At 39.2% G+C, this 288,358-nt stretch overlaps 1 protein-coding gene across 2 annotated transcripts; it reads left to right on the top strand.

The window, feature by feature from the left end:
- Positions 1 to 141,485: 141,485 nt before the first annotated feature.
- Positions 141,486 to 279,326, top strand: EPHA4 (EPH receptor A4). 2 transcript variants are annotated; one of them, XM_081260736.1, is made up of 18 exons: positions 141,486 to 141,604; positions 144,641 to 144,708; positions 149,023 to 149,686; positions 202,977 to 203,132; positions 219,333 to 219,671; positions 243,526 to 243,650; positions 244,905 to 245,064; positions 246,242 to 246,353; positions 255,431 to 255,489; positions 257,558 to 257,671; positions 258,190 to 258,375; positions 262,160 to 262,221; positions 262,657 to 262,866; positions 264,807 to 264,956; positions 268,305 to 268,498; positions 271,574 to 271,729; positions 272,071 to 272,973; positions 276,842 to 279,326. In XM_081260736.1, the coding sequence occupies exons 1-17, from the start codon at positions 141,514 to 141,516 to the stop codon at positions 272,183 to 272,185; spliced, it is 2,961 nt and encodes a 986-aa protein (XP_081116862.1). In that variant the 5' UTR covers positions 141,486 to 141,513; the 3' UTR covers positions 272,186 to 272,973; positions 276,842 to 279,326. The 2 variants fall into 2 exon arrangements, with proteins under 2 accessions (XP_081116862.1, XP_081116863.1); XM_081260737.1 differs by lacking the exon at positions 276,842 to 279,326 and having other exon boundaries at positions 271,574 to 271,758; positions 272,071 to 272,186.
- Positions 279,327 to 288,358: the final 9,032 nt, after the last annotated feature.

Genomic DNA, 288,358 nt, shown 5'->3' with positions numbered 1-288,358 from the left:
AGGCACAATTAGAGGTAAAATGCCCTTTCGAGGGTCGATAGCTCAGCACAACGTTTGTAAATATGACTGGAACATTATATTCTTGTTATTTGATTAGCTGTAGCAATCAGAAGTTTAGGATATAATTGAATCATGTCAAATGCATTAACATTGCATGTGAATCCAAGAAAAGAATGTGATGAGTACACTATAGGTTTAATTCACGTTTATCTGTTTAATTCTAAAATGAAACTCCTCTCATCTGGCTGCAGCCTCTATACTAAATTAGGGACTCTGAGCTGCCAGCGTTCATTTGTGTTCTTGGAATTTCAACTTGAAAACTCCCAAAGGGAAACAGGCATCCTGCTGATAGCAGAGGAAGCCTCAGCTCTGAAAGTCAAACTGGTGATAAAGACAAGAAAACGCTAATCAGTTTGAATGAATATAAAGAGCATAATGCTGGAATCCGGACAGACCATGGAAATGTTGTGCGGTTTTGTGGGCAGAATCCAACAATGTTTTTAGGAGACACTGTTGGAGTCAGGGGGGGCCCTGGATAGAGAAAACAATTACAGTGGATGGACAGCATGTACAATTTATTCAATCTGCTTGCATAACAAATCTTCTAAGGATAGGCTTTATGTTTTTTTTTTTTTCTTTCTGATACTTTCTGTGTTCAAGGCAGCATGCACATCCCCTGAGCAGCTGGCACGTTGAGTGGGTAACTGTCAACTGCAAAGAATGGTGAACTACAGTCTGTGCCAGGACTTGATCCATTCAAGTGAGGCAAGCCCAGGACACACACTGATTGTGCAGGTTCTTGAATCAGACTTCCTGGGCTGGGATCTTGATTTTTTCCAGTTTGTTCTAATACTAAAGAGAAGACGGGCTGTGTTCGATTTACTGGAAAGCAATAAGTGTGTGTTTTCTGTCTCCACCTGGCAAGTTCATTTTTCTCCTCATTAACTCAGGTTTCCCACCTGTAAGAATGAAATAGCAATTCTTTGTCTATTAAATGAGCAAATGTATATGCATATAAACAAATATGAATATATTTATCATCTATGTATCTTATAAAAATGCCTGGCATAGTCACTGCAAACATAAGTGATTGTTATTATTGATGTTGTTGTAATAGTAATAACTCTGAATTATAAACAAGCTAGTATTATAGAAAGCTAAATAAGCAAATAACCAAATTTTTTCTAAGCCTCTGATTTTCTTCAGAGTGTTGAGAATATGGAGTAATTGCTGGAGCATTCACTGGAGACCTTGAGAGATGACCATGTGAAAATACAAAGGCTGGGTTGGTGGGGATATGGAGCAAGATGGCAGTCAAGATCCTCCTGCAGTCTCCTCCCACAGATGCACCAAGCTGAAAGCTATTCATGTGCCAAGAGCTATGGAAATCAGGTGAGCAAACACGATGCCTCCTTTCAACATAAGCAAAATGAAAGGACTCACAGAAGAAGGCAGGAAGGAAAGATCTGAACATGTCATGCCTCGCTCAAATCCCAGTAACACAGTGCAGAGAGACACTTCTTGTTTAGGGAAGGAAGAGAAAAGACTTGAAACTCAGCACCAGGCCCTGCATGTTGAAACTCAGTGCTAGACAAAAGTCCTACAACCTCTGTCTCCGAGCAAATACCTGCAGACTAAGCCGCTGGAACTGCATTGGGCCAGGCAGCAGAGGCTGCCTTCACCACTCTCCTCCAAACTTGGCTAGCAGAGCAGGGAGCAGAATTCTACCCACTGGGGAAAAGGACACAATAGCTAACCCAAGTCTTCATTTCCAAACCCAGTGCCAAGCCCACCCCAATGACACCAAGCACCCAATAGCAACTGAAGTCCCCACACACGGGACAGAGCTCACAAAGAGAGCCTCTAGACTGTCAGAGACCTGAGAACCTGCAAGACAGACCAAAGTTTTGACTGTGTCAGTTGTAACCTTGGAGTGACCCTGTAGAACACCCAGTCCCCTCCTCAGACTGTGCAGGTCCCTGCATCTGTTGAGACCTGGGTATGACCAGCTTACACCAGCCTTGGTAGCCAAGAGACTGTCTCCACCACCCATCCCCCAATCTTATCTAACACACCCGTTGTCAGGTCAGTGCTCACAGATGGGGCTGTAGCACTGCCATAGCACCAGGTGGAGTCTGGTGACCCTATGAGACATATTTGTGTTTCAGGCATCGTCACCATTGATTTTGACATGGACATCAGTGTATGGTACGCAGGTCCTTTTGGCTGTGAGACTCAGGCATCAACCCACATGATCTGCCTTTACCAACACAACCCCAAGCCCAGGCAACACAACCTGGTATAAGATCCCATTTGTCAGGGATAAGACAAGGTACCATACTTGTCTAGGAACTCACTGCTGGGCTGGTGAAACTTAATACAGGGAAGATCCTGTTCTCCCCTATCCTCAGACTTTCTTGAAGACAGAGCCTCTTGAATAACTAACTCCAGTGCTGGGAATGACACAGTCCCCAGATGGCTTGCTAGCTCACAGCCCGGCAGCCTAACACTCTGAGATACCCAAGTTCAAAGGAGATAAAGAGGAAGACAGGGTGAGGACTGGATGTCCAGGCCACAATGACTGATCTTTGCACAGTGTTTTGAAGCAAGAGCCTGATCTAGATATGGGTAAATATAGACACCCTCCCATCACAAAACCAAGCCATTTGGATGCTGCACCCATGACCAGAGTCAATCGGAGGACACACAGCCAATGTTTGGACATTGGCCATGCCTGATACCTGGCTGATTTCAGAACTAGAAGTGTCTGAAAGAAGTCTCTACATGTTAAACATGTAAGCAGCACAGAGAACTTTCAGTTGTCTTTATGTTCTATTTTTTTTTAATTTAGTCTGTTTTCTTCTATTTTGGTTTGGTTACTTGTCACCACTTATTTCATTTTTTTATATAATTTTAAGTATTCTTTAAAAAGTGTTAATTGAATTTTCTTTTCATTTATTTCCTTGATTTTTTTTCTTTCTCCTCTTTTCTCTTCTGTCCTTCTCCCCTCCTCAAACTCTTTTTTATCTTTCCCCCTCTATTTTCTATATAGTTTGGTATTAGTTTTACTTTATCTTTTTCCAAAAATTTCAGCCTATCCTATGTAATCCCTCCTCCTTTTTTCTCTTTATCTAATGGAGTGGTAGAAAAATTAACTCAAAAAGTTTAACATTGTATGTTGAAGCATGGGGTGATTTCAAGATGTAGTTTTTACTGATAGGCACTCCCCCCTCTCAATGTGGATCCAACATAGCACTTCGAACACGTTGAGTAAGTGCTTTGAGGATGCGAAAAACCCCCAGCCTTGGGTATATCATAAAAGGAAATCAGCTTACATAATAATGTTGTAGATAGCTATCTCAACAGAAGAGAAAATTTCAATATATAGACACAAATAACATGAGAAAACCTAGTAATGAATCTAAAGAAATTGAATATCTCTATCACGAAAATTGTGGCATTCTGAAGAAAGAAATTGAAGCAGACACTAAGACAACTACAACTGATTTTTGACAAAGACACTAAGCACATGCAGTGTAAAAATGACAGTCTTTTCAACAAGTGATGTTGGGAAAATTGGATATCCACATGCAGAAGAATGGAGCCAAACCCCTGTCTCTCAGTTACTAAGATAAATTTAAAATGGGTTAAGGTCTTAAATGTAAGATGTGAAACTACTTTAAAAAAGCAAACAAACAGGGAAATTCTTCAGGACATTGGAATGGGATTTTATTTTTTTACAAGATCAAAGCAGAAGAAACTAAAGTAAAATAGACAAATAGGATTATATAAAATAAAAAGGTTTTTGCATAGCAAAGGAAATACCCTCCAGAATACGGAGATGAGCTCTACAATGGGAGAAAATATCTGTGATGTATGCATCTGACAAGGGATTGGCATCCAGAATATATAAGGAATAACAAAAACCCAATAGAAAAAAAAAAAGAAAAGATAATCTTTTTAAACAAGAGACTCTAGGACTAATTAGACATTTCTCCAAAGAAGACATACAAATGGCTAACAGGGACACGAAAAAAAAAAAATTCTCAACACCATTAATCTTCAGGGAAATGTAAATCAAAACTACAATGAGGTATTACTTCACCCTACTAAGAATGGTTAACAACAAAATGATTAAAGATAGTAACTGCTGGTGAGAATGTGAAGGAAAGGGACCACTTACTATAAAAAACAGTGGAGATTCCTCAAAAAATTAACAATAGAACTATCACATGATCTAGTAATCTCACTACTGGGTATATGTTAAGGAAATGGAATCAGCATGTTGACGAGACATCTACACTCCCATGTTCATTGCCATGTTGTTCACAATAGTCAAGAAATGGAGACAACCTACATGGCAATCAACTGATAAATGGGTGAAGAAAATGTGTGGTGCATACACTCAATGGAATGCTGTTCAGCTACAAAAACAAATCCTGGAATAAGAGATTATATTAAGTGAAATAAGTCAGGCCCAGAAAGACAAGTCCCCACAGTCTCACTCATAGATTGAATCTATAGAGGTTGATCTCACAGAAGTCAAGGGCAGAATGGGGCTTACTAGTGATTGGGGAGAGCAGGGGTGGAAAGGGGTAGGGAATAATTTATCACTGGGCACTAAATTATAAGTAGACAGGAGCAAGAAGCTCTGAGTACTATTGTGCAGTTATGGTGGCTGTAGATGACAATTTTGTACCAAAAATTGCAAAAAGCTAGAAGAAAAGGCTTTGGAACGTGCTCACCACAAAGAAAAGCTAAATGTTTAAGGGGATAATGTTTATCTGATTAAAACTTATACAATGTATACATACATCAAACATTACATGGTAGCCCTATTAATGTGTACAACTTTTATGCTTTTATGCATCAGTGAAATAAAAAAAGTAGAAATGTAAATAATTAGCCAGCAGAAGTGACAGTACTAGAGATATTGCAAGGAAGATCCCAAAGGAGATGGTGTTGAAATTGAGATCTTAAGAATGAGAAGGTAGTAACGCAAAGGTGGAGACACAGGGCATGTGCAAAGCCCCTGGGGCATGGGGAAGTGTGGCCTTTTCAGAGAATGCAAGTGGTTCAATTTCACTAGAATCAGCAGAGATAGGCATAAGGATCATGAGAGACATGCAAAGGTCAGGGGTAACACTAGGAATGGCTCCTATGTCATGCCAAAGGCTTTGGACTCATCCTGAACACAATGGAAAATGCTTGCAAGATTTTAAACCAGGAAGTGATGAAGAATCATGATCAAATCTCATTTTCAGCTACATTCCAACTATGAATGGTGAATGGATTGGAGAAGATTAATATTGAGGTATAAGAGAGTCTTCAATGTACTGAGAGCCTTTGGTGTATTTGGATGACATGTGAGTACCTTAAATATCTGGAGTGGAGTCTCAACATATGCTTACCTTATTCTAGGGTTTAAATATGCACTGGAGGTCAAGAATCCAACATGTGAAATTTGGGGATAGTGTCAAGTCATGGTAACTATACATTACTTCCTTCTAGCACCTACTGTATTCAGTTGTGCTGCTCCAAGCAACAATAAAGGGGAAGGAATTTAAGAAAAAAAATGTGTGCTAGCACTTCTGCCTTACCTTTTGACAAAAGGAGTGTATGTTCCAGAGCAAGTCCACTGTGGAGACATAGAGCCCTCATTCCTTCAGTGTCTGTGCATCTGATGCTGCAGATCCTCCATGCTAGGGTTTAAATATCCATATATTTTCATCCAATATGGCCCCTAAATACATACCTGTCCTTCATCTGGCGCTCCGCTGAAGAAACAGCAGTTTGCTCCAATGCTAGAGAGAAACTGCTGTATTTACTCAGAAGCAATGGCTCAATGTCCACTGAAGCACATTCTTGAGGTGTCTCAAGGATAATCATGAGTACTGTCTTATTCCATTTAACAATACTACAAAGAGTGAAATTTACAAGGAAGAGAAATTTGTTGGTTCATAGTCGTGGAGTCTGGGCAATTCAAGCTGAGGGGGAACACGAGGATGAGAAACGTATTGCTTATTATAAGGGAAGGTATCACCTGGTGAGAGGGAGAGAGAGCAAGAGGAGGCCGAAGTCACTTTCACAATGAACCATGGTAATGACATCAATCTCCTCCGAGGGCAGAGCCCTATCAACCTAATCACCTCTTACAAGGATCTCACCTCTCAGCATGTTGCCCTGGAGGTAAAGATTGCAGGGGCTGGGGATGTGGCTCAAGCGGTAGCGCGCTCGCCTGGCATGTGTGCGGCCCAGGTTCGACCCTCAGCACCACATACCAACAAAGATGTTGTGTCCTCTCTCACTCTCTCTTTAAAAAAAAAAAAAAAAGATTGCAATGTGTGAAATTTGGGAATGGTAGCTATTCATGACTTCCTTCTACCCTCAAAGTTTAGAGCATGTTCTTTAAGGAAAGTATGATTTCCTGCAGTGACATCAGGAACAGAGCAAAGTAGACACATTGGAGAGATTTTAGTGGAGATTTAGTAGCAATTTAACCACACCTTGCTGGATTTGGGGGTACAAGGCAAAGGTATACCTTAATGACTGGGGCTCTGGCTTGATGACAGGACCCAACCCCACCTTTTATTCTTCAACATTTCCAATAAAGTAGGGGAGATTATCCTTCTCCACCATAGGTTCTGGGCTTTATAGGTTCAACCTGGGTTCATGCTTAGAGAGTGATATTGTAAAAATCATGGGTATGGACTCATGAATGCCCCCCTTTATGTTATACAATGAAGGTTCTAACCCAAGGCAGGGGAAACACAGATAAATTTGAAAAGCTATAATCAGATTGCTCCAGTGGAAAGGAATCTGGAATTCCCAGAAGTTAAGGTACTCAGATCCTATCATCTGCACAATTGGTTCTAAGCAAGTAGACTTCCTGGAGCTAAAAGAAACATACTTGCCATCTGACAGGTGAATAAGCAGTGTAATAAGAAAAGGAAGAAAACTAGGGATTAGTTTAAACTCTGGGGAGGTAAATAATTTCCAGGGTTGACAGGCAGTCAAAGGTGATCCAGGAAGATAGATGAGCCAAGTTCAGTAAATTGTAGAGTAATCCTCATGCCAGAGGCTGCTCTGACATGAAGAGCTAGTATATATTCTAGGAATTTATCACATTTCTTTGGCTAGATCCTCACTCAGAAATCTACCTAAAAACACCCATACTAGTCCCTGGAGAGGCTGAGCTGGGGAGAACATTGGAAGAGAGATTAGAGGAACCCCATTCTCAATTCGAGTAGAATAGCTCTGGTTGGATCCTCTGGGATTTGTCTTCAAGAAAGGACTCTGGTTATAATGAAAAGTTTCCAGGAAAGTTTAAGAACTCAAGTCACTGAATAGCTGGAAGAATTTGCTGACGTAAATCCACTGCCCTCTGGCTTGTTCTGATGATTGCCTGCAGCTATGATGCTCTCTTGTGGAATACCTCTTCCACACCGCCATTCAACTGGGCAATTCCTGTGTTGCATTCCTCTGGGTTCCTTGGACCTGCAGTGCCTTGTTTCTGAATGACTTGAGACTTTTTGAGACATCTAGCTTCTCCACCCACAGATTTCACTTCATTGATTCGGGCAAAATTTTGCTATGAAATTCACCTTTTGATTTGCACATTATCATAACATCATCACATCTAATGATTACCTGGTTATTATAACACTACTACAACTAGGATCAGAAGTTCAACTGTGGAAGGCTCAAAGGACTGCACCAGAAGGGAAGAAAGTCAAGTCATTGCTAGAGCTTCCTCAGTGGCTCCTGTTAGAGGCAGCTAGAGAAAACAGAATTTGAAGACAGAAGATGGGCCAAGAAATATTGACTGGATTCACATTTTCTACCACCTTGATTCCCAGTTTGCATTTCTGCATTTTTTTTTCAAAACACTGACACAGATATTTAGGAAACTGATAATATATAACAGCAAAATAAACTCTACTAGGATAGTGTTTCACTTCCTTGTGCCACATCCACCCACAGGAATGGTGTTTTTGAGGAACATCATGAGATAATCAAGTTATATAAAAAATGACTATGTAACTGTACTAAGTCAGCTATGGTCGTAGAGTATATATATTTTTTTCTTTTTTTCTTTTTCTTTTTATTTTTTTATTATTATTGGTTGTTCAGAACATTACCAAGCTCATGATATATCATCTTTCATACCTTTGACTCAATTGGGTTATGAACTCCCATTTTTACCCCAAATACAAATTGCAGAATCACATCGGTTACACACTCACGTTTTTACATAATGGCATATTAGTGACTGTTGTATTCTGCTACCTTTCCTATCCCCTACTATCCCCCACCCCTCTCCTACCATCTTCCCTCTCTACCTCATCTGCTGTTGTTCAATTCTCTCCCTTGTCCCCCCCCCTTTCCCCTCACAACCTCTTATATGTAATTTTGTGTAACATTGAGGGTCTCCTACCATTTCCATACGCTTTCCCTTCTCTCTCCCTTTCTCTCCCCCCACTCGTCTTTGTTTAATGTTAATCTTTTCCTCATGCTCTTCCTCCCTGTTCTGTTCTTAGTTGCTCTCTTTATATCAAAGAAGACATTTGGCGTTTGTTTTTTTAAGGATTGGCTAGCTTCACTTAGCATAATCTGCTCTAATGCCATCCATTTCCCTGCAAATTCTATGATTTTGTCATTTTTTAGTGCTGCGTAAAACTCCATTGTGTATAGATGCCACATTTTTTTTTATCCATTCATCTAGGTTGGTTCCACAGTCTAGCTATTGTGAATTATGCCGCTATGGTCATTGATGTGGCAGTATCCCTATAGTATGCTCTTTTAAGATCCTCAGGGAATAGTCCGAGAAGGGCGATAGCTGGGTCAAATGGTGGATCCATTCCCAGCTCTCCCAGGAATCTCCATACTGCTTTCCAAATTGGCCGCACCAATTTGCAGTCCCACCAGCAGTGTACAAGTGTACCCTTTTCCCCACATCCTCGCCAACACTTATTGTTGTTTGACTTCATAATGGCTGCCAATCTTACTGGAGTGAGATGGTATCTTAGGGTGGTTTTGATTTGCATTTCTCTGACTGCTAGAGATGGTGAGCATTTTTTTATGTACTTATTGACTGATTGTATGTCCTCATCTATGAAGTGTCTGTTCAGGTCCTTGGCCCATTTGTTGATTGGGTTATTTGTTATCTTATTGTTTAATTTTTTGAGTTCTTTGTATATTCTGGATATTAGGGCTCTATCTGAAGTGTGAGGGGTAAAAATTTGTTCCCAGGATGTAGGATCCCTATTTACCTCTCTTATTGTTTCTCTTGCTGAGAAAAAAACTTTTCAGTTTAAGTAAGTCCCATTTGTTTATTCTTGTTATTAACTCTTGGGCTATGGGCGTCCTATTAAGGAATTTGGAGCCCGACCCCACAGTATGTAGATCGGAGCCAACTTTTTCTTCTATCAGACGCAGTGTCTCTGATTTGATATCTATCTCCTTGATCCATTTCGAGTTAACTTTTGTGCATGGCGAGAGAAAGGGATTCAGTTTCATTTTGTTGCAAATGGATTTCCAATTTTCCCAGCACCATTTGTTGAAGATGCTATCCTTCCTCCATTGCATGCTTTTAGCCCCTTTATCAAATATAAGAAAGTTGTAATTTTGTGGATTGGTCTCTGTGTCCTCTATTCTGTACCATTGGTCCACCTGCCTGTTTTGGTACCAGTACCATGCTGTTTTTGTTACTATTGCTTTGTAGTACAGTTTGAACTCTGGTATCGCTATACCTCCAGATTCACACCTCCTGCTTAGAATTGCTTTTGCTATTCTGGGTCTTTTGTTTTTCCATATGAACTTCATGATTGCTTTATCTATTTCTACAAGAAATGCCATTGGGATTTTGATTGGCATCGCATTAAACCTGTAGAGAACTTTGGGTAATATTGCCATTTTGATGATGTTAGTTCTGCCTATCCATGAACAGGGTATATTTTTCCATCTTCTAAGATCTTCTTCTATCTCTCTCTTTAAGTATATTTTAATAGAGAGGCCAGATACCAAACGTTTAGACCAAAGTTGTGAAATAAATTCTTAAAATGGAAAAGATGATATCTATAAAATTAATTTTCCCTGGGATGTGGGAAATAACTGCCATCAATCAACTTTAATGGTAGATTTCTGTGGCTCTTCTGAGGCCCACTGAATTAGGTTATCAAGGCTTGCCAGGAAGTAGAAGGTAATTAGAAAAAGTATAGAACTTTCTAATCCTATAAAGGTAAAGTTAGGTGCTTCTATAAAAAAGAAAAAGAAAAAAAAAAAACACCTCTATGACCCATATAAAAAGGTTCACCAACACAGAATGCATCACCTAGAGTTCAGTTTTTTTCTTTAGGTGTTCCCTAAAGCGAAGCCTGAAATAAAGTTTAGTGGCATGCAGAAAGTTGTGGGATCTCCCTATTAATGTTATGTCTTAGACCACTCTGTTGGAAAAGGCTGACATGTGTGTAGATTTTCTACTCCTGCTAAAGCAGGAGGATCATATGGCATTGGCCAATCCCACTGCTATGACAGTTGGAAATAGGGCAGAGGTATATTTATCCCCTTTTCCTGCCATGTTCATTGTTAAGGCTCAGGTAGTTCTGGCTTGCTCTTCTCTGTGCGTAAAGCATCGCTCCATTCAGTGTGTGTGGAAGTCATGTCTGGCTAGTGACCTCTGTTCCTGCAGTGGCTTGACCTCCTGGGTCTGCTGCCGCAGTCTGCCTGGGCACAATTCAGGAGCCACTTGTCAAAAGAAACTAACTTTATTTTTAGAACTACAAACGCCAAACAAAACAGCTCCTCAGGGAAAACCCCTCAGAGCCCAACTGCCACCACCGGCTTCCCACAAGCCTCTCACCCCCACACAAACCTCACCACCTCCCACAATCCTCCTGTTCTTGAGGCCGATTGGCTGGGTTGCGTGGGCGGAGCCAAAGAAGTCCCCCAATGAGCAGCTCCGTGGAGGAGCCAATCAGCTAGATGTTGCTGGGGCCGCTGTGAGCCAATCATCAGCTGGCAGTCTGAAGGGCAGGGAAACAGCCCAATGAACATCACCGCAGAGGAGCCAATCAGCTAGATGTTGCTGGGGCCGCTGTGAGCCAATCATCAGCTGGCAGTCTGAAGGGCAGGGAAACAGCCCAATGAACATCACCGCAGAGGAGCCAATCAGCTAGATGTTGCTGGGGCCGCTGTGAGCCAATCATCAGCTGGCAGCTGGTTGCTGGTAGCTGGAAGTTTGCTGGGGCCCCTTTGGCTGTGGCTCTCAACAGTCTGCTGTCCTGGTGGTAGGCTATGTGAAGTTCTTTGCTCTCCTCCATGCATTAGGTCTCCTCCAGGGAAGGTGGTAACAGGTGTTATTTGCTCAAGAGTCCCCTCACCATTTCAAGCAGCAGCGTATATTTATTTCCTAAAATAACTTAGAAGTAATTCAAAAACAGTTAAGTCTAACACATTGTATAATATTGAGCTAAGGTGATGGGCAGCAGAGAATTCTCCTATGGTTTTAGAGGTCCAGAAGTCCTACTAAGAAAAAGAAACTCTGGTGCTGGCATTATTAACCATGTGCATTAAAACTCTGAGTCTTTGATTATTTTTGTTAAAATGATGTCAAATGTTGTTTTTAATAAAATTGCATTTTCATATTATTGTATTTTATCATAATGAAATTAATCTATTTTGCATATCCTAGTTCAGGTGTTCCTTAAAGCAAAGCCTGAAATAAAGTCCAGTGGCATGTAGAAAGTTTTTTTGGGAAGAAGAGGGAGCAAACTGGAGGAGGGAAACAGAAGTAGAAAAAGCCAGAGCAAAAGTCTGTTTTACAGTGTGTTCCAAGTGTGACAGTGATCTGGCCACCACTGGATAACCAGGGTTAATTGCTGGCCCCTACTGAGGGGCTCTAACAATGCATTGTTGATCTGAGGGAGGGTTTGAGGATTGGTCTCATAGCCACCCTCCTTGGTTGAAGCTTGCCTCATTGGATGACAGTCCCTGTGTCATTTGCTGTCAGAGAAGAGCAGAGACACTAAAGAGGAAGCAAGTTGTGGGCAGATTCCTGCAAAAAATGGAGTGCCACAGGAGGGGCTTGAGGGGAAGAGGATTTAAGATAGATACAGAGATATGGTAATGTTTAATGGCAGAAACCACACACACACACACACACAAACACACACACACACCAAAAATTTGTTTTAATTATAAATAACCCATCATCTCTCCAATCAAGAGATCTGTTGTCTGGCATTTTAACACCATTCTGTCTATACATTTATTTTTTTAATTCCACTTTTCATAGATTCTATTTTACTAAACATTTTTGTATCTTAACATATTTTTGTGTTGATAAATATTCTTTTGTGATACTTTTTTAAAAGGTTGAATAATATTCCATTATACAATGACGTTAAATAATATCTCTAATCACTTATGGTAGGTTATTTGGACTGTTTCTAATTTTCAACTGTTAAAATGAAAACCATTGGTTTGTTGTATGACTGTTCAATTATACCCTAGGCATTAATTCAGAGAAGTGAAATTCCTAGGTCAAAAGAATGCACATTTTTAAGGCTCTTAGTGTCTAATTAGTCTCCAGAAAAGTTATAACTAATTGAAATGTACAGTACATAACTGTAATCTGTAGTCACCACACTAAAATTTCTTACTCATATCTGTAACTTAGTACCCACTGATCAATCTCCTCCTCCTATAACTTATTCTTCTATAACTAATTATCTACCTGTGTGTGAGAATTCCCATACTCTTCCCATTTGATATCATTATTATATTTTAACTTCTGGCAATCTAATATGTGATGATCTTTTATCATTAACTATTGTAACATGTTTTGTATTTTCTTAATTTTCATTGCATTTTCCATTTCTATTGAATTTTTAAAATTTTCAAAGTTTTATTGATAATGTGTTCATTTGTGTGAATTGTTTATTCATATCATTTGCACTTTTTGTGTAGGTTTTCATCTTTTTATTATTATAGTTAGTCTTTTGAAATTACAAAGAAAATATATCATTGCAATTAAAGATAAAACATAGTACTTTCTTATATTTATGCATACTTATATGCAATCAAAAATAAAATAAATTGGCCTCTGATGCAGCAATTCTACCACTGGGCATATTTCCAAAGGACATTAAATCAGTATGTTGAACGGACATCTGCATTTTCATGTTCTCCTCCTCAAAAAAAAAAAGCTACTTAAAATAGCCAAGAAATAAGAACAATGTAAGTGTGCATCAACTGATTAATGATAAAGAAAATATAGCACATATGTACAATGAGATATTCTTCAACCATAAAAAAGTGAAATCCTGTCATCTTTGACTATTGAATGGAGTTGGAGATCATTATGCTAAGTGAAATAAGGCACAGGCTCTCTCTCATTCCTATGGAGAATCTAAAAAAGTTTATTTCATAGAAGTTGAGTGTAGAATGGTGGTCACCAGAGGCTGGGAAGTGTGGAAGAGGAGATTAATCAGTGGGTACTAAGTTATAGTTAGGAATAAGAAATTTTAGTGTGATGACTACAGATTACAGTTATGTACTGTACATTTCAAAAAGCTAGAAGAAAGGATTTTGAATGTTTCTAACATAAAGTAATGATGTTTGAAGAGATAGATATTTTTCATTCATACATTGCTGGTGGGACTACAAATTAGTGCAACCACTCTGGAAAGCAGTATGAAGATTCCTCAGGAAACTTGGAATGGAATCACCATTTGTCCCAGTTATCCCAGTCCTTGGCATATACCCAAGGACTTAAAATCAGCATACTATAACAACAGGGCCACATCAATGTTTATAACAGTTCAATTCCCAATAGCTAAGCTATGGGAACAACATAGGTTCCCTTCTACAGATAAATGGACAAAGAAAATGTGGTATATAGAGACATGATGAAATACTATTCAGGGATTCCAACATGGCGGCGGGTGCAGAGAGATCAAGTCTCTGACCTCTTCAGATGTGCGGGCATAGGGAGTCGTAAACAGTCTAAATTCTGTTTGCTCAGGATCACTAGGCAATGCTGAGCTGACCTGGATCTGGAGCGAATAGTCTGGGCCTCTCAGAAAACACACACTGAGCCCGGATCAGCTGAATTCAAGCTCCCGTTCACCTGCTTCCCGCAGACAAACAGCTGTGACTCAGCACTAATCCATCCGGCTGAAACAACTGGTCAGCCCTTCTGATCCTACGGAGGTAAATGCCAACCAAGCCTTCATAGGTAGTGGCCACAGGTTTGAAACGGGGCTTGGGAGAGACAGTAAGGACCCACCCGTTGCATTGGTCGCCCAACAAAGGGAAAGGAACTGTCGCCATTTGCAAGAGATACCACCATGGCAGAGAACTGACGTCACCAGACTGTGGCGGAGGAGATAACTTCATTGAAACCTGCGGCTACAGGTGTGTAATTCCCTAGCCTTCCCTCTCCACACATCGGGGAAAACTTAAGGGCCCCTCCCAGCTCTCCCGTAAGGGCCCCTCCCACCTCTCCCGTAAGGGCCCCTCCCAGCTCTCCTGTGAGCGCGATAGCCAGCCCGAGGGAATCAGAGGTGGCACGGGACCCGCGGCGCGGAATTACCGCTCCCACCAGGGCTGACAGCTGAGGTCTCTTGCACCAGCTACGGGGGCGTGGCTACCGGAGGGCAAGTAAAATTCGCTGAGGATTCTCAGCCCCAAGCTCTACAAACTTAGGGTCTGAGGGAATGGCAAACTGGAAGAGTGTGCCCAGTCGTTCATGAAAACAGGGCTCCCAGGAGCAGAAGACCTGGCGTGTAGCCAGTATTGTGGTGACCAGCACCCGTGAGAGGGGCCTGGCTAGAGGAAAAGTGGGAAAGTGACTAGACACAAGAGGAGGCCCTAGGCACTCAGGATTGGAGGCTCGCCCAGTCTGGGAGGAGGAGCTGCTACACAGTGATTGGTTCCCGCGTATTGACAGGAGAAACTTGGCCTGGTGGGCACAGCGCCACCTACTGGAAGAGAAGTTAATCAAACTCTAAGACTACATTTATTAGTTTTTTTTTTCTCTTTTTTTTTTGATTTGGGTTTTTTCTTTCATTTTCTTTTTTCTTTCTTGTTGTTTTTTAATTTTTTTTTTCAATTTTTTTCTTTTAATTTTAATTTTTATTTTTTTATTATTATTATTTTTAAATTTTTTTCTTTTTTTATTTTCAATTTTTTTTCTTCTTTTGTCGTTTCATTTATTTTAAATTTTCTTATTCCCTCTTCCTTGAATTCTACCTGCTTACTCTCATTCTCTTTAGTGACTTCTTCCCTTCCCTTCTAATACCTTTCGTCTCAAGCATCAAATAAATCTATAGGAGTAAACAGTAACTCAGCAGTCAAACAGAACAAGAAGTAACATGAGCAGCATTAAAAAGCAAGAAAGAAAAGGAGTACCAACAATGCAGGACAGCCTAAATATTCAGGACGACCTAGAGTCATCAGAAAAATGGTCATATAAAGAACTCAAGGAACACCTTAGACAGATGGAATGGAACCTTAATGAGGATACGAGACAGCAAATTCAAGCAGCGAAAGAACACATTGAGAATGAATTACATAAACAGATAAAAGAAGAAGGTAAGCATCTTTATCAGGAGATAGAGATTATAAAAAATAATCCAACAATAATTCTAGAAATGAAGGAAACGATAAACGAAATTAAAAACTCAATTGAGAGTATCACTAACAGAGTGGAGCAAGTAGAAACCAGAACGTCAGATAATGAAGACAAAATATATCATCTTGAAAACAGTCTAGCCAACTCAGAAAGGCTGGTAAAAAATCACGAGAAAAACATCCAAGAGTTATGGGATAACATAAAAAAACCAAACTTACGAGTCATCGGGATAGAAGGAGGTACAGAGATTCAAACCAAGGGAATGAGTAACCTGCTGAATGAAATAATTACAGAAAACTTTCCAGAAATAAAAAAGGAAACAGATATACAAATTGAAGATGCATACAGGACACCGAGCACAAAAAATCACAGTAGACCAACGCCAAGACACATTGTTATGAAGATATCCAATATACAGAACAAAGAGAAAATATTAAAAGCTACAAGAGAAAGGAGACAGATTACATTCAGGGGTAAACCAATAAGGTTAACAACGGATTTTTCATCACAGACACTGAAAGCAAGAAGGTCATGGAACAATGTATTTCAAACACTGAAAGACAATGGATGCCAACCAAGAATTCTGTATCCAGCAAAATTAAGCTTCAGGTATGACAACGAAATAAAAATCTTTCACGATAAACAAAAGTTAAAAGAATTTGCAGCCAGAAAACCAGCATTGCAAAGCATTTTGAGCAAAACACTACATGAGGAAGAAATGAAAAACAATAACCAAAACCATCAGTGGGAAGTGCCTCGGTAAAGACAGATGGTGAGGGGAAAGATAATCATGGAGAAACAAACTAAATTTTTTTAAAAAAAGGATAAATAATCAAACATGGATGGAAGTACAAACCATATATCAATAGTAACTCTAAATGTTAATGGCTTAAACTCTCCAATAAAGCGACATAGGCTGGTATCATGGATTAAAAAAATAAATCCAACAATATGCTGCCTCCAGGAGACACATCTGATTGGAAAAGACATACACAGGCTGAAGGTGAAAGGATGGGAAAAAATATACCACGCACACGGTCCTCGTAAGCAAGCAGGGGTGGCCATCCTCATATCGAATAAAATCGACTTCAAGACTAAGTTAATCAAAAGGGATAAGGAAGGACATTATATACTGTTAAAAGGAACCATTCACCAACAAGACATAACGATTATCAATATTTATGCACCAAACAATGGTGCTGCGACATTCATAAAACAAATTCTCCTCAAGTTCAAGAATCAAATAGACCACAACACAATAATTATGGGTGACTTCAACACACCTCTCTCTCCATTGGACAGATCCTCCAAACAAAAGCTTAATAAAGAAACTATAGAACTCAATACCACAATCAATAACCTAGACTTAACAGACATATATAGAATATATCAACCATCATCAAATGGATATACTTTTTTCTCAGCAGCACATGGATCCTTCTCAAAAATAGACCATATATTATGCCATAGGGCAACCCTCAGTAAATATAAAGGGGTGGAGATAATACCATGCATTTTATGGAATGAAACTGGAAATCAATGATAAAAGAAGGAAGGAAAAATCCTACATCACATGGAAAATGAACAATATGTTACTGAATGATCAATGGGTTACGGAAGACATAAAGGAGGAAATAAAAAAATTCTTAGAGATAAATGAAAATACAGACACAACATATCGGAATCTATGGGACACAATGAAAGCAGTTTTAAGAGGGAAATTCATCGCCTGGAGGTCATTCCTCAAAAAAAGGAAAAACCAACAAATAAATGAGCTCACACTTCATCTCAAAGCCCTAGAAAAGGAAGAGTAAAACAACAGCAAATGTAGCAGAAGGCAAGAAATAATTAAAATCAGAGCGGAAATCAATGAAATTGAAACAAAAGAAACTATTGAAAAAAATTAACAAAACTAAAAGTTGGTTCTTCGAAAAAATAAATAATATCGACAGACCGTTAGCCATGCTAACGAAGAGAAGAAGAGAGAGAACTCAAATTACTAACAAACGGGATGAAAAAGGCAATATCACAACAGATGCTACAGAAATACAGAAGACAATTAGAAATTATTTTGAAAACCTATATTCCAATAAAATAGAAGATAGTGAAGACATCGATAAATTTCTTAAGTCATATGATTTGCCCAGACTGAGTCAGGAGGATACACAGAATTTGAACAGACCAATATCAATGGATGAAATTGAAGAAGCAATCAAAAGACTACCAACCAAGAAAAGCCCAGGACCGGATGGGTATACAGCAGAGTTTTACAAAACCTTTAAAGAAGAATTAATATCAATACTTTTCAAGTTATTTCAGGAAATAGAAAAAGAGGGAGCACTTCCAAATTCATTCTATGAGGCCAACATCACCCTGATTCTGAAACCAGACAAAGACACCTCAAAGAAAGAAAACTACAGACCAATATCTCTAATGAACCTAGATGCAAAAATCCTCAATAAAATTCTGGCGAATCAAATACAAAAACACATCAAAAAAATTGTGCACCATGATCAAGTAGGATTCATCCCTGGGATGCAAGGATGGTTCAATATACGGAAATCAATAAATGTTATTCACCACATCAATAGACTTAAAGATAAGAACCATATGATCATCTCGATAGACGCAGAGAAAGCATTCGACAAAGTACAGCATCCCTTTATGTTCAAAACATTAGAAAAACTAGATAACAGGAACTTACCTTGACATTGTAAAAGCTATCTATGCTAAGCCTCAGGCTAGCATCATTCTGAATGGAGAAAAGTTGAAGGCATTCCCTCTAAAATCTGGAACAAGACAGGGATGCCCTCTCTCACCACTTCTATTTAATTTAGTCCTTGAAATACTAGCCAGAGTAATTAGACAGACAAAATAAATTAAAGGCATAAAAATAGGAAAAGAAGAACTTAAATTATCACTATTTGCAGGCGACATGATTCTATATCTAGAAGACCCAAAAGGGTCTACAAAGAAACTACTAGAGCTAATAAATGAATTCAGCAAAGTGGCAGGATATAAAATCAACACGCATAAATCAAAGGCATTTCTGTATATCAGCGACAAAACTTCTGAAACGGAAATGAGGAAAAACACTCCATTCACAATATCCTCAAAAAAAATAAAATACTTGGGAACCAACCTAACAAAAGAGGTGAAAGATTTATACAATGAAAACTACAGAACCCTAAAGAGAGAACTAGAAGAAGATCTTAGAAGATGGAAAAATATACCCTGTTCATGGATAGGCAGAACTGTGGTGAGCCGTTTCTGCGGACTGTGGTCGCCATTACAAGATGGCGCTGGCTCCGCTGTGGTCTGTAACAAACAACTCCTTATTTGGGAGAGTTGGCGCATGGTTTTTTAACACCCTATGAGAAAGCTCCACGTGGCAGCTTCGCATTGGGGCTTGAGATGCTTTATTAAGGCTGGGAGAGGCATCCGAGAGGAAGAAGAAGAAATATCAAGGACCTGAATAAACGGCTGAAAGAAGATTCCTGTTGTTGCGTCTTCCTTGCGGGCAAGGGGGTCGCGACACAGAACTAACATTATCAAAATGGCGATATTACCAAAAGTTCTCTATAGGTTTAATGCAATACCAATCAAAATCCCAATGGCATTTCTTGTAGAAATAGATAAAGCAATCATGAAATTCATATGGAAAAATAAAAGACCCAGAATAGCAAAAGCAATTCTAAGCAGGAAGTGTGAATCAGGCAGTATAGCGATACCAGATTTCAAACTATATTACAGAGCAATAGTGACAAAAACAGCATGGTACTGGTACCAAAACAGGCGGGTGGACCAATGGTATAGAATAGAGGACACAGAGACTAATCCACAAAGTTACAACTATCTTATATTTGATAAAGGGGCTAAAAGCATGCAATGGAGGAAGGATAGCATCTTCAACAAATGGTGCTGGGAAAATTGGAAATCCATTTGCAACAAAATGAAACTGAATCCCTTTCTCTCGCCATGCACAAAAGTTAACTCGAAATGGATCAAGGAGATAGATATCAAATCAGAGACACTGTGTCTGATAGAAGAAAAAGTTTGCTCCGATCTACATATTGTGGGGTCGGGCTCCAAATTCCTTAATAGGACACCCATAGCACAAGAGTTAATAACAAGAATCAACAAATGGGACTTACTTAAACTAAAAAGTTTTTTCTCAGCAAGAGAAACAATAAGAGAGGTAAATAGGGAGCCTACATCCTGGGAACAAATTTTTACTCCTCACACTTCAGATAGAGCCCTAATATCCAGAGTATACAAAGAACTCAAAAAATTAGACAATAAGATAAGAAATCACCCAATTAACAAATGGGCCAAGGACCTGAACAGACACTTCTCAGAGGAGGATATACAATCAATCAACAAGCACATGAAAAAAATGCTCTCCATCTCTAGCAGTCAGAGAAATGCAAATCAAAACCACCCTAAGATACCATCTCACTCCAGTAAGATTGGCAGCCACTATGAAGTCAAACAACAACAAGTGCTGGCGAGGATGTGGAGAAAAGGGTACACTTGTACATTGCTGGTGGGACTGCAAATTGGTGCGGCCAATTTGGAAAGCAGTTTGGAGATTCCTGGGAAAGCTGGGAATGGAACCACCATTTGATGCTATTGCCCTTCTCGGACTATTCCCTGAAGACCTTAAAAGAGCATGCTACAGGGATACTGCCACATCGATGTTCATAGCAGCAGAATTCACAATAGCTAGATTGTGGAACCAATCCAGATGCCCTTCAATAGATGAATGGATAAAAAAATGTGGCATTTATACACCATGGAATATTACACAGCACTAAATGGATGGCACTAGAGCAGGTTATGCTTAGTGAAGCTAGCCAATCCCTAAAAAACAAATACCAAATGTCTTCTTTGATATAATGAGAGCAACTATGAACAGAGCAGGGAGGAAGAGCAGGAAGAAAAGATTAACATTAAACAGAGACATGAGATGAGAGGGAAAGGGAGAGAAAAGGGAAATTGCATGGAAATGAAGGGAGACCCTCATTGCTATACAAAATTACATATAAGAGGTTGTGAGGGGAATGGGAAAATAAACAAGGAGAGAAATGAATTACAGTAGATGGGGTAGAGAGAGAAGATGTGAGGGAAGTGGAGGGGGGGTAGTAGGGGATAGGAAAGGTAGCAGAATACGACAATTACTAATAGGGCATTATGTAAAATTGTGGATGTGTAACCTACATGATTCTGCAATCTGCATTTGGGGTAAAATTGGGAGTTCATAACCCACTTCAATCTAATGTATGAAATATGATATGTCAAGAGCTTTGTAATGTTGTGAACAACCAATAAAAAAAAAGAAAGAAATACTTTTCAGCCATAAAGAAGAATGAAATTATGGCCTTTGACTCTTTCTGGAAGCCATTGCTATTTGGCTGTAGACATTGGTTTTGTTTTGTGTGTATAGATGCACTACAGCCTGTTCAGCACAGAGCAAGTCCTCTGAGAAAGCTCTCTGATTATTTGACAGAGATTAATTCTGTGTTTGTATCCAGGTACTACCTAAGGTATTCTTTAAGATCTTGCTTCAGGACTTAATTTATTTTTGTAGATTTATGATGAGTCTTATGAGCCATGTAGCTAGTCACTGAGATACTGAGACCAAACTCAGTTCTGTTTGATATCTGCACGTCTTCTATCCCCCAAATGCAACAAGTCTTTCCAAATTATATTTTTGGTTTCCTTGACCCAAGATTTATGATTGAACTTCAATGAAAAATTATTCTAATGGGACAAGTACATCTTTGTTGGTGTAAACTGCTCCATGGAGCCAAGATATGGATACTGTGGTGGTCTATCCTCTTCACTCCACCCCCATCTTAGCTTTGGTGGCATGAAATACAAAGCAAGAAGGAATAGAATTTAATGAGAATATCAAAGGAATTCATGTATCTATTTTAGGTATGTTTATGTTGAAGTAAATAGAACACCCAGGACTGATCATATCTTTAAGAGAAGCAAAATACCTTGAAAAATGTAAATAAAAATTCCAATAATAACAAGAGAAACAAGACGGGGGAAAACCACAAGATTTAGAGAAAATGTTACTTTAGTAAATGAAGCATTTGGCTCCAAGATGCAATATTTTTATCATGAATATTTATCTATAAATGGAGAAGAGTGAAGACAAACCAGAAAAATAGGGCATTAGACATTGACAGTTACAAGAAAGAATGACATAAGAAAAAAGCATTCACCCTGCAGCCTCAGTGAGACAGCAGTGATGAGTTCTTCAGTAGAGCACTTCCCTTCCAAGATCCCCTCTTATCTAAATCATTCATTCCACAGCTTTCCAGAGCCTTGCGAAGGACTGTGACTAAAGTCCTGAGGCTTAAAGCATCAGCGATGAATAGGACATGAGCTTTTATATAACAAAGTAAAGTGGAGAGAGAGAGAGAGAGAGAGAGAGAGAGAGAGAGAGAAAGAGAGAGAGAGAGAACCATAGTGTAGAGGTGCAGGAGAGAACCACCAGAGAAATACAAAACTACAAAACACATCCTGGATACACCATGAAATGTGTGATTGGGTTGGGAAAGCAGGGAGGATTTAGTTGAGTAGGTGATATTGGTCTTGAGTCTTGAAAAATGGAAGAATTTAGATAAGAAAAAAAAATTCTTCACTAAAATGGAAGCTTAGAAGAAGTCAGGGGTGTGTGAAAACGCTTGGGTGCTTTTTAAGGTCAAGCTGAACTGTTTCGAATGAGGAGGAGAGAAGTGCACAGAGGTCCGCAGTGGGAAATGAAGCCAAATAGATCAAGTTGAGTTGTACATGTTAGAAGGACCAAATTAAGCTAGAATAAGCCAAAAGAAATCAATAGGAGGATCCTGGGTATTCATTGTACCCACTCAGTAGAGTTCGTGGGTACATCTGAGACTTAGAAATAATGAGAAGTAGTTTCTTGAAGCTCAGGGCCACGTCACCCTCCCTTTCTGTGAGAATGGCAGCCTCACCCTTCTCCAGTGTAGACGAACACACTGACCCACATTGTTTGGGGGTTTCACGTGCTCCCACTGTGGACTCATTGACCTAGGTTGGAAAGACCTTCTTCTCAAACCAATAAACATGGTCAGGGGCAGAAGAGGGTGCTGGATAGAGTCTGACCGATTTCTACTGCAAATAGGAAAAGACAACAGTGTAATTGGCAAGTTACAACAATCTAATTTACCTTCCAGTTAGTCTCTTTCTTTTCTTCTCTTCCTCCCTGGCCCCACATGTGAATCTCCACCCAGTGTCCCTTTCCTCTGACCATCCCTGCATTCTCTTCTTATGTCCTTCCCCTGCTCAGTGACTCCTTCTTTCTGTGGTGCCCTTTTCAGGTATCTTGCAAAGCACAAAGTCACCACTCAACATGTCCAGATCAAAAGTCGTAGGCCTTAAATTTAGATCCTACTAATGATTCTGTTCATGTCTGCACTCATCAAATGCTCCTTGAACACTTGTCAAGCCCTGTGCTGGGAAGAGGTTAGGAAGCAGCATAAATAATCATAGCTTAAATATGTTGTCTGGTCACCATATGCCACTGCTGTGGCTGCGTTATCTCCTTTAATGACACAGAGCAACTCAATGAGTGAGTTCTATCATTACGAAGTAAGTAACTGGTGTAATTGTAATGTAAACCCAAGCTTTGTGTATAGTCACTAGGTTGTCGGAAATGGAGGATGCTACTTGGCAGCTTTAGTACAGAGCAATACCCACCATGATGTTGGCGGACACTGGCTTATGAATGAGATTTTCTGGGAGAGGTACCTGACCCTGTTTGGGAGGGAGGGAGGATCCCTGAATGGGCCAGCCTGATGTGAGCACAGGGACCGGGAGGTAGCTGGCCAAGTAAGGGGTGGAAAAATCTTCCAGGAGAAAAGCACAGCAGTGTTGACACCGAGAGGTGGTGGTGGTGTGCACTTGGCAATGGCATGGAGTCCAGTGCAGGTGCTCCTTGGGTTAGGATGGTGAACAGTAGCAACAGGTCCAACTGGGAAAGAAAATAGTAATCCCATGATCAGCCTGTTGTACATTACTGAGGTCTTGAGACATCATCATCAGACGCAGCTGCTAACCTTGGAAGGATTTCCAACATCATCAAAGCCATGCTTTAGAAAGATCACCGCTAGAGAAAGGAGCCGGGAGACAAATCAGGAGAAAGTGTCTGGAATCTGGACTATGCAAGCTGGGGACAGATACAAGTTTTTTCATCTCTGTCTCTAGGTTCTAACCAATTTTTGTTGACCACAGGAATGCAAAAGGGAACTGCTGCAGAAATGTAGGCCAGAGATAGGAAAGTTTGATTTAAGGCAGTCCCAATGGGGAAAGAAATGTAGGATGAATTCTCTAGAGTGTGGGACCGTACAGGACTGCATCTGCCTCTCAGTTCATCAGTGATTCTTTCCTCCCTATTTTCTCTCTCTCTTTTTCTTCACTCTGAACTATGTTAAACACTTAATAGTGTCAGAAATGATAGACTGCCTCATCACCAGCATCCATGCTTATTAACTACTTGCCATATTGACATCACGTCTTAAGTATTTTTCATATTGTCGTTAAAAATCACAATTTTTATTTTTAATAACTTTTCTTGTTTATAAACACCTTATGGTATAAACGTTGGTCAGGGTGATGCACATCTTTTCCCTGAGCATTCTGCCACTGTGAGACATATGAGCTACTTGTCATTTTTGACATGCTCTTAGAGGAGAACACTGCAGTAAAGAGCTTTGGCACAGTGTGTCCTTGAGAAAGATCACTGTCTCCTCTTTACTGTCCATTTTGCCTCATGTCTGTAAGGATCAATGTCCAGGGAAAGATTGTGGAAGGGTAGTGGATGTGGACAAATAGGTTATTCCTCAGTTAAAGGCTATGAAAGAGATGGCTAAGTGACAGGAGAACCATTCCTGGAACAGTGACAAATGTTGTGAGAAACTATTTTTTTTAATCCTCCTGATCTGCAAAATTATATGAAATCAGCATCCCTATTGTCTGCAACTAGAACACTTTTTGACACACGGAGGTTGTGCCCAATGTCCATGTGCTTAATGAATGAGCAATGAGCAAACAAACAGGCAAGAGGGAATGAATGCAGAAAAATCAGCTAAAAAAAACCCAAAGTCCATTTTGTATGCATTTATCCGTGTCCAGTAAACTAGCACAGAATTTCCTTAAATAAATCGCATTTCTAACAGGATGCAAAAGAAACATGATGGGAATGTTTAGGAAGAAGACAAATTATATTTAGAAAAAAACAGAACACTCGATTTAGAAAGGGATGTTTTATTTCAAAGGGAAGAAAAATCCACTAGAGCCCTCATGTGTAATAGTGAGAATGAGGTTGATGACAGGGAGAGAGAGAGAGAGAGAGAGAGAGAGAGAGAGAGAGAGAGAACACCATGGGGAGGGAGGGGGGAGGGGGGAAAAGCTGCTGCATATACAATTCATTCATTACACAGAGGACCATGGAAGTGGAGTAGGAATTGGGGACCAAGAAACTGCAGTTTAATGCCTCTTCTGCCACTAGCTGTGAAATCTCAAGTCAGTCAATTTTTTTTTTCATCTGTGTGATAAGAGCATTTGACAATTCTAGTTTTTCAGAGTTCAGGCTCTGGAGGCTGACAGACTTGGTCTTCAGCTTGCAACAAGCACTCTCCACCAAGGACTGCCTGACCTCTACCTGGCCTGACCTTTACCCCCAGCTTTTCCAGTCTGCTTCCTCATAAGGATGAAATGAATCACTACTTCGTGAAGTAGTTTTAGTGATTAAATGAAGTAATATGAAGTCCCTGATGCATAATGATCTCTCAATAAACCCCATCTCTGGCAATTATGAGTATTATTTGATCTGTAATTCTGTCACCAACAAGTCGGTGTTATGCTTAATCCATACAGTCGTTGAACAAAGGGCGATTGCATCCCATGGGAAATGCACTGTGGTGTCCCCCGCCAGGTTCGTTGTAGTAAACCTAATCCCTAACTCCCTGCTACTTGAAGTGCAATCTGTAGACCAGGACTAGAAACACACTGGGAACTTTATGACATGCAGATGCTCAGGCCGCATGGCAACATGCACAGGAAGCTGCCTGAATTCTAATAGAGCCCCAGGGAATCAGCATGCACGTTAGTGTTGGAGGAGGGCTCTACTACCCTCTGGCCACTCTCCTTCCTCCTTTCAAAGACTGGTTTTGCTGGGAGCAGTGGTGGATCAGAACCACGCTAAGGCTGTCATTGCCTCCCACTTCTTTCCTGGGAAAGCGTCAGAAGTTCTTTCCCAGCTACATCCTGAAGCTGGAGTGTGGCCCAGTGGCATCGTTTTAATCAATGGTATAAGGGGAGGTTTCTTGGAGAGCTTCCACAAAGGCTTTTCTCTCCCCCACCCGGTTTCAAGCTCTTGCTTCTGCCCTTGAATGCTGCTAGAGAATAAAACCACTGAATCCACTACCATTTTGCATTCAGGTAACAAGAAAGAGGACAAAACCAACATGGTGAAGGTGGTGGGTGTCGTGGGAGAAGGCTAGGTCCTGGACTTGCTGCTGAGATGCGGAGCCAGCCCTGACAGCACCTGCGAGGTGAAGATCAACCTTCACCAAAAAAAAAGAAAAAAGAACAACAAAGCCTGACCTTTCCCTCTGCTACTGGGAGGTGATCCCTAAGTCCTTGAAACATCATGTTTAATTAGGAGTATCCGTGCCTGGGCACTCTGGGCACTTTGGCCACCAGAGGGTCTAACTATGTGATTTGTGGTGGGGACTTTAGGAAAGGGCAGTAGTTTCGGTTCTGTCTTGGGGTGGACTGGAGACGTGAAGATTTCAGCCTGAACTCGGCAAGAGCTGGAGACCAATAGCCATGAAGGCGGGATGTGATCAAATCCCAAGAAAACTGGAAACTGAGGCTTTGGCAAACTTTTTGCAACACTCTGTGGATGTCACCTATTGTGGGCAGTAGGAGTTAACACTGTCCATGACTCCACGGGGAGAGGATGATGGAAATGTCATGACTGGACTCTCGTTGGACCCTGCCCTTGCCAGGTTTCAACCTGTAGTCTTCGTGTGTAATAAACTATAGCTGTTTTTCAATCACAAAACTAAGGGCAGTTTGGAACTCCCAGAACTTGCAATTGATGTGAGAAGTGTAGTCCTTGGGGAGGACGACATCCTCTAACTCTCGGAACTGGCCAAAACAGAGAAGAGCATGCTCTACCTAGGAAGCCAGTCTCTGCTGGACCTTCTATTGCCAGATTCCCCATCCCTTCATTAAAGATGAATGGCAGTTCTCAAACATGTTGGTCTCCATATCCATTTACACTCTCAAAAAATCTTAAAGACTCCAAGAACTGTTTATGTAGGTCACATTTGTTGATATTCACTGGGTTCAGAATTAAATCATGAAACTTACTAGTCTATTTAAAAATAACAATAGTTATTTTTAGTTATCTTATTCCATATTAACATAAGCATGTACAATTATACTGATGCAAAAGCTATAACTCCACTTTAAAAAAAAAAAAAGGAAAACACAAACATTGTTAACTCCTTAATGCCTAGCTTAATAGATGTATTCTTGTACCTACTTCTGTGATATGTCATAGTTTAATGATTTGGTTGGAGTTTAGAAAGGAAATTCAGCCTCATGCTGATATGTAGTTGGGAAAAAAGACAAGTATTATAATAATTTTTCAGATGATCAGGGATTTCTTCTTTTTTGAGACAGTACTCAAACTCAAAAAGTGGTAGTTTCATAAAGATCAGCTACAATGTAGAATCTGAACCTTTCATATTTTCAAATAATAAAATACTTTGGTCTTTCTAGCACTTTCAGTAGATCTTTGACTCTTATGAGCTTCTATACCATCATACATTGGTCACTTGAAAAATACTGGTTCACTGAATTATGTTGCTCTTTAATCTCTGGCATGTCTTACTACATAATATTAAAAAGTCATATCCATAATATCACCACTGGTCTTATTAGGGAAGTCTTCCAGTTTTAGAATGCTTCCAAGTTCATGGTGCAAGTTTTCCAGCATTCGAATTTTAGTTGGTAAGCTCAAATTTTATCATTGGAACCAAAATCTTGGTTGTTTTCCTTTTAGATAACACATTTTCCAAATACCCAAGTTTGTCTGAGAAGAAAAAAAAAACTATTCCATGAAAATTGTGGCCAGTTCAACCTGTAACTTAGAAAATCTCTGCGCTCTTCCTTGAGGCAAGAGTCGTACTTTGGTATTCAGCAAAGGTGCTTTATACATCCTCCCTACTTTATTACAGAGAATATTAAAAAGCTCATGTGCATGGGGTAGAGATTTAATAAAATTAATAAATTTTGCTGCTTCAACAAGGTCATTGCTTGAGTGAAACTGGCATAATTTTTACTTCAAGTGTGTGGCAGGAAAGTCGGTGCTTGGTGTCACGGCCTCAATTCATGCTGCGTTGCCAGCCATCTTACCTGCCATTTACTTTTGTACCATTATTGCAAATGTCAACAAAGTGAAAACGGCAAAAAAAATAGATTTCATTATGGAAATGAATTTGACTGTGATGACCCTCTACAACATACCAATGGCACAAGAGATGTGGTGTTGGTTTTGAGGAGAAGTTGGTAACAGTCAGCTCTGCAACAGCACAAAGTCCCCCACTACACACACACTGCTGGTCCCAGGCTGAGTTTTGAGTTCTTGAGGGAGGCTCTTGAGGGTTCAAACTTTCTGTCTCTCAGCCCTCCCAGTTCTCCTCTCTGTTCCCAGAAGTGGATCTGATAAAATAATCCACTCTTGTAGGATTCGGCAGTGTTGGCTTTGCCACGTTTTTAATTCTGATCTCGGTCAGATTAAGTTCTCTGTCCTCACTTCCCTTTTTGTATTTGTAAAATGGGGGACAGTGAACGGGTTACTTTGAGAACCAACTGAGTTAAATACTATAAAGTGCTTAAAACTCTCCTGAATGCCATAGGCTATCAGTGTTAGTTGTTTTTAATTACTGTTATTTACTAATTTGCTCCTTATAGTGAGATTTGCATATTAACTAGGAAAAACTTGGGCAATAGGATCAAAATGCCCTCAAATGGATTATTTTCTATTTGGGGGGTCTAGTTTGAAGGTAGTTGGATAATTCAGAACTTGGAAAACACTCCATGTAGTCCTAATTATTAATATTAAATGTGTGTGTTAATTGGATCCTTCCTAATGGTCAGCCAAAAGTATAATCCTAGACAGTTTGATGAGGAGGTGGTTATGTCTTTGTTATTTATTTATTTACTCTGTGAATTTCCTCACACAGTAATTTGCTCATAAACTTACATCCTTAAAAGAAAAAAAAATAGTCATTATCAAGTCAATTACTTGCACAAAAGAATTTCCCTAACAGCAACATTTTCACAAATTTTACTGACCAAACCAACCTCCTTCCTCCCCAAAATGGCAATAATGTGTGTCTCCTGGCTGTCATTCCCCGCAGGACATAGTGTAAGAATGCTGTCCTTTGGAGACTAAAAAAGCAGATGCCTATTGCATAAGAAACATTAAGGTTTAAAAACGATTTTCCCACAGAAAGAAGCACAGGTGACGGCGTGTATTCATATTAGTTTCTGCTCCAGCAGAGAATGGCTTGTATAATTGTATTTGGGGAACTCTTTTGCAGAGAGAGATTTATAGGTTTTTGCTTATAAAAACCCATTTCTATTTTAAAATATAGACTCTCAGCAAGTGTCACCCTGAAGAATTGGGCCTACTAGACTATTTTGTTACATTTGTGGGGTTTGGGGGGGAGCATGTGGCAGTTACACTATTAAGCCACAGCAATGGAGCTGCCACTGCCAACCTCATTACTCAAGACTCTCTTTAGTTCAATTATACACCTCTACAGCTAAGGAAGATAGATGGAGGTCATTTGGGAGCTGTAAACCACAATGCCTTGAATGTAGAACTATGTTCTTAAACTGATTTACACCTTGTTCTCCAGTGTTCTACAGCAGGGGCTTGGATTGAAATGCAGGCGCCATGATTGAAAAGGCTTTTTCTTGGTTTTAGCACCACAGCCAGGCTCACTGGCAATCATTACCTCCATTAAGTGGCAAGGGAAGATGAGCGTTGCCTTTGTTACTTAGGTGGCAATAACATAATCACACCAAAGCAAAAGGGAAAACAGAGGCTCTTGGTGAGAATATCCTTTGGGGAAAGAGGAAGGACCTTTACATCTCCTTAAGTTTAACTTGACTGTGTGTGCCACTCCAGTGAGAAACGGATTGAGTCACTGAAAGGCACAATCTACCTTTCCAGAATTGTCAGAAATACCGCTGTGTTGTTCTCATTTAGCACACGTATGTCTCCTAGTGCGAAACACGAAAAGGGCACTAAAAAGAAATCAATTCAATGGGGCGAATCCACGCAAAACTTCTGGCAAAGTAATGAAGGATCCTTATAAACCTAAGGTAAGTGCATTTCACTTCCTGTAGCCACTAAACCCGTTTGATCAGGTTTAGCTTTTGTCCTACTTGCTTCTTTTGTCACCAGAGAAGACTGTCACCGTTAGAGGTTAAAGAGGACATGAACATAACAGAATCTGAGAGCACAATGCTCTTGTTCCCTGACTCGCCTAAAGTTGGAGGAACAAGGTGTTCAAGCAATACAGTTTCCACTGCACCAAAACGTACCCTAATGGATCACCAGGAACTAAGCAACCGAGGTCTTTCTGTTATGGGTGATTCCACAGGACACGTGGCCACAGGGCCAAAGTGTTTCATAAAAGTTCTCTTCTGAATTACAGCCCATAAAGAATTTTATTTCCATTTGGAAATGTATTTTCATTTGGAAAGAAACAGACATTTCAAGAACCTACTTGAGGCCAGTACAAAATGAATCCTGCTTGCTGCTCAGAAGAAAATAATGGTCAAATTCAAGTCCTATGCCAGGCCTTCAGTGACATATTCTCTCCATGTAAATTAATTTTAAAGTGAGATTTTCTTTTTTTTAATGGGATGATATTTAAAAAGTTCCTTGAACTCCAAGCAGCCTTAGAAACAGTGGACTTCTAAAACATTTCATTAACATTTAAAGTTATCTCAGACATACTGCCAAACTGTAGAAAGTATTTTTAAGGGCTAAACATTTTATGGCCATCCTAATGGTGCCTTATAAAAGAACTAAAACATTCTGGGGCTTTTCTGAGTCTTTTGATTCAATATGCCTTATGGAATGCTATCAGTAGAAACTAAAATAGGAAGGTTTTCACATTCTATTTATTGGAGTTTTATGTTTGAAATTGTACTCATTGCTGTAAAACACAGAATTGTCCTGTTATATTTCTTGAACGTCTACCTTGTACTCCACATTATCAGAATTCCTCTGTGGACCTTGTTCTATAACCATACTTCAGTTTCTCTGGCTTTTTCCTTCTCCAGGGTGGTGGGCTGTGGGTGCCTTCCACCTGAAACACTCTTTTCCAGATCATAGTGGGCAAGTTTTGTTCCCCTCTGGACCCACCTCCAAAGTCCCTCCAGAGCCTACTCTGATCACCTCAATTCCCAATCACTCACCATCACATTACCATGCTTACTTTTACCTATTTATTTCACTACACATATCATTTGAAATGCTGTGGTTTACTTGTGTTTATTCTCCTCTTGGAACTTTAACATGAAAAACTCCCTGAGTGAAGAAACCTTATCTATTTCTTTACAGGCAAATCTCTAAATCCAGTAAGCACAGGTTTGCAACAAATATTACTTGAAATGGATGAAAAATAGTTTTCAAAATCCTTGGGAGCATCATGATTGGTAAGAAGGTGAATATTACTCTTTACTTAAAAAGAGTGAAAATTCTTTAGACACTGACATTAAAACCATCCACAAATAATTGTTCCATGGGAATGAATACAAGTTGTAAATAATTCATTTAGGGAAAAATAAGAGAATTTTTAAAATCCTCTCTCTCTCTCTCTCTCTCTCTCTCTCTCTCTCTCTATATATATATATATATATATATATATATATATATATATATATATATAAACACACATGTTTTTTATTATAACATTCAGTTATTCAACTAAGAGCTACTGATCATCTATCACATCTCAGGAACTATTCTTGAGACTAGCTAGTATATTAATATACAATTTAAAGACCCTGCCTTCATAAAGCTTCAATTCTAACTTCTATTAAAGAAAGAAAATGTCAAGCTGGGCACAGAGAGTCAGAGGGAGAGAGCTGCTATTTTGGTAGGGCAATCAGAGAAGTCTTCCCTGATAAAGTGACGTTTGAGCAAAGCTCTAAAGTGGATATGTATGTCAAGAGCATCTTGGTTATGCTGGGTGACCAACAACCACAAACCTAGTGGATTAAGTAACAAAGGGTAATCATCCACATTGATTGTTGCTGGTGAGGGCTCTGTAGCTACCATGCAGAAATCCCAGACTACTCTGGCTCCACCATCTTGTGGCAGCTCCATCTGGAGCTTGTCACCTTCCCGCTCATGACAACAAAGTAATAGATAGCTGGAGCATTAAATAGTAACTAAACGCTTTCTGTTCAATGGCACTGGCCTATCATCAAAGTAATCTTCTGTGTACTGAAAACCAAATACTAGCGAACATCTGTGACGTTTGCTATAAGGAATAAGTTATATCAACATCCAGAAGTAGAGTCTTCAAGTAAGGGGACAGAAATGGCAAATACCCTGCTGTGTATGTGTTTCTCATGTTCCCCCAGGAGGGCAAGGTGGCGGGAATGCAGGGAGTTAAGAGGAGAAGGGAAGACTGGGTAGAAAAGGTACCAAGAGTCCAGTGACTGATGTGAGGTCTTGTAGCCCATGATTATCATTCTAAGTACGATGGGAAACCACGGGAAGAGATTGAGTCAGGAAGTGATATTATCTGATGTATGAATAACTCCTGCTATCACAATGAGATAGCAACATAGAAATAACTATAATAAACCAAGAAGATGATAGTTTATTAAAATGAATAGATATGAATAGATATGTAAGGGTAAGAAGAGTCACTAATCAGTTGAATAAATAGAAAGTGCCCTAGTGGTTTTGAAATTCAGCTGTTCCAGGGTTTTGATTGCACATGAATAAATCCCTCAGATCTTTTTTTTTTTTTTTTTAACTCCAGCAGAAGCCCTGGAATGTCAAAAGACAAAAAAAAAAAAAAAAAAAAAAAGGAGGTGAGCTCCTTTAATATGGGTGAACAAATTAATTGAGTTAGCACAGCTGGCTGCTGCAGGGAGCAGGAGGTAGGGCAGCTTCCAATTGAGGTGCCCAGGAGCTGCTGTTACTGTCACTTGGAGACAGGAAATTGCAGGTATTTTGATAATCTCTTTGTCATTTTAACAGGGATTTTTTTGCAAAACTGGAAACAACCCTAGGATATTTGGTATATTCCTGGCCACTTGACGTGAATCAAAACCCCATTTCTCAGGCTCACATTGACCGGTGCCCTGCCTCACTAGCAGACTTCATTTCTTCAACTTTTCAGGGGCTTCCCATGGTTTTAGTATAAAAACCAAACTCTTTGTCCATAAAGCAAATGAGCTGGTGAAGGAGGAAGAAAGGGACAGGAGGAAATACTGGGGAATTGTATTGGCCAAATTATTTTGTCATATCGTATGCATACATAACAATGGACCCCTCATTGTGAATAATTATAATACACCAATAAAAATATGGAAAAATAAATACATAAAGTTAAAAAAAAAGAATATGATTCATTAACAGTGGGTCTAGCTCCTGCCTTCTTAGCATCACACTGCCCTTTCTCATACTCCCAGGGATTTCCATTCACATGGTTCCCCTTTCAGTTAAATGCACCAACCTTACTTTAAAGAACTCCACAGGAGCCTCCAACTCTTCTCTAGGCCTAGAGGGGTATCTCCTTGATGCCCGTCCAGCCCCTCTCTCTCTTATTTTTTTTTTATTAATTCCCATTCAGCGTTGGTCCTTCTTCCTCTCTCCTTCACATTCTTTCTCTCTTTCATCTCTTATTTATTTTGACTTCATTTAAAGAGAAAATAGTTTGCAAGACATCATTTTTTTGAGATTTTATTGTTGTATGAAGTGCGTTCAATTTTTACATACATTTCAAGTGTACCTAAACAGTTCAGTGCAGTGTTTATAAATGTTGACTTAGAGGCCTACCAAGTATGTTATTAAATAGTAATATTATTGGATTAACTTTACCAGTTATTAGAAGAAGGATCCCACTGTGATACTGATTTCTTCTTGTAGTTCCTTAGTGTTTGGTTTTCTTTTTTGAACCTATTTTGAGCTTTTTTAGTTTTTAAAAGTATCATTTGGTGCTATTTTTACTGGTCTTGCACTTATAGTGTTCCATCTATTTTTAGACTCTTGATTTTTCTTTTAATTTCTTTTCCATGTGAACGTGCTTATTTGATGACCTCTTTATGATCATTGTTCTATTATCTTAAGGTCATGAGACTCTAGACCTTCTATTTATTGAGTCACTTTCCTAATTATTTTTATGAGAGCAGAGCCCTTCCCCAACCTCTAGAAATATTCTTTATAGTCTGATTGTAGTTTTATATCTCAAGAAAACTTTTTGCATCTTTTTCCTGGATATCATTGTCCTGGGGTCTATTTTTGTCCTAAATTCCTAACTTAGAACTTCCTAGACCATAGGATGAATAATATTTAGTCAAACATAAAAAAAAAAAAAGTTTCTTGATGTCTACTTAAGTCAATGAGCAGTGGTTTGGTCTATTTATTTATTTAGTCAATGAAGGGGACAATTCTTTGAAGATGTCAATGAAAAGGATTAAATTCCAACTTTCTGCCTCAAATGAACCCAAGAATTCTCTGTCAGCACAAAAACTCATACCCCTAGGCCACAATTCCTGAGGTTCCCATTAGCATGCAACTCCCCACCCCCAACCTTTCTAACCATTATGGTGATAATTTCTCCTTCCTTTGGCACTTACCCATATTCTATGGTGTTCATATTCTATGTTCATATTCTATGGTGCATCGATATGGAACTGTAAACCTTAAAAACAAACCATTATGGTGATAATTTCTCCTTCCTTTGGCACTTACCCATATTCTATGGTGTTCTATTCTATGTTCATATTCTATGGTGCATCTATATGGAACTGTAAACCTTAAAAACAAATTGGGGAAAGTGACTTAATATTTCAAAAACATATTGTTAAATAAAAAGTGAGATGAAAAATAAAGTATACACAATATTGTACATTTATTTAGGGAAGAAGGTAAAATTTAAAATAAAAACAAATTTGTTTATATATATGCAGGTATTAATTTTTGAAAGAAGAAATAGGAAGAACAATTTGGATTCTAATTGAAAATGGTTTTAAATAAGGGTCGTCATAGAAAGAAAGAGTATAGTGACTTGACAAGAGACAGCTCCAGTGTATATATTTTATATAATTTTGATCTTTGAAATATGTTCAAAAAAACATAGCAAAGAGAAAACATAAAAAAGCCAACTCATTCCTGATGATATAAACAAACCTTTGGAGCTAAATCAGCAGTGTGACTAATTTGGCCATTGATGTTAGTCACCTCAGAAAAGTAAAAAAGATAAATAAAAAAATAAACAAATAAATGATAAACAACCCACTCTAAAATTCTAGATAAAGAGACAAGCAAACCTGGCTGCATGTCAAAATAACTACAGAGATAAAATGATTAATTTAAATAATTTTGAATACAATAATCTAATTGTATACCCTTACTGGGTTATAATCTAAGGTCCAAGGAATTGGGGGAAAAAAAGCCCAGAACTTAAGTCACAAGGCTTACTTTTGATGATAATATTGTGTAGTATACTAAATATAAAATAGTTTTGCATGTATGAAAAAAATCCAAAAGTATATGTTGTTATTATTGGCAATTGGCCTTCTAAATGTGGGAAGACACAGAAATTTCAAATGAGGAAAGTAAGAGAGAACCCTTTAATGCTGGATCTGAAGATGTTAGTACAGATTTGTGATTTATGACTTTAAATTTTTAGCTCTATCCTTTGGAAGATAATGCTGACACCCAGCAGTAAGGAGCTCAATCTATTTTTTTCTAAATGCTTTTCCACCACCACTGTATTCTTCTATGATTGGCTACAGAAAAAGTTGGAAATAAATACACTAAAAAATTTGCAATGATAATGGAATGTAGAGGGTGGACAAGTAAATTTCCTAAAAGAATCACAATGCCAAGTGCTGCTATTGCAATTAAAAATTCAAATGAAGTAAACAAAAACTATACATACAAATGAAAATAGAATCATGAATATTTTTTTCAGCAACCATTTATAGGTAGAAAGTAACACAACCTAGTTCTAATTTTTATTTTAATTTTTTTAATGTATTTCAACACAACATTTGACTTATTTTCATGGGCAATAACATACAAAGTCATAACAGAAGCAATCCCCTCTACCCCACCTCTTTTATTATGTATGACCTCTTTGAATTCACAAATGACAATTGGATGGTGTGTAACCCTATGTCTTCTTCCCTGCCGTACAAATATCTGGAATTATTGTACTAACAGGATTTGATCGGGGTTCATTTGGATTTTCTTACATTGGAACTATAAATTTTACTAGCATCATTTATCAATGCATTTTAAAATAAATCTATTCCTAAAGATTTTCCCACTGAGCACCCAGCCCCTAAGGAGAAAGCCCTCAGGAGCTCTCTCAGCAAATCCTCTGCTACTTGCTTATTCCAGGAGTGGGTACTATTTTTTATTCAATATTTATTTTTTATTTGTAGTTGGACACAATATCTTTATTTGTTTATTTTTACGTGGTGCTGAGGATTGAACTCAGGGCTTCGCCACATGCTAGGCAAGTGTCTACCACTGAGCCACAGCCGCAGCCCCAGGAGTGGGTACTATTGACACCCACCATCGTAATTCATTCAGCAGGTTGGATACACCTGGTGTGGCATTGTGGTCAGGAGCATGGAGACCCCATTGCACCGTCTTATAGAATCCCACGTGGCCTTCACAGTCTGATGCTGGTCTAAGTTTTTATCTTTCCAAGTAGCTTGTTCCTTCACCAGAAATGCAAGGTGATTCCTCTATCCTTGAGACTCAGTCATTTTATAACAGTGCCTATGGATCCTGTGTGCATCCTGCATGCTGTATTCTGGAAAACTACACACTCAGGTTTTTGGCTCAAGGAACTGTCTCCTCTTACCAGTTTACATTCACTCTGTGCTCCAGTTCTTGTTTCTGTCCTTCAAGGTTAACGACTATGCACACAGGAGGCCCCACTGAACCATCAGCCAAGACTCATCATTTCCTTCACAAATCTGGTATCTTTGTATGTTAGTTTTAGGGTTTGAAAATTTTCTCCAACTTGATTTTTTAAAAGTATTTTGTCTGTGTTCTTTTTCTAATAACATAGTAAAAATTTTTTAAAATTCAAAATAATGGTTTCCATGCCAGAAAGCTTGGTGTGTGTGTGTGTGTGTGTGTGTGTGTGTGTGTGTGTGTGTGTGTATGTGTGTGTATGTGTATGTGTGTGTGTGTATGTTTGTGTGTGTGTGTGTGTGTTGATTTTAAATCCACTCAACTCTTCAATTGTGCAAGTTGTCATTTGTGTACTTAAGCAACTAATATCCTTAGGAGACTATTCTCTTAATTTTTCCCTCCCTGGCTTTTAAGTTTTGCTTAGACATATAGCTTTTCTCCTTCCCTAAGGCATCAGCACTCCAGCAGCAAGGGGATTTTAAGTGGTCCCTGAAGTCTAATGGTTTGGCAGCAGACAGGTACTTGGAATCCCGGATGGGACTCTGCTCCTTGTATCCTGGGTTTTCCACTCATGAAGAATTCTGCTCATCTGTTCCCTTCTCATTCTTAGTGGGCTGGGATGGTCCCCCACACTCCTCTGTACAGAAGGCAACCTTCACTGAGGGGTCCTGGACTCCCCAAATTCCCAGGACTCCCCTCTTCCCCAATGCTTCTCGAGAGAGTTCCCTGCTGGTCCTCAGGGCCCGAGCAGAGGCCATGGTGGCTCTTTCATTAACATTTTCCCAGCTCACCTGTCCACCGCCCTCAGGGGTGGCTGGCTGGCTGAGGAGAGTTGGAAGGTAATTGAGAGCCGAGAGAACTCAGGAACTTCCCAGAATCCCTGCCTCCTGTTACATTAAGTTTGATGTGAAGTAATTTCTCCTCTCCAGAATCAACAGTTCAACTTAATAATATTTACCAAAGAATATTGGTCTGGGGGCAGTTATCTTGTGCAAAGGAGGCCATAATTAAAGGTATTATCAGCAAAAAGAAAACAAAGGAAAGCAAACAAAATCTGTTTGCAAGTGAGTTGAGCCTCTGTTTTGAAGAACATTAACCAAGGTCAACCTTGTTTTGTTTTGTTTTGGGTAGGAGGGAAAGGAAGAGGAGAAGGAGGGAAATTTTAATGGCTTGCAACTGCAACAAAAAGCTTTATACTTTAAAAATTGTATAATTAACAAGACCCCTGTGCCATTTTCCTTTGTAAGATGTAATGTTTTAAAAATGTGTAAAGTATTTGGAAAAGAAAAATTCCAGGTTTAAAGAAGTTAAATTATTTTCCTAACTACGTATGAATTGATGCCTTTTTCAAACGTTTTTTCTTTTGTTGTTGTTGTTGTTTTAATTTTGATATGGCAGGATTGAACCCAGGTTCAATGCTTAACCACTAAGCTGCATCCCAAGCCCTTTTTATTTTTTCAGTTTCAGACAGGGTCTTGCCAAGTTGCTTGGGGCCTTGTTAAGTTGCTGAGGCTGGCTTTGAACTAGGAATCTTCTTGCCTCAGCCTCTGGAGTTGCTGGGATTACAGGTGTGCACCACCACACCTGGCTCAGAGGGTTTCTTTTTAAGTAAAAAGATTTCATGTTAATGGTCAAAGCATGGTAGACCAATATTGAGTTCTTTGTTTCAGTTTGATTACTTAGAGAACTAAAATAGTATTTTTAAATGACATATCTTTATTCTAAAAAAAAATGAGCATGTATTTCCTACAGTAGATTTATGTTGCTGTGTAACAAATTACCACAGATTTAAAGTCTTAACACAATGTTATTTATGATCTCACAGTCTGTATGGATCAAGTGTCTGGGTGCAGCTAGAACTGAAGTCTTATTTAAAACCCCACTGGGAAAGAACTGACTTCCTCACTCACATGATTATTGACTGCTTTTATAGCTTTCATTTATATCTTTGTGGTCATAGGAGTGGGAACATCAGTTTTTTGGTGCCTATTGGTTGGAAACCAAGTTCAGCTCCTAGAGTCTGCCCACAATTCCTGGCCATTTGGCCTTCCACACAGTCAGTCCACAGCACAGCAGCTTACTTCTTCAAAGCCACCAAAGGAGAGAATCTGTTACTGAAAATCTGTTAGGACAAATAATCATGGAAGTACAACCCAACACTTTTGCCATGTTCTGTTCATTAAAAGAAAATCATAGGTCCTGTCCACACTCAATGAGAGAGGACTATGCAAACCTATTATGGTTTGGATCTTTCACATCTTCCCTAAGCTCATGTATTAATGCAGAAATGTTCAGAAATGAAATGATTAGCTTATGAGAGCTGTAACCTGGCCAGTTAACTAATCCACTTGATGCATTAATGACCTAAGTGGATTATCAGGTTTCACTACAGGCAGGTGGGGCAAGGCTGGAGGAGGTAGTCACTGGAGGTGTGCTTTGGACTATATCTTGTCCCTGGTGCGCGCGCGCATGCTCGCTCTCTCTCTCTCTCTCTCTCTCTCTCTCTCTCTCTCTCTCCTCTTTTGTAATCTCTCTTGTTCTTTCTCTCCCCTCTCCCTCTCTCTGCCCCTTCCTTCCTAGCTACCATGAGATGAGCAGCTTCCATCCACCATGCCCATATGCCATGGTGTTCTGCCTCAAAGGCCCAGGCCAATGGAATCAGTCAAACATGGACTGAGATTTCTGAAAACCATGAGCCCCAAGTGAACTTTTTCTCTTCTAAGTTGATATTTTCAGGTATATTGCTTATTTATTTTAGATTCTATAACTCTTCTAATAATTGTATAGCGAGTAGATAAGAGCTGGGACTCATACCTAGGTTTAAATCCCTGATAAAACATTTCCAACGTTGTAAAATCTTAGGCCATTTCCATAACCTCTGTGCCTCAGTTTTCACTACAGTAAAATGAATATGGTTAAAAGTATTTACTTTATAAAGTTACTGTAGCATCATGCATTAGTAAGTTTAAAGCATTTCAGAATCGTATCTGGGACATATTAAGTGCTCATAAATCTTAGTAAACATAAAATGTAAGTATATAATAGGAAGTCTTTAAAGATAATTTAAAATAAAAATGAACCCAAAAAGTTCTAGTGAGTTCTTCCCACACTTCAGAAAATGATTTTATATACCACTTATGTCTACAGACCCCACTTTGAAGACCGCTATATAAAGTAAAATGCAGATTATGGAATCTTGACAAAAGTTCTATTCATGAAGTAAAATAGACATTCATTTAGATGAAACCACAGAATGCTAAAGCTGGAAGGTGACTTCTGAAACATTTCCCTGCACCTCCCTTCTTGTACAGATAAGAAATCAGAAACCCAGAGAGGTTAAATGCTGTACCAGAGATTACATGGCCCCAGTCCTCTGAAAGAAGCAAAAGGAAGAATTTCCCTTGGAGATCAAAGAAAGGAAGCATGAGACAAAAAAGCCTAATTTACCCATCCTGCAATAAAACAACCTACATCCTATTCACACCATTATGTACCAGGATATTCCTGAAAATATTTCTCCAGGTTTGATCATTGTCATTTTAGATATGCTGATGTCTTTCATACTGCATACAAAAACCCTTTCTAGAAAACCCAAAAAAGCAGTTATGCAAAGTTGGTAGGTATGAGACATGTTTATTGGGGATAATCCCCATAAAAGAGAATAATTGAATACTACTTAATCATAGTGAGATGATGGATAATGTACTAATATTATGCAAGTCCAATGGGCATTGTCAAATGATTGGAGTCCCTATTTAGGGTCCTACATAATTATCCTTCCTATCCTGGCAGAGGCTTGGTGCCTTTTGTTAATCAGTATCAGTCTAAACCACGGTGGGACGTTCAGCCAATCAGACCGCTCAATTACCGTGGTTGAATGGTCCTGACCTCATGAATATGAATAGAGGATGCACACAATAGAGCAGGACTTTTAGTGACAATGGAACTGCCATAAGGGATGAAAGGAAGTGTGGATTAAAAAAATAATAATTAAAATTGAAATGAGAAAAAATCATAATTAGCTGTAAGGATTATATATATTTGTGAAAATGTTTCTCACTTGCCTTTTGGACAAAGAGCTAGAGAGAACCATTTTATACTTCATTTCCTCTAGATATGGATGTCCCAATTGCTGACAGCTGGATCGTTCGTGCATTTAAATAATATAAAGATCTATGTAAATATTTGAAAAATAGAAGCAGAAGGATGAAAGTTCAGACGTGTGTGTCAGGAGGCTTAACTAGAGACATAAAACTTGAAAAGTGACCAATCAATGTGTCATGGTTCAAAGGCAGTGCACAGTGAAGGCTGTCAGTCAAAACCCTCAGACACCGTAGAGCTGCACAACGGTGTGAAGGAAGATTATATAAAACTTGTAATAATTACATAGTCCTTTTGTTCCATTGTCACCCCTTCCAAAAAGTGCTGTGTTTTTGCTTTATAAAAATGCAAAAAGTAGAGTGAAATGACATAAAATAGAATCAGTGATACAGATGAAACAAAAGAAATCCAGGAAAAGGTCGCTACATGCAGACCTGGAGGAGGTCAATTCACAAGCATGCATTCAGTGAAATGTTACCTAGAGGAAGTTGTTATGACCTGAATGCATTATCAGAGTCCCAGAAGTTAACAAGAGTTGCATCAGGAAGCAAAGTCATTCCAAAAAATATTCACTAATGAATTTCAACTTTGAAAATGGTCTTCTTGCTTAAGCCTTGTATCCATCCTCACCAGTTGAGTCCTCTATCAGTCTCTCCCTGATTATTGCAATTGCACAATGCAAGCAGAGAGTGCTGCGTGGTGAAACGGTGAATATGGGAGAAGACGCAGGGCATCATGGAGTAGATGAAAGTCACATCGAATAACTGCTGGAATCACAAGCCCGTGGCAAGTACAGATCTGGCAGAGTTAGGGCGGTTAGCAACTAAATAAAGAAAAAATGGATGAGGAAGACACCATTGGCATATGCTTCAAAAGCAAAGAATTTGAATATCAAAGGATCAAGACAAGCCCTTGGGAAAATCAATGGAGCTCTGAATATTTCTGCAAAAAACGACCTTCTGTATTTTACTATGAAAGTCAAATGTGAAGGATGTCTTACTTAAATTATCATATAGTTTTATAAGAAAAATCAAACAGTCCACATGATTTGGTTTTTATCTGATAAATTAATACATAATTTCTATATATGTTCAAAGAGAAAGACATTTTGATAATTTTTCTTTTTTTTTTTTTTAATTTTTTCAACTCTCAACTCTCTGTACCCCATCCTCACTCCCACCATGATCATTTACTGGACAATTTTGGTCTCTGATTTAAAAGTGGGGTTTTTAAATTATTAATTACTGCTTAATAATGATGTGCTTATAAGAGCAGAGCCTTTTCTTTGAATAGCAAAATCCAGGAGTAAAACATGATCAGTTAAATAACTCAGACTGGCCCTGACATAAAAAGAAATAAGTTGCTCACACTTTCTCCTGATTCCAGGCTCAGAGCCATCCAACCAGAACATATGTACTGCGATGTGCACGGCCATGCTTTCCCAGGGGTTATGTTTTCACTGCAGCTCTTAAGTGAATTACTGCTCACCAGAGCCAACTATCAGGTAAAGATGGATCTGTTTTTGCCAGAATTACCTACCCTTAGATACTCTATTTGAATACAAGAATGAATCTTACAGAGTAACTAAAGAAGTGTTTCCAGATATGTTCTAGGAATACTAGCTCTGAAAGCTCTTCCAGAGCGAAAAAAGAGGGCAGAGAAAACAGTCCATCATCAAACACATTTGGGAAAGGCTGCATATTCTTTTAGAGATGTTCATTGGTCATTATGCAGCCAAGAACTTGGGTAAATCCATAGAGCACAGTGGTCCAGACCTCAGACTCTGAAACCCATGTTTTAACCTCTCTCCTTCGAGGACTATCTATGTGGCCTGGGACCTGTAATTAAATTCTCCATCTGAAAAATGGAAACGATAACAATGGTTTCTTCTCCACAGGACTGCTGTTCAGTTACTTCATCGTGTACAATGCCTCACTTCAGTAAGTGCCATGTAAATATCAGCTATAGATACGCCGGATATAGAAGCCAGCTTATCACTATTGAATCCTGTGTTTTATTCTGTATATTTTTTTTATATTTGAGCACTGAAGCTTCCTGTTCATTTTTTCCCCCGATAACAACTATTAATTAATTGTGCCAGAATTTAGCAATGTGAAAATTTAAAAACTGTGGCTTTTAAATGGATATATGTATATCACAACTACTTGTAAAACTTTTTCTAAAAGAAAACATACACTCTCACTCCAATTGAAGGTACTGATTCGATGACGTGATTTGGGAATGAGTCAGAATTTTAGAAAATTCTCCATGTAATACTGTTTGATGTAGTTATTAACCATTGTTTGGAAGAGTGTTTTTTAATCTATAGCTCCTGTATCAGCGTGTATATGATCTAAAAGTTATTAGAATGCAAAGGATTGGTCCTTTCTCTAGACCTAAGGGGTTAGAAACCCTTTCCTGGGGGCCATTAAGCACTTCCATGTTATTCTGTTTAAGAAGCACTGAAATAGGGAAGCAGTGGAAATGAGTGCCCTTCAGCAGATCCTCAGTGCACTTAACTTCTCTGCTGAGATTTAAGAAACTCCATACTGATACAATAGATTTCAGTGAGCCTGGGATTATTCCCCTGAAAAGGAGAGAAGCAGTTCCTCTGCCTTCCCCATTAAATTCAGAGCCAAAGACTCTGGACTTCAGCTGAGATTTAGTGTTTGCATTGTTGTAGGGAGTATTGCTTAGTGATAGAGTGCTTGCCTGTCTATCATGTGGAAGATCCCAGGTTCAATTCCAGCACCAAAAAAAAAAAAAAAAAAAAAAAAATCACTGTGCCCACAAGGACTTGAACATAAATAGAAGATCACCTAGGATGGTTTTGGAACCATGTATCCAAGAATTCCCTCCTTTGTAAAATTCTGGGTTAGAGTGACCCAAAAGAGAAATGCACATAAAATTGGACGGATGAAAGCAAAGCACAAACTGCTGCTCTCTGAAGGTCAATGACGGTGCCAGGTGCAGTGGAAAATCTTGCATGTGTGGCTGACCTGAACAGAGACCTTCAGCTTCTCTGAGGTCTGTGGGTGCATATGCATTTCCCTGGAAAAAGTCTCATGCAGGGTGTCCACATCACTGAGGCTAAAGATGTGGTCTCAGGGCTGGCGATACAGCTCGCTGGTAGAGTGCTTACTTGCATGCACAAGGCCCTGATTCAATCCCAAGCACCACCACCAAAATAAATAAATAAATAAGATGAGGTCTCTTATCCACTTCCCATACGTTTCTCTGTCCCTCTACCCTGCCGTGACCTCAGGCCCACCACTCAGCGCAGAGCACCTGCCATTCACATTCTCTTGCCCAGTTTCTCTGGGTGGTTGTTGAGTATCCACTTGTCTTTGATTCCTGGCCCCTAGGGTCTTCCAGACTTGTACTCCATCATGAAGTCACTGACCTTCTACATGGAAGTGTGGGGTGGGTGTGTTAAGTGTGTATTTTCCTGTAGGGCAGGACTGTACCTTACTAAGCAAAGGATTTTGTGACCAAAAAAACCTGTAGCAATGAGCTTAGTTATCTATTCACTTACCCTGGAGATAGGAAGTTTTCCAAGCCTGAGCTACAAGAATAAACAGGGAGCTGAGCCTCAGGGGTGGGATTGTTAAAAGCTGAGCAGTAGTGAATATTTCCTCTCTGCCAGTCCTTATCTAAATGCTTTTCACAGATCATCTTTTAATTTTCATGAACCTATGAGGTAGGTTCCCCTCATTCAAGATGAGGAAACTGAGGCTAATCATTCTCTGACTATTTCAGGAATGTTTTTATTAGGCTTCCCCCTAGCCAAATGAGAAAAGAGATCCAACTCACACTGAAACCCCATTGTTTCAACTCCATGTTCATTAAATAAACTGATAGTGATTTGCCCACTACTAGATTATTTTTTTATTAAGACAGTAAAATATTTATTGGATAAAAATTGAGTAATTCAGATAAGTGTAAAGAAGTGAATAAAATCACCCAGAATCCCATCAATTAGGTAATTTCTTTAAAAATAACTTTCTACTGCCTCTACTTCCTATAAAAATAAAATCCACTTTTATGGGTTTTCTGCTCCCTCCTCTGTTCATTTTAAATGCGTGTCTGTTTCTATTAAACATAAGATGATTTCAATTTAAGTTTTATGTAAGAATGGACTCTTTGGTGTGAATAGAAATGTCTAATATTTAAAATGCATGCATTTAGTTAATGGTTAACACACCAAGAAAAAAAGCATAAAACACAATGAAAAAAAAAAGTGGTGGCTGTGGAATTTCCCTTTAATGGTCTCTGATCAGTTTTTACTTGTATTCTAAAAAAGTCTTTTACACTCTTTTATAGAGATGCTGCAAAGTCACCAGGGCCGAGAGTTACTGATGTTAATATGCCCTTCAGTAATTCTAAATGCAGGTGTGAAAGACTTATGAGGCTCCCTCAGACATAAAACTCCCCTGGGCTCCTGGACTCAGGGTCATAAATGGCCTTTTTATGGGAGGAGTTAGCCAACAGGTCAGGGGATGGCAAAGGTGAGTATGAAAACATTTTCTTCTTTCTTTCTTTTTTTTTTTTTTGTATGTGTGGGGGGTAGTTCTTTGTGTTTTCAAGTGATCGAGTGATGTAAAGATAAGTGGGTTCTGAGTGTCCACATCATTGTTGGCTGTGAGTTTCACTTCTTAATATATAATCCTGCACATGATGAACTCCGCAGTGTCGTTGTGGCACTGTGCAATTATCTAATAGGAAAATGAGAGTCGTCCTGTTTTTTGAGCAGCACTCACTGGGTCAAGTAATTAAATGAGTGCAAATGTCTTCAAGTAGGAGAGGCTGATCCAAGCCAGGCAGTCTCATGATATCAGACTATAAGAAACAAGAAAATGAAAGGAGAGTAGGAGAGATAAAAGGGAGGTGATTGTTTTCCATGTTATTATTGGTGCTTTATAATTACATGTAATGGTGGGATTCACAATTGCGTATTTGTACATGCACGTGATAGAACAATATAATTTAGCCAATATTATTTCCCAGTATCTTCTTTTCCCTCCCCTTCTCCCACCCCTGATCCCTTTCTTCTCTTGTCTCCTTTTGATTTTCATGAGCATTCCCATTTCTTTTCCTTTTTCCTCTCTAGCTTCCACATATGACAGAAAACATTCAGTCCCTGACTTTTGAGTTTGGCTTATTTTTCTTAAGATGATGCTCCCTAGCTCCATCCATTTTCCTGCAAATGACATAATTTCATTCTTCTTTATGGCTGAGTAAAACTCCATTTTTGTATATATACCACATTTTCTTTATCCATTCATCCAACATGGATGAACACCTAGCCTGGATCCATACTTTGGCTACTATGAATTGTGCTGCTATAAACATGGTGTGCTTGTGTTGCTATTGTATGCTGACTTTAATTCTTTAGTATAAATACTCAGGAGTGGAATAGCTGGTTCATATGATGGCCTCATTTCTAGTCTTTTCAGATCCCTCTATACAAGTTTGCATAGTGGTTATACTAATTTACAATCCCACCAACAGTGTAAAAGTATTCAAAAAGGAGGTAATTTTTAAATAAATTACAATTCTAATTTTTTCCTCTGTACAAAAAGTTGAGAGCCATGTGGAATCTACATATTGTTTTGGCCAACATGAATTATTGAGGCCCCTTCCCTCACTAGTGCTTAGGTATTTTGTTACATAGTCCTCTCTCTGCTCAACCTGATTTGGGTGAAAGGGTTTATATAGTTTGAAAGTGGGATGTATGTAGTTTACAGACTATTGTCTTATTGATTTGGATTTCTGACACTAGTGAGACACCTGTTACTTCTAGGCACTTAGCTTTTAAATAGTGTAAGCTTATTGCTAATTGGAAATGCAGATTTGGTTAGGACATTGGATGCTATAATAGAGAATTAATTGAAAGAATCTAATGTATGGATGATCTTCAGCAAACAGTTGCCCCTTCCCACACCCAGAGAACTTGCAACAATTGGGTAAAACTCTCAATGATAGAAAAGCATGATTCAAAGATATAAGAAAAAGTAGGTGTAACTAGGCATCATAAATTAATCCATGTCCTTTTTGGGAGCTGCCATGACACACAAGTCCCTGAAATTGCTTCAAACAGGCAATTATATGGCCCTTAGAAATCCCAAACCTATACTAGTTGTGCCGGTCTGTGCTCCCATCTCCTAGGCCTTCAGACACATGCCATTCTCTTGAGCTAATTTTCTTTCTGAATATGTTATCTTCAAAGTAAGATCCAGCTCCCTCTAAGAATGATTTTTTCCTTAAGCCTTGGAACACTAACACCGATATCTCTCCTAGGGCAGGGAGTAGTAGAAAGTGGGGTGAGAGGGAAGACCTAATTGACGCATTTTCCCAGATGAGCCATTCTTTTGCTGAGGTTCATTTTACAGTGTGTAAGTTGCATAGAAAGTAATTATATAATTTGATACATTTTGATGAATTTATACAGCTGAGTAAGCATTGCATAGTTAACATATTTCATTAATTACTTCTTTTTTAGTGGTGAGTAGAATTTCATGGCATAGCTATAACAAGGTTGAAGGACATTTTGGTTGTTTGAAGTTTGGAAGTCATGAAAAAACTGATCTGAAAAAGCAGGTGTATGTGTAATTGTCGGTCCTGCCATGAACAGGAGCTAAGCACGTACCCTTAGCCTTGAGCAATGAAGGTGTGGAACTGGTTTCCACTCACAGTGCGAAAGCAGGTGGACCTTACTTTCCCTGGGCAAGGAATTACAGCTCTGGGAGTGGACATCACCCAATGGGACTGGGCTACACGCTCCTGAAACCCAATCCCTTGCCTCATTTGGGTGGAACTTTCTCAAGTGTCTTCCCACCAATAAATAGATTTTCAGGAGTGCTCTCCGTCTCTCTCTTTTCCCTGCCTCTCTTGCCTCCCTTTTGGGAGCTGGGGCAGAGGAGACATCACTGAACCACAAGAAAAAGTTACTTTCTGTGTCTGCTGGTTATTTTGTGCCAGCCCAATTCACCTGGAGTGACCCTGACTGATTTAGTCATGTGTAGCGGCATGTAATTTTATAAGAAATCACCAAATAGGTTTTGAAAACTATGCACCAATTTACACTCATACCTGGGATTGAAGAGGTCTGATTTCTGTCTATTCTCATCGCACTTGGCATTGTGAACCTTTCTAACTTCATTGGTACTAGTAGACACGTAATGGTGCATCATTGCACCTCGAGGAGAAGTCTGGATGTTAGCTATTAAGACATAAATTTCCTCTACCTTACTACATAACCTGACTTCAAGTGCTATTAATCATTATTAATTAATCTGCTTGGTTTAATTCCATTATTCCACAGTTTTGTGTGCAAGTAATTCACCCTCAAATTTTCTTCTTATCTGGAAGATAAGAAGAAAATTTTTATCAGATTTTTTGTTTGTGACTCAGAAATCACTTATTAATTTTGAACAAAAGACCTACCTATCATTTTTCTTGTAACCAGTAATTTCCAACTGCCTATATATAAAATTCAGTTTAAAGATTCCTTCTTTTTTAGAGGTATGTACTAACATATTTATAAATGAAATACATGATTAATGGTATTTACTTTAAAATGACATATACTGGTTGATGTATAGAAAAAAACAAGATTGGTCATGAGCCCCTAATTGTTGAATCTGGGTTTGGAAATAATTTCAAATGTTTTAATTTTTCTTCATAAAAAATTAGAATACTTTTAAAAAATGTTTTCAATTTACATTTCCATTTTATTTCTTGAAGTATTTTTTTTTTGGTGGCAAATAAGATATTTATTATGAAGTGGGAAAATACAAGCAGACAATACTCATTCTTGTGGACAATATAGATAAAACATTTTTGCCTCTACATCACCTGGAAGGGGACTTTAGGATGAGTGCCACCTGGCCACTGAGGGTCTTAAGCTTACACAGAGATGTGTAATGGGCTTCTAAAACTGAATGGAGGGATGTAACCGAATTGAGTGGATAATAGTGGCTGTGAGAGCAGGAGATGAAGCTAGGAAAATGGATGATCTTCCAACGCAAGAAAACAAGCAAATGCCCAAAGGAGTGCAGTGCTGTGAACAACTCTCACATCCTCTCTACAAGGGCAAGTGGGGAAGGGCTATGAGGTGTGACTCAGGGTAGTGCCACAGAAGAGTGATGAGATGGGACAGGGACAGTATGATCCTACTGATGGATGAAACGTGGGAGAAAAGATGATCAGTTATATAAGTTCACATTGCACATAGGGAAAAATATGGTCTCTAGGAAAAACAGTCTTCCTGGCATATAGGAGTGAAACTCTATGTGTATGTGTATTTAAAAAAAATTTTAACATAAGAATTGGCCTTGAGAATGCTGAGAACTAGCTCAATAGTTATAGAAAAATATTTTGAGCCTTTTGTTAGGGTGGATGGAGGGGAAAAACACCCAAACCTTTACACAGTGTATACTTTATTTTGTAAAGTGTGTGTATACACACACACACACACACACACACACACACACACACATATGGTTATTTAATGTGGTTAAGCCTTGGCCTTCTCCAGTACTCTAACCCAATATTGTGACCAGGACTCTCCATTACCCACATAGTCCCCAACTGACTTCCAGTGATTGGAAGATGTAACCTTTTTTTCCACATTACCCTAATGTTCTTTTCAACTCTTTGTTAGTGTTCTCCTATCTGTGAAAAATCAAAAGATAAAAATAGCTAATAACTTGGTAGCTTCCTAAACGAAATTACTCTCTCTCCCATTAAATTGTTCACATCTCCCTCTTCCCATCAGGAATGTACCTGTCTCTTGGTCTTTAATAATTATTTTGAAATGATGGAGAATTTAGATCTATGCGACTTTAGAAACCCTCTAATACAATTCCTTTACTTCACAGATGAGGAGATGGAGTTCCAACAGAGTTAAGGAACCTTGCCCAAGATCCCTAGCTGGTTATAGGCTGTTATGATTTAAACCCAGACTTTTGCAAACCTTATAGAGGTATATAAAGAAAGAACTCATACAACTCAATAACAATAAAACATTTAATCTGATCAAAAATAAGCAAAGGACCTGAATAGGCATTTATCCAAAAATGACATAAAATTGCCAATGGGTACATGAAAACATGCTGAATTTCATTAATCATCTTGGAAATGTGAATCAAAACAAATGTGACATACCACCTTACATTTATTACTATAGCTACTGTTTTAAGAAATGAGACAGCAAGTGTTGGCAAGGGTGTGATGTAAAATCCATATTGTTCATTGATTGATGCAACCATTAATAAAAAAGTAATATGGCAGCTCCTAAAGAAGTTAAAAAAGAACTACAATGTGACCCAGTGATTCATTTTCTGGATATAATACACCCAAAGAAAATGAAATCAGCCATGCTTGGTGGTGTATACCTATAATCCCAGCAACTTTGGAGTCTAAAGCAGGAAGATCACAAGTTCAAGGTCATTCTCAGCAATTTAGTGAGCCCTATGTAACTTAGCAAGACCATGTTTCAAAATAAAAAATATAAAGGGACGGGGATGCAGCTCAGTGACTAAACACCCCTGGGATCAATTCCTGGTACAAAAAAAAAGAAAAAAGAAAGTAAAAGAAATCAGCATCTCATAAAAGTGACTCCCTCCCATGCTCATTGCAGCACTATTCATAATAATCAAGACATCAAAATAATCCAGGTATCCATTCCTGAATTAATGGATAAAGAAACTATAACATAAACACACACAGCATTAAATATTGTTCATTACTTCAAAAGGAGGAGATTTACCATTTGCTACAATATGAATGAACCACATAAAATAAGCCAGATAGAGAAAGAAGAATATTGTATGATGACACCTATACACGGAGTCTTAAATTCTTTTCAAATACACAGAAAACAAAGCAGTTAGGGTGAGATGGGTGGAAGAAATGGGAAGTGTTACTCAAAGAATAGAAGTATCAAATGTGTTGGATGAATAAGTTGAAAGATCTAATGTACAACATAAATATTTTAGCTAATAATAGTATATTCAGAAATGATGAGATAGATCATAGTGACTTTTTCCATGGTGAGGGGGAAGGGCATGAAACGAGTGAATATGTGAGATGATGAATATGTTAATTTGTTCCATTATAGAAACCATTTTCCTGGATATGTGTCATATAACATGTTGTATGTCATAAATATACACGATACAATTTTTTATTATTTTTTTTTTTTTTTTTTTACGATAAAATTTTTTAAAGAAAAAAAACCAGAAAAAACAAGACTCAGAAAACAGTCATAACTTTTCCGTCATATGTGAAAGCTATAGAAAAAAAGGAAAAAAAAGAATCTCGTGAAAATAAAAGGGAGATCTGTACAGTAGATATGGTAGAGGTGGGGAGACTGGGAAGGAGGAGGGGAGGGCAAGAGAGGGTCCTGGGGCATGAAACTGATCAAAGTATGTCATATGCAAGCAGGAACATGCCATAATGAAACTCACTACTCTGTATAAATATTATTAAACAGCAGTTCTAGATCCCAAGCTTGGAATAGTTCCACGCAAATACCTTCTCCCTGGGAGAAGATAACTGGCCCCTTGTCATTATTTATATTTCTGACAAATTTCACTCCCTGGCCCTGAAACATAAGTGCTTCTTTTGTAAATAGACCATGTCCTTTTTTATTGAGTTGGAATTTTGTTAACAGTTTCAATGAAGAATTTGAAATCAGTACACAAAAATGGTTTTAGCTCAAGCTTGGTGCAAAACAATTGGGAACTTAACAGAAGCAATTGTTTACAACTCTCCTCTGCTGTTCAGGGATGAATTCCTTCACATGTTCTACTCACTCTTATCTTACTCATTTGAGGAAGAAGAGGTCTCCTGAATTTCCTAAATAGTAATGCTAAAGTGTCCAATCTTATCACAGCGGTCCTGTGCTTGTGGTTCTCATTCCAAACTCAGCTGGAGGAAGACAGACTATGTAGCAGGGTAGCAAGAAGGATGGCCCTGTTGGCATGCTGTGTGGGGACTGATGGACCCCTTACAGCATAGCGAGTCACAAACTGAAGTGTGCATTAGAAGCTAGGTGTTGGTACAGATTTCCAGCCTCAGCCCTAGAAGTTCCAACACAGGTGTGGGGAAGAGGACAAGGTGCAGCCTTAAATTTGTGTTTTCAACAGGCATGGGAGGGGTCCTCTAGATGACCTTAATCTACTCTCAGAATAGTATTGCTTACCAGGTTTCATTGTTGTCCCCCTAAATAGCTTTTTTAAGCATTTTCTCCCTAGCCACCCATCCATGAAAACTTAATACCACAGATTAAAATAAATTTGTTAATGTATAATGGCCCTTTGAAAGCTACAACTCTGGTTCCCTCCAAAGACTCAATCCATGCCTTAGACAAAGAAACAATTGGTAACCCCCCTCACCAAAACAAAAAAAGTCAGGTTTACATTTAGGAAAACTGGGTTAAGTTCCTGATTCCAATTCCTATATGTGTTCATCTACTTTTAGACCTGAGCTACTGAAATATAATAATTAATGCATGAACACTTGCCTCATTTGAAGTCAAGAGTATGTAGTGGCATTTCTACCCCAACAAATGCCTGAATTAACAAAGCAGTGAGCCCCATATTAACTCAACTTTATAGATCAAGGAACTGAGCACCAAGAGGTTAAAAAAAAAAAAACCCTTCTCAAGACCACACAACCAAAAAGTGGAAAGGGGTGGAGCTGGGATTAAATAATCTGAATCCACAGTATCTGACCCATAGCCATTTTCAAACATGATTTTAGTGCATCAGTAGCTGTGGCTAAGTTTTGTTTCATGAGCAAAAGCATGTGCAGAAGAAAATTCACAGAATTGCAAAGCAGGAGGCATCACAATACCAAGCCTTAAATTATACTACAGAGCTATAGTAACAAGAATGGTATGGTGTTGGCACACAAATAAACATGAAGACCAATGGAACAGAATATAAGGCATAGAGGCAAACCACATAAACTCTATTATCTCATAGTAAACAAAGACAGCATAAACATACATTGGAGAAAAGATAGCCTCTTCAACAAATGGTTCTGGGAAAACTAGAATGCAATATGTAGAAGAATAAAAGTGAACCCCTAACTCTCACCCAGCATAAAACTCATTTTAGATCAAGCATCTAGGCATTAGAATAGATTTCCTGCACCTACAAGAAGAAAAAGCAGGTCCAAATCTCCATCATGTCAGTTTAGGAACTGAATTCCTTAACAAGAATCCTAAAGTGCAAGAAGTAAAATCCAGAATCAATAAATGGGATGATATCAAACTAAAAAGCAGAGGAAAGAGCCAAAAACATGGAGAGCCTACAGAATGAGAGAAAATCTTTGCCACCTGCACCTCAGAGAATTAATCTCCAGGATATATAAAGAACTCAAAAAAACTAAACAACACACAAAAAAATTGATAAATTGGCAAAGGAAATGAACAGAAATTTCACAAAAGAAAAAATTTGATCAGTCAAAAACATTCATGAAAAAATGTTCAACATCTCTAGCAATTAGAGAAATGCAAATTAAAACTACACTGACATTTCATCTCACTCCAGTCAGAATGGCAATTATCAAGAATACAAGTAACAATAAATGTTGGTGAGGATGTGGGGTGAAAGGCACACTCTTATACATTGCCAGTGGGACTAAAAATTGGTGCAACCATTCTGGAAAGCCGTATCGAGATTCCCCAGAAAACTTGGAATGAAACCACTATTTGACCCAGTTATCCTATCCTTGGTACATACCCCAAAACTTAAAATCAATATACTACAATGAGGCAGCCACATCAACGTGTATAGCAGTTAATTCACAATAGCTAAACTATGGAACCAACCTAGGTGACCTTCAACAAATAAATGGATAAAGAAAATGAGGTAGGGCTGGGGTTGTGGCTCAGTGGTACAGCACTTGCCTAGCACATGTGAGGCACTGGGTTTGATTCTCAGCATCACATATAATAAATAAAATAAAGGTCCATTGACAACTAAAAAATATTTTTTAAAAAAAGGAAAATGAGGTATAGATTTACACAATGTAATACTATTCAGCCATAAAGAATAACTTTATGACATTTGCCAGTAAATGAATAGATCTGGAGACTATCATGCTAAGTAAAATAAGCCAATCGCCTAAAATCAAAATCCAAATGTTCTCTCTGATGTGTGGATACTAACACACAATGAGAGGGGAGAATAGAAGTTCAGTGGGTTAAACAAAGGGAACGAAGGGAAGAGAGGGGCGATGGGAATAGGAAAGACAGTAGAATGAAGGTCATAAGTTTCCTATGCTCACATATGAATATACAATCAGTGAAACTCCACATCATGTACATCCACAAGAATAGGATTCCAATTAGAATATGTTATACTCCATGTATATGTAATATGCCAAAATACACTCTATTGTCCTGTATATCTAAAAAGAACAAATTAAAAAGAAAACAGAAAATTCACAGACTCACAAAAGCCCACAGCTGGGTTTTGTCCCTTCTACTGACACAGTTTTTATGACTTCCTAGAAGGGGTCAATGCAAACATTAGTGGCAAAATGGCAGTTCGTTTTTACTTACTCTAATTAAGAATCACATCCAATATTTATTTCTGAAGTACTATAATTAAACTATATTAAAGGAAATGAATTCAATTTATCCCTTGTAGAGGAATGATTTTACCATCCCCACCCCATAGAAAATTCTCACCCTAGATGCTCAAACATTTCTCTGGAATCACACATCTTTAAATATAATTACCAATCAAATGTCAGATAACCCCAGGAAGAGAAATGAGCTATAGTCAACCATTTGTATGCGTAGATTCAGTTCTCTTGGTTTTGATCATTTGAGTAAGGGGTCAAGGGCCCAAAGAATGTGTCATTCTGCTTTGTCATAAATTTGACTGAGATGGGCTTAGGGATGATGCTTGGCAGCAAAGTCTTAACTAGAAATTGGCAGAGCTAACTGCAAACTGCCACTCAGGAGCATTGCTCGAAGTGCTGGGTGCTGGCTGTCACCGAATCCTTGTTCTGGGCCAGGAGTGCTACACCCTTTGCATTCTTGATTTCACTTGATTCTCAAAATAACTCATAGGTTAGATAGACACTTATTACTTTTTCTATTTGATAGATAAGATGCCCAAAAATTTTTTAAAAATCAACTAAATTGTTAGCTATGTCTGAATGTGTCTTCATAGAATTCATATATTAAAATTCTAATACCAAGATGATGGTATTAGGACATGGGACCTTTGGGGTGGGATTAGATCATGAGAGTAAAACCCTTTGATTGCAATTAGTCTCTCCATAAAAGGTACTTCAGAGAAATAACTCTTTCTACCATGTGTGGAAAAAATGAGACAGCATTGGCTACAAATCAAGAAAGAAGCCCTTGTCAGACACCTGTTAGTGCCTTGATCTGGGATATCCTAGCCTGTATAACTATGAAAAAATAAATATCTGTGGTATTTTGTTTTAGCAGCATGAACAAACTACACATTTTTAAGAATACACAACTAAAAAGATTATTGATGTTAGCAAGACAAACTCAGGTCTGCCTGAAACTGAAGTCTGTACTGTAATTGACTATCCTTTTCTGCACTATGTAGTAGCTAATGATAAAGAAAACAGATTTATTTAGGAAAAAAAATCAAATTAAAATTGGGGTTATTTAGATAGTCTTTCACTTTATTCTACACTTATGGATTGGCATACATTGTGCTAGGCTTAGAGAATATAGCAAAATCAAATAGACACATTCTCTGTTCTCATGGAAGTTACATGTGGGTGCCATGATTCTCATCAAACTGATCACCACAGAAATAACTGTCAAAGTTCAAGGGTTAGCAAAGAAAAGTAAATGGTGCACATACTGTAGATGGAAGAAATACTGCAGGAATTAATTTAAACTGAGGAGCGGTCATCATGAGAGTCATTCAGCAGAAGCTGAAAAGGTCATTTTGTTGTGTAAGGATACATATCATTCCACATTTAATGGAAATGTGACTCTAGAGACAGTCCCAAACCTGTGTAGACACTCTGCACTTACACAGGTAGGAATTCAGTGACTCCTTCTGAGCAACCCCCACAAAAAAATATGTGCCTACCATACCTAAAACCAGTGCATTTTAGTCTACAAAGAACATCCAGTTGACCTGTTAGCTCTTTGGAGCACTTTAGAATCTGCAATGAATGAGTCCATGTTATGGTTTGGCTACGAAGTATCTTCCAAAATTCATGTGTTAAAAGCTTGGTCTCCAGTGCGACTATGTTCAAAGGTAAGACTTTGGGGGAGTGATTAGATCGTGAGGGCTCTGACTTCCTCAGTGGATTCATAACTTGAAAGCATTATTGGAAGGTGATGTAAACTGAAGGAGGTGGGATCTAGTTGAAGGAAGTAGGTCACAGGGGGCCTGACTTTGAGGACTACATCTTGTCCCTGCCTCCTTCCTCTCTTTTCCTCTCTCTACCCACATCTGTTATGAGCCAGCAGCTTCCCTCTACCACACCCTTCCACCATGATGTTTCCATCTTGAAACCAGCGGGCCATGAACTGAAACTCTGAAACCATGAGTCAAAATAAATATTTCTTTCTCTGAGTTTTCAATCAAAAACACTTTGAAACAAATGAAAATTCTAAACTTGAATTTGGCAAAGCACCAAACCACCAACAGCATCAGAACTAAGAAGTGAATATTAATTCTAAAACTCTTTTGAGTTTCTGTTTTCCAATTATCATTACAAAAATTGCAAAATAATTAGTGGCTGTTATTTAAAATATTCTTCCTTAGAACTCTCAAGCATGCTCACCTACCCTGTTTCTTTTGCTTATTCAGATAATTACTACTATTAATGTTTGTGTGCTCTTTCAGTGTTTTGGGTATATACAAGCAAGTATCAATATGTAGTTTTATTCATGTACTTTTGTACAATATACAAACTCTTCTACAGCCTGCATTTTTTTCCTCTATCAATCTCCTAGAAATCAGTTATATTTGCCTTTTCAATATCTTCCACAGCTGTAAGGTAGTCCCTTATATTGACATAACAGACTTTATTTCATGAGTGCTATCTTAGTGGACACTAATATTAGTTTAGCTTTTTAGCTGTTAAAACCATGATGCAATGAATGACCTTGAAAACATTTGTTATTCATGCATTAATACGTTTGTAATATACAGTCTACAAAGCATGTGGGCTTTCTAGTTTTTCCAGATATCATCAAATATTGCTGTTTCTGTTAACCCACAACTTTCTAACTGAGCTATTAACATTTTGCGTCACTGGAATCTATGAAAAAGAAAATAGTATCCAGTGTTTTTATTTTATTTGTAGTGAATTTGGGCATATCTTGGTATGCAAGGGCCATCTGAATTTATTTCCTAGTAGTCATTTTCTATTTTTTTAAATTAAATTTCTGATCTTTTTCTAAAAAATATTTTCAAAAATATACATGTATGTGTATATACATATGCACACACACACACACACATATATATATATATATATATATATATACTCTCTATACATATATATATAGAACTATATATAAAATTATATATCTATAATTTAGCCTAAAAATCACTCTAAGCAACTCAGCTAACTTGCTTAAATAAACTTGCTAAAATAACTCAAACTAAAAACAAGGGGACTATGGAAATGAAGATAAACAGTTCTTCAATTTGACATAAGATTCTTTGCAAGTTTCTTAATTTGAATTGTGGTTCATCTTTTGCAGTCATTGTGTTGTTGTTGTTGTTTTATTTTGTTTTTTGCTCTTTGCTTTTTATACCACTGCTATAAAAAAAGTTTAAACTTGAACAGGAACATATTAAATGCATTTAAAAAATTTTAAGGAATAGGAAAATTAGAAAATGAAGGAGAGGCATTTCTGATTCAGTCTCTGTCATATAATTTGAAGTAAAAATTGATCTACAAGTTTAATGAATACGCCATGTTGGGAGTCGCCCTGGCTCCAAAGACTAACTTCCCCATTCCCCGAGAAGAGCCATCCAATGGTGAGTCCTGCTGATTCACATGATCCTTACCCACCAATCAGAACACACCCCATGCCAGCTGCCAAAAACCATTAAATTGTAAAACTGTTTCAACTGTCAGACCACCCCCGCTCTATAAATATGCAGAGCTGCCTCAATAAACGAACATTTTCTGACGGCAAGCCTTGATCATTCTTTCATGTCATCTCCATCCCATACCAACTCAAAGGAGGATTTGTAAAAAGTACATTAGATGTAAATAGTATTAAGTGAGGGTCCAAGTTTGAAGAGAGTGATTAACTTATTTTCCTAGGTAATTGTCTGACTATCTCCTATTTATTTTCTTGAACTTAACTCAGCCAGGATTACAGATTCTTAAAGTAAATGTACAAGAAAAAGCAGCATAGTACATACAGATACGTGTTCCTTTTTGTGATATCTTGGACTTTGCTGGAGGTGAAGATTCATCCATTATTGATGGAGTAGTCTCAGCACCACTAAAAAAAAAAAAAAAATTCTTTCATTCTAGATTGCTCATATGGCCTCTCTGATCTTCCCAGGTATCTAATACAAGTGCTTCCAAGTCTAACTTGGAAGCCCCAACTAAGGGATCAATGTCAGGGGTTGGAAGAAACATTTGATTAATTCCAATTTATTACCATTCCATTGTACTCAACACAATATGCTATATACAATTTAAGTCACAATTTTTACTTCTTATGTTTATTAACTGATACTGTCTTGAATCTTGCTGCTTGAGTCTTTTCTGTTGTTTTTTAGAGCAGGTTCTCCGATAGTAAAGATTCTAGAGATAGTTATTTTAATAATTGCTGTTACGTGTGCCCTTTACCACTATTTAGATTTCTCACCATGAATTCTCAGAGATAATGAGCTGTGGTTCCATGAGAACTGCTTCTAATTTTGTAAGTGCCCCATAACATATCATCAGAGTTCACAGAGATGATAGCTACCACCAATTTGTTTATGTTATCTCCCAATTTGATGGTGGCTTTTGGTTCTCCAACCTCAAGGGCTTCTTATTTTAGATCATATGTGACCCGTTTTTTTTTTTTAAATAACCTATTTTAAAAGGCCTCCTAAAATACTGAGGATACTCTCTCTTTGCCATCAAATTAATTTAGAAATACTTAAAATGGATAAGCTATGCACTTATAAACATACTTCTGATGTTTCACACAAAAAAAAACTAGAAATTACAGAGTTCCGTTGAAATCACAGCTCCTTTGCATGTGTTGATGATAACATCTATTTCTATGAAGAGATCTCTGATATTTAAAGAATAATGACCACCAGGAGCAAAGAGTCTGTCCTCTCCACCCCCTGCCCTCCCCCCCCCCACACCGAACTCGTTTCCTTTCTTTTCTGTCCATTTTACACCATGCACACACAGTGCCCACTGCTCTTTCATTTTGCAAAGGCCACTATAATTTTTCTTGACATGGCAATTACTTTTTAATCTGGTTAGCATAGACTGTAATGGAACCAAGTTGTAAAACATCCTTTCTTGTTTACTCTTTTATTTTGTCTTTAATTTATTGCCTTGATTTCAATCCCTTTTATAAACCTATTAAAGCTCAATTACTCACTTTGAAGTCAATCACTAATCAATGCCATTTATTTTTGTATTATGGGGAGTAGGGAGGGTAGTTAATAGTGTGTCTGTGTTTCAGTAAGTTTGTGATGAAGATCAGATTGCTCTAATGTTTACTGTTCCAAGGAAAGAGAAATCCAAAATGAATTAAAGAGAAATCTCTGGAAGAAGAAGTAAAATCCCTAATTTGGGGGAGGGGGCTTTTAAAATAGGTTATTTTTTTTTCAAACGGGTCACAGGCTTGTTGCAGGCTTTTCTTATGCTGAAGGAAATGCAAAGTACATATGGCATTTAAAATGTGATCATGGATTTATACTGATGAGTGACTGTAAATGAGGAACTGTCACTCTTATCCACTGGGGTCTCCCATATAAAAACTAAATCCAAGAGCTTAGAGGTAGACAAAAAGACATTTTGATAACAGCTTACAATTTTAAAAATGCTTTTGCACACATGGTTTCCCTCACTTATCCTTCAATGAAGCTCCTGAGCTATGTAGGAGAAGGTATTAATTACTGTACTCTGTAGGTGGTGGCACTAAGACGCACAAGAGATTCAAGTACTTTGCATAGCTTCCAAGTAGGAAATCCAGGATAAGCTTAGGTCTTGGTGGCTTGTCATATTCTACTCCATGCCATTGAGCAGTGAAGTTCCAGGACTTCCGTACTGGAGCTTTTTTACTTAAAAAGAGTGACTCTCAAGATTGCTAAGTGAGGTGTTTTGTTTTGAGTTTGTTTGTTTTTGTTTCTAAGTTGGATTCTATGAAGACACAGGAATTTCATGACTATTCTGGCTACTAACAGCACTGTGCTGCAAAATCATTCTCACAAAAATAAATAAATAAATAAATAACGACCTATGATTTGTCGCTTTTGCCAATTTCTATGATGTCAATATCATCACCACGACTGGGTTTGATTTTACCAAAAGACATCGCTGAATTCACAGCTTGGAAGAAATGTGTGCACACGGGTGTTCCCCGGCAGCAGGAGCTGGTACAGCTCAGCAGCTCAGTTCTGAGTCATGACAAGTCGACTCTTCCCTGCCACAGCCATGCGTTCTGCTGTTCTAACATACAAATGCAGTATTTCCAGAGATGTGGCACATCTATGAAAATATCGGATTTGATCATTCAACCAAAATTTTAAGAAAGTCTACACACACGAGGCTCTGTGGTGGCACATGGTGATGTGAGAAATAGAATCTGGTCTTTCAAGAACTACATCATCTAGTGAGGGGAAGAGACTGGCACACAGCAACCATCGTTCAGGGAAAGTTGGCTCTGTGCTATAATGGTCATGCTCATAGGACAAGGGAATACATTTGGAAGAGCTTGGGGAAGGAAGAATCCATAGAAGAATTGGTTATTGTGATTACGTAACAGAAAATAAACAGTTTTCCAACAAAACTTTGCTAGTGGAGAGTGCTTGCTAAATTGAAGGGCAAATACAAGCAAAAAGTTGGTGAAAGGACAGAGGCTAGGTTTGATAAAATCCTGAGTGAGTACATTTTCCCCAAAAGACCAGTTTAGGATGATATTTCTCCAATGGTGATTTGAGCTTACTGGTATTCAGAACCACCTTGAAAGTCCTAGAAAAGTCTACAGATCTCTGGAACTCATATTAGCTCTATGTTCAGAATCTCTCCAGTTCATTATGCAAGGTAATATTTGAACTGCATTTGGTAGCAACAATAAAAGATTTCAAAAGAATTTGAAACAGAAAATGTCATTCAATAAGAAAAGTTTCTGGACACAGACTGGAGTCAGGAAGGAAAAAGCTCATGGTGAAATTGAGGAGAAAATGTTGGCTTTAGTCAAGAGATGAGGAAGCCTTGAAACTAGGGTAGAGGCTAGAGAAATGTCAAGGATCATCTAATGTGGAGAAATGTTTTAGATCTTGGCTCTAGCTTTGCCACCGGATAGCTCTAAGTTATTTATAATGCACTTGAAGGAGCTCTATGTCTATTTATACAAAACATGGTCTATAAAGTTTTGGACACTTGAATGTACTATACTATGGAGTATATGTCATGGTTTCACAATTCTCCAAGAAGTCTATAAACTAGATAAAGTTGGAAATCCACTATTTTCAAGGAAAAACTGGCAATGATAGAAGATTGATTAACTAGATTGGGGGATGAGAGGGTGAAGGATTGGTATAAACAGTAAAAAGTCCAAGAGCTTCCAGCCTGACTGGAAAGAGGATAATATTATTCACAAAGTTAAAGACAACGAGAAGAGGTGCTTTGTTTAAAATACAAAAAGTTATTTTTATATGGAACAAACTTAAGATATTTGCACTCCATCATTAAAAAGATGCCCCTCAGCCTCATAGAGAGGTCGTAGGATACAATGGCAAATTATAATGTTTTATTCAGTGCTAATATTTATTGGTATTAAATATTTTATCAGTTGCTTTGTAAGCCCTTTCAATAAATTCTTATTAATTCTCAAAACAACTAATTAGTAACTATTATTCTAATTTTACAGAAAAAAAATCAAGTTTCAGAATATTAAGTGACATTTTAGGTCACAAGTCTGGTACACAGCTGAGGCAGAGTTCACTTCTCAAAGGTCTTTCCAACCGGTCCCAAAGATTACATTCAAACTCTCTGCTATTGCTGCCACGTTTGTATTTGGCAACGGAACATCAGGTCTATTTGAGCAAAAGAACACTGGTATTTGTGTGCAAAGAGCCAACAGTGTTTAAAGGCTGGAATTTGTCCACACACTGAAGGACAGTTCTGTATTTGGCTAAATCAGAAAAGAGATATTGGCAAAGCAAGAGATGCTAACAAGGGCATCCTTCTAGAGCCACTCGGAATCATCTCAAGCACCTCAGCTTCTCTTAGGATTAACCTCTGCACCAAACCTGATGCTCTTCCTCTATACCATTCACTATTGCTCATCTTTTCCTACTTGAGAAAGTCGTTAATTTGATTCAGAAGACAAGAATTAGAGCTCACAGATCTTTCCTTAAAGGGACCTATCTGACATTGTTTGAACAGTATGATACACGTGTAATTTCAACATACCGTCAATAAAACGATTACCAAGTAGAAGCATGTAAACATTGAAATATGGCCTGTTACATTTATTCCCAGTTTTTCCCATTGCTTTCCATTGCCTTAGAGACCTCAGCTGCATGAATATCACTTTTCTTTTCCTTTCTCCTTTTAGCTAGATTGCTTACTTGGTTCAAAATAAAAAGAATTGAGATAAAGACTACAGCAAGATTTGTACATTAACTTGCCTTCCAATTAACTCAGTTGCCCAAATGAAGTTGAACATATAGAAAGAGCTTTTGAGTGGAAAATGGAATGCTGAGAGTAGCAATTAAAAAGGAAGAGGAAATCTGTTTGATCTCACTACACTAGCAGGAAGGTTCCTATCAGAGGTCAGGTCAAGAATGGCAGGGCCATGTCGTGGATAGAAGAAAGCTACATGAGCGTGGACCTGGGAAGAGAGACAGAAGCTTGTATTATGAGAATACAAAGCAACAAAGAAGGAGCTCTATGTTTTTCCTATTGGTTTTATTTCTCAAAAAAAAATTATACAGTGACATTGGTATAATAGAATAAAAAATGGACTAAATCAAGCACTCTAGCAAATCAATAACTTTTTATATTTGAAAGGACTTATTCTCAGAAATACCATTTAGTCTTCCACCAGCTTCAAGAAAATGATAGCTGGCTTTTGTGTTTTCCACCCAGATTCTCCAGGGAGAGCTTAACAGGACTCTCCTGCTGGAGCCACAGGTGGTCCTGCTTAAACCCAAGGAAGATGTCCTTCTGTGGGTGACAACAGTCCCACCTCCAGTCCTGGCATCACTGCCAATGATACCCTCTCCTGCACCCCTCAACCTGCCACCAAGCCTTTGGAAGGGCTCTGGCATTTGTCCCCGCCTCCTTCCTTTCTCTTCAATCAGCATGAACACCAATCCTCATCACTTCACAACTCGGTTCCTGTAACTTACCCCCAACCTATGCCCTGCTGAAAGGATTTTTCATGCCAATACCGCTCTCACCATGAGTTTCCCTTCCAAGAATCCACACTCACTCCCTGCCTGTGGAATCCAGTCCACATTCCTCTGATAGGTTTTCAAAGGTCTTCAGTCTGCTCCCATTATCCTTCCATGACCTCATTCTCCACTCTCCTACGTATAAAATTTAGTTTTTGTAAGAAAGAACTGCTGCCTACACCACCAATTTCCTGTCCCCCAATCCTACTGTGTCATGCCAACTTCTTATTTATGTTGTTCTCCAGATTAGAAATTCTGTCCCTTTCATTTTAATGTATTTAAATGCTCTCTGAGGTTTAAAGTGCAGTTTAAGTGTTACCAACTCAAGGGAATATTCTCTAAGCATGCAACCTTCATTTCTGTCCTTCCTCTATAAATCTTAACAGCTCACTTCCATTCACACAGATCACACACTTCCTTACGGCAGTGTAATTAAATGCCACTCTTCAATTATGGCCATCCTAGGAAGCAACACCTAAGTAGGATCCTTATAAATTGTTTTTGCTTAACACATGAGCCACAGGTCCAAATTTTGGATTAACTTAATTGATTATTCTCAATATGCCAAGTATATGCTATTGGACTTTCTGCTGAAACAGAAAGAAAACTTTCGTGGAGAGAAGCAGTTGTGGACAGGAATTCCGTTGCCCAGTACTCGAGCAGTCTTATGACTTGTCCAGAAAGATATGTCTTACTTAGGGAAATTGTCTCCCCTCCAAACCAACCCAGAAGCTCAAGGATAACAAGTAGAGATTGTCTGTAACTCAAAAGGAAGAAGCATGCTCATTGATGAACATTACCTCCAATTGTATTCTAAATACCCAACCCAGAGCACCCTGTGAGCAGAACACTTGCTTAATTATTAAAAGGACTTGGAGAAGAAAAGTCCTAATGAAAATCGCCAAATCTGCTGCACCATAAGATGGTTAAAGAGCTGTAAACTCAGAGAGGCTGTGGCCTGCAGACCACTCTCTTATCCATCACAATGCAGCCCTTGAAAGGGGCTAGCAGGGAACACTTGCTTTTCAATAGTTCTCAAAATTCTAGAAGCAAAATTAATATTTGAGTGCAAATGAGAAGCTAAAGCTCTTCTTAGCTTTTCCACTTTCTTTTGGAAAGAAACTCTTTTTCATTTAGATAAACAAATTAGGCATTCTGAAATTCAAAGACCTATACAATGAAAGCGGTCCCTGTTCATGATGGATTAGTCTGATGTTTAAAAAGAAGGTGGAAAAAAAATGCAAAACAAGCTGCCACCACTGGTTACATGAGAAATAGATCACAGGTGACGCTGGATTCTGTTTCATCTGTGGGAGGTTAAGAAGAAATGCATTCACAGAAGAATACGCCTCGCTCCAGGTATGACTGGTGGGAGGCTTCAGGGGCTGTGTTTGTGTATTATTCTTTTGAGAGCATGTACACTCCCCCTGAAATTCTACCTGCTTGGAATATTTTTCTTCTCAAAACTCAAATCAAACTCTGATCCTTGAGAATAAATCCTACTACATCCTTCATTTATATGTTTACCAAATCCTCATACCCAGAAGTCAGCCATGGCTGGCTTTGCTACTATATCCATTAAGGCTCAAGTAATTGAATAGAAAAAGAAGTCTTGCAATATTGTTTTTTTTTTTTGAGTCCTGGAAATGAATTAATCATTTAGTCATCATATATCAAGAACATGTTAGTTTAAGTTATAGGCCTCTAGATTACATAAGTCTCAGTTATTGGTCTAAAATGAAAAGTCTAAGGATTCGAAGCTTTAGTTCAGTGTGTGATAGTGCAGATATGAAATGTGTACAATAATTCCCAGAGAGTAGTTCTTTATCTTCCCAAAGACTTTAACATAATCTGGAGCTGACTATGGCAGTTCCAGCATGTTTGGCTGCCCTAAAAGTGGTCGTGTTCCCCTACAACTTGACCATGGAACCAGAAGTTCCAGATTTGAGTTTTGCAGCTCCCTTCATAGGTATGAAACATTTTCTCACAATTTCCTTAACTGTAAAATGTGAATAATATAATCTCCCTAACATGTTTTGTTGGGAGTCGCCCCAGCTCCAAAGACTAACCTCCCCATCTCCCGAGAAGAGCTGTCCAATGGTGAGTCCTGCTGACTCACGTGATCCTTACCCACCAATCAGAAAGCACCCCATGCCAGCTGCCCAAACCGTTAAACTGTTAAACTGTTTCAACCGTCAGACCATCCCCGGCTCTATAACTATGCAGCACTGCCTCAAGAAACGGGCATTTTCTGTGAAGATGAGCCTTGTTTGTTCTTTCATGTTTCATAAAGGATTATAAAGATGAAGCAAGGTAAGGTTGGGGAAGGAAGCCATTCTAGGCTAGAGACAACACTGTTTGCATTTGGACTCTGTTCCTGACAGACACGTTGGTCAGGTCTAAGGAAAACAGTACAGTTGAAGAGATATATAGGGCTGTATCTGTTGGGGAAGGTAATTTTGTTGTTGTTGCTTGTTTTGTTTTGTTCTTTCTAGCAGTTTTTCAACCTTGGGTTGGATACTCATTTGTAGTGGGACACCGTCCTGTGCATTGTAGGGTATTCACTAGTACTCCCGGCCTCTTCCTACCAGAGCCCAATGCAAGTTCTGACAACCGAAAATGTTTCCAAACATTCCCACTTCTCTTGTCCCAGAGCAGGAGGCAAAATCGCCCAGAAAAGAAACACTGTTAGGGAAAAATGAACAATATGAAAGGAGAAAGAAGACCACTAGCATAAGAGAAGGGAATGGGGTCGGGGAGAAGAGCCAGAGGGAAGGTATTTGGTAGTAAAATTAATCCAGTTATATTTTTATGCATGTATGAACATACCACAATGAAACCCACCATTTTGTTTAATTAATGAGCATCAATAAAAAAGAGAATCAGTGTTAGTTAATTCAGAGCTATATTACGTCTATTTCACTGGCCTGGTTACTGAGTATGATTGCCTAAAAGGACTAGACCCTGTCTCAGAGACATCACAAAACAAAGGTAAACAGACATGTACACAACTCCCTATAAAACATCCAAAGCAAACGAATGCACCAAAAGAAGTGTAAAGGTTTAAGGAGCCATCAGGATCTGGTGACTGAGCAGAGGTTGCAAAACAATAAGTCTGCTTTTTGGAATCAGCTTGGAGATCAGAAAGGCAGCCTCAGGCTCCTGGCCAGCTCACCACTGAGGATGACCTTCAATACAGACCTTGCTGAGGAAAGGCTTGCCTGCCCAGAGAAGGAAGGCCACAAGAGGATCCTCTTAGATTTCTTAAGCCTATGTTAAACCAATATCTTTATTCATTCTTATAGCCCCCTTTGCTAGTCTTTACCTTCCACTAATTCTCCTCCCTAAGAAATGGTTTCTATTTGTTTTGCAATTCAGGGTTTTGGAATGGTGATACCCTGTTCCACACTTCATCCACCCAACTTGGTGTCAGAGTGAATCTCAATTTCTGGAGCACTCGGGTGAGCCTTGGTGATGGTCCTTCCTGTTGGATTCCAGGCAAGTAAATAATCAGCTCTGATTGAGCCTGGAGCTAGGACGACTGGAAACTCACTTCTTGTCTGTAAGAAGTGACTTTAGCATTTCGAGCTATAATACCCAAGCAAATGCCTAACAATCCATCCAGTTGTCAGAGCAGAGATTCAAAAACTAGGAGCTGGGAAGAACATGTGATACTGACAATGCCCAGTCTGGGGCTTTTGAGGTCATCTCTGTGTGATACCAGCCTTTTATCCCATCTTGCTCAGAGAATGCTGAGAAAGCCAACGAGGATATAGATGGTGTGATGTAAAACACAATCACTGTAAATATCTCAGCATGTGTCTTGCTGACAGTGGGAAGTCCAGCTCTGAGAAGAAACACTGTCAGCAGTAGCATCTATTTATGTGAAGGATTAAGCTAGAAAATGCTTATTCTTATTGATATTTTTGGTAGTTCTCCCAGAATTTTGAAATTGTTTTCAATATGCTGTTTTGCTTGCTTGGACTTTTGTACTTGTAACTGATTCTAGTGAGCACATCAGTCAGGTTTGAATGGACCACCAGACATGTCATCCATAAATTAAATAAGAATGGAGTAGTTAGAAATACAGAGAATACCCTGCCTTGGGTGTTTCAAAACCTGGGCTTGAATCTCAGATGCATCCTCTCTCAATGCATCTGAGATCTCAATGTGATCTTGAAAAGTCCCTAATCTTACTTGTAACACTCAAATATCCTTCTAATGGATCTATCTCTTAGGAGTTCTATGCAGATAAGGTAAACAGATATATGGGAATGTGTGGTCAGCTAAAAAGAGAAAAGGAGAGGTAGAGAGCAAGGTAAAGGGGCGTGGCATTCAATATTCTATTTTAATGGCCATTGCAAATTATATCAGTGCTTATGTTTTTGGTAGTTTTTTTTTTTCCCTCAGTGTATTATGTTCACCATATTTGGTGAAAAGAGGGAATGAGTGACTTCCTTTTGATGTGTTAAGAGCTTAGTTAATAACAAGTCAACCTCAACCTAGATCTACAATTCAGTTGATGGACCCTCAGTGATGGATGAGGGGGTTCTACCTTTAAGTAAGACCACCTGGGGAGGCTTATTGTTAGTAGATGCTAATGATTCCCTGGCTTTCTTTAAAGGGTTAACAATAGCTAAAGTTAGGTTAGTAACTTTATGTGACTGAAAGGGTCAGTTGTGACTTAGAGACTTGCTGAGGTAGGGAAAAACAATAGGGCAGGACAGGCCTGGTTAAGCCCTTATTGTCTTTGAGAGTAATCACCTAGAAAAAGCATTTAAATTTTGCATAAGTAAATTTATTAATTGTATCTTATTTACTTATATTAAATTGAAGAGTGGGGGAAAACAGTGATAAAATTGGCTCCTAACACCCCAAAACTGAGTGTGTTTTGCTTGTTTGCTTGAGTGATTGATTATTGGGATTTTTTTTTTCTTATGATAAGTGACAGAGAACATTTTTTTCAACTTCCCATCAAAAGGATTTCCTACCATCAATCCAACAAGATCCAGATGTAATTTCACTGATGAGCAAAACATCTCTGCCAACTGAATTCCTATTGATTAGCATCTGATTTTGTTTGTCAGCAAAAAGAAAAAATTATTCTTTAATGGCATGTTTGGTACGTAACCATCGGGTATAAGAGGAAGAGGAGGCTGTGGATGGAGGGATTTCTTTTAAAAGCTGATGAAAATATATTAGTATGTAAGGTCACTTCTGCTCCTACCCACATCAATAGCATCTGTAATCTTAAAGCAGCCAATGTCTTGTCCTGAAGATGAAAGGAAGAGCTGCCGGGCTTGCTGTTGTCCTTAGGAGTTAGAAACTGTCAAGGCCTGGGCGTCTCTCACTCTGCACGCAGCTCCCTGGCTCCATCTCCCTGCAGGGCTTAGAAGGGTCATCCCCAAGCCAATCATTCTCACCAGGTGGGAGGAATGACAGCTGTTTGTGGAAACATGGCAGCAGGAAGGCAGGCCCCAGCCCAGAACAGCATGAAGTGAATTTGTGAGCAAACAAAGCAGACCCAGAGTTTTATAAATAGGTGCGCGCGCACACACACACACACACACACACACACACACACACACACACACACAGAGAGACTGGTTACAGGTACAGAATACCCTCCCATTTACCAAGGACTTTGTCAAACATTTTTTCATCCCATCATGGCCATAATCCTATGAGGTAATTATTAAATCAATTTTTAAAATTGGGGAAATCGAGGTCAAAAGATATTCAATGACTTATCCAATATTATGGAAGCTGTAGGGTCCAGACCTAAGATTAAAGCATGCATGTGGTTCCAAGTCTACTGTTTTTTTCCAATATACTAAATTTTCTATCTATCTTGAATTACTCTGAAAATGTCTCTTCTAGGCTTTTCAAGTGAAACCCTGATTTCCTGCTGGTAAGGAATCTACCAGTGAGGGACTTTTGTTATTATTCACATGAAATTTCAATAATACATGAATGTAAATAATTTATTACTTAGGAGTCATAAGGAAAGAACATAAGAAATTAGTGTTAATAATAAACTTAACCCTTATACCTATTGGTAACACAACTTGATTTCTTTAGTAAATTGATGTGCTCCTTTCACATTAACCTCTATGTCTCTATGTCGTGTGTGGGAAGCAAAAGGGTACACAGAATAATTAAGTAAGATGAAAAATTTCCAGGAATGTCTTAAATGAAATGTATTTTCTTAAATGATTGACCAAAGACCTATCAAGAGTTCCCACTCAATTCCCTGTGCAGTGAAGAATGTTTCAGGTCACTTGTGACCCTGAAGGTATTAAGAGGTCAAAATGACTTCAAAGTCCTGAAATGAAATAAGGAGTAACAAGAGATAAGTCAAGAAATTGGCATAAAAATGTGAGATTCTCCATTCTGTGTAAACTCAAGGTTTTGTGAGCGAGCCCATCAGCCCTTAACTGGTTAACAAAATGTAGTTATCTGGTAATGGACCTGTGGACCCCTTCCCAGACAAAGAGTAACTAAATGGTGTTCATAAAACAAGGTCATGAAGCACAGGTTTAACACACAGAATATTCTGGCAATCAACTTTTTATCAAATACAATTTTAGCTCTATAGAGAATACAGGAAACTTTTATTTTTGCTTCACCTATCTATATTATCGATATCCTGTTCCCATTCAGAATGCCTTTCCTATAATCATACTATCTACTGTCCATGAAGCCACCCTCCCCTTAACAATTCAGAATTTTCTAAGGCCCGCTTGTTCCCTGTAGGTCTTTAAGAGTTTTTCATTGAGCCGACAAGGGCACAATGACCCTCTCTCCTCATTGAATGAGTCACCAAGACTCCTTTCTCACTGGCCCTCCACTAGTCACATGTCTACTTCAGAGGTCCTCATCCGTTCACTCCTTCTTCCCATGTGGTTCTATCCGCAGTTGATGTCTTCTCCGTCTTGCTCCTGAACTTGATGCCAACTTTGCTTTCACATGGCATAAGCATGGTAGCAGAGGAGTCTGGGCGGCTTTAAGGAGTGGCTGATTATAATTGCCTTCTCTTGGTTCAAAGAATCAGCTAGGGCTCTAGAAAATAATATTTTGGCCAGGGAATTCTTCCTAATTAGATAAGCAAAAAATATGTATGCATATACAGTATATATTTTACATATTAAAATCAATATGTAAATTATAATAGATAATACAAAATATATGTAGATAGAAACAACTATATTTCTAACTTAACAAGGTATTTAAAAACAGAATAAGTAGCCTTTCCCTAAAACATCTCTCAAGTTTATTGATTTGTACTTTAGTTTTATGTGTTGGATTTTTTTCTATTAATTTCACTTTGCATTTCTTTGAGTCCCTTTTGAGACTGCTATTATGAATCTTAAATTTTGCCTTTTATAGATATAACATGAAAAATGTTTTCTGTAGATGGACTTAAGGAAAAAAGCAAATACAAATTTAAAAAGTGTCTTTAAACAACATGGTTTATGTAACTTGTCACATTTCAATCTTCTACTAGACTGTTGGGATGCATGGAGCCAAATATTGTGTTTAATCACAACACATATTTAAACTATGATTAGAATATTTGCCTCCTTGTTTTTTTCTCATCTATCTGTGTTTTCCCCCTTTCAAGGCAGCTTCAAGTCATCTTTGAAGGAGGCGGAATATAACTACGTTGAATAAATGGATTGAAGTGTGCCTTTGAGAAAAAAAGAATCTTAATTAAGGGAGAGCATTTATTATACAACAATTATATGTTCAGACAATGTAGATATCATACAATTGTAACAGAGGGAGAACAAAGATGCAAAAAGAGCTTTTAAACATTATTAGTCTTTACATTGGCGGTGATAATATGAGTATACCGGGCAGAGACTATGTGTGCAATGTGGGATAAAGTAAATAAGTAATTGTGGATTATTCAACTCTATCATCCTCAGTGTCCTGGAGAACCAGGGCATTTGTTATGGAAGAAGGGAGACTCAGGTGTCACAGAGAAGAAGTTAAGTTAAAAACTTTATAGCCTTGAATTTGAATTACATATAAGTATCAATATAAGCTCATGAGGCAGTTAACCTTAAAACAATAACACAGAGATATAAATTTGATCCTATTTTAATTTAAATATCCAGCAGGGTGTGTGTGTATGTGTGTGTGTGTGTTTGTGTGTGTGTGTGTGTGTACATAAATAGATAAGCGGATTCTAAAATGTAAATGGCAAGGCAAGAGAACTATATAAGAAAACAATTTGGAAAAGGACTCATATCTCTTGACTTCAAAATTTTCTAGAAAGGTTCTACTGTGATTTAGTTATGAGATGTCTCTGCAAAACTCATGTGTAAGATACTGTAAGAATGTTTAAAGGTGAAAAGTTCATGGTAGGAGAGCCTTAACTTAATCAATGCTTTAATCCATTGACAGGGATTAACTGGAAGGTAACTATAGGCGGGTAGGATGTGGCTGGAGGAGGTGGGCTACTGAGGGCATGCATATGGGGGTTATATTTTGTCCCTGGTGAGCTCTCTCTCTGCCTCCTTGCTGCCTGAGTTGCTTTCCTCCTTCACACCCCTCCTCCATGGTGTTCTGCCTCATTCATCTCAGGCTCAAAGAAATGGAGTCAGCTAACCATGGACTGAACCTCTGAAACGGTAAGCCCAAAATAAACTTTTCATTCTTTAAAATTGTTCTTGTCACATCTTTTGGTCACAGTGGCAAAAAAAAAAAAAAAAAAAAAAAAAAGGTTACTAAAACAGGCACAGTTTCAAGCTTGTGCAGTAATAGCAAAAGGACAGACATACAGACCAGTAGAACAGGATGGAAAGTCTGGAAATAGCCAGGCACATATCTGGGTTAACTAATTCTTTTCAAAGTCAAAGAGGTAGTTTGGTGGAGAAAGGACTGTCTTTTCAGCAAATTGTGCTGGAGCAATTAGGTATCCATATGCAAATTCAAATCTGGATTCATATCTCCCACCCTACACCACCCATCAACTCAAAAGGGATCAGAGACAACCTGAAATGTGAAATTTAAAGTCCTAGAGGAAAGGATCAGAGAAAAACTGAATTCCATAATATCTCCCCATCTCCAGAGAAAAGAGAGATTTCAATCTATTAACCTTATCTCCAGGAATCTTCTGGAGATCTGGTCCATATATAGAAGATACTTCTGGGCGTATGAACTGAATGTGAGAACTGTGTGGTCCAAGATGATTCCAAACAGGTTTCTGCCTTCATGATCCAGCTGCAAGTGAAAAGGACACATAGACCTAGGCACCGTGGAGAAAATTATGTTATCCTGCCACTTTTCCTATAAATGTAAATGTTCCTACTGGGACTGCATGGCCACTTGGAGCCAGCCTATTTTTTCTCCCGTGAATTAAAAGAGAGAGAGAGAGAGCTCTTCTTGCCCAATGAGGGAAGAAATTTGTGATGTCCCTCACTCCCTCTCCCACTGATGATTTGTTTTGCAGCTCTCCCTGGGTAGTGCTCTGTAGCAGCTGCTCTTTCTTTTTGCTGTATACATGTCTCCTTTTTATCTTGGAAGACAGGGCAATTTCTTTGAAATAAGGCCCCCTTCTCTGTGGCAAGTGACCTTGAGACATTCAGCACTATCATTTCCCAGCTGTATTAGTGACTCCAAATTCAATTTCAAGGTTCTTGAAAGCATTCCCTTGTCCACCTTGTGTTCAGTCGCCTTTGTTTAAGTGTCCTACAAGGCAATTGCTTTGGGATCCTTGTATCCATTTTAACATGTGCCTCTTAGCCAAAGAGAATTGCAGCAAGTATGGCTTCAATGCCTGGGGCCTGGCAGTGATCCAGGGCATCATAGTTGAGGCCTCTGTCGTGTCTTTGGATGCTGTGAATAGCCAGTAATGAGAAAAGAGGGAACTGTCATGCTAGGGCCTTGGGGTCCAGATCATGCAAATCATTTAACAATATATAGTAGAGACTCAATTACTCACAGTATATAGGACCAAGAGTGCTTTTCTAACAGTAAACTTGAATAATAAGCAATTATGGGCATATTTTAAAATGCAGATGCATGCTTCTGATTGATGGGTGGGACAGTGTTCATGGTGATGCCATTGAAACATGCTATTTATGGTTGTCATCAATTATATTGGTGTTTGTCAGGGAACAGCCTTCTGAAACTTAGCTTCCTCATTTGTAAAATTTATGTCTCAGGCATCTTTCAGATCAGACCTTCTAGGCCACCTGCCTGGTGAGTATTCAGAAATATTTTTGATTCAGCTGTCCATGATTTCTTGCCTTTTAATCTCATAAATCCTGTCCCCCAAAATGGGAAATAGGTTTCCTCTCTAGTGCCCAGGATAATTGAGTGGTCATGGCTGCCTGGCTTGCAAAAGATTCCAAGGCTGTGCCTGGGATCGCCTGGGTGCAGGCTGGAGCATGAGTAGCCTGTATGTTCCAGGGATGCTGTCTTGGCCTCTGGATTGATCCCGATAACGTTCTCACTCCCAGGGTCTGGTCAATTTCCTCTCCTCCACATTTTTCACTCTTGGTGGATTTTTAAACTGTCTGAATAACATGTACTCTACCAACAGGACTTAAAAGAAGTTTACAGCTTCTTGTGTGTCTGAAATTTCAACAGATTATAATTATAGGAAAAATTGTCAGTGATTAACCAGAGCCGGGGGTTCAAAATTAAACAAAGTCTCAAAAAATAAGTCAGACCTAGTCTTGACTGCAAAGTAAATGCATTAGTCCAGTATGTGGTATGAAAGGAAAGTGACCACAACACTCGGAGCGACCAAAAGATCTTTATTGCAGCAGTGCAACAAAGAGAAAAGAAGGAAGGAAGAGAGAGAGAGAGAGAGAGAGAGAGAGAGAGAGAGAAGAGAAGAGATGAACAGGGAGAGAGCAAGAGCAAGACAGAGACAGAGAGCGCTCGCAAGAAAGATAAAGAGCAAGAGAGAGAGAGCAAGAGAGAAAGAGCAAGAGAGAAAGAGCAAGAGAGAGAGGGGCCTGACAGGAGGGAGTTTTTATAGCCCATATCTAATGGGGCCTCTGGGTCTGCATGCTGCCTTGTTGGCCCAAGTGGGGTTGAGTGCTCAGCCTTGAGCGGGACTTGACACAAACAGGTGATAGAGGACCAGATAGAGGGGGGTTTGAGTGTGTGGGCTATCTTGCAGCCAGCATCTGTTCAGCCTGCCCTGCAGACAACACAGTTCAGCCTGCTCTGCACCCAACATGGTATCTCTCAGAATCTCTTCTTAGACATTCATGGAAAAGCAATGAACTCTTTTTTGTTCCTTTTGTGCCTTTTTATTACACGGGAAAAGAAGCATCCAGGCTTAGTGCCACTGTTCCCCAGACACACTGCAGAACATTAATGAAGAGTACTCAAGAGAATATTACAGAATATCAACAGTCAAAGGAGAATCATTCATATCACAAATGAAACCACAGTGCTAATATTTTTTTCTCCAATAGCAATTCACCAGTCTCCTATCCTTAATCAAGAAAAATCTATCATTACTTGAAAATGTTTTACTCAATACTGAAGAACATTTTAAATTCCAGAATTGTCCCATCAAACAAAATATCAAATGGTATTTCCAAGAAAGATTCACTATCATTAGCCAGGAATAATTTTTGTTATCATTTTATACCAACTGCACCATGATATTAAGTCTCTGAGAGCTTGAAATTTGAAATATTTATTCTATTCACTCTAGTTCTGTCTTTTCTTTTCAAAACAGTGATGCCCTCTCTTTAGTGTTTCTTTGCAGATTTACCCAGTTTGGGTATCTCAGGCCTGTGTGCACATGTATGCTGAGCGAGTGTGTGTGCAGGTGTATGTATGTGTGTGTGTGTGTGTGTGTGTGTGTGTGTGTGTAAAATTCTACATGTTCAGTGGATTATGATAGATCTTCCAGAACCTAGGTGGTGAGAATTCTTAGGGAACTTGAATCTCGCCTAAACCCTTTATTTTAAAGTAAGGAAACTCAGACTCAGAGAGAGAATCTCATTGTTAAGCCTTAATAAAATTAAAGGAAAATGACATCAAAGATCGTCTCACAGACAAAAAGTGAGTCTGCATCTAGAACGAATGTGCTCTGACTCCTGCTGTCTCTTCTCCAGCCCTCTCCCTAATTCAGCATCCTATTAAATCCAAGAACCACATTCCCATTTTTCCTGGTGATGTTTCTGTGCACTATAAAGCAGGAAGGCTCAAAAGCATCCTTCATGAAAATGGCCTGTGCCCTAGAAAATGTGAGAGCTACTAGTATAAAAAGACATTATTTTCCTTCTTGTTCCACTGAGGTCATTTTTTAAAAAGTCAGCCCCAAATCTCACCATCATTTTGTGTCCCAGATATCTGACACCGTTATAGAAAAGATCCCGTAGAAAATGTTTCCTTTACCGGGCCAACATTTAGGCCACCACCATCTTGCCATGAAGCTGAGATAGTGGAAATGAAATGCTACTTCTACAAAAAAAAAAAAAAAAATGACTCTTTGACATGATCTGCTAAGTATAACAATCATATCAGTGAATGGCATATTCTATTTGGTATGTAAAATTCAGAAATACCGAGTAAGGTCATTAGTGAGTGATTTTTGTTTAAATTCCACATTTTCCCCCGAGACTCTGCCTTCTGTCAAGATTAAGCTGTTCAGGCCTTAATATTTGTTGTGAAATATATGCCTTTGATCTCCCCGGTGCCATGGAGACAGGGTGGAAGAGCCCCATTACTCCGGAAAACAACAACTTTCCATGGGCTACAGGCACATGCTCTAATGTCAAGCCTGGGTACTGGTCATTCTGGGAACAGAAACTGAAGGACCTATAGAGAGATACCTGTCTCCTTAGGATGCAGTTCTTTAAAGAAGAAATGACAGATCTATGTCCACATGGGCAAACTGGATTTTCTTTGAATCAGGCCATTGCTGGGGAATAATAGGCATTTGTGTGCACCACCAAGTACCTCCTCAGACATGTCACTGTAAATGCACTAGGCACAAGCTCCTTAAGGACAAAACTAGATCTTCATCACTTTTATTCTCTAAAGTCTGGTACACAGTGCACTCCACAGAACCATTCAGAGTGAACCAATACAGCAAATAGAACTGAAGTCTAAGCAAGTGTGCTCAACCTAGGGCTATTTCTCCCTCGTCAACAAGGGGACGTTTGGAAGTATCTGGAGACATTTTGGATTGTGACAACGTGGGGGCATGTGCTACTGATAGCTAGGGGACAGAAGCGAGGGATGTTGCTCACTATACTACCATGTGCTGGGCAGTCCCATATCTGACCCAAATCACCAGTGGCACTGAGGAAGGGGAAGACCGGGATGGGTCGTTAGAGGCAAGAAGCTGTCCCTCCCTCCTGGGCTTTCCTGCTCCTAGACCCAGGTTCATCAGCTACCCACCGTGGCCACTTTCTGCTTCCCACACAGAGGAGGGCTGATTCTTAGCATTTTGGAGACCTAAATGAGGACTTGGGAATACAAAGTCCATGTCCTTCCTACGCCCTGCTTTTGGGGGCTTGAGCAACCCATAGGCTTCTGCTGTCTTATTCCATACCACAAGCTTTATGGTTCCAGCTTCCGGGAGGCCCACACGGGCCCTGTCCTGTCTGAGCCTGAGCAGATGAGTGGGTATAACTTGGAAGTTAGTAGTGCAGAACTTGTCGCTTCTCCACACCTAAGGCATATAATAAACCTGTTACTTGTTTCAAGATTTGACTGAAGAATATAAATACTATTTATTGATACTTCAGTCCCCATATAAACCATGTTCAACCTTCACCAAGATCTATAAATTCGTCTCATTAAGAACATCTTGAAATATCTTACCCCATGGAGTTGTGGATTTCTTCTTGCGACAGTTGCTTCAAGGAGCAGGCCCTGCCTGGATGGACATTCAATCATCTACTCTTAATATTGTGAGAAGGGCTCTAAGCTATTAGGAATTATGGGACTTGAAGCAATGTTCAAAGCCATCATCCAGCCCGCCCTGGTGAGACAGCACATAAAGACATGAGCTGCTGTGGGAACAAAGCTTTCTGGCTGGAGACTCAACCAGGCCTGCTGACATGGCGACTGTGGCACACACTGATAGGGGTGGAGACTGTGATCTTCTCAGCCTGAGCAGAATGAGGGGTGGCAGAGAACAATTCCTCCCAGAACAGAGGATTGCACATTTTCATTAGATGCTCCAGGTCTGAGGGCAGGTCTCATCAAATTATCACTCTTCCATATTGTTAAGTGTTGTAGCATCTTCTTACAATGTTTTCGCCTAAGTGGACAGAGAAAAATGGCTCTCAGTGGTTTCCATTTCTTGCAGCTCTGGTTATAGCCTGTTTGCCCTGGACACATTAGTTTTATTTTCAGTGCTTTCCCTATAACATTGATTTTATCTGATTTCTAATTAACTTAGAAAATATGAGTTGGACTTGGGATTTCTATGTAACAGATTTAGGAAAGACAATATTGATGATTTTATTTTTTTTGCATCTCTTATGATTTCTCAGTGAACTTAGCAGCCCTCAGTTTAACCCTCTTTACTGGGTAGAGTGAAATTGATATTTGATGTTGACAAATATATATATATTTCTAAAAATGTCTTTCCCCGTTAATTATTATTTGATTTATTCTAGTTATTATGAGTAATCTGAACCCAGCGCGGTGGTGTGTGCCTGTAATCCCAGAGGCTCAGGAGGCTGAGGCATGACAATACTAAGTTCAAAGCTAAGGTGATAAGCAACTGAGTAAGACCCTGTCTCTAAAAAAAAAAAAAAAAAAAAAACACAAAATGGGACTGGGGATATGGCTCAGTGGTTGAGTGCCTCTGAGTTCAATCCCTGATACAAAAAAAAAAAAAAGAGTTATCATATCACAGGTTATCATCTCCATGGTAACAGCACCCATTTTCATTAGTGCCTATTTTGTATCACAAATTGTGCTGTTTTTACATATTTTCTTACAATGATCTCATGAAATGATTATTTTGTCTTGGATTTTTCAGAAAAGGAAACAAATCTTAGAAAAGTCAAGCAGCGTGGCTAACTCAAGGTCATAAGCTGCAAGGCCAGTCTGGTTCAATCCAGACTGTACCCTCTCCTGGTGATAATGTGCCCGTGGTACAGCATACTGCTGTGAATCTCGAAGCCCATGTTTCCTAGTTTGAGAAGGAAGGAAACCCTTGGTGATAAATTTACACGATGTAAAAGGCAGAGGACAGGAGGAAACTCACATAGTTAATCACAAAACTTCATTCAATTTTTTAGTATATTCTCTTGTTCTTTTCAGATACACATGAAAGTAGAATATATTTTGACATATTAACTTCCCATTCTTGCAGTAGTACATGATGTGGAGTTAACACTGGTTGTGCATTCATGTGTGAACATAAGGAAGTTATGTTTGATTCATTCTATTGTCTTTCCTATTCCCATGCCCCTTCCCCTTCCTTCATTCCCCTTTGTCTAATCCAATGAACTTCTGTCCTCCCCATCCCCTTATTGTGTTTTAGTATCTGCATGTGAGATGGAACATTTGACCTTTGGTTTTTGGGAATAGATTTATTTCACATAGCATGATAGTCTCCAGTTCCATCCATTTACTGAAAAATGCCATAATTGTATTCTTCTTTATGACCGAGTAATATTCCATTGTGTGTGTGTGTGTGTGTGTGTGTGTGTGTGTGTGTGTGTGTGTATATATATATAATGTTTTCTTTATCCATTCATCTGTTAAAGGGCACCTAGGTTGTTTCCATAGCTTAGCTGTTGTGAATTGAGCTATAGCAAATTTGTCTATGAAAAATGACATCTCTGATCTTGTAGTTTGTATCTGAAATGTTTCCCAAAGGCTCATGTGTTAAAGGATTGGTCCCCCTAGTGGTGCTATTTGGAGGCAGTGAAACATTAGGAGGTGGGTGGAGCATCCATGAAAGAGGCAGGTTACTGGAGTGTCCTGAAGGGGATCTTTTGTCTCTGGAACCTTTCTTTCTCACTTCCTTTGCTTCCTGTGGAGCAGCTTTGCTTCACCACATCCTTCTGCTACAATGTTCTTCCTCACTATAGACCCAAAATAATGGAGCCCAGCAATCATGGACTGAAACCTCTGGAACTGGGAGCCAAAATAAATCCTCCCTCCTTCTACATTAATTTTTTCAGATACTCTGTCATAGTGATGGAAAACTGACTAACACAGGTCCTTTGGGTAATGGAATTGTTTTGTATCTTGACTGAGGTGATAAATGCACAGATGACTTATACATGACAGAATCACATAGAACTTAACTCTCAGACACACACACCCAAGAGAAAAATGGGAAACCTGAGTAAGATAAGAAGGTCATGTTCACATGAATATCTTGATGGTGATAAAGTCCTATTCTTTTTAAGATGTTACCACTGGAGGAAATGAGGTGGAAGTATATAGAATGGCTACAGTGACCATGTTTCCTCCAAAATCTATGCTGAAGCCTAATCCCCAAGGCTACCATAGTAAGAGATGTGTCCTTGGGAAGTGATCAAGTCGTGAAAGCACAACCCTCGTAAATAGGATTGTTGCTCTTACGAAAGGTCTAAAGAACGAGAGGAGTGTTCTCTTGCTTTTCCATCCTGTTGCCCTCTGAAGATGAAGTCTTTGTCCTCTGTAGGAGAAAGAACAACTGAGGCTGGCCACCATGAAGTGAAGACAGGACCTTTACCAGACACCAATCCTGAGAGCACTTTGATCTTTGACATCGTAGAACTCAGAACTATAAGAAATAACTCTCCACTGTTTATAAATTACCTAGTCTGAGGTGTTTTGTTATAGCAGTGTAAACAGACTAAGAAGAGGTACATGAGACCTATTTTTATTTACAATTATATCACAAAATATCTCTTCATTAGACAGCATTTTCTAGAAGAACAGAGCAAATAGGAAGGATTTGTTATAACTTTGGAGGCTGGAAATTCTCAAGATCTGCAATGTGAGTTGGCAGGCAGGCTGGGAACGCAGAAGAACCTAGGGTAGAGTTCTAAACTAATTTCAAAGGTCTGAGAGCAGGAGAGCCAGTAATATGGTTTCAGTCTTCCATGGTTTGAACATTTAGTCTCCTCTAAACTCATGTTGTATTTTTTTTTTCTTTGTACTAGGGATTGAACCCAGTGTTGCTTAACCACTGGGCTACTTTCCCAGCCCTTTTATTTTAAAACTGGGATTCACTAAGTTGTTTAGCACCTTGCTAAGATGTTGAGGTGGGCCTTAAATTTGTGATCCTTCTGCCTCAGCTTCCTGAGCTGCTGAGATTACAGGCATGAGCCACTGCATCTGGCTCATGTCGAAATTAATTGCTTTTGTACAATATAAAAAGTTGAAGCCTTTATGAGGTGATTAGGTCATAGGATTCTGCTCTCATGTGTGGGATTATTGCTGTTATAAAAGGTCAATTTTGGTCTCCTTGTACCTCTTTGCCTTTCCACCTTCCACCATCTGAAAACAAACCATTCTTCCCCTCCAACGGACAATGTTGGAGGCACCATCTTGGAATAAGAGACCTTGGGTCCTTACTAGACACCAAATCTGCTGGTACCTTGACCTTGGACTTCTGAGTCTCCAGAACTGTGAGAAATAAATGTAATTTCTTTATAAATTACTCAATCTCAGGTATTTTCTTACAGTAGCACACATAGGTAAAGATACAGCCCAAAGGACATCAAAGTTAAAACACTGGAATCTAACGTTTCAGTTCAAGGCAGACGGGCAGAAGGAATCTTCTCTAACTCTGCCCTTTTGTTCCCTTCCATTTGTTCTTTTCATTACTTCCTTGGTGTTCTTTGCAAAATGAACATATAATCATGTGAGTGAATTTTAATGGCTTCCTGTTGTTTTGGATGGTCTAAAGCTTCCTTGAATGGTCTGGACTTGTCCAACCTCTGAACTAACCTCACTTAACTTGAACTATTGTTTTTTCCCCCCCAATCATCATTTGGTTCTAGAATATTCCATGCAGTCCTGCACCTAGGAGTCTAGGCCAAGTTCCCTGCTATTCATTTTCCTAATTCCATGTTCCTTTCTTTCAGAAATAGTCATTTCTGTTCATGTTTCCTGTTTCTGGGCAATTGCTTTTTACTTAATGGCATCTGATTTTCTTTGTGTTCACAAAAAAAAAAAAAAAATCTTTTGTCATGGAAATTTCCAAACTCGCACAAAGTAGAGTGTAATGAATCCCCATTTCTTCCACCTTGCTTTTACAATTAACAGCAAATGAATCCTTTTTTATTGTTTGCATCTTTATCCTGTTCCAATTCCTCCTTAAATATCACAGTTTCTCCTAATACCTTAGTTTGTACCTCTAAAGGCAAAGGACTCTTTCTTTTTAAAAAACACACAAAATATTTTCACATTGTCACTCTTCTAAAAGTTGATGAGTGTCTTCAAGTTATCAAATACCTAGTCAGTGTTTAAATATTATATGATATTTAAATTTAAGCGTGACTTCCCCTCAAACTGAAGACAGGTACAATCAGTCTAGCACAGTGCGCACCACATGCCAGGTACGAAGTATTACTGACTAAGTGACAGTGAGTTCTTCTTTAATAAATATTTATGAATTAAGTTGGATACAGGAACATGTCTTAGAGAAACCCAGTTAAACTGCCACCCTTTTTCTTCACTCCACAGGGTCCTAATATCTTTTTCAGTGATACTCTTGGGTCTTAGAGCAAGATGGTTCATTGGGGCAAGCTCACGAACCAAGAAAATCTACCAAAGCTTCGCCCTCACCTCAGGCTTGATACACTTGCCGTCACCCCCAGTGAGATGAAGGAATAAGAGTGCTTCCTGTGGCCAGGGCTTTTATTTTCTTTCTTCCCATCATTCTCTCTTTTTCCATTCCCAGAGAGTACTGAGTCCCTACAAATGGTTTTCACCAGTTGAAAGTGGCTGAGCTAGACATCAAGGGATGGGTGATCTGCCAGGACACTGTGTCTCTGTGCAGGCTCTTGAACATAGGCTGGGTACTGTAATTCAGGGATTTTCGAATCTGGGATAGAAGGAAGGGGAAGATCGTTTACAGCTGAATCTCATGGAGAAGGAGAAAAAAAAATCTTTGACACTTATCGCCTGTACTTTCTTATATATTTTTATTTTTTTAAATATGTAACATATAATTTTTCATCATAAAAATGGTACTTAGTTGTAATTTTCCATTCATTCGTAAGCAGTTTCCCACATTATTATAAACCCTCGATATACATTATCTTTTATTCCACAGTATTCTAATAAATGACATTTCCAAATTTCATTTGATGAATATTGCTTCCAGTTCTGAATGGCTATAAATAATACTTTGATGAATAACTTTGTACATAAAGCTTTTTGTATATTAAAGATAATTTTTAGAGTCAGTTCCCAGAAGTACAAAGATTGGGTCAAAGAATATGAATAATTTTAAAGCATATATATCTATATTACTTTGTTACTTAAGAAGCATTGTTATTCACCCATAAAATTAATTTGCCTTTAAATTAAATTTAAATTTGAAGTACTTCTTATTGTTTTGCTAGTGCATAAATCCTACAAAGTCATTATAGAAAATTAGATAATACAGATATGTAATCAGAATGAAATAAAAATCATGAGCAATTTCACTGCTCATTGCATGCATTTTCAGATTTTCTTTATGCATATAAGTAGTGGGTTTATGCTATGAATGAATATATTTATATGTATACGTATAGTTCTATATGGTCTCACAAAAGAAACACTTCAGATTCCTATCAATGATGAGGATTTATTCAGATCTTCTTAGCGACATGGAATGACAAGGACAACTTACATCAGCTATAAAATTACCCTAAAACTGTGGGCTTCTGAGACAGTAATATCCCAAGCTCAAGTGGAAAAGTCTTCTCTTTGTACATATGATCCACGTACATCAAATGCTTTTGCACTTTTCTGGACCTGGTGGCACACACCTATAATTCCTCCAATTTGGGAGGCTGAGGCAAGAGGATCGCAAGTTTGAGGTCAACCTCAGTAACTTAGTGAAACCTGAAACAACTTAATAAGACCCTGTCTCAAAACAAAAAATAATAAAAGCTGGGATATAGTTTAGTGGTAAAGCATCTCTGTGTTCAATCCACTGTACCCCTCAAAAAATGCTTTAGCACTTTTAATTCCCTAGAGATTCTACTATATTTGTTTGCTACCCTGCAACTGAACACTTCTTACTCCACTTTTTGGTAAAGTTCATCTTAAATCACCTCTAAAGTTACTGTCTTTTTTTATACCCAGCCAAGATATGAATCTGTGCCACACACATACACACACATTTATCTCATGTTCTTTTTGTGTGTGTGTATGGGGGGGGCGGGTATTGGAGATTGAACTCAGAAGCTTTAACCACTGAGCCTCCCCCTAGCCAGTTTTATGTCTTTTTTTGAGACAGTGTCTTGCTAAGTTGCTTGGTGCCTGGCTGATACTGACTTGGAACTTGTGATGCTCCCACCTCTGCCTCCCAAGCCACTGGGATTACAGGCATGTACCACCGTGCCTGGCTACCTCATGTTCTTATATACATGAACAGACTATGAAGGGTGTTGTATAGTTAGTTGCATTCTTACCAGGCTATTTATGAAGCAAAGATACAATTCAGGCCACTTCAAGATATTTGAACTATAGGATCTGTGGTTGTATTTTCAAAAATTCACATTGTCACTTTGTGGACCATTCATATAATATTGTTTTGTAAACTACTTTATTCACCTAACACTGAATATTCAAGATTAATTGTTAGCATTGCACTGTGTGAGTATGCCATATGCTATTTAACCAGACCCCTATATCTGGACACCAGATGGCTTCTAATTTGGGGCTGTAGTTTTTCTAATGATAAAGATAATCTTTACGGACAAATTTATTTTGGTTTCTTTTTAGTCAAATATATCTTTGTTCATCTCTTTTAATTCTTGTAAGTAATTTTATTTTAGGTGTCTATCTTAATCCAATCTGTAGTTTTGTTTTTAATAAGAGAACATGAGTTATTCACATGAATTTTAATAACCTGAAATATGTAGTCAATTTTCATTTTTCTCACTACTGGGGATTGAACCCAGCACCTCACATGTGCTAAGTAAATACTCTACCAGTGAGCTGCGTCCCCAGACCATATTGCTCAAGTTTTATTTGGAAGTAATACATTTTCTGATTTGGAAGTAATACATTTCCTTTTTCTGCTAATTCTTTTTGTTTTAAAAAAGTATTCTTTCCTAACAAATGAGAAATAGACTATTCTATTAACCTTCATAGAAACTAATAATTTTATTAAAATACTAATTCTTATATCCTCTGATACTACCTACTAAACTTTATAAACTGTCTAAATTCAGATCACTATAAATAGACATGTATCATTACTCTTTACTTAATAAAAACTAAAATTGCAAGAATTTCATTCAATTCTGTAAACATTTTTCAACAAATAATAATATAAAAATAATGGTTTTCAGAATTCATTTCTCAACATAATTTTGAACATCTTCCTTATTATTTACTGCATGATTTTGATTGACTTTGTAGTCAGCTATTGTATTTCTTAATATAATTTAGTTGGACAAGATATATGGATACTCTACATGCTTTCCTGTCTCAGAACATAAGAATTTTTTGATTTGTTCTTCTAATGCCTATATTGGTTTTCTGCACTAGTGAATCTGCTATTGACTCCCTCCACTTCATTTAAAAATCAATAACCATATTTTTATTGAAATTCATCCTTCTAAGGTTTTAACTCTTTTCTTTTTTATTACTATCAATAATATATATATATTATATTATATTATTGTTGATCATATATAATATTTTAATATATTATCAATAATATATATACACACACATACAAAATCAATAATTTCTGAATTTTTTTCTTACAAATTGATTTCATATAGAGGTATTCATCTCATTCTTCAGATTGGTCTTTCTATTTTTATTTTAACATTCAGAATCTTTTCCAATGAATTGTGATATTTTTTCTATAAGAGGGTAGGTGTGTGTGCACACACACCTACACTCATGATTGTCTTTATATATTCAATTCCGGGAGCTTAGATTATTTCTTTCATAGATTCTATAACAACCTGTAAGGATTCTGTTTATTCTAAGGCAGAAGGAGAGCTAATGTTTGTAGTATATGCTGCAGTCTGGTTTTGCATTTTTGTTTGCTTGTTTGTTTCTGTGGACAATTATTTCTAAAAATATGAGTTTCAGTATGTGGGGATTGAATGGTGCCACTGTCAGAGACATACCTGGAGTGACTGTGAAAATAGTTTTTTTTTTCATTCTGAGGTCATCCAGGACACTCCTCAGGATATTTTCCCCATTCTACCTCTTGTCTATGTTTTGTTTACACATTACTTTTATATCTTTAGGTATTCAAACCTGTCCACTTCTTAATGAAACAAAAATGAATTTCTTGTCTTGTATATGAAAGTCCCCTCTACCTCAAAGTTGGACAAATATTTGCCCATATTTTCCTCTGATATTTTAATTTTATGTGAACATTCAGTTCTTCTGCACGTTATTTCTTATATATTATGAGATAAGAGTTCTTCATGAATTTCTTTCTGGTGACTGGTCAGTTGTTCCAAAGCTATATTGAATAGTCTGTCATTTTCCCTTTGGCCTGTACTGCCACCTTTAAAGCACAGGAGGTCTCCAAAACAAATAGGATCTTATTTCTGTACTGTAGATTTTTATGAACACTAATGATATCTATACTTCAAGGAAATATGTTTCTAAATCTCTGGTAATAACATATTCTTTTGATTATATATATATATTTTTTAATTTGTGGTACTATATTCCAAAGTATAAAGGCATGTTCTACTTTCCTCCCACATCTTTGCTGATCATAGAAATCTTGGAATTTACAGTGTGTGCACATTATTCCATGGTCATCTTAGCTTCCATGTTTATAAAAACAAAAAGTGGATGCTTCTCTGATATTCTTTTTTTTTTTTTTTGAGAGAGAGAGAGAGAGAGAGAGAGAGAGAGAGAATTTTTTAATATTTATTTTTTAATCTTTATTTTTTATTTGTATGTGGTGCTGAGGATTGAACCCAGGGCCCTGCGCATGCCAGGTGAGCCACATCTCTAGCCCCTTCTCTGATATTCTTTAGAAACATTCTGTTGTTGCTCTTGCATTGCCTTTATGTCTGCAGACTATTCCCTCAGACAAAATATGGCTGCCTGTTTTTGTAAATAAAGTTTTATTGAGACACAGCTGTGGCCACTTGTTTACATATTGTCTATGGTGGCTTTCACACACTACAATGGCAGGGTCAAATAGCTACAGCAGGGACCATAAGGCCACTAATGGGGAAAGTTTGCCTGGGCCTGCCCTAACATAACCCAGAAGAACAAGTCTAGGAAGAGCACTTGAAACCTGATGAAAGAGCCAGGGAGAAAACATTTTGGAGCTTGACTGTCCTTGGATAGCCCCCCCAATAACACAACACGATGTGGCCTCCTGTAAGTGTGGGAGAACATATTTGGAAACACGGCTCTAAAATGATGAGCACATCAAACCCCTGGCACCGAGATGGTCCTTCCACCAACCTAATTTGAACCAAGCTTCTGGTGCCAATTTCATCCTCTCTGAGGGAGGCCAGAGCTGGGAGAGAGAAGAGGATGACCTTTTGAATGGCTTTATAAGTTTGGTGACAGATCCAACTGTCATATTATTGAAGTTGCTTATTGCCTGAGAACAACACTTTCTTTAGAGCAGAGCAATCTTGCTTGTGGAAGAGGATTAATTTATAAGCAGTCTAATTTAATTGTCCTTGTTTGGACAGACTGTAATTTGGTGCTAGAAAGAAATCCTCAGAACAGCTTTGTTGGCTTCGCTGACAATTTTGTGACTGTAAGTTGCTTTACCTCTGTGCCACATTGTTCCACGTACACGGTAGATTTATTTGCTCTTTCTCTTTAGGTGCTATTTCAAATCAATGCTCAGGTGATAGCAACTTAGGCAGACAAGGTAGCTTGTCTAATTCTACTTATGCCAAATTATGTTCAGTATGAGAGAGCAGAACGTTATAAATCACAGAATCAAAAAAGAATTACAACTTCTTTTAGAGCTCCTAATTGGAAACGGTAGCATATTCAGAAGTACTCTGGGACTTCAGAAAGAGCTAATTCAACTCACCAGAAAGAGCAATTGTTCTCAAATACCAGTGTATTTAGTTCACATCACATAGGGACCAGACACGTGGAGAAGATGTGAACTTTTTAGAATACTGCATTTAACTCTAAATTTGCTTTCTGTATCATCTATGAGAATTTAACTTGGATAAATCACTGAGCAAGCAACATGAGTTTAAGGCCATTCTGTAGCTCACTGTTTTCATATGTATCTAGAAATAGTCCAACAATCTTAGCAGGGGAAGAAATTAAGCCCATCTGTTTTGGAGACACAAAAAGCTCCCTTTTCCATCACACCACTGAGAGCTTTGCAGAGTTCCAAAGCAGCTTCACTGAGGTCAGGTCAGGCACTCTCAGATCCTTTTATGTTTTATTTAGCAAACATGAACCATGATTATTAGATGCTAGGCACTGTTCTTGAGAATACTTGACAGACACTAAAATTTTGAATCCTCACAACAGCCCTATGTGGAAAGTTACTCTCATGAAAGTCTACTTTACAAATGAGAAAACTGAGACACAGGAAATTTAGGAAATTTGCCCAAGATCACAAGAATAGGAAAATCCAGGATCAGGGACTGTATTCAGGGAACATGAGATGTGTATTCAAGTGGCCTGGATCACAGCCCATGCTCTTACCACTAAGTGGTTCTGCCTTTGTGCCATCTTCACCAGGGTCCCTTTGCACCAAAGAAAAATGCTTGTCCTGTGGCTTCCATGAAGCATCTGAAGCTTACCCTGAGTTGCCACTAGGAACTTCCCCACCAGGTCGCTCCTTAAGCATGCCTCCTGCTTTCTCCTGGGATTATTGCATTGCTAAATAGCATTTCAGATGTGTCCCAAACCTATCTGCTCTCTAAATTTTTAAAAGAGGGTTCAAACCCAGCACTTTGCTCAGCAACTACCTATGTATTGACTTCTACATAGATCCTGATTGTTCTTTGAGTAAGGCTCTCTGGATATTTCATTTCAAGAAGTGTTTTGCATTGGGTAGTTTGCTGATACCACATCAAAAACATCTTCAAGAAAGGAGAAGAGAAATCAGGTCAATGCATCCTGAGTTGAGAAGACCCTTAACATTAGGGACCCTAGCCACTTTCCAGGGGTTATTTGTGGTCCTGATTATCTGTTGATGAACCAAATTTTATGGTTGACTACAATCTGTTTCCCCCTTATCATGAATTAGAATTCCATATTTTAAGGCTGTGTGAGAGAAAGCCAGTCAACTAGGAAGAGAGAGAATAGTTCATCAGCTAGCCTTCCTCTCAATGCAACTTGTTGGTCTGTTTTTCAACACAGGATCTCACGTAGGCCTTTACCACTGATGCTAAGATGTAATTACTGTAAGATCACTTTGCAGATTACAAGACTAAGAAAACTAATTCCATACTGGTTATTTGCAAGTACAATTCTGGGAAATTGTGAAGAATATCAATATTCATTATAAGTAGCAATTACAGTTCGATTGTATGATAGAACATAAATTTTCAAATGTATTTATGGCAGTAGAAATTTCTCTGAAATGTTCCAGAGAGTCACAGATAAAAAGAAAAGAGAAGCAGAGCCCCCTTGATTTCACCTCTATAGACCTTACAGAGCACAATCTAAAAATTCCTTTTGTAGGACTGCTACTAGTTTTGTGTTGTCCGTTAGGCAGAGGGCAGGCAAGAGTTAGGCCTGGATACTCACTTCATTTTTGATGATTTTGTGAGCATGTATCTTTCATTTTCATTGGATGCTTCCATATGCAAAGATGCCAAAAGCAGAATTGGTTGACTTTATTTAAATTCCAACTTTGATTCTTACTTAGGCATTTACTTTATTTCTATTCAGGTGGGATTTTTGTTGTTGTTGTTGTTGTTTTGTTTTTGTTTTTGTTTGTTTGTTTTTAATTCACAGAGCTGAATCCATACCCTCTTACTTCACTAGGAGAAAACTCTGAAAAGACTTTATGGTACTCCAAGGGACTTCTATTCAAGATGGCTCTATAAACACATGATTTGAAATAGCCACCCACCCCTTGCCCCAAAAATTTCACAAAGGTGAATGAAAAGCAGAAAGGAGACTAGGGGTGCAAAGCATAGCTCTAGATCCTCTGACCTGTTGGACTCCATTGCTGGAAACCAGCCGTGGTGACTGAAAGTCTAATTTCTAAAAGGCAATGAAGACTAAAATTACCAGAAGGAGGAATGTAATTCAGTGTCTGAAGACAAGCTGATGATGCTTGCTTGTTTAAAAAAAAAATTAAAAGTTTTCCAAGTGGGTTTTTGAATTAGGCCTTGAAGGAATCAATCAAATAGTTTCACTGGATCTGTGGCACTCCTTACCACCACAGAACAGCAACCCCCAAAATAAATTTCTTTTTTCTGCAAAATGGGGGAACTGAACTTAGGGGCACTCTACCAGCAAGTGACATCCAGCCTTTTTTATTTTTAGGAACAGGGTCTTCTTAAGTTGCCTAGGATGGCCTCAAACTTATGATCCTTGTACCTCAGCCTCCCAAGTTGCTGAAATTATGGGTATGCACAACCATACTGGGCTCAAAAATTGCATTTTAAGTTCTGGTTTGAAATTAGAATTAAAAGGTCCTGGTGGGAGAAACCAATATTACAAAACAAGGACAAAGAAATACAAAAATAAAGTGGAAACAGAAATGTCCCTGAAAATGAGCCTGAAAAGCTATTTTTTAAACCTACAAACAAAGCTAACTTTAAGAAAGGCAGAAAATAAAATTAACATGGTTTTTCTATTCTGTTCCATGAATTTATCAGTTTTCCTCTTTGTCAATATCATACTCTTAATTATATATTGCTATCTGTTTTACCAAGTGGGATATGTTCTCACCTTTTCCAAATTGTCTTAATTTGGGCCCTTCATGATCTCATATCACAATTCTGGGGTGAAATGAAATTGCTATATTTTACTAAAAGAAATGTTGGGATACTTATTAAAATGCAATAGAATTTATAAAGAATGAATATCTATTACACATATTCAAGGATACATGTTTATACACATCCATGAACATAGACTATCTATGAGATTACACAGACTTTTCTGTAAATGTTTTGTGATTTTCCCCACAAAAGCCTTATTCTTCTTTGTATTTGATGTTTAGTTAACTTATAATTTTTACTATTATTGTGAACAACATCTTAAAAATAATAAATTATTTATAACTCATGTACTTCTCCTTAAATTAAAGACAATTATATTGGCAGAGGACATTTTATAAGTCATAATAAAGGTCAGAAGACAATGAATCTTTATAATGCCAAGGGGAAAAATGGCCAATTTCAAATTTCATCTTGAAATAAAAGGTTGACATTTAAGAAAAGAAGAAAGAAAGAGACAAAGGCAGAGAATTTTCAAACATTATGGCTAAAAGGGATTACCATCTGTAAATCTTCACAAAAATAAGAATTAAAATATGTCTTTCCTTAAAAAAAACTAATCAAATGTTTAGGAATAAAACCCAGTAGGAGATTTATAGATTTGATTTTTTCCTTGTTCTTCAGTTTCATTACCAGGTGTGGCATAATCTTGATATTTCCTGCTTGATATTCAAAGTACACTTTTGTTCTAAGATTTATTTCTCCTTTTCCCTTCTTTTTCATTTAAAATATATTTTGACTGATACATAAAAATAATTTTTTTCATATTTATGGGGTACCATGCATAGTTTTAATGTATATATAATATATTTATATACATTGCATAATATTTAAATCAATTTAAGCATATCTATCTCCTCAAACATTTGTCCTGTCACTGGGCATGGTGGCACACACCTGTAATCCCAGTGGTTCAGGAGGCTGAGGCAGGAAGATCACTAGTTTAAATCCAGCCTCGGCAACTTAGCAAGGTCCTAAGCAAATTAGTGAAAGCTTGTGTCAAAAATGAAAATATGAAAAAGGGATGAGGATGTGGCTTAATGTTTAAGTGAACCTGGGTTCAATCCTTGGTTTAAACAAACTAGCAAACAACAACAACAAGAACAACAACAAAAAAAAAAAAAACCCTAAACATTTATCATCTCTTCATGGTGAAAATATTCAGAAATGTTTATTTTAGCTTCTTTGAAAAGTATAGGGTTTTAGGTGAATTATGTTCACTACCACATACCACAAAATAAATAATTACATAGCCTAACTGATATGATTTCATTTGGTTACATACACAGTAGTGGGATTGATGGATCATAGAGTAGGTTTAATTTTAATTTTTGAGGAATCTCCATGCCATTTTCCATAATGGCTACACTAACTTACATTCCCATGACAGTTGCTCACAAGCAATTGTTGTCTTTTGTCTCATTGATAATAGCCATTGCTACTGGAGCCAAGTGATAGCTCATGGTAGCTTTGACTTGCATTTTCCTGATGATTAGTGATGTTGAGCATTTTTTCATATACTTAAAAGCCATCTGTATATCATCTTTTGAGGAATGTTTTTTTAATTCTGAAAAATTCTAATTACTCATCTCTCTGCTTTCCACCTTTTTGAACTTTAATTAGAGATATATGAGAAAATTTTAATATTAAATTATTTATTTATTCTGCACTTACAATGGATGTCATTTTCTTATTTTTCTCTGAGAGCAACACAAACATTCTCTAAAGCCTTTACCAGGATTTCTTAAAATTAATTTAATTTGGAAAGAAACAATACGATAAAGACAAATGACCACATAGTGAAATGGGCAAAGGTTATACGCAAAGAATCACAGAATAAATTTAAATAGCCAAATAAATATTTTAAAAGTTCACTCTCATTAATAAAAGAAGGAAAAATCATTCACATAGCACTTGATATGTAGCCAGCCTTACTATACACCATACTAAGCACTTTATTGCATCTTAACTCACAAAATCATCAAAAAGTTTCTGTTTTACAGGAAAAGGAACAGAGGACTGGAGAGATTGAGTAACTTGCATAAGGTCCAACATTAAGCAGTAGAGCTGGATTTGAACAACTGACCTTAAGTTGTGCTGTCTAATATGGTAGCCATGAGCAAAAGGTGGTTGTTTAAATTTAAATTAATTACAACTAAATAAAATTTTAAAGTTCAGTTCCTCAGTCACAATGGTCACGTTTTTGTTTTTTTAAAGAGAGAGTGAGAGAGAGAGAGAGAGAGAGAGAGAGAGAGAATTTTTAATATTTATTTTTTAGTTCTCGGCGGACACAACATCTTTGTTGGTATGTGATGCTGAGGATCGAACCTGGGCCGCACGCATGCCAGGCGAGCGCGCTACCACTTGAGCCACATCCCCAGCCCACAATGGTCACTTTTTAATAGTTATGGGAAGCTGGTGTTTTACCACTTTGGAAAGCACAGATAGAGACCACTGCCCTCGTGTAGAAAGTACATGTGGCCGCCTCACCTGGGACCTTGTCTCTTCTCCCCAGAGTCACGGTAGCACCAAGATTCTGTTCTTTGAAAAACCTGTTTTTTTTCCTGCCCACGTTAAACTTGACTCTAAATTTAAGGTCCAGAGAAAGAGAATCCTATTTGCTTAACATGGCAAATACAGTTTAAAAAAATTTAAACTGAACAGGCAATGAAATATGTATTTCGTTTGTCAGGTTAGTAAAAATACAGAAGCGTGGCATTTCTAGTTTTGTGGGGAATGTGGGAAAATGGAAATATTTACAAGCTGCTCAGAGATGTAAATTAGTCCACCCACTTTAAATAGAAATTTGGAGAAATCTTGTCAAATTAAGAATGTGCATACCCTAAAACTCAAGAATTCTACTTCTAGATATACAACCCTCAGAACAAGCTCTTACACAGGTGTGATGGGTAATTTTCATAGAACAATTGTTTTCAAGAGTGAAAAATTGGAAACTACATAAATACCCTAATTTGACTGAGGATGAATTCAGTGGCTGCCTAACATGTAAAAAGCTCTGGGTTCAATACCACATACCACAAAATAAATAATTACATAGCCTAACTGATTTTAATGTATCGTGTAAGTCAATGATATCATATTGTGATGTTACTATTCACAAAATTAAACAACAAAAGGAATAAAGTCTAAAAAAACATATAAAGTGTTCAGTGGAAAAAAAGTTACAGATTATATCTCTGCAAATTCGTTTCTGTATTTGTGTTTTTTAACCACACAAAGAAATAGTGCACACTGTTCATGGTCCCATATTTTTGTATGAAAAGAGTAAAATGGAAGGCAAAGAGGAAAAAAGAGAAAGAAAGAGAGGAAAAAGGATCGAGAGAGAGACAGGGAGAGAGAGGAAAAAAGAGAGAGATTCTCTGTAATTAGTAATTAACTCTTAAAAAATTTTGGAAGTGATCTGGGGGGTATAGCTCTGTCATAGAGCACTTGACTAGCACCAGCATATATGAAGCTCTGGACTCAATCCCCAGGACCATAAAAAAATGATATATATGTGTATATATATGCACATAAGCATATATATATAAGTATGTATATGTATATATATGTGTGTATGTGCATGTATATATGTATATGTGTGTGTGTGTGTGTATGTATATATATATATATATATATATATATATATATATATATATGGAAGAGAAGAAGGAGAAGAAAAACAACAACAGCAACAAGAACAAGAACAAAAATTATTCAAAGGATTCAGAGAAGATGGCAGAGTGGAGATCTAGTGCCAGGAAACCCTTCCATCCCCAGGTAACAATTACACTAGGAAAGGCTTGAATGATAAATTGAAGTTAATTTTGGTCAATTTCAGCCAAAAACAAAGCAGTAATCCTGAAACCAATGATAAAAGTTAGTATAGGTGTGGTTTGCAACTCCACGTTTTGTTTCCAACGTTTTGTTTCCAATGTTTTGTTTTCAACTGAAGAGGCTCATGCATTATAATGTATTATTTTATGTCATGGGACACATAATGTATACAGATAGAGTGACATCAACAACTAAGAGGTGGGATGGAGCTGTCATGAAGGAGAGCTTTTGTGTATTACTGAAGTTAATATGGTATAAATTCAAATTAGAGTGTTATAACTTTAGGATGTTAAATAAAATTCCCATGGTAACCACAAGGAAAATAGGTGCAGCACATACACAAAAGGACATGAAAAGAGAATGAAAATATTTCACTAGGAAAAAAAAATGAACACAAAAGAAGACAGTAATTTAGCAAACAAGGAATAAAATCTCTTCAGCCTACAGAAACATGATCCAACTATATGCTGTCCGTGAGAGGCTCACTTGAGATCTAAAAGCACAAGTAGATCGAAAGTGAAGATCATAAAGTAACTGAAAATATAACCACAAAAAAGCTCAGGAATCCCTCAAATTCTTCTCGAGCACACATGGGAGTTTTTCCAGAGTAGACTGTACATTAGGCCTCATGTTAAGTCTCAATTGTCTTAAAAATGTAGAGGTAGTCATACAGGGTATTTCTTATAACTATACTAGAATAAAGTTAAGAATCAGTCACCAAAGTGAACTTTAAAAATTCCAAAATTTGTGGAAATTAAACAACACAACTCTCAACCAGCAGACTAGGGGACTTTATATCATCAAGATACCAACAGTACTCAAAGTGATCTGCAGAGTTAATGCAATTCCTTTCAAAATCCCAAGGACATTTTGTGCAGAAGTAGAAAATTTTTTAATATTTGTTTTTTAGTTATAGGTGGACACAATATCTTTATTTTATTTTTAGGTGGTGCTGAGGATCGAACCCAGTGACTCACACATGGTAGGCGAGCACTCTGCCTCTGAGCCACAACCCCAGCCCCAGAAATAGAAAATTTTATTCTAAAATTTGTGCAGAATCTCAGGGACTCCCCCTAATTAAAAAAACAAAAAAAAAGTCTGAAAAGGAGTACAAAGCCGGAGAACTTGTGCTTCCTGATTTCACAGCTTCCTGAAAATCTACAGTGGCAAAAACAGTGTGGCACTGGCATCAAGATAGACACATAGACCTTGAAAGACCACAGAGAGCCCAATCAGACTCTCTCATGTACGGTGCAATGGTTTTCCTTTTTTTTTTTTTTTTTTTTTTTTTTGTACCAGAGACTGAACTCAGGGGCACTTGACCACTGAGCCACATCCCCAGCCCTATTTTGTATTTTATTTAGATACAGGGTCTCACTGAGTTGCTTAGTGCCTTGCTTTTGCTGAGACTGGCTTTGAACTCTCAATCCTCCTGCTTCAGCCTCCCAAGATGCTGAATTACAGGCCACCATGTTCCCCGCTGTGCACTAGTTTTCAACAAGGGAGTCAGGACCATTTGACAGAGAAAGGATTGGTTTCTGAACAAATGGTGGTGGGAAAATTGGAGATCTACAGGCATAAGTGAAGTTTGGCTCTGACTCAACAACATCTCCAAAAATTGGTCAAAATGGACCAAGGACTTAAAGTTAAACCTAAAATTATAAAACACTTGTGTTGAGAGCCACAGCCAAAGGGGCCCCAGCAAACTTCCAGCTGCCAGCAAACTTCCAGCTGCCGGCTGATGATTGGCTCACAGCAGCCCCAGCAACATCTACCTGATTGGCTCCTCTGCGGTGATGTTCATTAGACTGTTTCCCTGCCCTTCAGACTGCCAGCTGATGATTGGCTCACAGCGGCCCAGCAACATCTAGCTGATTGGCTCCTCCATGGAGCTGCTCATTGGGGGACTTCTTTGGCTCCGCCCACACAACCCAGCCAATCGGCCTCAAGAACAGGAGGATTGTGGGAGGTGGTGAGGGTTGTGTGGGGGTGAGAGACTTGTGGAAAGCAGGTGGTGGCAGTTGGGCTCTGAGGGTTTTTTCCTGAGGAGCTGTTTTGTTTGGCCTTTGTAGTTCTAAAAATAAAGTTAGTTTCTTTTGACAAGTGGCTCCTGAATTGTGCCCAGCCAGACTGCGGCACACTTGGAAATAAATATGGGCCAAAAGTTGCTCAGCATTGGGTGAATTCTTGAGTGTGACACTGAAGTCTCAAGAAACAGAAGAAAATTGCACCTCATGAAAATTAAATCATTTTGTGAATCAAAAAATACTATCAACAGAGTAAAAAGACAATCCACAGAATGGGAGAACCTATTGCAAATCCTTCACCTGATAAGAGATTAGTATCTAGAATAGAGAGAGAACTCCCAAAACTCAAAAATATCAACGATAACAACAAAAATAATCTGATTCAAAAAGGGCTAGAGGACTGAATAGATATGTCTCCAATAAAACACACAAATGGCCAATATTCACATGAAAAGATGTTCAATATCACTCATCAATAAGAAACTGAAAATAAAAACTACAATGAGATGTCACCTCACACCCATCATGTTGACTACTACTAAAAAAATAAAAAAGCAAAACAAACAACCAAAAAAATAAAAATCAGAAAATAGCAAGTGTAGGCAAGAATGTAGAGAAAACAGAAACTTTGTGCAGGTAGGTGGAATGTGAAATGTACACCCTGTGAAAAACAGTATGCCAGTTTCTTGAAAAATCAGCACTAGAATTACCAAATGAACCAGTAATCCCATTTTTACATATGTACCCAGAAGATCTTGATGAAATACTTGTATTGCCACATTCACAGTATTATTCACAATAACTAAAAGGCAGAAACAAACCAAGTGCCCACTGCAGATGAATGAATAAGAAAAACATGGTCTACACAGCCAGTATATTATTCAGTCTTAAAAAAGGAAGGGATTCTAACACAGACTACAACATGGATGAACTCTAAAACATTTTGCTGAGTGAAATAAGTCACAAAAAGACCAATACTGTTTGAGTCCACATATGAGGTAGTTAGAGTAGAAAAGAAATAGAGACAGAAAGTACAGTGGTGGTTACCAAGACCTGGAGGGAGGGAGGAATGGGGAATTATTGTTTATGGATATATAGTTTCAGTTTGGGGAGATGATGGTGGAGTGGTTGCACAGCAATATGAAAGTACTTAATACTTGTGTACATTTTAAAAAGGTTAAGATGCCAATTTTACCAAAGTTTTTAAAAATAGGGAAAGAAAGGTTTACAATTAGCCATTTTGCCAAAAAGTTAATTTTTTATGTTTTCAATATAGAGAACAAAAGGGGAAATCATGTTCTACTTAGTGTATGTGCCATGCTCTCTTGATATTTACCTCTACCTATTTTCTGAAAAAGCTTTGCTAATGCTAAATGAGCAGCTTGGGAGGGAGGCTGAGGCAGGAGAATTGAAAGTTTGAAGCCAGCCTCTGCAACTTAGGGAGGCCCTAAACAACTTAGTGAGACACTATCTCTAAATTTAAAAAGACCAAAAAAATTATATATATATATATATATATATATATATATATATATATATATATAGAGAGAGAGAGAGAGAGAGAGAGAGAGAGAGAGGGGGGGGCGAGGCTGGGGATGTAGTGTGTGTGTGTGTGTGTGTGTGTGTGTGTATATATATATATGGGCTGGGGATGTAGGTCAGTGCTTAAGCGACACTAGGTTCAATCCCTAGTTCCAAATAATAATAGTAATAATAAGTAAATAAACTAAAATGAGCTTACCTTTTGTCCATGTACTGGATAATTTATATAAGTCAATAATAGCAAACGCAATCTTATATTTTACAGGCAGAGAGATGAAAAGCAGCTTTCATAATGAATAGTAAGCTAAATAATATGGCAAGCAGTAGTGACTAGGGAGGCGGAGGCAGGAGGATTACAAACTTTACGCCAGCCTCAGGAACTTATCTCAAAAAGTAAAAGGGGCTGAGGACGTAGCTCAATGGTAAAGTGCTCCTGGGTTCAATCCCCAGTGCCAAAATCAAGAGCAGTAAGTGTAATGGGGAAAAAAGAAATTCAAGAAAAGGGGTAGAGGCTGGCTATTAAAGGATTTAATAATGTAGCATCACTAAGAGTGAATCTGAAGTCCATGCACTCCACCCGAAACCTGTTCTCCTATTTTCTAGCTACTGTTCACACACACAACTCATTATTTTATTTGATTGACATATAATATCTATATATATTTATGAGATACAATGTGATGGTTTTTGTTTGTTTTGTTTTTTGTTTTTGTTTTTTGGGGGAGGTACCAGGGATTGAACTCAGGGCACTTAACCACTGAGCCACATCCCCAGCCCTGTTTTTTATTTAAACACAGGATCTCACTGAGTTGCTTAGCACCTTGCTTTTGACGAGGCTGGCTTTGAACTCTCAATCTTCCTGCCTCAGTCTCTCCACCAGCCAAATGTGATGTTTTGATTTAAGCATACATCAGGTAGTAACCAGCTCAGGGTAATTAACTTACCTATTACCTTAAACTTATATCATTTCTTTATAATATATACATTCAAATTCCTCTCTTCTATTTTGAGACATGCAATGAATTTTTATTGACTCTATGTACCCTACAGTGCTACAGAGTGCCAGAACTTACTTCTCCTAATAGGCAATAATATTGCACCCATTGATTGACTTCTCCCCTTCCCTACTCCCCTCTCTTCTGGTCTCTGGTAACTGTTTTTCTGCTCTCAGTTACTGATATCAGCTGTTTTTAGATTCCCCTTTCAACTGAGATCATGCAGTGTTTGTCTTTTTGTGCTTTCCTTATTTCTTTTAAAGTAGTATCCTCCTGGTGGATCTTTGTTATTGATAGCAGTTCACATGTCTATGTCACTAAATAATATTCCAGTACGTGTGTGTTTGTGTGTGTGTGTGTGTGTGTGTGCACGTGCGTGCACACACACAGTGTTTTTATCTACTCTGGCTCATTATTTTTAAAGTGTAAACAAAAATTATTAGGAGCAAATATTACAACATAAAACTTCTGTGAACTCTGGATGTTGGGAGCCCAGGTGTTTGTTATGCTATTTTTAGTATTAGTGTGTGATTTTAAAATTTTCCTCCAAAAAAAGAAATATGAGACAAATGGGACTCATGAGCCTCAAGACAGATCAAATAACCTTTCCAAAATTATAAAGCAAATTACTGGTGAAATAAGTCAATTCCGCCCCATCCCCATTCAAGCCAGACTAGCTAGAATCCCAAATAGGGACAGCTTGGGTTTACGCTGCCCTTAGAGTGTTTGGAGTGCTTGAAATAAAGGAAACACAAAATTTCCTCTTGTATAAGAAGGAGGTGAATCCTTAAGGATAAATATCTTACAGTGGAGTAGAAGAAGGGAACAAGAAGGAAGGAGGAGGACCAGGGAGAGAGAGGAAAGAACAGAATGAAATTCACCAAACTATTTCATGAGCATCACAATGGATTCCACTTTTATGCATCACTATAATGCACTATATTAAAAAAAATCAATGAAAAGGATAAATCCCTAGAGTAGACTGTTACATAGTAGCTGCACAATAAGTGTGTCAAATTGCACTGACCTGCTCCAAATCCATTCCAGTTGTTTTGTATCAGGTGATGAGAGAGATGACACAGGACTCTCCTCCCTCAAAGACATAGAGGAAATAGGGACCTTTCTCCAGTACTTGTGAAGTCCACGCATCAGCAGGCTCCATGTGGCTACAGCCTTTCAAACTGGTGGGTTAAAGCAGTCCCCTTTCCAATCCCTGTGGAACAACAGAACTCAGAAAAATAAAATATAAACAGATCTAAGGTCCTTTGTCACTTGAATATGTACTTCACTCTTTCCCACCCCAAGAAACTCTACATCTAGGACCGTGTGTTAAAGAATTTATTATTATGAGTTATTTCATTCTGTTCACAGTAAATTGAGGAAACATTTTCCTTCTAGAAAAACCCATCTTAGATAAGTTTTGAATAAGTGTCAGTAAATCCTTACTTTTATCAGAATCTTCCAGTATTTTCTGGCTTGCCCCTTACTCCTTATGTACATATTTCCTTTAACATGTCACTTCTCCAGGTGACAACTGCCCTAAAGAGGCCAGTTTCCCACAGAAATGTGTCAGAAAAGATAAGCTTTCCTTGGTTACACACAGCGACACTTTTAAACAGTGGACTTTCCAGTCTATTACATGCTTACAAAGCTTTGTTTTGCTGTCACTCGGGGGGAAAAAAAGTATACAAATCAATCGGGCTAAGGTTTTTTTTTTTCCCCCCTCTTTGAATTAACTAGAGAAATCTTTCTCTTCTCTATTCCTTTTACTTACACAACTCATAGTCTGTTTAATTTCTCCTAATGGTACCAGACAAAGTATTGCATGATCTTTCAAGTTGTAGTAGGAGCAAGGCTTTGGGCTCAAATCAATCCTAGCTCTACAAATGAGAACAAACTATGGAATACATGCTAAAATAACAAAGCAAATTATCCCTATTTTTAATAATGCAGCTTAGCACACGGAGCACATAATGGCCTTTAAATTAAGAAATTAGTTACATTTCCTCGGTAGCTTGTATTCTTGTTAGCGCGATTGGCATACAAAACTTACTTGGCCACCTAATTATTCATAAAACACCGTCTTGCCTAAGATGCCTCATTTTCTACTAATTTTTCAGTTTAAAAAATATTATGATTATTAATTTATTAAATGGCATATGCCCAGCTATTTATGTAAAAGAAAGAGAAAAGAAAAGAAAAGGTCTTTGCTACGGGAGAGAAATTGGTAATTATGCTCTGCTAAGCACATCACGGACGCCCAGCTGGCACAATTAAAGAAATAGCTGATCAGTTCCAGTTATTGATTCTGCTAACATGTTTGTTCATGGCTGCTTCTTGTCTAATTAGTTTTTTCTGCTTTCATAGTCTAAAAGCATACCTTTCCAGACGGGGCTATTTTCAGACATTAGTGAGCAAGGCTTCTTTGGGTTGCCTTCTAGATTTTTTTTTTTTTGATGCAATAGTTTGCCTATTCATTTATTCATTTAGTGAGGAGATGGTCTGAAAGCAAAATTTTTTTCTCTGAATTCCTTATTGAATTTCAAATCTGGACTTTACATGCTTCTCTTTGTAAATGAATATATTGTAGCACTGGTACCACCACATTTAAAACCGTCATCAGAAAATGTTAGGGTACCAAGGCTGTCTCCACAAACTGGGGTAAGCTTGAAAATGCCTAAATGATGCCTACTGCCAGTCTCATTCAGGGAGGCTTGTGAGAAGCATTCATGTTCCCTTCTGCTGAAAAGAAAAACGTAACTCAAGGTAATTTCCATTGCCTAAATGCAGACCGTACAAGAAGTGAAAATGTTTTTGCTACTCACAAAATTGGGGGCAAAATGCTGTGCTCATTTCCAGGAATGAAAGCTTGTGGTCACGGTCCTAGAAAACCTGTTCAATACTGCTCTGTTGGAAGAGAAAAATGCATATGGTATGGAATCTTTGCCTTTGTCAAAGTTTATGGAATAAAGCTTTAAAATGTGGCAACAGATGCTACTGTGAAATGGATGCAGGATGTCAGTGCCCGGCAGAGCAGTTCACCAATAAAGCTCGCCCTGGCTCTGGGGCTGGGCTCAATAGCAATGGCAGCTGTCGTGAAGCTCAGGGATTCCGGTTTGCCATCAACATTTTAATCACTCCCATGCAGCCACAGAGTAAATGTTGCTCTTTTTAATAGTGCTAATTTTTTTTTTCAATGAAAGATTTAGAAGCAAGGGCATTTGTTTACCTAAGCATTAAAATAAGACCGAAAGAAGCTTTTAGCATTCCGATAGGATTACCACTCTCTGTAAAAGAGGATGGTATGGATCCATTTTTATCTCGTGTTTTTACTGGTAATTGCTGATTCGTTGGTCCTGTCGCTATAAACCTTTCAAACCATGGAGGATGAGCCAATTTTCCTCCTTCCACAAAAGAGCATCTTGCAGATTATAATATTCCATTAACTTTACAGTTTTACTTTAGCACCATATCGAGGCATTGGGACACGTTGATTCAAATGATAGAAAATTAATTTTTTACTTTTTTATTATACTGGAAATAGAAAACTACTGATGACATAGCTGCAGTAGCATAAAAATGGCACAGAAATTATGAATTTTATTTCCTTCAGGGAAAAGAGTGGACAATTAAGCAAGTTAACATTGCTCTTGTATCCATCCTAAAAGTTCATAGAAAACTCAAATTTGAAAAAAAAAGTATAAAAGTTTTAACCTTTAAATGTTTTGCTGTTAGACTCATTTAATTAAGTTGTGAAAAAAAATATACAGAATAGGAATGAAAATGATTGACAAAGACTCGAGAGCAAATAGCTGCATCTAAAATGATATTCCCAAAGGCAAATAGAGATACAAGGCTATAATTGGCCTACTATGGGTCACTAGCCAAATCCACCCACTGGCCATTTTTTAAAAAATAAAGTTTTTAGGGGCTGGGGATGTGGCTCAAGTGGTAGCGTGCTCGTCTAGCATGCGTGGGGCACTGGGTTCAATTCTCAGCACCACATAAAAATAAAATAAAGCTATTGTGTCCACCTAAAACTAAAAAAAAAAAAAAAAATTAAATAAAGTTTTATTGGAACACAGCCACATGTTTACATACTGCCTACGGCTGCTTTTGCAGTACAACAGCAGACCTGTGTAGCTACATACACAGACGTATGGCCTGTGAAGCCTAAAAATATTTATCTCTGAGTTCTTTACAGGTCATGTTTGCCAACTTCCCGTTTAAAGCATAAAATCTTTAGCTTCGTTCAATAATAATAATACTAATAATTATAACACAGAAATAAGATGGATGCTTTCTTGCCTTTTTTGGAGGAGGGGGGATGCAACAAATAGTCAAATATCTAGACAATATTACTGATTTAAGGAGCAGGTCACTTCCAAAAAGGAATTTCAAAGAGAACAAAAGCATAAAGAAAAAATGAGACTCAGAAGCATCACTAAAGAAATAAACGTGCTGGTCTTTTCATTTCCTCAGATATCCAAAAAAAAAAAAAAAAAAATACTGCAATAAACAGGAGATCCTGTCCCTACATTTTCTACACAGTTTATTACCAATTGATAATGCTTTTGTTTCTTCAGCATTGCCTAAATTTGCTCCTGTCTCTGCAGATGAGTTCGCCAGCTTTAGTCACTACCAGGTGGATCTCCTTTAGGACTCTCCGGCCCTCCTGCGTTGTCTGTGGTACACATACTGAACCTCGAGTTAGTGTACCTATGGTGTCACCATCCCCTGTGATTAAAAACCTCTGCGTGCCTTCTCTTCCTCTCCTTCCCACTTCAAATATCTAATCCTTCCAGAATCTCCTTCTCCCCTTTCAATACATATTCAGGATCCAAACTCCTTTCACCAGAATGGAGGAGAGTGGCAGATCATGCTCCCTCTCTCCAAAAGCATTTGATTTTATTGCAAGAGACAGAGATATAGACACCTTAGTGGACTTCCATCCAAACTTTAGGCCTGGAGAGTGGGAAGCCACCTGGGGAGTGCTTTTCCAGAGAACAAGCTGTAAGATTGGAGGGGGTCGCTGTGGTTTCCATCATCTTCCTAATGCTGCTCAAACATCTGACCAAGTCACTGCCCACACCTCAGACCTTTGAGCATACCCCACTCTCTCTGCTACCACTGCACCCAACCTGATGTGTTTCATCATTAGAAGGTACCAGGGTCCAAACGCTCCCAAAACTGAAGTCCTTGAAGGAAGAGATGATTCTCACATTCACCACCATCTCCCCAGGACTGGCTACAGCATCAGGTCTGAAACACAGGCTCGTGAAGTATTGGAATAGATGAGTCTGTTCTGCTTCTCACAATATCCAAGTGGCTACCTACTGACTCAGAGGAAAAGCCAAAGCTCTGGCTGGGACCAAAATGCTCCAACACAGACCTTCACACCCTGCCTGCTGTTCCAGGCGCATGGCCTGCTTACTCCCTGTTCTTACTACCATCTTTGTACTTCTTGGTTCTTCTGCCCAGTTGTCCCCAGAGTGTGTCACCTTCATTTCTTTCCAATTCTAATCTCCCCCATCAGCCTCCATCTTCTTAAGCTGGCATCTGTCACCTTTGAAGATATTATATGCTGTATCTATTTAATTTTCTGGCATTGTAATTCTCTCCATGAGAATATAAAGCCCACAAAAACCAGGGCACTCTTGTGTTTCTTCATCTTCCCAAGATGTGGGCCAATGCCTGGTGTCCATCAGGCATTCCATAAGTATTTCTAGAGTCAATTGCTTCCAAAACATGTGAACAATTGGTGCAGCCCATATGGAAAGCAGCATGGAGATTCCTTGGAAATCTGGGAATGGAACCACCTTTTGACCCAGCTATCCCTCTCCTCGGTCTATACCCCAAAGACTTAAAAACAGCATACTACAGGAACACAGCCACATCAATGTTTAGCAGCACAATTCACAATTCACAATAAACTGTGGAGCCAACCTAGATGCCCTTCAATGGATGAATGGATAAAAAAAAAACATAGCATATATACACAATGGAATTTTACTCAGCATTAAAAGAGAATAAAATCATGGCATTTGCAGGTAAATGGATGCCGATGGAGAAGATAATGCTAAGTGAAGTTAGCCAATCCCAAAAAATAAATGCTGAATGTTTTCTCTGATATAAGGAGGCTGACTCATAGCGGGGTAAGGAGGGGGAGCATGGGAGGAATAGATGAATTCTAGATAGGGATGAGGGGTGGGAGGGAAAGGGAGGACGCAGGGGATTAGCAAGGATGGTGGAATGTGATGAACATCATTATCCAAAGTACATGTATGAAGACACAAATTGGGTGTCAACCTACTTTATATACAGAGATGAAAAATTGTGGTATATATGTGTAATAAGAATTGTAATGCAAAAAAAAAACAACAAAGTACATGTATAAAGACATGAATTGGAGTGAACATACTTTATATACAAAGATATGAAAAATTGTGCTCTATATGTAGAATAAGAGTTGTAATGCATTCTGCTGTCGTGTATTTAAAAAAAATCAATTAAATTTTTTTAAAAAAAGCATGTGAACAAGAAGCAGGCTCACCATTACCCACTCTCTTTGCCCCTTGACTCTACATTTTAAGCACACAAAAACAAAGCTCATTAATAAGAGTGGTTTTCTTTCCTCCTGCCCCTATTGCATCTTCATTCCACATTCCCCCTGAAGTTTTCTCAGATAAAGAGAAAGCCTACTCCCATCCCAAACTTCATATGCAGGCAGACCTTTGTTTTGATGGACTCCTTAAGCCCATGCAGCATGGCTGCCCAGCTGCCTGAAAAGCCACAGGAGCTATACCACGGGTGGTCTTGGCCCATCCCACCAGGTTCCAGATGGCACAGATCTTCCCAAAAGCAAATCTAATATATGTAGAGTCGGAACAGGCCACAGTGCTCTGTGCTTACAGAGGAGAGGACCTCTGCAGAGTGATCCTCATTATGTGGCCATATGACAGTCTCTCCCCTGACATATGGGCTGGGAATTGGGATGGCTGTCACCCCACTTAGTTTCTAAATTGCTAAAGGGCAAAAGAGCATTTCTCTGGACCAGGTAAAACCTCACAGTGGCTGGCAGGATGCTTTTCTCCATTATGTGCTCAGTGCAGAGATGTTGATGGACAATAGAAGTGAGGAAACAAAAGACCAATAGGACCGTGGCTTAGGTATTTGCCTAGAATTATGTCCCAGCCCACTATAGGTGATGGCCCTAGCAGGAAATGGCCTATGTGCACAGGAAGAGCTGTTTTAACAACATGTGGGATAAGTGTAGGGAGAGAGGCAAATGGGATGAATGTGCACGTGTAGAGAAAACACGAGCTACTTTTATATCTAAATGATTTCATGGTCTTTTCTGGTAACATCCAGCAAGCACCAAATAGTCACAGGAAAAAAAAAACTTTTTCATCTACTTCTGCAATTCTTATTTTTATACAAAATGAAGTTTTACTTTTCCAGCATTATAAGATATAGAATTTCCAGAAAGTTTCTAATCTCATAACTTCTAAATAAATTTAAATGCAATTAAGTTAATTTAGCTCTTATTTGTGATCCCACGTCTTTATTTTCCAACTGGGAAAAAAAAATAGGGCCACATTCCATGTTTCCTGATTGGAAAACAAACAAACAAGCACAAGTGTAAACAATTAAAAGATTCCATGAGTTTACTCTGGGGAACAAGAGGCTGACATGCCGTTTTGGATATCCAGCTCCAGATATGGTGCTGCGATTTCTCCAGCGTTGGCACAATCCTCAGTTCTCTTCCCTGTTCTTTCTTTCTCAGTCTTTACACCATCCACTGCCCAAGTACCCTTCTTATCAACTTGTCGGTGATGTGGCAAAATGTCACGCTGAGGGGAGGGGCACAGCCTGTCCTGCTCCCACATCACTGAGGTCACCTACTCTCTCTATCCCAGGCTGGCTCTCCATAGTTCCTCCCCATCCCAGTCCCTACTATTTATTCCCTGCACCTGTCTCTGGGACTCAGTGTGTTCCTCACCCTGTTGTACCCTGAATCTTCTTTCTTTGGCCATAGGAAACCCCACCAGTTGCTTCAAGCCTACAACTATCACAGGGCAGGTTGCATGAAAGGAGAAGAAACTCAGCAGCCATCCCTGGCTGCTAATGCCTGAGTGAAGACCAGCATGCGTGTTCCTGGTATTTACTTAGGCAAGGCACTGGCTCAGGCAACCAGCAACACACTGCTCGAAAGGAACGTGCTTATGTATGCTTGGTGAAGAAATCTTCACTACCATATACGAAAAGAGCCTCAGGAAGAAAGTGGTGATGGAGACAGAGGAAATAATCCCCACAAACACTCACTCACATCTCAAGTTCACCAGGGAAGGGAGCAACTTCACAACTGTGGGACTGCTAGCCCCAAACTTCACACAAAACTTCCTATTCCTTTCCTTAAGGCTCATTTCGGTAGATACTGACCCCACTAGAGCCAACTAATCTGTCTTTCACACCTGTTATGGGCCAAACTGTGTCACCCCAAAATGCATACATTGCAATCCTAACCCTCAATGCCTCATATTGTGACCACTCATATTTGGAGATAGGGCTATTAAAGAGGTAACTGGGCTAAAACAAGTTCCCCAGGGTAGACTATAACCCAATACCTGGTGTCCTTATAAGATAAAGAGATTAGAACACAGACCCATTCAAAGGGAAGAACATGCAAAGACAGAAGATGTCATCTACAAGCCTAGGAGAGATGCCTCAGAGGAAACCAACCCTGCTGACACCTCAGTCTCAGGCTTTGAGCTTCAAAGTTGTGACAATATACATTCAGTTGTTTAAGCCATCCAGTCTGTTGTATTTGTTATTGCAGCTCTGACAAACTAATACAGCACCACAAACATTGCCACTGATTTATCAAGGGCATATTTCCCAGTTCCTCTCCAGCGGGAGAGGTTTGTCCATGAGGCTAGCATCTAGGCAAGGGGTATGAATTGAAATGTACAACTTCCAAGCCATTTCCATAAAGAAGCTGTCTTCTTTCCTCTTACCCTTGAGCCTTAGTGAAGAAATGGTGGTGAGTCTAATGTTAGGAGACAAGCACAACCTTCAGAATTTCAGATACAGAGAGGGAAAGATCCTCTTTCCAACACAGCAGAGCTGCTTCAGTTTCTGGGTAATTTATACCGTGATGTGAGAAAAATATGGACTTGTACCTTAGTTAGGTCACTGAGCTTGGGGTTTTCTACTACAGCAGGCTAGATTGCATCTTAATTTAAACTCAGGTGTTGTGAGAAAATAAAATGCCTAAAAATATGAAAAAGAGAGAAAAAAGAGTGAAAAGCATCCCATGTACGTGATTGATCAATGCACTGATTTATCACTTAACGTCAACATTTTTCTATAAGTCAATATGAAAGACAGATGACCAAATAGAAAAATGGACAAGGTACTTGAAAAGGTTCTTTGCAAAAGAAGATGTGCATTTGGACACCCAACAGATGAAAAGGTTCTCATTTCATTCATTCGGGGATGACCACAATACAAAGCAATATGACCCCCAAACCTCTAGAGTTGTTAGAATTAAGAACACTTATCACACCAAATACTGTTGGAGATGTGAAGCAACTGGAAATTTCTGATGCTGTCTTGGGTGGAAAGTTAGGTGGTGTAATCATGTTTGAAAATTCTTTGGCAGTTGTCTACTGTGAGAATTGACCAGATATATGTGCCACTTCACACCAATTGTAGCACAGAAATGTATGTATTTCCCAAAAGACATATGTTAAAATGTTCATGATAGCTTTATTCAGACTAGCCCTAAACTGGAAGTAATTAAAAAAAATCAATAGTAGAGTAGATGAATAGATTGTAGAATGTGTCCCAAAGGAAAACCATAGAGAAACAACACTGAAAAACACTAGTCCTGTATAAAACAACGTAGATGAGTATCACAAATGTGATGCCAAGTGACAAAAGCCAAACACAAAAAGAGTAGAGAAACTTCCCAACCATTGAACCAGGCAGCCTTTTCAGCCTCACTGAGTTCTGGATTCTAGTAAATTCCAGCCAGTTTTTCCCTTGTGCTGCTTCCTCCTTTCATCTCAACATACACGTGTGCCCTTTGAGTGTGGACATTCAAGGTTTAATCAAGGACAAATTCTTCCCTCTGATCTAGTATAGCTAAATAAAATAAAAGCAAGGGTTGATTGACACAGTATCATAAGTCACAGGGAGGGAAAATACAAGTGGCAAATTCCTTGTAGGCAAGTTAGGGAGCTTGACATTACAGAGTAGAGGAAGTAAGTTTCCAGTGCCTAGGTGTGTGGCAGGAAGCTGGGGCGCCAAAGAAGATCACAGCGGATTGGTCCAAGTCAATCTGGGCAGAGGAAAGTGCAGGTAACAGGAACAGAGAAGTCAGGTCTTCATGAGAGGTAACCTGAACACAAAGCAGGAAGGAACCATGCTTAGAAAACAAGACTTCGGAGATAGAAGTCCTGGGTTTTAATGAGGACTCTGTCTGAGAAACCTTGGGGAAAGAAACTATTTTACTGTTCTATGCCTCTATCTGCCAAATGGGGAGAATAGTTGTCTCTATTTTACAGTGATTTTATGAGGATTAAATGAAGCAGTGGGATACATGAAATATCCATAGTTCTCAGTAAATTTAAGCTCTAATCATTTCTGTAATTACTACTAATTTCACTATTATCATTATTATCATATGCACAGCTTAGCAGGGATATTGCCATTAAGCTACATGATTCACGGCAGTTGTATTTTCCATGATGCATAAAATGCTTGTATATTTAATAGTTCTGATTTCGTGTTAAGAAGATTTATTAACTGAGGTATCATTGTTCTTCTTACACCTTGAGTAAATTATATTCTAGTTGTCCTGATTATTTTTGCATGATACAAGTGCCCTTGAGAGCCCCCCTGTCCTACTATGGAAACATAAAACAAAACAAAATGCCATTTGCCTTTTGTTACCAGCCTGTCCAGTTTGAGCTCCCTCTGGCTACGTGACTCTAAGCAATGCATAGAGAAAAACAAGAACAATTATTCCAATAATTAAAAAAGCTAACAACTGACTAGAAATGAATTAAAAGCAAAACTTTATTAAATTCTATTTTCTATAATGAGGCTCACCCTGGAGCCGTTCAACTTAACAATTTCTTACAGTTGTGCCACCTTTTTAAGCCTTTTAATTCTGGTTTTACTTGCTTTAGTAAAATGATATTTAGTGTTTGCATAAATAGGTTTCTAAAATATGGAAATATTGTTTATAGACAGGGTTTTGTAGAGAAATACCTGTGACAATGCTCCCAGGCTAAGATCATTAGAAATAAAAAACCCTCTGGCTTGCTACAAATTGTAATTCCTAATCCTACCCCCAAAGAAAGGTGCATGTTTTCTATTGCAGTCTGAATTTATGAGCTGTTTTGGACTCTCACATTTCTATAGTCATTTGCATAGTACAGAAAACATATTACATAACAAGTCAGTCAAGCTAAATTATAGGCAGTTCTTTTCAATCAGGCCACTGCAGTTCTGTGTTGCTCAGTTCAGCTCCCTGTCTCCCACTGCTCAAATGTTGCCATGGTGACCAATTTTTGTCATGTACATTCCCAGGTCCCGAGCGGCCCCCTTATTCATAGCACTTTGCCATTGCTACAGCGACCGCTAGCTGTTATCTTGTTATTTAATCTCCCCTTAGTAATACATATCACCTTTAAGCTACCTCGGTGAATTCTTCAAACCTGAATATAAATGATGTGACATGAGCAAGAAAATAAATTCATGTTAAATAAAATGATAATGGTAATAGCAAATAAATAAGACTACTTAAGTCATCCATAAGCAGGTGTTCTATGAATTTACTCCTTTACTATTTTATAGCTCTATCTCAATCCAGATCATTGGAAGATGGATTTTTTCAAGACAAATGGAATAAGAAGATTGGAAAACTGTTGAGCCAGATGAGATCGACCACCTTGCAACCCATCTGATTGCTAGGCTTTCCTCTGTTATGACAGCTAAAAAGCACAAACCATCAGGATATTGGAAGAAGGAGCTGAGAGATATAAAGACAGTCTAATTTACCCATATGCCTAAAAAGACAATGTCATATGGATAAACTAAATGTCACCTCTTCCTTTTTAAATATTGTAGGCTGAACGTCTTTCGAATTAAAACACAACCTTAAAAAAATCACAAGAAACCAGATCAAAGACATAAATAGAACAAAATATGCACAAGAGATCTCATCCAAGATCAAAGATGTGAACGTAATTGCCATGAATAAGAAGTGCAGAGCTCACCAGAACAGAATGTCTTCAGCGCTCAGAGAATTCTAACGAAAAAAAAAAAAAAAAAAGAAAAAGAAGAAAAGGAGAGAAAAAAAAAACTCTTTTGGAAATCAAGCCCTCCACAAAGCAAGTAAAATGTCTTTATTTTCCCTTTGCAGTAGGCAAAATTTCTATGCCGTTCCATTGAAATCACCAAATATGGGGCAGTGCCCACCAGCAGCTCTCAAGGAGGGAAGCTCATGAGAATGTTTCCATTTACTGTGAGCTGAGAGTCTTTTATGCTCTTTTCTTGCCAAAATCCACCCCCAAAACTTTAATCTTTCAAAATGTTTCCCTGTAAATCATCATGGTGACAGAGAGTTTTTTGAGTGTGAAATATTGACGTTGCATTTGAGAGAGCAGCTTAGCTTGTTAAAATGAAGTAATTAATTTAATTCATATGGGGGAAAGGAAAAAGGTAGGGGGAGTTCCCTTTATTAAATATTTATCACTGGAGCCCTGGGTGGACGCCACTCAGTGAAGCAATGAGGAGAGATGGGACACTGATGGAAGTGGATACTAAATAATAATGGTTGATTTCTTAGGAAAACAAAAGTTGGGGTTCTTTGATACTGTTCTTTTATAGTTCCTTAGTGCATGTACCTAGTTTCAAGTAATTCATATAAGAATATGGCTCTGCCTCTAATCTTCCAGAACTTTCATCTCATTCAAGTCAGTGAGCCTGACTCTGCTACCATGCTACAGTAATAGGGTGCAACAGAGAGAGGGGCAGGGTTCACAAAAAGAAAAACAGCAGAGAGCAGATGGCCATCTGAAAGGCAAACCCATACCTGCAGAAAGAGGAGAAATAGCAAGTTAATAATCTATGATTCCAGTTATCTTATTTCTAGGGGAAGACAAACTTATGACCCATGGGAAAATTGGATCAGATGTTACCATTAAGGGTAAATTTTCTGAACTTGACTTTTTAAACAAAAAAAAAAATGGGAAATCTAAACAATGCATTTCCTAATTATGATTATTAGCCTTAAATATGTACGTTGTACTTTTTCTTACCCTTAGAGGATGGATTTTTTTGTAAATACCACTTTTAAAAAATAATACATATTTGGGGCAGCCTATTTCTGTGAGGCTTGTATTCCCAATAAATGTATCTGCATTTATTTGGAGACTATTTCTCATATTGTAGTATTTTTATGGGTAATGGTATTTTTATCTCATTCTAGATTCTTTTTATTACCTGACTTTTATTTCGAAAATGATCTTTACATGTTTAATACACTAATTTCCTGGGCTTACTTCACCTGAAAGCAAGATGCGGTTTTCACCCACATGAATCAAATCACTATTCAAGGACATGGCATTCCTTACCACAGCAATTTTCATTGCAGTGTGACAGCAGAAGAAACTCCTGCTACATCTAGCAGAATATGCAAGGACAATGTGTGGGAGGGAAATATAAGCCCTTATAAATAAACCTAGGATGCTATAAATAGACCCAAGTGGACACCAAGTCTTGTGCCTCTTTAGTCCTAAGTATTGTAACAGACAAATATATCCAGAGAAAGGAAGTTGCCCCACAGTGCAATATCTCTATACTATTTATTGAAGAATAAATGTGGACCATTGAAAAGCTGAGTCTTCTTCCTGCAGCTTCTGAAAAAAGAAATATTAAGATAAGGAAAAAAAAAAAACACAAAATACACTGTCCTGTAGCCAAAAAGGACTAGCATGGGTCATGAACACCTTTGAGATCATTTTCTTGAGAAACCTATTTAAAAAATGGCTCACAGTAGAATAGTACTTCCCAACCAGGGGTGACCCTCCCTGCCCTACTGGGAAGTGAGTGCTGCTGGCATGAAGTAGACAGAGGACAGGATGCTGCTCCACAAACCCTAACCTGCCACCCTTAAGAAAGAATTCCTCAACCCACAATGCCAATAGTTGTCAGAGCTGAGAAACTTCAGCAACTTAGGAGAACCCCTTCAACTCTCCCTCCACTTGGCCTTTCTCTCTCGCCACTCTCCTTCTCCACTTTCCCATCTCTCCTCATTGCTTTCTCATGGGAGCATTTTTACAGAAAAAAAATGCAGTTTATATTTTCTTTAAGTATGATCAAATTACAACAGTCACTAATATGCCATTATGTAAAAATGTGAATATGTAACAGATGTGATTCTGCAATCTGTATTTGGGGTGAAAATGGGAGTTCAAAACCCAATTTGAGTCAAATGTATGAAAGATGATATATCGTGAGCTATGTAATGTTTTAAATAATCAATTAAAAAAAAGAAAAGACAAAGGGAGGGGGGGCATGGGGTTATAAATGATGGTGAAATGTGATGGACATTATTATCCAAGTACATGTATGAAGACATTAATTGGTGTGAATATAGTTTGTATACAACCAGAAGTATGAAAAATTATGCTTTATATGTGAAATAAGAATTATAATGCATTCTGCTGTCATATATAAATAAAAAATTTAAAAAATTACAACTTTGCTTAGGTAACAATCGCATATTTACTTTAAAATGCGTAGGATGCCTCCAATTTGTGTATTGCAAACTTCAAATTCTTAGAAATATTCGGTGATTGGAGGACTCATAATTCAGTTATTGGGCTTAATTTAAGCACAAACCTTTTGTGGGGCAAAGTAATTCTCCACACCTTTTCTTCACTTCTGCATTCCCATCATGAATAGGGATCTTGTGCCCAGAGATGGCTTGGCAGCTCTGTAGACCTTCTCTCCTACTTTATTCTTTGTGTGATTCCTCTTTTATAGCAATCCAAACAGAGAGCATGATAGCATTTTTACTTTGGGAATTATTTGATTTTCACAAATTCTGGTCTTTACAAAAAAAAAAGAAGTAATTTTTAATGACCATTTTCTGTTGTAACACAAAGATGGACAGAGGATTTTCTCAGAAAGTTCAAATGCAACTTGCTATAGTAGGATTTCTTTTTAAAATCCTCTGTTCTAGTTTTTTTTCCCCTGATAGTTCAGTCTGCATTTTATATGATTTAGGATTGACAGGAAGGAAGGCAGTTGTGTTTGCTTGTGCAGTTTAACTTGGTATCCTATTAGACTGCAGTACCCTTTTAGATGTTTTGAAGTTCAATGAGAGAAATGCTGTACATGCTCTCTTCTCCTCACAGGCTAGCCACTGCATATAAATTAGGAAATCATTGAGTAATTTTCCAGGCACTAACAGCAGTTACTTATATCTGCATCTTCTAACTAAAACAGATTAGGCATGACTTCTCTTGGACATTTATTTTATCTATCGTACGGCTACCTTGAAACTTTAGGCCGAATTTCTTGTAAAATTCTATAATCCAAGATTTTCATGTCATCTATCAAAGATACCCATTATGTGTCCACTGCCTAATGTATTTATATATAAAATATAAACTCTGCTCTGCTTATTTCTGATTCTAAAAGTATGATCTATAAAGAGAAAAATCTAGTTAAGTAAATTTCTTATTTTCCTAAAGTAACAGTACCAAGATATCCTAAACTGAAGAATTATCTGGATTGCTCAATAAAGAAAAAGTTCCATGTAGCCTGATTAATACTTCTGTGGAAGGGGCCTAGGAGTCTGTATTTTTAATTAGCACACAGGGACTCATAGCATTTAGTAACTGAGGAGACAGTTCCCTAGGAGAATGTGTGTGTGTGTGTGTGTGTGTGTGTACATATAAACACTGGAACAGGCACCATTTTAAACTACTAATTGTATTGAATGATTGGGTATCTTTCTTTGTTTGATACATAGAGAACATAGGAAAGCATCTAGCCCATAGTGAGAATACCTGGTAGATATTGCTCTTTTCTCTTATCAAACCTGATGTAGATTCTGGTTGTCATCCCACCACATCAAACTTCAAAAACCACTGGCCCTTCTGGGTCAATAGACCAGAGCCTTGTACTTTTGTGCTCTGTGACTGCTTTTGTCTTTTAACTCAGGTGCCTGTCCAAATTCTTGTCTCTTTTTCATTAACTTCCCCACTTGATTGCTTTCTTATCTCTCCTGTTAATTGAATGTTCCTCCTGATACTGTTTCCAAGAGACGTTTCATTCTTTATCTGGGCACACAAGTAGCCCTTCCTGGGAATTCTAACATTCCATTGATAACCATTGAGGTTTGTGTCTTGATCCTACTTTGAAAGTCTAACTTACCTGTTACCTGGAGTCTGAGACTGATTGTTTAAAATTGACGAGCACTCTCCAGGGATCTTTATGGTCTTTACTCTGTGCAACATGTATTTACACATTACCTTGGAATGCTCCATTTGAGTAGTCCAAACAATGCACATGTTGTACTTATCATGTGGCTTATGTTGAGCCCAGACATACCCGGATGGCAGGTTGGTATTTTCTATAATTTAGAAGGAAATTCCTATGCTTATTCACTGACTTATCTCTAACTATCACTTTTGTTCTGTTTTGACATAATTCTTGTAGCAAGCCTAAGAAAGGAATACGAAAGGCCATGTATAACCAATATGCTCCTTTTCTCATTACTCATCAGTGCAGTTTTTTTTCTAAGTAAAAAACATTTGCTTCATAAATTGAACCTGCAAAATCTGTCACTGAACTAAAGTCAGAGAGAAAGAAGCAGCTTTAAGTTTGGCCTACTATCCATTCATGTAAGTTTAAATTCTGTACCTTAGATGAATTATTATATTGCATCTTATAATTGAGAGATTAGTTCATGTTTTGCTAGGAATTCACACATGTGTTCTAAGAGTACACAAAGAGAATGTTTTATGTATAAAGAATAATTTAATTCTAAAGTGGTAGAAAAAGACAATAGCCTTTGTTTTATCTGCTGATTCAATCCTGTTAGATCCTAATGAAATATATCTGTGACACCTCAGGAAATTCCTAAATGACAAGTGTAGCTTCCCTTGCTCTGTTGAAAGAGGTTAAACTGCCCAGAGCCATAATTTCAAGTCTTAATTGAAGGCTGGCAATTCAACCCTGAGCAGCATCCCAGAAGAATGGCGAAGTCCTCTGTAGGCTTCACACAATGGGAATGCGTGGGCAGATGCCATCTGCAGCTCAGAGGTGGGGGAACAAAAGCACATTTGAGGAAGAGGGAATTTCTTACAGATATGATATAATGGGAAAGATCTGAAAGTCATCCATCACGACAGTGACATGCATCACACCCAACAGCAGCCAGAAGCCACGAGATGTCACGCACCGCCTGCAGCGTGTCAGGCCTTCTGGCATCAGCACTTTTGTGCATCCGGCCACCTCCCCTTTGTTGCCCACTTGGCTGCACTGCATGGGGAGGCCCGGGAAAGCCTCTGCTCCTCCGCCCCCAACATGTGCTAATGTGGGCTTTAGGATCAGTCACCCCAACAGGCGCTCAGGACGCATTCATCCGGTGATACAGAGTGACAATCGAAGCCGAACAAGGGTGCCAACACCACCAGATGTTGCTGGATCTCATAAATTGGGTTAGTGCAACCACAGCATTGCAAGGGGACAGAACAATGCAGGCCACTCAAGGGCTCCTGGCCACTCAGAAGCGCTCAGAGGGACAGCTGCTCAGGGACCAGAGAATAGGCCAAGGCTTCCGTCCACTTCCTTTCATTTACGTTTGTAGGCCTTCCTTTTAAGTAATCATCTCAAAAAAATAGAAGACAGATTAGGTTAGAAGGGAAGGGATGGGGGATGGGAATAGGAAAGGCAGAAGAATGAATCGACATAACTTCTTATTATATATGAACACACGACCAGTGAAACTCCACGGTGTGTACCACCACAGGACTGGGATTCGAATTAGAATAAGTCAGACTCTGGGCTGGGGATGTGGCTCAAGCGGTAGCACGCTCAACTGGCATGCGTGGGGCCTGGGTTTGATCCTCAGCACCACATACAAACAAAGATGTTGTGTCTGCCGAAAACTAAAAAATAAATATTAAAAATTCTCTCTCTCTCTCTTAAAAAAAAAAAAAAAAGAAGAAGAAGTCAGACTCCCTGTCTGTATAATATGTCAAAATGCACTCTACTGCCACGTATATATGAGAAGAACAAATTTTAAAATGAGAAAAAAAAGATTAACAAGAAAAAACGTATAAGTTCTGTTTTTCTATCACTGTGCAATATCTACCTGCCATTTATATCCAAAAGTTATTTGTTTGGTTTCTCAGTACCATGTGGCCCGCTATGCTTGCACACACACATTTAGCATTAGCATTATTTATAATTACATTTTATTATATTTTCCTGCTTTAACCTCTGTATGCTATGTGCTCCTTATCTCCTATTGGAATCACAAACTTTCCAGACACCCTGGGTAGTGGCCTCACAAGACCTAAGCCAATATTTAACACATACTAGTGATCTGATGTTTGTATTTACAGGATTATGTTTGTTCCTTTACCTTTTAAAACATTTTCAAAGGTTACATAAGAAAGCTGAACAACTTAAAGAGTGAGAAAAAACAAGGGTTTGAACTGTTGGCTTCAATAGTTTGAAAAATTTGAAAAAAAAATACAAAGCTAAACAGTCTAGACTTTATCACTTGAATTGAGGATATTAGTAGCATAAAATTTCTATGATTGTTTATTATGATTATCCAGGTTAATATACGAAAAATCAGTCCAACATTTCATGTTCCAGTCTTGTTTATAACCACAGTATAAATGGCCTTTGTAGGAACATCTTAAGTATATTGGTTACTAACTCTTAGGAATCCAGAAAAATCTACAAATAAAGGACGCTTCTTCAGAACGATAACTTGATTGAGCATAGAATAATAGAATCTCTAACTGAACAAATTGTGTTTGGAAATAACATCACAAAAATACCAACCATATTTTGAAGTGGGTAATTCAGGATTATCTGGAAAAATAACATGCTATCTAAACAAGATATACTGTTTTCATGTCTGTTGAAATATCTTTTGTATTTGACCACAAGAATTACTTCTTCCTAAATCCTAATTATTCTTGTTTCTTATAGCATTTTGTGAATCTGAACCACACATATAAAAAGAGTTAATTAATATTGTGGTTGGGGTATTGTGTCAATTCCTGAATGTATTACCTAATCTGAGTCTTATACGTTAATACAATTTTGATTGCATTTTGAAAGGATTTTTATTTGGAGCATTGATGCAATAAATATATTTCATATTTATCATGTCTACGTATGGCAGAGATGAACAACTTGATGGAAATGACAAGTCCCTACTCTGATGAAAATTTTATTTAGTTCTTTTTTTTTTGTGAGAGAGAGAGAATTTAAATATTTATTTTTTAGTTATCAGCGGACACAACATCTTTGTTTTTTTGTATGTGGTGTTGAGGATCGAACCCGGGCCGCACGCATGCCAGGCGAGCACGCTACCGCTTGAGCCACATCCCCAGCCCTTATTTAGTTCTTATTTATAAAATGTTCTCCAAAATGTAGGTTGAGGGAGGTAACATAACAAAGTTAAATGTATGATTATTAGTAATTTTTAAGAACAGGTTGATGTTAAGACACAGTAAAACAGAATATCTAACCTGATTCTTCAACTAAATAACTTTCTTTCTTTCTTTCTTTCTTTTCTTTTCTTTCTTTCTTTCTTTCTTTCTTTCTTTCTTTCTTTCTTTCTTTCTTTCTTTCTCTCTTTCTCTCTTTCTCTCTTTCTCTCTTTCTTTCTTCTAGGGATTGAACTCAGGGGTACTTAACCACTGAGCCACATCGCCAATCCTTTTTATATTTTATTTTGAGACAGGGTTTGCTAAGTTACTTAGGGTCTTGCCAAATTGCTGAGGCTGGCTTTGAATTCATGATCCTCTTGCCTCAGCCTCTTGGGCTTCTGGATTACAGGTGTGTGCCACCGCCCCCAGCTTGATTCCTCAACTTTAAGTCAAACCAAAAATATAATCATAAGGGCAGTAAGGATTTACTCAATATATGTTTCCTATAAAGAGGTTCCATGTGTTACAATTAAACTGTTTTAATTTTAAAAACTAGAATAAATATAGGTAAGAGATTATATTAAAATCATTGGTTTGCATTTAAAATACCTGTACCTTTTTAATCTGGCACTTAGAGACTGACATTTTGACTTTGATGAGTAAACTTTTGTTTTATCTCAGCATAAAATATATGTGGCAATGTAGCTCACACATTACCTATATAAACAGTGAGGACATGTTAGAGAACACATTACATACAGGCTTCCATCACCTCATCCAAATGGCCCTCTGTAACATCTGGTACCTGTAGCAACAATGACTCTTCCACTTATGACATTATGGGATTTGCTCATTTGCTTTGTTGTTCCTCACCCACACTGAAAGTCTTCTACTGGGAGGATAAGGACTTGGCTGCTTCCATACCTACTGCACTCCTAATGCTTAACATAGTGCCTGGCACTCCAAAAAGCCAGGGTGAATGCTTGCATGTATATGGAATGCACCTGTTCTTTTGCAGAAAATTGGAAGAAGAAACCAAGAAGGCTGTGCATGTGTATAATTAGGATTTTATGATGTCAATTGTCATATAAAACATTTCATTCAAATTAAATGCCTTACTTGGAGTATTTTAATATGCACTGCACAAATAATCTTTTTCAGTGAATCATTTTCAATAAGTACTTTTCCATAGAGCAACTCAAAAGGGAATATGAAAGAAGGTTATAGATAAAGCATGATAAAAGCTTATGATTAAAATTTCTGAAATCCTCAAGGTATCATTCCATGAATCAGAAAATAAAAACCCGTAAAATCAATTAAATGAAGCCCAATTCAGCACGTTTTATTCGATACTTCAATTTTCTGAATTTTATATACAGTTTGTTTGCCAAAAAGGATTATTATCTGTCTCCATTAAATTTGTGGATGGCAAGCAGCTATAATGATGAATGGGGGAAAGTTACTGATCACAGAAAGCAGCACATATACCATTTTTAAAATTTCAGTTAATGTGTGTAATTTTAGTATAACTTATGGTAAACTAATGATAATCTGAGGTGTTTGTATACAGTAAGCACTTGTAATTCTAATCAGCTATAAATGCATAGACAGATGAAAATGTTGACAAAAACAGAAAGTAAATTCCACAAAGAGAGATTTTACCTGCTTCCCTAGGCCCTTGAGATTACACTTTTGAAAACTATTAAAAATTAAAGTGAATGATTTCATAGACTTAAAATCTACTTTTCTTACAAATTGTCCAAGATAGCCCGCTTCAGCCACACTTTTTGTGACTATTGCAGTCCTCTTGGCTACCACGTCTAAACAACTTTCTCAGACTCCTGGCAAGAGACCAACTTCATACAGTTTCACACCCACGAATAATGTGTCTTAAAAGTGTACACGATGTCCTTCTAGAATTCTTTTTGAGGGAAGACCAAAAAAGCATATCTTATTTCCTAGCTCTTATCTTTCAACAAAACTGCATATTTTTTGCCAAAATTAATATGCATTTCCATGAGTCAAACATCAAAAAGTATGAATGTCATACAGTGAAAAGTCCTTCCTTTGCAAAGTTTTTGGAAGTTGGTTTCCCAGTTTTACCAAGAAGCAAATTTACATCTCTGTTTTCTGTTCTGTTTTGCTCTTGGGAATTTCTAGAAAGAAGTGTTTATAGAGCCCTCCGTGTTCATCCCCAAGGTTCTGCCTTCTTGCTTGAATTTTTCCTGCAGGCCTGGCTTCTAGGTTGTCTCTCTGATTCCTGTCTGCCTGCCTTTCCTAAAACTTGATCTGTTATTTTATATCTGATCCTGCCATTTTGTAAGATACCTTCAAAGTAGCAGTGCTAAAGTTTTCCAAATAATCTAGACCAATGTCATCACTACCGACTCATACTGTAGCCTTCTGAAATCTCATTTCAACACCATCTCCCCCACACAAACCCCACCCACACAGAAACCTTACTGCCATCTCTCTCTCCAGGACAACTGAGACCTGCCCTTTCTCACCAACAACTTCCATCAAATTGGCCCTGAGCCCCTTAGAACTGCAGGGGCCTCCTCCTCCACACTGCTTCCTGATTTGGGATGATCACCTTCCCCTCTCCTCAGGACTCTGCCTCTGTTTCCTTCATAGGAGGTTTTTCTTATTTTGTTTGTGTTTATCCCAAAGCTCTATGCTATAGTTTTCCTAAACCTCCACCTTGGATGTATCTTCTAACTACTGCTAATACGGCAATCTGCTAAACCCAATTCATTTGCCTAAACCCGTGTTTCTCAAGGTTGATTTTGCTTGTACCCCTTCACTACCCACCCCCATCCCCAAGGACATCTGGCAATGTTGGGGACATTATCACACTGGAAAGTGGTGTTTCTGCCATGCAGTGGGCAGAGCCCAAGTGTGTTGTTGAGTATCCTGCAGCTCAGGGAAGTTACCACAGCAAAGAATCCAAATGTCAATGGTAAGCAGACTGAAATTCATCTCTAATCCAACTGCTACTGAAACTGCCCCATTTGTGTGCCCTGGTCACTTTTGCAGAAAGTCCTGGATTTAGTCTGTAACTGTAATTGTCCTTTCTTTCTTTCTTTCCTTATTGCTCTTACTCCACTCAACCACCATCAGTGGAAATTACGTCCACTGATTCTTTTCTGCATACATTCTACTGCCATTACCTCTTGCATGCCTTTGGTTAAAAATATATACAGCTTAACCCATCTCAGTAGCTCAAGTTTTCCTTCCCATGCTTGTATTTTTGTTAAATGAAATTTCTTTCTCTCTTATGTGGTGCTGAGGATTGAACTCAGTGCCTCACATGTGCAAGGCACGCACTCTACCCCTGAGCCACAGCCTCAGCCCCTAAATGAAATTTATTAACATCAAAAGTTTACCATGGCACTCTTCTGGAGCCTACATATTTTAGGATTCTTTGACAGGTAAGTCCTTACCAGCACCTTCCTTTTGTGCCCTACCTGACCTCCCATTCCAGAAAAACTGGTTTACTCATTATTCTACATTTTGTTCTAAATGCGATAGCCATATGAAATAATCCTATTATGTTGGTAGTTCTACTGCATACCAAAATTGATGATTAGTTAACCATCAACAAAGACTGATCTGTCCTTTTGAAGACTATATCCTATCTTATACATCTGAAGATTCTGGAGCTGAGATAACTAGATTTAAATCCTGGCTGTCCCACCTGGAAAACAGACTAATAATAATACTTACTCCCAGATCTGTTGTGCCACTTAGAATAGTCCTCAATGCACAATAAGCTTCAGATATTTGGGCTATTATTCCAAAGAAGAGTGCTATCTTGTCTCCTTTGCAAAGTCACATTTGTGTGCCATATGCTGATGTATAGTATAAATAATGCTATTATATATATATATATATATATATATATATATATATATATATATATATTGGTATGGTAGCTAAAATAGTGTATTCTTCAATGCATGAATAATCTAAACATTTTTGACCATGTCATCAACCATATTTTTATGCATATTTTTCTTGAAAGATTCAGTAAGATTCCAGAAACCTAAAACTTCCTACAAGATACAAGGCCTCCATATACTCACTATTCCCACATCACATTGCCAGGTTATCAAGTTTCTTAAGTTCAGTATTCAACTTGTTCACTATTAATTACAATGTGGCTCTGATCTACTTGGGGAAAACTGCAAAAAGCAATTAAGAACAAACCAGAACCAAGAATAAAGGACAGGCTTTCTTGCTCCTTGTTATCTTTTCCTAGAATGTCAGTGTTTTTCACTCCCCATGGATGCTTGAGAGGTAGAGCAACTCATAAGTAATTTATCTCCAAGCAAGGGAAGGAGGGAAAGAGAAGTTTCTCCCAAACTCTGCTTTCGATACATAGTTGCTCTTGTCTCCTGTTCTTTCCCTGCTTTCTCCTGGCTCGTCTCTCTCCCCTTGAGTGATATTAAGAGCCCGGAAACCAAACACACAGAACAATGTGAATCTGAAGCTACAAGACGTTGTGCCTGTCCTAGAGGCTTCTGATATCCATTTATTTTGTAACTCGAAGGCTTTGCTTTTGCAGTCTCCTCTGGGCAGTATCAAACTCTCTCCAACTCCTCTCTCAACCACCGCCCTCTGAAGTGGAGCTTCTAGAACAACCGAGGATCTGCCTGTAATTACTGCTTAATTCATTTGCATGTGGATGTTCTCATTATAATGTCATTAGCATGGGGAGGGAGTCTGGTTGCCAGAGCAACCAGGAGTGGGGGCAGGTGCAGTTCAGCCTCAATTGGATTCTCTGCTCTGTTTGGTCAAACTCCACCTGTATTCCTGGCTCTTATCACTCTCCTGACTGCCAGAATGCGAACATTCCACAGTGTTACCCTCTTTATTTTGGCTGTGTCTCTGGAATTCCTTGGTAACCTTTATGGTTCAGCCTGATTTTACTAATAACCTCTTTTATTTTAATTGGCCATGCTTGGGGACTTTAGCTTTTGGTCTGTGCTGTCCAATATGGTAGCCACTTACCACATGTAGTTCTTTAGTATTCAGAATGGGATTGGTCTGGATTGAGATATGCTATTAGTGGATATACACAAAGAGCTTCAAAGACTTCATACGAAACAAAGAATGTAAAATATCCCCTTAGTAATTTTACTAATGTTAAGCCTATATTGAAATGGTAGTATTTTAGATATAGAGTCAAATACAGTATTTTATGAAAGTTAATTTCACCTCATTCATTTTACTATTTAAATATGGCTACTGAAACATTTAATATTAGATATTTGGTTTACTTATACGTTCCACATTATTTTTTCATAAGCAGCACCATCTTAGATAATGGATACCTTTTCCAAATCTTTCCTCTGATTGGTACTTATCTTAATCCTTATAGACATTTTCAATGGCCGTTGCCCTGTGCAGAACTTTCACATCTAATTCTGTCTGACTGCCTAGGAATTTCCTTGTTTTACCCATCATTTTGTAATCACTCTTAGTGGTTAAAGAATTGAATTTTCCCATAAACACAAGAATCCCATCCTACAGAAGTGCTGAAAGATGGCTAAACAGGTCCTTCTTAGGGGCCACTACTTAACAGAATAGCCAATGTAGAAAAACTCAAATTCTATGCTTTTTCTTATGTTGTCAAAAAATGTGCATTCTTACAAAATTAATGGCTGATCTTAGTTCTGCACTTGGAATAAGATAGAGTAAGGGTGCTCCTCTGCCACATGACAGCTGTCCGATAACTTGAGCTGTCCGATAACTTGAGGACAACGTCGTGGTGTGTTAAGCTAAGCTACTCTTCCTTGAACATCACCCACCTCCTCAACCATTTCTCGTAAGACATGGCCTCAAGCTCAATCACCCTGTTGCCCTGCCCCAGATTTTTGTCATTTGTCAATGTCCCTGTAAAAATGTGGGCTCCAGAAGTGGACAGCCACTCCCAATGTGACAGTGCACACTGTGTAGAAGCCAGTGAGACTCTTTTTTGTTTTCATCTGGACATCAGAGTTTGGTTGCTTTAGCTTAAAACTGCATTTGTTTTATCATGTTGTCTTTTTGTTGACACATATTGAGCTCTTCATTCAATAAAATTATCCCTTTTTCATATAAATGGCTGTAAAATCACAGCTTCTTTATCATGGAATTATATAACCGATTTGCTAAGGTACTTTTTATTTGTCATTGCAGAATTTCTGATCGGGGCTTTATTCCATTTTTCCAGTATACCAGCATCATTTTAGGTCTGGTTCTTGCTCTGTGGGTTAGCTAGTCCCTCCCAGTTGTATACCAAAGACACAAGAAACCTGTTTTTGATGTTGTCTTAATCACTGATAAACATGTTGTACTAGACAGCCATCCTATTCAGTATGATATGGAAGACACCAGTTGGAGAGGTTGAGGCAGGAGGATCACAAGTTCAAAGCCAGCTTCAGCAATTTAACAAGGCCCTAAGCAACTCAGAGAGACCTTGTCTCAAAATTTAAAAAAAAAAAAATGTCTGAGATATGGCTCAGTGGTTAAGTTCCCCCAGTTAAATCCCTGGTACCAAAAAAAAAAAAAAAAGACATGAAAGAATTCATTATCTGTGCCTCTGAAGTCAAGATACATTGTGGTGACATCTGATCTAATTACTCCACCAGAAGGGAGAGCCATCAGCAAGTTTTGACTGGGCACCTACTATGTGTCAGAAATGAGTCTTGCGAGTCGGTTCTGATGCCTTTTAACCACATGTTCCCAGTGGTCCATTTAACAACCTATTAAGATTGTTAGGACATGAGCCCAGAGATCAGCATTAATTTTACTGGTTGATAATTTGATAATTTCTGGAGTCTAGCCTTTTCAACGAGATGCCATTTGTCACTTGCCAATTTCCTCATACCCCTTTCATTCTCAGGGTATCTTAAAGACTATCAACTGTGACCCTGCGCTTGCACCTGTAAGTTGCTTACTTTTCCTGAGAGAAAGTTGGCCCCTATCATTTTTTGTTGTTCTCCGTTTGGGTTGTTTTCCTCCGGTCTCATGGAAAATGTACCTGCCTCGCTCACCCTCGCTCACCCTAGCTCACCAGTGCCACTGGCATCCACCCCAGGGCCTGATTGTTGACTGTGGAAATTTTCAATCTTTTTTCCTTCCTTTCCCTTTCCAGTTCCGAAGTCCATCTCTTCATCGTAATGAAAACAAAGAAAAATAGCGTCACTGAGTTCTGCCTTCTCTCTTTTGTGATTAATACCAAAGCATCTTTCCCCAGCAATAATTAACAAATCTGTTCCTCATTAATTTTCTGAAGACAAAAGGTTCATCTAGTTTTATACACATAATTTTCATCAAGCTGTACACAGTGTCACATGCCTGTAGTCCCCGTGACTTGGGAGCTGAGGCAGCAGGATCACAAGTTCCACGCCAAGCTTGGCGATTTATCGAAACCCTGTCTCAATATGAATAAAAAATATAAAGGGCTTGGGTATAGCTCAGTGGTGGACCGACTGTGAGTTTAATCCCTAGTACAAAAAAAAAAAAAAAAACTTAAAACATAATTTTCATCAAAAATGAAACAGCCCGGTGTGGGAATATAGGCTAATATCCCAGAAGCTGTGGAGGCTGAGGCAGAAGGATTGTGAGTTCAAAAGGAGCCTCAGCAACTTAGTGAGGCTTTAAGCAACTCAAAGAGACCCTGTCTCAAAATAAAAATAAAAAAGGGCTGGGGGTATGGCTGAGTGGTTAAGTGTCCCCTGGGTTCAGTCTCTGCTGCCAAAAAGAAAAAAAAAAAGAAGAAGAAAAAGAAAGAAAGAAAAAAGAAACCAGGGGTTGTGGCTCATTGATAGAAAGCTTGCCTAGTAAGTGTGAGGCACTGGGTTCAATTCTCAGTACCACATATAAATAAATGAATAAAATAAAGTTCATCAACAACTAAATATTTAAAAACTATATAAACTATAATTTTTTAAAAAAATAGAAAGAAATCAGAGTCCAGGAGGTTTTTTTTTTTCTTACACTTAGGTTGATGAATAGATTATTTGAAACTTTTATCTAGCTGGCTTTCCCCCCACTCTACTCTGTGTTTCTAACTTATAAAAATGCATTTATATAAAGTGAAAACCTTATTAAAAATTTTCATCATATTGTCTACAGAAACAATCTGTTGACTTTCCTATATAGGACTGATCCTGTTTTTTCCATTTTCTTTATTTTTTAAAATTTTGTTTATTTAGTTATCTGTGTATTTTATTTATTTGCAGCTTATGAAGAAGCACGCAATCTTTTGACATTAACACATTTTGTCGAGTAATGTGAAAATAATTATGCTGTCAACCTATGTCAGTCAATGTTTGCATTGCTCCCCAGAGTTCCTATATGTACACAGCACAATCGTTGACCATGGCTGTGTGCTAATGGTCTGTGGTCATACATGGAAATCTTTTCTACAGCAATGCTACGGTATATCAGGAAAAGTTGTAATTAGGTGCTTGGAAGAAGAGGATGATAAATTGTTTCTACCTATTTTGCCCAAAGGTAAGTGATTATATCTAATTGGACAAATCTTAAAAGATACTATAAGCTATGAGTTTAGTGTTCTGCATTTATAAATGTTACATCCACATTTAGATTGTATCTACTCATTTAATGAGAAGGCAAACTGTGAAAGAGTAATTTGACTAATTCAGTCAAAATTATCATATCAATCATTTGGATATTTCAGAGGAAAGTTTTAAGTGCCTAAATTATCAAAATAATTACTTCATTTCTCCATTCCCCTTCCTCTGTGCATATGAAGAGATAATCTGGCAGACTATTTTATTCTTTTTAGAAAAAGACAGTCATTTAAAATTGGGAACCACCCAATATAATCTCTGAGAACCTTTCACAGTTTTGCATCTGGCATCTTTTGATAAATATTATCTTCTCATTTTTATAGTGATTTTTCCAAAACAAAGAGCATCTTTTCCCAAAGTTATTTGTGAGTATAATGCAAATTAAAGACTGAAGCATAATATTGTAGACTCCTTCCTTACAATATTGCAAAAACAGCCTTGAATTGAATTGGATTACACTGGCTTACTTAACTCAGTTAAAATTGATAAACATGAAAGAAGCTAGCTACTGATGGTAATTTTATTCATGTCTCAGATTTACAATAACCTCAAATTATTTTGCTTGATTTGTTTTTCCACCAATAATTTAGTTTAATTTATCACTATACAAAATCTGAATGGGTTATCAAAGTATTGAAATATATAATTCTTTTAGGAAACCTGTGATTCTGAGATTGCACTTTTTTTAACCCAGTGAAAGATTTTGTTACAACCTCCAAGTAAATTTTCTAACCCAGAGATGGCAATGGATTGACTAATTAAAAATGCATCCATCTGTTGGTTTGCTTGTTGCCTTGCTATTTGCAACATGCAGATCTAAGTGGGTTGTTTTATTTATGAAGACCCTCTGTGTGAGTTATGAATTCATAAGCTTGCATTCATAAACACAATAAAGGTTGACACTGTAACAAAAGTTAAATATACAGACCATTTTCTATATATTTAATAGATTTGAGTTTTAAAACAAGTAATTTTGGTAAGAAAAAGAAATGTTATATAAAAAAACAAAATAAGATTCAACTATTCTCCTTATAGAATTTTTGCAGAAAATATGGGATTTATCAACAAACACATCAAGTTGCATATGACCCATTTGATTTTTACCTTGTATATGAATAGTAGATAATGACTTTGAAGTGACAGAATATAAACCTTTATTTTTCTCCAAGGGAAAGAACTGCTAGAAGTAGGATGATATTATTTTAGAGTTGAAAAGGACCATCAGGGTCTGCATTGGAAGCTGGGGCTTAAAGAGATGCAACTGCTTGTTCAATTTTAGACATTCAGAATCCACAGTTCTTCCCTTCTCATACAATGTTCCTTTCGTTGTTGAATGAGTTTTTGTAACACTCTTCATGAAACTCTTTGATTCCCATACTCTGTTTTGTTATATTATAAACAGAATACACTTTCCCTTGATCAAGATTATATCATCTCTGTGTTTGGGAGAAAGAGATTTGACTGACATCTGTATTTCATTGTAAATGTCAGTTATAGGAAAGCTGTGGTCATAGTTTTTGTCAGTCATGAAAAGAAGTAGGTTGTATTCATGTACATGTACACATTCTGCAACAGATGAAGGTTGGGATTAAAATACTTAAATATACCTGGCACAATGGCACACTCCTGTAATCCCAGCAGCTCGGGAGGCTGAAACAGAAGGATCACAAGTTCAAAGCCAGCCTGAGTATTTTAGCAAGGCCTGAAACAACTCAGTGAGACCTGTTTCTAAATAAAATAGTAAAAGGTCTGGGGATGTTGCTAGGTGGTTCAGTGCCTGAGTTCAATCCCCAATGCAAAAACAACAACAACAACAAAACCCTATGTATAAAAACAGATTGTGATCTGCAAGGATAGCACATCAGAATAAACTGATTCCTTATGAGCTAACAGGACATCCATCTCTAAGTTTCAGACTAATGATGATGTACAGAAAAAAGAATCCTGACACATCGTTAGTGGGAATGCAAATTAGTACAGTCATTGTAGAATACTGAACAGAGGTTCCACATAAAAATGAAAATTGAACTACCATATGATCAGGCAATCTTACTTCTGGGTAGTTACCTCCAAAATCAAAATCAGTTTGTCAAAAATATGTCTACAATCTCATGTTTTTTTGCAACACTGATAATAATAGCCAGGTCATGGGATCAAGCAAAATGTCCATCAACAGATGAATAGATAATGGAAGTGTGGTATATATACATATTGGAATATTACCCAGCCTTTAAAAAGATGAAAATTTTGTTATTTGCCACAACATGGATGGAAGTGGAGAACATTATCCTAAGTGAAATAAGTCAGACACAGAAAGAAAAATACTACATATTCTCACTTAAATGTGGAATCTAAAGCAATCAAACTCATAGAAATGAGAGTGTTGGTTACAGAGGCTGAGAGATGTGAGGAATGGGGAAATGTTAGGCAATGGTACAAAATCTTAGGAGTAACAAAGTATTTTGGGGGGTTCTACTGCACAGTGTCATGAATATTAACAATAATATGATAAGAGCAATTTAAAGTATCCTCATCATGAAAAATTGTAACTATTTAAGGTAACATGTATGTTAATAATCTTGATAAAATTATCCCACATCATATTCCTAAATCATAAGTTTGTACCTCATAAATGTATGCAATTATAGTCAATTTATAATAAAAAAGAATAAGAACAAGTACAAACAATACTCTGATAGAAAAGCAACATGTGAGACTTTTCAAAAGCATCTATCAATTGAGTAGCTGACATTGTAGTCCAATTTTCTATTGCTGCATATCATTTATACAGAATGGTGAGATTCATCAGGGCATATTTGTATATACATACAAACAAAATTTGATCAATTTGTCTAATTTAAAACAAATAAATAAAAGCCTTGTTACAATTATTTATGGCCTCACTAATTAAAAGACAACTTAAGGTACAGTAATAGTAAGAGCTAATAATAATTTGTGTTAGGTGCTTTATTTATTTATTTATTTATTTATTTGGTGGGAGAGGGTTCAGGGATTGAACTCAGAGGCATTCAACCACTGAGCCACATCCCCAGACCTATTTTGTATTTGTATTTAGAGAGAGGGTCTTACTGAGTGAGTTGCTTAGCACCTCACTCTTACTGAGGCTGGCTTTGAACTTGCCATCCTCCTGCCTCAGCCTCCTGAGCCACTGGGATTACAGGCGTGCACCACCACACCCGGCCAGGTGCTTTATTTATATGGAGCATCTCACTTAATTTTTGCAGCAATCCTGAGTAAGCACTCTTGTTTAGCCCTAGGTACAGATGAAGACTTTGAAACTCCCACTTAGACATTCATTTAACTCCTAGAATGGAAAGAGAATTGTTATGCGTGCGATGAAGAGCAGGGAACAAGAGCTGAGGTGAGGTTGAATCCAAGTGGCCAGCTATTGTCCTTTAGATGACTCCCTGCTCTGCTTTAGCCTGAATACACATAAATCAAATTTAAGTCTCAATAAAGTTACAAATCACATGTCATGGGTAGTCAGGATTATCCCAAATGGTCAAAACTACCAACGTTAAATCTGTAGGTGAATCTACTGATAGCAATAAAGCAATACATTTTTTTTCCAATAAGATTGTTTGAAAAACTAGAATTTATTACAATGGTTAAGTCTGACAATATTTTTAAAAAGTCAAACCTGGGAAAAAATGAAAACTTGGGTAAAAATGTAAAAGCACTAGTTTCTCTAACCTTCACTTTTGAACGGCAGTTTGAATCTTCTACACCAGCAAACCTTCTGGCATAATTGCTATCAATCAGCTAAGCTACTTATTTGTGCTTGTTTTGAGTTTGATTCCTTTCCTCTCTTTGTTGGGGGCAAAGAAACAACTGGAAGAAGCAGCAAATGTCCATGGTTTGGGGGATGGTCTGCAGGCTCCTGAAATCAAGAGTTAACTGCAGAGACAATGGGATATGGAATGGGATATTCTGTTTACAGAAGTGGGCACATTTGTCCAATATGGTACAACATAAGGCCATTCATTTGGTGTGGCAGCAAGCAAGGAATTGTGTGAAAATTTACATTTATTCCTCAAATGGCTCTAACAAGTAGGTCCATAAAGAAAACCAATGCAAATTCTCTGTTTACAGCAAAGAATTAAACCTTCCAAAGTTTAGGGCAATTTTTCAGCTAATTTTTCAGCATCAGCTAGTTCAGTCATAATACATGGATTAGTAACAAACTGACTATTTATGAACATACATGTAGAGAGAAATATCCCTCCACACACTGTGTGACTACATACGGAAATTTACTTTTATGGTTATTATTTTCCAAATGAAAAACAGCCATTGTACATGGAAAAAATGTATGTTTTCCATGGTAAAGAAGGAAATAAAAAGAATCTCAATAATATGGAAAATCAATAACTTATTTTGAGGTTTAAAGAGGCAATTTTGTGCAGGTGCTAATTTTTAAGAAGTTGATTTTTAAAAATTTAACAAATTAACCACCCCGCCCCCACAGTATAAATTGCTTTTATTCTGAAGTAGGAGGCAAAAGGTACTACTTGGAAGGCAGATTATTTAAAAATAATGAACCTCAATGACTTACAAGGAATATTTTGGTGATGTGTGAGTACATGCCTGAGTGCGTACAAATGTGTGTGGTATTTTACAGATATGGTCCTTTAGATGACTGCAATATATTTTGTATCAAAATACATCAAGCCAATCCAAATTGAATTCTAGAGACCAGTATTATTCTTGGTATTATTTTATTCAGAAGATGATTTCCTAAAAGCCTGTTTCTATCTATAACCACGTGTAATTTATTGGGGGTTTCCAGAGCCTTAAAATATTAATTCCAAGTACTGCTTCATTTGTTCTCACCAATTTCATCATTTTGAAAATTAATCAACTGTCAAAAAAGTTGAACTCTAAGTGATATTAGATTTAAATTATGCATGTGTGTTTTATCAGAACAAGAAGAGCAAAACATCATGGGATAATAAATAGATAAATTATCTCTGAAGAGGAATCTGTGTAAACTGAGAATAATCAATCATACGGCTTTAATTTTTAAAATTTGAAGTTTTCACTATTTTTGCAATTCTTCCCATCAAGTGTGTAAACACATCATTTCCCAGAATTCTTTACGTTTCTTAGACTTTTTCTGTTTTTTTCCTTAAGTCAAACCGAAGAACTGTTTTTGAAGAGCAACAGCATTCAGAAAAAAAAGGATCAGAAAACTATTTTCTTGGTAATTATTAGCTTTACACTCAACAAGTTTAAGGTTCTGGTGAATCAAACATTTGTCAAACATTCCCCATGGATTTGCCAAGCATCTGTGTTAACATCTCAAATAAGCTCCAGGGTTATAAAGTTATTTGCTTGGGTTTATTGGTTACACTCTTGTTCCTGAGCAATTGCTGCTTACTTTTTGCCTGGCTAGATGAAAGATCCAGTTGTTACAAGGGGCAGTGCTCCTAGACAAACAGCAAGGCAGACCATTTGATAGAGAAAGATCATCTACAATGTTTCAATTTTATCATTCATCAATTTTACTTTTATATCTTATCTCTGATAAAACGAAAATAGAAATAGAAACACAATAAAAACAAAGCTTGAGTATAGTGACTGTAAAAAATAAAATGTAATACAAGATCATGTTAAAATGTCCGGACTATTTTAGGTGACCTGTACCTTAATTGAAAGACAGGCACACATGTCTCACATCCAGAGACAAGATGGAAATTAATCCATTTATTTTTAGAAAATATCAGGGTTCCTGGTGATTCTAGCATAAACTAGACTGCTTTTGTTTCAAGGTTCTGAACTTTAGCTGCTCAGGAATAGGAAGGCAACTTTAAGAGTCTCTACAATCAGGGGCTGGGGATGTGGCTCAAGCGGTAGCGCGCTCGCCTGGCATGCGTGTGGCCCGGGTTCGATCCTCAGCACCACATACCAACAAAGATGTTGTGTCTGCCGAGAACTAAAAAAAAATAAAATATTAAAAATTCTCTCTCTCTCTCTCTCTCTCTCTCTCTCCCTAAAAAAAAAAAAAAAAAAAAAAAAAAGAGTCTCTACAATCAGAATGCAGACAGCACCGAATAAAAACAAAGTAACTAAAATGAAGCCTGCATCTTAATTTGGGCTCTTTTCCTAGAGATCAAAATCTAATCTGTGCTAATGACCTGTCTCATTTTTCAGTGAAGTAATCTACTGTACAAAGAGAGATGTCTCAATAGTGTGGCTTCACACTATTCAATGCAACCTCCTTCCAAAATTAAGACATTAAATCATACAGGATGAAATCCATAGAAAATCATAAGCAGAACGTTCCTCCAGCTACTCTCCAATTAGCCAAAACAAATGTTCCCAAGTAATTTTAGGAAGAGATATTAGTACTTACAGGTCAGCTAAGAATCAGTGAATCCAAGAAAGGGAAAGATAGACACATCTGATCGCTCACACTAGGAGAGAAACTAGGACTATTCTTGGACACTAATCCCTGTTCAAGTACAGAGGGTGCTTTATTCTTTGCCTCCACAAGCCTTGGAATGCTGACTTCCCAGGGTGATTTTACATTAAGGTGCTGCTGGGCTGCAGATGTGGGGGTTCTGGTATATGTGTTTGCATTTTGGCTGCATGTGTTTGAGAAAGCGGTTTCTGAAGGAGCCATGCACTGAGTCCCTCCCTCCAGTAGTCGGTCATGTCCCCCACCCCTTTGGAAGAATTCCTTGTGTTCCCTCGCCCACGCTCCTTTCCATCTGAGTGTAGTGCTGGGCCTCAGGAGGCCTCGGCACACAAAGCCCCCCATCCAAGGCTGTCACTTGACTGACAGCAAAAAGGTTTCAGGGAGATGGACAGCTGTGTGTAGGTGGACACGACAACAACAGAGAGCTGGGCAGATTTAACCAGAGGACCGCAAGAGGAAGGTTCTAAATCACAGGACTTTCCAGACCTAGAGCTAAATGACCCTCATCGTTAACACGTGACGCCCTTGTGATAGGAGAGTTCAAACTGGCTGATCTTATTTTTAATCTAAGGTTTTTCAAGCAAGCATCCAGTTTTATATATAGATGGGTATCTACAGCATAAATATATCATGCAAAGTGACACAAGGAGCTGTTGGAAGAAAGCTCCTAGTAGGAAGACCCAAAGCAGCCTGGATTTTCTCATGACTTCTGCAGTTTACTGTGCTTTCTACGGTTGGCATGATTTCTGCATTACAAATTCAGTTCACTGAGCAACTTAACCTGCTAGGCAGCCTGGACACAACTAGGTATTTATCCAACCATTTTAAATTGCAGCAATCCAAGTGAAAACTATAAAAGTTTCAGATGAGAACATAATGAGACACAAAGAGGAAATGGGACCCAGCTTTACTGAGCTGCAGTAAACTGACCATTTAACGGAACAGACTTGATTAATTTCCTGCCAATGTTCAATTACCTCTGTTAGGTGTCTAATGTAATATAAATAGACAAGTTGAAGTTGCAGAGATGGGACCTTCTCTTTAAGTTAATGTACATCGGAATTCCTCTCACAACCACTGCATGTTTTGGTTCAAATTTGTTTTGATTCAGAACTGCAGAGATAAAAGTGATAGAAACTTAGCGTGGTTGCATATGTTATCTCACATCTTAATCCTGAATGTCAAAGTGAAATGTTAAATCTAAGGGGGTAAATCCTGTAATATTAATGATGTATAAATACATAGGAGAAAGATTTTTCCCAAACTTGTACAAGTCAGCCTTGATTAAGTTAGTGATGATTAAGGGTGTTCTTTAAAAGCTGCTTTTATACAGATCTATGTATTTCAATAATAAATGGACTGGGGACACTTTTCTCTGTCTTTTAGTTCCTAACTTTTAACTCCCAGCAAAAAGAGAACCTGGGAGTCATACATATGTGAAGTTGAATACAAAGAAAAACAAATGGGCTGAATTGATATACTTTAAATGTCAGCTGGAGTCAAATGATCCGTTACTAACTGAATTTCTTTTTACCTCCCTACTTCAAATAACTCATTGTTTGCCCAAATTAAGCCAGTTTGTTTGTGCAGACATAGTTAAGATCTAACCCAAAGTGATGCCACATATCACTACCTGTGAGGGGCTGCTCTGCACATTTTTAAATTGTGTGACATATGTCTGTCTGTGGACTCCCAAGCTAAGACTTTTCGCAAATTCTTCAGTGCTTATAAATATTGTGTGTCCAGAAAATGTCCCCTGCTGCCAATTCTAGGCAAACCAGGTTGATAAATTTCACTTTTGTATTCCTTTCCATACAGAGCAGATTTATATTCAATTGATTTTAATAAGTTTTCATTAATATATAGCGGTGTTCAAGTAGTATATAATTTAGGAAGAAAAACCTACACTATGTTTCTTGGAATTTACACTGAGTTTCCTCTTTAGTCCTCTTGAATAAGGGTTAAAGTCATACTTGTTTTGTCGGAGAAAATTTCTTCTTACTTACAAGGTGTGAAAGGCCAAAATTTGCTAATGGAAATAAATGATTAGGTTAAAGAAATACAATATAAATATAATTTCAAAAGTTCTAATTCCTCTAGAAGCACACTTGCAAAATTCCATTATCTAAATAAGCACTTGAGAAATTTATATTCTACATAAAGAAATATATAATCGGGCTGGGGATGTGGCTCAAGCGGTAGCGCACTCGCCTGGCATGCGTGCGGCCCGGGTTCGATCCTCAGCACCACATAACAACAAAGATGTTGTGTCCGCCGAGAACTAAAAATAAATATTAAAAAATTCTCTCTCTCTCTCTCTCTCTCTCTCTTTAAAAAAAAGATATATATAATCTGTTGTTTTAGACATATTTGAAATACTCTGAGATCTTTTGAAATTAAAAAATAAATGTTTGGAACACAAGTGCTCTGGAAGTGCTTTTGGCTTATGGGGGAAGGGAAATTTAGGTTTCCAAATTTATATTCTTGTTATGTAGTAAATCATAAATTATGTTAATGATAAACTTACTTTCTCACAGAATTTCATTGCATTACACATTGTTTTTCAAAAGAAAAATAAGGGCAGGTCATGTAGTACTGCTATATAATAGTACTCCAATCAGATAATTATTTCTCTCTTAAAAGTGGCTTATAAAACCGTGTCAACTTGATGTTATACACATGTATGTTAGCATTAGTTTTTCATGATACAATCATAATTCCAAAATTTTTTCTAATAACCATAAATCAACATTGCTATTAAATATTAAAGTATTAATAGCTAAATTATTTAGTGACTGTGACTTGGTAATTTTATGTTCACATTTTGAGCTAGAATGAGGAAGTCTATGGTCATAGGGGTTGAATTGCAAGGTTCCCAGGAAAGAATGTTTTAAACTTCCTTTGGGGCATGGGTTTCATGTCTAAGCCATAAAACAGTTCTGATGTTTAACTCACGTTCACCAATGCAGCCAAAAACAGATATAGATCATCTCCTCCAGAAAAACTCATTGTCTCTGTAAAATGTTAGTTCAAAGCACCTATATTGGTACAGGACTGAGTGACTTGGTGTTGTTTCTCTCTCTCTCCGCCTTCCTCCAGGGCCCAGATAATGGAAATGTTTCCATTGGTTTCTACTTGTCCCCCCACGTCCGTCCTCCACATTGCCATGTGGTGGGTGTCATACACAGACAAGACTGAGAAGCAACCTTTGGTGTCTTCAAACTGTGGTGTTTGATACATAGTTTGCCCTTGAGAAATGTTTGTTAGAACTGGATCAAATTCGGATTTGCCCCCTTGAGTAGTCCAACTTTCCCGTCAGCCCTTCCCCACCTCAGTGACTCAAAAGGCTTCTTGCTGTGTCTTGTTGTCCCACCTTCTTGATCCATCAAGACCTGAGCTCTATAGCCATCTTTCTCACTCAGGTGCAAAGGCCTAATAATAGTCCTGCTTCTCATTTGCATAAGAAACAGCATCAAAGCTTTGACATCAAAGGATAAAATCTCTAATTGGGTTTCCTGGGGGCTTCAGAAAACCGACCAAATGCTATTTCAGATGACTTTATTTAAGAGGGTAGCTTTCTGACAAAAGTAGAGATTTCATTAGATGGATGGAGCCTTGCTTACTTACCATCAGCACTGTTTCCTGGCTGTGAAATTTTGGTCTTTCACACCTTGTTTTACTTCATTGTTTTTGTAACCATTATATTTGAAGACAAAAAAAAAATTTTAGATTCAAATTTAGTTGAATCATCTAGGAACAGAGGAGTTAGATGTAAGCTTCATAAATCAATGAAAAAAGAAGGGAAGAAGTTAGAATGTATCTTCCTTCCCTCCTCCAGGAGTTTGTGAGATAAATAATTATTTTCTCATGGAGCACAAAAAGTTAAGCACAGTGTTTGGTTTCCTTGTGAAAAAGAAGATTTGAGATAAATAAATTATTCTACAGTTAATAATGTTTATAATTCTTAATGAGATATTATCTGTAATAATAGCTATTTCCCATGTGCCAGATAATATATTGTGTTCTATAAAATCATTCAATATTTAGAAAAATCATTTACATTTATAGAAAGAAAGCCATATCTCAGAGAGGTTAAAGAACTTACTCAAAGACATACAGATAGCAAAAGTCCAGCAAGCAAATTAACCTAGGTATTTCTGAACTGAAATGACAAAGCATCATTGGAACACTGTGGATGTGCTACATTTTAATGGTAGAAAGACTAACATCCAAGGAAGTCAGGCTAAAACCTACCACAAAATCCTACCACAGAGCCTAGGAAAAGGTGGAATGGATTCATGTTCTCTTTCTCACCCTCCCTCTTGTCTTCCATCCATTGCTATTTGTCTACAAACACACTATCATGGCTTGTTTGTCTACAGGTCAAAGGCCCCTTTCTCATTACTATGGCAAAACTAGCCTTCCACTTGGAGGCAGAAATCAGGTATTCTTGTGGCCATTTAAAAATGTCTTTCGAAGATTAGAGATGCCTTTGAAATACAACCTTAATTCAACTTAGTATTGACAGTGTATTTCGTGGCTCAAGTCTTTGTGTTAGGCACAGTATGAAAAAAAAAAGTCAAAGCTATCAAGTCATTTAATTAATCCTTTATATTAAGCTTATTAGCAGATTCATCTTGAGATTCCCCTTAGTGGATTCAAAGCACCCCTACATTCTCACAGTTCTGAGAGGCTTGTTTTACTCAGAAGAGCCAAGCAACTTTATTTTAAAAGTAGGTGATGTTAGGTAGGTTTTGTGTTGGGTTCTGTGCTTATGGCTCTATAGACTGATTGTTCACACTTAGAAGTTTGAAAATTCCAGGGTGTTTTCCGATTATGGGGTGCAGAGAGGGTTTTGCATTGATGATGGTGTTTCCATTTTTATCTTATTTTTTAGAAGGAATCCTGTTTGTCAGGTTAGAAGTCTTTCCCCTCTAAGTAATAACAGAGGACAGAAGAATTCTCCTCCAGGTAGTCACAATGAACAGCAGTTCATTTCCAATCTGCAGCCCAGAAATGCTTTACAGAGGGAAGTTGGAGCGCAGATTTTCCCATTCAGCAATCCAGCTTCTTGGTTCACCTGATTATTGGGCAGCTTTGAGCCCTAAAATGAAAAACAGGAAAAAAGGGGGATCAGTGAATGTACCCTAGCAAATGATGTCTTGCTTCCAGGCAGCTGTGGCTGGAAAAAGACTTTGCTTAATATTCAGTGTGCATATCCTGGGGGGTGGGGATGGTACATGTTTTAGAAATTTTTCGTTTTTAATGATGCAGGCAGTCAGTTTTCCATTTCAACCACAGATACATGCAATATTCCAACTCCTGCAGAGAAACAACCAGCGTCTATTGTTTAAAAAAAGTTTTAAGAAGAATTTGGATTGCTCTTTTCTCTTTTGAATCTGTGTGCCAAATGACAGGGACCAATATTCATCTTCTTTTCCTGTAAAATTCTGAAAGGCACATGAAAGAACCTAGAAATGCATTCCTTAAAGGGACTTGGTGAAGTTGTTTTAAATAATTTATACACACACACACACACACACACACACACACACACACACACATCGTGTGTGCATATCCCCAACCCCCTTTTACTTGTGTAAAATCAGTAGCTACAATAAACTGAAATCCATTTCCCAGATGGAGACATTTCATAGGTGTTTCACCAAGGAGCCAAAATGCCAGAGCCGCACAAGCTGTCCCTCCAGGCCCCGACTCAAAGAGACTGCCCGGCGTCTAGCCAAGCGCGCTGGTCTTTAAAAGTCAAAGTTGCCCGTGTCGTCAGTCGAGGTCTGCGCAGGTCTGAGCCACTGAGGGAAATAGGATCTGCTGTCGAGGCCAGTGCCCTAAAACTGCGGCCAGTGACGCCGGGTCTATTCCCTCCTCAACACGGCCCTTCATCGCTCGGACTTTCGATTTTAGGGAGAGCAGCTGGCTACTCAAGCAGCCCCTCGGATGTCAACTGTTTCTCCTTGAAACGTTTTCCAAGTCCATCTTTCGTAATCTGGATGGCGGGGAGTGATAGGAGTCCAAGGACTTCTCGATTGCCTCCAGCCACCACACCGCTAGTAGTGGCCTGAGTGGGCTGAACGTGGGCAGGTGGCTACCAAAGTCTACCGACGCTTCCCACCTCCCAGAGGGGCGGGCAGTTGGTTTCGGTCTTTGTCCGCTCACCCTTCCTCCTGGGCAGCGCAGGTCGGAGTCTGGCCGGCAGGTGGCGCGGTTGGTTCACTAAGAGCCGATTCCCGAGCTGGAAGGCCCCACCACCTCTCCGCAGCAGCACTCCCGCTTGGGACCCAGACTCCGGAGGAAAACCCGGCACTGCCCTGGGAGGAACCAGAGGAGAGGCGGCCTGGGAGGAAGAAAGGGAGGCTTTTCACTGAGAATCAGGGTCCCCTTCATACCTCCGGGGAGGATGCTTTCAGTTGTATTGGGGTTTGGTCCCCGGGTAACTGCCTGAGCTTCTGTCACCGGTAGACGCTCAGGTGGCTGCGCTCATGACCTAAGCATCCGGGGACAGACCACGGCCCAGAGGTGCCAGCACTCCCGGAGGGTTCCATAGCGATACCCGAGGAGCCGAGACGGGGGCAGCGGGGCGCGTTCTGTGCTTCTGGCCGCTCACCACCCTCTCCTAGGGCTGGGAGAACTGTCCTGATGAGCGCAGAGAAGAGGTCGAGCGCCCAGCAACCGCAGGAGTTCCGGGCCCCTTCCGAGTCTCCTTTGCGTTCTCGTACAGCTGCAAGTCCTAGCACTCACAGGCCCTTTGCTCTGGTCTACTGCGTCCCGAAATTGCTAAATCGGGTTCCAGGGACTTCCCCCAGAAAGCGCACATTGGTTCCCTGTAGCCCAGACCGTCTCCGGCTACCTTGCTGCGAGGAGAGACCTGTCCGGGTTCCCGGTGAGACGCTCGGTGTGAACGCTGGGACCCGGCCCGAGAGGATTTCCCTGATGCTAGAAGTCATCGGGTTAAGCCTGTGAGGCAGTGACTGGAGCCCTGCTAGGGGCTGGATTGGGGATGACTTGGTCCCCCTCTCTAGGTTGCTGGGAAAGTAGGGAAGAAACGAGTAATCCAGGTACGAAACTCCCCCAAAAAGCATTTCAGACGCAGGAGCGCCATAAAAAGACACAAAACAGGGCAAGGAAACAGAGGGTAGCGGAGGCGGCCTGCAGGAGGAAGTGTGCAGCCCCAGACGTGCAGGCGGGACGCGGAGCCGCCGATCCTCGGAAAGGAGCAGCAGCAAAGGGGCAGGTCATCTTTATACTTATTTTATTTCAGTAAGGGCCTTTTTCGACATCTCAGACCGTCCGTTGAGGGGAAAGAAGGTTGCCAATCTCTTCTCGGGTTCCCACAGTCAATTGAGTCTTTTGAATCTCCCTCCACCGTCTAGGGGCTCGACCCTGGTGTCTGAGCATCAGGCTGCTACGCTCCTGCGGGGGCGGGAACCCAGCGGAGCTAGCCGGTTCCAACCCCCGGAGACCGTACGCCCCGCGGAGCCCGGAGGGGGCGGGGCCTCGGGGCGGGCTTGAGCTTAGGGGCGAGGCCGGGCCATCCAGTCTGCACCACCATTGGTCTCCGGCCTTGGACTGGCGTGCGCACGTCACGGGTAGGGCCCACCCTCTTGGCAATGTCTTCAGCCTGCTGCACTCCTAACTTAAGCATTTATTCCACTGGGATAGAAGCGGCAGGAGCAGCGTTGGCACCGGCGAACCATGGCTGGGATTTTCTATTTCGTCCTCTTTTCGTTTCTCTTTGGGATTTGCGACGCTGTCACCGGTTCCAGGGTATACCCGGCGAACGAAGGTAAGAACGAAGCAGCCTGTCTGGATCGGGGACAGACTGGGGACGATCCGCGGGTAAATGGTCTTCGGTAGCGTAGGGCCGGTTGGCGTGGAGGGAGCCTAGAGTGAGCGGTGCGTCCCAACCCTGGAGAAGGGTTCCAGGCCGAAGAGATCCGCGAAAGGGTGATGGAAAAACGCCAAGTAGCCTGCCCCGAGGCCGTGACCCGTGCAGGCGGCGGGGCTGTCCAAGTTTGTAGTGAAAGGCCAAAGTTTATCAGCATCCTCTGGCATGGAGGCTGGAGGCGCCCCGAGGGGATGCACTGGAGCCAATGCAGGATTTGAAAACAAAACAACAAAAAATTTTGCACCCCCGCCCCCATTACCATCCCTGGGCAAGGGGAAAACGCAGGCCTGGAATGCAGCGAGGGCTTAGTGCTCCCGGGTTCTTAAGAAAGCCTTCGGAGCTCTGGTTTCTGCAAAGTTTCCCAAGCCACGCGTTTCCCGGACCCGGCAGCCGGGCCTTCGCAGGGCAGCGGTCGTGGCGCGGCTCCTCTGGTGCCTGTGACCTGATTTCTAGCAACAAGCATCAGACACCTTTCTTTTCGCCGAGCCCCACACCCTAGGGGTGTGATCGACGACCTCCAGAGCCCTGAGCTCCTCAGATTGCCCTCTCAATCCCGGGAACCCGCCAGCAAGTTGAACGTAGTTTTTGCTTTTCGGCCCAGAATAGTACATTTGGCTAGTTTAAAGGAAACATGAGCGATGGCACCCCATCTGTGTGCTGTTTTCTGCGCGTCTATTCCGACGTGCTGGGAGGATTGTACATGCCCTTGTCTCTGTGTAGAGGTTGGGGTGGAGGATCGTTTAGTTTCTGACGGGTCCAGAGAAAGGGGAGCTGTTTGCGTGAGTGTGTATATGTCCGTCTGTGTATGTGCGCGCACAAATGCGTGAAGGAAGAGAGTGCCCTCGTGAACGCGGACGCGGACGATTTGCCCGTGCGCGTGTGCCCCGAGTGCGTGTGCTTGTGTCCAAACGTACGCTCACGCTCCAACCTGCGTGCATCTAGCCTTGCTTTCGTCTTATCTACTCTTCCTCCTCCCACATTCATCCATCCAGCCATTCATCCATCTCTGTCTCCCCAGACTTCAGCCCATACATCCCTGTGCAAACTATCATTTTCCCTGTTCCGAAGGAGGGAGCCAAAAACCAACTTAGTTAGCCTCGCTTGGGCAGCCGGTACCCAGAGCTCTCCAGACGGAGGCTCCGAGAGAGAGTCAAACACCTGCCCACAGACACGGCTTGGAAGGAACGGAGCGCTCTCCTGTCCTCTCCAATCTTCCCCTGCGTCCTGCGCGCCTGGAGTTGCCACCCCAGCCACCGTGGCCGCCTCGCCTCGGTCTCTAGGGTCATCCCCCTGAACGGAATTCTGGATCTTGGGTTTTCCTGGCTACTTTGCGCACTTGTTCGGACGTCCTCTAAGATTATCCTCACATCGACGTAAAGACTGTTTTCTTTATTTTTACCTTTTACCCCCTGGCTTTTTCTGTTGGAAGCCAAACTTGGGAGCCTTACACAAAAAAGCGCTGGTGGAAACGTGGGCTGATGTTGAATGAAAGGGGAGGGGGTTTACACCCCTCTCCAACCCCTCCTTCTCTTAAAAATTAATTCATTTTGTTGCTTTTTATTCCCATCACGTTTCCTTTTCTCCCTTTTACCCTCCCTTTCTACTCCCTCCCTTTTTTTGTAAATTGGGTCTTATTGTTCCCTTTGTGTTCCTAATCCACCTTACATAAATCCAAATGGATGTAGCGGGCTTTTCTCTAGGGACAGAGAAGAGAAAGTGAGGGGGGGGGGGGCTCAACTCCCGGCGGGAGCAACCCAGGGAAGGCTCCACATTTTAAAATAATTAACACACCCCAGGATTTCAGGCTCCTCAAGAAAACCAGGGGAAAGAGACTGATTTTAACGCCCTTAGTTTGTGAATGAAATGAGAGGGGAAATGGGTAGAATTCAGGAACCTGGGGGTGAAACTGAGTTGGGGTGCCCATGAGGAAGGATGGAGGCTTTCCATTCCCACCCCTCCCCCAGCCTGAAGAGCCTGTCTCACTGATCAAATTAATAACCCAGTGGTTCCTTTGAGATGGGCCTTTCGACCCCCAGGCCTGCAGATAGCGGTGGGAAAGGGAATGTGGAGAGATTTCGAATTCTTTGCGTCTTTCAATGTCATGGGTACCTAGCCCTATTCCAGCCTAAGCCGGGTATGGCAGCTCTGTAGGCACTCTTTCCCTTCCCCCTAAGCTTTGTGGCGCACTCAGTTAGGTGTTGTAGCACACGCGTCCTATATCAGTTAGGCAGCACTCCACACCTAAAATTCAAACCAGTATTTTTCTCTTCAGTGTTAGGCTGGTCTCCGAGTGTCCTCCAAAAGACCCGAGAAAGGAGAATACTTGAGTGCATTTGCATTCGAATTCAACGTGTCTGGCATTCCCTCTTCCTGAAACTTTGATATTTAAAAAGCAGGGGATACCACCTCCAGAGCCTATTTGTTTGGGGGAGGGGTGTCAGGGGAGAGAGAGATTTTTCCTTGACCCTTTGGATACTCTCTGATAGAATTCACTTATGGCTCTGTCACCATGATGAGGAGTTATATGGTCATCTGAAACCTGCAAAAACAAATACTTCTAGTAGATACCAGACAGAGATGAATGCAAATTTTGCTCCGGAGTGTTACTGCCCTACATTGATGTATTTGTTTTTTGAATTGTACTTGAAATTCGAATTGTACTATTCACCTTTTTGGAAAATGAATCAACTGAGACCTGGGATGGAATTTTAAATGTTATGCAAGTTAAATAAATAAGAACCTGTAGATTTAAAGAGGGGAGAAGATCAAGTGAGTAATGATTATTTACATAAGTGAGACCAAGTTTAGGTTTTGATCATAGTTGGATATGCACACCCTGAGCACATATGGAAACACTCAGGCAAATGGTTTTTGTATTATTGCCTTTTTGCAATTGGAAATTAATCTATTTTCCTTTTTTTTTTTCTTTTGCAGTTACTTTATTGGATTCCAGATCCGTTCAGGGAGAACTTGGGTGGATAGCAAGCCCTCTGGAAGGAGGGGTAAGTTCTGAGTTGCTCTCTGATGGAAAGGGTAAAAAAGGAGTGATTAGCAAGTTTCTGAAAATCCTAATGGCTCGATTCTTGGTGATTGTGGTGAGGGGGTCAGATTTCCGCTGTGGCCTATGAAGTGAATTAGGCTTTGTTGGAGAAATCCTATACTCCCTTGGATAGCGCTGTCATGGAAGAACTAGAAACCAAAAGGGCAGAAAGAGGTTTCAAAAGTAGGAGATTGGTGGAGGAATAGACTTAGATGCCTATTTAAAACTAAAATACCAACAAGAAATACAATCCGGGGACCAAATTAGAATTTATGCCTATTACTCTGATAGGCATGGAGTCCTGACAGGGTTAATTTTAGAGCAATTGTTCTGCTTCCAGATTAGAAAAAAAAATGAATAAATAGAAATACCAAAGAGAAAACATTTCTAATTGCCCCATATAAGTGGCAGGAGGCTCCCAACCTCGATGTTACAACCTTAAATCAGTTGCTGTTCTCTTTTACAGGCTGAGAAAAAGCCTTGTGAGCCTGAACCAGGGGCATATACTGCATGCAGAGAAGCCCGGAGCATGTAGACTGTTAGTGTTAAATGTGAAAAGTTTGAGTGTCTGGAATCTGAATCTTTAGGGGTGAGAGAGGCTAGGTTATAAAGTATGAAAGAGCATATATTCCTGTTCATTTTTTCTCAGTTTTGTAGCAAGACCTCCATGGGAAGATTCACAGAATATTCCTGGGTCTATGGTCACATTCTCCCAACCCCCTTAATAGCAAGTCCAGATGACTCAGCTTTGAAAAGAAGTCAATAGGACCTGTAGGTCTGATTTCTGCCACCTTAAAATAACTGTTGTACCCTTTAAAAAATAGGCAAATCATCCAACCTTCACCTGCTTGATGGTTTTTGCCTGAGTCCATTGATTAGAAACAATGGGAAAGAAAGATTAGGAATCTCTTCCAGGAGAAAATTGTAATGCCAGCACCCCTCATGGGGCCTCACACCCAGCAATTGAATAAACAATAAATGATTGGGGCGGGGGACTCATAGGAACTATTATAGAAGATCTGTTTCAAAAATGAGACTGGGAAAAAAAAAAGTCATAAAAATGAAGAATCAAAGCAGGGCCTGTAATCCATCTGCAATAAGATGAAGATTGCCTTGCCTTCCTGTTTTTCTGCATGAACTTGACTGCCTGCCCTTGGATTGGTCTTTGCTGAAAAATTCTAGTCTGTCCCCAAAACCATGATTTAAAGGGAGGGAGAGTGATTGGCAGGCCTCTGGTGGTGTAGACAAGCTGTATTCACCACTGATTGCAGGCAATTGCCCTCATCCTTTGAATGTGAAGAAAGGTACAGCGTTATCTCGGTGAGAGTCAGACTCATTGTTAATCCTATACTCTGGAAAGGTCACTGATTCAGGCTGGGCTTTCCCAGGCTCTAGCCCGCATGTTACCCCATAGGTTAAAATGGATTAGTGCTTCTGGCAAAATTGAGGGTGGAAGTTGCCCTTACTTGTACTAATAAATTTAATGAGTCTAATTTTTCTTACTGCTTGCTTTTAGGTTTGAAGAGCAAATATATCTAGGATGATTTTGACCCTAATTTGTTTCACTAAATAGATTGTGAGTTACATACAAAACTAGGAGGGACACATTTGAGAGGACAGCCTATGGTCTATCCAATTTCCAGAAAGCTTTCATTGCAATTTACTTTGCTACAAATGTCCTCTCTTTTCCTTTCTTCCCTTCCTTCTTCCCCCACCCACTTTCTTTTGCTCTCTTTTCAATTCCCTCAAAGAACTGCTGAAAGAGTACCTGGTTATGTTTAATAGACTCAAAACTTCTTTTAATTGTCTTGAAGTCTTATTTTAAAAAAATACTAATGATACCTTACTGTATAAAACAGACCTCTCTATAAGCTGATATAGGTAGCTTTTTGTTTTCATTAAATATTAGATGTATAACATTTAAGTATTATTAAAAGTTAGAAGTGAAATTCTACTAGTATACAAGAGAATTAGTCATTCCAAAAGACATAGCCATCATTGAGAAATTATGTCAAATTATGACATTTAAGTAAGCTCTAGATTTTATCACTGAAGGAGACTTTTTAGGTTTAGAGTAGAGGATGAACTAGATATGTACCAACTAGGGATTGATTGTTAAAAGTTCCTTCTAGTTAGGGTAAAAAATACTGAGTCTTCAACTATTCAAAAATACTGAGAAATGCAACCATATTTACTATCTTGACAGGACCACTGAAACCAAAATGATAGGAATTTATTTTCCCCTTTAAATAGTAGTGATGGTGCCCCCCCCCACACACAAAAATGAATTGACCTTTTTTTTTAGGTAATAGAGAGCAAAGTCTAAAATCTCTACTTGTAGCTAGAACATTTCACATCCTTGCTAGAAACTTAGGATAGTTGTCTGATAATGACATTTGGTTGTTGCTACTTGTGTTATTTTAAAAAGAAATCTGATTTGATAATACCACTAAGTAAGATATGAGACTGAGTCAGAGACAAGTCATTGTCCATCAGAACAACTATGCAGAACAGGAGAATAATGGAAAGTGATGGGTCCTGATGGCAAAGGAAACAAAAAAACAAAAACAAAAACAAAACTGATTTCTTAGCAGTGTTCACTTAAACGAGTATATTGAGGTGCTCGTGCTGATTGTAAAATACAAAACTAAGGGAAGGCAACTGGTGAACTAATCAATGTGGTTAGACAATTAAGCTCAAGTTGGAAAGTTCACACTAGACCTGAATTATCCTCTATGTGCTCTATGACAGTACCTCTGTGTTCACTGAGAAATGGGTCCTTCCATTTTCCCTTTGTTCTGAGATGAGAAACATGCTGAGCAGGTCTTTTGGAAGATGCAGGATCTTCTTTTGGATTTACATGAATTTCCCAAAACAAGGAAATTACTGGTGATGTATTGCTTACTAGATAAAAAGCAGTTTTAATCACCACCCCCACTCCCAGTTCCAACTTTCATAATGGCAGCAAGATGAAAGGAATACAGAATTTTATGGATTATGGCCCTTTCCATAGCAACATTTCCATCCATTAATAGTTTTCCAATGCACAGATGGGAAACCTGTTAAAAGGTACATTATGGTTCTGTGCACTTCACTGGATTGAATGGAGCTTTAAGTGGAACTATTGCAGAATACAAATTTTTAAACTATCTTTTTTCCTTCTAATTACATTCATGTGTTAGGTACTTAAGCTGATTTATGCCAGATCTATATTAATGCATTGCTGTGGATGTTAACGAGGAACTGGAGACTCCCTACCAACTTAGTAGAAGTCAGAGTGTAGGAGCCCAAACTATCCTCTTGCTTTTAGAATTACTTTTCAAAGCTGTGGTGAAAGTGAAATTGCTACTTTAGTTAATCGGAACTCAGATTGTCCACCATTGAAGAATCCTTGTGTGAGGAAGCAGAAGGCATAGGAAACACTGGAGTCCTCCTTTACGTTCCTTGGGCTTCTCATCATGAATGCCACTTACAGTTTTATTTTCAATATCCGCTGAAGATTTAGAAGCAAAACACGTCTTCACTCTAGTTTCCTTATGGGTCTCATTCAAAATAAGAACACGTGCAAACTTTTGAACTGAAAGCATGGTCTTGAAAAGTTTTTTGTTAGTGGAACACTGTATTTTTGAGAAATGCAACCATATTTACTGTCTTGCCAGGATCACTGAAACCAAAATGATGGGAATTTATTTTCCCCTTTAAATAGTAGTGATGATGTCAAAAAAAAATCAATTGACATTTTTTTTTTTTTTTTTTTAGGTATTAGAGAGCAAAGTTCTGACAGGAGCAACACTAATTAACTGATAATTGTCTCCCTTTGGCAAGCTTTACTCTTCCTGCCCTTAATTTGCCTGTCTCTGTTTCTGTAGTTGGAATAATACACTTACTAGTTTGGGTTGTTGTTTTCTTTTTTGTTTGTTTGTTTTTCTTTCTTTCTTTCTTTTTTAAGTTTATGAGCAGATTTGAACTGTTACCACTTGAAATTGTAGCTATTGTAATAGAGGAATTTGAGTTTGTTAGACCACCACAAGGAGCTGCTGAGAACCCACAAGTAGTAAATCCTTGCTTCTGGATTTTAGGCAAAAATGCAAAACAATAATTTAAAAAAAAAAGGATTGATCTCCCAAGAGATGCTTTATTTATGAGGACTGGAACTCAGTAGTTTTCTAAATTATTGAAACAAAAATGATCCATGTCCTATGGGAATAAAATAAAATTAGCAAATCCCTGTTTGAGGAGACTTTGTAACTCATGCATTCCCTCTGGGTCTTTGCAGTGGGAGGAAGTGAGTATCATGGATGAAAAGAATACACCCATCCGGACCTACCAGGTGTGCAACGTGATGGAGCCCAGCCAGAACAACTGGCTGCGAACTGACTGGATCACGCGGGAAGGGGCTCAGAGGGTGTACATCGAGATCAAGTTTACCCTGAGGGACTGCAACAGTCTCCCGGGCGTCATGGGGACTTGCAAGGAGACTTTTAATCTGTACTACTATGAGTCAGACAACGATAAGGAGCGTTTCATCAGGGAGAGCCAATTTGCCAAGATTGACACCATTGCTGCGGATGAGAGCTTCACCCAAGTGGACATAGGTGACAGAATCATGAAGCTGAACACCGAGATCCGGGATGTAGGACCACTGAGCAAAAAGGGGTTTTACCTAGCTTTTCAGGACGTGGGGGCCTGCATTGCTCTGGTGTCCGTCCGAGTGTTCTATAAGAAGTGTCCACTCACGGTTCGCAACCTGGCGCAGTTTCCAGACACCATCACAGGGGCTGATACCTCTTCCCTGGTGGAAGTTCGGGGCTCCTGTGTCAACAACTCAGAAGAGAAGGATGTGCCAAAAATGTACTGTGGGGCAGATGGTGAATGGCTGGTACCCATTGGCAACTGCCTGTGTAATGCTGGGCACGAAGAGCAAAATGGAGAATGCCAAGGTAAGAAGAGCCATATTGTACTTTTCATTAGGGCTTAGTGCACATAATTAAATCTGAGATGAGACTAAATGGAGTAAAGCCAGTAATTAGCAGCCCCTGTGGGATGTGGTGGGACAGAGGGGTCTAATGAGTAAGTGCTGTAGCTCCAGGTGGCAAGGCTAAGACATCTCTAATACTGACAAAATAAATGATGCTGCTGTCATCAGCCCAAGGCCAAGCACATTTGCTAACAGGCACTTAGATCTGAACTGGCTGGGTACACCCTCTGAAATGTAAATGAACATGCCAAAGAAGGGGGCTTGATTGATCCTCACTCAAAGAGATGGACACATTTTTGAGACATAGCTTTCCCATCTATAGAGTTGGTCAAATGACAAAGTTGGTAAATATCTTCCATCTTAAATATATGTGCATGAATGATTCAAGTCTGGAATTAGGATTGTGTTGTTTCAGTTCCCTGACATTCTGTAAAATCACCCTGTGTGAAGAAAGTCCATGTCTTTTTACTCTTTCTGCCGTGTGGACGAGTGGAGAAGTGGCCCAATGAAGTGTAGTGGCCGTGGTGTTTCCAGTTCATTCTGTTCTACTGAACACCCATTAGATAGAGACTCTAAGTGAAGTTAAATCTTGACCAAAGACCTCTTCATTTCTCTTAGGAGATTATAATAGAGTTAAGGATCTTATTTGATCTGTGGTCAGAGGCAAGAGTAAACTGTGATTCACTTTGGTAATTACGTTTTTGGAAAAATAATGTAGTTTTCATCATGTTGATTGCTGTTCACATATTACTAAGGTGATTTTTCTCACCTCAAGTTCAGTATTCATGATTCAATCTTGCCTCTTTCCCTCTGTCAGAATACTGGGGATTTTGTAAAGTCTTTCACTTGGTGGCAGCTTTATATCCAAGTAAGGAATGAAAGTAATCCACTTATCTGTGGATTGTTTATATTCTATGTGGATTAAGTCTAAAAAAAATTAATTATCTTAAACTTTTGTCTTGCTTGGTGTTTATTTTCAGTGGTTATCACTAGTCTGATACTACCCTGGCCTAGGTGGTGATGGTTACTACTAAACAGTTGCACTGTGATTTAGTCTCACCTATAGAAAAGATCTGACTAATCTTTTCTTCTAGTGATTGTGGAGCTGTAGACTGGATTGCCACATGGTTCATCTGATTTGGTGATTAAAGAGCCTGAAATAACTGACTGCCAAACAATTTGTCTGGCATTTCAACCATCTTAATGACAGGGTGGGATTAACAATGGGGCATTTCACTTGATTGACTGGGTGCCAGACTTCACAACCTAAAGAAAATTGCATTTTTGATAATTCATCTTCATTATAAATGTAGACATTTCTCCTTTCATGGTTTATACTTTCCCAAAGTGCCATTAATGGTTAGTTGTAGAAGTAGCTAACAGTGACTGTCCTTTAATTTCATTGTAAATAAAACAGAATAAAGCCTGGCTATCTTCTAACTTCAGTGTAAAAGGAAACTTGAAAATTTGCAAGTTGGAATTTTGAGTTTTTTTAAAGATTGACTTCTTGCATTTTTATTTGCTTTTGACCTGGCAAAAGTGATGAGCTGTACAGAGTTGAAACTCTGAAGAATATTCTGGCATCAATATTAGAAAATATGTGAGCATATTGTTATTGGCAACGAAATTCCAGTGGTCTAGTAGGAATGGGTCAATGACACCTCCATCATATTTTAGAGTAAAATATTCTACCTCCCCACTTTTTTAAGACTGGGACTTGTCCATCTTTTCATGTCAAATTTTCTTATAAATATATATATATATATATATATATATATATATATATATATATATATTTTAAACCAACATTGTCTTCCATTTCCTGTTAAAAAAGCTCACCCTTCTAGCATTAGCTCATCTCCCTGTAACTAATGCCATTGATTTTCAATTGTCATAGAGCCTAGTAACTCATACATTGCCACATTGTGCAACTCCTTGACATTTTTACAACCCAAATTAGAAGGAAAAGAGAAAAAGATGGAGGGCGAAGTGGATGTAAAGGCAATTGAACATTTTAGTGGTTTGCTTTATGGAAATCATCTTGGGAATCCAGTTAATCATGTGATTCATGGAAGGGGAGGGGCTCCATGGTTCAGACCCAGTCCATTTATGAGTGAGCTGTTTCTAACAAGCCCAGATATCTAACGCAAGGGGAAGTTTGGTTAAGCCAATTTTAAGAACCTTCAGAGAGTTCATACATGCTACTGAGATTTTGGGGGTTTTTTCTCATAAAATTATTAGCTCTTTCAAAAAGACACATCTTAAACAAAATCTTGCAGTTCATTTTCTCATTTGTTTTTATTTCTACCAAGTGAAAGTCTGTGATGAATTTGGGGAAGAAGGACAAACTTGGAAAGACAAGGCTTTTTTAAATTCCAAAGCTTAGTGAGACTTTTAAAAGATGACCCAACACCGTAAAAATCCCAGGAGTAATAAAAATGGTTGGCACTTGACATGGTTACTGGTGTAGGAGGAGCATCTGAGGATAGCAGAAAGAATGTGGGGCCAAGGAAATGCATCTGAGTTGGGTTAGTTAGCTGGATGACCTTGAGCACATTTCTTAAGCCCCCTGAACCTCAGTTTGTTCAAAATGAGATGGGAAGATCTCTCTCTAACTCACAAACTAGCTACGAGGAGTCCGTGATTGAAGATTGATAAAGTCATCTTGTAGTACATAAAACACTAAATAAGTGTGAACACAAACATTTCTTTTACCACCTGCCCTTCTCAAGGTCATAGATGTTGACTTTAAGGGTGTTGAATTGAAATAATAAAAGTCACTCTCCCAAGTCAAGGCTAAAGATAGGAAGAATCCCTCTACCCTTTATCTAACAAAGCAAAATGACCACTTTCACGTTTCATATTGAAAGTGATATTTAGAGAGTATTTCTCCCTCTCTCTGTGGCTATCTCTCTCCTCTGTTAGAAAAAGAACTTTCCTTTGAAAGAGTGACAAGTTATTTGGGGGAGGGACAAGAAAGGGGGTGTAAAGGCAGCTTAAGGAGGGATATAAAGGAGACCAGGCCAGGTCTTTAGAACTCTGGCAGCAGGTTCCTCCCCATTGTCTTCTCAATGGGTCCACTGTGGCAGGACAAATAGAAGAACAGGTGAAAGGTCACCTACTTCCTCATCCATCTTCCTTGGGGTCTGGGAGGTCAGAGTGAAGATTGATTAAGATCTAAAATGTTTGACAAAGGATCCTTGGGTAAAAATGGCCAGGGCGGGTGGGGGGCCTGGGGTGTGCTGTTGTTGGAATCTAACCCTGGTCATCCACTGGAGTCATCAAGGGACCCTGGGGACAGAACTACACTTCCTCTTGCAGTTCCTATGCCCAGCAGTACATGCTAATGTGAAGAAGGATGAAGGGGTGTCAAGAGCGGCAGGGAGATGCAGGGCCTGCCCCCGCAGCAGCTGCAAGTTCATTGTGCTCTTGAAGAGCATTTTCTGAAATGATTTGGTTTGGTTTCAGAGGGCAACAAAGAGTTTTAGCCACTTGTCTGTCCTCCCAAGGAGATTGTGTGACTGCACTTAGCACTTGCATAGTGATTGGGTGCAGAGGAAACTTAACTGTGCTGGTCTAGTTACCAGGGCCCATCCCACTGTCAAAGCCAAGAAACCAAATCCAACTCCAGTGTCTTCCTCTCATTTGCCCCCAGTTAGGAAATGTGCCAGATGTTTAGGGGGCCACTTTCAATACCTTAGAGACAGTAAGCAGAAGGAAAAGAGGAAAAGATTCTTCAGTAACTTATCTCTTGCTTAATTAAAATGCCAAAAAATTAAATGAGAGGCCCCTATTTACTCTTTGGAAATATCAATAAGCAATGTTTTCAGTGGGTGGGTGTACACAAAAATAATGCTAGTAAAAAGAAGGCACGCTTATACAGTCACTCTTAAGGCCGAAGAATCACACTTGTGACAAAATTAAGTTACACAAGAATCGAAACTTGCTAAAATATACAATTTTACTGGGCTAGGGGTGTAGCTCAATGGTAGAATGTTTGCCTAGCATGTGCAAGACCCTGGGTTTAATCCCCAGCAACGTAAAATGCCTATATAATTTTACTATAATTTAGGCATTACCTTGAACCTGTATTATCTATTACATGTACAATGTGTTCATATCGGCAAAAGGTGTCTTTATTAAAAGTGCTTTGAAGAATGAACAAGATTGAAATGATTTGATTACTTTAAAATAAAAATAGTTTAAATATATGCTCTGAAAAGAGAGAGAGTTGTAGCTGTGTCCAATAATAATAATAATAATAATAATTACTTTGTTTTTCTAACATACTATAGAAGAACCACAGGAGAAAGAAACAACAGAAAGGAGGCATTTAAAACATAATTCAGAGAGACGCTGTTTCATATCCCTTCCACTTTTGAAATTTTTCTTTTACCTTTGAATCCCGTCTTTAAGAATCAATTGCTCAAATCACAGGGCTGCTTTTATCTCTGGCTTTGAAGCATGACTGTGATCACTGGAAAACGTCATTCTTTATCTATGAGAAGAGCAGGGCTTAATTATTGTCCTTCTATTATCCTTTTTTATTTTTTCCTTCTTTGTGTGACCAGATTTCTTTTGTGAGTGAGAATCATGAGATGGTCTCTATTTGGGGTTCTCTAAAGCATCACGTAAGAATCATCTCAGGGATTTTTGCAATATGGCATTTAAGATTTGATGACTTATTTTAGTCTAACTGAGCTTCCTTGTGCCTTTCAAAACTGAATTGAGACATAATCATTCATTTAACACTTGAGCGTTTAGGAAAAATACTGTTTAAATGGTTTTTCAGTTGCCACAGCAGAGCATATCACTTATATGGCCCTGATATAAGTCTGACCACTTATTTTTTTTTTGGGGGGGGGGGCATTTAATTGATGAATTTGATATTACAGAAGTATTGTATGCATGTCAGAAGATTTTTTCAGTGCAGAGTTGTATAAAGTAAAAAGGGAAGCTTCCATTTCCTACACAAACTCTCATTCCAACTTTGTGAGTTACCATTCTTCACTATTTGGCAGATAACTCAAGTACACTGTTGTACGTATACTTTAAAAAACAACAGGGTCATTATTTTAATTGTTGTCTTGTTTTTTATGATGCTTGACTAATTATCATGAAAATCATTCCATATTAGAGAATATAGCTTTTTTTTCATCCTTAATTGATGATGATCAGTAGTCTGTTAAGGATGTACCTTATTTTATTTGACCTTTCCCTTATTGGTAGATTACGTAGGTTTTCTTAGTGTTTTCTGTTTGTTTTTCAGTTTTGTTTTTTGGGGAAAGTGGGGTTTTTTTGGGGTGTGTGATGCTGAGGCTTAACCCCAGGGTCTCATGCATGCTAGACAACCATTGAACTACACCCCCAATCCTGGTAATATTTTTATACAAACAGATTAATTTGAACATTTTTTAAAAAACATTAAATGATAATCTTGCTTTTTAAGTTTTCTGATTTCATCTTTGAGCAAATGAATTTAGTAAAATTTCCTCATGAAAATATGAGTGAATAAGCGCAGTTAGGTCTATCAAAACTGGTAACAATTATGCAACATATGGAGTCTTTCTAAATGTTTATTGAATGAATGAATAAATAAATCAATACATGCATAAGGAATTCTGACCTATTTCATGTTAAAAATTTATTTGGTGGAGTTATACTTTATAAAGTCAACATGATATACCCAAATCTTTGAATGTGACTAATATATTAATAAGGTCCTATTTTATGATTCCTCCGTCAATTGGGTCTTAACTATTTTCATCGTGTTTGTGAATCATCTCTTTACCTGAACATTCCTCTGTAGCACATCAAGTGAACACATAGTATAAATGGTTAAGGACTTCTTTTAGACTTTGAGATATGGGTTGAGTTTCTAGTTGAACCAAATGTGTGACTGTAGACACTAAATTAACTTCCTTAACCTCAGGTCCACGTTTGCAAATTAGTGATACTGAATCATATGCTATTATGACTGACACATACATAGGCACATGCCTAAAGGAGTTAGCACAGTGGTAGAGTCACTAACCCACACACTAGGTGGAAATTGCTACTCTGATTTTTTGATTGTTAATTAAAAATATGGTAATACTATGAGCTATTTGATGAGTTTCTCTTCTACAATGAAAGCCTTTGGGTTAGATTTCAGAATAGAGGCTTTTTGTTGATTCTAGGGACTATGGTATGGCCATTTATACAGGGAAGAGTAATGGAATGGGTGGTTTGAAAATGACTGGTCTTGTCTGCATTTATCAAACTTCCCATTCCCCAAGTCACAGTACCAGGCCTATCTGGGTTCCTCTGTGAAAACCCCTTTCATGTGGCTTCTAAGGTCAAAACTTTCATATTAATAACAAGATGCTCTTTGACTCTTCTCTCTCATTCTCCAATGAGTATACCGTGGAGTTTTCCAGGGGCTACCTGACATGTGATACTTCACTTATAATACAGAAGCAAATCTAAGAATCTACTTGTCCTCTAGTTAGCCAGATGTTAAAGGGATATGTTGCAGGGGGCGGGGGAGAAAGAAAAGAAAAATAATTAAGATAATGCTACTCTTATTAATTTTCTTTCAGCTTGGAATAGTTGTATTTTTTATTAAAATATGTTATTTGTGTTATCATGAATAGATTCATATTATTTTTCAATGAATGAAAAATTTTTTCAAAATTTGTTTGAAAGTTTTTTGTTTTGTTTTTGTTTTCTTTGGAGGAGCAGGTATAAACCCAGGGGCACTCAACCACTGAGCCATATCCTCACATCCTCAGCCCTTTCTATTTTTTATTTTGAGACAGGTTTTCACTCAGTTGCTTAGGGCCATACTAAGTTGCTGAGGCTGGCTTTGAACTTTCAATCCTCCTGCCTCAGCTTCCTAAGCCACTGGGATTATGGGGGAGCGCCATAGCACCCAGCTTTGTTTGGAATTCTAAAGGTAAATATGGATAGCTATAACACAAATTGAACCACTGTGGCTTCTCTAATGACTTTTTTTTTTTTTTTTTTTTTTTTGTACAATGGATTGAATCCAAACACATAGTATCACTGAGCTACATCCCCAAGCCTTTTTAAATTTTTTACTTTAAGACCTGGTCTCACTGAATTGATGAGATTGGCCTGAAACTTGTGATCCTCCTGCCTTGGACTCCTGATTTGTTGGGATTGCTAGTGTGCACCACTGCACCCAGCTCAATCTTGAATAATTTTTAAGTATGGAAATGGGATTCCTAGACCCAAGAGTTTGAGACCACTGCAGGAGTCCAGGAGCCTTCTGGTTTCCTGGGCAGACAACACAGAACACACTCAGTCTTTCTGCAGGTCAAGGAGATACTTTAATATTTGTACTGAAATAAGGAAGCTCTAAAAACTTTTTCGTAATCCAGGAGACTTAGGCAGTTTTGAAGAATGGCATTTTATTTATTCAGCCCTTTTAATATTTCTATAAAATTAGGCAGCAATTTATAGCTCTTAGCTTTTTAAAAACTGCCTATCTGTGACCAATAACACGGCTCAGTGCTCTCTGTAGTTTTATTGTGCTTGTGAGAAGGAATGAGTAAAGAAGGCCTCAGCTGTCCCCTGGACCAGAGAGACTGTATCTTTTTCACTTAGAGCATAAAACCTCCTTCACTGTATCCCCTTACAGCTGGTACCTTCTAGCTGTTCTGAGGAGCAGAGCAGGTGAGGTCACTTGGTCCCATGATCTAGAGGATAATTAATAGTCCCATGACTAAATGGACATTCTATGAATATTCAGGGTCCATTTCGCCTTCCTGGGAAACCAACATGTTGGGCCAGCTTACAACTCCCTTTGGAGACTGGGAGTTTTCTCTGGGTGAATGCGGGTCCTCAGCTGTCTGCCTGGCCTTGCCTCTCCAGGCAGCAGATTCTTCATTTGCATATTCTGTATGGCCCTCATGCAAAACAGTACACCCATTTCCCTGTTGCACAAAGGCAATGAGGGCTTCCTTTGGAAACTCCAGCCAAAATCGCCTTCTGTTTATGCAGAACCCAGTGATTTAGACACCATGCAAATTAATTCGGTTTTGATTTGAATGCTTCCAGAGATTGGGGGTTGAAGGCCAGGGTCGACTATTTGCACAGGGCCCTTTTTGTGCACTCACACCCCACCCCCAGAGCGACTGGTTGTCACTCTCAGGCCCCTCCTTGCCCCATGCAAAATAACCCAAGCCCCCGCTGCTCATTTAATTTTGACCTTTAGAAAAGGAGCCCAGCCTTGGTGAATCTCTGGACTTGTCTGTTTAGTGACAGCTTCAGCTGGAATCTTGTTCTTTCTGAGGTGGGAGGGGAGGGCACTATGTAGATTATTCTAGGAATGTTTAGGAGTGTCCCAACAAAGGGATTAAAAAATTTGTGAAGGAAAAGATAAAATTATTTGTAAAAGAATTGTCAGGTCCCAGCAAGTTCAGAAAAAAAGTTCTTAGGTCACTGATGAGTTGGGATCTATTTGCTCCTTCAATAAATAAGATATTGAAAGTGTATAATGTACATACAAATCATCACTTGGTCTTTCATCTGTGTTTTTGCATCTATGAATGAAAATATCAGTCTTCCTATCTAGAATCACAATTAAAATCTCATTTTCACTTAGGTATCCCCAGATAAAATTCTTCAAACATCATATTCACTTTATTAGGTGTGTGTGTTCACTTTTGGCCGAACATTGTCTTTTGAATTCCTGTCCCCTCCCCTTTTCCCCCAAAGTTTCCAAATGTATTCACCCTTTACTTTATTCCTTCTGAAATGGGAACTTGCCCATTTTGCCTATTTTACCCAACCAACTCCACTGTCCTCTGGAAAGCAGCACTGTCTTCAGAAGGACCATGATCAGATGCATTCTATCAACTAGAAGAAGAGGATTTTGCATGAAAGGTTTTTGAAGTTCAGTTAGTCTCCAGTTCAAACTAATTTCTCAGGGCAGAAAGCGGGCATAGCCAGACTTTTCTGTGTCATTACGTGGAGGCAAGGTCAGTTAAAACAACATCTAAACGCGGAAGAAACTTTGGTTTAGCTCCACATGGCCTGACAAAGTTTGATGATGCTGTTCAAAGTCCATTTGGGATGGATTATTAGGATTAAAGAGCAGCAGAATGCTCTGTACTTGGTGTGTTCTCTGGTGTCATTAGTAGATGAGAAAATTCAACTGCTGATCTGGCTCTTGTTTCTAAGGATGGATTTAAACAGACCCACACTTCTCAAAGGTGATCTTACTAACCTCTTCTTAATAAGTTGCAGATCTCAAATTGCCCCAAATCCTTAAAATACCATTTGAAGTCAGTTGATTGATAATTATCATTGCCCTTACGTGTACAGATATCTTCCACACCAGTACAAAGCTGTGGTACAGTTTCTTAATTACCCAGATAATCCTGTTTGCTTGTATTTTTAAACTATGAAGTGCTGGGTAATTATTCAATTCTTAATAGAAGGCAAATGGCAATGTAAACAATAATTAGGATGTTAGACAGACTAATGCGCTTCAAAGCAAATTGGATTTTTTTTCATACTGTTCAGCATGAAGTCCCATAAAACTAACAATTTAGAAGGAAGGCAGAAAAGGTCCTGTTTTGTTCATATTTTATGGCGTTATCTCTTCATGGCTTGTTTGTGTGAATAGCAGTTTGCCCCAATGACACTGGCTGCACCCAAGCCAAATGTTTCTGTCACAGTCGCTTCCCTGCTGTTTGACATTTGGCTGTGTTCTCCTGGGCCGCCAGCCTGGGCCTTTGTCTGCCTTAGCTCCCAGGGGTCAAAGGTTAACAGAATACTGATTTCCTCCCATAATACCATGGCAGGTAAATATGGGCCAACCTCAGGATCAGTTAAGACCCAGCCAGTAAGGAATGCTTTTCTCTTGGGCCTTTGTCCTTAAGAGTGTCCCGGATTTAAGGCTTCCAAGTTTCCCACTCTGCTTTCCACAGCAGATTCTCCCATCTCTTTTATTTAACTTCCTCCTTTAATAACCATTCACAACTAACAATATATCCTCAGAAATACATGACCTGAAAACTGTGAACAAATCTAGGCTTTTGATGATTTAATTTTTACAAACTTAATATGGTAATACTTTGCAACCTTGAGACACTTAATTTATGCCCTGTATTCTTATCTGTGCCACATTTCACTGATAAAATAATAAACGAATAATTAAAGCAATCAATAAAAAAACTTCAATAATATACCAAACCCTCACCTCCGCCACGCCCCCCCCGCCCCGCCCTTTGGTCTAGTTTTCATGATGTGTTTCCAGTTAGAGGTGCAATGACATTAAGGGTTTTATTTGCCATTTTTCTCATTTATGGAAATTGCCAAGCATTCAACGATGCTAATGTTTTACATCAGATTAATTATATCAGCCTTAATTTTTTCTCCCCAAGGTTAATGTAACTCAGTAGGTTCCATTCTAATTGGTTGTGATACACACATGCTTTAGAAGTTTAGAATATGTTTCAAACTTTCCAATTCCTTGCCACCATCAATTAATTTTAGATTTCCTTTTTATGTATCAACTCTCCTGTTTCTGTTTGGCCAACCTCTTTCCCCGTTGCACTGTGAACTTGATACTTGGATTCATTTGTTTTCCGTTTTTAAGTGTTTGAAAAAGACATCTCCACTTTGAAAAACAGTTTCCTTTTGAAGTGTCCAGCTTGGCAGTGACTGAAGCAGCCCCAGGCAAATTAGCATGTTAAAAGAATGGATCAATACTTTGCTGGCTTCTCCACCCTTCCTGCTCTCTTCCAATGGAGAAGAGTTTTGAAGAACCCTAGGCGGCCCTTGACAGATGTGCCAAGAGGACTGTCGATAGCAGAGTGGGGGACATTGACAGCTTGATCTAGTGCCCAGCCTGCTTCTCCGCTGGCCATTTGAAAATAGATGCAAGAGAAATTGACGGCTTCAGGAATGCTCTTGCAGTTCATGTAATTATGGAGAGGATTAGAAGAAAAGTGTCGGGGGAGATAAGAGATCAATACAAGGCCATTGGTTGACTGAACTCACCTTTAGCTGTCAGAGCACTCCATTTTGTAACATTTAGCCTGTGCTGAGGGAAGAATATTTTATAGGTTTGTTCTTCATAAAGTTGTGTAAACCTATGCATAAGAAAAAAAAAAAAGATATAAGGATGTTGGAGAGAGGACTCCAAGGTAATTAACAGTACAATGCTTCCAGTCCTTAAGATGCAAAGGTGCTAATTAACTAATGGGAGAAATGGAGATTCCATTACTCTGTTCTTTAATCAGGTGCCAGCAAAGAAGTACAACTGAAAGTAGCATTTGAACATTCCTTTTAAAGCACTTTCTTTTGGAAAGACTGCTCTATTTGTATCCTGGAGTTTGAATTTAGTACTTACACAGGGCTACAGTAAAATAATAGAAGAGTGTAGGTCTGTTTAAAGAAAAGCAACTCATACTGATAGAACAATGGGAACATTATCTTTGCCTGAATAAAAAGAAAAGTATTTCTTAGAGGTTTGAAATAGACCTTGATAGAGGAAGTTATCTTTCTTCCTTGGGGCAAAAATGGCTACTGTACTTAAAAGTAAAATGAACCCTAGTAGCTAATTTATCCTAGCCTTCCTGAAGGATTCTAAGAGCCTCTTTCACAAAATGTTGTAACTGTAATTATTTTGGTAGTATTTAAGGGTTTCGTGGATAAGGCAAAGATTCTACACTGACTTCAGTAATAGGACTAAAACTTGTGAAAAGCTTTCTGTGATGGTCGCTTTCCTTTTCCTAAAGAAACAAAGTATTTTACTGAAGAAAGGCAGTATCTGACCTTACAAAAATCACAACAACTGTTGCAACTTTCAAAGCTAGGTATACTAAAAGGAACTCCCCTACCCCCCAAAAAAAGAACTGTCCAATTCTACAGTAGGTAATGACAGAAAAACACAAATCCATTGAGTTTTCCCAATATTTTCCATTATATCTTATAGCTGGTTATCAGTGATCTACAGGAAAGCTATTGATTTTTGTAGGTTCATCTTACATCCAATCTCTTTATTGAGCTGTCTTGTGAATACTAATAGGTTTCCAGTCAATTCTCCAGGGTTTTCTACAAAGCAAATAGTTTTTATTGCAAGCAATTATATAGCTTTTCCTCCATGCCCCATCCCCCCCCAAATTAGGACTCTTATTTCTGATTTTTGTTTTAAAACATTGGTCAGAATTTCCAGGCCAGTACTAATACATAATAACTTAGACTGTGAGCATTCTAATTCTTATTTTATACTTTATGCCCAATTTTAGTGAACATAATTTAAATATGACATTAGGTCTATTTTCTCAATCACATGTTTTAATTTTTAGACAGTTTTCAGAAAAAAAAATGAATAGTTAATTTTGTTAAATTACTTCAAGTATTTTTTTGATTATGTGATTTTTTAGTTAGCTATATTTATGATATCTAATACATTACTTTTTAAAATAAATCATATGCCTCATAGAGAAAAAAACTCTTGAGATTGCAATACACTTCATTTTTTTCTTGAATTTGTTTTGTTAATTAAAAATAGGGATTAAAGAGCCAGAGTTTTGGAATAGGAACTAAATTTTAACCTCAACTTTCTCTACATGACTATGGGCTAGTTACTAAAATCTAGCACTTTACTTTTCCCCCCTGTCAAGTAGGAGTAATGGTTTTTACATCATGGATATGCTACTATTAAATAAGGCAGTGTATACAAGTTTTACCTAGGAAGTGGCTTCTATGTTCAGGAAATGCAGACATTCTGTTATTTTTATTCTGAATTTTTAATGAATATCCATTTGATATTAGCCTACACATTCACCTCCCCTCCCTAATTCATACCTTCCTCTCCTACTCTTTTTCTCAGCAGGTTTTTGTACTGTTGTCATTTTATAAAAGTAAGCTAGTTTCCCATTTCAAAAATATCTGTAAAAGTTGTCATGAAAGCTATCTTTTCTCTGCTAGTTTGGAAGAGTTGCTTCTGAATCCTGTGCTTTAGATTGGGACATTTCTCTGTGTATTTGTGAGACCCTTTTGTGAAAAAAAAAAAAAAAAGTATCAGCCACCAGAACAAAACTAGCTCTGGAACTTAATTCAGTTGGCTTTCAAATCATGTACATGGATTTTTAGGCCCTTGATAACAGACATGGTCTTTGACTTTGATTTGGACTGTTCTCAGCCTCTCTTGCCTTCATGGAAAAAGCAAAGATGCACCATTACTTTCATCCTTAAGAACATGGTGGACTCATTACTCGTGGAGAGCTTAAAGTAATGGGGTCATTAAGCTGGAGTTTGTTCATAGGCATGGTTGTTCTAGTATTAACCAGGAGTCTAGCTGTAAATGAGAATCTAGTTGAGAAAATATTTAATATTATTTCATAATCCAAAATAGGGAAAACTCTCTTCCATGGTAGAGCAAAAGTGGATGCACCCACTCTTATCCATGGTGCTTTATTCTATTCAGAAAAAAAAGAGAAAGAGGGCATGAAATGACTGTAGAGTCACCAGGTGCTCCTTAGAGCAGCAACTTTGACTTAATAATTTGTAAATACTTTGTATTAAGAGTAGAGGATTGACAAGTTTTATTTTTTATTTAATCAAATAGACAAATACTGTAAGACCAGAGGACAGACACTGACTCTATATAAAGAAGAACTGTCTGACATCTTTAACTAGATGAGAGTAGGCTGCTGTGCCTTTTGTGGCAGGGAGCCTCTTCTGTTTGCTGTGCTCGCACTGGCAGGACAGTCCCTGGTACCCATGGTATCTCTGCAGTAGGAGATGGAGGCACTGTGTTTCTCACTGGGGGCAGGACCATTCTTCAATAATTAATACTCCAGCAAGAATCTAGGTCTGCCCTGTGTGCTGTGGGCATGCACATCGTGGTACTAGGGATCCTAACATCAAATGCTGGGTACTAAAGGTAGCATCCCCTGGTCATTGTGAAAGCCCAGCTCTTTCCCCCACTGCTCCAAGTACCCCAGATGCATGCGTAGGTCAATGATAGACTTAGGAGACTCAACAATCTGTAAGGTTAGTTATAACTCTAAATTCTAAGATCGTAGAGTTTTGCTTACTGTTTTTCTGATCTCCTAGAGTAGGAGATCTAGGCCTAGGATCTTAGAGCATAGAAAAGGTAGAGACACTTTATCACCAACCCCAGTGAGCAATATCTATCTCTAGTTTTCGTGTTCTTAAATCTAAATGTACATCGATCCCCAGGAAGCATGAATTGAAAGAGACGGGAAATGTTTTTTCAAAGAAATTACCATCATTTTTATGAAAACATCTGTAATGAGAGACATCAACAAACCACTATAACCATTTAAAACTTTTTTAGTATTGAAACACCCTAATAATTTGCTGTTACTATCCCCATTGTACATATGAGAAAGGTAAGGCACGGAAAGCCAAGGCTATGTAGATAACTCAAAAATGATTTCAAACCGGGTATACTGATTCAGCCTCCAGGTTTGTCAACCCCATGCCATACTTCCTATGAGCAAGAACCATTGGAAAAAAATGCTGTTACCAAGTTAACCAGTAATATAGAATCTGCCTTGTATTCTTACAAGGTAAGAAGACTTTAAAATTCCAGAGTGATAGTAACTATAGGGCACTGTTAACATAAGTCACTGATACAACGATAAGATACTCACCTGCCAGGGTGTTATTTTGAATGACCTGCAATGTTGGAGACCTTGTCATAGAGTAAATTACAGAGAAAGCATATTTACTTTGACTTCATACCTCAGCAAAAAGGCATGATGCACTTCCCTGTAACTGGACCAAGGATTTGGGAGTTTATCATATAGGCCAATTTCACAAAAGACAGAATATCATCTCATCTTACCAGGACAGCCTACCCAAAGCCCTTGAAAGAGAGGGACTATTTGAACTCCTGGCTTGCAGAGCAGTTGGAGAACCTCTCCCATCCTATGGCATGGCAAAATGGAACAACTTTCTCTATAGAATTGGAGGATCTTCAGGCTGGAAGGACCTTCCTTTAGTCAGTTCAGCCTGTCCATTTTACAGATGAGAAGACAGAGGCTCAAATGAAGTGTTTAAGAAGTTAATAAGGACTGATGCTGTGATGCTCAAGCTGGAGTTTTAAGTTGATTTTATCCAAGTGTGCTATGTGGGTTTCTGGTGATGACAATGTGGCCTGGTGCTATGATCTTCATGTTTAGGCCCCTGTATTAGTTATCATTTTTGTTAGTGTGACTAAAAGACTTGGCCAGAACAATTGTAGAGGAAGAAAAGTTTATTCGAGGGCTCATGGTATCAGAGACAGCTGGGCTCCATTCCTTGGGACTCAAGGTGAGGCTCCAGGTGGAAAGAAGCAGCTCACGTGCTAATCAGAAAGCAGAGAGAGACTTCACTGGCAAGATGCCAAATGTGTACACCAAAGGCAGGCCTCCAATAACCCACCTTCTCCTGCCACACCCAACCCGCCTTCAGCCACCACTGAGATAATCCCATCAGGGGACTCATTCACTGATTGAGTTAAGGCTCGAATAACCCCAATCATTTCTCCTCTGAACCTTCTTGTGTTGTCTCACACATGAGCTTTTGGGGGACGCCTCACATCCAAATTCATGTGTTGTAATTGTTATTACAATTACAACAACAATTACAACTTTAAAAAGTTGTAATAATAATTTTCTAATAACCATTTCCCTTAAGGAGGTGGTATTAGAAAGGAAAACCTTTGGGATGTGGCCTTCGTGCATGAGACAGAAATGGGCCCTCACTAGCACCAAACCTTCATCTTGCACATCCCAAACTCTAAAGCAATGAGATGTATTTGTTGTTGTTGTTTTGATCCAATTTGTGGCCTATTGTTAAAGCAGTCTGAACAGACTAAGGCACTTGGTGTCCTAAAGCTTCCACCCAGTGACCAGGACTCTTTAAGGTATGTGGATGTTATAGAAATCATTTCCTCTTGATATATTTGTATTCTTCACCTGTAAAATGAAAATGATAACTATATACTTTCAACTTTATAATATATGACATATAATTCACTTATGTTATTTTATACATTTATTTAATCACTGGTTGAAGAAAATATTTTAATATTTTATCTATCACTCAATCATCTGTCTATTTTGGCTGATTAATACCTCAATAGATTCTTACATAGTCAGATTTAATTGTACTCTGGTTTTATTTTATGCATAGCTGCTAAGCACAGCATGGAAAACTCCACGTACTGGGATGTCTAAATATGGCTTAAAGCCATGTTCTAGAGAAAATATGAATCACAAGATAATTGGGTTTAGGGGAAAAGAAATCACAAATTCATGTTATTTGCAGAAAATATGTGGATTATAGGCAAGGACAAAGATGGTCAAATTCATCTATAATCTCACCACATAATGAGAGCCAGGCTTGTCATGTTGGTTTCTATGCTTCCCAATTCTCCTCAGTGTGTACGCACATACACACACACACACACACACACACACACACTACAAAATGGGTTAATGAGCAGGCCGCATCATCATAACATCTTCCCAGATCAATAAATGCAACCTCGTAACATTGATTCTAATGGCTGCAGAGTGTTCCAGTTTCTTCAACTATTCTCTATTTTTGGAATTTGAGGTTATTTTTCTTTAGTGCTTTTAATCACATTACCTTAAATATATCCTCAGCAAAAACTTAAAACATACCTTTAGTTATTTTCAAATAACAATTTAATATATTGGGTTAAAGTATGCATTTTAAGGGGTTTAATACATACGGAAAGGCTCAGTTTAGAGATGCATGCTTACCTGGGCTTGAAACAAATCTTAGGAGAAATAGCACCCATATGGGGTTCATTATATGTTAATTTCCACACAATACTCATTAATGAATACAACTCCAAAGTGAAAGTAGTTTTACTCATTAGCACTTGCTTGTGAGAAAAATTCTTCTAAGGATTTACTTTGTCAAGCTTGTTTTTTCTTTTTCTTTTCTTTTCTCTTTCTTTCTTTCTTTCTTTCTTTCTTTTTCTTTTGTCATCAAAGCTTTTCTTTTCATTCTAAAAAAAATCAATTCATTTTTAAGCTTGTTTTAAACAAATGTAGGATTTCTTATCTACCCATGACAGCTGTTGGCAGCGGCCTTTTATTATAAAGGATTATATATACTTTAAGTTGTCTGATGGAAGTTACTGCCCCTAGATCTACAGTGAGTTTTTCCTCCCACCGTGTAAGGACCATCGTCCTTCTTGAAATCAGAAAAGGCTACCTTTCAAAAAGACATTGTTCAAGTCACTCTGGTGAGGCCAACTGTTTTTATACCATGGTTTAGGCAACCTTTTTATTTTTAATTTTTTTCTTGGGTACCTGGGATTGAGCTCAGGGGGCACCCAATCATTGAGCCACATCCCCAGCACTAGTCTGTATTTTATTTATAGACAGGGTCTCACTGAGTTGCTTAGTGTCTCACTGCTGCTTAGGCTGGCTTTGAACTCAGGATTCTCCTGCCTCAGGTTCCCCAGCTGGGATTACAGACATGCGCCTCCATGCTGGGCTGAGGTACCTTTGTCCACAGGGTTTTACCAGCGGGGAAGAAAAATGACTCCATGGACCAAGTATGGACTTAAAAATACCTACACATGCAGAAACCAGGAATTCAAATCCCCACAGAGCTGGCTGCTTCTCCTTCTGTATGAGTCAAATGCTTCACTTGCTGGATAATCAATTGTTTCTGTGACCTTAGAATTCATCTTCTTATACTCCAGAGCTTTCCCACCATGAAACTGGGTCATCCAAGTGCCAAAGGAGCCTGCCAGGCATTTATCTCCCAGGTCCCATTTATTTATCATGGATTATTAATTGTCCAGTTAAGTTCTCCACCTTCTCCTTTTTAAAACAAATTAAACATCTTACAGCTTATTTTTCCAACTCTGCGGACAGAGCATGGAAGATGCCTCCGGTCCTTTGCTTCCTCTTTTCTGGGTAAGACTGCTGCCACACTGGCTTGGGTCTAGAAGCCCTTGCCATTGTAGTAATGGGTAGAGTTCCCCCAAACATTGAAACTATAGCTGTATTTCCTTGAACCTAAAACATATATTCCATCTTCTGTAACCTTTGTCTTACCAATAAGAAATCTAAAAGCATATTTTACTTTGAAACTTTTTTCCTATGAAATGATCTAACAAATTTTGTTTATGGAATTGATAGTCTTGGTTGTGGAACATTTTGGAAATGCAGAGAAAGACTGCCACAGACCAATTAATCGTAAAGTTACCATCTGTTCACGCCATGGTACTTATTGACTGACTGCTTGCTGTGCATGCCTCAATCTAAAATGGCTTTATTTTGCTTGGGTGGTGGCACCTTCGCCCTTGGTCAGGAACACCAGTATAGACAAAGGTACCTGGGTTTTATTTTGTAACCTCAGATGCACCCACTGCTGGTAGGAAATTCACTTTCCTGCTCTTCTGCCCTTCTATTTTGCTTGAGATGGATATTGGCATCCACCTGCGTGAAGTTCCAGCTTCCCACACACTTGTTTGGCCCAGAAACCAGGACTACTTCTCTCTCTCTTTCTGACTCAACATTCCGGTTCCTTACTGGGTCCAGCACCCCTAGCTGGAACCTGAAATCCTCCATGAATGAGTCCTTGCCATTTCCAACCCCTTAGGGTGTTGGGCCCTGTTTCTCAATCCCACAGTCTTGTTCTGACCCATCAGATTGGACCGTACCCTGCTGATCTGACTTCTGGTATGGTACTTTCTTAGGACCTCCAAGCTACATTCTCTGCTCTCTGATTGGAAGATACTGAGAGTCTGATGTCCCAAATCAAGACTGAGCTCTCTCCCCAACATTTTGCACCCTAATTTGGCCTTATGTCCGTTTCTTTAGATGCCATCTCCTCTGCTCTGTTACTATGTCAGGGAGGATTCTACATGCCTGGACAGCCAGCCCATCAAAAATAAGCAGGAAGTGCCATGCCATGGAAAGTATGGAAGCAGAGGTTAGAGGGAGTCATTAGTAAGGGAGCTTCAGCAAGCGTCCCTGACTGCAGAGATGGACGGGAATAACTGCTCTCATCCTTTATAATTCTGAGAATATTGTAATTCAAAAGTAATTGCCCTTCCCACTTCATGGATTCAATAAAAACACTTTTTCTACATCTTGAGTTCTGGGCTGAGGGCATGAGTTGGCACGGGAGGTTTTCGTTGTTTGCTCATCTAATGTAAATTTGAGTTTTATGAAGGTCACATCAGTGCAAAAAGAGAGAAAAAAATACCAAGTTGATCAAAACCACCATGTTTGATCATTTAAATTACATTGACCAAATTATTGAAATTTCATATTGATCCTGGTTAGTTTTGTGGGACAGTGTGATGAAGGAAAATGCTTTGATTCACTGGCTACAACGTATCACTACTTGGATGTAGATTTGTTGTGTTTTGTACAGGGAAATTTAAGTAATCTCAAGAGCTGCTGGCTGGATATTTTGTTTCAAATAGAGAAATTTGTTGAACTAAAGAAGAAAACTGTCTTGTGAAAATGCACAAATACAGTGAGGAACTCTTTGAGTGGAGTGACAAACCTCTCCTCATCCATCTGCTTCTACCCAGCCTTCACTGTACAGGGGGTTACAGATATTTCTAATCCTGGCTGTCAATCACATGGTCTCCTACTCTGCAGCCACTTCTGGCTTTGCAGGGACAGGTGTCCAAGCTTTCTCTGATATTCTTTTCTTGTTCTAAGAATTTGCACGCAGTGCTTCTTCCTTCAGTTTACCCTGCTCTAAATGCCCTCCTTCCTGCCGCACACGCACACATCCTCCACAGCCCTGCCCAAACGCCACTTTCTTCTCCCTTCTGACTCTTGTAATTTATTTTGATTGCATTCCTTAATGTTATTTGAAGTTCCTAATAACATCCTATCTCACTTTTCAGAGCAGAGTATTACTAGGTGAGTTAATGCCCTCTCACTTATTTGCCATTTGATTTCAGGCAAATCAGTTCATTTCGGTGTGCTTGGATTTACTCATAGATACAATACAGACTTGGAATAGTATCTACTTCATCAGGTTACTGGGTAGATGAGGTGGACATATATTTGAACATATATAAAACTATGTCTGGGACAAAGTGATCATTCAGTACGTATCAGTTCTTACTATTACTGCTTTTCTTTCATGAGCAATCTATACAACCATTTATGGTGCTTGTTTCTGTGCCAGACTTGACACTCCTCTCAGATCAAGTCTGTATTTTATTTATCCTTGCCTGTTATATAACACCCAAAGCAATATGGTACAGAGAGTCCTATTTAGTCTTGGTGCTTCACATGTGAGCATTGAAATGAGTGAATAAGCCAATGTGGAAAGGGAAATGTAAAAATGTCAATGTGGCTTTGTTTATTTGTAAGCACCCCGTTGACTTGACTTTGGTAGCACACCCGCAGAATGCTTCTTGTACTTTCAGTAAGAAACCAGTATTGTCACCACCTGATTACAATACTGCCTTTGTCATAAATTTAAAGAGTAATTGAGGCTTGAATTTTCTGCAGGTTTATTTACTAGATCAAATAGTACTTTCAACTTTGAGCACTTCTTTTATTTGCCAGCATAAACTTATGGGTTTAGTCAAGTGCCAAAGGAAGAAGTTAATCATCTGAATTATGTGGATTCTGGTAAACCACTCTTTGTAATTTTTTTTTTGGAGGGGTGGCTTTGCATTTTTATCTCCCTTTCAGCAAATCCAACTGATTATAACCATAAGAATAAGACTCTAGTAATTAATCTAATAGCTCTAGGCTGCTAATCATTCTGGAGTAGTGACATTACCCAGAATATGCTGGTTACCCACATTGCATGTCATTGATATATAATTCAATTGATTTTCACACTTTTTACATTCCAAAATGAAATACAACTTTTGTCATGTCACAAGATTGGAATTCTTTGACAATACATTAACATGCCAAAAATAATATTACACACAAGAATAATGTTGAAATAAATTACAGGTAGAGGCGAATCCCTAAGGAGATTTTCACTCTTGTCTTGGGACAGAAGACTAATAACCCCGCTCACAAGTCTATTTCACCCCACCATGTTTTCAGCTCTCAGCTCAATTCTATAAATTACTCATTTTATGCTTGCTATGGGCCCAGCTCTGGGTCAGCTCTGTGGACAGTATATGATGCTTACTTCTATGCCAGACTTCACGCTCCTCCCAGACTAAGTGTATTTTATATACACAAGGGAATCTGGGCAACTCTAAATTACAATTTTATTTCATTTTTTAAAAAATAGTAAATACAGAGACTTTCTCGCACATGCATCTCTGAATGAGATCATGTATAGGTTAGGATAATGCCGCAATGACTTTTTTAGAACTTTTTTGGACCTTTGTTCTTCAAAATGTCTAGGGACTTTCTTTTCTAATGGGCTTCATCCTTTTGTTCTTTAAGGAGGATTGGACTTTCGGATAGCAAATAATTCCTAGATTCCTCAGGTTGAGGATAAATGAGATCAATCATGCTATGCAGTACTGTTTTTCTGGTCAGAAAGAATGAGTGATTGCAAGTTCCTTTTGTGAATGACTTCTAACTTGCTTTGGTGGCAATTTTGAAAGATCATTGGTGGTACCAGTGGAGTCAGGATGGTAGGCCTCCAGCATTCTTGAATTTTGCCATTAACTGCAACGCAACCTCCGTGAAATCACCATGCACCAGTGGATGTTCCTGGAAGCACTCAAAAGCCCATGTCAGGTGGTAGTTTATTTCCTTCTTTTTTTTCTGGCATTAATTTAAACCATTTAGGCAGTGGCTGCTCTGTACTTTCTTGATAACCTTAAGCATTTCATTTTAGCACCCCAATATGGTAAAACAGTGACTATCATTATTATCTTCTTTTCATACATGAGGACTCTAAGGCCTAGAGAAGCTAAGCAGCATGCCCAAAGTTACATGGCAATAAGTGAGGAGTAAAGGGGTCTAGCTACGGACCAAGCTTACTCTCAGCCGCATTCTAGGCTTCCTTTCAGTGCATATTTTTCTGATTTGATGCTTGGTCTTGAATTATGCTCCCAATTATCCTAAAAACTGAGGATATAGCAATGTCTTTTCAGAGATAAGGGAAATAACCAAAATGCACTTGATACAGGGATTTTCTAATTGGGGAATTAATGAGGGTCTTGAGGAATATCTTTCAAGAATGTTAGGGGTATACTGCAGAGTGTGTGCACCCTACAGCAAGTAATCTGAAGGTCAGCATTAGTAAAAGGGTAGCCCTGATGCATTTATATGAAATCATTTCTCATAGAAAGGCCAAATTCTCCAAAGGCCTGTAATCTTGAGGAGAGTATCAATTAGGGTTCCAGACTGAGCTGCTCATCTCTTTTTTGAAAGTACTGAATAATCTGATTACAAGCAAGTCCCTCAGCTTTTCCACCTCAGTTTCCTCATCTAGCAAACAATTATCTGGAATAGGACACTGGATGGGTGCCTTATAGCTCCAATGTGTCAATATATATGATAAGATGGTGGGAACTCTCACCAGAGATCAGAAAGAGCTATCTGTGTTGATTGGAGTTATCTGGAAAGACTCCAAGAAGAAGAAGAAGAAGAACTTGATGACCTGTAGATAGATAAAGATGGTAACAGGAATTGTAGTCCTTTGAGAAGAACAGGAGTTTCCTGCCTCCCTCTGGGGTTGAAGAGACTGACCAGGTGGGTGGGACTAGGTTTTGAAAGACTTTGAAGAGCTAGGTGCTTTGGTATCTCCTTCCTGGCTCATTTATCAGATATTGTTTGGTGGCCGGCTATCTTCCAGCCATTGAGGGCCATTGCTCATAGAAGATTCTTTCTATACTAGAGTTGGTGTGGTAGATTTTTACCCAAGCAAAGAGAATGTGCCATTGATATGAGGATTTGTAATGTTTACCAAAATCTTTGTTCCAAGACTTTGAGCATGAAAAAGAAAGATAAGGAAAGCCTCAGAGTAAAGTTGACTTGAAGGTTGTATTTAAAGGATGACTGACTTTATTTAAACAAAAGGGGAAAATAACAAATCAGTTATTTGAAAGGAGAAAAAAGAAGTACCCTTGATTTGGCATGACTGATGCTTTGTTACCTTGTAGATGGCTAGTTTAGGGCAGTGGATGAGGGGACAATATTTGTTTAGATTTGGAATTTGATGCTGTTGTAGAAGGTCTAAGTTAACACATGGTTGTTACTTTCTGTAGGTGTAAGTGTGGCATAAGTTAGCGGAAGGTGAGTGTATTCTGGGCTTTTCTGTCTGATTGATGAACCGCAGTGGTTTCAAAAAGGAATTTGTGCATTAAAATAATTTCAAGTACCAGTGACAAATGTACATGTTTTTGATGCTTGGGACTGAAAGCAGGGCCTCTAGTATACTGAGCCTATGTTCTATCAGCCACTGAGTGACACTGTTACTGAAAGCTCCGTCCTTGTCCCCGATGCCAATCCATTAACAAGGACATGGTTTTGAGAAAAAGGAAAAAGGAAAGTTTATTGATTTGCTAGCAAAGGAGAAATACAGGGAACTCCTGTCCCAAAGACTATAATTCTGCTCCTCAGCAGAAACGGGGCGGGGTGGGGGGTGGTTATAGAGATGATTCAGAGAAAATAAGATTATGGAGGAAAGATCACAAAGCATAAGTTTAAGGAAAAGAATACTGGGGAAAAGAAAAAAAAGGTTCAAAAGCCACAATGGATATAGTCAAAGCATCAAGTGAACCCCTGTTACAACAGTCCCAACCACAAAAAAAAAAAAAAAAAAAAAAAAAAAATACATTTTTAAGATTATCTACCAAGAATTTGGGGATTGGAGTTTGAGATCTGAATGGTTATCAAGCTCCTGGGCAGTTCTGGTTAGTTTAGGCTAAAGAATAGCATCTCAAAGCCACTGGGGACTTCTCTTATTGCCTGTACTCCCACTGACTCTGGACAACAGAACTGAAAGTGAGTTTTGAGTTCCCTTACTGAGTAGAAGATCCAAGGGAGATAACACTGCCCCCTGTTGAGAGCATCTCAGAGAGTTGGAGACTAGCAATACCATGTGTGCTCAGACTGGATGCTGTGGATGACTTTCTTTCTGGTCAGTACAAAAATTAAGGCCGAGAGTGTATTTCAGTGGTAGTGCACTTGCCTAGCAAGTGCAAGACCCTGGGTTCAACCCCCAGCACCAAAGGAAAGAAAATCTAAGTGAGGAACAATTTGATCTACAGGGAAGGTATGTGTTATTTAATGCCTTTTTTTTTTATTACTATTATTATTGAAACCATTTCTTGAGGGCAGTGTATGGGGGGGTGTAATTGGAAATGCATTGAACAAAAATGAAAGGCTGTTCAGTATGATTATAGATATAAAATTAAATGATCAGCTAAATTTGGTAGCCTTAGTAGAACAAAAAGAACTAGTCAAAAATTTGTTGACTGTTGAGAAATTCAGACAGAGCTAAAACATTGACCAGGAATAATCACAGCTTGGTGGTAGTCCGTTCTATCCCTTACAAGGTAGGGAAATTCCTGCACTCTGTCCCTGAAGCAGCCAGCACAGAGGCTACTTAGCTGTTTTCAGACATCAGGCAGACACAGTTTTTCATCTGAGGAGTCCCTTCCTAGGCGCCAGTGTTCGAACTTGGAGCACTTGCAGAGAAGCAGCCTCAGAGTCTTCTGGAGCTTTTACAGCATGGCGGTTAAAGGAAACCTTGTGGAAAGCATAGATGAATGTGGAACTAGCCAAGGCAAACATAGGCCAGCAATAGGGACAGGGCCAGAGCAGAGAAACTTCCCCAAACCATGTGGGTAACCAGGTCACCAGTGGTTTATAATTGCTGGTATGTTTTTGCATCCATTTACTCTTTAGTAAGCAGGATACAGTTTATTTTTCTATGGACTGTTCTCAAATCCATCCTTTGAGGTGTCTTTCTGAAGACATCACGATATCCTAGTGTCCTGCAAGAGAAGTGGATGGGTTGATTTTTGCAGTTACGTCTCTGCTTACTCAGATTGCACAGACCAAGTGAGAAGCACCAGTAGCAAACAGTGATTAACCAGGGCTGTTCTTAAATGTGTACTTTTTTTTTTTTTTTTAACTTTTGTGTGGAATATACCAAGTGCCACAGAAATGCGGAAAAAGGTGGTGTCACAGGACCTTCTGGAGTGGGTCTGATGGCTTTTACTATAGCCCCAAGTGCCCAGAAATCTACTCATCAATATTATCTGGAAGTGGGGGTGATACAGCCCCATGGAAGTTCATTCTGATATTTCATTGGTAAGGGATAATCTGACCCATTTTATAATCCAGATTCTGCCCTCAGAGACATGGTCACAAAACTCAGAGTCAGCATGTGAAATCAGACTGATTTCCTTGGAAGAGTCACTCACAGCCTTGCGTTCCATCATTATTTTGCAGAAACACACACATACCCCCCCACACACACCCACCCCACACACATATAATATTTTTGTTTTGTTTTTTTGGTGGTGCTGGGGATCAAACCCAGGGCCTCCGGCATGCTGGGAAAATGCTCTACCTCTGAGCTACATTCCCAGCCCATTATCTGTTTTTTGAAACTCATACACTGAAACTCATTCAGTGTGCTGTACTCTACTGTGTTGACTTTAGGAGTCACAGGTGGGTGTAGACCAAGGTTTCAACATTTTTCTTTCAGGGAAAGCACCCTTTGAACTTCTGCTTTGAATACACTGGCTTCTTCCTCCCTCCAAGTCATCAAGCATTGCAGTCAAGTGCACATCTGCACTGTTTGTTGGTATGCGTTGTGGGATGGCAGGGTGGTTGGTGCTATCATGGCTTCTGTTTCCTCATTCAGATATTTGTGAAGGGCCACAAACAGAAATAGAGAAACCAAGGCAGAACAAGACAGCTCATACATATGATGGGTTGTAGCTGATTTTGAGCAACACCAAAAATATGCAAGTGCTGATGACAGGGAGCTGCCTGTGGTAGGATAAATGCTGGATCATCTCCGCGCATGCACTTGCTGAAATGTAATGTTCTCACAGTCTATATGCCAGGGCCATGGTGTGGCTCAAATGAAATGGATTAGGCAATTTTTTTTTTTCTTGCTGTTGTTCTTGATTTGCCTTTCACTTTCAATCCTCTCCCTGCTCCAAATCTCAACAAATCACCCAGAAAACTAGTAATTAAATACAAAGGAACTCAAAGAGCCAAGGGAAGTCAGTCCAAGCCTAGCAGCCTACCTTCTAAAGGAAGGGAGAGTCTCCACTCAGAGCATTGTAACAAACGCTGTTCCAAAGTCAGGTGGGCACAGAGGCTAACCATTCTCAGCCCAGAGGGGCTGTGTGCAGTGGGGCCCCCTTAAGGGGCAGCCTGTGGGCCAAGTGGTGTTACTGACCTTGTCAAAAAGCTAGGCATCCTGGAATTGGCATCTCGGGCCTCTTAGGAGGTTAAGCCCGAGGCCTCAGCTCCAAACAAGGTGTCACACCAGCCCCTACCGTGGCTGTGGATCTGTAACAGGCAGTGTTGACACAATCTCCTTGATTTTTTTCCTCCTGGTCTTCTAGAAGTTCATGAGTGTCTCCAAGATATTGGATCCTTGAGGAGGAACTATCAGTTAATAATCTGCAATTGGGAGGAGTAGGGATTTGTGTGAATTTTGGTATCTCCTTAGAGAGTTAAAGTGACCCAGAGATCAGAACTAGGTTGTTAAACCTCAGCTATCAAAAAGGTTTTCTCATCCCTCAATAGGATATGTTGAAATATCTTCATGACCCGTGTTTGAAGTTCCCTTTGCAAACACCCCAATGTGTTTGTTTGGCCTAAGCATGAGGCCAACCTTCCAAAGGGTCCTGCTACACCCTTGATGAGGGCAAGGGGTCAGGGAGGTAGCCAGAGTTCCCTGCTCCTAACAGGTTCTGATTAAAAAAAAAAAAAAAAAAATCAGCTCAAGGCATCTCCTTGTTCCTTTGACCCTTTTCTCGGCACACGTTTTTCTTCTAAGACTCTCTGTTTTCCTGGAAGTCAAGCCAAGGCCTTTATACAAAGACAAAATCCTACTTGGGTTTCACTATCTGTGATATAAAAAAATAAAAATAAAGTTGACTAGATACATAGAAATTATTTAGACCAAAGCTAGGCATGAGACTGTTGGGTAGATGTAACCGCTACTCTGTTTATCTCGACTTTGTTCTTTAAAAATAAAAATAAAAAATTTACAAAACCCTTTACATGTATAAATAAAAAAGCACATTATCCAGAATCAGCCCTGAGTTGGAAGGACTATTTGTAAAGGAAATATATTTGCGTATTTTCCCTTTCTATCATGGCTCAATCTTGAATTAAGATCTTTTGCTGTTTTTTTTTTTTTTTTTTTTCCTACTTCCATTTGCAATTGCTATGAAAGTCCTGCCTGGGGACTGCCAGGAACTTTGTAAAAATCATACAATGTGGAAGTGCTTTGAAAGAGGATTTTGAGTCCCAGGGACACTGACTCTTTAAGCTCAAAAAGTACATATGGCTTTTGCAAGCAGAAACAGGTATAAGGCTTTGAAGAATGTAAGAAATGATTAGTATTTCAGAAGCATGAAAGTGATTAATCTATTAATCTATATACCAGAGTAAAAAACCCACAGATATAAACTACTTTGTAACTAGAGTCTGGAGTTCTCAGCTTACCACACAAAGTTTAATATTACTTTTCCAATTTTGCATTTTTTGATACTAAGCCTGGGTTAGACCAGCCTAGTCGAAGTTCTTGCTCTCTGGGAGTAGTCTTGGAGCATGTTTGTTTGCTTCAATTGAAACAGTTGTACCCTGACTCTTTTCTTCACTTGGTGGTGGCTGGGTATGGTGGGCTGAACCTGTGACCCTTAAAAGTAGCCATTATGGGTTATTTCTCAGGCCTCTGAGGTATCAACTCGCTCTTTAGCCACTCATATTTGAAGGAATCCAGGATACTTGGAGGGAAAGCAGGTAGTGTTCAGAGTCACATTTATACTACACCCCATAAACATGTAGATCTTTTTGTGTGTGTGTGTGTGTGTGTGTGTGTGTGTCCATTGAAAAAATAATAAAGTTTAAAAAAATTAAAAATAAATGTAACTATGACACAATGCAGTAGTAGAATTTGGACTCTGTAGAGGGTATGCTGCTTTTTGGACTCAAAAACACACTGACTTCCCATAGACCACCAGGTCCTACTGTCATTCTTTCCTCCTTTGGTTGGGACAAGGTCACAAATACTCCCTGTGGAACTAGAAAACAGAATTCTTTGCCCCTCATTCCCCAATCTCACCCACAAAATCCTTGGCCCTCAGATTTAAGAATTTCTAGCCTCATCTGGGTGTGATGGTGCATGCCTGTAATCCCAGCAGCTCAGGAGGCTGAGGCAGGAGGATCACAAGTTCAAAGCCAGCCTTAGTAATCTAGCAAGACCCTAAATAACAGCGAGACCCTTTCTCTAATTAAAAAAAAAAAAAAAGTAAAAAAAGGGCTGGGGATATGAAAGGATATGAAAAAAAAAAAGAAAAGAAAAAAATTATTAGCTTGGAGGTTGCCTGGTGGTTGCTGTTCTCCTGAGGATACCCAGATTCCTATGTCCCTGGTCCCCCTCAGTCTTGTGGCAGGGCTGCCTCTAGTCAGGCACAGTTATGCCCTCATCCCTGAGTCCTTCGCCCTCCTGGTTCCTGCCCAGTTTCATTCTAGAGTTTGCTTCTTACTTCATTCAAGTGTTTCATGTCAGAATGTTAACACCATCTCCCCCACGTTGGGTAATGCCTGGTGACTGCAGATGAAAGTCACAGTGTGTTCGTGCCCTTTCTCTTCCTGTTCTGGGGTGTGACTCAGTCTCCTCGCCTTGGTGTTTACACAGATCCTTAATAACAAATACCAGCTGCTGGAGACTTGCTGAGACATGTGCAGTGAGGAAGAAATCACATGGGAAAAGAATTGGGCTTTGTCCCAACTTTCTCCCTCCCTCCCTCCCTCCCTCCCTTCCTTCCTTCCTTCCTTCCTTCCTTCCTTCCTTCCTTCCTTCCACTCTCTCGCTTTTGTTTTTTGTTTTTTTGTTTGTTTGTTTGTTTTGAGAGAGAGAGAGAAGGGGGAAAACCACAGCAGGAAGGGAGGACCTTATTCCAATAGCCAGTTTGGAGAACAGGGGTCCTTTTTTCCAGCCTAATGAGATCCAATCCCCACAAGTGTCATGATTGATCACCTGCCCCTGCTGGACTGTTGGCCTTTGGCATTTATTATTTTGATATCCAGTTAACATAATACTGAAATCATTTGCTTTCTGAATCCCATTTCCTCTCTTTTGACAAGCAGTGGTGTGGTGGGTCAGACTCTCATGGGAAAACAACATGCACACAGAACACCTTCTCTGTTCCCCTGTTCTGTCTTCACCTGGAGGAGAGTCCTGGCAGCAGGCTGTTTGATTTGTATGTAAGGGCTCCATGGTGCAGTGCTTAGAAAGCTGTGCAGTGCTGCTGTCTGCTGTCTCATGTGGCAGAGTGGGTTGCCCTAGAGCTGCTAAAAGTTAAGCAGGTCACGTTCTCCCGCACCATCTTAAATTTTGGTTTTGAGTCTAGGCTTAATGTGTGCTGACCTCTCTGATAATTTGGAGTCAAACATTGAGTACCTCAAAGCATTAGGTCAAAATAATTCACTCTGACTGCACAAGAGTCAACTCCGTCTCTGCCCTGGTCCAACCAGGCTTTGAACTTGTCTTAGAGAACAGGCATTCTCCGACGCTGCCAGTCAGCAGGTGGGTGTGGGAAGGGTTGGCACAGCTTAGGGGAGGGTGGCTATTTTCACAAGTCGCAGTTCCCGCAGCAGGGAGGAAGTGGGCTGTTCAGTTTCCCTCCTCTGATTTGGGAAATGTGGCCACTGCCTGTACTCTACCTTCTCTGCATCTGTCTTCAGAACTGGGCACCATCGGTCCCCCACAGCATGGTCCCTTTCCTTCCTTTCCTGAGGGATGTAGTGTTTCTCAGCACTTTCATTGCTTAACGTTTTTTAAAATCATTTTTCCTCTGATGTCAAACAGTGTAATATATGTTAATTATAGACAATTTAGGAAGTATAGGATATTGCAGTGAAGGAAATTACCCACAATCCTATTACTCCAGGAGAACAGCTATCACTGTATTGTGTATATTCTTGGAGTAATTTTTAAAAAATTTCTTTTCTTTTTTTTTTTTTTGGCATATGGATAGACTTTTTTTTTTTAAATCCATGCATTTGATTTATTTGAGATTGTAAATGCTAAATTTATCATGCTTGTTTCAGAGGGCATGGTAGAGTTAGGCTAACAGCATGCCTTTGGTTGTCTGTGCATTTAAAAAATATTTAAAATCTGAGATGTAGCCTATTTAGTGATGGCATGGAAGAGCATTGAACACAGGGGGCTAGGTCAGAAAAGGTAGGGTTTGGAGACAGAGGAAGGAATGGAACATGGTGGGATAGGAGCAGCACTGGATTGGATTTTGGAATCAGAAGACGGGGTTCCTGCTTCCCCTGGCTTGGAGGCCTCCCTGAAACCCAGTTTCTTTTTCCAGGAAACAGAAGGACTCCTTTTCCTGAGTTGTATTTGAGACTCAATTCATTAACTGAGGTTCTGGTTAGGAAAATGCTTTGCAAACAATCACTATAAGAATTGGATGATAACATAATGAAATAGGTGTTCAAACTTGGCTGTGGAGATTCAGAGGGAATCAAGATAAAGTGAGCAAGAGGTGGCTGGGAGTTGAATGTGGTGTGGCTAAGCAGAGAAAATGTTTAATTGGCTGCTTGATTTTTTTTTTTTGATTGATGTGTCTAATGGTTAATGTATAGTTTCTGTTAAGATGGTTATCCAACCTGGGAATAGGATTATTTGCGTAGGAGATTTTATAGTAGGGTGGCTTAGTGAGGCGGCTATTTGCTGTTTTGAGCTGGCCATTCTTGCCTCTGTGTCTGTGTGTGCACTCTGTGAGTGCATTCTCCTGTAAAGCTAATATGTTTGCTCTCTCACCTAAGAGTCTCTTATCAGACTTTTACTATGGATTACAGGCCTCCCTATCAGGAATCTGGCTGCATTTACACAGGAGAGACCAGGACAGGCATAGCTTTGTGTTTTAAACAACAGATAAGGTTTGTCTGCTGTGTGTGCACAGAAGGGAGGGAGGGGAAGCAGGGAGCAGCTGGAAGGGGTGGAGCCTGGGAAAGATGTATATAGGCCTTTCATGTGTGAGAGAATTTTTTTTGTCTCTGTTCATATGACACAGAAATTGGGGAAATATTAAAAGGATGGGCTTGTAAAGCAACATCAGATCCTTTGGAGTCAGATTACCTGGGTCTAAACTCTGGCCCACCCTTTATTTAACTCTGTGATGAGCTAAGTCACAAGTCTTTTGGGCACCTTGATTTTCCCCTTCTGTAGACAGAGTATAACTATAATACTGATCTCATGGAGCTGTTGTGAGATAAATACAAGATGCTGACATGTTAGAATGAAGCCATACCAACCTCATGTTGAATCTTTAGGGAGGATTTGAAAAGATGGCCCTAAGAAGGCCTGGATACCCAGTCTGCCCGGAGCCTACAACTCTGATCCCATGGGGGCTACCATGCCCAGCTGCACACAGCTGCACTTAGCTGGATGGGAATGGGAGTGGATTTCTAGTGGGCTCAGGCTAGAGTACCTCCGTCCTGGGGGAGTTGAATTATTGTCCTAAGTCTGGATGTTGTGAAGATCCATCCAAGGTGTACTTTGAGGAAGACATCCGTTCACTTCGGCTACCTCTTCCCAGGGTCCTGGTTATCATTTCTCCTTTTCTGTTCCTTCCTCTTAATGTTTTCCCATGAAGACTGAGCAGGTGGGCACATGCACAGGGGCATAAATCAGAGGCGGGTGTCACTCAGAGGAAGGTATCAAGACTAGAATAGACTTATTAATAGACTGCCCTCAGCCAAGCCAAGATGGGGGCATGTTGAACCTAACAGATTTCCATGGCATTTGAGTTCGAGTTTATTCTCTTCTGTTGTTCTGAAGACAAGCTAGTAGACTTGGAATTTAGTACTCATCCTTCAAAGTGTGTGTGTTTGTGTGTGTGTGTGTGTGTGTGTGTGTGTGTGTGTGTATTTTCTTTGATCCTAGCCCCTACCATTTCTTGAGCCCAGAGCAAGACTGGAGGCTTTTGAGGCCTGGGCATACTGTGCCCTGGTACTGGAATTATACTACCCTGGCTCAAATCCTGAGTTGGGCACAGTATTTGCCACATGTGGTGAACAACTGCCTGACTCCATGTGTCTCAGTTTCCTTATTTAAACTGCAGATCATGTTTTTCCATATTCATAAAATTGCCCTTAGTATTTAGTAGCATTCAGTGTGTGAAGTACTACAGCATGATCATTCTATAAATATTAGTTATAATTAGTTTGGTAATGGGACAAACTTAAATTTTTGCTTTCCCCCTCCCACCTTGGCCATTTAATTACTTAGAATCTTTGCTTAACCTTTGTTTTCTTAACTGGACAAAAAATGGGGGAAAAAAACCCAGAGTCTAATTCAGAGTTGCACAGGGAGTTAGTTAGCCCTAGACCTAACCCCTTTGGGTACCTCCTAAAAGTACTCAATGCTTGTTCTATTAGCCTCTTTTATTTATTTATTTTTTTAAATTTTGCTATTTGTTCTAATTAGTTATATAGGACAGTAAATGCATTTTGATACATCATACATACATGGAGTATAACTTCTCATTCTTCTGGTTGTGCATGCTGTAGCGTCACACCGGTCATGTAATCACATTTGCACATAGGGTCATGATATCCAATTCATTCTGATGTACTTCCTATCCCTTATTCCTTCCCCTCCCTTCACTCCCTTCCTTCTAGTCCAAAGTATGTCTATTCTCCCTGCCCCCTTACTGTGAATTAGCATCCGCATATCAGAGAAAACATTTGACCTTTGGTTCTTTGGGTTTGTCTTAGCCACATTTCTTGGCAACATTGTTTCAAGGAATTCCAGTGTCAGGGAGCAACACTGTATCTAGAGGACACAGGTTCCAAGTTCAAGAGAGCACCTGAGGACACCCAGTGGTGGTAGAACTTGGTACTGCTGGGCCACGACCTTGGTGGGCAATTTCTCCTTCTTGCTCACCTGGCAGCAGCCCCATTTCAGTAAGGAATCTGCGGATGAGTTAGGTTTCACATCTTACTGCCCTCAAAGGGCAGCTCCATCATTCAGTCCACATCTGTGGTTGCAGAGCCTGTGCCTAACCACTGGGCAGTTCTGCCTCTATTGATGAGACATGGGAATGGGAACAGCATGACCCTGAGCATGCCCAGTGAGGGAACTCTTCAACCTAACTGAAGGAATTATCCCACTCTCAGTTCCCTTATCCTGATTAACTGAAAGGTAATTCAGGGAGCCTGTGATCACTGGTTTTCCTCCTTAGCACTAATATCCACAACATGAGTGAGAAAATTAACCTTTTAACTAACATCGAGCCTAGCGCCAGTTTCCATTCACCTGAATGGGAAGTTTCATGCAGCATAATGGGTGTCCCCTCGTATCCACACTGCCAGGGACAGATGACTAGCAGCTGGTTTGCCCCGAGGCCACCATGAATGCCACGTTCCCTGACAGATTGGTCTAGTTTACATCGTCAATTTTTATCACATTCTTTTATGAAACAGAATTTTCTATCATGGGTATGTAATTCGGTGAGTGATGAAAATAGTAAGCTCTTTCCGTCAGCTATAAAATTATATATTTATAGGTTTATGAAATTTACCTCTTTTTATTCTCTCCTTTCCACTTGTCTCAGGTACATGAGACAATAGCTTGGACACTTTAGAGGTTTTAAGAGTTGTAAAAATATGATCATTGCTGGAAAGTTTAATTTAAATCCCTGAACTGGGAAATACATACCTTAAATGTGTGCATGTAAGATTTTAATTAATAGGCAGTTAGCCATAAAATGCAATCAAATCAACTCAAATCAATGTTTTCCTTTTTTTTTTTTTTTTTTAAAGCAGGGGTGGGGTGGGTGGGAGGAGATATCAGAGATTGAACCCAGGGGATTTTAACCACTGAGCCACATTCCCAGCCCTTTTTAATTTTTATATTGAGGCAGGATCTTACTAAGCTGCTTAGGGTCTTGATAATTTGCTGAGGCTGAATTTGATAATTTGCTGAGGCTGACTTTGAACTCAAAATCCTCCTGCCTCATTCTCCAGAACTGCTTTGATTATAGGCGTGCTTCACTATGCCCAGCCAAATCAGGTTTTTTTTTTTTTTTTTAGGGCTGGGGCTGAACTCAGGGGCACTTGACCACTGAACCACATCCCTAACCCTATTTTGTATTTTATTAGTGACAGTTGCTTAGGGTCTCACTGAGTTGCTTAGCGCCTCACTAAATTGCTGAGGCTGGCTTTGAACTGGAGATCGTCCTGCCTTCGCCTCCTGAGCCACTAGGATTACAGGCATGAGCCACCACACCTGGCCCAAATCAAGGTTTTTGATGCTAATAAACTTCAGTTGTATAGCCATTAACCCAGGCTGTGTTTAGTAATCTGGACTGACACTTGAGATGTAGAAAGTATTGAGAAGTCCAAGTGCAATTTTTTTTTTTTTTTTTTTTTTTTGTATGTTGTATCTTCCTGGCTGAAGTGAAGCTATAAGATACATTTAAGCTTTATGTAGATGGCTAAGCATTTGGCAAATTCTGAAAGGTCGCTAAGTACAATATACTTCCTTGTCTTTTCTAGTTTGCTTCTTCATTTGACACAGGCTTCATTAGGAAATTACAACCATGTTTCCCAGGTAACGTTTGTGCTTGCGGAAGACTGGTTATAAGTCTAATGTGGTGAGTTATAACGACTTATACCAAAATCTAATGTGGACTAACTGCTACCTGCATTCTTACCCTCTTTTCCATTTCAACAAAAAGACCTGAAGCAATAGAGCAACACTGGAGAAATTAGAAGACACATTTAACTCACCACTTGCCTTACTGATTGTATATGGGCTATCACTCTTCCTCGATTTTGATTTTTTTCTTTCATCCAGAAGCCTGGCATTAAAGTGAGCTTGGGCAGAATCTGGGGCATTCCATGTGTATCTTTTGTGCAGTTGACATCTGGCATGAGAGGAGGCAGCATGCAGAAGTGGCTGGAAGCCTTTACCCTGGGACCATCCTCTCTGCCTCTGACCTTTACCCCACTACTTAAGAAACATTGTCTTGTCCTCTGCAGGTCAAGCATCAATGGGGTGCCTCAGTTTTCAATAAATGAAATATATCTTATTTTTCTTTTTTTTTTTTTTTGTATCCCCCTTGGAACATTTCTCACCACCTGGCATTTTACATGTGTTTGGGTTTTTTTGATCATTTCTCTCTTTTCATTCCCTCTGCCTCCATCAATGTAACAAAAGGGATTTTGATTTATTCCTAACACCTAGAACATTGTCTGACGTGTACTAGATGCCCCCCCAATATTTGTTGAATCAATCAATCAATCAATCAATCAATCAATTGAAATACCCTCTACTTTTTGAGATGATAGGGAGGATCAGATGAGGAGAGAAGGGTACCTGGAGAGCAGGAGGAAGTCCTTGCTACCCTTACCACTCCAGCTATCGCCAGTGCTTCTGTAAGGCGGGAGGCCTCCTGGGAGTATTGGGGTTTTCACCTTCTGCATAGTGACAGTCTAACTAAAAATATTTAAAAAGTAGGATTTTATTTTTATTGTGATCTTCAACTTATGGCAAGGAACTTTGGCTTTTTTTTTATTTTAAAGAGAGAGTGAGAGAGAGAGAGAGAGAGAGAGAGAGAGAGAGAATTTTTAATATTTATTTTTTAGTTCTCGGCGGACACAACATCTTTGTTGGTATGTGGTGCTGAGGATTGAACCCGGGCCGCATGCATGCCAGGCGAGCGCGCTACCGCTTGAGCCACATCCCCAGCCCGAACTTTGGCTTTTGATTTAAAAATCTCAAGAACATAATTGAACTCTCAGAGGTTAAAACTTATGGAAATGGAATATCAGTAAATACGATTTCTCCGTAAATACCTGAGAAAGCAATTTCTGGGGTTGCGTGTGGGGTTTGTGGGGGCGGGGGGTGCTAGTTTACTTACAGAGGACAAAATTTCACAAATCCCTTGAGTAATAGGGAAACGACTTTTCCACCTCTTCTACCGGTGGTCATTGTGTAAAACATTTTTCTAACTTTTGATTCATTTTTCTTCATCAACTGCTCAATCCTACAACTTGGTTCCCCACCCTTACCTGGTGTCACGGTGGTGGGACTTTTCTCTTTGACACTGGCAATTCTAGTCTTTTCTTGGCCTCCTCCTCCTTGGCATTCCCTTGTTGGTTAGAGTTATGATCTCCCATGGTTTTCTTCTTGCTTCCTCTGGGCTCTTTATCTGCATGTATTTGTGTCACTGGGCTTCAAAATTCTTGGGTGCCTCCTTGTACAACGACATCAACAGGGCAGTGCCCACGTCAGGAGAGCCTGGTGGTTGGTGGAGGAGCACACTTGCTTACTCCTTCCCTTCTTCCTCTGTGTTCTTGTCTCTCAAGCTTTTTTATTCCTTTTTCTCCAATTCCCTCTGAAATAGGGTATTTGCAAATTTCTTCCTGAGTCTTTTCCCGGCTCCACAGTTTAGACCCTCCCGCGGTAACTCTTGTGCTTTCTTCAGATGTTTTCCAATGTTCTGGTAGTGCCAGAGCCCACCTCCACACCTGGATTGCATCCTGAACATCTCAATGCCAAGGCCTTCTGACCTCATGCCCTTCCTTCTAAAACCACCTCTTCTTCCTCCTTTCCCTGCTTTGGTTATAGTATTTCTACAGTCTCTGGCATTTCATCTGGAAACCCTGAGGCCAGTTTCAGTAGCAATTTTTCTTATTTCTATCTTGCAACATCTAAGATCTAAACAGAGTTCCTCCTATTGCATCAGTCTTGGGCTTCCTTTTCATACACAAGCACAGGTTTGGAGTGAATTTGGCTGACAGAAGTTTGGCCAGGCAATAGCTACTCCACTGACATTCACAATAGTAAATAATGGAGTCTAAGGAGTTGAAAATCGGGAAAGAATTATTACAGGATGTCCGTGGCCTACCACTACATGGCCAAACTTTGCTATGCATGAAATAATCAGAATTTCAACATTTCCTTCTTTTTTAAAATAGTAGTTTAAACAAATTTAAACCAACCAAACAAACAAATCCAAGAGGGTGGGATGTAATTAAACGTGATTAATAGGAAATTTCAGGTGGATGCAGACAATATTAAGGTTAATAAAATGCAAATACATTTTTGAGGCATTATTGAGTGTGCCTTTTGTCTTGGAATGCTTTTTCAAAGAATGCACATTAAAAGTAGAACTGTCAAGGGTTTTTCATCAAAAAGGTTATAATTCCATATTACGAAACACGTGTTTCAAGAATGATTGATGTCTTTATTTCATTTGTTCAGAGTCACCAACTTATAGGGAAAAAATCAGAAATTACATGAATTTTTAAAAATAAGATTTTAGGAGGGAAATGGGAATTGAAAGTCTTAAAACATTTGGTGAGAGTTTAAAACTCTTACTTCCTTACAACAGATCTGTTGTGTTCAAGATAAGATAATAGGAATTCCTCTAAGTGTGTGTGTGTGTGTGTGTGTGTGTGAGAGAGAGAGAGAGAGAGAGAGAGAGAGACGGAAGTGATAATTACACTCTGGGTCTACCAGCCAGTGGCTTTCTGGATAATAAAACGAATGACTATATGTTCAAGTGAGCATAAACCGTAATAGTGCTGTGTTGTAAACACAAATTCGAGGTCTCATTCCCGAATGTGGTGATGCTTGATGGAAGAGGTGGTAGCTGATTTCAGGTTTTAAAAGGGGTTAGGGGTCAGGATTCCATTAGTCAAGATAATTGGGAATGTGTGAAGAGCAATTCAGGTGACAACAGAGGGGATGCTGCCTGGTTTGACTAAAATGTTGAGTACTTGAAGGACAAATGGAGGCTGGCAGAAGGGACCCTTGGTCTTCTCTAGTCATCTCTTTGAATTTCATGGCCTATACAATAGGGGCCATTTAAAGATTTAAAACACAGGAATGACATAATCAGCATGAGCATCTTATGCTTTTTAATATACAAAACAGGTACTTAAAAATTAACCTTAGAAGTTGTTTTAGCCAGCTTTTTCACTGCTGTGACTAAAAAGATCTTACCAGAATAACGGTAGGGAAGGAAAATTTATTTGGGGCTCATGGTTTCAGAGGTCTCGATCCACAGACAGTCGGCTCCATTCCTTGGGGCTCAGGATGAAGCGGAACATCATGGAGGAAAACTGTGGTGGAGGAAAGTGGCTCACATGATGATCAGGAAGCAAAGAGAGAGACTCCACTCCCAGATACAAAATATATACCCCAAAAGCACACCCCCCAACAACCTACCTCCTCCATACATACTCTACCCGCCTTCAGCTACCACTCAGTTAATCCACTAGGGGATTAATTCACTGATTGAGTTCAGGCTTTCATAACAATCATTTCTCCTCTAAACCTTCTTTCATTGTCTCTCACACTTGAGAGTTTGGGGGACACCTCACCTCCAAACCATAACAAAAGTTGATAATGGCCAGTAAGAAAGTGAGAAAGGAAGCAAAAGAAGAAAAGGAGAGACACTGAGGAAGCTGAGGGAAGTCAAGAGGCCTTAGTCCAGGCAGGTGGAAAGGGTGTGTCTGGGCTGCTGCAGGTGTGTTGGACGTAGATGCTGCTGTTTACTTAGGCAGTGACATGAGAATGGTCGTTCCTTGCATTTAAACAGATAATTTGCTTATTATACATTATACATGGGTCTTTTAATGTTCTTTATTCCTAAAGTGTGAGAGATGCCCTCTTTGGGGGTTGTGGTGTGTGTGTGGGGGTGTTAGCTGTAGGATTGACATTGATACAGGGCTCAGGTCTCCTGGTAGGCTCTGTACAGCTGGGACAGAAGAAAGAAGTGTTGTCGGATTGTCCTGCAGAGCTGAAGGAAACGGGCCTGTGAACGGTGGGCCTCTGTTCCACCTCTCTGCTTTCCTCCGATTCTTGCTCTGGAATCCCCATCTGGCTTCTACTCCCTCTTGCAATGGGGTTATTGGCAGCCTTGGTGTTTCTCATTCTAGGTCCAAACACTGGTTTTCAAAAACTCTGCTTCATTTAAAATACAATGAGGAAACTTGGACTTCCTTTGTGGCCTTAGGGCCATGTTATTCTCAGACTTCCTAGGAATCATATTTTGTTATATCCTGCCCTCTTGGATGGTTTTGAAAAACATTGTTTCAGGTCTTTTTCTGAGCACCCTGACTGTTACACTAGGCTGGGTTTTGGTCAAGATCTGAGCCGCCTTTGTTAGTAAAGGAGTGGGCCAGTGTATTGTGTGTTCCAGGGTGTGACCCACTCACAGGGCCCTTATCTTTAATCCTATCTGCTCAGCTCCCTAGGCTGCTGCTCCTAGAACTTACTTCTTCCCCCACCAGCTCCAGGGCTGCCAGCCTTTACTGCTCCCTTTCCTCTGAGAATTATTTCATATCTAAATATTTCAACTTTCTCAGGGTTCATTTGCTGGTGGGTGAAGGGAACCACAGGTTTCCTACTCCTCTAGGTGACAATTGTGAAACTCTACCTCCCGGGTCCTCGTCAAGTGTTATCAGCAGACCTTCTTGGCTGCCCAGGTTGGGATTGTCCTGTTTCCCTTTTGGCAACTATCAGCAGAGCCTGTCTGTCACGTTCCAAGGCTGTTTGAGGGGAAATCTAAGTCACAATGGAGTAGGAACAGGAAAGTGGACCTGAGATCATCTTTATACTGCTTGGTTCATAGCAAAGGCTGGTGGTCTGAGATGCCTTCTGTGTCCAGAAGGATGTCACCAACACTGGGAAGGTAGAGGCAACTATGTCTTCATCCATTCATTTGCTGAGGCTACTCCGGTGGACTCCACATTAGAGCTGGGAGAGGAAATGGGCAGGCACATTTGCTGCTGCTGTTGAGTTACGAGTGTGCCCAACAGAGAGAGATGGGCAGAAAACCCTGGGATGACAGTTCTTTAGTGAATTATAGTTGTTCAGAAGCAGGGGTCAAGACTGGACCTGGGAGGGAGAGTTCTCCTTTATTGCAACTTGAGATGGGACCATTCCTCTGGAGGATCAATCAGGAAAGAAAGGCATAAACAGAACCAGGTCTGAGTATATCAACTTGGTTTCTCAGTTTTCCTAGAAGTCAGCTAGCAATCTATGGCCTCTGATTAGGTCAATTCAGCTCAATGAGGAAATGGAAAGGGAAGGCCTCATTTGAACAACAACTGGTGCTGGCCACCCCAGCAGCCACCTAATGTCTCCCTGAAACCTTAATCACTCATCATTTCCTTTTGTCACTGTTGACAGGTTCTGTCTGCACTCCTAGTTCTAGCCTGAATCACGCCCAGGATCTCGTCCCTCCTCTCCCTAGTTGGTAGGTGCTGTCATGCAGCTGCTGTCAAGGTGTGACCACCTGTAAGTGGTCAGGACCCAGGGGCTGGTTGCCAGCCTCCTCAGGGCTGTTGTCCTGGCACATTCAGGAGGCATCCTTGAGCCATAATTAGCTGTGGAAGTGACAGCCCCAGGTGGATCAGGTGGATCTAGACATGACTCATTTTGAAGGATGGAGCCAAGGGGGGAGAGTCAAATTTTGCTCCTTATGTCACTTGTTTGGAATCTCAAGTCTATTTAAGAGGAAGATCTTAGGGCTATGAGGAAGAGCAGTGTTGGTCCCTTATGTATTTAAGTGGACGCTGACTCCCAGCTCCACTTTGTATACCCTGGCCAGGTGGCTTTCCTTTCTCCTTTGGCTACCTCAGTGACCTCTTAATGGACCCCCTGTTTCTGATGGCACTTTTGTGTTCCATGTTCCACCAGCAGCTAGAGATCTTTTGAAAAATCTCTAACCAATCCCACTGCCACACTGAGGACAAGCCCTCATCTCTTCACTGAGTGAAGGGCCTGTGATGTGCACCAGGGTGACTTCTCAGATCGGTCTTGGAAGCATTTCCCAATGACAGTCCTCTTTTTTCTGTTCCTCTGATACACTGCTCATAGGGACTTTGCAACTTTCCCTTTGTCCCTGAATGCCACCCCCCATATGACCTTCACATTTACCAGCCCTTTCTTGGCTCTGATCCCAATTCAAGTGTCCTACCCTTGATCTCCTTCCTATTACCTACTTATTCTCCTACTAAATTCTGTCCCTACCACTAGAACGTGTGTTCTATAAAAGTACAGACCTCATGGGTTATCTAGTCATGTCACCCACATGCAGATGCTCAAAAAATACATGTGCAATAAAGACCTTTCACGCCACTGAGGTTCTTAACACATTTCTTTCCCTCATTGTCTTGTCTGATTTGGTTCTTTGTGTTTAGCAGAAAGAGCACAAGTGCATTTGGAGATCTCTGCTAAGAAAGAGAAGAAAAAGTTCAATGAAGAGTTTAAAGGGATGAATTTATTGGAGAAAAAAAACATGGAGTACATAGGCCCATGACTGAGTTCCTTGCTGTAATCCCAGGGCTGGGAAGTGGCGGAGCTTAGATTTGTAGTTTGACGATGAGCCCATGCTAGTCTGGGAAGGAGAGATACACGGAGGGATGGGAATGGTCTGCTGAATAGCTTTGAACCCAATTGTTTATTGCTTTGGTGTTTGTTAAAACAGCTTGTGTTATTTCAGAATTATTGAGTCTGTCAGATCGTGGAAACAGAATTTTAGAAGTTTAAAACAAGATATTTAAAATTACTTAGTCCAGTGCCCTCAGAGGACACTGAGGCTAGAGTTGGTGAATGAATGCCTGGGTTGGAATTCAGGTCTTCTCCCCCAGGACCCTTCCTCCATTTCCACCTATGCATGAATGGATTCTTAGTTGTGTTTCCACACAATTAAGTGGAAGCTCAGCACAGCCTCGGGAAGAACAGCTTCATTTTGTTCATGAAGGTAATCATTTATCAGCCAAAAATTTTGTATGCTTTTTTTTTCCTCTTTTGTTCTGGGAGAATGATTTATGACTTCACCATATTTCCCCCTTCAAATCTGAACCTCTTTAGGGCTGATCCTGTCTTGGATGAAAAAAAAAATTTTTCCTATTCTGATGAATAAAATCAGGTCTCGATTTCTGCATGCCTAGGTGATCAACATTTTTTTAATTCAGTTTTTTTTATTATGCAGTATTTTATACCTAATAAATACAAACTTTCTACAGCCACTGTAAAAAAAAAAAAAAAGCACATTGGCACAGAAAGACTCCCTCCAAGCCCTGCAGAGTAAAAGTGATCAACTTTTAATGGCTGGTTGGAAGGACCTTGTAAAGGATCCTCAACTACTTTGTGATGTACAAGGAGGAGGCATTAATTAGCAAAGTGATGTGAAAACCCTTTTTTCCTAAATTCAGGTCAGCCACGTCTTCTAAATAGAATCCTAGAGAAGGTTTTCAGCTGCCCATGCTGTGCTGTTTATAATCATATTTGAAGTTTGTTCTAAAGGTCTATCTGTGATGAGTAAAGATTTTTGTACATCTGAGGTGAACTTAGGTTGTTATGATACGCAGTTCTTCCGTGTTTGATAGAACAAATCCTTATTTGTTCTTTTGCTTTCTTAAATGGGTCAGTCTGGCTTCTCTTGCATTTATGTTTTACAAAGGGCAGTTTGTCCTCCCTTTTTCTTCCTTTATGACCCAACACTTTGGGAACATGTCAGCGTGATGTACCTTTTTTGTTTTATTATCATTATCTATTTTTATGTTCATTGCTCATGTTTAATATTTAGGATGAGAGAAGCCCAGATAAGCAGATTGTGACTTGGTGGTACCCTTCCATCCCCGTTTGTGATTTATAATTTATACCTGGAAAAGATTTACCCACCTCACTGACAATCCTTCCCAACAAAAGACAAACACACTTTTAAGTCATCAGTGTAAGTCAGATGCACTTGAAAGGGACCAAGTATTCACCTGCAAGCACTTCTGGCATCTTGCCCTTTCCCATGAATTCAGACTGATGACAGAGAGTGCTCAGGCTGCCAAAGCACTTTCCACAGAACCTCCCAGAACCCTTGAGGGTGGGACCCGTCCAACATGCCATACAGTTAGGAGCATCTAGAGACCAGCCCTTTGTGCTCTAGGAGAGGGGAATCAAGTGAAAGCTTAGGAAAACTGCCCTACACCATGGAGTTCAGGCTCCTGAATTTGCAGCTCCCTTCCTTGCACTTTTATGCATGTGGTCCTGTGCTAAGCTCGCAGGTAAGCCTCGTCAAGTTGCTAGGTCATCCTTGTCAAGGTGGGAGTAGATGAGCAGTCTGTCATCACACTGCATATTTCTGCTAGCAATTTAAACTGATTTCTGGGGACAACAATCCATCAAGCTGATGAGTTCAGAATGCATTAGATGAATTTTCAACCCCCCCCCAGCTTATAGGAGTGTCACTGAGTCAGTGGAAGAGGGTGGGTTGATGCTAGCACTTTTTAAATAATAGCAAGATCATCTGTGCTATCCCAGGGATTTGGAGTGCTGGTCTTTACTATCATCCCTGGGATCATGTCTGTTTTGCTCTGAAAACAGACAGTGCAAGTTCCCCATAAATTTCACTTGGTCTAGACTAGGTCTCTTCAGGGAGCCCTGGGGAATTTTCATTTTGTTCTCCTCAGACATAAGCAAAGTTGGAATGGTCCAACACATATAATATTAAATGTTGGCAGGTAGTTGTATAAAATCTTTAATCCGCTGTGTACAATACCAAAAACAGATGTTTAGCCTGATCATATCTCTTAAACATAAATCACTTTATAAAAATCATTTAGACTCAGAATTTTAAAATTCTCTTTCAAGAAATTCTCAATATATTAATTGTTGAAAAGCAAATGGTGATTGGAATCATGATTCAAAACCTCAGCTGAGGACTCTAGAAGCTGAGGCAGGAAGACCACAAATTTGAGGGCAGCCTCAACATCTTAGTAAGATCCTTTCTCAAAAATAAATAAATAAATAAATAAATAAAAATGAAAGGTCTGAGGATGTAGATCAGTGGTAAAACACTCCTGGGATTGAATTCCAGTCCCCCCACTTCCCCAGAAAAAGCCTCAGCAGAGAATTGCTGAGCATTACTAATAACTGCAACACTGGGGAGATTTTTCTTTTCTTCTGAGATCCTTAGACCCCATCAGCATATCAAAAAGAAAGAGGGACATTGAGCAGTTATTACTGCACTCCTTTCAGCTGCATAAATCATGAGTGGTGACGACTCAGGCTGTAAAGTAGTTTGGGTGACAATGAGTAGCAATGCCACCAGAGCTAATCAAATAATTATTTAACACATGTTTCTCTTGGTCTGGTCCTGGCTCCAAATCATATTTCATTCTTCCTCAGTTTTCTTTGCAACATTTATTTCTAAATTGATAGAAAATTTGAGCAAGCATAGGTGATACCTGAAGTTAATGAGAATCATTTCTGTCTCTCACTGAGCTGGGATCTCCCTTAAAAAGAAGATTCTTGTCTAAATGAGCTTGATAAATACCTCCAATACCCACAACTATCAATTGGCAATCAGTAGCTACTATTTTAGCTTCTGGTTGGAACCAGTCTCCTGGCTTGACTCTTTCTCTGGTTGATACTCAGAAATCCTATTAACTCAGCTGGCTTTTCTACTCAGTTCCTTTTATGACAGACAATCTGGGTTAGATGAGGGTCCCCACAGAAGTCCAGAGGCACCTCTGCAGGGGAGCACCCCTGTAGATGTGAGAGTGAGTTGTGTTCTGCTCTCTCCCTTGAAGGTCTCAGTTCCATAGAAAGTCTCAACCTCTCAGACTGAGACTTTTAGTATGTGTTTGTTAAACAGTATGTGGTCACTGAATAGTCACTCTCATTATTACTGTTGCCATTATTATTTAAAAGATCAATAAATGTTTGCTAAAACATAAATGACCCAAGGAATGAACAGTGGTACATATCTAGCAATGAATGAAACTTTTACCTAGATCCACAAAGGAGGGTCAGGAGTGGAAGAAGGAAAGAACAGCTGCTTCCTCTGTTCAGTGCCCTAACCTGTTATTTGTCACCCGAGGATCTGTAATGAGCCACTAGTCTTTATGTATCCCAAATATCAAAGGGTGAGGAAGACAGTGGAGACTCATCTAAAAGCCTGATGCTCTGTAAAATGTCAATCAAGTTTGCTCTCAGTGGCTCTGGATTTGCAAGCCACAGCTGCGATGGATGTACCCTTGCTGTAAGGTTGGTAGTTTTATGGTAGCACTTGCTTAAATCTTTCAAAAGTGTTTCGGATACTTAGTCATTTTTATATTTAAATTCAATGCAGAGATCAGTTTTTTTAAAAAAATGATTAAAAAATGTCTAAATTTAGCTCATTAAGAAGTATTTGGGTGTCTTGATTTTTTTTTTTTTTTTTTTTTTGCATTGGGGTGATTTGTGATTTTCAGCTTTCATTCACTTCCTTTGCTAATATAAACTTTAGCATAGTAGGCAGAGACGTTTTCATCATTTCCACAACCCTCAATGATTATTATAGAGTCCTTTAATTAAGTTGTGCTCATTCTACTCAAATTTATCTCTTTGATAGATCAATAAGTTGAGAAAACTCAAATGAATATTTCATAATCTCAAAGTTTTCCAAAGAAAGTCATAATCATTGTTGTATGAAATTTTAGACAAACTTCACATTAATAAAAGGAAAAAAATATGTCCATAAAATCTGTATAGCTCTAGGGATTAGATTGCTTTCCTGAATTATTTTTCAAGGTAATATTGAGATTCAGAATATGCATTCTTTATATAGTAAATTTTCAATATCCTACATGGGAGAATTGAAACAGGATTACAGTAGGTAATAGGAGATCTTCATTTAGTAAAATAGATGCATTTAAAAAAATCTTATGGTGATTATAGGTTGCTGTTGCTGCCCTCTATTATAAAATTGTCACCTTATCAAATTGAAATAATCCATCCATTCATTCTGAACAATGCTCTATTGTGATCTGTTACAAATTCATGACAGCTCCCTCCTAGAGAAAACTGCAATGAACATACCTAAGTCCGAGTTCAGAACAGTCCTTTTGTCACACCTGGGAGCAACCTCTAGGCATTAGAACAGCATGCAACATGTCTTTCAAAGACACTGGAGCCCTTCCCTCCTCCAGTCAGTCCTTCCAGGTAAGTGGGAAGCCTCATGCCTTGGCAGGGTCCCTGCTGAGAGAAGCCCAGGTTTACCAGGCAAAGATTAGAGTTACAAGATTGAAGAGCGTGATCTCCAGCCCCATCGACTCCACATGTGTAGGGTACAGGGCTGCTTTTAAGCCAAGTTTCTGACAATGGAATTAGGTCTTGAAAATGGGCTGAAAATTTGCTTCTCTTTGCTGTTTATTTGAACCTCTCCTGTGCAAGCTCTCTCCCTCCAAATTCACCAAAGAGAAAGAACTCCTCAAATAATTAGATGGTCAAGGTGGGGAAATAAGAAGTTATCACTCTATTGTGTTCTTTTTCATTTGTGCTCAATAATGTTTATGGAGTTCATTTAAATTTAGCAAGCTTTATGTGGATTCGCTTCTAGAGGATTTACTGCACCTGATGTGGAAACCACATACATCTGACATTTTAGAATTACCCACCTATTTATGGGATTAGGCTGCATTCTGTTCGTGAAAGAGCAAGGCAATTTTCAGCATAGTTTTTTTCCTGTCATTTTTTCCCTTGTCTGTTTTCCTGACAGCTAGCTCCCAAGTAAGAAGGGAAATAATGGGAGGAGATGGAGGGCAGAAAATAGAATCTGGGCTTGATGGAGGAGAAGGTTCGCATCATACACTACTGGTGGGGAGAAGGAACCATGAAAACCCAACCCAGTAGCTTAAGTCACTTTATAATTTAAAAGTTTGCTTACATTTTTAAAATAAAAATATATTTTTACTTGATACTTATCTTAATGGTGGCTACTGAATAAGATGCAGAGTCTATGAATCAGAAGTTAGCCCCACGATTTCCACCTTCTGTTAAGAGAGGAAAATAAAACAATAATAAATGTCATTCTATATGTTTTAGAAATTGTATTCTTATTTATTTTCATTTTTAGATTTTTTTTCCATTTTATATAAAGAAAAAACATTTAAAAAAATTAAATATGTGGATTATCTTCACTTCTTGCAGCCAGTTACACTAGTTGTAACCAGTAGTAAGAGCAAGTGATCTTTCAGTGCATAGCTAGCACACGCCACACACCAGGCTGTGTTCTTGTCTTCCTCTTCCTCACATCAGCCCTGCAAGTGACAATATTGAGGTAGAGAAAAGCCAAATTACTTGTTCAAGTTCACATAGCTAATAAATAGCAGAGCTAAGTCGCAAATTCTGGTCTCTACAGCTCCAGGTCCAAAGCCAGCCCATTCTCATATGTCCAGGCTGCCCTTGGTATAAAGTACTATGAAGTTTAAGAGCAAATCAGACAGTGAGTTGGACTTTTAGGTAGAAAATAGCCTTTTTGTTGTTGTTGTTGGTTTGTTTGCCTTTGCTGTTCTTCACTTAACATTCCTGCTGTTGTTGATTATAAAACATCTCCGTCCTAAGTATCTTAACTGTCCTAGGTGGATTTCTGGCCTATTCCTTTATAAATTTGATTAAGGTAACCAAAATAGAATATTGCAGTTTTATCTGATCTTTTGTATCTCCATCATCTCCCCAATGCCATTTCAAAATAATGTCCTGAGGATACTAAAGATTGACATCCAGTTAGAGCCTTCAAAACAACTCAGTAAATCTTTTTAACAAATTACCCAAATATTCATTAGAGAGTGCAAACCTTCCTGTGAATGGCATGAACTTGAATTTCTAGTCTTGCAACTGTCTTTTGGAAAATTGTTTCTCCAGAGTGCATACACATACACACCAAAACCAAAACAAAACAAAACAAAAAAACAAAAAACACACACAACCAGATGATTAATTTATTTACTAAGTGTTTTTAAACAATTATATTTTACTATCCTAAACTTATTGTCACGGAAACAGAAGTGTGTGAAATCAAATAAGCATAGACTTATTGTGCCATTTAATAGTTGTGAAGTACAATATCAGAAGACACCAGTGATAACTTAATAAATTGAGAGGACAATTTATTTGAGACAGTACTAATGTGGTAGACTTCCTTTGAAATATTTTATTTAATTTTCTATTTATTTATGCCGGGTCTTGCTGTACTGCTCAGGGTGTTCTTGAACTGCTGTACCGCACCCTCCAACATCTGCCTTTCAAGTGCTGAGGCTGTGACTTGGAACACTGGGATGGGGATGGGCAACTTTGAATTCTAAAATGTGACCTTTAGCATAACTGGGTATAAATTTTGTGTTTTTTCCTTCTTTTAGAGCAGTTCATTTTTACAAGGCTATTCTACCCCAAGTTCTGTTCTATTCACACTGGGGACATTACAGGGCATATTTATCTTTGCCTGAAGAACAATTTAAGTTCTATAAGGATGTTCTTTATTCTTTGTATTTTAAAGTGATCACATTTCTGACATGCCATTTCCCCACACCAAGACTATTTTTCTTCTGACAATCATTTGACCCAGTAGCATTTGGATATTGAGAAAGAGGAGTGAAGTGGTTTGAGCTTATCTGATATGAACAACACTTTGACATTTTTCTTGGAGGTAGATCTGTTTTCTGCCAGGCAATGGTTTTCAAAGTGTGGTCCCTGGACCAGCAGGATTTTCACTGGCCTCTGAGTTTGTATGAAAAAAAGATTCTTTTTTTTGAAAAGAAGATTCTTATGCCCCACCAGACAATCCTAAACTTGGATTGGAGCCTGGTTTTAGTAACTTCCCCAAGTCTTTGTAATGTAGGTAGTGGATCACAGTTAACAAAGTGTGGTCCATGCAGCCAGCAATGAGTTGGACTTGGGGGCAAATGGAAGTTGAGACTAACTCACTTCTCCACCCCATCATTGATATCCACGTCACATTTTTATTGAAGATCAATCCTCATGCTAGGTAACCACAGTATATGAAAACTCAGAAAAACATAAGCGCTGGAGTTAGATAGATGTTTGACTTTCTGCTTATTGGTGTGGTCTTGAAGCCTACCTAAAACCGCCTGTTCCTTCATCTATAAAATGGGACTAGTGTTAGTGCCACAAGCTCATGGGGTTATTTTGACAATTAAATGAAACAATACTTGTAATTAGTACTCAATTGCTTGATATTTGAAACCACACTTGCTATGACACACATAGCTACTTTTTAAAGCTAGTTTAGTTTAAAATGAGCTGTAAAGACAATCAGGTTCTATATTTTCTTTCTATGTTTCTTGGAAAGAAAAAAAACAAGCCTGACCATCTATGTAGGACATGTGTAAAAGAATAGCTATAATAGCTATGAAATTGGGCATTACATCTCCATGTATTCGTGTCTGTGCACCAAAATATATCTAGCAGATGTTGTATTAGCTTGAAAAACATTTTTGCATCTAACAAAAGGTAACTGCAACTCAATATTCTACAAAGAGAATTTACTGATGAATTTTAAAATTAACCTTGTTGTGGTAGTCGGTGAGCTGATGAAAGAACATAGCCTTTCTTCCTCCTCCTTTTCCTCCATCTTCTTCCTTCATGTCATGTCAACAGAAAGCAGTAATCAAGACAAAGCTAAAGGAACTGGGTGCAATTTTTGCTTTGCTGATGTGAACTATCTTCCCATAATGGAAGTCAGAAGGTCAAGTAAGGAGACTATTCTCAGGTACCCCTTCCCTGCCTGCTGCAGCGTCACTGAGGAGAGGGCAGGAGGAAGATGTTTCTTGAGGAAGCACTTTGGACTTGATTAAAAAGTCAGTAGCATTAAAAAAAAAAAAAAAATGCAGGGTAGCAGTTCTCAACCAGGAGAGAATGATGGGAAAAACTAACACACGTCAGTGCCTGCTATGCCAAGGGAATCTCTTACAGGGATTTTGTTCAGAATGAAGGAGACAGTGAATATTTTCAGATGCTAGCGAGCGTTGAATAAGAAAAATGCAGAATGGACTTCACACATTCATGCATCAAATACTGGAAGGCTGTCAACCACACAGCAGAGAAATGTAGAGGAACCATCCATTTGGTAGGTTATTTTGAATGTTAAGCCGCCAAATGTTTGTTTGTGTGGATAGCCACTGCTGTATTTTGAGAGCGCCTTTCTAAGAATCCTGAAATATTAATAACATGGTCTTAATGTAGTTGAAGACAAAAGAATGTGTTAAGGGTAGCAAGAGCTGCCGAAAATAGCACAATGACAATTTTATATTTTCTGCTTGTGCTTGTAAAACAGGAAAAGGGTAAAAATACTCGACATGTTAAAAAACCCCAAAACTTTCAATTCTCCAAATTGGTATGAAGCTGTGTATTTCCCAAATGAATTCACGTATTTTTATTCTTGTAATATTAGTATCAGCTTGGAAGAAAATATAAGCTTGCAAGTTCATTTTTTCCTTAAATTCACCTAAAATACTGAATTTGGGGACTTTAACAAATTGGAAGAAACATCTTCCAATCTGATGTTTGTGAACTCTGGAGTTTAATTTTTTAAACTAATAGTCTTTTAAGAACTACATATGTAAGTTGAAGAATTAGCAGTGACCCCATGAGATTTTTAGAGGTACTGTTTTCAGTGGGACACAATGGCACACACCTGTCACCCCAGCGGCTCTGGAGGCTGAGGGAGGAGGTTCTCAAGTTTGAGGCCAGCCTGGCAACTTGACCAGACCTTGTCTTTAAAAAAAAAAAAATCACAAAGGGGGATGGGGGAGTGGCTTAGTGGTGATGAGACACTGCTGGATTCAATCCCCAATTCCCCAACCAAAACAAGTGCTGTTTTGGTGTCACATTGACCAGTCATTGGTTAATTTTCATTATTATTCATCTTCTACTCCCACTATTCAATTTTAGATTTTGATTCTGGATGAAATCAAAAGCACATGAGAATCAGTCAGGAACAGCGATTATTCTTGGGAAAAAACAAAAAAGACATAAGGTGTGCCTTCTTGGCAGTTCTGAACAAGTTACCTCCAGTTGTTTTTATTGACTGTGACCTGCTGATGACAGGTGGGACCCAGGGAGTTTGGGCTCTTTGTGTTTATATGGCCCGGCCTGAGCCCCAGTGCTTCTTCCTACCAAACCTGGGTTTCTGATTTAATGGAAACCCTAGGGCCATCTGAGGTTGACCAAACAGCCCCTTGCAAGGTGAACCTTATCTAATTATGCGATGTGTGTAAACTTGAGACACATAAATCTCAGTCACTGGAGCAGCTTGTTTTTCTAAGATGCTTCGGTCCAGTGAAGGACGAAAGCAAATAAGGGAGAGATTGATCTCTGAGCGCTTTTATTGTTGGTGCCGCACACGTCATAAAGTTTGAGCTCGTTAAAGGAAATTCCATAAACAACTTCAGTTAATAAGAGTGAAGTAACTGTGTGCATTGCTGAGCTCCCACTAAACTCCCTTTCCGCTTGTGTGATGAGTGTGTGAGGCAGAAAATGTCAGAGGACACACAAGAAAGGAGCAGGCTTCCTCGGAGTCTGCAAGATGGATGCTTCATGCATGGGGCTGGCAGGGGATCACAGCCACATAGTCCCCGAGAATCAAGTATCTTTGCAGGTCCCTTAGATCTCCTTCCAGAAAGATCTGCTGGGTTGCTAGCATTGGTTAGTTTCTTGATGGTCAGGCTGATGGAAAATGTCCCCGTAGGTTCTTCTCCCAGCTGGTGTTTTTGACAGTATGGATACAACCTGGGGATGTATTAAATGGAGAGGACTGAGATTGGATCATGCTGGGAAGATTGAAGATATCTCACTTTTTAAAATAGACCTTTGAATTGTGCTCCATTTGTGTACAACGAAACCGAAGAACATTCTGCTGTTATGTATAACTAATTAGAACAAATAAATAAAAAAGAAGAAGAAAAAATACACCTTTGATGTTATGGAATAATTTTATTTATTTATTTTGGTACTGAAGATTGAACCTGGTGGTGAGGGGTTGGGGGTCGGTTACCATTGATCTGCATCTTCAGCCCTTTTTATTTATTTTACTTTGAGAGTTGTCAAGGCTGGCCTTGAACCTGGGATCCTCCTGCCTCAGCCTCTCAAGTTGCTGGAATTACAGGGGTACACCACCATGCCTGGCTGGGAAAACTTTATTTTTAATGACCTTGCCTCTGTGAGTTTAATACTGATAGTATTGGTCAGTTTTAATTTCATGTTGGAATAGATCATGAATAACATAGAGGGGGAAATTGGGGAAGCAGACCTTATTAACTATTTTTTTTTTTATTATGAGGTTTTGCAGCATTATTGAATTTTTCCACATTAGCAAAAGTAGTTCTCAGTGTCAGTGTGGTGTTTATAAAAATGAAGTCATGGAAAACATCTCAGGTGCATAAAGAATTGTACCACTCTTGTTCTCTGTACCAGTCTCTTGAGGGTGAGGGTGCTGAAATAGAGGAAGAAAAAAACAGGAGGGTGTCTTTAACTTGAAATAAACAAAAAATATTTGCTGATCTAAAAACAAACAAACAAACAAACAAAAAACCACCACATTATATTCCAGGATCTACAGTTAGTAGTTTTTATTATTTTGCCCTGAAATCATGACATATGCCTTACAAAACATATATATATATATATATATATTTGATTGCTTTTCTTGGTTGTGTGATATGGTATTCTCTTTAGCTGTAATAGGAAATAATCACCCACCACCTCTTTGCTACCATTTAGACATACTTTCAACTGGTTGGTTACAGACCATGCTCTCAGATCCCACAGCGGGTGGCTTTGGGGGCAGAATACCCAGGGTCAAACCTGGTTACTGACACTTACCAGACACTTCGTCTCATACCAGTAATTACCTGCTCTCAGCAGGAATTTCTAAGGTAAAGATAATAATAGTGTTTATGGGAAGAGAGTGTTATAAGAATTAAACAAGAGAGTGCAGATACGGGGTACCTGGCACATAGAAAGGCATTCAGCAAACTTAGGCTTTGCTTTCAGTGGGTACCACCAATTTTAAGCAAATATCTCCCAGGGGGCCTCTTGCCACCTAACCAAGAATGTAAAGGACCCTTAAAGGGTGGCTGTAATCGATTAATGGCTGGGCGACTATACCTGAATCTTAAGCCATAGCTGATCATCAGTAGTTAGCATAAACATCTTCCTTCCTCTGAGCTAAGGAAGTGGCTTCACATTTTGCTTTGCTGTATTTGCAGTGGTTTATATTTGTTCTCTTGTTCTTTTCTCCTTCCCTGCAGCTTGCAAAATTGGATATTACAAGGCTCTCTCCACGGATGCCACCTGTGCCAAGTGTCCACCCCACAGCTACTCTGTCTGGGAAGGAGCCACCTCGTGCACCTGTGACCGAGATTTTTTCCGAGCTGACAATGACGCTGCCTCTATGCCCTGCACCCGTAAGTTGTTTGCTTGTCTCCTGTTCCTGTAATGCCAACAGCTTTCATTACCACCTCGCAGGGCACTGCCAGGTCTTCTCCCAGGGTAGCCATGCAGGGGGCAAATTAGATCAAGCATGCATCTCTTCTCAGTCATAGCAGGGAAAAGGCTCATGAAAAGAAAGAATCCTTTTCACCGTTTCTGCTTGCCTTCAAAATGCGCAGCTGCCAGCAGACTGCTTTGTGGAACAGAGATTGAGTGTTCAGGGGCTGTCTGACAGTGTAATTAGAGCTGAGACTGGAATTTACAAATGGCTTTACCATTGCATAGAGCACTGCGCAAAGCTTACAGCTGTGGGAGAAACAGGTAGAGAGCAGGGTTTGAGAATGTGGTTTCAGTGTGCAAAGAGACAGCTCAGTGTGTCTGAGGTCATTGCTGTAGCTGCCATTACACCTCTTCCGTCTTTCCTCATAGTTTTGTGTTCATAACACTTAGTTCTGGATCCTAATAAATGCTTCTTTAATGATAGTCACTTAATAAATGTTGGGCTAATGAATGGATGGAGCTGAGAAGCCTGGTGTGAAGGGCAGTAGAGAGAGCTCTTCTCACACCTTATTTGGGAAGTGTTCCCAGGTGTTGCTCTTCCTTTCATGCACACTCTGGGCTTCATGGATCCTGCCGTGACTGTGACCTGGACCAGGACAGGAGTGAAGGGCCCAGCATTTCACTTCCTGGGTTTGTTAATGAAGTCTGTTTCTGGGGATGTAGTGGTTTAGTGCAAAGTCCCCAGGGTTTGCGTTTGTTTTCTGACGCACTCTTTAGTAGCTGGGTGACTGATTAGCTTCAGTTCGTTCATCGGTAGAATGTGCTAATAATAGTACAAATTGAGTTTCCCTTTTCCAAAATGCTTGGGACCAGAAATGTTTTAAATTTAAGATTTTTTTTTTTTTGTGGGGAGGGGTATTTGAAAAATTTGCATACAGCTAATAAGATATTTTAGAGATGGAACCCATATCTAAACATCAAATGTGGTTATGTTTCATATACAGCTGTTACGCGTAGCCTGAAGAATTTTGTACAATATTTTCAGGGCATCAATGTTTTAACTGTCCCCTGTCACATATCAGGTGTGGAATATTTCTCTTATTGTGTCATGTCTGCACTCAAAATATCTGAATTGAGAACATTTTGGATTTGCATTTTCTGGATTAGGGGTGCACAGCCTTGTGTCCTTTTGTGCCTGTTGGTATTTCACAGCCTCATACTGCTTATGTTATGTAAAATGCATAAAATGATGCTGCTGATATATTTTGGCTTTTACTGTAATTATAATTATTCTTATTATGTTCCTTAACAACTATAAATCCCATCTTGGTTGACCCAGGACCAGCATCACCTGAGAATAGAAGCTCTTCCTGGCCTTTAAGTAGTTCGGGCTGCCACGGGGCCATTGTCTGTCATGACCAGGTATATCACCTTTGAAAGAAGTGGGGAGAGAGATTTCTGGTCCATCCCAAGTTTGGGCTGATATTTCCATAACCTCTGCAGCGTTTCATAACAAGAAACAATACTACTACTAATGATGATGATGATGACAACTTAAAAATCATACACAGTTAATATATGAGGGACTTTCAAAAAAATTTATTACCTGGTTCAGTTGTAGGGAGTCCATAAGGTAGGTGTTATCTTTATTTTATAGATAAGGCAGCTTCCAGTTCAAAGGTGATAAAAAGCATTCCTCAGACCACACCCCACTGTGGTATCAAAGCCACACAATCGGAAGACTCACATAGTTTCTAGTTCCTGGGAGGTTTTCTTGCACGTCTCCCAGGTCAAGCATAAACTTCTAGAGGTGAGGTCAGCCTTGGGTGTAACCTAAGCCGACAAGGATTTCTTGGCCTTCTTTCCCCTCGTTCCTTCTGGATGGCTGCTTGTGTATGCTCTGTTCAAGTCCTGGCTTTGTCTTTCCCAATTGAAATATTTCTGAGATGTGTTCAAGTTTGTGTGATTCATTTAATCATAAACTTCCTGCCTCTCTTCACACACACACTACCAACAACTCTCTAGTGGGATTTTCCAGCACAATAGAGGGGAACTATTGGGGGCTGACATCGTGATCATGGCCATTTGTTTGCATCAGGCAGGCCCCCTCTCCATTGGAAAAGCTTTTCCAGGTTGAGTTTGATTGTGTCGAAAATGTCAGGAGTCTCACCTTGGACCATGTGGCCTGGCCATCTCCTGATTCTGACCTGTTGTGGAGCACTACTGAATTCCTCCTGTACCCTGCTCCTTGGGAGTTTAGGGACCCTCCCAAGGTTGCCATGTGTCTATGATCCTGGGCTGCTGGCCATATGTGTAATAATGACAAGGCAGAGGAGCCCTTAGAATTTTATGTCTGTGGAAATGAATTAATTAGCTTTATCCTGATATTATAGATGAATAAAAAAATTTGATTTTAACATACGTATGAAACAAAAACTTGAAAAATGAAAGTAATTTTTGTGTTTTTCTGAGATGCTTTTTGACAAGGTAAAGGGAGCAAGGGCAGTGGGTTTTTGAGTCATGGATAGAAGACCCATGGGGACACCAAAGCCACAGGTGGTCCTTGCCCTCCTGCTCATGGAACTCCTCCTCCTCTCTGCTGCAAGATCACAGGCATTGTCCTAATTGTGACTGAATCCTGCTGACTCGGCACCCAGCCCCTCAGTGAAGCGGAAACTCGATGCAGATGGTTCCACTAGTCTTACCAGGCAGACAGCCTTGGCTTTAACCACTAACCAAGTTGGTGACACTGAGAGGTTGTTTAATCTCTTTAAGTCCTTGCTCTGCCTGTAAAGTGGATTCTCACTTCTATGCCTGTGGTGGTGTTAAAAAGTAGCTAAGAACATATTTGCAAAGGTCTGGCACATGGTGAGGATCTAATAAATGTTTGTTCTCCTCCTCTTTCTTCCCTGAAAGTTCATTTCCTCCCCCAGACCACCTCCCCAGCAGGTTATCATTATGTCTTATCAGTGATTTCCTTCTGACTATACAATGAGATTTTCTGATGGCCACATTGTACCCCTGGCTCACTGGAATGGGACTCAAGCATCAATATTTTCAAAAGATAGTCATCAATTCCACTGTACCGTTGAAGTTCAAACCACTTTTCTACAGACTTGACTTTTAAAGTTATTAGTTTTTAAATTTATAATGTTAACTATGTAAGTCTCTTGAGATCTCCTTTGAGAAAGGTATAGTCAGGGAGATGACCATTCTTTGCTCCTAGATATAACATTTACTAAGTTAGGCAGAAGAATTAAAATCCAATTCCTAGCCTATGGCTCTCCCATTAGATCTCTTCCTTCCTGTTGAATATAGTGGACTATCATTGCCCAATACAGTAGCCACTAGGTCATGCAGCTTTCCAAATTTGAAGTCATTATGATTAAATTTAAAATACAGTTGCTCATTCATGCTTTAGCCACATTTCAAGGGCTTAGTAGTCACATGGGGTACTGACAATAGTAGTGGACAGAAAGTTTCTGTCCTTGCAGAAAGTCCCATTGGACAGCACTGTAGTGGACATTTCAATAGAGAACACAGTAGGAGTTTCTCAAAGAACCTCTTGTTCAGATAACCCCCAGAATAATCCTCCCCACTCCCAGCTTTATCGGATTCTTTTGACAAGATGTGGGGATGGAAAGGAACATAAACATCAGGGATCCTTTCAAACTGATTCCAGCCTCTAATCAGTTCTTACCAGTTGGTTAAGCCAGGTGACAAACCCAATTCCCTCGTGCTGACAGCCATGATAATCAGGCGCCTTCTTTGTTCATTACGCTGTCTTTAACCCTGGGATTCTCATGCAGCCCTGCATTTAGTGATCGCTCACTGTGACGGCACACTAATGAAGAAATAAAACACACTCTTTGAGACTCATTCTTCTAGCCAAAGAGAGACTCTGCTCCACTGGCCTGTAAAATCAGGTTTTTGTTCAGTTGGAGAACGATGAGACCAGGTGAATACAAGTAGCATCAGCTAATTTAGAGGGAGACGCCTAGAAGTCCACCCCATCCGCACTGCTGGAGGACTTATGAGAATTTAATAACCAGTAAACTTTATTTTGGGGAGGACTTTTGATGAGAGCTTCTGGGTAGGCTAATAGAAACAGCTGCTGGCAGAGGTAGTGAGATCAGTCAATGGACCTGTGATCTGAGTGTTTTCAGGTGGTAACTGTTTAGGGAGTTTGGATAGTGCTTCTTAAACCTCAGTGTGCCTGGAAGTCACTTAGGAATCAGAACAGGACAGAGGACAGGCCAAGATTCTTCATTTTAAGTAAGTTTCTGAGTGATACAGAAGCTGCTGGAATGTGAACCTGTCACCCTTAGGTAGCAAGGATGGCAGGAGGCGGGAGATCCCCTCTTTCATGCCTGTGCCGCTCCAACACTCTCACTTGCTGGAAATGGAGTACTTCATCTGTCTTCTAAATGAACAAAATCTGACCTGGTTTGGGGGTCACACAATCAAATACGCTCTCTGTGCAGTTTTGTTTTTTATACTCGTTGTTGATATTTTTTTTTTCCCTTCCAGAGTCTCACTAGGTTATTTCCAGAGAATACAAATGCAAATGCTCACCTCAGATGGTTATATGGGTCAAGAAGGGCAACAGGGTTTTTATTGCCAGTAGGACAGATGCTATTATTCCCACACACACAAGGACACCATTGAAGCTGAAGAAGGAATTTGGGTTTCATGAATCATTTCTTTGCAGAAATTTTGATGTGATTTTTACTAAGGAAATTGGTGTGCTCTAACTGCAGTACCCCTGGCCCACTCCAGATCTCCTTCCCAGTCCCTTCCTTTTGCTTTAGTCTGCAGTGGGTCTGCCAATCAGCAGTATTGGGAGGAGTCCACCACGTGCCTCAGCAGGGAGATTTTTGATTACCTTAGTCCTTTGGTTCCTTGTCCAATAACTGATGTGAGAAAGGTCTTCTTTGCCCCTTCTAGGAAGCAGGACCAATATCATACTTTTTCCTACCATATTTCAAAATGTGTTAAAAAAAAATGCCTTACGAAGTCCCCAATTGGCTTTGTAAATCTAAGAAAAAAAGCTACTTTGTTTTTTTGCCCCCTTTGCCTGCCACTATTACCCGAGTGGTTTTCCATGTTTTCAATTGAAAAATCGGTCCTTGTGCTTTTACTCTTTATTTAACGTGTTTGGTGAAACTTATCAGGACACTGTGATCAGGAGCCCCCTCTCATTGAGAGCTTATGATTTTAGATTGCCAACTTGAAGGGCCTTCACAAATCTGTCTCCAAGTAAACGGGCCTTGAATAATTCGTCAGCTGTGTCAAACAAAGAGTGATTGATTGATGCTTAGACATGGCCTAAAATATTCCAAAATTGCAGCTTTTAAGACAATTTAGACGGGAAGAGCTTAGAGCTAATGAGGGCAAATTTACCAAGATCTACGATGAAAAGTCCTGATTTGAGGGTGCCTTCTGCAGGTTTAGGTTATCAAGAAATTTAAACGGCCAAGCTCCAAACAACAAGCACCACTAACTTTGTCTACATTTGCCTTTTCTAATTGAATTTAGTGCGCCACTGTATTTCCTCCAGAAAGTGTATTGTTTTAAAATTACCATTTCAGTTCTATTACTCAAAGCCCTCGCCTCTAATGCTTTCTGACAGTTATCAACATAATGAGCCATAATGAAATGATGAGCAATCTTCGTGGAAACCCAGTGTCGATCCCACTGGTGCTGTGTGACTGTGTTGTTAAAATTTGAATGCAAATTAAAATAACATTGTCCTTACTTGTTTCCAAGGTCAGGAGAAGAGAGACTCTTCTTTTTCTTTCTCCTTTTTTTTTTAAAGTGCTTTAATTTGAGGAATCTCACATCCATTTTCAAAACCTCTCTTGAAGGTGCCCCTGATGTTCAGTTCAATTCTCTACCCCAAAGATTTACATGCTTAACAGTCTGGCTTAGGGATTTGGGGAGTGATGTCTAGAGAGAGGCTTTGATGTATAAACCATGGGATAAAAGGCAGCCTTCAGTTTCAAGTAAACTACATTTTTATTCACCCAAAAGCATATTTCTTTTTGCTTTAGAGCTACAAGCAGCTAATAATATAGTGGTGGGGAAATGCATTCTATGAAACTAGTTAGTGAGGTTGCTATTAGCTGTAGTGCAGGATTAGTTAATTGAAGAGTGAGAAAAAAAAAAAAGCCCCAAATTTCCCAAAGTGTTGTTTCAGAAGATCCATTTGTTGACCTCTGACCCTTTTATCATTCATGCCATCAATCATTTCTGTAAAGGTGTTTGTATGAAAAAAATCTCAAATATAAGATTTCTAGGGGGATTTCCTATTTCATGTCTTATATTGAATTTGCCATGTAATAGCGTCGTTTCTTACTGCATTCCATTTGTCATGGGGCGAAAGCGCAAATTGAGACACCAGCTCCCCATTGTCTGATTAGGTGGTTGGTTTTGAGTTCAGAACATATGGTCTCCCTGCCTGTTAGTCAGTTGATAAGCCGGCTAATATGTCTGTCCCCAGACCCTGTACAAATGGATCAAAGCAACCAAAGACATTTTGGCAATTCAGATGCAGCCTTCAGCTGTTCCATTTCTAGGCTGCTTCCTTAGAGCTCAGTAGTTCAAGGTCTGACCTTAACTAGTGAGTAAACCACCTCCTCATTTCTTCCTTTCAAATTGCTTTTAACTACTAATAGAAAAAAGTACCTCTGAAGAATTGAGTGTATGATTCTTTTTTTTTTTTTTTTTTTTTTTTGAAGACAGTTAAGAATACAGGGGGGAGACCACCAGGTGTGCAGAGTGGAAGGTACTAGGCGACTCCAGACCCATCACTTGCCATTTGGTAGTTGTTTGCAAAATTTAAAAGCATCATGATTGCTCATAAAGATCAGGTACCTTCTTATTGAATTCTTTCAAAAACAATGCAATTTTCATCCCTGTTTTCTCTCCAGCCTACTTTGCATTTTATGGGGATAAACAGTGCAGCATGGATTCAGTTAGGAAAATGCACAGGTTTGAGGAACAGTAATGTATGCTCAAGTGAGTCTCAAATGATCTGCCAATGCCATTTAGCCAGGTTATTACGATTTTTTTTTTTTTTTTACCACCATGAATAATTAAAGGTGGCCTGTCATCAGCCGAGCCCCTTCATTTCTGGATGGCATTTTTTGACACTATTCATGGAAGTCATACATTGGTTATTCACAGCATGCTTCTTTGAAATAGGGTCAATTATGCATTTTTCTGAGATCCCCTGGGGAGAGAACTGTGTATCTTCTTTGCTATCAGCATTTTGATTTTCCTCTTAGAGTTGACTCTTGCTCCACCTACTACCTGAAGGCTGGCAGAAGATGAGCTGAGCAAAGAGTCCTGTTGTAGAGAGATAATTGCTCCTTTTCCTCCTCCTGTGATCATCCTCCAGGGGAAAAAGGAAAGAATCTTTAACAGAAATCCCCTTTTTGTTTCTCTTTTATTTGGGGCAAACTGAACCCATGGCCTCATGCATGCCAGGCCAATTCTCTACCACTAAGCTACATCTCTAGCCCTTTTTAAAATTCTGTTTTGGGATGGGGTTCTTGCTAAGTTGCTGAGGCTGACCTCACACTTGTAGTCCTTCTACCTTAGCCTCCCAAGTAGTTGGAATTTCAAACCTACACTGCCATGCCCAGGTTTCTCTTGCTTGGAAGGTAGAAACCAGGCAAGAAAAGAGCTCAACTAAATGAAAGCATCATCCAGAAGGTAATTCTGGTTAGCCATCTTCATGAAGGGGAGGGAAACTAAGAGACATTTACCTCTGGGTGAACTGAGAAAATTTGAAACTTTCCACTTTCATTCCACAAATGAATTCAGAGTTAAGCTTGAATATTTTTCTTTAAACCATGTCTGTCCCTGTGAAGGGGCAGAGGTATCATTCAGCCTGGGAGCCAGGGTTTCTAGCTTTGCAGGCTGTGTTCACTTGGATGAGTTGCTTAACTCTTCTTATCTTCATTTTTGGTTATCAGATTGCTGTAAGAAATACTTTTCTGTATGATTTTATTAGAGGGATTAAATTAAAGATAAACTATGAAAAAGTGCTGAGAAATGTAAATCAATGCATAGGCTAGCTAAATCCCAAATGAAACGCCCAATCCTGCTTTTCCTGGTCTTTCATTCATGTAGCTTCCACACGTACAGCTGAGGATTTGTAAAATACTTCAGTCATGAACTAGTCTTCTTAATACAAAGAAACTGAAACCCTCAATAACCCAAAAAGGAAAGGACAGGAGATTCCTGGAAAGAATGGGAAAACAGCAGAAAAACAGACAACGGTCAAATCTCAACAAGAACTTGACCTCAGTAGGAAACTATGAATTTTCCATAACAGCAACCAGGGATGGAAGCAGCCAGATGGCTTTGGTTGTTAATAACGGACAGCTCTGCTTTGGCTTTATTCATTGTTAAAACACATAAACTGCCATGATAAAAGGTTATGCTCTGTTCATATATCTCAGCCGAGGTGTCCCTGAACAGCAGTCTTTATGTAAACTAACCCTCAGCAACACTGGTTTGAAGAAGGCAATTAGTGGTAGCAGCATATACAACTGTCAGTGGAAGGAGGGGCTTTATTTCAGAGTCAAAACTTACACACCCCAACTGTTTACTCTGCCTTACGGCCTGTCTTTTGGCTGGAGAGAGATTAACAACAAAAGCTAATTTGAAGGGTTGAAGGGCTTATGGTTAAGACGCTATGAAGTATTATTGACACTCTAAAAGTTGTGCATGGTTGATGAAGACTTATGAAATGGAACTTGAGACCCAAGTTGCCTCTTCCTCAGAAGAAAGATACGCCTTGCTCTGGTCGCCCTGGCATTTTAGTGGGTTGACAGTCATGCTTCAAGAAATTGATCTTTTAAGAGTTCTGTTTCTGCCCAGGCTCTTGGGATATTTCTTGCTACTTCCAGAATTAATTTCATGGCTCAGGCATTTGAATTTTAAAATGGTGATTAAAAATCAGTTAAGTATTAAAAATCTGTAATAGCTCTGGAAACTACTCTGTCAGATGAGCCCAGCCACTATAGTTTTGCTGTCAGCTATCTCCTTGCCTTGGTTGGGGACTTAAATTTTTTTCAGCCTCTGATTGCCTTTCCTTTTCTCTTTTCCCCTTTATTGTTACTTTTTTTTTTTTCTGCTCAGTTTCTGTGACATACACAGTGTTAAAGCAGTGATGCTTCTGATGAGTGGTCTGGATCGGACTAAAAATCATTTATGTATTCAGCAGGCCCTTATTGAGCATCCAGATGTCAGGCATAGTTCTAAGGGCTGGGAGTATTCTCAGAATCCAGAAAGGAGATTCCTCTTCACCTGGATCTTGTGTTATAATGGGAATCTAAATAAAATACAAATAAATAACATAATTTAAGATACTCACAAGATGGTCAGGTACACTAGGGCAGAGGAGGGAGAATCTCAGTTTTTTTATTGAACAGTCAGGAATGACAAAGTGAGACCGAGGGACACTGATCTGCTAATCTAAGAGCCAGGTTAAGGGTACAAGGCAGAGCTACTAGTTCATAGTATCTGAGTTGCATGCTTAAAGCTTTGCTAACGATGTCGGTTTTAAACTTATTTTTAACCCCTTAGTATTTGTGTCTGTTAGTATTTTAATTCCCATTGTTATAAGAAATAGAATTAGAATTTTCAAATTTATATGGCAAATTTCACCAGACATCCATATATAGATTGAAACCTTTCCTGCTAAACCCAATTCTAAATGCAATCACGATTGCAGTTTTCCTTTTTTTTTTTCTCTGAAATTTCAGTTGTTCCTATAAGAAAGAAGTGAGTTTTCCTGACTTGGGCTTCTTATGGAATGCCAACCTTGTAGTTCACACGGGAGACATTATGATGCTGGGTTCAGTGTTAGCTGATGGTTTTTGAATGACCTTATTAAGGGTCATACAGATTTTATGTGGATGTGTACATATTGAGCTGTCCTAAGGTGACTGTTTTAATCCTGACATAAGCCAACAAGTGTGTTTTCCAAACTACTCAGGACTAAACTTTAGTCTGATCCATGGGAGGGAAGATGTGTGAATTACTGGATTTTTGTTTTTTCAATGCTTGAAATTTCACCTTTCTTAAATGTCACATTGGCTGAATTTCCTTAGATAGTATATAGTTTATTTCCAGAAGTTTGTCTTTCCCGGAGGAGAGCGTGTGTTTGGTCAAGGAAGATTAAGACCCCTTTTGTGATAGAATGTATGATATGACATTATAGACCTTTGCATCCGCTATAATTTGGCTACAATTTCTTTAGAGCTTCATACTGTCAAATTCCTGTCAACTGAATGGAGGTTGACATTCCCATAGAAAATAATAATTACCCATTGTAACACCTTTCACCAGTACCTGCTGTGTGATGCAGAAAAGTGTTTTGCACCAGTGAAGAAAATGGATGTTCATTTAATTTATCCACAATGGCAAGAAATGCTATGCCCATCTGTCAGAGCAATGAGAAACTAAAGAAAATATGCACTAATATTTCACATACTTTACTTCTTCCTTAGTCAATGAAACTTGATAGAACTTGTGCTTTAGAAACCAGTGTCATTACCTGGGCTTTATCATGAGTTTCTGGGCTGAGCTCTATGTAGGCTTAAGATGTGCTTAAGGTGCATAGAATTATACAAAGTCATGAGGGTACCAGAGAGTACCATCCTGGGAAGGAGATGCATGTTCTCATGAAATTCTCTGTAACCATAGTTGGCAAACCAGGGCCAGAAGGCTAATTTCAACTGCTGCCTATTTTTGCAAAGTTTTCTTGGACCACGGCCATGCCCAATTGCTTAGGTATTGTCTGTGGCTGTTTGGAGGTACAATGGCAGAGTTGGATAGTTGTTATCGAGGCCATATGGCCCATAAAGCCTAAAATACTTACTGTCTGGCCAGATAGTAAAATTTCTTTACAGAAAAAAAGTATGCTGAACCCTGCTGTATTCATAAGTTGAAGATTATTGCGTTTGACTCCTATTTCTCATAGTACGGCTATTATCCATGCCACTAAAAATCATTCTAAAAATGTGATGGACATTCTACACATGAAAACTTTAGAATAGTTCAACCCGCCATCCCTATTGCAGGATGCAGAGAGAGCAAATTCTGAACTTACATGTGAATATGGCAAATTTACAAATATGATCCAAAATGTAAAGGAAGAACACTTTTTCCCTTACATACTCTTTAGCATCTGATTAATTTATATTTAGAATGTCTTAATTTTGGTGATAAAATAAAATTCAAGAGAAAAACCACTCAAGTTATATAAAGACTAATAGTGCCGGCCTTCCTTTGGAAATGTTAGAATTAATTTTCTGCAGAGAGAACATTGTCCCTAGCTTCATGCCTAAATAAATCATCACCTGAAACCTAAGTGGAGTACAAAAAATCATAATAGCCAATCCCAACTAGAGGGAACTATAATTAGTAGAACCCACATTCTAAATTCCCAGTTGTGGTGGATGGTTGCACTATCAGTAAAAACAGGACTGAGTAGGGTGATTCCCTGATACCCAGTACACACATAATTTGTGTTTAGTTTCCTTCAGTCTCTTCCCTTTCTTGAGAGTCCACTTCCTTCTTTCAACTATCCAGGAAACTATAGGAAAGTATCAAAGTGATCCAGATTTTTTCCCCTCTCTCCTCTTGAGCAAATGATAAAAATTAGACACTCAATAAATATTTTTTGGAAAGATGAAGGACTCCTTATTAGCAAAATAACCACTAATACTTAATATACAGGCTTCCCAACTTTTTTTTCAAAGTAATTTTAAACTATAGAAAAAGAGGGACTTGATTAAACTAGTTATGTTGGGATGGACCTGCACAGGCTTAATGCTAATAAACCCTATGTGAAAAGCTGAAACCTGCATTAATTTACGTACTTCCCAATACTGTAGGTTTGTGGCTATAAGATGCATTAAAGGACTTTTTTTCATTTTCCATCCATTCATTTACTATTTCATGGGTTCATCAAACATTCATTGAGCTTTCTATGAACTAGACACTGGGAATGATAAAAGCCTCACTTTTCTCAAGGAGCACATAGACTGGTGTGGAGCCAGATGTGGAAAGGGTTAGCAAGAAACCATTAGATGTCACAATCGAAGAAGGACATAGAAGTTAAGGAACCGAATGAAGAGCAAAACCCTAAACAGGATTTGCTGCCAGACTTAGATTCAGGCTGGTGGTGGATAGTTTTGAAAAGCGTAAAACCTTGCTCCTCGTAAGGAGCCTTGAGCTACCTAATGTCAATGTGTGCTCAGGAAGTAAGAGGAAGATATAGAGACTAGAAACTCAGAAATAACTCAGTATTTCTCTTTGCTGTAAACCTCATACACTCTTCCCTCTGTGCTGTTGCAGGATTGGGTCCAGGACCCTAGCAGGTATCAAATCCAAGGATGCTCAAGACCCTTATATAAAATGATGTAGTATTTGCATATAACCCATGGCCATTGTCTCATGCACTTTATTTTTTTAAGATATTTTTATTGTGATTATAATTGTACATAGAAGTGGGATTAATTATGCCATATTAGGACGTGTATATGACAATTCAATCAATCTCATTTCCACTCCCTTCCCTTTTCCTCTTCCTCCCATGTACTTTAAATCATATTTAGGTTACCTATACTACCTGGTACAATGTAAGTGCTATGTAAATAGACCATATTACTTAGAAAATAATAAGAAAAAAAGTCTGTACATCTCAGTCAGTACAGAACTGTATTTAAAAAAATATTTTTGATGAGCTGGTTGAATCTGTGGAGGTGGAACCTGTGGCTATGGAGGGCCCCTCTGTGGTTGTAACTGGAGACTTTCTTGCAGGTGAGCATCTTTCTGATGAGAAAGGCAGTCATCCGTGTTAGAAATTTGATTCCTCTTAAATATCCAGATACAATATTAACATGAATGAAAGAGAAAATAATTTGAGGGAAAGTTTTTTCTTCTAGATGCCTTATATTTATTGAAGGAGAGGTTTCTCAGAATGTCTGTTTTCTCTTGTTGTTACCCATTGTTGCAGGTAATTGTTTTAAGGTGCTACTGTTAAGTGTAACTGTAGACCTGGATTGACTTTTGTCTGTTTTTGAGTCTATGCCTTTTTCCTGTTCATCTTGGGAAGATAATATTTTTTTTTTCTGGGGAAGAGGTAGCCCCTCACTAGAAATAAGTAGCCCATTTCTTCCCCCCTCCCTTTTTTTGGTACTGGGGATTGAACTCATGGGCACTTGACCACTGAGCCACATCCTCAGCCCCCCCCCCCTTTTTTGTATTTTATTTAGAGACAGGGTCTCACTGAGTTGCTTAGTGCCTCGCCATTGCTGAGGCTGGCTTTGAACTCTGGATCCTCCTGCTTCAGCTTCCCAAGCCACTGGGATTACAGGCATGTGCCACTGCACTGGGCACAATAAGCCCATTTCTTACTTATTTATTATCTTTTAATGAAGAAGAGTTTGAAAAAAAAAACAAAAACAAAAACAAAACAAACAACAGCAACAAAAAGAAACCATAATTCCACAAACACAAAACACCATTGTTATGGTTTTAATTTGTAAAACATGGTCTTTGCAGGTCTTTTCAGGGCAACATTATCATCATAGAGGGTGGACATTTCTATATTTCGTTTTCTCCTCTATTATATGACTTTGTCATACTCCAGTTATTAGGCTGCTACTATGTTCCCATATAAGTATCACTTTCTGTAAGAGCAAAACATAAAACATATGCAGTCCAATTTCTGGACCATTCATGGTGGCAACCTTGAACTTGAACTTTCCCAGTTCTCTCAAATCTTTCCTGGAACGTTTGCCCCAAGCTCGTCTTCAAGAGTCACTGCTGAAAGAAGGCAGCTCCAGGCCAGCTCTTGTTTTCTAATCAATCCCCCATTTTGAAATCCTGCAGCATCTTTGTGTTTTGTTTTCCACGTGGCAGTGTTATATCTCCGAGTCCTGTGACCATTTAGTTTTCTGCTCCATTTCTTCTCTGTTTAGACACTGCCGTGCCCCGTCCTACATACTAATTACTGACTTTTTGCTTCTGCAGCTCTTGATTCATTGTGTCACATTTTCCCATGTGAAAGTGGACCAGGAACCTTGGCAAGGAGGTTAATGGATTTCAGAGTCACTCTTATTTAACCCTCAAAGTCACAGCAAAATAAGAACCAGGGGCTGACCCATTTTATAAACCAAGCCATAGCCAGCTTCAGCTGCAGTCTCGGCGTGGCTTCTACCACGGCAGCAAGTGTGACAGAATTTGAGAAGGGTTGAAGATGTGTGTGCTCTTATTCCTGCCTTTACTCTTCAAACTTCAGGCAAATCTTCTGATTATATTATCATTATACCTTTAGTGGGCGATACATGGTAGAGCAGGAATAATCCCAGAGGAGGAGACAGTTCCCTTAGATTTTCATCAAATTCTGTTACTAATCAGCCTGCATGAACTTTTGCTGTTATCAGATCCATTCTGGTTTTAGGTCCCTCATTTTTACAATGAGGGTATTTGACCAAAAGATCTTTAGCATTCTATCTGGCTTACAGAGACTGTGATGTTAAATAACTTCGTTCATTCATTCATTCATTCATTTATTCATTCATTCAGGAACCATTTATTTACCCTCATTGTACTCTCACCACCATGCTAAAGACCATAAATACAGTTTTGAAAGCTCAACAAGAAATAAATGTCGTATTTCCTTTCTGAGGACTTCTGTGAGGTAGGCTTACATTTAGCATACATTTTGCAAAGTTCATTAAAAAGTTTTCAGGTTTTTTTTGAAGGATGAAGGGCCAGTCTTAATGCTAAAAGAGGTTGTTGGTAATTAGCCCAATGGGAGTTGGGAGAGCTTTTTTATTTTATTAAAATAGAGTCTTCAATTAAGCTGTGTGAAGAGAGAAGAGTGAGTTTCCTGTATCAATGTTATCAGCGAAATCCATTATCCCTGTTGATCACTGCAGGCTAATAACTATGACTCCTGCTCACAGGTTGCCTCTCCAGTTCTCTCTCCAAGGCTACTTTGGAACCATCTGTTTCATTGTGGTTTGCTAGGTAAATCCTCGGGAGCATACAGGCCTCTCCAGTCAACTTGTTTCTCCTGAGGAACATGTGAAATTTCCCTGGTAGCCATTGTTCCAAAGATATTAGTCATCCCCGTAAAGAAACCTCAAATTTTCATTGAAATTCTTTTGGCACTTCCCTTGGAAGATCAAAATGAGAAAGAGCTTCCCAACTGTCACAAGGAGTATATATGTTTTCAATAGAATGCGACAGGTTTTTTTTTTTATACTTTTGAAACTAGGTTAGACCAAGAAAATTCTTTCTTTCTTCTCCCAGTCTGCTTCTTTTTGACAGCAATTTATAACACAGTTTGTTGGCATATAAAGTCTATAGTCTTTTATTATTATTTTTAAATCAACCGTGAAGTGGTCAGCCGTTAGTTGTTCTGTTTCACAATGACCATCACCATCTTGTGCACTGGAAATAAGCAAGCTGAAAAAATAATCTGGTGCAGGGTGCAATCCTGATCAGTTGAAGAGCAGAAGGAGGTGTCTGGAAGCTTTGGACAGTCTCTGCCTACCTCTGAGAGCTCTCAACAGCTGTATCTTCAAAATCTCTGTAACTGTGTTAAACCAGTTTCTACTAATCACTCACAAACAGCTTCAACCTCAACCGCCATGATGAACTTCAGAGGCGTATCTACACAAATCTATTAGTTTAATTTGCTATTGATGATATACTGTACTTAGGAATCATAATTTGTCTTCAAAAAAGGTTTATAACTATTAATTTACAAGCAGTCCTGGAAGCTAGAATCACAGTTGGATACCTGTTTTTCAGAAGATAACATGGAGACTAGATAGATGTTGCTATTTTCCTTCCAATTGATAGAGAACCCCTGGGTGTGGACCCCATTTACTGTAGAATTTCTTCATGTCTCTAAGTGGCAGTTGGTACTCTGTTTGCATAGGAATGAGAACGGCACATACAGCCTTCTATTATATTGTTCTTTTAAAAGATCTTTTTGCAGGCTTTATTTGCCTTTCACTTTCTTTGCCAAATGGGCCCATCATACTTCTTAGAACTGTAGAGAATAATACAAACTCAGAGAGATTCCAAAATGGTATTTCAGTTCTTGGTGCAATGATATATTTTTCTTTCTCCAGGCCCACCATCTGCTCCACTCAACTTGATTTCCAATGTCAACGAGACATCCGTGAACTTGGAGTGGAGCAGTCCTCAGAACACAGGTGGTCGTCAGGACATTTCTTACAATGTCGTCTGTAAGAAGTGTGGAGCCGGTGACCCCAGCAAATGCCGACCCTGCGGGAGTGGGGTCCACTACACCCCACAGCAGAATGGCCTGAAGACCACCAAAGTCTCAATCACCGACCTCCTGGCACATACCAATTACACGTTTGAAATCTGGGCAGTGAATGGTGTGTCCAAGTATAACCCCAGCCCAGACCAATCAGTTTCCGTCACCGTGACAACCAACCAAGCAGGTAGGAAGAAGATCCTTGTTTTTTCCTAATCTGAATGTACATTGTGAAAAGGATTATGGTGGTGACCATAAATTATGTTAAAGTTCTGCAACTGAAGTGCAACCCATTACAAACTTGGAAGCTATGATTCAATACAAAAGATATGTAGAAGGACATCGAATCATTCAGCAAACGCGGTGCGGTTTTGGGGAAATAACGGTATAGCACGTTTCTGTCCCAGGTGGTGGAGATAAAGTGAAAGATAAGATAGTGTCTGATTGAATGATAATGGCTACAGTAGGGGGCCAAGGCCCTCCACAACGGACTTCAGAAAGTTCAATGTGGCTGGATGTTGGAGCAAGTACAGATTATGTATGATAATAATGTTGATTCTACCAATACCAATGCTGTATTGGTATTTGCTGCATTTTCCAACAAAAGCACTAGCTGTTAGAGCTTAGATCTTATTCTTTAATGTAAAGTGTTAGGAATAATCTACATGGACCAATATTTGAGTCTCCATGTAGATCTTGGTGTGCTTAACAAAATTTGCCTTAAGACACAGAGGAGTTTTACAACCATTTTTGTATCTGAATCTGTGTTCAATATGGGGCAAGAGGGCTGCTAGTCCACCCCATTCCCTGCATCAATGCAGATGACTAGGAAGCACTTCTGTTCTTGAAGTGTCTTTGCTGAGTTGATCGCAGAACTCTCATAGAAATCTGAATGTCATGTATTTTTCAAAATCTAGCTTTCTAGCTTCTGGCTCCTGTCCACTCATCTATATTCCTCCCATGAAAAAGTTTCTATACTACTATCTGTTTCCCATGTTATTCCTGAAGAGTTTAAGAGGAGGAACCACAGCAAAAAAAAAAAAAAAAAAAAACCCAAACAACCCCACCCCCAAACCACTACTATGGCTTATCCTTTTGTAAGGCTATCACGATCAACAAACAGCCAGAAAAGAATTACAAATTGCCAGCAATCCTATTGTACTGCACTCTTCTCTTAAATGAATGTGTCAGTAAGTGCACTTCACAGTTCAGTAAAATATCTGTATTAATTGATCCTATACTGAAAAGTACTCCAGAGTCCCAATTCAAAGCCATTATTTTTCCATTTTGCTTCGAATTTTCTAGCATACATAAAAAGTAGAGACTTGGGAGAAATTCTGAATGGGAATTAGAAAGGCTAATCTTACCGGAATGCTTCTTCATCTGTTCAAATGGAAATGGTCCTTATTAATACGTGCTATGGACAAGTCATCTGGCTAAGCTTTTGTCTTGAATTCTGAACTTTGAGACTGTGCACACTGTTACTGGTCACTAGTTTCACTTTTCTTACAAAGACTAGGATAATTTAGGAGGATTTGATGGCATCACAAGCAATTTGTGATTGCCAGTCCTTCATTCTCTTGTGAAGGATGCAGTGGGAATATCACACACAGAACCTGGGACTATGCATTGGTGCCCTTGGTGTCTCTGAGTCAGGAGGACCCATACTGTGCAGAACAATTTTTGCAGGTTATGCAGAGTTGGAGTTATGAGTCAGTCAATATTCTTATGTTCAGGTCCCTTATGATAACTTTTGGGGTATCTTCAAACACATGACAATGTTGTATTCTTAACTGAATTAAAACTAGGAGTGGAAATTTGAAGCCTCTGCTATGTCAGCTGAAGCCCGAAATCATTCCCTTTGGCAGAGAAAAGCCCTGTGAAATGTTCTCAGGGCAGGATTGACTCCCACTGATTTTAGGGGAGAATTCCATGATTCTTAGTGTAAGTAAGGATTCAAGCCAAGAGATGATGGGTGTCAACTCTCACCATGCTACAAGGTCCAAAGAACATAAAGACAGGCTAAAAATCCTGCAAAAGAGGAATATGTATGATAATATCTCTACAGAGGGAATAAGAATTTTTTTTTAAAATAATATAGGTGTAATACTTATAGATCTAGCAGAAAAGTGGTCAGGTAATTCCCCTGACACTTTGTAACTTTTTTTTCTCAGCCATGGAGAGCAATCCTGCTGGGAGGTTTGCTGAATAGGACCAAATTCCATCTCCTTATTTTAATTTTCCTGAAGGGGTAATGCTGGGAAGCTGTTCAAAATTAAAAATAAATCTTTCAATAAGGAGACCTCCTATGTGGCCAGCCGGAAAGCTTTTCACTTAGCAGAGAATTATATATATATGCACAGTACTGCCTCATTATCTTACCATAATTTGGAGTTCACTAATTCAAAATCATTGGGATACTTTATCTTTGATTAACAAACCCTTTCTTCTTACTAGTGCAAATTAATAATGTAGGCCAAAATTCTGGGTGAATGTAGCAACCATAATCTCTATCAAAGCTCCCCTAAGCATATTTACATACACACAATTATATTTTAATTGCAGTTGTTCCTATCATTCTATTAAATTAAATTCCTTAAGAAACTCTACAGACCATGATGTCTCACTCTATAAGGAATGCATAGAATTAATAAATGTTTGCATTTAGCACCTGGAGGTCCCAGATTTAGTGGTTCTCCATTTTGCTGTCTTCACAGGGTTTTTCTCTTGTCAATAACATGTTAAAAACTAGAACCAAACATACAGAACCTCCTAGAATTCCCCATCTCTGCTCACTACCATGGAGACTTTAATGGTTGAGGGGAGGACCACTCCATGTAGGTGAAGCAACCTAAGCCAACATCAGAGCTAGTACTAGACACCTAGGAGAACCTCCTCTTGAATGTAAAAGCTGTTTTCCTTTAAACTTAGGAGGTAATCAGTAGTGTCAATATTGTCAGTGCTGCATTCTCCCCATTTGTGAGAGCAAATCATGTGAGTATCTGCATGTGGAGATTGAGGTTTAACAGGGCTTTGATGTTTTAATGGCAGGAGGAGGTGTGAATGGGCCTGTGTTCTCACATGGGTATGGAAACCATGCTAACCCAAGTCTTACCCTTTCCTGAGTTCAAACCCAAGGCTAATAGCACCTTACTGGGTTCGAAACCAATGGGCACTGAAAACAAAGGAAATTAGAGTCTGTCAGCTTTGTTGCTGGACTGCTGAGAGATGTGAGCTTTGTACCTCTGGCCAGAATGGCTAGTTTGTGACACGTATCCTCTCTCAGCTGACTGGCTGCAGGCTCCCAAATTCTCTGATTAATGTCAACTCCAACCCAACCCCCTGCCAGGAGTGGTGATGGGGAAGGAGGGTGGGAAGGGGGTGGAGGTGGGAGGGTTTTTTCCAGTGAGTCTCACCCCAGTAAAGAAGCTCCCGGAAGCCCCTGCCTGGTTAACGTCCTTTATTCCAGGACAAAGGAGCAAGTGAGCTACCTCCATGTGCCCTGCCATAGTCACTGTCCTTCTTTTGTTTAGGAAGAGATAGTCTTGAGGTTTATGAAAAATGGATAGCATCAGCCGGCTGATTGTCTTCTAGATGCTTCCCTTCAGTTTCCGTTTATTTAAGTGGACCATCTCAGGCAAATGGATAGAGGATGTGTTCCTAGGAGGAAGAAATGCAGTGTCAATGAAACAAGTTTTCTTTGCCAAGCAATAGAACTGGGAGTATTTTTTCATAAAAATATAGTGATGGCAGCCAGCGCTAATATCAGTGAGCCATTTTTACTATACATACCCAACTACCCCAGACCTGGTCTCCCGCTATGAGCAGGATCATTACTCCTCCGGGTGTGCTTGTTTAAATCGTTAGGAATGTAATCCTTTCAAGTAGTGTTCTCACCCAAACTGCACCCACACCCACAGGCAGTGATCTCCATTTTTTTTTTTTTAACTGTTTTGCCTATAACACTGCTCGGGATACTTCACAATGGGATAACCTGGTCATATCTCTCTAATACAGCTCTAATATCCTTTAGTGATAAACATCTATAAATCTGTAATACTCAGAGTTTGGAAGAGTACAGATATTTGGTAAATTACATAATTATTTAAAATGAATGGGTGTTCCTGTAATCCCAGTGGCTTTGGAGGTTGAGAATCATGAGTTCAAAGCCAGCCTCAGCAACTTAGGGAGGTCTTACGTAACTCAGCGAGACCCTCTCTCCAAGTAAAATATAAAAAGGGACTGGGGATGTGGCTTAGTGGTTTAAGTGCCCCTGGGTTCAATCCCGGTACCAAAAGAATAGGGTAATTAATTAAATTAAATTAAATGAACTAATCTCTAAAATCTTTTCTAATTCTAAAATTCCATGAATCCAAGTTACAGCCACAGACTATAAGCATGAGATTCAGGGCTCTGAGTCCTAGAGCATAATGTTTGGAAATGGACATTCCAAGAGTAAGAGGAAAATTCCAAAAATGCTTCAGCAGAATTATTATGAATTCTTTCCCCCCTCTGTCCTTTCACCCTGCCAAGGTATTTACTTGAAGAGGAAAACAGATAACTGTACCTCAAGGACAGTTGTTCTCAATCCGGTGTGACTTTTGCCCCCGGCCACCCCTGACATTTGATATTGTTTAGAGATAATTTTGGTGCAGTGAGCAGAGACCAATGATGCTACTAAACATCCCATAATGGACAGAACAGTCCTCCACACAAAAGAATGATGTGGTCCAAAATATCCAGAGTGCCCAGATTGAGAAATTCTTTTTCTAGTGATATGTTTGAAAAGCAGATCTCAGTCTCCGTAGTAATGCCTGCCTCCCAAGGTTCCCATCGCCAACTGGAGTGTCCTTGGGCTGGCTAGTGGCTCAGCACACAGGGCAACTACCCTGTTGATTTGGTTGCCCTGCTCCAAGCTGAGAGCATGATGCTCCCTTTGCTGATCCTGCAGAACAGGCACTTGTGAAGAGGCTTTGGAGGGCTTGAATCCCTTCCCAGTTATTTTGCCATCAGATGAACTGGTACTGCTTGTTGGGCTAACATTATTCTCTAGGGTTGAACAAATAAGAAAACTGCAAGAACAAAGCTACCAACAATAAAATAGTATCCTCATTGTCATAATGCCATTGTGCAGAATGGGGTAATGGATATTCAATAGCTGTTTGTTGATTAACACATTTATTTACAGCAGAAACAAACTAGTTAACTCCCTTTGTTAAGAAGTGATAAATTTAATAAACCCCAAATAATGTGTAGATACAAGAAAATAACTAAGTACAAGAGGCAGACTGTCTTTTATTACTCAACTGTTAGTTCCCATTCTCTCTTTCTCTGCCATCTTTTAATTAGACATATTATGTTATTTGAGTGGGATAATGGAGAACAGTGGGAATTCTCATCCCCACTGGGTATAATTGCTACCTGTCTGCTAGATAGTAAAAGGAAAGCTCCAAGGAACTGGTGTGAGAAAGGGGAAAATTCTTAGAGCACTTGCGTTAGGTGATGTGCTGGAGACATGGTGGAGCCAGGTTTTGTGGGGACTGAAGCTTAGACAAATTTTTTTGTTTGTGTGATTAAAGGAAAAAAAAAACTACAATATTATAAATATAAAATTAGAAACAGAGTTTTGGAAAGGGGCCCATGTAAAAGTCCTTAGTTTCAGTATGTAAAATTCTATCCCTGACTAGGTTGAAATGAACGTGATTATCAGATCAGAGCACTATTGCGTAATTGTGCCTGTGAGTAGCAAGCCATCCGAAGGAAGCACAGGGAGATAGTGGGAAGGATAGTTTGACCTGGTATGAAGGCGCTGAAAGACAAGGTCATGACAGGGGGAGATTCTGGCACAGAGTGAGGTAAGAGGGGCAGTGCAGCTGTGGTCAAAATAAGGTTCAAAATTAAAGTGACAAGCAGAAAACACATTCCTATTGATGTTCAGAATCATACTGGAATGCTAAACTCAAAGGAGATAGGATAAGGACCAAGGCTCTTCTGTAAGCTTGAGAAGAAAGGGGGTAAAAAAAAAATTTGTTGAGGGGCTGGGGTTGTGGCTCAGTGATAGAGTGCTTGCCTAGCATGCTTGAGGCACTGAGTTCAATCCTCAGCACCACATAAATGTAAAATAAAGATATTGTATCCACTTAAATCTAAATATTTGTTGATATTTGCAAGGCACAAATGTTTGGAATAGGAGTCATCAAACTATGGCCCAAGGGCCAAATCTGACCCTCTCCATGTCCTTGTATAACTCACTAAAAGTCACTTTTATATTTCTAAGGGGTTGAAACAAAAGATGAATAATATTCTCTGGCATTTGAAAATTGTTTAAAATTCAAATTTTGGTATTTGAAAATAAAGTTTTATTGGAACAAAAGTCCACTCATTTGTGCATATATTGTCCACGAGGGCTTTCCTGTAGCAGGGGCATAGTTGGTAGACACAGCCTTAGTAAATGGCCCGCTGCATGGACGTGATTAACTATCTTGCTCTTTATAGAAAAAAGTTAGCATGCCTCTGCTCTGGAGAAGTGAGTCAAGACAGGGGACCAGTCAGAAGGGAGTTTGAGATGTTGAAATGCTTCGATGTTTGTGGGAAACTGCTGTAGGCAAAGGATGTAGCGGATTAATACTTGGGATAATCTCATGTATGAAACCATTTTTATATTTGGCAAGACACCTTATTTGTTAGGTGTTTTAGTTATGTAAAAAAACAATTAGCTGAAATAATTAGATTGTATATATGCCTTGATGCTTGTGGACACTGGTCTTTTCCCATGGACGCTCAGGTTTATATGGATCCTGTGGGCACGTGCTCGGCCATTCTGAGAGGGTGGTGCTCTGATTTTCCTCTGAAGACTGCATTCTTAACGTTTTGGGTCTTAGATGCTGGTAGCAATTTTCTTCTTAAATGATCATGTGCTCTGTGTGTTTATATTATCCTCTCACTGAGATGATTTCCTGTTTGCCTTTGATGTCAAGTAAATCATGTTTTTTTTCCATACCCCCAAGACATTTAAAGGAAAAAACAAACGATAGTGCTAGAAAATATATAAAAGGAAGGGCTCTCTCCAAAGACATATTTAAAATGCTTCCAACAGATTATGAAACAATCCCATTGAGAGATTTTGCTGCCATATCATTGGTGCATCCTCAATTTTGGTATGCAATCATTAGGCCCTCGGAAGTGGTAGGTGGTTGGGAGACTTTCCTGTGCCTAGGTAATTTATAAGCTCAAGCTAGCACACAGTGGGCTTCAGAGGAGCCTGACTGTGGTTTTCTCATTAACAGCTCTGATCCAGCTACCGGCTCCTGGTTTCATTCATAATGCCCATGAAATGTACATTTTAAAAACATATAGTACATCTTTTAGAGAGGAAACATTCTTTTGATTTTAACTTTTTACTGAAAAGAATATTGTTGCTAACACTACAATTAAGGAGCATGCTCGCTCATCACAATTGTCATTTCAGATTCAAAAACACCAGCAGTCGGATAAAAGTGCAGCCCATGGTGTGGCACGAGGGTTGTAGAATTTGTATTCGGGATGGGTACCGTGGGTCTGGTGAGGGGAGGAAACTGAAAGCCTTCCAGAACAACCTACTAAATTATCCAACTTCAAGGTTGTATAAACAGCAGAGACAAGTGGTTTGTCTGTGGAGCCTAGTGGTAATTATTTTACCTAAGTAAAAGTTAGGTTGCATTTTTTAAAAATAGGTAAATATTTCACTCTAAGAAAATGAAGGTTTTATGTATACACCCAGGGCTGAGAACACTATTTTTCCTGACTCTGTTCACTTTGCTCCTACATAAATATACACACATTCATTCGTGGGAAGTGATATCCATCCCCCAGCATGCCCTTGGCAGTACCCTTCTCATTCCTTTCTCCATTCTCAGGGCTGGACTGGTTACCTCCAGCACTGCTGCCAATGTGTACAGCCTCTGGACCACCGAGGGATTTGAAAAATAAGTGCCTGGCTGAACTGAGAAGTGAGCACTGCAGGGCTAGCGAGGGTTTCAGGTGGGCTTCTAAATTATCTAGGTGTCCTTCCAACTGGAGAAATTAATTACTACCTCCTCACAGCAGCCGGCAGAGACCCCAGAGTCCAGTCTGTAATTGAACATCCATGAAAAGATCCAGAGAGACTTTATCAAAGCTTCCATTAACCCCCTGCTGATGTCTTTAAGTAGTTTTTTTTTCTCCTTTAAACATTACAAAATCCCAAAAGCCACGCAACAGGACTAATCCTGCATTGAGAGATTTTAAATCTACAGCGACTCATCGAAATGCCCGTTCATGTCACCCAAGGAACAGAGACTTTCCTTGAGTTGTGTTGTGGTTGTCCAAGAAGAGAGCATCTTGGGTGTGGTCTTCAGGTAAAAACTAGTGAGGGCTGTAGGTTTGCATTTCAAGCATCTGTTAGTATTAAAAATGGCTTTTATTTAATGAGACTTCCTCTTGGTGTCCCTCTTTCTATGTCCCCGAGACACACAAACATGATTCCTCCTCCTTTGCTTGCGCCCCAGTCACCCCAAAAATTGCAATAATGGGAAAAAAGAGGGCTCCTGACATCAGTGCAGTCACTTATCCAGTGGATGCCATGGCTTTCCTTGGAAATGTCACCCAGGCTTTGCACTCACCTGTGAGGGACAGAAGGGAGTGCTCAGTGGGAACCCAGTTCATGGTCTGCAAAATGGCTGCCAAATAGGCTCAGCACTAAAAAACAGCTTATCAAACTCCTTCTTTCTCTATTCTGATACAGGGTTAGCCTGAACTTAAGGAATTATATTGTCATTCTCCTCTGAACCATCTTTGTGTTTGGTTACAGTAAAGCAAGAAGGCTGCTTTCTAAAATGCAATCTCTCTAAAATGTCATATAGGTTGAAATTATAGTGAGTTGAAATATTTGTTCTCTTTTCCTATTGCTCTTGGGAGAGGGGCGAGAGAAAGGAAGGATGGTCCACTTTTCCTTGCTTCACACTTTGCAAATGATACTCTATGAACACAAATTTCTCAGGCAGTTTGATTCTTACTTTCATAAAAAGACTAAGGAGTGGTTGATTTTTTTTTAGGAAACTTTGGTCTGTGACATGTTCATTCAGACAAGATTAAAATATGTAGTTTCAACTTCATAGTGGGTGCTAAATAGGGGCCTGCCACCAACAAACTGAACTTCCCAGCATGTTGTAATCTTGGGTAAGAGCCACCCATTAAAACAAACATTGAAAAGGGCCAAGCTCACAAAGGCTCCCTGGAGAGTTTGTGTTTGTCTAGATAACGTACTGCCAGCTGTAAATCTGCCTCCTCAATCCACTTTTTTTTTTTGGTCTACTGAATGTGTATTTTGGGCATAATAAGTGTGAAGGTAGATGGGAGCAAAGCTTCCTTCATGTTTCTTTACCAAAGCTAAGGGCAGGCACACAAACAAGCCAAGCAGGGCTTTTGAATATGCAACTAGCAGAAAGCTTGATGGTGTATTTTTAAAAAATCTTTTAATAAAGATGTTATTATAATTTAGCAACTTTCTTTTTTTAATATTTTATTTTTTTGTTGTAGATGGACACAATATCTTTATTTTGTTTTTTTATGTGTTGCTGAGGATTGAACTCAGGTCCTCCTACGTGCTAGGTGAGCGCTCTACTGCTGAGCCACAACCCCAGCCCAGCAACTTTCTTTTTGGTGGTACATTCTTTACACTTTCCAAGATAACAAAGAACCTTGTTTTCACTGGAGAGTTGTTGATGATCTGAAGTGTTGCTGATGGAGTCCACTGAATCCTGATACTGTTGGTTTCCCAGGAGAGTGTGGCATTAGGGAGCTTCCTAGGAGAGTGCTTTGGGAGACTTGGGAGTTCTTCCAACCTACATCATCTCATTTTTCATGATTTAAAATAGAGACTGTTTTATCATTGCTGAATGTACTAGACTTCCTTCTTGCTTTGTTTTACACTGAAAGCAAGAACAACAATGGCAGATTCCTGCCCTTCCCCCTTGAAAGTTAAAAGAGTATTTTATTGTAAACAGGAACAATGGACAGAGGATTTTAAAAGCAGAAACCTCCCAGCCTTCATTGTGTACTCCAATGCAGAGAAATCAAATGATATGTGGGTGTCTCCGCAAGACTGGAGATATATTTAAGGAATCTTTCTATAATATATTAAAAATGTATTATTTGGAGAAACCCTTTAAATCTCACTGTTCACTTTTCAAAGGCATACCTTAACTGTACCTGCTCTTTGCATGATGGCTTTTTCTCTATTTCAGAGCACACAAAAAAATAACTTCCATACCACTGCTCTTAGCATGCTGGGACTCTGTTCCCGTCTTTCTCAGAAACATGCTGTGGGACTATTTCTAGGTGAGATGCTGTTCTAATGAGATGCTTCCAGGATTTAGGGATGACTCCCGGGTGGAGCCAGATTCATTGAATTTCATACCTCAGCAAATGATGTTTAAAGGGAGGCTCTTGAGATGCCCTGAACCCGCCAAATAAAATAACCCTAAAACAAATATAGCTTTCCTAATACATTCCTGGTTACTCTTTATGATTATACAATAAAGTCATTGAATTCTCAAGCTTAGATCTAGTTGAAGACATCTATTGGCCTAAGTAATATTTTAAAATTTAATAGCTCAGTTGCTTCTGCCTTGGTCTTATAATGCCTGTAGGAGTTTAAACTATCTGGCACTACAATTCAGTTTCTGGCTGATACCCCAAAATTAATAATAATAATAATAATAATAATAATAATAATAATAAATAATAATAACTCTATAGTTGCCAATTCCCAAGCTTAAAATCCATTCTCATTAATTATTCTTTTGTTCCTATTATAGCCTCCAAGAGAATTGTTGAAAAAATAGTTTCAAGTATGAGGGCTGCAAGAATATCATTTCATAACCAAATTTTTTGAGAGCACAGCATGTGGTGACCATTTGTATATGAAGTATTTTCGAAGGTACTGACTGTAATTTGCCCAAAGGTCTCTACCTCTTTTGCTTCCACTTACCAATTACTCCTTTGTATTTATCTATAGAACTCCTTCAAGAAACTTGCCAGCACCCCAAAATGGAGCAGTCCATTGTTCATGGACATTGTCCCTAGAATATCTTGACTCCTTGTGTTCCCAGACTTTCATACAGTGGAGTCAAATTGGAACAAGAACGTTATCTCAGAACTTTACCCCAATACCTACCCTGCTATTCTTTCTCTCTCTTTTCTACTCGTAACACTCTACTTCGTTATCTGTGGTCATTACTTCTCAGCCCTAACCCATTATTCTGTAAGCCTAGGGACATTTGGACTTGGGAAATGTCCAATTGGTGTAGAACATATTGATTTGCAATGAAAGTTTTACTGACATATTTCCTTTTGTGATCTGGCTCTGTCAGTAATAATCTGGAGCCTATAATTTCATGCTATAATTTATTCTTTGTCAAATATTTTTTTATTGATTTTTTTCTCTGTCTTCTGCTGATATGTTTCAAATGCAACAAGAGAAAGAAAAATAAGTTGCTAAAAAATAGCTTCAGAGTTAAAAAGTACAATAGCTAATAAAAATGCTAAGGAGCTGATATCCCCAATTTATGGTCACCATGACTTTTTTGTGAATGGCTGATGTGATCTTTTTAAATGACCATTAGAAAAGATAGTTACCCTGTTCCAACTGGATATGTGATGGGGAATTGGATGGCTTGGAAGATGACTAATGGGACTCTGGACCTTTCTGTCTTTGGGTCACCTCTTTGAATGTGGACTAGCTCATAAGTGGTCCAAAGCCCGACCATTTGGCAGCCATAGAGGGACTATGTTAATGGAATTGGTCTCAGTCCAGGTCTTAGTCGACAGGTGTTCACATCATAACTGACATTAATTGGCTTTCTAGTCTTTCAACTTGGAAGACAGTGGAACACCATTGAGACAGTGATGGGGAAGGAGTTTTTCATGATATATTCAGGCTCCATCAAAAGCCAAGGGATCAGCTCCTTGAGCTAGCACCAGCTTGGCACCTTGAAAATATTGTCTTTGTCTTTTGTGGGTTCCATTAGCTTAAGAAATTTAAAAAAAAAATCTAATTTCAAAAGATTCTCAATATCTTATAATGACTAACACTATTTTGTTGAGGTCAAAAGTGTCTCATGTATTACTGTTTTCCTATTCATTTTATATTATGGTGATTAGCTACCTCCTATAAAAACTATTTTTTGTGATAACACAAGTTATAAATGATACTCTTTGATAGAAAATATAATGTGACTACTTTATGCCCTATTGAAATGGAGACCACTGTGGAAAAGCAACACTAAGAGCCTTTTTTTTTTTTAAGAGAGGAGAGAGAGTGAGAGAGAGAGAGAGAGAGAATTTTTAATATTTATTTTTTAGTTCTCGGCGGACACAACATCTTTGTTGGTATGTGGTGCTGAGGATCGAACCCGGGCCGCACGCATGCCAGGCGAGCGCGCTACCGCTTGAGCCACATCCCCAGCCCCACTAAGAGCCTTTTACCAACATAAATTTTACATCATGAAATTAAGGTGGTTTCAGTGAATGCTAAAATCTTCTCTGACTCCAGAATCAGATGCCATTCATTCATTCACTTGGGGCCATGTCCTGGGGACACTTTGGTCTGAATTGAAGGAGATTGTCAGTATTATTAGTATGATTAACATTTTACCCTGAAGATACCTAGGTTCATCTCTTGGTGTATGTTTTAACTTCACAGATGATTTAGATGTCCCTATAGTAACTGCCAAAGCCACAACTTTCCTGAATTAGTTATCACACTAAAAACATGGTGACCACAGCCACATGGATCTATGTATTAAAACAGACAGGCTTTTTTAGCAGAATGATCAATGTCTTGCCTCTTTCTGAAAAGCTTTTCCATGGTAGGAAATCATCAAGCATCCGATATAAAGTAATGAACAAGGTTTTTTATTGGTCAGTTTCTGGAGTAGGCTTTTAAGTATTTCTGCCTGTAAATGTAGAAATTCAGTGTGGAAAGTAAAAGGCAAGAGCGAAGATTTACTGGGTGCATCTATCATCCTGGCTTTTAGAGTCTTTGTGATTAATACATGTTTAATTGGGGACTGATCTAGATGCTTCAGATGTCAGAAAGCTAAATGTTACAGCATTGTCTCCGTGGTTCCTAGCACAGCAGGACGATTAGCAGCTGTCTGAGGAACAAAGAGAACCTGAGGCCCACAGCAGCACTTTTTATTTTCCAGATTTGGAATGTCTGATGCTCTCCAGTGGAGCTGACAGCTAAAGGAACAGAAGCCTTGGTTCACAGCAGTTAATCTCTCCCTTTCTCTCATTCCTGCTCTGGAGAAGGGAACCTTTCCCTTACCAATTAATTTTGGAGGGTGTTGTAGGTCATGGAGGACCTACCTTTGGCCAGGATTCTCCAAGTACATCATACATAAAACAATTTCAACTAAGAATTGAAATAGTACAGATTTTTTTTTTTTTTTTTTTTTTTTTAGCTTAGTTAGGCCCAACAAGTTCATCTTACTGGAAGAATTCAGGGGGAGGGTAGATTTATCTATATCTATCATCTATCTATCTATCTATCATCTATCTATCTATCATCTATCTAATTTTAAAGCAGTTGCCTTGCTCAGGCAAAACTTTCCAGTGAAAAGACTTGTTTTCCTGTTAGCCTCAAACTGGCGTTCTTACTCAACAGGAAATACATTCGCTGAATCCTGCCATGTTTCTGCTGGCAAGTGTTGGGCTATCCTTGTCAGAACCTGCCAACGAATTTCTTAGTAAGCAAGTATTGAGGAAAACAAGCAGCTCCCAGACGAAACACAGGACCTACTAGAGCTATGACAGGAACTTGGGTGCTTCTTAAGAAATTCCCTGTGAATCCTGGTGGGTGTGGACCTTAGTTCGGAGTTAAGCTGCCACTCATTACCAATTCTAGAAGGGATCCTGGGATTATACTTGTGGCAATGCTAATTCATGATAATAGCTATTTTAAAAGTAAAGCAAGAATTTAGTAATGCTTTTTTTTTTTTTTTTTTAACTTGAAGAGGGAGAATTACTATGATGCTCAGGGATGAAGCATCATGATTAGTTACAAAATTCTGATTTGCAAAAGTGCAGATGTTCCATACATGTTTAGATTCTTGTCCACATGGTTTACTAAAAATTATGGATGAGTTTTTCTAATAATGATTAGAAATTCTTCATCTTTAATACTCTTAGTTAACATTAGTATTCATTTTATAGTCTTTATGTTGTGAAATATATACACATACAGGAAAGAGCCTAAGACTAGAATAGATAGTCATTCATTGAGTTATCTCAAAGCAAACACCTATGTGACTATTACACAAGCCAAGGAACAGAACAAATGAAACACTGCAACCTTCCCGAGGCTGTTTTGGGTAGCACCTTTCCCTAATGCCAGATATCATTATATTGTTTTGAAATAGATTTTTAAATTAGAAATAGTTTTTGTTTTAGTCCCATATCCATTCTTCAGGTTAGTTCTATATGAGATGAGTCATCACCAGAAACTTGAAGGTTTGTCTGTGGGCAGGGATTGTGTCTAAATTACCTTGGGTTTCTGGCAGCCACTAATGTATGTACGAGGCCCTGTACCTGATGTGTACCGACTTCAGGAGGACTTGCTCCAACGCTTTTGCTGCTGCTGCTGCTGCAGGAAGTCCTTCAACCTTCAAGTTGCCCATTTCCCATTTCCAGTGAAAGCAGGAGAAGACACTCTGTGCTTTCTAGAGATCTGTCATTGAGATTGTGGACTCTCCTACCAGTCTCTCAAATTTGCCAAGTCTAAGCTATATCTTTAGGTCAAGTTATTCAAACTGTTTGCATCTTATTTTCCTCATATATAAAATGGGATAATAATAGTACCTGTTTCATAGGGTTTTATGATGTTTATGTGAATTAATTCATGCAGAAAATTTGGAATAATGCCTGATATACCATAATAACCCAATAAATGCTAGTTCAGTGTGTGGGTTATTGTAGACATATGGTCTAGAAAGAGGATCACATAGATTGACTCGGGCAGACTTGGGTTTTAAATCTCATTTTATAGCTTTAATCATATTATTTAATCTCTCTGTGCCAGAGTTTCCAAAATTTGAAAATCAAGGGTGATAATCATAACTACTTCGAAGAGTGGCGAGAACTGAAAGCTTTCCGTGCAAGTGTCTTGCAGAGCAGGCCGATAGCATCTTTTTTTTGCTCTTTAACCCATTCTCTGTTTAGCTCTGATTCACGCGGCCTAAGTTTTCAACTGCTTAACCGTTAATTGTGCAAGGAAGAGTAAACTAAGTCTTTTCTGAAAAGAAAAACTCAACTAAGCCATTTGGAGAACCCCACTGTCTTTTCCCATTTAACATTAACACAAGCTCAGTTGAATCTTTTGGCCCAGTGTTTTGTGATTCTGCTGAACTCATTCACTATTGGAAGACCTGTGGCTGTGATTATGTCCCTGGAAGCTGCACGGCCTCTGTTGCTGCCATTGCTGACCTCAGGGTGGCACGCTCCAGTTTTTCACAAATGACTGGGTATCTGCTCATAGTGCATCGCCAGGAACTGGAGAAAACCTGGAGGCTATTCTGGCAGCTCCCAACCACAGATCAATCTTCTGTAGGCTAGAGCGTGCTACACTTCATTTAAGTTCCTTGTTGTATGAAAATTCCTTTTTTTCCCCCCCTAAATGACCCCACTTTGCTTGAATGGGTACCTGCTGTAACCCAAATGTCAATCAGTGGGTGACTGCAATAGAAAATTATTTCTTGCTCAAGTCACATACAGTTGGAGGTGACAAGGAGAGAGTCAGTGTGGGGCTTCCAGGACCGGCCTAAGAATGCATCAACCTCCAGCTGGCAGATTGCCAGTGAGAGAGAATAGAGTCACGAGGGAGCTATTTATGGGTCAGGTCTTCAAGAAAAGTAATCACTTCAACCCGCATTCCACTGCCCAAAACCCAGTCATATGAACCACCCTAGATACAAAGGAGTCTAGGAATGCGGTCTTGGCTAGGCAGCTCCATCCCAGAAACAGCTACTTAAGAGAAAGAAGCTTGCACCTTTGGACTTGAGCCAAAGGGACCAATCCCAACACCTTCCACTTCTGTATGCAAATGCTTTCCATGAAAGCTAATAATAGCACCACATTCTGTTATTTTAGAGTTTTATTGATACTCACTGTAAAGAATATGTTGAAAATAATCTGCTGCCTACCTGTCTGAAAAAAAAAAAAAGAATGTGATGTGCCATTCCATTGAAAATTCTTATTAAAGTTTTGGTTCATATTAAGCCAGAAATAAAGACTCTTGAGTTAAAGACTTTGCAAAGTTTTATTCTTGAATTATTCAGTTGAAGCATTATTAGTGCTGCAAAATTAGATCCCTTAAAAATCCTTGAAAGCATGGGTCAGTGGTATCATTCAGTGTGTTAATATGCTGCTTCATTTTATGGTTATTTGTTTAAAATAGTCTCTATACTGACCTTGAAAATCACTGTTATGGAAAACAAATATAGTCTACCCATGTCTTCGAAGTATAAAGTAGTATGAATATTTCCATATTTACCTGTAAATGTGCTTTATTTAATTTAGTCTTCTAAAGGTTTTGATTGAGAATTTCTTTCTTTTGATGCTGTTGTTGTTAAATAGGAAAAAAAATCTATCGATTTGAAATGATCAATTTTTTTCTATACCTTTTGTTTTTTGTTTCAAAAACAGTTTCTCGTGACTCTAAGTAAATGTGCTAATGGATGAGGGTTGTAACAACTAAGAGCTGTGGGATATATTGCCTGAGTTCTTACATTTGTGATGTGTCCACCAATGATGGTTCAAGTTGAGTTTTTAAATTACTTTACCCAAGCAATAAGAGGGATAAACCCAGCGGATTGTGCTGCAAACAAGATCATGTGTATGTGAAGGCACTTCATAAACTGTAATACCATAAACCACTGTACAGGCAATAATAAAGCAACATCAGCAATAGCAGATTGATCAGTGACACGTGGTTCCATCCATTGTAAGCTTTTGAGAAGAAATCCTTTCCTTTTGGTGGGATGTGGAATAAAGCAATTAATATTAGCACCAGTGTTCTTAACATCTCTGAGATGCAAAACCCTTAATCACAAGAATATCATTAGTGCTCTGAAGCATTTAATTTTGATGCTTGACAGCCTTTTAAAATGCACAAACCTTTGATAAAGAGCAAATCAGAACTGTGGTATTGAATCGAGAAAGAAAGTAGGAATAAAAACTACCTTAATCTCTAAATAATTCAATTTAAATATGCTATTTGCATTAAGCAGAAATACATATGAAAGGTGGGTTTATTTTGTCCATCAGGAAAAGATCCCTTGAGTAAACATGATCCCTGTTAGGTCCAGGTCCTGGGGAGGGAAAAGATAACCCTGCTGTAGTTAAGGAATCATCTTTCCTCCCAACACTAGCTATTGTATGTGACTGACATCCAGGGATTCAGACTCCTCTTTCTTTAGGAGCGGTTTTCACTCTTCTTGACTACAGACCTTTCATTGCATTTCTTTATTTCCGGCCTCATCCCTCCGCCCCTCTAATTTGAGCTGGTAATGAAATGCAGTCTGTTTTTCCCCCACACAGTTTTTAATTCATTGCTAGTGGTGTTGGACTCAAGAAAACAGTTTCCCAGCCCAGGAACCAAGTGCATCTTCCTCCCGCCCCCTTCCTCTTCTCCAAGTCTCTTTTTCTCTTCTCCATCCCATTTGGATGTCACAAGTACCAAACTGCTGCAGTAAAATGACTTGTAGGTGTTTAATGGCAAGTCATTGAGGAAGTGAATAAAAGAAAATTGGAGCATTCGCGTCAGTGGGGAGCAAAGGAGAACTGCTGAGCTTTGAACCAAAGAAAGTTAAATTTGCCATTTTCTTAAAGGGAGCCACCTCTGTTTGACATCAAAGCATCTTTGGTAATTCTTCCTTGTGAAATGCACCACTGTTGGAGTCATGATAGAACCCCCTCATCTGTGCTGTTTCTGTTTATCCAAAACACACACAGAGATAAAACCCACATGTGCCTGCTGAATGCATCTTGGTCCTCTCTCAGACCAAACGTAACCACAGGTACCTAGCAAATGGGGATTCTTTTGCAAAAGCAGTCTCCATTTCTCAGGGATATATGAACTTTGAAAAAAAGTAATTTTGGGGTGAAATTTATCTCGATTTTCTGTTAGAAAACTCAAATCTTTTCAGCTTCCATGCATTGGTGATTTTTTTCTCTTTTTATCTTCTTTTTCTCTTTGGCCCCACCCATAAAAATGGCATCTTACCACAATTTTTTTTGTTTCCATGGATCTGTAGAGACTTGGTTCCAAATGCATAATCCTGTTGCCTCTACTGACTGCCCATGGCTCCCCATTACCCTCACTCTTCTGTGTGTTTTTCTGGTAGTTGTGAGGGGCACAGATGGTAACAATGCAACTCCTAGCAGGGCCTGACTTGTTACAAGCACTGGATTTTCAGAGGTTAACTCTAGTTTTACAAAACAAGGGGAATGCTCAGAGTCCTTTCTGGATTAGGATGATGACTTTAGAATCTCAATACCACTTTCCCTTTGTCACTAGTAAGTCAGCAGAGCTATTTGCATATGCAAATACAGACCCAGAGGAGAACTTTGAGAAAATTGCCAAACACCTTCATCAACCTAAAGAGCGTCCCTCAAAATGTTGTCTGTAACAGGTGCTCTGAAGCCTCGTTTTAATGCTAACTTACAGTTTTTGACATTTTACAGCCTGTGTGTTTGAAAAATTTTCATAAGTTAGAAACAGAGACCCCATTTATAATTAGAATTGTCATTTGCTTCACCTCCAATTGTCAATGTCTTGATTAACCTAAATAGCAAAACTAAACCCACAAAAGGTCATCTGAAACAGGTGTAGGTAGAAAGTTGTTTTAAGGATAGCTTGTGATCGGTACTTTATATTTAGAAAACATTTCACTGTCTACAAAGATTTTTTTAGATCCATTTCAACTTTTATGCACTCAGTATTGGTGATTGGCTATGTGTAAGATGTCTGGAATGAGATGAACAAGGTAGAACTCAGCCCTTAAGAACATGCATTCTGGTGGATTACAAGCTTGTAGATATTTTGCAAATGGGGAAACTGAGATGAGAAAGTTTGAGTGGCCCTAGTCAGATGGCAGCTAGTAAATGTCATACCCAGAATTTTTTTTCTAGAATCTTCTCTAAGTCCATTGAGCTTTCACCAAACTAGCAAAGCGACAAGTACTTACAGCATGTAGAGCAAATGATTTGTCATCTTGTCCTTGGTTCACATATCTTAAGGAGCCTCCCTCCACACAGAATCAAACCCTGAAAATTACAATCACACCTGCAGCAGGTGCACTATTCTTGTTCATGCTTTCCTAGTTCCCTCTCTTCTCTGTCCCCACAACCCTTGACCACACCCCACCAACCTTTCTCCAGACCTCCCGTGGTGTGCTTGCAAGATACCATGTACCCCTTTCTTATTCCAACTTTTGATCCCTGGGCACTGCCATTCCTCATGCAAATAATGTTTAACTTTTAAAACAAGAATACCTATTTATCTCTACTTGTAAGTTTCTCAGGAAACTTATTACTGAAAGAATGCGTATGTCTGTATGATTTGTAAGGAATAGGGGAAATGAAGGATGCATTTTGGGTTAAAAAAAAAAACTACCAAAATCCCCATGAGAATAAAAGGAAAAGATGGGCTCAGTTTTGGTATCTCAGAACAGGAAAATCAACATGCATTGGTCAAACTACTAAGAAAGTGTGAAAGCTAGACTTCTTGGAATTAAATCATAAATCCTTCTTTAGAGTCCACCTTGTAGTAGGGTTTGCCTTTGTGACTTGTTCATCCATCAGCTTTCTGTAATCATGCTGTCACCTAGCATGAACAGCCCTCTTTGCTGCGTGTGATATCTAACCATTAAACAATGCCTGCTTTTGTTTAGGAGTGCAAGACGCTTCTTACAACAACCATTGCTTTAATGAAGGCAGTCCGTGGGTGGATAGGAATGCTTTCCAATCTATGTTGCATGACTTTGTTTCAGTGAGAATGTGCACATCAGCCCCCAGCTTCCTCCTGGCCTCACCTCTGACTCTTCAGTAGGTGAATTTTGTGTCTATGGATATAGACACAAAATCTCCCTATCACCATGAAAAAGTGTGAATAAGAGGATTAGCAGACACTGCCTTCTTTTATACTATAGAAAAATGAGTTCTTGGGTTGATATTAGAAGGTATCTTTGTGTAAAACTAACACGGAAATTTCCTTACCTTTCTTCAGCTAAAGAGAGGCTAATGTACAAGATGGTACATGATTCAAGTTCAGCCTTGTTCAGATCATTCCTCACTGATCTTTGCCTTGTTCAGAAATTGCTGGTTCAGTGTGTGCTTGGTGGATGAGTCAGTACTGAGGAAGCACTTTATCTGTACAAGGTTTTAGAATAAAAATCAGAGAGGTTACATAGAGGTAACAGAGTGATTTTATCTTCTTGATCTTTTTATGTTGATCAAAATTTCTACCAGGCTCAGAAGCCCTCTTTTGAACTAAAGCCTGGATTTGTTAATTTACCATGGATTTGAGGAGATTGTTCAATATGTTATTTTGTTATTGAATTATCATCTCATCCAATTCTGTTAGCAAAGGGCAGAGCCCTGGGATATTGGGATTTAGGATCCAGATATTTCTAACTGGTGTAGAGTCGGGCAATATTTACTGAAGTGTACAAACATACTGGCGGTGCCATTAGAAATAATTTCCGGGAAGAATCAGTTGGGATGTTACCTAATATTGAATCATCTTGTAAAAAGGTTAGTTCCATCTCGAGTCTCAGTCAGTAACTCTTGAGTATTCCAGGGTCAGAATCTCAAGTCAGTGCCTGTACATTCTTCCTGCTTCCCTAACACCAGCTAATCTGTTTTTAATCATGCTTGGGGTGATGAGAGTGCCCAGAAAACATTGATAACATTGCTTCATCTACACCCATTTTTAGGGTTACCTGCCATTAATTAGAAGAGATAATAGAGTTTAGTTCATGCCAACAAATGGGAAATATTTTTCCAAAAATAATTAAGCTTAAAAAATAGTGTATCTATATAAGAAAAATATTACTAAGGTCTTAGCACAAGTGGCAGAGAGATGTGGTGGCATGAGAGGACTGATGTTATAAGAGCCACTGAGGTAGGGGAAGATTGGGAAATCCCATTGCCAAAACCCTTATGGGGGGAAATGAGCCACGGGCAGGCACATGTGGCCATGCAAGGGCTCCAGATGGAGGGTTGGAGGCTGTGTTGGGTAGAAAAGGCGAGGAAAGCACCTTGTGTGTGACATCCCAGTTGCCCCCTTTCTAAAGTGACAGTGTGGCAAAGCTCAGCTTTTCTCAAACCAGGGCTCCTGCCAGAGAAAACACAAAGCTCTCCTTCACGGGTGAGGGAAGACTTCCATATTACACTACAATGCACTTGTCTGCTGTAGCTACTATTCCCAGCATCCTGTGGCCATGGAGGGCTTTTGTCACTGTGGCCTGGTAACACACTCTTCTGAAAGATATAGGTTCAGTGAAGAATTCAGATTGAACAGCCATACAAGGTAATATTTTTTGTGTGTGAATCAGAACTACTTCTTTTCCTGTCCCTGACTGCACAGTCTCTAGTAGGGACTGACGACCGAGATCAGCATAGCAGTGCTCTGACTGTCACCATCCGAGCCTTCTATTTTATTCAGTCCTTCTTGCCTCACACTTGTATTTCTCTTTAATCTCTCTTTTTTTTTTTTCTGCATTCTGATGACACCTGAGTCTAGGTACACACTCTTGTTCATTTATTTTCACATTGGTACCCATCGATTTTTCCAAGCAGGGCTGCCTTGGAAATATTCGATGAGCCAACATGATTATATGATATTGCTGACTCCCTGCTTGAGAGTTTTGAGCACCTTGGTTGAGCTCATATTCCCTTTGAATGGTCACAGGAACGCTGCTGCTCCAACTTCTAAAATAGAAATTGGATTCATTTCCCACATGCAGCAGTTTAGTGATAACCCAAGCAGAGAGAAGCTGTCTTAGTTCATCAGTGCACTGTGAGGCCGGGCAGGCAATTCTTTCCCAAGGAATCTGTCGATTATCAGAATCTAACCCAGACTATTTTGGAGAGAAAGTTCATTTTATAATTTTATGATTTTCTTCCCTCCTGCTTTCTTTCTAACGGCTTTCACTAGTCTGTTTCATTTCCCAATCTCGAACATTGGAACTTAAAGAGCCCCTTTTTATAAAGTGTATGGTAAAAATGCTCTGTTAGGAGATGTATTTATTACCTGGAATGAAACGGCTTTTTGCAGGCAGACAGTCTTCTTGGCCCTTTTGCTGCCTACGTATTTAAGAAAGTTGCTCCTTGTATTTCACAGGGCAACGGCTGTGTCAACCAGTTAGGAGAGAGCATACATGTGTGCACATGCATGTGTGCGTGTGCTCGTGTGTGTGCTGGGGGAAGGAGCCCTAATGGACGTAACGAGCACATTTCCGTTTTTCATTTTCCTCAGATGTTCAGTGGCTTCCATATGTGTGCTGCGTGCAGCTTTGTTCATCCCCTTTGGTATTGCTAACCTTGGAGTTGCCCTTGATGGAGAACATGTGTATGCATTGTGTCTTTCACTTGTGTTTATGCCTGAGATCCAATCTGGAACCGCTTTGACATTGAAAGAGAGAAAGAGAAATATCGGGAGGGGTGTGTGTGTGTGTGTGTGTGTGTGTGTGTGTGTGAGTGAGAGCGAGCGAGAGACCCCATCTTGAAGCTTCCTGAAAAAGAGATGCCAGGCTGTAAAATTAGTACCTCTAGGAGCCAGTCCCTGCTGGAGTGGCCTCAGCGTGCCGTGACTATGGTGTGTCCAGTTGGTTGTCCTGCCACTAGTGGACCCATTTGAGGTGGTAAAGTGGGTTTGAAGCTTTTCCTATTCTGTTTGCAGAGACCATTTATTTTACTTTTTCTTATTGTTTTCCTCTGAAAAAAGATAAGGAGTTGGAAGTCTTCTATGTAGGGGGAACACAGCATGACCCAACTGAATTTATTATTCCTCGGTAGCCATATATATATATTTTTAATTTGTTTTCACAGAGTTCCACAATTTGGGAACAAAATCCAATATACATCCAATTTAGGAACATAATTGGCACCCCTTCTCTGGTTCCACAGACCAGTATTTCTAGATAAGCTTCCTCCTCCCCCTCTGGTTATTGTCAGTCACAGCAGAGCAGTGATGGCAGTGGCTGGAGGTGTGACCGCTTCAGGAGGGGAGCAGGCGCTATGCAGCCTCGTTTCACACATCTCAATCATGGCCTCCTTCCCTCTCCCAATAGCACACCCAGCAGAGGACTGCGTCTGTGTCTTTCTTGGTGGAAAGAAGAAGAGTTGTTACTCAGCAGGCACAAGCAATATTTCAACTCTTGTGAAATAGTTGCAAAATTTATGTCCAGAGAGACCACCCTTCATGCTTTATTTGTCGTCTTCATTATTTTCACGGTTGTGTTTAAACTGAAAACTCATACTGTAATTAAGCAGTGCCTTTATTTGTATTGGAAAGTATGTAAATCGTTTGCCTCCTGGTATTCCCCACACTACCAGGAAAGAGCTGCACATTCTCTTGCTTGTATAAAATTAAATATCAGTAAGATGACACTTCAAATACCTGGAGATAGGATGTGAGTCAGGTCTCCCAAAGACTCTTATGGTTTACCAAAGGTCAAAGGCCAGAGAGCATGCTCTGAACACGCAGTTTGTATGAGGAACAACTCCCAGTGCCTATGGAGCTGCAGACCCACCAGGCCTTTGCTTCAGAGATGGTCTTATGAAGTCAAACCATGTAAGCACATTTTGGACAGAATGATGCGCTTTTGTACTGAAGAAGAGCAAAATGATCAAAAGGAAAAGGATTCCATATGATTTTTTTAAGTAGGATGGAATTATTGACTGATACCACCAAAAACATTTTTTCCCCTAAAATAAAATGTTTTGTTTTTCCCAAATAGCACCATCATCCATTGCTTTGGTCCAGGCTAAAGAAGTTACAAGACACAGCGTGGCACTGGCTTGGTTAGAACCAGATCGGCCCAATGGGGTAATCCTGGAATATGAAGTCAAATACTATGAGAAGGTATTGCTGGATGAGCCACTTTCCTCCTTTCTCTTGCTGCCTTCCTCCCTCCTTCCCTGCTCCATCTTTCCCTTCCTCCCTCCCTCCTGCCTCTTGTGTTCAGGTGTTGGCCAGTTCTAAACTGGGATATATCTGTGAATCCCAAAACCAAATGCATCTTACTTCCCAATCAAATCTGGTTATAACATTTATTATTTAATTAGTTATCTTGAAAAATAGAGAAAGGTATATTGTGTTCTAATATCATTATATTCTTTCTAGTAATGAGAAGCAAGACTGCTGAGAAGTCCTAATCTATGAACCTTCTATCAGGGAGAGTGACTCATAACAGTGAAATAATGATCTGTTTAAGTAGGTGACTGCTATTCAGAATGAGGGTGTGGGTTTTGATGACTTTTAATAGAAAATCAAGGAAGGAAAATTACATTCTTCAACCTCTTAAAGTTACAGAAAGGCATTATTTTTACAAATAACTTGTCTCTTAAAGGACAATTCTGAAGAGAGCTGTTTGCACTCAAGGCTGTCTAGAAAATGAACAATTGTCCTCTCCTTTTAAAGATAATCACTTATGGACTTCCTTATTAAAAACAGAAAAGGGACTGGATTTTTTAATTGAAATCAGATTACAGTATTTTTTGGCATTTTCCAGACAGAAAATAGAAAAAGACAAGGGACCTTCTTATAGTTATTTCTTTTAAATTGCTGGGTGTGGAGCTAGAAAAGCCACCAACCATCATTTAATGTTCTTTTCAAAAATGATTACGAGTAAAGATCTGTATGTGCTCAGGTTCAATGGCAGCCAGACCTAGCTCTGTGCTTCTTTCAACCTCTAAGAAGTAACTAGGATGTTTACCTGCCTGGCTCAGTGGTCTGTTGTCCCAGCTGCTCTGGAGGCTGAGGCGGGAGGATCACAATTCCCAGGTCAGCAAGATTCTGGGTCAAAATAGAATTTTACAAATGGGCTGGACACACAGCTCAGTGGTAGAGTGTTTGCCTACCATGTGTGAGGCCCTGGGTTATATCTGTAGCAACACACACACACACACACACACACACACACACACACACCTCAAAAAAAGAAAGAAAGAAAGAAAAAGAGTCCATAGAAGAGAATGTAGAGTTCGAGAGTTCTGCCCCACTTACTTTCAACCTCTGAGGAGATTGTGTTAGTTCCCTCAATGTTGGTCCTAGAGTAAGCAGAAGATTTATGATTTATTTTGCCACCTTTATCAATGTTATCTTTCTATAATGTAGGATCAGAACGAACGGAGTTATCGTATAGTCCGGACGGCTGCCAGGAACACGGACATCAAAGGCCTGAACCCCCTGACTTCCTATGTCTTCCATGTGCGGGCCAGGACGGCGGCTGGCTATGGGGACTTCAGTGAGCCCTTGGAGGTCACAACCAACACAGGTAACATGGACCCCTGATTCTACTCCCTCGGAGATTTTTTCTGTACAGGGCCAATTCCACCAACATGAAACCTAAGGAGCCGTACTTGATTTTTGGTTAGGCAGACATTTTGTTGTAATGAATGCTGCATGGAGTAAGATGGCCCGTGTCTGCCACTTAGAAATCCCATGCCGTTGAAGGAAGGATACTTTTCATAATACTGTCTGATGTGTCTTTTCATGTGAATGAAAAGTGTTGCCAATTTTCCTCTTGTTTTGAGTCTTCTATAAACCATGAAAAATGGGATTATTAAACTGACTAATTAAGGTTTACATGTCTATCTTCCATTGAGACAAGGAATTTTTTTTTTATGAGAAAATAGAAGAAGGGGCCAAAAATGCTTTTTCCCCTTACTTATTCTAGGAGTTTGTTAAAACCTAGTCAGATGAGTTGTGTGTGTATGTGTGTTTTAAAGCCTTTTTGCACAAACATATCAAATGTTTCACATTGTCAGTTGAATCCACTGGTTGGTTGAATCAAAAGTTTACCCAGGAGCCTATCCACACTAGCATTTGTATAAGACATTTCCACCCCCTTAATTAAGAAACCTAAATTGGACCTATAAGAGAAAGAGATGGTATAGCAGAATTTTCAACATCAGTTATAGAAAGTAGTTTTATTAACAAACAATTGAATAAAATAAGAATGTAAAAAAGCAGAAGCGAAAGTGGAGTTGAATCTGAAGGGAATTGATGCCATTGAGATCATCCAGGGAAGCTACCAGAAGGAAGGGGCTTAGACCTGGGCAGTAATAGTCAAGCTTTTTACACATGTGAGGAAGGAAGGGCATTCAAAACCATTTGTTCTTTCTGAAATTTCCAAATGTGTTTCTCACCAATGCATTTGGTCATTACGTCAGAGCGAGGATAATGTTAGAAAGGAAAAAGAAGACAGGAAAAAAAATCCTGCATTGGCCAGGAGATTTAATAAGAGTCTTCTGTTTAAGTTTGTCATACAGTGATTTAAAAAAAAATAATAATATCCTTGTTCTCATTAAAGCTTGGAAAATCCTGTTCCATGTGTATTTAGCAAAGGCTGTGGACTCCAGAAAGATTCAGACAGTTGAATATTCTGGCCCAATCAGAAGTTCCACCCCATAGCACCTTCGCCAGGTCACCTCCTGTCACTGTCATTGCAGTGCCTTCCCGGATTATTGGTGATGGAGCCAACTCCACTGTCTTGCTGGTGTCCGTCTCCGGCAGCGTGGTGCTGGTGGTCATTCTCATTGCAGCTTTTGTCATCAGTAGAAGGTAAGCTCTGAAGCCACCCCCACTTTCTCTGTTTTATGACGAAACATTTTGTCTCCTCCACACCAAGCCAAGGCCTTTGATTGGCACCATAAACAGGGCATCTGCATGCCAAGCTTCTTCCTTGTTGCTTTGATCTTCCCACATCCCGACTGTGGCTAATGGCAGTAACTGGGTGGCAGCCCTCTCTGCTGAGTGTCCCGTAAAGACACAACTAATTCCAGGAAACCAAGCTGAAAAGCAAGTCAACAGGCGATCTGCAGACACGTTCAGCTATGGGTATTACATTTCTCTCTCTGCTCAGCCTAGATCTACAGCCAAAGGGAAACGAAACTGTAAGAGAAAACATGGCCCCAAAGTTGAGCTACGTCATTTGCCAGCTGTACTTCTTTACCTGTTCAAACTTTCATTTCTCATTTTTATAAGAAATGATCATTATCTGCTTCCAAGTGTTATTAACAAGAGGAGTTTGATAGGCATCAGAGATACAGCACACAGTAGGTGCTTCAACATGATGTTGGTTAAAATGACAGTAACTGAAGCAAAGAAATGAATACTATACTGTCATATCCCTGTGGGAAAGGCTGTCAGTATTCTTAGAGAGTATTCATGAATTACATGGTGGGCATGACATTGCCCTTGAAAGGAATCTCCAAAAGCCGATCATTTATACTCAGTGTGCTTGTAGTCTGACTCAATGCTAGCAGTGGCTATTGAACCAGTCTTGTCGTCCATCTACTTACTCAGACTTGCCAGATGCTCCACGGGGTACAGCTGCTCATCATCAATAAGTGTCCCGTGTCTAGGCCTTTTTGTCCTCCATATGTGAGAATCTACCTCTTATTTCACCTTTACCCCCTTACACCATCAACAGTTTCACAAGGTGTCAGAATGATCCTTTCAAATATAAAGCTTTTCCTGTTATAGAAGAGGAAAGTGATAGAAGACAGGTGAATTGCTGGTCCAGGAACATGGCATTACTATACTCGTAGCTAGAGCTACTCTGTCCCCAATAGCCGTGCTTAGCTCTCAGGCCAACGTCTGTTGTACCGTCCCTCCCTACCTGTGGATGATCTCACTGATGTCACAACCATGCCTGTAGCTGTTTCCACTGCCTGGGCAAGCCACCCTGCTTTTGCTTTGCTCTGACGTACATTATAATCAGGGTGATGACCACATATGTTAGCTTCCCTGGATGGACCCAGTTTTCACATACATTTCTTAACACCATGCTCTCACCCTCACTCTCCACAAGTCCTAGTTTGGAGAAAACAGTTTGTTCCCTCTAGTAATAACACAATATGGAACGACGTCACATTTGGAACTGACATCTATATTTGTCACTAAATTCATTCCTTTTGGTGCAAAGTCTTTAAGTAGGTGTCTGATTCAGAGCAGTGAGTTCCATCTCCAAGAAGTTAAGTTGCAGGAGCCAATCAAGATGAGCCTTTTCTTGTCAGGCGCACGCCTATAATCCCAGAAGTTCTGGAGGCTGAGACAGGAGAATGGCAAGTTCAAAGTCAGTCTCAGAAGTGGTGAGGTGCTAAGCAACTCAGTGAGACCCTGTCTCTAAATAAAATACAAAATAGGGCTGGGGATGTGGCTCAGTGATTGAGTGCCTCTGTGTTCAATCTCCAGTACTCTACCCCACCAAATAAAAGATGAGCCTTTTCTTTGTCCACTGCCATTTGATTCCGGATGTCCATGTGTCATGCTTGTAACGCATGGGAAACTGTACGCATTGATATGCATCCTTTAAATTGTGGGGAACCGACTGGGATGAGGAGTGTCTAGAAATTGCATGGACTTTTGTTTTCATTATTACATATTTCTGCAATTTCTTTCTGAAATTATTACAATGTCTAATTTTTAACAATCTTTGTTAGATATTAAAAATGTTTTGAAGTACGGAAATAGGGAACATAGTATTAATTACCTCAACCTCAAAATAAAAATAATATCTGAAGTCCAGCATTATGTGATGCTCAGAACCATGTGAGAAAGTGGGTCTTATCTTTTGCCCTGACCATTGCTTAAGATTTTGGTTTGAAACATTCTGTGGTCATGATTCAATTTTCCTTTAGATTCCTTTTCCTTTTTCTTTTTCATTTAAGTGGCCCTAAATACAGAGTCAAACTGGAGTTTTACAAATAAGCCACCTCATTCTTAAGTTTTTCCTGGACATTCTGGTTAACATATTGGCTTTGATGAAAAGAAAGAAAAAAAAAACATATGAAAAGGTAATGCAGGGAGACAAGATTATTAAAAGCCATGGCTATAGAAAATAGCATCCTCAAGCTTGATGACTTAATTCCCTTTCTGCTTTTATTGATCACTTTATTACATAAGGCAGGATTGATAGCAGGATGCATCGGATTTCCAATTATGAGCCTTCCCCCCTTAGAGAATTGAGCCTGTCGAGTTACCTAGCGATGATTCCTGTCCCTTCTCCCCCATTAAAAAAAAATGTCACTTCCCAAGGCTGATAAACACTGCTTGGTGATTGGTCCTCAATGGATCACTTTTTAGAAAATGAAATGTCAACCCCTTGCCCTCATATTGATTATTCTTTAGTGCTGGCCATAAAGCTGTCATGGGAAGAGCTGCCTGGAGCCAGGTAGCTGACAGGCTCGCAGCAGCCGATGCTCACTCAGCCAGTTCTCTCCCCGCACAGGTTGTCTGCTCTGTTATCTTGGACTACAAATGTTTAAATGGGACAAGAACAGGTGAACAGAAAGGAGACAGGTACTATGAACAAAAGTCAGGCCCAGGCTCTCAGCAAAATACCAATAAAAGGTAGTAAATGGTACCCCCGAAATAATCTTGCCAGACTTCATCCAGCAGTTCAGGAAAGCAACAGATCAAAAGTCCTTGCCTGAAAAATTGTAGCTCTGTCCTTTTCTAGTGGGACTGCCTCTGGCTTCTTAAGAGTCACGGGATGTTGATGGCAGAAAGGCTGCTAGAAAAAGAGCCCTTAAAGTCCCCTTGAACTGAATCCCACACTACTGATGGCCTATGAGATTTTGTAAGAAAGTAGATAGAAAGGCTTTACCTGATGAGAAAAGCCTCAGTTCTTCTGATGACCTCAAGGAGAAAATCGTGTTTGTTGTAATTCATTATTAAAAGGAAATAGCTTCAGGTTCACATGTAGCTTCTTGTTGGGATTTTATTTTTAATAGCAATTGATTTTTCTATGTTGTTTTCAATCTATGCTGAGCAGTCTGAGTTTAAGGATTAATCAGAATAATCTCCCATTTTCACTTTAATTCAAATGATCTACTTAATTTTTTCAGCCACTTCAATGTGTGAGCATTTAAGGATCTCAGTGAAAGACTCAAACTACTAAATTTATGAACTTTATTTGAAACAAGATTTTATAAAGTTGATCTGTGTGTATTTTTACCACTCATGATATGTTAAATAAATCAGTTTACATTTTTATAGGCATCATTGATCCATATCTTCTTCAAGTTATCATGTCAGACTGGTGTTAGACTTTCAGAGTACATAATTAAATCTGCTGTGTAGGTTGTTTTAGGTGCAAAAATGAGATGCTGTCCCTCGAAATTTTATCTTAAGGGACTGGAGATGTAGCTCAGTGGTAGAATGCTTTTCCGGCACTATGGGGTGGGGTGGGGGTGGAATTTTATCTTAATCCAAGGCTCCATTTCCCTATTTACACATTTTAACTTTGTGTTCTCCACAATGTAACCACTTTTCAAAACTTGTTTTGTAAAGTGTTTTTTAAAGGGGCTGTTAACAATACCATCATAAAGTCCTAAGTGCCAGGGCTAAGGACTGAATCAGTGTTGAATTTCTCTGACAACCCCATTCCTTTATATTAATGATACAAACTAGTAATAATTCAGATTGTTTCAGGATAGTCTGTTTTCCTCAACAATATTTTATTGTTCAAACATGAGAAACAATTTTAAGAAAGAACTGGTTTACAAGAAGAGTTCTGTTTTTTTAAGGGGAAATTTGGTGGTCAGGGGGAAGTATTACCTGATAACTGCTTTTCTTAGCAACGTTTTAATGATGACTTTCCATTTATGTTAGGGTTATAAAATACCTCTTCTACCTGAATTAAAGAAAAAGAAATGAATTGATTTTAGGGAAAAAATGCAAAAAAAAAAAAAAAGCAAATTTAAAAAAAGAAGGAAGAAAGAATTAAAATAGCTATGGCAATATACATATATATGTATATGTACATATATACAAATATGTATATATATCACATATATAAATTAGGTACTGGGAATTTGCAATCTGTGAATTAATGTACAAGTCTAATGCACAATATAAAGTTCAAATTTGCAAGTTAGCTTTGTCTTCTAGAATGTTAAGATTTTTCCATTTTGGAGCTAACGGTACATGTAATGCAAAAACAGTTTCCATTTAGCCTGTATCTTCCTTGCACCCTAATTTTCTCCTCTGCAATATTATGATCACATAAGAATGAATACATTTAAATGTTAGCCTAAATCGACTGATGAAATCATGTAAATTCACACAATTAGGGGGCAGATGGTACCTCAGAACATTTCTAAACAACTTGCCTGCAATAGTACGGTTCGATTCCAACTATTTCAAAATGTTGCTCACAAAGAACATTCAGACACCATTCGGTGCAAGCACAATGACAGCTTAAGGAAGGGGAAGAAGAGGAATCACGTCTATGAATCTTCATGGCAATGCTGGGGAGCCCTGCGAAGGGTCCCACCTGGAGTTCTGCTTATTGCATTGCTTTATCTCCCTTAATCTGCACTTTAGCTGAATAAATTACTTACCTTTTACTAATTAGTTTTGGAACAGTGAACCACATCAATCAAATCTGTCCACTTGATGGGGAAAGTTAGTATTTTAATAAAAGCAGGGTTTATGCGGTAGGGCCCCTGCCACGCTCCCCTCCTCTATTCTGTGGGGTGTATTGAATAGTCAAGGTGCCAGAATCAACACATGGCCCGGGAGGGCTCATGCTGTTCCTCCACAATGTGGGCTAATACCCTTATTACCGTGTCCCTTTGACTGTAGGGAGGGGCCCAGTCCCTCTTTCAAAGCTTCACCTGCAGAGCAAGCCCTTTTCTGTAACTCCTGCTGTTGAAAGGTTCCATGTTTCCTTCTGGACCATTCACTAACAAGCCACTGCTCTCCTGCCCCTTTTTAATTGGCTTGCCCACATCTCCATAATTAGAAAATCTTCAACAAAGGTTTCCTCTGCCATTCAGGTGCTCCCCAGCGGACAATTTGGAGTCATCTCGTCCTTAGGCTCCTAGGCTCCTCCACGCTGGCTGACCCAGTAGTAAGCTTCAGTGGCCTTTCTTTCTTGGGGCAATAATGAGCCCCATTGTCCTGCTCTGGGTTAAGGAGAAAGGGTCATCAGGTGACAAAGGTAGGGCAGAATATAGGCATTTTGGTTTCAAGGTATTATTAGAGAGCTAATAGGCTATAATTAGTCTCTGAACAGGAATCCTTGTGTTTCCTTTTTAGTGTTCCCTGTAGCTTGGAAGGGTCCCCTCTTCCAAATAGCCCTCCAAGTAAAGCAATTCTTCAAAAATATACCTTCACCACTCATTGAATTCCTCCTTGTGTGTTTGGAAGTCTGAGGAAAGGGTAGGTGGGTGGCTCTACCTTGTAATTATGTGACCCCTGCCACTTTGTATTCCTGTGGCTTTGTCCATATTAAATGAATGTGCTTGGTGTCAAACAGAAAGTCATGCTTCTGGGCAGTGTGAAGTCACTGGTTTGTGTAGACACCAGGTTTTTGACTAATTCACTGACAATTTAATGTGGCTACTCAGGGCTGAGGGTGTAGCTCAGTGGTAGAGCACTTGCCTAGCATGCCTGAGGCCCTTTATTCTGCCCTGGTCCCACAAAATAGCGGGGTGGGGGGACTATCAAACTCTCTTGTTCTATACATTATTTTTTTCCTTTAAAGGAAAAAAAATGCATTAGCATTATAGATCTAAAATGACTTAAACAACATGCTTATAATTTTAGATAAAGCTTTTAGGAGCTCTGATAAGACACAATCCTTCTGGCTGGCAGGACCCTGTTACACCCTGGGGACCCAGTCATGGTATTCTCCTGACTTTAAATGTTTTAGTAATCTTTGATATGACCCCCTTATATTTACTTTAAAAGAGGGTAAAGGAGGAGGATTTGGAGGGAATTTTACTTTCAGAGAAAGTTGTTTGGTTCGGGGTGTTTAAACCTGTTTGTTTTCTTTGATGAAATGTAAAGGGATTTACTGATGTAAAATGTGCCATTGCTCATGTAAGTCTCATCAGTTGCCCTTGCAACCACATCCCCACTACAAGACATGCTGTGCAGGCATGGGCCCTATCAGGGCACCCACCAAATCCTGTACTTGCCGAGAAGGGACGTGGGTGATTCACTCGCTCTCCTGGCTCCGCATCCTCATCTGTACAATGGAACTGAGTGTGTGTCCTTCCACCTGATTCCTTTCATAGGGTTGTCATGAAGATGCAATTAAACAATACACCCTCCTAAGGCCCTTTGAAAAGTTAAATGCAAAGGAAAACACAGGCTATTATTTGGGACTGAAATATGCACTCTGTCTTTAAGAGTAGTAACTGGGGTCTCTGTTTTGCTAAGCTGGTTCCTGCTTTGCAAACAGTTAGGGGAGGAGATAATATATGTGATGAGAGCACTTTGAAAAGTTAAATGCAGTGTAAAAGTGCAAGGTATTATTATTTGCAAGAGAATCATCCACATGGAGCAACATCTGCAGGCTCCAAGGTCTGGTTGCTGGGCTGGATCCTGTGTGGCTGACAATTCCAGGAGGGATGTGGGAGGAAAGCTTCCCACTGATGCCCATGTGCTGCCTTGGGCTGCCTCTCTGGCTGCCCCTCCTTGCTCCTTTAGGTTCTCTGCTGTTTTGGCTTCTGCTTGGTCATCCTGCCTTTCTGCCTATTCAATGTTTAGGAGTCGAGGGTATCAGATCCTGACAGGATCACACTGTGGTATGGGGAGAGATTTCCTCACCTGGGGGCTTCAGTTTCCTCATCTATGAGAGTCTTGACTTACCTTGTCTTTGAAATTCAAACTCAAGATGATTCTAGATCCCAATGTGAATTTTATATTTGGACAGTCATAAAATTACACATTTTATTCACTAATATAATTTCATGTTTAGAGAGTTACAACCAACTAATTTTCTAATTCATTTTTTAAATGTTTTAATTAGTTGTACATGGAAATAAAATGCATTTATGCACTTTGATATATCAGATATAGATGGGATATAATTTCTCATTTTTCTGAGTGTACATGTTACAGAACATATTGGTCATGTAGTCACATATATACATATAGTAAAAATGTCTGTTTCATTCTACTATCTTTCCTATGCCCACATCCCCTCCCCTCCCTTCCCATCACTTCCCTCTACTTAATCTAAGAAAATGCTCTTCTTCCCTAGTGTCCCCTGCCTTATTGTGAATTAGCATTCACATATTAGAGAAAATATTTGGCCTTTGGTTTTGTGGGGTTGGCTTATTTCACTTAGCATGATATTCTCCAACTCCAGCCATTTACTGAAAAATACTATGATTTCACTCTTCTTTAAAGCTGAGTAATATTCCATTGAGTATATATACCAAATTTTCTTTATCCATTCATCTATTGAGTGACACCTAGGTTGGTTCCATAGTCTAGCTATTGTGAATTGAGCTACTATAAACATGGATGTGGCTGTGTCACTATAGTATGCTGATTTAAAGTCCTTTGGGTATAAATCAAGGAGTGAGATAGCTGGGCCAAATGGTAGTTGTATTCCCCAGTTTTCTGAGGAATCTCCATAATGTTTTCCATAGTGGTTGAACCAATTTGCAGTCCCACCAGCAATGTATGAATGTACCTTTTCACCACATCCTCACCAACATTTATTATTGCCTGTATTCTTGATGATTGCCTTTCTGACAGGAGTGAGATGAAATCGTAGAGTAGTTTTGATTTGCATTTCTCTAATTGCTAGAGATATTGAACACTTTTTCCTATATTTTTTGATCAATTGTATTTCTTCTTCTGTGAAGTGTCTGTTCAGTTTCTTAGCCCATTTATTGATTGGGTTATTGGTTTTTTGGTGTTAAGTTTTTTGAGTTCTTTATATATCCTAAAGATTAATGCTTTATTGAAGGTGCATGTGGTAGAGATTTTTCTCCCAATCTGTAGGCTCTTTCCTCACATTATTAATTGTTTGCTTTGCTGAGAAGAGGATTTCTAATTCTTTTATGTGATATATATTCTCCTGACTCAATTTTTGCATATAATGAAGATTTGCTTAACAAGAGCAAGACTCTAGGTTTAATTCCCAGCACTGCAAAAAATTTTTTATACATATATATAACTTAAAATTATAGATTTTTGATTCCCAAGACTTGTGTTAATTTCCCAGTTCATGTAAATGATACATACAATCCTGATTCAAGATTTAATGAATCATTTTCAAGGAAGAGAATTAGCAAAGCAAATAAAAACTTTCCATTTTACTCTTGTTAGTTTTCTGCAAAATCTTACAAATTGTAGTCAAGTGGAAAATAAATATTTACTTCTTAAATTTTCAAAATAATTATTATTTTCATTAATAATTTAGGGATTTATATGTGGCAGCTAAACTGAGTCACCATATTGTTTGAGAGTATAATATGATGTGAAGTTCTTGTTGTAGTGGCTATCATGGTTTCAACAACAAGACTTATTATATTACTTGTTATATACTGGACGTTATTGCCTGTTGATTTATGGAGAATTGCCTATGACAATTTATTTCAATCAAGAATACAGAAATATGACCTTATTTTCAATAAGACAAATTTCCTCTGAGAGTTTGAAATTTTTATAATCATAAAATGCTTGGTTTATGTTTAAGAACCACGACTACATCCAAGTGACAAATGTTTACCTCATTTTCCCATGTCTCCTAAGTCTCAGCTTTCTCATCTGTGAAATGTGTATTACATATCTGCCCGATTCACAGTTAAACCTGTCTTATGGCTTTTGCTATAGCTTTTGTGTTGGAGGGAAATAATTTTCTTATTTTAACAATTTTTTGATAGACGGAGTAAATACAGCAAAGCAAAACAAGAAGCAGATGAAGAAAAACATTTGAACCAAGGTACAAAACATTGGGGTAAAAGAATTGTGTTTCTAGAGCATGTGTCATGTTTTCTAGTTTATAAAGTGTCTAGATAAGACTAATATGGCCATTAGTAATTATATAATGTATTCCTTATCCAAGTAATATCAAACTGAAGTAGGTGGACGATTTCAAGTGAAATGAAAGACACGGTCAATGTGGAGAAGTTCCTTCAGAATCTTCTTTCTCTTTATCTTAGATTGAAAAAAAAAATGTCAGTCAAGCTAGCATATTTTTGTAGCGTGGTGCAAGATTTAAATGGGTAATTTTTTCTTTTACCAGCTAAAAATTGGGGGAGGGGCAGTAAAAGTTTAAGAAATTGAACAGTAATTACTACTTCCCCCAAAATGGCAGTATGTGATGTGAAATCAGTGACCCTCAACATTTGTTGAGTGGATTCTAGGTGTTTTGATGTTCCAAATGGAGTCAAAGAATAAATTGAAAGAAGAAAGTCCAGAATGACCTTGACAGCAGCAGTGGTTGACCTCTCCAGGAGCAGGTTGCAGTGGGACCCTGTGAGATGTTGACAGTGGGCTGTGGCTGCCCTGTTATAGAAGACGTTCACCTGTGGCCACAAGTGCAATCGAATATCGTAGACCATGTGAATGAGGAAGAGAATTTTAAATCTAATTTAAACCCATTTACATTTTAATATCCATGGGTGGCTCATCATTAACAGAAATTAGTACCAGGAGGTAGGCGAAAGGGAGCGGCTTCCGATTTTTTCTACGGGAAGATTTTCTGACAAGAGTCTGAAAGCGACAAAGGATATGGGGTATCTGACAACTTGTTATCTGCCCACCTTGTTTTGCTTTTAAAACTATACTTTTTAGTTTTGTCATCATACCTACCATGTTCATAAACAAAAACGATATACTAAAAAGAGGTAGTACCAGGTGTGGTGGTGCACACCTGTAATCCCACTGGGAGGAATCCCAGGAAGGCAGGAGAACAGCAAGTTGGACACCAACCTGGACAACTTACAGAGACCCTGTCTCAAAATGAGAAAATAAATGAATAAATAAAGAGGGATGAGAAAGTAGTTCCATGGTAACGAATCCTGGGTTCAACTCCAGTACCCCTCCCCCTGACATACACACACATACAAGAGAAGTAGCAAGAAAATGCCAATATGTAGATTATTCATATTATTGGATGCAGAGACCAGGGCAAAGATGAACAAGGTTGGAAAATCAAAGAGATTGAGCCGACTGGTGGCCCACACAATCATAGGGCCCCCAAGGAACTCCAGTGAGGACAGGTGCAAATGTCACTGGAAATTCTCAGTGATGCCTGTCCCCAGCATTTCTCAGAGCTCATGCTCTGAGTTTCATTTGTGTGCAGCGTGGCTGAATTGCACTTCCTGGCATCTAATCCATTCACAATTAGGTCTCCACGGTTATCTCCAGCTGAAGCTTCCAGGTGAACATCAATATCTTTGCTTATTACACCTTTTTTTTTTTTCCAAAATAGAAAGAAAGCAGAGGTTCAATAGAGTCAGTATATTCTCAAGTCAACTAGTAGATTTGCTCTTTTTGTCTATATAAACCAAGTCTATGTTCATTAACTAGAGGTCATGAATTTAACAGGTTGACAATAGGTGAAATGTGACACTTTGGACAGACCCAGCTGTAAAAGAAAGTTCCTATTTTCTTGCTAAGGGGCAATAACTGAAAGTAGGGTTTGGACTTAGTGCAAGGACAGAGGAGCCATGAGCCTAGATAGGCTAACAATATTCAGCTAACACATTCCAAATTTCCTCCTAGAGACCATATTTTCCTCTGTGGGATGTGTTGTTTTTAAATTCTTGTCCTTGAAGTAGGAAGACATTCCAGGAAGTCAGTATAGCTGCAGGGTCTTAAATAGCTAACAAGTCTTTGTCTACCCACTAACGAAAATCAGGGCAAGAAGTTAAAGTTTCTGTACATCCAAGACCACACAGCTAACCTGGCTTTTCTTACATTAAGGATTTTAGATCCAGACTACTTATGTTTATTAGTCATTCCTGAACTGTGTTCAGCCAACTTATTCCGTGCTCCTTACTTAGGTGTTAGGACTTATGTGGATCCCTTTACATATGAAGACCCCAACCAGGCAGTTCGAGAATTTGCCAAAGAAATTGACGCATCCTGCATTAAGATTGAAAAAGTTATAGGAGTTGGTAAGTCTGATTATCTGTCTAATAAGTCTATTTTCTTGGTGGATGTTAAATATATGTATGTGGCTTATATAAATGGATGCACGTGTGCGAGTGTATTGTATGGACATTCATATATGTAAACATTGGTGTATACAAAATTTCCTTATTTGAAGTATAAGATGTGTTGTGCAATGAAAAACTCTGGCACAGATTTCAATATATTCCCAGGATAAAATTAATAAGCATATGTGATCTGAAGTCAGATTGATGGCATTCAAAATGTTCACTCTACTTCTTACCAACTATAAAACTTTGGACAGTTGTTTTCATTAAGTCTTAGTTTTCCCTGGGGGAAAAAAAAGAACGGAGCTAATAATAGCACCGACTTCTGAGTTTTGGAGAGGAGTAAGTGAAATCATCTATGTAATACGTATGCACAGTGCTGTCATGTAATAGGCATGCAATGAATGTCAACTATTCCTCTTTCATCTTAAATGCATTTCCAGTCCATCATTGTAGAACCCTTTTCTCTTCCTAAGGTGAGTTTGGTGAAGTCTGCAGTGGACGTCTCAAAGTGCCTGGCAAGAGAGAGATCTGTGTGGCCATCAAGACGCTGAAAGCTGGGTATACGGACAAACAGAGGAGAGACTTCCTGAGCGAGGCCAGCATCATGGGACAATTTGACCACCCAAACATAATTCACCTGGAAGGTGTCGTCACCAAATGTATGTGGGTCATTCCTGTCACAAAGCCGAGTCCGAAGTTATTGGGAAATTAAACACACATTTTCTTTCTAGGGAAATGACAGATGGTGCAGACCCACTGATTGCTAATAGGAGGAAATCAGTGCAGGACAAGTCATTAATCTTGTAGTCAGCTCTCAATGGGTCTACGATTTTGGCTGATACCCTATCTCCAAGGCAGCCTGCGTGAGATTTTTAGGGAAATTAATATTGCATATTTTTGGTACGCCAAGTCATCTTTCAAATCTTTACTAGACCAAACTGATTGTCACAGGGTAGGCACAAGCAGATGGTGAGCAAAATAAATTTTAAGTACTTTTCATATAAAGCACAACCAAACCTCCACACACCTTGCACTGGAAGCTTCTGTTCCAGATGCAGGGAGTGAATCTTGGGACTCTTATATCAGGGGATTTGCTTGTCTGCACTGCCTGATTTATGGCTCTTGCTGTTCAGCACCTATTTAAAGTAACACCTGGTTGAACCTTCCCTTTTTAGTCCATTAGCATTCGCTGAGCCTGTGAACCATGCTTCAGTTAAAATGCAACCCAGCTCGACAGATGTAAGGCTGGCTGAGGCCAACTTATGAAGTGTCCCACCGACTGTGCAGCTGAAGCGGTTACCTTCTGAGGTGGCTCTGTTCCAGGAGCTACGGTACCTGCTGCAGTTAGTGTAAGTCAAGGACCTTGCAGGTCTTGGCTCTGTCTTCAGTGAGGCCAGTGTTTCTCTTATTGATTCAAGATGTATGAGGAAAGCTTGTCAATCAGCAAGTGCAGAGAAGTGAGAATATGGCTACTTTGGTAGGTGAAGTGGGGATGAGGGGGGTTTCAGAGCAAATGGAGATGTTAGGTCTGGGACGGACTGGTATGGGATCCAAGGAACAAAGTCTTAAGGAAGAGGGAATGAGGAGACCACTAAAGAGTGAAAATATGCACCAGTTCAGAGGTTTTCAGATTTAAACCTACCTGAGGCTTTTCTGGAAGGTTCACTGAAATGGTTTCCTGGGCCTTGTCCCAAAAAGTTTGCCTCAGCAGCAGGAGTTTGTCAGGTCCAAGGGATCCCACTGTGCAAACCATTGGCCTAATGGATGAAAGACTTGCCTATGAGTTCTATGGCTAGTAAACAGGTGACCTTGACTGGCAGCTCTGTCTTTTTCTTTCAGTTTCTTCATCTGTAAAACGGAGATTAAAAATCGAACTTGCCTTATGAATTTATTTTGCAATAAAATGAAATATTTAGAGTGGTTAACATAATGGCAGATTTTTTATTTTATTTTTTTAAAAAAATAGACCTCTTTAGTGTTATTCAGTAGTGCTATTATGTCTTAAGGAGTCCATCTTCCCTCATCTTCAAAATCATTCCAAAAAGGAAACTAAGAAGATATAATTTTCTGCCTAAGGTGAAGACTATAATTAGCATAGAATAGCTCTATTTGCTTTTTAAGATTAGTTTTACAGACAGGATATTTTTCTGTTGCCTGTGGCCTTCAGGGCTGCCTCGAGCCCCTCACTACTTTAATTAAAAGATAACATTCCTGTTTAAATACTTCTGCAGGTCCATTTTCTCAAAAGGAGGCTCTGTTCAGCTTAGGCTGTTTTTCCTGTCGCAGACAGTGATTTTCATAGCACCTCTGCAGAGAAGAGAAGGAACAGGGAATCTTTGTATTAAAGTCCCACCGCGCCTCTAAAACCCATAGCTATTACAGCTGTAACTGTTATAAACGACTGGATGCATTTGCATAATGCAGTTGTCACTGAATTAAAATGATTTAAAATTTCCACCAGAGAAGCTGTCTTGATCCATCCCTCCCATGTCCCCTCCCTCCCTGCATCCCTGCCTGTTGGAGGGAAGTCACCTCCATCCATGAGCCCAGCCTGGGTCCACTTTATAAGCCCTCCTGCTTATGGCGACATTCATCTTTATTCCTCTTGCAGAACTCGTAAAGGTTCTGATAAATGGATACTTTTAGTGAACAGAAAAAGGAATGCAGAGAAATGGTGAAGATTGTGCCAGAAGTCAGACCAGGGAGGTGTGAGGGTGGGATAGAAGAGTGTGATTTCATTACAAGCAGTTACTTGAGGAACTATCTAAATTGACAGGAGGACCATAAATTCTCCCCACTACTCCCTCTCTGTTGGATCTTCTACTCTTCTCCAAAGCTCCAGAGAAATCTGGTGAAATGAAAGTAGGTGTTAATACATGGCCCAAAGAGTTGCCCTTTTCTCATTAGTTGACAAAGTGTCCTTTGATTGAGGCAGGTTAATTAAAACTCACTTAGATGCATTTGTTCTGTACAGAGTCTTGTCCCAGATGGAGAGGGTAAATGTGTTCAAGGACTAAGAGCTTCCTACTTACAGTGATGGAGGGTGGGAGTAAGTACCAGGACCCACCCCGCTCCAGCAAAGGAGGAATTTGGAAGAGTTCTTATTCATCTTTTGGTCTGCACCAAGATTCCTACTTGTTCTGTGGGCTTTCATTCCTTACTTGAAAACACAATCTCCACCTTGTTATTTTGTGATGCGCAAAAAAAAAAAAAAGCTTCTGAAAGATTTCTTAGACATGACAATGAAAACCATGAAGAAAACATCAGACTTAACTGAAATTTAAAAATCTGACTCCTCAAAATGTTTACTTCTGAAGTAAAGATGTTTCCCACTTCCATATTGTAGAAATTACTGACAGCATCTTTGGGTGAAAGATTAGAATAGTTATGGGTATTCTTCTGTAGGGAAGTATCCAGACCATTTTCCCTGACTAAATGACTAAGCCCAGTCAAGGAAAACAGCAATAAATGTGAATATATTTTATACATCAAACTGACATTTTGCTTTCATCCAAAGCAATCTTTGACGAACTCTTTCCTCTTAACTTAGTAAAAAATGGATGATCCCTCAACAATGCCCCATGTACAGAAGGCATTAGATACCTTAAGTCCGCTAAAAGTAATGAAGAGACCAAAGAAAGGTTCTTAAGGTTCCCAGAAAGAGAACTATAGTAAAGTGAAAGTACTGCTTCTCTCCACTCCCCCAGGCCTGAAAGTCATTTTGATTTCTTTATGGATGTTCTTGTTTCAGATGAAATGATTTACTAACCCTTTCTCGTGATGGTTTTGGGATTTGTTTATTTGTTTTTTTTTAAGATGGGAAGTTTAAGGAAGGAAAAAAAAGAACAAGTTTATGTGTAGATAGGAAAAGAAAAGAGAAAGATGCAGACCCTGACCAATACAAGATGAGGGAAAGCAGTTTATGTTGTGCATACTTGGGTTTTAAGATGTGTCTGAATAATGAAGCATATCCAACATGCTACTGCCCCCTGAAACTTGAGTGTCCCTAAATAAAGAAAAAAGCTTTCTCCATCCATTGCACTGTTAAGCATCACACAAGTGGCTCTTCTGGGAGCACAATAAATTAATTATCCTAAAGATTTTTTCACGTTTAAACAGGCCTGCTCATTTATCGTTTTCCCCTTTTGCTTGAGAGAGCAATTATCCATTGATGTGCTCCCGAGGTACCCGAGGCCACTTTCGTTAAAGACCTTGTCAACAAGCCACCCAAAGGGTTAACCTTCCAGATGGAGTTTACACCTACTCGTCCTTTTAATATTTCATTCCTAGCTCCCCACAGCTGAGGCATAAGCTTGGCTTGTTTTAATTAAATTAGATCGCACAAGACAGGTGTCTTGGCAGTAAAATTGTGCACAGCCCATTTTTATATCATTAACTGCAGCGCTCATCAAGGGTTTTTGTTTTTCTTTCTGAAAACTCTAGGTAAACCAGTAATGATCATAACAGAGTACATGGAGAACGGTTCCTTGGATGCATTCCTCAGGGTACGTATCTACTTTCTATTAAACCCAAGAATACTGGTATTTAGAAAAACCCCAACAGATTCCTTCTATCCATCCTGGGTGGTTGTACTCATGGACTTTTTAAAATGGAGAAATAAAGAATGATGTGATTTTTAAGGCTGTTAAATAATCCATGGACAATGAAAGGAGTGTTTGATTTATTCTTGTATCATAGAGCTGCTCCAGCCATAGATTCATTACAGTTGGAAAATTTCCATCTATCAGGAAGCAAACCTTGCTTCTAGGGTACACTCTACTAGTGACTTTGATCAGAAAGGCCCGGAAATAATGCTGAGTTTCATTGCATACCGGATACAGATATATATTTAAAAAAAAAAAAACCCAAGTAATAAATGCTTGGCGAAATTAATTTCTCCTAATGCTAATTGGATTGTTCCCTGCCCCTTTCCTGTGCAGAAGAATGATGGCAGATTCACAGTCATCCAGTTGGTGGGCATGCTGCGTGGCATTGGGTCCGGAATGAAGTATTTATCTGACATGAGCTATGTGCATCGTGACCTGGCTGCACGGAACATCCTGGTAAACAGCAACTTGGTCTGCAAAGTGTCTGATTTTGGCATGTCCAGAGTGCTTGAGGATGATCCAGAAGCAGCTTATACTACTAGGGTAAGGGTGACTTGCCCTACTGGGCTTTCATGTTGATTAGACTGGACTTCTTGTCACACCTCGATGTTTAAGCCCGCTGTGATTTGTTTTTGTTGTTATTTTTGTTTTAAGTCCCTGCACCCTTTTTTTAAACCACATTTCTAAAAAGAAAAAAGAGGAATTTTGAAGCAGACTCTGAAACAAATGAAAATTTTACAGAACCATAAACTACAAGCAAAAATGAATTCTCCTCTGAATTTTCCTTGTATTTTTTTTACACTTAAGTTGGCTCTCTTGCTTTCTTCACTTTCTTGTCTGAGATCTTCTATTTGGCTCTTTTCTGCTCTTGGAAAAGAAATCATTTTTCTAAACAAGACAAAGCAATGTTTCTAGTTGGTTGACTGCTGAATCTTAGAATACATATGTAGAACTGATAAGATGGATAACAGGGTTGAGGCACAGTTAAGAGTATTCAGAATACAGTTAATGGCCATGCTATCTTAATCTGAAAACCTGCATATAAAATACTAATGGAATCAACACAGAATCATAAAACAGTTATTGGCTATTGGGGCCAACACTGTTAAAATCAATGTGAGGCACTCACCAGACAATTTCCCCTTTTAACACTCACCACTTTTCCTCTGCAATTCCGAGCCTTGAGGATTTGGTTTTTGGCTAGAGGTTTTTTTTTTTTTTTTTTGGGGGGGGGGTAGCATTCAATTAAATTTCTTTGGCCCTTGGTTTTGATGCTTATAGCATTCTCTTTTGAATTCCAAGTCCATTTGTTAAGGAAATAACACTTCTTTGTGAAAGGTAAAGATCTCTTATTTTTTTCCTAGTAGTTGAAGATAGGAAGGTCAAAGGAATCTTCTAGTGTGATAGAATTCTTAGAGACACACTTAATGAAGGCAGAGGAGCACCAGTGTCCTGAGTGAGGAGTAGGAACACAGGAAGGCCCTGGGTTACGGAACGAGGGGCCGTGCATCACAGCAATTCCCAGGGAGACTGATCGTCCTGTTTAGTAGCCCTAATAAAGCCAAGGAAACTTGTAAAACAGTGCTGCTCCCACCGCTCAAGGGTCTGAATTTAGGCTGAATTCATTTCTCCAGATGGAATTCTCAGAAATTTGAAACTCAATTAAAAATATGTTGCACATAAGGATAAACTGAGAGCTGGGAGGTGGGAGGGTGGGGTTGGGAAAGCATTTTAAACTTTTCCTGGGTAATGTTCCTGGGGATTGAACCCAGGGCCTCAGGCATGCTAGGCAAGCACATTACCATTGAGCTAAATCCCTAGCCTTTTTAAAGTATTTAAAAAACCCACATAGACAAAATAATAACTTAATAACTAAAATCTTGCCCTTCCTCCACTAAAGTCAGTAATGGATTTAATATCTGGCATTACTTTTGGCTTTCTCTCAGGGCCTATTGATGCTTATTATCTTCTAGATGTATCAAGCATGTTTTTCATGCTTTGTAAGACTAGAAAGACAGTGTGATGGACAAGAATTTTCATATTTATCTTTCTTTATTCATGATTTCTGATGCAATATTAAGCATTGCCTTTGTGCTGCTGGATGACAGAATTCAGCAAGAAGTCAAAACAAATGTCAGCCACAAATATGCTTTGATATGCCCTGGATAGCATGTATATTTTGTAAAACCTGAGATTCCCTCTCTTCTATGATATTGCCTCAAGCAAAACTCAGGTAATAGGTAGAGTTTTAAAAAATAGGTAGACAGATTACTTGTTCACTTCCCTGTGACTAAAGAAAACACATGAAGAGAACCACCTCAACTTAGAAGACTTTAGTTAAAATAAACACATCTCTTATTATTGTTCTGATTGCTATCTCCAGAATGCCATGGTCTTGCTTGGCAAGTAGTAACTGCATTCAGAAATGAAAATAGCATGTCAGTGATGTACTTTGGGACTAACTTATGGCTCCAATGTCACAGGGTGGCAAGATTCCTATCCGGTGGACCGCGCCAGAAGCAATTGCCTATCGTAAATTCACATCAGCAAGTGATGTATGGAGCTATGGAATCGTTATGTGGGAAGTGATGTCGTATGGGGAGAGACCCTACTGGGACATGTCCAATCAAGACGTGAGTCTCTGTGTCCTGAAACATATGTCTTTATATTGAGATTCAGAAAGTTGTGCATTACTGCATGATATAGTGTGCTTTTGGCTTCAAATGATGCATTAAAGTTGAGGTTTTTAATACAAATGTGTCTTGAGATCCACTTCTACGGTGTGATCAACAGTGACTTTCCATTTCAAAGACTATGGTATATATAGTATGAGAGATAGACCCATAGATAAACAGTATGGGTTAATATGTTCAGCTGGCAGACTTTTAAAATCACACTGAAACAAAATTGAACTTTGACTTTTAAGAAAATGCAAGGATTATGAGAAAACAAATTTCACATGTGATGAAATTGACATGAAAGAAAACTAGTGAATATTTTAAAGCTGGCATAGTTGTAATTAGCGTTTGCCCCTTGAGGACTCTAAAATAAAGCTCCACTAAATGACCCTTTGTAAATTATGCACATCCCTTTAAATGTACCATCTGGACTAGTTGGTAAGGGAGTATCCACAGTGCCTGCAATTTCAGAAAAGCATTCAATAATGACACTAATAAGATTCCAGAGTAATAGAATTTAATTACAAACATCTCCAGTGAGGAAGGAAAAAAAACAAAACAAGAGAAAGCCCCAGATCAGGGGGTCTTCCTAGAACATGTTTTTGCTAATTCTGCAAGAGGTTTAGTATAGGAAGGCTTGGAAATCTGATCAGAATTACATGGTCACCTATACTTCATGAGCTTTACTAATTTTTTTATGCAAGAGTTAGAACATTATCAGAGAGTGTTTCCAAATGCATGGTATTCAGTTTATCAATTGAAATTCTATTTTAGAAAGTCTTCTTTTCTAAAAGTCTCTCTGATGCAGGATGATGCCTGACCATCCGCCTTCTCCTCACGCAGCAGGAAGTTGCAAAGCCTTGACAATTAAACAAAGACCCAGGTGAACTTAAATAAAATGCAGGCTGCCTTATCAGTAAAAGAATGTTCAGAGTCATAGAGACACTAATGCACCCCATGTCTAGAGTGGCAGAAAGATTCTACTGTGACTAACCAGATTAAAAGGAATGGTAGAACCCACACTGTATTATCTGTAATTTGTTAAAAAAAAAAAAAAAAAAAAAGAAGAATAGTCATGGTAGATGGGAAGAAATATAGCAGCCTGCCTAAGTGATAGGTAATTATAAAGGTGAGTAATGTGTATACTCCATTGTTTGATGTGATTATATAAGGTAGAGACCTTCAAGTAGCAACATTAGATTCAGGTTAGAGATTCTCAGAGGGACAAAGAAAAACAAACTAAATGAGCAAGCAGTGTATGGACTTATTTACTGACTATTTCAGTTATGAGTCATAGCCAAATATCCATAAGAACAGAGTATCTAAAGATGATCAGTTTTTTCCACCCTAAATGTTTTCAGACCTGTAATTTTGACAGGTTCTATATTACATTAAAACGATTTGGTTGTTTTACATTTTCAATCTTCTGGCTGTATCTATAAAAAAGCATTTCAATCCATTTCTGGCTCACAAATAATATCAACCTATCAACCACTTCTGTGTATTTGTCTCTATGCTGGGTTCTGGGTGGAACAGGAATCAATAGGAAATGTAGCTGGAGAATGACTTTCCTAAGCAGAATTCATTTGGCCTAGGGGAAATGGAGTGAAAGTAACTGTTGAAAATGTGTCCAACTTAGCAAGTTTTTTTGTTTGCTTTAATCCTTTGCCCCCATAAGATTCATCAGTACACTGAGAAAATATGCTTTGTTAACCCACAAGCAATCTTCCAAGCTAACAGTGGAGAGTGAGTATAGGAAAGGGTATTAATCAGTCAGGGGGGTTACAGAAAATTGAGTTGCCCTGGCACCAGCCCAGTGCTGCTTACATTCTCATCCATTCAATCTAAAATGTTTCCATCAAGTCTGGAGTCAATATTGTGTACCAGGTAAGATAAAAGAAAGCCAGAGGATCAAATTGACCTAGGGTAGCTGCCAGAAATAAATAGGATAGAGTTAAGTGAGATAGCATAGAGAAATCTGCCTTCGAAGGAGAAGTAGGTACTACTAATACAACAAGAAGCCATGGGAGGGAAAAGATCATGGGGGCCCTTAAATTAAGAGGCTTGTTATCCGGAAGCAGAGTGCTGATTAAAAAGACAACAAACTGGTACAGAAAAATCGGATCCAGCTGGATCCACAATGTGGAGGGCCAGTTTCTGTGCAGTTATAGATTCAATGCAGAGAAAATCAGTGGGGTGATTACAGAATCTGCAGCCACTGTGGGTTTCTTTGGCAGCCATCATGTTGGTAGGCAGGGAAGAACATGCACTGATTTAAAACAAATAAAACATTTTAAAGCCTCAAACAAATAAAAGCATTTACAGGATCTCATTGGATACTCATAAACAAAGCTTATGCATAGCCAAGAAACTGTGAAGTCATTCCTCTCTTCCAGTTTGGCATGCGTCTCACTCTATTACATTACCTGGATTCACACCCTGAAGGGGAAGGGGGTTAGAGAAGAGCCTATGAGAAAACCGTGTAACACTTCCAAGGCTAGATTAGAAAAAAACTAGGATTAGCAGGGAGACTGTGGAATGATGTGTTTCTTTCTTATTAGGCAAGGGGACCAGTCTGGATGGTCCTGGGCAATAGGACATTCATCACCTACCATTATTTCTTCCTTCCTTAGGTGTCAGGGCTCCCTTTCCAATATAAATGCCCTAAAAGGAGTCATTTTTTTTTTCTTGACACTTTTTTTAAAAATCTGATTATACTTCTAACAGAGTCATCACTTAGTCATTTGAAACCAGAAAAAGATATAGAATTGATGCCTAAGGATGTGGTCTTCCAAAGGGAAACTGGCTGAGCATGTAGGAGATGGAGGCTTGGAGTTGGCCCATTCATGTCTGAGCAGGGGGACACAGGCTTCAGCTGAAGCAAGGGAATCACATTACATCCCCGCTGGGGAAGGTCTTGGGCACCAGAGAGTCTCTTGCTAGGAGTGTGTAGGTGTGCTGCATAGAGGAGAGCAGAGAGGCAGTGGCAGAACCAGGTGACCCGAGGGCCGTCTCCAGAGCTGACATCATGTTGCTGATCTAGCTGGCTTCTAACTACTGTGGAATATTGCTCATCTTCATGTCCAACTGGCATTGCTTGCCATTTGAGGACACCTCACAGCAACAGCTGGTTTCCCTCTCTCTATGCCAGTGAGACTCAGGTCTGTCTTTGGCTTCTGTGAAAGAGTTGGAACCGTGCCCCTGCTCAAGCTCGCTGGCACAAGAAACATGCTCGTCTGGAGGGTGAACCTCTGACAGCAGCTCGCCTGGTGGCTTAACCTCCCATCCTGTTGTCTTCTGCAGGTGATTAAAGCCATCGAGGAAGGCTATCGGCTACCTCCACCAATGGACTGTCCCATTGCCCTCCACCAGCTGATGCTGGACTGCTGGCAGAAGGAGAGAAGCGACAGGCCTAAATTTGGGCAGATTGTCAACATGTTGGATAAACTCATCCGCAATCCCAACAGCTTGAAGAGGACAGGGACAGAAAGCTCCAGGTTGGCTATGCTTACGTAAGAGTGATGGATGAGGCAGGGGACTGGAGCTGGCAGACCAGTGGTGACTCAGTTTAGTTCCTGACTTTTCTTCAGCGGCCACTTCATAGCTCTGAATAATCTGGGCAGCTTCTTTCTTAATCAGTGGAGTATTTAAGACAGTTCTCTCCATCATTTTGATCAGCCTCGTGCCTGTCAGGCCTCAAATGGTGGTAAGAATTTAAAAAAAAAAAAAAAAAGAAAAGAAATAAAGTGCTTCTTTTATGATGCTGGCCTTGAAAATTTAGGAAGAGGGATGAAATGTAGTCTTAGAAAACGTTCAGGTAAGTAGATGCTATGTTTTGAAAAAGGAAAAGAAAAAAAAAACATTGAAATAGTGAGGAATTAAGACTGGAGGATAGGTCTCTAAACTCTACAATTTTAAGTCAACTTACCAAGTGTTTGTACCAAGAGAGTCATGAGGTCTGGTTTTTCTGCTTTCCCCTTTCTGAATCTTGCAGAGCAGGGTATAGGAACTGGTGATGTCGCAGAGCATGCAGATGCATGTTAAAGAAGGGGTTTGAAAACCAAAATGATTGGACCAGCTGTGAAGAAGATGGTCATTTCATTGGGAGAAGCAGCAGGAGACGCATCAGTCTACTAGGAACCTAGAGATACATAATTGCTGTGATTCACTAGGAAGCATTTTCTACATAGAGTCTGGGCTTTCCTGCCAACAAATTTGGGGCACATAGAAACAGTCCCAGCCTGGAGATGTCAAAGAAATCATTAGGGGAGCCTTCAGTGACTAGGAGAATAGTAATGTGTGTCTTTGCCAATTTGTGACGACGACAAAAATCTATTTTGGATTAAGAAACCAACAATGATAATACTAGTGACCCAGGCTTGTGTGAAGTGAAGTGCCCACGTGCCTCCAGATTGGAGCATGTCTTTCAGCATGACCTGGAGTCAGAAACAGAGGGCAGTCTTTTCAGTCCCTATGTCCAAGGCCTTGTAGTGTTTGCTGGCCCTCTGGGTCCTCCCATCTTTCCACTGAAAATTCAGCTTAAATGTCCTGGAAAAGAAGGGACACATTTGTGATCACAACACGTGAAGAAGAATTTGGAGTAAATGGAAAAAAAAAAAAAATCCCTCTCTTCTCTAGTCTTTCAAATCCCTCCCATTGGCCACTAGACTAAAACCATAGCGGCCGTGCTCTTTGCAAATAACATTGAAAAAGGCTGAATTCACATCTTACCTCTGCCATGTGTTATCAGGAAAAAAAGAAAAGAAATCTACCATTTCTGGGCTATTTTTTTGTTACTCTTTTCTCTGAGAGGGTAAAATAATTTACTGTGAGCCCTCCTTTCCAGGGGAATCCAGTCTCTTCAATTCCAAGGTAAATCTCCTCCAGCTGTTAGATCTTCAGCCACAGAGCCCAAGCATTCTGCACAAAATTAGGAAATGTCATGCCATTCCATAAAGAACACAAAGCCTTCCAGAACAAGCTTGAGAAAGACCAAGTTAATTGATATGAGTGAAGATATTTTTATCCTAAGTTCATGTTGATCTTGTCAGGCACTTATAGCCTATATCTTACTCTGTCTGTGTACATGGCTTAAAGTTGGAAGTAAATGCAAACTATCGTTCATTATTTACCAACAAATATTGCTATACATCTAATACTCAGCTAAACAGCTAAAATTTGACATGATAGTATTTGTCACTAACTCAGAATGGGAGAAGAATTAAATTTTGACTATTCTCTCTATGAACATCTGCAGAATTTTACTCAGAAAATTAGAAATAAAGGACACAACAGAAAGGTCAGACAGGCAAACTATCATTTGGACACAAAATTGAGAAATTAAAACGTAGTCTTTGTTAAAATATTTATGTTAAAAGAAAGCATGCATATCAAAATAACATCAAAATGAAATATTTTAAAATGAATTTAAAATTGGACTACTTCTGCTATTAGAAAATTAAATCAAGACATTATATTAATTTTGTTTTTTCAAGAAATTTTTTTTTGTTTAAGAATTCAGTAGTAATGATGTAATTCCAATTTAAATGTTTGTACTCAAATATAATCTCAAATGAAAATCAGGACAAAATTTTAAAATCAAAAACAGTTTGTGATTTTCAGGAAAAAGAGAAGTTCAAGAAAATATAATTTAACAAATAGCAGTATTCCTATGTGGGTAATTATAGTAAAGGTGTTCTAAAATACCTCTTGAAGACCTATCCTATAGTTATTAGGTAGTTTGATGATGAAGATGACTATAATTCTCTTAATAAATACTTTTCATAAATAGGTGATTTATTGTACATCAATATCAAGAGGAGCCACAGAATTCCTACCTGTGTTGTTCTTGACAGTGATGTAGTATAAAACACCTGGCTTGAGAAATACGTAAACTAATAAATAAGTTAATAAGAAGTTCTTTGAATCTGTTGAAATCATTATTCAGGATCCCAGCAAAGAAGCACATTCCATAATCCAAACAGTGATCAAAGTGGCCATTCTTCCTGCCAGTCTTGGCACACGTGCTGGTCAGGCATGGGCTGATTAGAGGGGATTAACTCCCTGCTGGCCTGAGTTTGTATGAGTGCACCCGCCTGCCTGCAGACCCGGCTGGAACCATGATGGACTTGAACCCTTGCTGTTCCCGCCACTTCGCTCAAGACTGGCAGGTTGCGGGCTTGCAGTTTTCCTTGCTCATACTTCAGTAAAGGTTTCCATAGTTGCTGAACCTAAGCCCATGATATTCAGAGCTGGCAGGGACTGAACAGGCTTCAACCACAAGAGCTCCCCCAAACTTTACCCCAAGCTAGGGTGTTAACTGCTATAAGAGGACCACATAAAACAAGGGCAGGAAATGGAATTAAGAATGAATAAGAACGATGGATACATATTTTAGCAGCTTTGTGAAATAAGGGCAAAAAAAAATCACATGGTTCCCTTTGACCACAGTTGTTCTGTTTAAAACCTCTTGGCTTTTTAGCTCCCCTTGCCTGTTTTAGGCAATCCCACTTCTGAGCCTTCCTGTCATCCGATGGCGCCTGTTCGTTTAGACTCTCTTGTTCTCTTTCCAGGCCTAACACTGCTCTGCTGGATCCCAGCTCCCCTGAATTCTCTGCTGTAGTATCTGTGGGCGATTGGCTCCAGGCCATTAAAATGGACCGGTATAAGGATAACTTCACAGCTGCTGGTTACACCACCCTAGAGGCTGTGGTGCACATGAACCAGGAGTAAGTACTCAGCGATGTAACACCAAAGGGTAAATCTAGATTTAATAGTATTTTCCTTTTTTTTTTCTTTGAGCTCCATAATCAATAATCGTCCTACTCATTAAAAAGAAAAGAAAAGAAAACTGGAATGTCTGCCATCCTGATTAAGTGTAATTTTACACAATCTCTATATAGCACCTACATTGTTGCATTAAATTGCTTGATTAAACATTTTAATACACCTGCCTTGTTGTGCTGTATCAATTGTGGTTGATTCAAATGTGTGTCTGCATGAAGTCGGGAAACCCAGCTTCTCAACCCCCTTAACATTTTCTCTCCCTCTCTTTATGTCCTACCTACAGCGACCTGGCAAGGATTGGCATTACAGCCATCACACACCAGAACAAGATTCTGAGCAGTGTCCAGGCCATGCGAACCCAAATGCAGCAGATGCACGGCAGGATGGTCCCTGTCTGAGCCAGTACTGAATAAACTCAAAACTCTTGAAATTAGTTTACCTCATCCATGCACTTTAATTGAAGAACTGCACTTTTTTTACTTCGTCTTCGCCCTCTGAAATTAAAGGAAAAATTTATCTGCAGCGTCGCTTGGTGTACAGATTGCTGAAACTGTGGGGCTTGCAGAAATGACAGCCGGTCACTGGAATCAGACCTGGAACAAATTGTTTCTCACCAGTACTTAAGTCCATCACCAGTCTGTAAAATACGTGTACCTGTATAAATAGATCTCTGCCTCTGAGTTTTGATGCTGTACTTGCTGCCAGACCCTGCGCTGCTCTGAGATGTCCTTAACCCTCCCTCCATTTGGAATTACAACTGCAGTATTTTGTTTGTGGCATAATTGACACTTGTTTTGCTCAACTGGAATTATGACCATGCCCAGGAACATTTTTTAAAGGACTCAGTTGTAGCATTTAAAGCTTTCTTCAAACCACGGGAAAAGACCTGGGTGAAAATCTTGTGGCTCACCCATGCAGCCTCCTCAGGGCTCACGTCACCTGGTAGATTCCTGTGACAATGGGGGCTGGAAAGAAAAGTGGATATTAAAAAAAAAAAAAATTCAAACCCCATAATCCCTAACTGAATAATTGAGGTCTGTTTCTTTGGGCCTGAGGCTGTGCCATATAAAGTCTTACTTGGGACCCTGAAAATTTATAACTACCTTATGGATAGTGGGCTGTGACAATCTTGACTAGGAAAATTTCATACTACCCTCCTTTAAAGAAGCAATCCCAAATCTACAAGGTAAGTCAAAAGAACCAGCGACAAGTCTTTCTCCAATAAACCCCTCCCTGCCCTTGAATTTTTTCGGTAGACTTTATCTCATCTGAAACACTGTTCGAAAAATATTCTTTTCCATCTATCAGATAGGGTTGGGTTCTTTCGGGATCTCAGTCCTTTCTTGACAGTAGGAGTGGAGACCCAAACAGAAAGACGCTCCTGATGTTCTTCCATGGGGAAGTGAAGTCTGTATTACACGAGGTGAAGTCAGGTTCAGGAGGGTGAGACCAAGACCCCACTGGCTGTGGGTTCTCTCGGGAAGGTTCCTCTTGTCCAGGCTGTGCCTGTTAGTGACTGTCTTATGGGTGATGGGCAAGAACCTCAGGAGCCTTTCTCCCCAATGGCTGGATCATGGGCCCATCCTCTGAAGGGTTTGTTTTGCTGGAGAAGCATTGGGAAGTCTTTCCTTTAGCCTCCTATGCTCCTAAAACCCTTTACCAGACAGAATTAGGCAAGGAGATTTGTCTTCAGCCTTGACTTTGTCGTTATCAGAAAGTGACCACTAAAAATGCACTGTTCATCCACAAGCCCACAACTTTTCTTTTATTCTCCAGAATTTTCTTATTGAAACAGGTGAATTAAATGGCTTTGTTCATTCCTAGAAGTAAAAGACCTAACGTTGGCCTGGGAAAATGTTAACTATTTTTTTCACTTTTAAATGAAAGCTTGGCTAATTTTAATGACTTTTTTTCCCCCTCTCTCTTTCAGTTTTATCCTGAAAGCTATTTCTTTCCAAGCAAGGAATGTTAAATTTGATGCTGTCAAACCATGACAGTTTAGTAAAAACCTTTTTTGCAATATTAGTTGTAAAAGCATTTCTGTTCAGAAAGAATGTGAAATTTGTTTCTAAAACTAGTCCAGCAATTTTTATTTTATCACCATGCTTGCTGAAGTCTAGGAATTCTGGATGTTCATGTTAAAAGTTGACAAATGTAGGCAAATGATTCTTCTTTTTATTTGCTTTCAAAATTTTTATTTTATTTTTTTCAGGAAAGCTGTGGAGTATTTTGCTTTTAATCTGTACAGTCAGCAACATTATGAAATTAGACTTTAAGAAAAAACAGAATGTTAACCTTGCATTCATTGAATAATTAGAATTTTTGCATTCTTTAAAGTCAGCAACTTAGGACTTGAAGTATTTTTCTAAACATTAGACATACTCAAAGCAGAACTTTTCCAAATAAAGGGAAAGTTATCTAACAAGTCATCATCTGTTCTGAGGCAGTAGTTTTGCTACTGCCCAGCAGGTATCTCCAAATGAAATAATCAGGTGGAACATGATGTCATTCAAAGGTCACTTTCTGAACCTTGCTTTTAACACATTCATATATTAGGGTCAAGGCCAATAGAAAGACAAAAATGGATTTTCCAAGTGTCAAACATAATATCCAGTAGCAGTAAAAGCCTTCCCTACCCCCATTCCCTCGATGCAGTTTTAGAGGAGAAATGGCAGAACAATAGAATGTTCCAGTGTTTCCTGAGGCTGGAGCCAGACCCTGGCATCCGGACAGCTATGGATTCTGAAGCCAACCCAAATGTTGACACTGGGAAGTTCACCCCACTTTTCTTTATAACTCAGTTCTTCTGCCTGTGAACCAGAAAGCTAATGATACCTTAGTAATAACACCTTTCTCACAGCCTGGTATTGTCCAATGTGTATGTGAGATGTTCTCAGGGAAAACAGTGTGCTCCACAGCTCCGGGCACCCTTGTGTCTGCCCAGCCCCAGTGTCACTCCTCTGTCTTTCTCCTGTGTTCCCGGATGTTTTGCTGCCCATGCCCCAGTGGGGTGAAGTGCCTTTCTGTGGCCGGGGCCATGCGCCTGAGGTGCCTTCACCTTAAACGTGGGAATACCTGAAAGGTGGCGGTCCTATCGAATTACACTCAAAAGGATTGGCGTGCATATTTTAGCCTTGAAGTTTATGAAGTTACTATTTCGTAATTGGAAAGAGTGAAAAGCACAAGTGAAACCCCACTTGGATGCAGGCGGTGGATGGGCAGGGTGTTTTGAGGTCTGGGTAGTTGACTTGCAGGAGCAGCACCTTGTTTACTTAGTCACTGTGGATTCTCTTTTAACAACTGTGACCCCCTTGTAAACCAATTGCTTTATCCAAGAAATTACCCATGATAGAGGAGTTGCCCTAATTCAAAGGAGAGGGGCGTATGGTCTCAACTTTTCTTTTGCGATCAACTAGATAGACGCCTTCACATTCCCACACTTGTAACTTCAGGTGTCCAATCATTTTCATAGAAACAGAAGTCTCCCCAATGCCCGCTTAACACTGCAAATATATTTACATAGTAGATATTTCATTCCAGGTGTTAAGTGAAGAAGGGGCTTGGCAGATGGGAAAAGAGACAGTGTGTTTATAAGACCCCTCTTTCCTCTGCAAGAATGAAATTTCTGGTAGCAAAAGAAGTTCTTCATCAAAAAGTTTGCCTCTCCCCCTAGCATGATTGCACTCTAGAGTTTTAAGGTCAAGTTCACTTTCTCCTTGTCCTTCACATAAATTCATGCTTGCTGGGTGAAATTCCTGCGCATTCAGGTTTCAAAAATTACATTTGATGAGCTTACTGATTTCCTCAGAGGAAAGAATTAGAAAAATATATCCAATTCTGTTTCGTTTCTTCTTTCCTTTTTCATAATTTGTTAAAATGAACAACCTTAGTACCTACAACTCACTTCTTTTTTATTAACACATGTTAATTATACATATTAGTGCATTGCCATGTGATATTTCCAAACATGCACACAGCGTATGCACTGATCAAATCCAACTCCCCTTTTAGCACCCTTCCTTTTATCCCAAACAAGTGACTTTGAAGATATTGGTAGTTACACCCTAGCCCACATTTAAATTTTCAGTAACTATAAAAAAATATTCTATATGAATAATTCATAAGGCTTTATTTCTGTCTCTCCAAATAGACTACGTTTTTCTTACATGTTTAAATATGATCATTTAACTCAAAGAAATTAAATTTAATTATTTCTTCTTATAAGCACATACCTACACAAAAGAAAGAAACAATTGATTGGATGTAATAAGACAATCACCTGCAGTAGTGCAGTGTGGTCTCACTTCCTGCCCTCCACTTAAAGCCAGTGCTATGCACGGCCCCTCTAATGGATGCAGTCCAAGAAGAACTTTGATGGGAAATAAAAGGCCAACAACTGCTTCTTCTGGTTTGAGGCAATCCTTTGACAAATGAGAAGATGGTGAGGAGTCTAGAGGGTTCCTTGCTTTTTTGTCAGCCTGATTTGGTTCTAGACGGAGGCCTGGGCATTCGTCTGGGTTGTGGCTGATGGGTTCTTGGTGTGCCGAGGTAGGCTGGATCTCTCACCTCCATCACTGACATCAGCAGTTTCTCCACCTTTTTTTTTTTTTTTATTTCCAATCATTAGTGATGACTACGAGTGATTGTGGACTGAAATAAGCCACGATCCTCATTTCAAAGAGTCTGTCTGTCTGACATAGTGATTCAGGAGTGGCTGTAGACTCTGGCTTTGCAGGTTCTGATCACAGCTTTCAAGGTCAGAGTATATGACCTTGGTTACACAGGCCTCTCTGTGCCTCAGCTTCCTCATCCATACAATAGGTTTACATAGAGCACCCGTCAGAGTTGTCACCTAGTTGCTGACATATTATTTTTGTAATTGTCTTTATGACTTTTCAGAGGAGGAAATTAGGAATTCATTATGTCACATCTAAACTACTTTCACTGAGCCAAGCCAGCTTCTATAGACCTGTATTCTTCCACCCGATATTTGTTGACAGCCAACAGGGAATACTGTTGATGTGTTGTCTAAAGTGTTGTTCTCTTCTCTACAGGGATTAGAATCTGCTATCTTGGCCTCACAGCCCTTCCTGTTGATTACAAAGCCCTTGGAAGAAAACAGAAAACGCCTTTCTCAGTTCCTTCCAAATGTGTTTCTTCTGCTTCTGTTGTGCCAGTTCTGGGGCAAAGACACTGAAGAAACAGTATCGATACCTGGGAAGAATAAATGTCTGACGTTCCCATCTCCCTTCCCAGTGGAAAAGCAGCAGCATCGAGGTTCAGCATCTGTTCTCCAGTCGCATTGAGGAATGTACTGCCTCACGGCACCAGCTCTGCAGAGCCCTTGCTCCCAAACTCCTGGTTTAATTTATATGTATTTCCATATTTCATTCCTGTACGTCACGGCTGCATTGGTGTGGCAGCAAGTGGCCAAAGGCTACAGGTTTTATTATGGACACCGGTCAGGTGCCACCATACAGAACAAAGCCAGTTCCCATGAGCTGCCTATGATATGCATTGCTGAAGTGACATTTTACCCAGGGTGTGCCATTGCAGTGATATAAATATATTTTTTTTCCTAGACTAAATATGAGCTGACTATCTCTTTTGATGTGTGTACATAGGTGTGAGTGTGTGTGTGTGCGCGCGTGCGTATGTGCGTGTGTGCGTGTATAACCTCATGCTTAGAACTGCCTGTGAATGTTGTGGAATGCTACACCTGGAAAGTTCTGGTTTCTCACCAGTTCCAAGATAAAGAACCATATGATGTATTGGGCCTGGAGACGGTGCCCGTTCCCTTGGGAAGACAACCTGGAAATGTTAAATGTCCTGTATCTATATATGTATTTCGTAGCTGCCACACTAACCTTAAGAAGTAATTCCACAGCTCTGGATGGAGGCAATTTCACCTTATAATGGTGGAGTAATTTTAGAATATAAATCCATTCAGGTGACAGCCCATCCATGAAATCACAGATTCTGATTGAACTCATCAGACCCACCAGTTCTCAGTGGAGAGAGAAGGGGAAGGAATCCGTCTAGAAGCCCCACGTGGAGTATAAGTAGCCTTTGTTTCCCTGCGTAAATGGACTTGTTGAATGCGAACAAATATATGCAATTCATATACTTTTGGAGATGAACGTAGATATGTGTGTCAGCTTTGAGATGATGTGTCCGGATTAATACTTTGTCTCCCGATATCACAGAAAAATACATGCCAGTGACTCTTGAGGTTAATGTAGTTGGGATGAAATGATCTCAAACAATTTCAGGTTCCCAAATTACATGGAAAGTTCTCGAGTAATTCATATGCAGCTAACTCCTCTTGCCTCAAAAGGGCATCAGTCTTCTAGAATCCGAGCTCCAGTATGTGAGGATTCAGTTCTGATATGATACGTGTACCAAACTCCAGCCAACATACTGCCATTTTAGATAATCCGAGTGGCTGCCTTGCTTATTCTAAGCCGTGGTTGCAGAATGTGGCCATTTATATAAGCTATAACATCAAATCAGGGAAAAATGGGGGAAATGATTCTGAACCATATATTGTTGAACAAGTAGAGGAAAATCATCAATAAATATTTATTGCATTCTGACAGGGTGTGTGGCATTGTATTCTCATAACTATGCCAGAGTGACAAAGTTAATTCACCCCTTTTTGGGGACCTTAATATATTTTTAAAGGGATGTGCCTATGCATTGATGCCTGAAAAATGTGTATAAAGAAATGAGGATGAATCTCTGAGCAGGTCATCTTTCCCAGAGGTAAGGGTAGGGGTCCAACTTCTGGGCTGCATCTGGCCCACGAGCAAGCACTGGTCTAGTGAGCTTAGATGCTACATCATTCTCAGATCTTCTATTAAGCAGAGTGAAGCTTTCCCCTGCACCAAATCAAATAGCTTCACCATGTGTCTGCGGGCTCCAAATTATTTTTAGCGATCTTATAAGTGAAATGTTCTGGTGTGTTTTAAAAAGTTACATAAAAGAAGGGTGGTTCTCACTACACTGCTGGTGTGTGTGTTTTGAGACCTCGTATTCAATCTGTGAAGGATATGTGTATTAATCCATACACTCGTATAGCCTCAATATTTGTCTGAAAACACTTAAATTCTGACCAGTAAAGGAAAGTTCTAGAAGCAATATTTTCACTTAACATTGTCCAAACAACATCAAGCATTGATACACACTGAAGAGTGCATTTATTTTTTTGTATCACTCCAAGTATGTTGGAATATGCAAGGACTGTGGTTAAAATTAGAATGTATAAGGCATATTATAATTTAGTTCATACTGAAAAAGAAATTAACAGATCATTGATTGGTTCATTCATGCTCCAAAATTTGAGCAATCTTTTGAGTTAGTCATAGATTTTCTATTTTGTTTTAATTTGTCAAGGTATTTTTCTTCCCTCCATGAACTTTAGGTACACATAACTTATGTCATTTATTTATGGTCTTTTATACCTAGTTTGTAAAATTGTAAAATAGCAAACTAAATGCAAAGAGTTTGCATTTGAAAAATAATAAAGTAGTTGCCGTATACAAATGTGTCTTTTTGATTATTTTTGCCATGTGTAGGGTACTTCTAAATTGATTAATTAATGGTTGTCATTTGATTAAAATAGAAAATCTTAATTTTCAATTGAGCATGCTTATTTAAAGGATAAAAAACATTTTAACCTTTTCAATGGTTATTGTATTAGTTTATGGGATACAGTGTGATAATTCAATACATATACCTGAGTATAAAAAGAAAAAACATTAATTCCAATCTTTGTCCTGGAGAACAGTGCAATAGAAATACTGACTTTGAGATACAATATTCTGATTCTATATTCCATTGTAATTAAGATTAAGAATTTTGGTTGGTTTAGGTTCTGCCATTTATTATTTATGTGATCTAGGACAAGTCTCTTACCTCCTCTCTGCCTATTTCCTTGTTTGCATCCAAAAATAATAAAGAACTTTGTTTTCCTATATCATTACTGACCTGAAAGGCCAGCTACCAGTTTTTTTCCAGGGTCTTTTTACATGGGATCCAAGGATACTTACAGGTACATTGGAGTTCCAAGATAGCCCCTAAAACTGCAAATGTTAAAATTATATCTGTATATGCAGTTTGATGGGGGAGATTTCATAAATTTTATCAAATTCTAAGTTGATATGGGATAAAAATATATTAAAAACTGCAGTCTTAAGGATGAATGCTCTTACCATGATGCTATTTCATATGGTTAATGATTAATTAGCAGTCACTGTCAATAAAAAAAAATTAGGCTCAAGACATCCCAGTACATTATATTAACCAAAGCCCCAAGACCAGCTGGCTTAAGCAAGCATAGGCAGGCCCGTTATCCTTACCAGCAACATTTTTAAACATGGAGAGTGAAATGAAAAAAAAATTTCAGAGTCTGGGTCATGTTTGGTTATTTTCTGTTTATTTCTTACTTAAGTTTCCCCCTAGAATCAGCTAGAGTAATAGTTGTGTGGTTGTTGACAACATAAGTAGGTTTTGAAAGGGAATAGCTTTGGAATTTTCTCCCTTACTTGTTGAGCAAGACAAAACATCATTCCATTTGCATTTTTCTAGAAAGAGCTTATAGGATTGTATCAAAATTGCTACATGCAATCTTGATAGTAATTTTGAGATTGATTTTAGTGTAGTGTAATATGGGATTTTGTATCTGAGGAAATGAATGCCAACTTTTCTCTATAATAAATGACCGATAGTCTCAGTGGCTTAACGCATCAAAAACGTATTTCTAGCTTACATCCCAACTTAAGATCCAACTTGATTAAGAATCTAAGGATCTTCCTGGTCACTCTTTTCCAAGCAGTGACTGATGGATCCAAGTTCCTTTATCTCATGTGATACTGCCATATTCAATATGTGTCCAAAGGTCATGACATAAGGGAAGACAGATGTGTTCACTTTTGTTGGAAGCTTTATGGCTGGACTTGGAAAGGGGATTTTGTTTCTGCCTCTTTTATCTCATTGCCCAGAACCCAATCACATGGTTCCAAATACAGGTGCTAGGATGCTGGGAAAAGCACAGGAAGAGAAACTGAAACTCAAGGAGCAAGTTGGTCTCCTGCACAAGTACGAAGGGGGACAGTGCACCTGGAGGAGGTCAGAGAGAACTTCCCCTACAAGTGAGCACATCTCTGAGCTTTGAGTTTGACTTTGGTCCTCAAACGTGGGCAGGGGTCATTTCCCAGAGGTGCCGAAGCAGGAGCTGTGCTGAGAAGTGCTGTACCCTTTGTGTCTTCACCCTAGGATATCCAGATGCTTTGGGAATTGACTGGATTTTCCTTTCTACATGTGCAGATCTCCACGTCTTCTCTAGGCACAGCATTCCACTGATTCCTAGAAGTGCCTGGCTTTTAGGATTTCAATTGCCCTGGTCACTTAGGAAGGAAAGGAGTAGGAGTTCAGAGTAAATAATCCTTGGCCAGAAATTGGAAGAGTTATTTCTCCTCTAAAAAATAAAGATACAATTGGAAAATGCAAAACCACACCACCTTAGCCCTTTGACCTCTATCAGATGGGCAAGACTAAAAGATTTGTTCTGAGACATCAAAAGAACTGGAGCTGGAACCCACACTTATTTCTTCTAGCATTTATGAATGACCTCATCCAAGGATAGTGCTAAGCTTTGTTTATTTCAATTCTCAAAAGAGCCCAGAAGCACAGAAAAGAACTTCTCCCTCATTTCATAGAGGAGAATTCTACAGAATAAAGAAAGGGTGGATGACTAGTATAAGGTCACCTAGGGTTGGAAGTTTGGATTTACACACCAGCAGCCAGACTCCTACAACTTACCCCTGGGTTCTCAGCCACCCTGACACTATATGGCTTGCCCATGTAGCTGTATCCCGTCTGATCCAGCTGTTTGTCTGGGGCTTGTGTTCCAGCTTGACCATCCTAATTAGCATGATCTGTGCCATTGCTTTCTCCTTGGGCCCCTGCAGGCCTCTGCTGCTAGATGGCTTGTTTTTGCCTAGTTGTTGGTTTGTTTTTGCTTATTTTTTTTTTCCCTCTATACCCAGGGCCTCATACATGCTAGGTAAGCACTCTACTTCTGAGCCACAGCCCAGCCCATTTGAAAATTTTATCTTGAGACAAAATCTTACTAAGCTGTCCAGGCTGGCCTCGAACTTGTGCTCTTACTACCTGAGCCTCTCCCAAGTTGCTGGGATCATAAAAGAACACCGCCACACCCAGCCAGGTGGACTATTTTTGACTGATTTACCATGCTGTTTATTTTTGGGAAGCTCTAATGGAACAAATTATGACTTAGGTCATAATTGTTTAGGTCACATTGTTTTGTAAGAATCTCTGCCTTCTGCTGTTCACTAAAAGCAGAGTGTGATCTATTGCAGCTAAGATATTTCCATCTGATAATCAGGCAAGAGGTAGTGATTTTCTTTAATTATCATTCTCACGTTCTAAGCATAAAGCCATGGATGGCACTTCTTAGAGGCCATTCCTCACTTTGATGATGACCTGTGACAAAGAAGCTAGTCATTATCCAAACAGAAACAAAAGTCAGGTCCCAAGACAAGAGAAAAATCAACTGAGGTACAGGCTGAGCATGACATAATGAAGGGCTCAGTGACTTTCAAATCGTGTGACTTGGATAAGTCACTTAACCTCCTTGAAACTCAACTAACTCATCTTTAAAATAGAAGTAAATTGCCAGCCTCTTGGGAGAAATCAGTGCAATCAATTCTATGGGAATCGGCTGAAGTAAGAAGAGTGGAGTGCAAACAGATGTCTACACCATCCAGTCATGTGAGCGAGTGATGCCTTTCAACAGAGCCAACAGAGAACAGGTATTTGGTCATAACATTAGGCTGATAAGACATTGATGAGCAGGTTGTGGTGGAGAGAATTCTGCTGCCAGGTAAGACGGGATAATAGTGATGTATTTCACAACCTGCTTTGAAGCTCCAGAGAACACCTTGGTATATGAAAGTCTCTGAAAAGTCCCATAGTAAAGAAACCCATTTTGCCAATTTAACTTAGCATTTTGTGACTATATTAGAAAATGAAATCCTTCTTTCTAACAGAAGAGTCAAATAAAACTCCTCTGAGGCACGTTTTGGAAATCTATTCTTCAGAGAGTTTCAAATGAAAAAAAAAAATTGAAAGAGGCAAACAAATGCATCCCACGTTGCACAGATGTTTAGGTCAACACCAGAGCTCAAGTATGCTGAATCCCCATCCACTATGTCTTCCACCACCACGCCCCAACATGTGTTCCAAGTTCTTACTAAGTTTGCAGCTGAATAGAGATTGGCCTTTTTGCCTTGTGGTCTAGTGGCTGTTGTATTTTTTAAAAGAACATGTGAGATGCAGAGCAAGGGTTGGAGAGATTGTGCTACCAGTTGCAAAACATGACCATCAAATTCTGATTTCAAAGCCAGCTTAGGAGGTGGTACAACAGAGACTGCACAATGTGTGCCAAAGTCATGACCTGGGCTAAGATGTCTGAATTCTTCCAGTCACAGTCAAGAATCAAATGGATTCTGACAGTGAAAAAATGCACCACACACTTAAATCAACAACGTAAATTAAGACCTGTAGCTGTATCGTGGGGTTTGGCCTCAATTATTTTACCCTTTCCCTTTGGAGGAAGTTCCCTGAGCTATTGACTGCTCCCAGTTGAGGGGGTTATACGCCACTGACATATCTTATTTCTGGCAATCACCCTAGACATAATTCTTTGTTTACAGCACTGCAGTAGAAAACTTGATGAATACTTCCAAGAAAATAGAATTAGGACCCAAGAACCCAGTTAAAATCAGCTTAGTAGAACACAGACATTGCTTTGTGTAGGGCTGGAAAAGATAGCCATGAGAGAAAGTAGCTTTACCGTACACTCAGAGAAACTATATATTATACCCATAATATGTAAAAGGCAATTATGGCCTGCTAATCTGCAGTGTATCACTACCTAGCAATCAGATTGACGTATTCTAATGAGACCCATGTTGTTTGTAATCAGACTGGCATTGCTTATTCATATCTCTATTCCATAAGATGCACTTTTAAATGGCTCAGATTGCACCAGATGCTATAAGAAATAGCGTTCCATTCTATTCCATTACCAGCATTTTTCCCTCTTCCAATTAGCATAATTTAAAATCAGCCAGAGGCAAATGTGAGGGGCTGAAAAGTTGCAAAGAAGTTCAAGAAATACTTGATAGAAAAAGGCAAGAAGACACTCATGTGCAATCATTTTTATATGGGCAGGTGAACATTGCAATTAACTGAGTTCTTCTTCTTTAAATTGCTGAGAATTTATTTCTGTGACTTATTGAAATATTAGAGTCTCTCAGGGGGCTAATTGCCCCCGTAGGTTCTTCTTGCTTTTGCATTATCTTGTGAATGACATAATAGAATCAGTACCTCATTTACCATTCAGTTAAGGTTTAATTGAGTTCATCTTTTTTTTTTCTCCCCTCAAAATGGTGAGGAACTTATAGAATCAAAACAAATTCTCATTTGTGAAATGAGAAGATATTCACAAATTGCCTCTTTATAAGTCAGGTTCTGGCTGCTTACAAAATATCTGACGTTAAAGCCTGAACTAACATAAAGAACATGGTTTTCCTGATGCAAACTGCCATGATGCTAGAAACAGGACTTGCTTTTAAAATAAGAATTGGCATCTAAAATTGAGAGGCTAATTTTCCAATGATTTGCATTCCCAGGATCCATCCCTAACTCTAAACATACTCTAATAGACCAGAACCCTAGAAAACATTGACCCAGTCCAGAGTGACATTTGAATCTTGTTTTCCATGGCATGGGAAACAATCTGTCTGGTACCCTATCCTACCCTCGTATGAACACAAGGCGCCATTCCCTCTGGCTGCCATTTGGTGATTGTGAGAAAAGCCAACCTTGGGATGGAGAAAGGATGAAGAGAATCTCAAAGAAACAGCTGGACGCCATGGTGTACTGGAGCTGGCATGGACAGCCTCCTCAGAGCTAATGGAGAAATATTCAGGAATCTGATGAGCCTGTTTATGTAATCTTAGTAACTTAAAATTGGCCCTTGAGGGGAAAGTTACATCATGAAAATCTACGAAACCTATACAAGAGATCTGCTTCTTTTTTTTTCTCTTCCTCTTCATTTTTTTTTCCTCCTCCTCCTCCTCTCCGTCCCTACAAAGCTAGTTGTTAAACATTTATGAACTTTAAGCAGCTCGTATCTCTGGCTAAGCCCTGCCTGGAGCATGGCCTTCTCCTTTCCTTTCCATATTAGAAACTATAGTGTAAGTCAGTTAACCCAGATTTGCTGTTTCTATTAACCAGAAGCATATCTACCAGGGCCTCCAAGGTTCTCCATAGTAACAAGAGCTACCATCACGCAGCTTTATGAAGTACCAAGAACCGGTGGCTACTAATTCACTTTAGCTCAAGCACACCATTTATCTCCACAAAGAAGGTACTTTTATAATTTATAATCCATAAAGAAACCAAGATTTAGAATGCAAAGCCTCTGATCCATGCTTCAAAGAGACCTACTTATGGTTTTCCAAATTCACAATACTTTTTCAGGGCTTAGGACCTTACCTACGATGTTTCCTGTTCTTATAGACCATTATGATTAGGTGCGGCTCACCCTTAAGAATCCTGAGTCAGAGCCTCATGGAGGTTTTTGTCATTCTCTGGACTGAGTGACCACTCTTCTCCCTATGTGTTTACCTTGTTTAAAGTGATTTTTAATAATGTAGAGTACTTATTGATTTTCTTAGTGCTTTTCCCTGATAGGTGATTCTAGTAGAATCTATAGAGTCTAAGACTGACAAAAGCAGGAATCTTATCTTTTTCTTGTCTATATCTTCATGCCTAAGGCCATGGTTGCCACAGGGTAGCTACTCAATGGGTGCTGGCTAATTGACGTGAATGAATGAATGAACCCTTGCAATTTGTCTTTATTTCATTGAAATTCAAGGAAAGAAGAAAAAAATAGGCTGGTGTTACTCAATAGCATATATTCTTATATTATATAGGTGAATCTTCATCAAGCTATCAAAACTCTTCCTTCATTTTTCCCTCATCTTCAACATCACCATCTTCATCTTCACATATGGTCTTCCCAGGTCTCAGGCCCATGGAAGAATACATTCAGAGATATTGGAAAGATCAGTGGCTTTGTGTCATGAATTTTAGGTCTATAATTTACTGGCTATATCATCTTAGATAAATTCTTTTTTTTTTTCTCCCATATAGAGGGAAGATAATTTCCAACATGTAAGGTTGCCAGGTGAAAGTTAGTAGTTGGTAAGTCCAGCTGCATGGTAATGGGCATTTAATAAATGGTAATTCTTGACCTGCATGCTCCATAATCTTAGTCACATTGTGATTTTTTCCCCCCTGAGGTCTATAACCTTAGATTTAGTATCTGATCTTCAATTTACTTAGTTTGATATTATTATTGCACCCTATTAATCCTAATAATAATACATAATAATAACTACAAATTATGCCTAGGGCAACTGGAAGTAAAGTGTTTTAAGCTGAATCTCTATCATCTATGGGTCTGAAAGATATTTCTGATATTTAGAGTTAGGTCATGACCTTTCTTTGATCCCTTCCGTTTTTTTTTTTTTTTAATAGATCCAATGTATACGTACGTTCTCATGTAGGAATTGCTTGTATGCACCTGGTATGTATATGCCAGTACATGAATTTATGTACATACGTGAGAAACTGTCCTTTTATCCACAGGATGTGAGACCTGGATGTTACCAGAATGTGTAACAAAAGCAATCATACTTTGTCATGTTCTTGTATTTCATTCTTAAAGAAACTCTTGAGGGAGATGGGCTGTTCCTAGTAGTTTGGATAGAGTTACTTGTGTACTATAGGAGGTGTTAAGATTGAACAAGGCAGATTTTGGGAAATATCTCTGAGTCTTGTAAATATCATGTTTGAGCCATTGGAATAGTCTATATCTGATGGTTGATAATTTTTTGCTCTGAATGGAAGACTAGCCACTTTGAATCACTCCAGAAGGGAGAGGTTGCAGGGCTGGACGTGCTCTGGCCCTTGGGTTGCTGGAGAGGATATTTTTTCTTCCATGAGGCCCTGGAATCAGGCGTGAGAGCATCTGGAATATTTCCAATGGTGAGACTCAGTGGCTGTTGCTCAGGGGAGCAGTCTGGAAGACAGGCAGCTTGACCTAGTAAGGGAAACTGGTTTGTATACGATGGTGGCAATTGCAAGCTACTTCTGACTCTCTAAAGCTCTGTTAAGTCTGGGGTAAGCCACATCCTCCCTAATCCTGTCCCCAATGTGATTTGGAAAATTGTGTAAATGCACAGAATGAACAGGGAGGAGTCAGTGGGGGGCTGTCATGAAAAATAGCTGAGCATTGTGGGTAGTGCAAGGGATCAGAGAGAAGGATTGACAGATTGTTCAAGACTACATGTGAGACAGGAGACTGAAAAACTCTTGGAAGACTGTCTGCCAGTAGTAGCTTGAAGAAAGTTGGAACCATGAAAAGAGAATGCAACATTTTATAGCTACTCGCTGGTGAGATCAGTGACTTATAGGTTGTACATGTATTTCTTATCCTATTTAATTCTCAATGATCAGGTTGCAAGTGTTATCCCTTCTATTTTACCACTATGGAAAATGAGAATTAAATAGATTAAGTGCTTTCCCAAGTCTTAACTGCTTGTAAAATGACTGTACTGAGATTTGTGCTACATTCATCTGCAACCAAAGTTAATGCACTTTCTAGAATTCCATGAAGCCTTTCAAAGGAGTGAAGATACAACTGGAAACAAATGTGATGTCCTGGTTAATTTCCTGTGGCATTTAAACAAAGGGTGGCAGTGAAGTGTTGCTATCCTTACGTTTTAGTGGTTCTTTTAGTATAAGTCGTCTATCATTATCATTATCTGTCCAGAGGTCTTGACAGAAGAAAGAGTTGGATATAGGTGAAATTTGTGTTTTCATGAGAACCAGTAACATTTCACATTGTAAGTAACACTTTTAATTCTCAGGTCGATATCCTGAAATTGATTTTTCCCCTAGTGATAGAAAACCTACTTAGAGTAGCACTCTCTGCTTGATGTCATTGAGAAGAATATTGCACAGTTTAGAGGATGCCGGGTCTGGCCTGAACTCTGCCACAGAGCTTTGTGAGCATGAGTACATCTCACATGACTCCTTATTTTAAAACCAGGACTTTGTCATCTCTAATGTGTTTCAGCTCTATGATTCAATGTGTGTCTTTAACTCTGTGGTTGCTGGGCATGAGTTTGTGAATGCAAGAACGCTTAGGCAAAGGTGCAGAAAGGCAGCACCTTCACTTGGCAGATACACACAAGCACTTCTCTGGCAGTTGTTACAATATTCAAATGCTCCCGTGCTACTTGGTAAGTGGTGGCTCATCTGAAGCATCCCCTGTGACTTACTCCAGCTCTTCTAATGACACCCCCATACAGCCGAGTCAAGGTTCTTCATAGAAATTTTTTTTAAGGTTTAAAACAATTTCTCCCTTATAAACCAACAACCATCATCCCAATCAGAGACCTGGAGGAGAG

Source organism: Spermophilus citellus (genome assembly GCF_964194105.1).
Source record: "Spermophilus citellus genome assembly, chromosome: 11".
NCBI lineage: Eukaryota > Metazoa > Chordata > Mammalia > Rodentia > Sciuridae > Spermophilus > Spermophilus citellus.
Note: the sequence above shows the minus strand (reverse complement) of the source record. Positions and strands in the feature narration are given on the sequence as shown.

Coding starts and splice junctions, on each gene's coding strand:
- EPHA4 (XM_081260736.1), top strand. CDS start 141,514: ATGGCTGGGATTTTCTATTTCGTCCTCTTTTCGTTTCTCTTTGGGATT. Junction 219,672..243,525: donor CGTGACAACCAACCAAGCAG/GTAGGAAGAAGA, acceptor TTTCCCAAATAG/CACCATCATCCATTGCTTTG. Junction 258,376..262,159: donor GGAAGGTGTCGTCACCAAAT/GTATGTGGGTCA, acceptor TGAAAACTCTAG/GTAAACCAGTAATGATCATA.